This window comes from Macaca mulatta, chromosome 1 (genome assembly GCF_049350105.2).
Source record: "Macaca mulatta isolate MMU2019108-1 chromosome 1, T2T-MMU8v2.0, whole genome shotgun sequence".
Lineage (NCBI taxonomy): Eukaryota > Metazoa > Chordata > Mammalia > Primates > Cercopithecidae > Macaca > Macaca mulatta.
Genome location: NC_133406.1, coordinates 51,494,119 through 51,782,476, shown reverse-complemented (window position 1 = coordinate 51,782,476; position 288,358 = coordinate 51,494,119). Strand labels below are relative to the sequence as shown.

The 288,358-nt window shown below is 34.6% G+C and overlaps 1 long non-coding RNA gene and 1 pseudogene across 2 annotated transcripts; both read right to left on the bottom strand.

Moving 5' to 3' along the window:
• Nucleotides 1–58,522: 58,522 nt before the first annotated feature.
• LOC714770 (putative elongation factor 1-alpha-like 3 pseudogene) lies at nt 58,523–61,268 on the bottom strand (annotated as a pseudogene). Its single transcript, XR_013410979.1, has one exon. The product of XR_013410979.1 is annotated as a putative elongation factor 1-alpha-like 3 pseudogene (transcript).
• Nucleotides 61,269–140,200: 78,932 nt separating this feature from the next.
• On the bottom strand, nt 140,201–144,055 carry LOC144337615 (uncharacterized). Its single transcript, XR_013410974.1, has 2 exons — nt 143,946–144,055; nt 140,201–142,106 (listed from the first exon to the last, which is right to left on the bottom strand). It is a non-coding gene; the product is annotated as an uncharacterized LOC144337615 (long non-coding RNA).
• Between the last annotated feature and the right edge of the window lie 144,303 nt (nt 144,056–288,358).

Sequence of the window (288,358 nt, the reverse complement as noted above, 5' to 3'; positions counted from 1 at the left end):
ATCATTATAAATTAATGTGAGGAATAAAAAAATAAATATATTTTATATATTAAGAGGAACAAGAAAATAAAATAATACAACAAAAGAAATACTAAATAAAGTGATTAAATAATCCATTTAAGAGGAACAAATGTATACTCTCTAGCATGTATGCAACTAGTAACATGGCTTCAATATAAGTTAAGAAAATCCCACACAATGAAAGGGAGAAATACACCCACTGTCAATAATCTAGAAGGTTTTTAGCATCTTTATCCTGCCTTATAGAACAAACAAATAAACAACCAAAAGAAAATCAGTAAGATACTATAATAATTAAACACGTTTAGATACTGAGTTAAACTGTGTATATAAAATACTACACCAAAGGACCACAGAGTGCATATTTACTAAAGGAATTCCAAAATACAGATAGAAGTCTTAACAACAGACTAGATCAAGCAGAGGAAAACACTTTCAGAGCTCAAAGACTAGTACTTTGAACCAACCCAGTCAGAAAAAAAGAATTTAAAACAATAAACAAATCCTCTAAGAAATATGGTTATGTATGGTGACCAAACCTATGATTCATTGGTATTCCTGAGAGACAAGAAGAGAGAATAAGTAACTTGGAAAAGGTATTTGAGGAGATATCCACGAGAATTTTCCATATGACATTAGAGAGGTCAACATACAAATACAAATGCGTTCTTCAGAAGCCCCATCTTACATTTAATGGCACCAGGAGGCTCAATGTAAAGTGATGGAGAAAAATTTATCAAGCAAACGGAAAACAAAAAAGAGTGGAGGTCATTATTCTTATGTTAGATAAAGCAGACTTTAAGCCAAGAGCAGTTTAAAAACGACAAAGAATGCCATTACATAATGATAAAGGGTTCAATTCAATGAGAAGACTCAACTATCCCAGATATATATTCACCCAACATTGCAGTACCCAGTTTTGGGTAACAAGAATTTCTAGATCTACAAAAAGACTTACACACCCACATAATAAGAATGGAGGACTTCAACACCTCACTGATAGCATTAGATAGATTATTGAGGCAGAGAACTAACAAAAAATGTTGGATTTAAATTCAAACTGCACCTATTGGACCTAAATTCCTTCTGCACTGCTTTGCTTCAGACACATATATTTTTTACATTTTTTATACTTAAAATATATCTGGGAAACCACTGCCTCTCACTAAACAGAAATATAGAAATCTTCCTTATTTCTCTTTCAGCTGCTTGAAGCTCTACTAATTGTATGTGCCACAGTATATTTATCATTAGTTTTTAAAAAACACAATACTAAATACCTTGTTAATTCCTGATCAGTTTGGTCTGGGTATCCTAACTTTTCCATTTTACACTGCACAACAAATTCATACTTGTATAACACATTTGGCTAAATTGAAGCAAGTTTTGAAGTGTATTTGTGGCCTTATTTTTAAAACCTGAATTCATCTTATACAAAGTAACTATATAGAATAAAAACAAATTAATGACAATGTATTACATGTTAAATGTGTTGAAAATAGTTTATACAAAATTTTAATAAAATATTTAATGATAACTTATGTAGACTTTTGCAGTGAAAATAGCCACCTAAAATTCTTGATCAAAATATTAAATAGTGCCATCTAAAATCTTGATGTTCAGTTATCAATAAGAAATTTCATTTACACACATGTGTAAGAGCAATTCCAAAGGAGATTTTACTGATGCTTCTCCTTTCTCACCATTTAACAAAATAATTTCTCACATTTTAAGAAAATTTGAAGTTTTTAATTTTTATTATATTTTATGTATGATTATTATTTTATCAACTGTTTTTTGTTTCTTCAGTAAATATTGAAAATACATATAATAACATCAGTGATTTTTAAATCATACAGAACCTTTGCATATCAGGCATTTTGGAATAATAATCAATAATTTTAAAGTATACACAGATGCAGTTTTCCCAGTCATAAAAAAATAATTTTTGGAATTTAGATTCTACAAGAAAAAATATCACTAGCAATCCATTTAAAAATAATACTTCCAAAAATTGATATTTTGTGTTTGAATCAGGGCTTAGCAAACTTTGTCACTAAAAATCTAGATAGATTTTCGGCCAAGAGACAAAATTTAGGATATTATGTAGCTATTCATAGAAAAAGAAAAAAATCCACAATCTTTATCTCTAAAATTCAACATACATTGCTAATAATTGAGTGCTTTTTTACTCAGTGAGGATTTACCAATGAGAAGGATAAAATTAGTTTTGAAGGAGAGAAAGCATTTCGCTTAATTGTGTTCAAAGTTAGCACATACTTTTACCAAAATTAATTGCAAATGACCATTCACTGGTGCTGTTTTATAAAAAAAGTTCCATATTTCAGGTTTTAAAAGATTTTCTATGAAATAACTACTGCCAAATGTCAATATCAGTCCTTAAGCATATAATTTGTGTTGAGTATATTAATCATTTAAAAGGCATTTGTGGAGCTCATATTGTTCAATTGATACTTGCCTTTTAGTATGTCAGTTTATTGCATATTTCTTACTTTCAACTGACATTTATTTGGAAGTCCCTTAAATGCACAGTTCATTTCATTTTGAAATATGGAACTTTCATTTGTGTGTGCATTGTGTTACACAAAACGCTGAAATTGTAATTCAAGTTCAAAAAATGTAATTGCTGCTAATTTGTGTGGGAAGAGAGATCTTGCTTCTACTTTTAACTTCTGGTGTATCTGAAGTCTATAAATTCACTTGATATAGTTTGTGATTCAAACTACACAAAATGACTTTATCAGAGAATATATTACTAATAGAAGTATTATTGTAGTTTTAGGTTGAATTCATTAAAAATAAGATGAAGTCTGTAGCAAAAACATTTTCAGAGACATTCAGTGATATATAATAGTAATTGAAGGTGATATTCTCATTCAGAGAAGTTTAATATTGGCTCTTAATTTGAAAAAATACAATAAAACTTTATACTGCTAAGTATTACTATCTTTTGTTATTACTATGTATTACTTATATATTATACTGCTAAGTATTACTAAGTATTACTACTACCACATTGAATTACTATGTAGTAGAGAAAAATCAAGATTTTCAGCTTTGATTTCTGACATAAATATATGAAACAGAAGATCATTAAGTCTACAATAGCGACAGAAGTTCACTGTTGACACGGTTTGATAATACATGATGTATTCAAATATTCCATAAAGTATCTTCTGATAAATAATACAATGAAAACCTATAATTGTAAAATTTTTAATTCTATTAGAGTTGTAAACATGTTCAACTAAGCCATTTTCCTTTCTATACATATTTTTACCACCAACAATTGTAACACGTTTTTGCAAATTCCACTTCAGGTGGTCCTGAATTTGTATTTTTTCAGCTTTTCCTGTAGGGTGGATACTGTGTGCCGTGGAACCTTAAAGAGAGTGGAAAAGAAGCTTTTCTGTAATGAAAGTTAGGAATATAGTAGAAGCCTGAAAAGGACCAGAGAAAAGATGGGAATAGTGCCCTGGTTGCATGTCATTCCCTGTATCTGACTGGTTTTTGCCCCTGCGTCTGTGAATTCATTCTCTGTTTTCCCAATGTATTACAGCTTTATTGGTCTCTGTGATTTGTAAATAAACTCATAGCTAACCTTACTGGAGACCATAATACCACTCAATATCTTCCTGTAGAAAAAAATCTAAACTACATCTTAAAATTAAAAAGGACAAAGGGCATGCCCTAACAGCAAAGCAAGAAGAGAGTGTTAGACACAAGAAGATAAATACTAAAAAGGAGAAAAAATATCATAAAATGGAAACCAATAAAATATATCCACGGAAGAGTAACTTTTCTGGAGGGGGAGAGAAATTTGAGTAAAAAATATTGGGTAAATAGTCAAGTCTCTCAATAAATAATAAAAATTTCAAGTATTGGCAAAAGAGCCCATCTCCACATATATAATTGAATTTGGAATATAGGTAGTTTTGGGGACTTTTTCGTTTAACATTTTTTCTGCACAGATGAATACTTATGCGAGTGATTGTGAGGGTTTATTAAAATAGTATTAATTTAGACACATTCAAAAAACTCATTAAAATTAAAAATTAATTAATAATTAAAGTTTATTTTAAATAATGAAGGTGAAGAAAACAGTAGATATATAGGTAGTTGAGCCCCAGAGTTGGTTCATCCAGAGAGTCCGCAATCCACAATGTTCGTTTTAATGTCATGAGATTAAAAAGATAAGTGCTGGAAATCACATGCAATAGCATCTAACGGTCTCCCTTGGGAGTAAGGAAACCATCTACCAAAGCTCCACGGAAGATTCTCCTTCAAGTATCCTCATTCAGATTTGAGTGACATCACAGTTCCTAAGAAAGTCAGTAGCACGGGTGATAGAATTATTATGCTTGGTCTAGACTAATGATCTAAAATATAGTAGATGCAGGTGTGATTTTGTAACAGCACACACACACACACACACACACAAACACAATGAACATTAAGAAAGCTTTGAATATCGCCTTTTCATTAATTATCATACCAGCTTTGTTTTCCTTCTAAATACTAGGTTTCAAAATGTTGTAAGTGGCTAACATTCTATCAGGTGTGTATAACATAATTCAGTTAATCATTTTATGTAAAATACTTTTATGGTTTTAATATTTTGTAATTATAAATAATAAAGTAAGAAATATACATATATATTTTTCTTCCTCCTTTAAATATTTCATCATGGTCTTATAAGTGAAAATATGAATTATTTAAAAATCTACCAGATTTTGCTCGAGAGACACCCTTCTACATAAATGCCCAGAAATAAATAAGAAATATTTGGTCTTTCCAGAATTGAGGAAAACACAGATTTTTAATGCTTCTAACAATTTTATATGCAAAAAAAAATGTAGAATGTATTGCTGATATTGCACTATACATTTCTTTCATAAGCCATCTGTTTATTTCTATTGCCAATTTGTATTATCTATTTATAATAAAACTTGTATTATATATTTCTGAGTTTTCTATACATTTTAATTATGTTTACTTTGATGTCACAATTGGTAAAATATTTTATATTTATTTAGTTTCTTCAAATACGGCACATTTCCAAAACCATTTTTTCAAATTTCAGAAACATATTATTAGGAACACATTCTTTATTTTATCTACATACTTAGGAATTGTAGAGTCTTAGATATTCTAGAGTGTATCACAAAGCAAATTATCTTGATTCATTTCTCTGACAGTTCAGTGTCAATATCATCATTTTACCTGGTGAAAATCCATCACACATTGTGATATATTTTCTGGCAAATATCTCCATCAACTAAGCAGTAATAAAATAGTAAAACCACTGGGTACGATTTTCATTAGATTTCTCTAATGAGCGTAAAAGTATGAAGTGGTTTGTGAAACTCTACTCACGGATCTTGGGGAATAATTACTAAGTAGACAAAAGAATTAATAACTATCTTTATTTGAAATTATCTTCTCTTTCTGCCCCTTTACTGGACTTTCTATATGCATTAACTAATTCTCTTTCTATTTGCATTAACTAATCCTCTTGCTGTAATGCTCAATGGGCATTTATGTAGAAGGGTGTCTCTCGAGCAAAATCTGGTAAATTTTAAATAATTCATATTTTCACTTATAAGACCATGATGAAATATTTAAAGGAGGAGGAAAATATATATGAATATTTCTTACTTTATTATTTATAATTACAAAATATTAAAACCATAAAAGTATTTTGCATAAATAAAACAATCTGACATTATTGTTTTATTATTCTCATTTCAAAAGATAAAATTGGTTCTGTGTTTAAGGGACTTACATAATCACGAAAGCTAATTGCCAAGATGAAACCAAAATCCACGCCATTAAACCTTTGAGCATGTGCTTGTATATGGTGAGCCGGTTATGCTGCATAACAGTCCTCTAATGTCATAGGCATATTTGAGAGAGACTGAGGGTGCCACAGGGACCACAGCTGGCATAGACCTCTGCATCTCAGTAGAATTTGGGGGCAGTGAGACCATCTCTTCTCAGGTCTTTGTTCTCATTCAAAAGTGGGAGTTACATGGTTATCTCATCGTTGGCTAACCCCACTTTCTAATCTGGCTTATGGGGCATTGTGTGAAATTTAAAAAGTATACAAGAGGGAGGCTGCACTATGATATACTGTTTAAATAGATTATTGTAACTTCTTTCATCTGCTAACCGGCTATCTTAGGGAGATGTTTGCCGTTCAGTAGTAAACCAAGACTTGATAAAAAACAGCAAGAAAACCTCAAACCTTTACCTGTCCCATCCATACTAATGTCAGATATTACTGTCTTCAATCATATTTTTTTATCAAAGGGTGGTAGAAACACAAAGGTATGCCTGACCTCCTGGCTTGGATCTACTTATTATATGGCCTAGACTGTGTCAGATATATCTGTTATATACTCGTTTCTTGTGTAAAACAATAAATAGCAAGTTCTAACCCACAAACATAATAATCAGGTAAATATTCTTTTTGTTCCAAATTATCCACAACCCCTCTTCCTTCTCTGTCAGTGAAGTTTGCATTACCTTTCAGGCTGGCATCTTCCTCTTGCTGTAATGCTCAATGATTTTATTCTCCCACAGACTATCTGGTGTTTCGTTCTAACTCCCTAGACCTGCCCGTTTATTAGCTCTACCAAGGAAATGAGGCTGAGGTCTTTGATCCTTTAAGAAACTATCTCTTGTCACTTTATACACTTAGGTCTGTGTATTATTTTCCCAGTGTTCAAGTTCAATTAAGATTTTTCAGTTATAGGTTACAAAAAACCTAAATCGAGTATCCTTCAACCACAGATATGATTGATAGAAGTTAAATAACGCTGAAAAACCTAGTACTGGTGTTATTTATGCACACAGCTTGAAAAGATAAGCATGACATCATCTGATCTCAGGCTTTATTCCTGGTTTCCTGGTTTTCTTGTGTTTCTCCTCCTTCCTGCTCCAGCTAGTTCCCTTTATATTCAAGTCAGAGAAAGGATCTTGGTGAAGTAAACTTTAGAGATTCAGTCTGATTGGATCGATTTAGGTCACTCTTGAAGCACTATGACAAAAAAGAAGGAATATGCAGGGTCACTAGTTTCACTTGTTAAGCCCAGGCCTTGTGTCAGATTTTCAAATAGCACATGGATTCTTCACATAAAAACAAAACAAAAAAATATTGGAAAGGGGAAAGAGGAAATTAGAGCTGAATTTAATTTCATTTTAATCAAGCATCATCATATTTATACACTCAGATGTCCTCTAGTTTGAAAGATATGTCCTTGATATGATCACTTCAAGCACACTCAATGATAAACATCACACATGTTATTTTATAAACGTAGACACTGACAACTGACAGATTATAAAATTTATATGAATTATGCTGTCTATGGAAGCTTTTATTTAAAATATTATAGAAATCAGTCATAAAAGCATTATCATGTGTCATTTGGAATTTAACAAAATGTATTAAAGTACTTTTTTAGTTATTAAAGTATCTTACTAAAATATTTTATTTTTTAAACTATGTGGTTCTGAGTTGGTTATAGTGACATTTATGACAGATTTTGATTATAGATTCTCAAACATATTCACTCTCTCAAGAGATTGTTTATTGAATTAATTCAATCATTGACATGATACTGAATATTAAGTATATTTAGAAATAAGTATTTAAATACATAAAACTTACTAGCCAGTTAACAATTATTAAGATAATTTGAACTGTACTATTATTTTAATAGAGCTTTTAAACCTTTATATAAATTTAATTAATTTATATTTTATATTGACAAAAATTGCATACATATCAAGCAAAACATTATTTGAAGTATGTATACATTGTGGAATGGCTAAATCAAGCTAATTAACATATGCATTGTCTCCCACTTTTTCCTGGTGAGAACATGCAAAATCTACTCTCTTAGCAACTTTTAAGAATACATTGTTATTAATAGTTTTCATCATGTTGTACAAAAGGCCTCCTGAATGTATTCCTCTTGTCTAACTGAAATTTTGTGTCCTCAGGTGAACATCTTTCCAAAACCCTCCCCTGACCTCCAAACAGCTCCTGGCAACCACCATTCTACTCTCTCATTCTATGAGTTCACCTTTTTTAGATTCCACATATAAGTGAGGTCATGCAATATTTGTCTTCCTGTGCCTTGCTTATTTCACTTAACATAATGTCCTCCAAGTTTATCCATGTTACAAACGAAATGATTTCCTTTTTTAAAAAAAACTAAATAGGATTTCATTGTGTGTGTGTGTGTGTGTGTGTGTATATATGTGTGTGTATGTATGTATATATACCAAGAGATTTTTAATCTTATACTTCAGTTCTTTGTGTTTGATTATTTATCACTCAAGATAACTTAAGAATCATTTTTTGATGTATGTATTTATTTAATAATTATATCTTTTAGGATACATAATTCATGTACAAATACTAAAATTTAAAGTGTATACAGCAGAAGGTTTCCTTTCATTACTTGCTGCGTCTATTCTGGAATGCTGTGCAATCCAGAAACCACGAGTTTGTTTTATCTTCTTAGGAAAACTTTTTTTTTATTATTATACTTTAAGTTATGGGATACATGTGCAGAACATGCAGGTTTGTTACATAGGTATACACAGGCCATGGTGATTTGCTGGAACCAACCCAAATGCCCATCAATGATAGACTGGATAAAGAACATGTGGCACATATACACCAAATAATCATTTTCTTCATTACCAAAAGGAATTCTGTTAGGAAAATATTATATCTCTACATGGATTTACAATGTTCTTCTGTCCTCACCACTAACATAGTATCCTTTTTAGTTTGTGCAAATCTGAGTAAATGTTATGGTAATATTCATGTAAGCACTGCATAATTCTCATTATATTTCTTTCAATGTATTTTAAGAATTATGTTACATTTCTGAATGGGTCATTTTTTTCATTGGCTATTATAACTGGTATTGCCGATATAAAAAAAAAAAAAAACTACTAAACTTTATGTGTTTCTGTCTAGTTATTTCATTGATATTTTTATAATATACTGTTTTCTTTAGGAATTATAATCAGCTGCTATTAAGAGGGCTGAGAAACAACGGTGAATTAAAGGAGATAAAAGTTGCTTTCTTTTTCATGCCAACAAGTCTGTAGTTTGAAGTTCAGGATTTATATCAAGAATTAAGCTTCTGTTTTTTTCCTCCACAATACTTACCATGTGGCTTCCAGACTCATGTTTCTGTCTGCATGGCCCAAATTGAGCTGCTGAATATCCATCTATTATACCTTTATTTCAGGAATTCAGTATGACAGTAAATGTGAGCATCCCAGCTACCTAGAACACTCCTCCCCTCTCTTTTACAGAGTCATCCACAACGTATTTAGAGGTTCAACTTATACCTTTTGTGTGAAATAACAGTCACATAACCAAACTTACCTGCAATGATTACTGGGAAATATCCTCCAAAAAGAATAACATGAGTAAGAAAAAAGTAAAGGGTAGTAGGGTAGAAAACCAACTGTCTCTTGCACAAATTCAGATATTCAGATATTTTGATAAATTATTATTTAATCTTAATACATTGACTTTTTGCTATTTTTAATGTTCTTAACTGATATTTTTAATAAAGATTATAACATGGTAATAATAGCAATGATAAAACTAATGATAATAATTCAGTGATTTTTTAGTATATACATTTTGCCAGGCCTATGATAAGCAATATTAAAATGTTTCAAATTGACAGAGTTCTAAGGAGCCAACAAGAGAACAACAGCTTTCCCTTTATATTTGATGTCATGTTTGAAGCCTAAATATTTCTAGCTATATTTTTTTAGTTTTAATGTCCGTTTTACAATTTTTAAAAGCTTTCATTTTACCTTGCTTTCTAGTTTGTCTGAAATTAACATGTTATGCCAGTTTTCACTATTAATTTCCATCACAATTTTATTTGAACTCTTCTAATCAATATTATATAATCTTTTTATTTGGGACTTACTGTCTCCTATTACCTAAATTTTAAGTGGAAACAGCTTGTCCATTCAGCAAATATTTACTGAAGGCTTAATATATTAGCCTAGGTACTATTCATGATATTTCCCATTAAAAATAACTTTTTATTCCATCTGACTTACTTTTCTTTGAAGAGATGAGTTAAAAATATGTATGTTTATATATATGTATATATATAACTGATATAATTTTTTTCTATTATCTTATTTTATCACTTTAGTTTTATCTAAATTCCTCATCTTATGGAGGTGCACTTTTTATTTTTTAACTTGTTTAAAAGTAATGCTTCCTATTTGTATTATATTAGCAAGTATTATTACATACATAAACACACTAAAACTGCATTTCCTAGCTAAGTCAAGAATGAAAGAATATGATTTTTCTCACCCAGTAACATCATGCCTTCTTTTTTGTTTTGTTTTGTTAATGTGAAAAACAAGGAGCCAGGTAATTATAAAAGAGGATATAATGCTATTTAAGTTGTGGGCACAAGCGTTACATATAAACGGAGCTTCTTTCATCTAGAGAATGTTCTTCCCAGTGTGAAATATGAGGCACACAGAACTAAATAAACACTAAATAATGAAAGTGGGTGTCTACAGAGGCAGGAGACACACATTTAACTAACTATTGAAATACACAAGAACTCCTCCAGATGCCATCTCCCAATATTTCAAATTGGGTAATGAATATTTTTTATTTAGCTGACCATTATTCAAATTCCCAACTTGAGAGACTCCAAAGATACACGGGAAGCAGGATACCATCTCTCACTAAAAATAAGTTAAGTAGCCAGAAATTCCCTCTCCTTGAACTTGTACACCAGATGACAAATGTCTGTCCAGTATGGTAACAGCATACCGAGAGGCTTTGCCACTTTCTGGCTGTGTGATCTTGGCAAAGTTACCTTTATCTTCTGCCTGATCTTCCTCAAATATAAAGTGGGGATAAAATGGGCATAATAACACTCTCCAGCTTCTTGGATTATTACGAGGTTTAATTAAAATATGTAAAGAACTTAGAACAGCCAGTAGCGCATGGTGAGCAGTGTATTTGGTAAATAGATAAAAACATACCTGCTACAGGACTTTGAATTTAATGGAGTGATTCAATGTTATAGAACCCTTTAGATAACTTTAATTGGCACCTTCAGAGTCAAGACAATGTAAGCATCCTTAGAAACCAGTCCTAGTGGCTGAATGTTGGCTATGCCTTCCCTCCTTGTTTCCTATTTGAGCCTGGTTCTGCAGGTTTCCCTTAGATTCTCTGAGTTACTAAATACCTTCCAAAATAAATTCCCTCAGACTACAGCACACTTAAAATGGAAGTGAACACTAAAATGGTAGCTCAAAACCATGCAAGTCCCTGCAAATTGAATAACCTGCTCCTGAATGACTTTCAGGTAAATGATAAAATTCAACAGAAATCAAGAAGTTCTTGGAAACTAATGAGAGCAAAGATACAACATCCCAGAATCTCTGGGACATAGCTAAGGCAGTATTAAGAGAGAAACATATAGCACTAAACACCCATATAAAACAGTGTTAAAAGGCTCAATTTAACAACCTAACATCACAACTAAAAGAACTAGAGACCCAAGAGCAAACCAACGCCAAAGGCAGTAGAAGACACGAAATAACAAAAAAATCGAAGTTCTATTACAAAGAGATTAAGACACAAAAATATTATCTTAGACATGAGTTAAACTAACTTATTTATAACAGATGTAATTTTATATCATTGTATATCAAAGAGCTATTTTGATGTTATTTGATCAAAATATCAAAGAACACAGGAGTTTGTTTTTTAAATATATGAATGAAATAGATTGCTCACTAGACAAATAAAAAAGAGAGAAGGTCCAAATAAACACAATTAGAAACAAAGGAGATGTTACCACTGACCCCACGGAAATACAAATAAGCATCAGAGAATGTTATGAACACCTATATGCATACAAACTAGAAAATCTAGAGGAAATGGAAAAATTCCTGGACAAATACACCATCCCAAAACAGAACAAAGAAGAAATTGACCAGCCAGGCATGGTGGCTCATGCCTGTAATCCCAGCAGTTTGGGAGGCAGAGGTTAGTGGATCACTTGAGGTCAAGAAAACAGCCTGGCCCACATCATGAAACCCCACCTCTACTAAAAATACAAAAATTTGCCAGGTGTGGGGGCACACACTTGTAATCTCAGCTACTTGGGAGGCTGAGGCAGGAAGATCTCTTGAATCCAGGAGGCAGAAGTTGCAGTGAACCTGAGATCATGCCACTGCACTCCAGCCTGGGCAGCAGAGCAAGATTCCAAAATAATAATAAAGAAAAGAACGAAAGAATGAAAGAAAGGAGGGAGGGAGGGAGGGAAGGAAGGAAGGAAGGAAGGAAGGAAGGAAGGAAGGAAGGAAGGAAGGAAGGAAGGAAGGAAGGAAGGAAGGAAGGAAGGAAGGAGGGAGGGAAAGAAAGACGGAAGGAAGGGAGGGAGAAAAAGAAAGAAAAGAAAAGGAAAAAGAAAAAAAAGAAAAGGAAAAAGAAAGAAGACTGAATCCCTGAACAAACCAATAACGAGCTCTGAAATTAAATCAGTAATAAATGGCCTACCAACCAAGAAAAGCACAGGACCAGATGAATTCACAGAAAAAAAATGATACCAGAGGTACAAAGAAGAGTTGGTATTATTCTTGCTGAAACTATTCCAAAAAATTGAGGAGGGAAAACTCTTCCATAATTCATTCTATGAGGCCAGCATCATGCAGATAGCAAAACCTGGCAGAGACACAACAACAACAGCAACAAAAAGAAAACTTCAGGCCAATATCCTTGATAAACATAAATGCAAAAATCTTCAACAAAACATTGGCAGACCAAATTCAGCAGCATGTCAAAAAGTTTATCTACCTTGATCAAGTAGGCTTTGAAGTGAGGTTGATTAAACACACAAATCAATTATTGTGATCTGACACATAAACAGAACTAAAGATAAAACCCAGGTAATTATCTCAATAGATGCAGAAATGGCTTTTGATAAAATTCAACAGCACTTCATGTTAAAAACTCTCAATAAACTAGGTATTGAAGGAACATAAACATACCCCAGAACAATGAGAGCCATCTATGACAAACCCACAGCCAACATCACACTGAATGGGTAAAAGCTTGAAAGATTCCCCTTGAAAACTGATCTAACACAAGGCAAGGATGCTCTCTCTCACCACTCCCATTCCACATAGTACTGGAAGTCCTGACCAGAGCAATCAGGCAATAAAGAGGAAGAGAGGAACTCAAATTATCTCTGTTTGCAGATAACATGATTCTATATCTAGAAACCCCCTTAGTGTCTGCCCAAAATCTCCTTGATCTGATAAACAACTTCAGTGAAATCAAGACACAAAATCAGTGTACAAAAATCACTAGCATTCCTGTACACTACCAACCATAAAGCCAAGAGCCAAGTCAGGAGTGCAATCCCATTCACTATTACCACAAAAAGAGTAAAATACCTAGGAATATAGCTAACCACAGAGGTGAGCCATTCCTACAAGAAGAACTACAAAATACTGTCAAATAAATCAGAGAAGAACAAACAAATGGAAATAATATTCCATGCTCATAGATAAGAAGATTCTACATCATTAAAGTAGCCATACTACCCAAAGAAAATTACAGATTCAACACCATTCCCATCAAACTACCAATGTCATTCTTCACAGACCTAGAAAAAATACTTTAAAAATTCACATGGAACCAAAAAAAGAGGTTGAATAGCCAAGGCAATTCTAAGCAAAAACAAAAACAAAACAAAGAAGCACACAAAAGACAAACAGATAAACTAAACAAAAAACAAACCTGGAGGCATCACATTACCCAACTTCAAACTACACTGTAGGGCTATTGTAACAAAAATAGCATGGTACTGGCATAAAAGCTGACACACTGGCCAATGGAACAAAACAGAGAGCCCGGAAATAAGGTTGCACACCTACAACCATCTGATCTTTGACAAAGCTGACAAAAAGAAGCAATGTGGAAAGAAATCCCTATTCAATAAATGGTGCCAAAATAACTGGATAGCCATATGCAGAAGATTGAAACTGGACCTCTTCCATATACCATATACAAAAATCAACTCAAAATATATTAAAGACTTAAAACTAAAACCCCAAACTATAAAAACCCTGGAAGACAGCCTGGAAGGCAATACCATTCTGGACATAAGAATGGAGAAAGATTTCATGTTGAAAATGTCAAAAGCATTTGCAACAAAAGCAAAAATTAACAAATAGGATCTAATTAAACTAAAGAGCTTCTGCACCAGAAAAGAAACTATTAAGAAACAGACAACCTACAGAATGGGAAAAAATATTTGCAAACTATGCATCTGACAAAGGTTTAATATCCAGTAGCTACAAGAAACTTTAACAAATTTACAAGGAAAAAAAAACCCATTAAATATGGGCAAAGCACATGAACAGAGATTTTTCCAAAGAAGACATACCTACAGCCAAGAAACATATAAAAAAAACAAAAAACAAAAAACTCAACATCACCGATTGTTGGAAAAATGCAAATCAAACCCACAATGAGTTATCATCTTATACCAGACAGAAAGGCTATTATTAAAAAGTCAGAAAATAACAGGTGCTGGTGAAGTTGCAAAGAAAAAGGAACGCTTATATACTGGTGGTAGGAGTGTAAATTAGTTCAACCATTGTGGAAAGCAGTGTGTTGACTCCTCAAAGAGCTAAAAGCAGACTACCACTGGGCCCAGCAATCCCATTACTGGGTACATACCCAAAAGAATGTAAATGGTTGTAGAGTTGTAAAATAAAGATACATGAGCACATATGTTCATTAAAGCCATATTCACAATAGCAACCATATGGAATCAACCTACATGTCCATCAGTGTTGGACTGAATACGGAAAATGTATATTATACATATACACCATGGAACATGGTACATATACACCATGGAACACTATGGAACACTAGTATACATATACACCATGGAACATGGTACATATACATCGTGGAACACTATGGAACACTATTATACATATACACCATGGAGCATGGTACATATACATCATGGAACACTATGGAACACTATTATACATATACACCATGGAACATGGTAAATATACACCATGGAACACTATGCAGCCATAAAAAAAGAATGTGATCATGTCTTTTGCAAGAACATGTATGAAGCAAGAAGCTATTACCCTAAGAGAACTAATGCAGGAACAGAAAAACAAATATAGCATGTTCTCACATATAAGTAGGAGCTCAATGATGAGAACACATAGACACAAAGAGAGGAACAACAGATAATGGTGCCTACAACAGATAATGGTGGAGGCTGGGAGAAGGGAGAGGATCCAGAAAAATAACTGATGGGTACTAGGCTTAATACCTGGGTGACAAAATAATCTGTACAACAAACCTGCATGAAACGAGTTTACCTATATAACAAACCTATGGATGTACTTAAAAGTTTTTTAAAAAGTTAAAAAACCCTGAACTTAAAAGTTTTTTAAAAAAGAAAGAATTTTCTTTTCTACTTAAGTCAAAACGTTTCTGTTTTGCAAACAAGTACCATGACTTAACTAGGCACTCTGTTACATGCTTCATAATACATTCTGTACACAATCTCAATTAAAATCTCATGGTTTAAATTTATCATCCAGCTTGTCAACTTAATGAAAAGAGGAGCTGTTGTCAGTTATATTTCCTGTAATATTACTAATACTTAACACAGCTATTGAGACAAACTCTTAACATCTTAATGCAGAAAGAGATGGGGCAACGGAGTAGGAGAATGAACAAATACAGCTTTTGATAGGTAAAATGAAGAACAATCTAATGTCAGTTACCCCCAATGGAAAATGTTGACCTAAAGTGTGTATTTTACTCCCTACTATAACAATAATGGAGAGGTTGATGACAGGCTTGAACAAGAATTTCTCTTTTGAAAAGATCCTAGAAGTTTCATAATGCTCACCAGCATACAAAAAAGCCTTGGAGTGCAAATGCAAATTAAATGTCACTTAACCTTGCAAAAGAAATCTCAATGTCCTTTGTGAATTGCGATAGATTCTCAAAAATCTGCTATTCTAAGAGGACAAATTGCACCCGGTAGCAGACATCACAAGGGAATACTTAGTAGAGCATGAACACACAGTGGTTTGTGGTGCCTTGGAGATAAGTTATTGTCACAAACATAAAAAGTCAACACAACAATACATGGCCCATGGGATTGTTAGTGATTTCAATTTAACTTTTCAAAATTTATAAAACTAATCTGAATATAATACTAGAATGATGAGCTTGTTCCCTGTGCTTTTCAGAAGTTTAGCAATTCTTAAACTGCTTTGAATAGGCCGACGCAATTGGACTATTTGCATTTTCTCTGGGGTAAAAGGGAATGACTTTCAATTTCTTCCAAATAATTTAACCTTCAAAGGAACAACAACAAAAAAAGGTATAAAATAAGAAAATTACTGGGCTTTTACCAAAAGGCAAGGGACTTACTACATTTCTAAAATAATTTATTCATTACAACTTCATCTATAATCCATGGATAAAGTTGAATTCCACACTCTCACACTCAGCTATGAAGGCTCACCCTGCTTTTATGATAAACCTAGTTTTTCGTGCATTTTTACCACAACATGCTCAGATCTCTTTACTCATTTTTTTTTTCTTTCCCTTGTTTCTGAAGTAAGAGTCAAGGAATGCAGGGAAGGGGGGCGTATTTAGGAATTAATTACAAATTCCCCATCTTTTGCCACTTCCCCACCACTGTTTATCAAAGAATCTCTTTTATTGCTTCATCTTTAGTCATTATCCTCTCCTTCTTTACCTTTTTATTTTTAACAGGTCTTCTCTGATATACTTAATCCTATTGTCATTTTTACCATTATTTGTCAGACATTTCCTTTATATTACCAGCACAAATTTCTTGAGTAAATTGTCTTAGTCAAATACATTTCTACAATATTTAAGTTCCATAAATTTATGTTACTATGAAAATCATGCCCCTGAAGTCGTTACCTCTGACTATCCTTAATGGTTTACTAAATACTTCATCCAAACATCCTCTTTCATGATTTCTCTGTAGTATTTTTACATTTTTATCAGGTCCTCCTAGAATATAGCAAGATTGTGTATTTTTCTAAATCTTCTAATATTGACTATTTTCTCTCTCTGTCTCCTTATTGTATTCCCCCTTCAGCAGCATAAAACGTGAATCTCAGTAAGAGTTGACCTTGTCAGAATCACACAGGAAACTTTTTCGGATTATACATATTCTTAGATATTCTGAGATAACTGGCTTACCCTTCAGGTATCCAGCATAAACAGGTTTAAAAAAATAACTGCTAACATCAATCAGTATTGCTGATGGAAGTATGATGTTTTCATTAGGTGATGTATGCAATTTATTAAAAAGATTGAGAATTATTGTCAAGTTAAGGAAACATAAGACAAGCATATTGAAAATCTCAATGTTATGGACATATTGACACAAAGCACTTTCACTTTTCTCCAGTTATTTCCTTTAATTGTACTAAGTAACATTTTCTTTCTACCCCTACTTGCAGATATTTTTCAATCTTGGGAAGATTCCATCATTCCTTAGTACTTTTTGGCTATTAAAAATTCATCTTGGCTGGTGTGGTGGCTCATGCCTGTTAATTCCAGCACTTTGGGAGGGCAAGGCAGGCAGATCACTTGAGCTCAGGAGTTTGAGATCAGCCTAGGGAACATGGTGAAACCTTGTCTCTGCAAAAAATAAATTAAAAAAATTGTCTGGTGTGGTGGCTCACACAAGTAGTCCCAGCTACCTTGGAGGCTGAGGTGTGAGAATCAACTGAGCCCTGAAGTCAAGACTGCAGTGAGCTATGATCACACCGTTACACTCCAGCCTGGATGACAGAGTTAATAACACAATAAAATGAGTCCACAAATTTTTTGGTTTCCCAGTGAATTCAAAAGTTATGCTTACTCTATAGCATAGTCTAATAAGTGTACAATAGCATTGTGTCTAAAAATCAGTGTATACACCTTTTACTTAATTATTTTTTATTGTTATAAAGTGCTAACAATCATCTTTTCCTTCAGTGAGTCATAATCCTTTTGCTGGTGGAGAGTCATGCTTAAAACTTGATGACTGTAGACTGATTCGGATGATGGTTGCTGAAGGTTGAAGTGGCAGTAGCAATTAGTTCAAGACAACAATAAAGTTTGTCACATTGATTGACTCTACCATTCACATACAATTTCTCTGTAGCATTCAATGCTGTTTGTTAGCATTTCCCCACACTAGAACTTCTTTCAAATAGCAATAATCCTCTCAAATCCTTTAGGTACTTATCAAGTAAGTTTATGTAATATTCTGAATCATATGTTGTCCTTTCAACGATGTTCACAGCATCCTCATCAGGGTTAGATTCCATTTTAAGAGACCACGTTTCTTCTTCATCCATAAAAGCAGTCCTTCATCTGGTCAAGTTTTATCATGAGATTGCAGGAATTCAGTCTCATCTTCAGGCTCCACTTGTAATTTTAGTTCTCTTGCTATTTACAACACATCTGCAGTTACTGCCTGGACTGAAGTCTTTAACCTCTCAAAATGATCCATGAGAGGTAGAAACGACTTCTTCCAAACTCTTGATGTTGCTGATATTTTGGTCTCCTCCCATGAATTACAAGGATTCTTAATAGTATCTAGAATGATGGATCCTTTCCAGAAGGTTTTCAATTTACTTTTCCCAGATCCATCAGAGGAATCAATATCTACGGCAGCTATAGCCTTATAAAATATATTTCTTAAATAATAAGACTTGACAGTTGAAGTTACTCCTTGACCCATAGGCTAAAAATGAATGTTGTGCTAGTTGCATAAAAACAACATTAATCTCTGTGCATATCTACATCAGAGCTCTTAGATGCTTAGATGTGTTGTCAATGAGCAGTACTATTTTTAAAAGGAATTATTTTTTCTGAGCAGTAGATCTTAAATTTGGGCTTAAAATATTCAGTAAACTATAAGCAAATGTGCTATCATTACAGGCTTTACTTTTTCATCTCTAGATATCAGGCAAAGTAGATTTTGAATAATTCTTAAGGGCCTTTCGATGTTCATAATGGTAAATGAGCACTGATTTAAGTTAAAGTCATAGGGTTCATATCTCCTACAAGAAAGTCAGCTTTCCCGTTGAAGCTTTGAAGTCAGGCATTGACTTCTCCTTTCTAGCTATGAAAGTCCTAGATGGCATCTTCCTCCAATAGAAGGCTGTTTCATCTACACAGAATATCTGTTGTTTTGTGTAACCACCCTTATCAATGATCTTAGCTAGATCTTCTGGATAACTTGCCACAGTTTCTACATTAGCTCTTGCTTTTTCACCTTGCACTCTTATGTTATGGAAGGGTCTTCTTCCCTTAAACCTCATGAACCAATCTCTGCTCCTCCTAACATTTTTCTTTTTTAGCTTCCTCACCTCTCACAACCTTCAGAGAATTAAAGAGAGTTAGGACCTTGCTCTGAAATCGAAAATGTGGCTGATTTGATCTGTCCAGGGTACTGAAACTTTTTTTTTCTATCAGCAATAAGACTGCTTCATTTCCTTATCATTTACTTGTTCATTGGAATAGGACTTTTAATTTCTTCCAAAAACTTTACCTTTACATTCACAACTTGCCTAACTGGCACAAGAGATCAAGATTTTAGCCTGTCACGACCTTTGACTTGTCATCCACACTAGGCATAATCATTTCAACCTTTTGATTTAAAATGAAAGATATAAAACTTTTCCTTTCCCTTGAATACTTAGCATCTAGAATGGTGAATACTTAATAGCATCCATAATGTGTTGTTAATTGGCCTAATTTCAATATTTTTATATCTCAGGAAATAGGGAGACCCAAGACAAGGGAAAGAGATTGGGAACAACTGGTTCTTGAGCAGTCAGGACACACAGAACATTTATCAGTACTGTGTTATCTGGACATGGTTTGTGGTATCCCAAAAACAATTATAATAGTAACATCAAAGATCACTGACCACAAATCATCATTAGTGATATCATAATAATGAAAGAGTTTGGAATATTATGGGGATTACCAAAATGAAATACAAAACATGAAATTAGCATATGTTATTGAAAACCGAGGCTAATTCACTTGCTTGCTGGTTGCAGAGTTGCCACAAACAATTGGTAAAAAATGCAATTTTCCAATATTCCAATTAGGAAAAAAATGTATATATGCAAAGCACAATAAAACACAGTGCAATAAAATATGGCATGCTTGTATTTTGAAACAGGAATGGTGGTGATGCCTCCAACATTTTTTTTCTTTTTCTTTTTCCTCTGTACTGCTTTGACTACTTGGGGTTTCTTTTTTGGTTCCATAAGAATGTTAGCATTTTTTTCTATTTCTGTGAAGAATACCATCAGAATTTTCGTAGGGATTGTGTTAAATTTGTATATTGCTTTAAGCATTATTAACATTTTAGCATTTTGAGTTCTCAGCCATAAACCCAGTATATATTTCTATTTTTTGTGTCTTTTTCAATGATTTTCATCAATGCTTTATGGTTTTCTGTGTACAAGCCTCTCATTTCCTAGATTAAATTTATTCCTAGGTATTTGTTTTGATGCTACCATAAATGGGATTATTTTCTTTATTTTCTTCAGGTAGGTTGTTATTTGTATGTAAAAAATGCTGTTAGTTTTTGTATGTTGATTTTTTGTTCCTGCAACTTTACTGAATTTTTTAGTTTTAACAGTTTCTCTCTCTCTCTCTCTCTTTCTCTTTCTCTCTCTCTCTCTCTCTCTCTCTCTGTGTGTGTGTGTGTGTGTGTGCGCGCGCACATGTGAAATCTTTGGGGTTTTCTACATATAGGATCATGTCATCTGCAAATAAACTATTTTATTTATTCCTTTCCAATTTGAATGCTTTTTTCTGGCCTGATCGCTATTGTTAGCACAGCTAGCTCTATGTTGAATAGAAGTGGTGATAGTGGGCATACTTCTTTTCATATAAAATTTTTAAATTTTCTTTTTAATTTCTTCCTTGACTCATTGGTCTCTCAAGAGCATGTTGTTTCATTTCCACAAGTTTGCATATTTTCTAACGTTCCTCTTGTTATTCATTTGAAGTTTTATTCAACTGTGGTCAGAAAAGTCATTTGATATGATTTCCACTGTTTTAAAAATTTGTTGAGTCTTGTTTTTTGGCCAATATATGGTCTATTCTAGATGTTCCATATGCCCATGAAAATAATGTGTGTGTGTGTATGTGTGTGTGTGTGTGTGTGTGTGTATATATATAGATGTAGAAATTGAGGCACAGTAAATTTAAATAACTTGTTCAGGGTCTCAAATAAAGTACGTGGCACTGTTAAGTTTCAGAACCACTAAGTCTATAGACTAAACTTGTATGGTTCACTGTCATATTGAATTTTCTGTTTGATCTTAATATCCTTAGTGAAATAGACTATATTCATATGTTGTATCATTCTAGAGTCTCTTGAAAAATTTTCAGTCACAAATAAACATTTATGCTATTTGTAAGACTCAGAGCCCTCCTTAAAATATGCAGAAGGCAAACTTAATACATGCAAGATTATTTTACAAAATCTAGATTCAGTTGTTTCTGAAATTGATAGTATGATATATGATGCTTCCATGTTTCCTAATGAGTCTATCATAGCAGTACCTTTTTAATGTGATTACAATTAATTCATTATAATGAGCAATCCAAAATTAAGTAATTGTGCTTTCAAAGAAATAGCATTACTTAGAAATCTCTAAATTTTAGATAAGCTATCCATTTAAGAATCAAATAATAAGTACCACCAAAATTATCCCAATAACCTCATTAAGATTCTAATATCCAGAATCTACAAAGAACTCAAACAAATTTACAAGAAAAAAACAAACAGCCACATCAAAAAGTGGCAAGGGATATGAACAGACATTTCTCAAAAGAAGACATGCGTACAGCCAACAGACACATGAAAAAATGCTCATCATCACTGGCCATCAGAGAAATGCAAATCAAAACCACAATGAGTTACCATCTCACACCAGTTAGAATGGCAATCATTAAAATGTCAGGAAACAACAGGTGCTGGAGAGGATGTGGAGAAATAGGAACACTTTTACACTGTTGGTGGGATTGTAACTAGTTCAACCATTATGGAAAACAGTATGGCGATTCCTCAAGGATCTAGAACTAGAAGTACCATAAGACCCAGCCATCCCATTACTGGGTATATACCCAAAGGATTATAAATCATGCTGCTATAAAGACACATGCACACATATATTCATTGTGGCACTATTCACAATAGCAAAGACTTGGAATCAACCCAAATGTCCATCAGTGACAGACTGGATTAAGAAAATGTGGCACATATACACCATGGAATACTATGCAGCCATAAAAAAGGATGAGTTTGTATCCTTTGTAGGGACATGGATGAAGCTGGAAACCATCATTCTCAGCAAACTATCACAAGAACAGAAAACCAAACACTGCATGTTCTCACTCATAGGTGGGAACCGAACAATGAGATCACTTGGACTCGGGAAGGGGAACATCACACACTGGGGCCTATTATGGGGAGGGGGGAGAGGGGAGGCATTGCATTGGGAGTTATATCTGATGTAAATGACGAGTTGATGGGTGCTGATGAGTTGATGGGTGCAGTACACCAACATGGCACAAGTATACATATGTAACAAACCTGCACGTTATGCACATGTACCCTAGAACTTAAAGTATAATAATGAAATAAAATAAAATAAAAATTTGTGAGAGAGTCTTCAGGTTTTTCTAGGTTTAAGACCATGTCATCCGCAAATAAGACTAATTTGGTTTCTTCCTTTCCAATTTAGATGCCTGTTATTTCTTTCTCTTGCCTAATTGTTCTGACCAGGGCTTTCTGTGCTATACGAAATAAAAATGGGGAAAGTGGGCATCCTGTCTTGTTCCAGTCCTTAGAAGCAGGGACTTTAATTTTTCCCTGCTCAGAATATTAGCTGTGGGTTTGTCGTGTATGGCTTTTATTATTTTGAGGTATGTTTCTTCTATAACCTTTTTGATTATAGTTTTTTAATAAAGCGATGTTAAATTATATCAACTGGGTTTTGTCTACTTATCAAAATAATAATATGATTTTTGTTCTTAATTCTGTTAATGTGATATGTCACATTTACAGATTCATATATGTTGAACTATTCTTGTATTCCTGGACTAAATCTCACTTGATCATGGTGAACTATCTTTTTAATGTGTTTTTTAATTTGGTTTGCTAGTATTTTGGTGAGGAATTTGCATCTGTTTTCATCAATGTTATTGGCCTGTAGTTTTCTTTTTTGTTGTATTCTTGTCTGGTTTTGGTATCATGGTAATGGCCTCATAGAATGAGTTTGGAAATATTCTCTTCTCTTTCATTTATTGTTGAGTTGAGTAGGATTGGTATCAGTTCTTTCAATGTTGGGTTAAATTCAGCAGTGAAGCCATCAGGTCCTGAGCTTTACTTTTATAGGAAGCTTTATTATTATTATTATTATTACAGTTTAGATCTTGTTACTCATTATTTAGTTTGTTGAGGTTTTCCATTTCTTCAGGGTTCAATCTATGTAGGTTGTATATTTCCAAGAACTTATTTCTTCTAGGTTATTCAATTTGTTGGTATACAGTTACTCAGAATAGTCTCTGAAACCTCTTCTTATTTTTGAGGTCTCAAGTATGTGTCTTTTTTCATTTCTGATTTTATTTATTTAGTTATTTTCTCTTTGTTCTTACTTTAGCTAAAGTTCTGTCAATTTTGTTTACCTTTTCAAAAAACCAACTTTTTGTTTCGTTAAGCCATTGTATTGATTTCAGTCTCAATTTCACTTATTTCTGCTCAGCTATGTATTATCTTTCCTTCTGCTAATTTTGGATTTTTTGTTTGTTTTTGCATTTCTAATTGTTGAGGCACATTGTTAGGTTTTTTATTTGAAGTCTTCTACTTATTTGATATAGTTATTGATTGCTGTAAACTTACTTCTTACTTACTGCTTTTGCTATAACACATAGGTGTTGGTATGTTGTATTTCTTTTTTTCATCTATTTTAAGAAGTTTTCTTCTTAATTTTTTATTCACCCTTTAGTCATTCAGGAGCATATTGTTTAATTTCCATATATTAGCTTATTTATCAAGGTTCTTCTTGTAACTGATTTCTAGTTTTCTTCTAATGTGGTGAGAAAAGGCACTAAATATAATTTCTATTTTTTGAATTTGCTTAGTCTTGTTTTATGGCCTGATATATGGTCTATTCTAGAAAATGTTCCATGTGGTGATGAAAAGAATGTATATTCTGCAGCAATTGGGAGAAATGTTCTGTAAATGTCAGTTAGGCCTATTAGATATATTGTGTAGTTTAAATGCACTGTTTCTTTGTTCATTTTCTGTCTGAATGATCGGTCCATTATTGAGAGTGAGGTATTAAAATCCCCCAATATTATTGTATTACACTCTATCTCTCCCTTTAGATCTATTATTCTTCACGTTATATACTTGGAAGCTCTGAGGTTGGGTGCATAAATATTTGTAATTATTATAATCTCCTAATGAATTGACTCCTTTATCACCATTTTCTAACCTTATTTGTCTCTTTCTGGAATATTAGCTTTGTAGTCTATTTTATTCAATATATGTATAGCTGCTCCTGCTCGTTTTCGGTTTCCAGTAGCATGGACTACTTTTTTTCATCCCTTCATTTTCAGTCTATGTGTGTTTTTAGGGGTGAATTGGTTTTCTTGAAGCCAGAATATGGTTGGGTCATATTTCTTTATCTATTTAACTACTTCATGCCTTTGACTTAGGGTATTCAGATCATTTACATTCAGCATTCTTATTGATAAATAAGGTCTCACTACTGCCATTTTGTTGCTTGCATTATGGTTTATTTGAGATTTCTACTCCCCTCTTTCTTTCTTCCTGTCTTCCTTTCTTCCTGTATTTCTTTGTGGTTAAGTGATTTTCTCTGTTTACATGTTTTCATTTATTGATTTTTGGAATCTATTATAGGTTTTTGCACTGTTGTTGCCATGAGGCTTACAAAAATATCTCATAGGTATGATACTTTATTTCAATTAGATGAAAACTTGTCTTACATCACAAATGAAGAATAGATATAAAGGCAAAATATATATATATATAAAGTATATATATAAAGTATACATATATAAAGTATACATATGTAAAGTATACATATATCTGTCACTCATATTTTGGGTTAGTTGTCTCTGTTTACATATTTATATGTTATCTATCTCTTAACAGCTTGCTGAAGCTACTATGGTTTTTGATATATTTGTCTTCTAAACTCCATACTAGAGTTATGAGTGGAATGCACACCACAATTATAGCAATAGAGTATTCTGGGTTTGTCTGTATACTTAAATTTACCATTGTGTTTTATACCTTGCAAAATTTTCTTTTTGCATATTACTTTTTTTTTCAGTTCTTTCAGATTGAAGAATTCCCTTTAGTATTTCTTGTAATGGGTCTGGTGATGGTAAATTTTCTCAGTTTTTAATTGTCTTGGAAAAACTTTATTTCTCCTTCATATCTGAAGGATAATTTTGCTGAATGCAATATTCTTTGATATCGGTTTTTTTTTATTGAGCTTTTGAAAATGTCGTTCCACTCCCTCCTGGCCTGTAAAATTTCCATTGTGAAATCTGCTGCCAGATGAATTGGAACTCCTTTATATGTTATTTGCTTTTCTTCTGCTGCTACTTTTAGGATTCTCTCTTTGTCCTTGACCTTTGAGAGTCTGATTATTCAGGGTCTTATGGTATTCTTATTTGAGTTGAATCTGTCTGGTGCTCTCAGATCCTCCTGTACTTAGATATGTATATCTATCTCAAGAGTTGGTAAGTTTTCTGTTATTCTTTCTTTGAAAAATCTTTCCACCATTTACTCTTCTTTGATTCCCTTTCAAGCACTGATAATTCAAATTTAGTCTTTTGAGGTAATTCTCTGTATCTCTTAGGCAGTCTTGATGCATTTTCATTCTTTTTTTTTTTTTTTTCATTTTTGTTCTCCTCTGACTTTGTATTTTCAAATAGCTGGCCTTAGAGGTCACTGATTCTTCAGCAAGACCCATTCTCCTGTTGAAAGTCTCTAATAGGTTCTTCAGTTCAGCAAATGCATTTCTCATTTTTAAGATTTCTGTTTGATTATTATTTTAATCTCTGTTTAATTTCTCTGATAAACTTCTGAATTGCTTTTCTTTGTTATGTTGGAAATCACTGGGTTTCCTTAAAACTGTTATTTTAAATTTTTGCTCAGATAACTCACAAATCACCATCTCATTAGGGTCAGTTTCTAAATTCTTACTTCGCTTTTTTGGCGTTCTTATGGCTCCCTTTTTGCTCTTGTTTCTTGTGGATATGTATCTATCTCTTTGCACTGAAGGATGAGTTATTTATTCTAGTTTTCGCTGTCCAGCTTGTTTTGTTTTTTATTGATATATTTGCCTAGCAAATCTTTACTGCTAGGTCACTGTCTCTTTTTTTGGCTCTAGGTGGTATCTTAAGCCCAGGTTCACCTCATCTGTAATTAATGATCATAGTGTGATGCCTGTCCTGAATGGGAGCAGTCCCCAGGGAATCATCCCAGCAGTGTGGAACGCTTGGTTAGGGGTTCATACCTAAGATACCTGTCAAATGTGCTGCTGAACAGCCACTCTGATTTGAAATCTCATGTGGCTGCATTACAGAGCAGAGTTTCCAGAGCTGAGGATGGTATTCCCACCTTCTGCCTTTGTCTCTACCTGTCTTTAAACATATTTCTCCCTTCAGGTAGTCACAGTACTTCTCATGGGTTAAGGCAAGAAACAGTCTCCTTCTAGAGAACCCAAGATGGTGCAATATCTGGTTGACCACTTCAATTTCACTATTTATTTTTCAGTGTAGAAACCGTGAGTTGGGGTAATATTTTTCATGTGCTTATTGCTGAGCAGAATTGGGGTAGGATCATGGTGGATGTAGAAGCCCAATTCTCAAAGCATCTATTCAGAGATTTTTCACTTCCCTATGGCCCCAGGATCTGTCTCATCCTCATGTTTGAGTCCTGGGTTGTTGCTGGCGGAAATGCCAGTGCTGTATATTTGGTTTTGGCTTTCTGTATTAGAGAGTGAGGGCAGCTTGCTTACACACCATTTTAAAATGAAAATTTCTCAGTGTCTTCTTATAACAGAACCTTTGGTCAAAAATGAATGCTGTACTTCCAATACTTCCAATGAATTAATTATTCATTTCATAGTGTTTAACATAATGTACATACTAATTTGATAATTACTTAAAATAATCATACTAAAAATATATATTTTATCCAGCATAGATAGTCTCAGATGGATACTTTTTTTATTATTGGCAATATAATCATCCCATCCATTTCTTTCATCTTCACACGTCATATTTTAGAAATCATTAGTAGGCAAAATAGTACATTGGAAAGAGCACTATTTTTTAATCAAAGACCTGGCACAGTGTCACCTGCTGTGTGACTCTGGCAATGCAGTATTTAATAGGCCTGCATATTCTTCTTCCTTCACAAAGTAGGATATATAATTAATGCATCTTTCAGCATTGTTTAAGCTTCACACATAGTAATGCATATTAAGACGTTTTTAAGTTTTAAATAAAATGCAAATATAATGTTAATTTCACTTATTAACATAGCTTTAAAACCTATAGTATTTGCAGAATTCTTTAACACAAAATGTTAGAATATTAGAAGAGGTGATTGGCTGGTGATATTTAAATGTAATAACTCAATCTAATAGAATCACAGTAAAAACAATATACCAAAAGTAAATCAAATATTTGCAAAATCATTAAACAGAATATATTAGACATCAATTTCGGTATACATATAAAATTTGCCACAAAACCTAATAACTTAAAGGCAGAAACTTTTATTCTCATAGTTACTGTAGGTCAGAATTTTGGAAGTAGTTCTCTGGAAGTCTTATCTTGGTGGCTCTGACCAAGGGGTTCTCAAAATTTCATTTGAGATATTGGCGATGGCTGCAGTAATTTGAAGGTTTGATTGACACTTGAGGATATGATTCCAACATGACTCACATCTTTGTTGGTAGTTTGCCTCAGTTTCTCGCCATTTGGGCCTTCCTATAGGGCCTCTTGAGTGTTCTCACAACATGGATACTGTCTTTCCCCCATGCCAGTGGTCTAAAAGAAAGAGTCCGTATGTTGCTGCGATGCCTTTCATGACCCATTCTCATAACATATACTGTCACTTCTACTATATTATGTTTGTCAGAGGCAGGTTATAAAATTCAGCCCACATGTAAGGGAAAGATAATTATGCTCCACTTCCTGAAGGGAGCAGTACCAAACACTTTGTGCACATCTTTTAAAAACACTTCAAAGTTCAGTCCAAATAAAGCAATTAAACAATAAATTACATTTCATCAAGGTCTACAGAAATGTATTTATTTGGTTATTACTAAGTTCTTACTAATAGTACTATACAAATGATTATTTATTTTATGTATTATTAATGGGAGAGATATCATTTCCAAAAATGTGGAAACTGATCTAGAGAGGAGTGAAAAATGTTTATTCTTTTTATTCATAAAGCACAGATATGCATATAGTACTTAAGCAAATGTTATGTATATCTGTGGTATCAAAATTTTGTGGAATGATGATAAGGAAATTAATATGTAACAGAGCTCCTTATAGAGTGAAAAAAGAAAAAGAAATGTTTCTTTTTATGGCTGAATAGTATTCCATGGCATATATATACACTACATTTTCTTTATCCACTTGCTGATTGATGGGCATTTGAGTTGGTTCATATTTTTGTAATTGCAAATTGTGCTGCTATAAACATGCATGTGCAAGTATCCTTTTCTTATAATGACTTCTTTTCCTCTGGGTAGATACCCAGTTAGTGGGATTGCTGCATCAAATGTTAGTTCTACTTTTAGTTCTTTAAGGAATCTCCACACTGTTCTCCATGGTGATTGTACTAGTTTACATTCCCACCAGCAGTGTGGAAGAGTTCCCTGTTCCCTACATCCACACCAACATCTTTTTTTTTTTTTTTCATTTGCAGCAACCTGGTTGGAAATGGAGATCATTATTGAAAGTGAAGAAGTTCAGGAATGGAAAACCAAACGTATATTCTCATTCGTAAGTGAGAGTTAAGCTATGAGGATGCAAAGGCATAAGAATGAGACAATGGACTTTGGAGACTTGGGGGAGAAGGTAGGAGAGAGTAAGAGATAAAAGACTACACATTGGGTACAATGTAAACATCTCAGGTGATGGGTCCACCAAGATATCAGAAATCACCACTAAAGAACTTATTCATGTAACCAAACACCACCTGGGTTCCCCAAAAATCTACTAAGAATAAAAAAAGAAAAAGAAATTAAAAAAGAAAAAGAAAAAGAAATGCTAGGAATAATTGATTTTTTTTCTATTTTAACAAGGCAATCAGAATAAAGATTTAATTTGTCTAAGTATTGAAAATTTTCTCTCTCTCTATATATATAGAACATGTTGTTCAATAGTTGTTAAATATATTAGCAAGTGCATAAGTACTTTAAGTCAATTGTCTAATTATCTGTTTAATTCAACCATCTTTTGTTCACATTCACACATAACATTCACACGTAAATCTTACATCAACTCTTCCTCTCACACACACATACACACAAAATTAGAATGGTATTTAGATAATCAGTTTGACCAAATGCTTCAATATATACATTGTAACAACAGATTATCAGAGTCAATTTGGAGAATGAGAAAAAGCACAAAATAAGTGCACTATTGGATTAGCCACTATTATTACTACTACTTTTATATTCAGTTAAAAATCAATAAATTTTACATTAAATTATATGCCAGGTACTTGAGAAAAACGTTTGGGTTTAATGACATGTAGCTATAAGTCATCCTCGTGATATGGACCCTCTATTAACAGGCAAAAAGGCAGAGTCACAGGCGAAACACAAGTTTAAAAGGTAATCTTCATATTTATCCTCTTTCAATTATTTTAAAACAATAATGCAAAAACTCTGCAGGTATGTATGAGTATTTGTGTGTGTGTGTGTGTGTGTGTGTGTGTGTGTGAGCATCACCGTCTATGCCTGTCGACCTAAGTTATGTGTGTGTGTGTGCATAATAAGTTCAACATTAACTTGGCATTAAAATTTGTGGCTTTCTTTTAATTGTCAAGGGTTCCTACTCAAGAAGAAATATCTAGGCACGATAATTATCTATTATATTAGTGTATATTTTTAAACTGTCTCTTCTGAATCCTATTTTTAACTTCTCTCAAATTTAACTATTGAATAGTGATTTAGAAGCTGCATTGTAGAGTTAGACAGTCCAGAGTTTTTCAGGCAATTCCATCTCTTCCCAGGTATGTGATTTTATTTACAGCTGATGTTCCTGAATACTTACTGTGTGGCAAATAGTATTTTAGGATAAGCAATATAGCATGAAACAAGAGAGAATTTCTATTCTTATCGAATCTGCATTTGAATGCAAGAAGTTACCTAACCTCCCGTTAGTTCTCAATGTCTCCATCTATAAATGAAGACAGCATTGCATCTAGGCATAATGTTGTTGTTTGAATTAAAAACTTCTATACTGAACTTAGCCTATCTTCCAGGAGACTGTATTCACTCAAGAAATGTTAATATTTCTGACACTATAGGACCCATTTTGCTAAATCTCATAGATGGTCAAAGGATTTTCTAAAATTTTGTCATTTCTTGGCTTAAAATGCTATTATTATTTTGCTTAATTTTAATCTTCTTGTAACTGAATTTTGCTTTGCTATTTTGATCTGTAGACAATTAGTGGTAAGTCTATTTAAGAGAAGAAACTTTCTTTTGTCTCTCACCAGCTTCTTTTCTTGAATCACTATAAACAATACAAACTATTTGTTAAACTAGTTAATCAAATAATAAGCTGTTAAGTAACATTACATATGATTGTGATTTTATTAATTTAATTTTTAGCTAGTTCTCTGCAGCAAGAAAGTACTCTTTTACAAACTTCATTTTGGGGTTGAATTTTAATCAAATCTAAAACTGTCCAGAAGGCATACATCTTTTAGTCCATTTCCTTTGCCAGAGCAGAATATCACAGATTGAGTAATTTATAAAGAAAATAATTTCTTTTCTTATAGTTTGGGAGGCTGAGAAGTTCAAGATCAAGAGGCTGTTATTTGGTGTATCATTAAAGGGCAGAAGACATCAGATGGCAAGAGAGCAAGAACATGTATGTCATCTAGTGTCTCTCTTTCTTTTCTTATAAAGTCATCAGTCCTACATGGGCACCTCACCCTGATATCCTTATCGAATAATAATTACCTCCCGAAGGCCCCGTTTCCAATAAACATGTAAATTTGGGGATTACATTTCCAACACATACAATTTAGGGAACACATTTAATCCATAACAGCATTAGGTAAAGCCATTTGGTGAGAATGTGGCCGCTAGTCAAGCTAGGTGGATTCAAATGACAACTCTGTAGTCCAGAAGCCATATGACGTGGAAAAAAATCCTTAACTACTCTATTGCTTTGTTCTTTTCATCTCCACAAATGAGATAATAATATGCTTCACAGAGTTGTTGTTAGGGTTTAATGAAAATATTCAAGGTAGCTCATATAGAATAAAAATAAAGTTAGCCTCACAGAGAATTATTAACATTAACACCAGATGCTGAGTATAAAAAATCATATACGCTAAACAACTGGATTTATTATACAAGGTACAAAATTTATGTTTGCCAACATATGTTACAAGTAATGACAAAAATCGCAATTACTTTTGCGTCAGCCTAATAGCAGAAATCTTTATGACTTAATCCACAAAGGCATATATACATATACATATACACACACATATATGCATGTGTGTGTGTGTGTGTGTGTATATATATCCTATCAAATCCAGAGGTAGGTAGTACAGAGCTGCCATGTGGGATCCAGAGTTACATAAGGAGCTCAGTCTGTTATCTTTATTTCTGGCCATCTTTAGCCCAAGGTTTCTATGCTCAAAGGACCACATGGCCGAATGTTGTTGCTGAGGCATAAGGCCATTGACATAGAGCATATGTAAGATGAAGAGGAAAATAGCGGAAAGGTGTACCTCAAAGTTGGGTTAAGATCTTTTATGAATATTTCCTAGAAGTATTGACAACTGAGCCTCTTATAGCTTAGCAATCTTTCTCTCCTAAAGAAGTTGGGATAATGCCACTCTAAAGAAAATCAAGTTTCAGTCGTAAAAGTTAAGACAGATATTGAATAATCAAGTAGCAGGTCTCTTCCGTAACAGGTTTTCTGTTAAAAAGGATTTAAAACTTAGCTAAAATTAGCTTAAATAGAAAATTACTCAGATAAAATGGAAATCTTGCAACAGGAACCAAATTTTAAAGTTTAAAAGTTTAGACTTGTATATACAGTACATTACATAGTTCAACTCTTAAATATTCAGAGCATTTTAGCAACAATTGTCACCATTGTTATAGGCTCTGCAAATAATTTATATAACTACTCATTATGTAGTTTGATCCAAGATTTCCTCTGGTAGTCAATTTTCACACCACAAAACTCTAATAGAATGACTATTGCTTAAGTGATAAAATCAGGTAGTTATTTAGTATTTACATTATAACAACATGAAGCAAAGAGAACAAAGACATGCCACAAACCCAAGAGCAAGAAAAGTTGACATTATGTAGTCAGAATTTTAAAATTATCATTACATTATATCATCATCATAATAAAGAGAAAAAGATGTAGAGAGATTGAGAATGCTGTTCCCTGTCATATCTGTCTAAAATGACATGGCTCTTTTTTTGAGGCAAAATATCAAGAAACAGCTATGGTTACCATGGTAACTATATTAAAAATAAAAAGAAAATGTGGAATGTTTTCAAGTGATAAGTACATTTAAAATGGTCACACCCGCTCACTGAGGAATCAAATATATCTTGAAGCTTAAGCTTAATACTGCAAGAAATATGTCATTGAATGAATTGTAAATTCTAAATGGTCTAATCTTTCTTAAGTGAAATAAGTTAATTTCATTAAAGGGTGGCAATTGAAATGTAATAATCATAAAAAAACATATTCTGATAGTTGAGTATTTTACCGAATATTAACCAAAAACTGAATCTTAAAGAAGTGAAATAACTTATCATAAATTGCAAGTTATGTCAACATACCATAAAAATTATCAGAGGCTCACATGAGTATACTTGGAACTGTACTGCTTTTTCTTCATTTTAAATTGATTATATGGGTTAATTCTGAATGTACTTTCTATCGTCATGTCTGCCTTAACAGATTAAACAACAAACACCACTTTCAATGCCTGTAACTCCAGTTCTCCCATCCCATTTAGTGGCACTACCATTCCTCTAGATACATAGGACCAAAACCCTAAGTTACCAGTCTGAATCAGTTCTCAAAAAGCTTCTTCGAGCAAAATATATCCTGATTTCCACTACTGTGCTCTCTTTATTTCTAACCTAATTCAAGCTAACAGCAGATCTTCTCTGGAGTGAAGTTATCCCCCTGCAAACCAAAAATAAAATCCTAAGCCCTCTCACCATCGAATAGACTCCTCCTCTCAACAAGGCATTCCAAAGTTAACCTGAAAAACTAGTTCAGGCCATGATGGGAAGGGGGAGCCAGACATGCCTCATTATTCCTTCCTCCCTTTTGGAATTACTTTACAATAGACTCTTTAAATCTGATAAGAAACATTTACTATTGTAAATGTAATCTATTATCTCTGGAGCCTGCTACCTGGAGGTTTCATCTGCATGATAAAAACTTGGTCTCCACAACCCCTTATCATAATCCAGACATTCCTTTTTATTCATAATAACTCTTTCAATCAATTTCCAATCAGAAAATCTTCAAATCTACCTATGATCTGGAAGCCCGTTCTTGGAGTTGTCCCACCTTTCCAGACCAAATCAATGTATATTTTACATGTATTGATTAATGTCTCAGGTCTCCTTAAACTGTATAATATGAAGCTGTGCCCCATCGAACTTGGGCACATGTCGTCAGGACCTCCTGAGGCTGTGTCATGGGCATGTCCTCAACCATGGCAAAATAAACTTTCTAAATTGCTCAAGACCTATCTCAGATACTTTTGGTTGATACTCCTTAATGATCTTCCTGATTTTCCTCTTCCCCTTTTACAGTCTATTATTCACAAAGAAGCTTGAGCAATCCTGACAGCTTCAAATTAAATCATGTCACTTTTTCTCTAAACTCTTTCATGCCTTCCCATTGCACTTAGAGTACAAACCACATTTCTTATTTTGGTCAGCCTCTATATGATCTCGCTGTAATATTGAATTTATCTCCTGACTCTAGCAATTGTAATCTGGCAATATTAGTTTCCTTTTGCCTTTGAGCATCCAAGTTAGTTTTGCAAATAGACCTATGCACTGTGACCTCTGATTAGGAAGATTTTTCTCCCCTTCAACTGGCTCCTTTACCCTGTTTACTTTTCAGTTAAAATTTCCCAGAAAGACCTTTTTTTGCCTTGTCTACAAAAGAATAGCTTACTGTCATTTAGCCACATGACTTTTCCTGTTCTACTTTTCTGATGATATTATAATTATGACTAGCTACAATAATAGTATTTGTTTAATTTTTTAAATTAATTTAATTGTTTTTATCTATGATTATTTGAATGTAAGCTCTGTCAAAGTCTGCTGCTTTTACTACTGTGTCTTAAATGTTTGATAAGTGTCTGGCATTCAGTAAGAATTCAGCACACATTTTTAAAAAGATAGAGTTTAAATTTAATAAAAATTTTACAAAAAAAAGCATAATGAATGCTAGAATCTATTAGTAAATGGCAAGATTAATGGTAATTATAATGACATCCAAAAATAATATTCATTTCAGAAATGTAAATTACCTAAAATTTGTATCAAAATACATATATTAGCAGGAGACAGAAATCATTTTATCAGTTTTTCCTTTAACAAAGTATTAATGACAAGTTACGAATACGCACACTAAGCAAGGATATTGAGACAATAGAACAAGATTTAAAGTCATCAGGAAAAGAAATAACGTTGAAAAGTGAAGCTTAAAGAAGGAATTTGAAATTTTCCAGACAATTGCTATAGCAAGCCCTCAGAAAACTAAGAGCACTTAATGTGGCAGATGAAAGAATAATGCTTAAAGGAAAGAGAAATTGATGGAAGAAAATAAATAACAGAACATCAGTAAAGAAAAAGGCCCTTAAAGTTCCTGAAGCCATCAGTAGCTTCAAACAAATTATCCTGTCTTAACTTCTCTCAATGAAACTTTGACAGAGAAACCTAAAAATAACATACAATAAAGGGAAACATATTCCAAAATCAATATTAAAACCAAAACAATAAAAATAAAATCTTCCAGAAATTACTGCAGAATAGGCTAGGATGAGAAAGTACAGACCTTTGCTGAAAGCGCCTTTCACTCAAAAAAGAGTCTAATAATTTGTTATTATTATTCCCCTTCTCCCTCAGTATCAGATTTTAATATACCATTTCCTTTTTAATCTATTTTTCTTTCTCTTTAGATCTTTAATTTTTTAGTATACTCTAAAACTATTTTCTAAATCAAAGTCTTGGTCAAAATCCAAGCTCTAGCTCATTCTAGATGAAAGACACTAGACAAATTCCTTCACTTATCTGATAATTTCCTTACGAGTAGAAGGGAAACGATGGTATCTCTATCTCATGTGGTTTTTGTCTTAAGTTAGTGTTTCTCGAACTTATTGATTTTAATATTCTTTACACCTTTAAAGATTATTAGGACTAAAATAGAAATATTGTTTATATGGACTATATATGTGTGTATATATATATTTATTTATTTACCATATTGATAATTTGAACTGAGAAAATTTTAAAAATATGTATGTCTTAATTTATTTAAGACAACAATAATAAGCCTGCCACGTATTAATAGAATATATATTTTATAAACAACAACTATATTTTCCAAAGAAATAGTGAGAAGATTGGCATTAAGTTACCCTTTTGGAAGTATCTTTAACATCTAGCTTAATAGAAGACAGCTAACTTTTTGTATCTCCTTCCGCATTTAACATTTTGCTGTGTTTGAAGTATATAAAGAAATTCTTACAGTATTTTAATAGCCTTTTTATATAACTTTAGATATTGTTTTGGATGCCATATACCGAAGTATATCAAGTGGCAGGATGTTTTTTTTAACTTTTATTTTAGGTTCAGGGGTACCGGTGCGGGTTTTTTGTATAGGTAGATTACATGTCATGGGGGTTTGGTGTACAGATCATTTTGTCACCCAGATAATAAGTATAGTACCCAACAGGTAGTTTTTCAATCCTCTTCCTCCTCCCACCTTCCACTCTCAGTTAGGGCTCAATATTTGTCGTTCCCTGTTTTGCATCCATGTTTGTATTTAATGCTTAGCTCCCACTTATAAGTGAGAACATGTGATATTTGATTTTTGGTTCCTGTGTTAGTTTGCCTAGGATAATGGCCTCCTCTATAAGTGGTATTTGATTTTATGTTTCTCAGTTAATTCACATAGGATTGTGGCCTTCAGCCCCATCCATGTTATTGCAAAGGACATAATGTTGTTCTTTTTTATGGCTATGTAGTTTTCTATAGTGTATATGCACCACATTTTTTTTTTTAGTCTAGTCTACTGTTGATGGGCATTAAGGTTGATTCCATGTATGTGCTATTGTGAATAGTGGTGCAGTAAGCATGCATGTTTATGTGTCTTTATGGAAGAACTATTTATATTCCTTAAAGTATATACCCAATAATGGGATTGCTGAGTTAAGTGATACTTGTATTTTAGGTTGTTAGATAAATCATTACACTGCTTTCCACAATGGCTGAAACCATTTACGTTCCCACCAGCAGTGTATAAGCATTCCCTTTTCTCCACAGCCTCACCAGCATCTGTCACTTTTTAACTTTTTAATAATATCCATTCTGACTGACACGAGATGGTATCTCATTGCTGTTTTGATGTGCATTTCTCTAATGATGAGTGCCGTTGAGCACTTCTTATATGCTTGTTACCTATGTGTATCTCTTCTTTTGAAACGTGTTTGTTCATGTTCTCGGCCATCAAGTGGCAGTTTCTTATAGAAGAAAAATGATAAACTTGTTTTCATCAAAAACGTTAAAAATTCTATTTTTCAAAATACATCATTAATAAAACATCAAGACACTGAGAGAAAATGATTTCAAATCACCCATCTGATGAAAGATGTATATATAAAATATATTAAGACCTCTCAAACCTCAATAAGAAACAAAAGCATCATATAAAAAATAGACAGTGATTTGGGGATTTACTTCACTGGTGAAGATACAGAGATGGCAAATGAGCACATGGAAAGAGACTCAACATCAATATTCTTCATTACCACCGTGAAAATTAAAAGTACAATATGAGAAACCCCTAAACACCTACTTCAGTGTCTGATTTTTAAAGAACTTCCAAGTGTTGGTGAAGGCAGAGGCCCTGGAACTCTTATACATTATTAATGGGAATGTAAAACTATACAATTCCCTGGAAAAACAGTTTGGCAGTTTCCTAAAATGTTAACCATATACCTTCTATGTGATCTAGCCATTCTACTCCTAGGTATTATGCAGAAAAAAATAAAAGCACATGGCCAATCAAATTGTGTTTACAAACTTTCATAACAGCTTTATTTGTAACAGAAAAAAATCAAATGATCAAATGCCCTTTATAGGTGTCTGCATATACAAAATGTAAAATAATTATGCAATGGAAGAATACTCAGCAATAAAATTGAATGAAATGTTGACACACACAACATGAATGAATATAAAAATAACTATGCATGTAAGAAAATATAAAAGCATATACCATAAAATTACTTTTACATGAAATTGTAGAAAATGCAAACTATAGTAAAGAAAACATTGGTTGAGGGTCGGCAAGATGGCCGAATAGAAACAGCTCCAGTCTCCAACTCCCGGTGCAAGCACAGAAGACCGGTGATTTCTGCATTTTCAACTGAGGTACTGGGTTCATCTCACTAGGGAGTGCCAGACAATCGGTGCTGGTCAGCTGCTGCAGCGGGACCAGGGAGAGCTGAAGCAGGGCGAGGCATCCCCTCACCTGGGAAGCACAAGGGGGAAGGGAATCCCTTTTCCTAGCCAGGGGAACTGAGACACACAACACCTGGAAAATTGCGTAACTCCCACCCCAATACTGCGCTCTACCAAGGATCTTAGCAAACGGGCACACCAGGAGACTATATCCCACACCTGGCCGGGAGGGTCCCACGCCCAGGGAGCCTCCCTCATTGCTAGCACAGCAGTCTGCGGTCTGGCTGCAAGGCAGCAGCGAGGCTGGGGGAGGGGCGCCCGCCATTGCTGAGACTTAAGTAGATAAACAAAGCGGCTGGGAAGCTCGAACTGGGTGGAGCTCACAGCAGCTCAAGGAGTCCTGCCTGTCTCTGTAGACTCCACCTCTGGGGACAGGGCACAGGTAACAACAACAACAACAGCAACAAAAAGCAGCTGAAACCTCTGCAGACGCAAACGACTCTGTCTGACAGCTTTGAAGTGAGCAGTGGATCTCCCAACACGGAGGATGAGATCTGAGAAGGGACAGACTACCTGCTCAAGTGGGTCCCTGACCCCTGTGTAGCCTAACTGGGAGACATCCCCTCCTAGGGGCAGACAGACACCCCACACCTCACACGGTGGAGTACACCCCTGAGAGGAAGCTTCCATAGCAAGAATCAGACGGGTACACTCACTGTTCAGAAATATTCTATCTTCTGCAGCCTCTGCTGCTGATACCCAGGCAAACAGGGTCTGGAGTGGACCTCAAGCAATCTCCAACAGACCTACAGCTGAGGGTCCTGACTGTTAGAAGGAAAACTAACAAACAGGAAGGACACCCACACCAAAAGCCCATCAGTACGTCACCATCATCAAAGACCAGAGGCAGATAAAACCACAAAGATGGGGAAAAAGCAGGGCAGAAAAGCTGGAAATTCAAAAAATAAGAGCGTATCTCCCCCTGCAAAGGAACGCAGCTCATCACCAGCAACGGATCAAAGCTGGACGGAGAATGACTTTGACGAGATGAGAGAAGAAGGCTCCAGTCCATCAAACTTCTCAGAGCTAAAGGAGGAATTACGTACAAGCGCAAAGAAACTAAAAATCTTGAAAAAGAAGTGGAAGAATTGATAACTAGAATAATTAATGCAGAGAAGGCCATAAACGAATGGACAGAGATGAAAACCATGACACGAGAAATACATGACAAATGCACAAGCTTCAGTAACTGACTCGATCAACTGGAAGAAAGAGTATCAGCGATTGAGGATCAAATGAATGAAATGAAGCGAGAAGAGAAACCTAAAGAAAAAAGAAGAAAAAGAAATGAACAAAGCCTGCAAGAAGTATGGGATTATGTAAAAAGACCAAATCTACGTCTGATTGGGGTGCCTGAAAGTGAGGGGGAAAATGGAACCAAGTTGGAAAACACTCTTCAGGATATCATCCAGGAGAACTTCCCCAACCTAGTAGGGCAGGCCAACATTCAAATTCAGGAAATACAGAGAACGCCACAAAGATACTCCTCAAGAAGAGCAACTCCAAGACACATAATTGCCAGATTCACCGAAGTTGAAATGAAGGAAAAAATCTTAAGGGCAGCCAGAGAGAAAGGTCGGGTTACCCACAAAGGGAAGCCCATCAGACTAACAGCAGATCTCTTGGCAGAAACTCTCCAAGCCAGAAGAGAGTGGGGGCCAATATTCAACATTCTTAAAGAAAAGAATTTTAAACCCAGAATTTCATATCCAACCAAACTAAGTTTCATAAGTGAAGGAGAAGAAAACATTGGTTGCCAGGGGACAGGGAAAGGGACAGGTGTCTTGGAAAGGTGAGAAAGAGTGATTACTCAAGAGCATGGGGATAGTTTTGGGGCTGATAGATTTGCTCATTATCTTTATTCTAGTAATGGTTTTATGATGGTTTATGTGTCAGAAGTTATTATACTGCCTGTTCTAAATATGTGCAGTTTATGCTATGGCCATTAAATATCAGTAGGCATATTAAAAATAGACATATGCTAACAAGTGTCTAAATTTAATAGAATGTAGCAATGTTCACTTTCTTTTGGGACATTCTTAAGTGAAACTAGACTTTTTTTTTTTTCTTTTTAATCAGCCAATGTGTGGCAGTAAGAATACAATGACTCCTAATACAGTTCAATGTCATTGTCTTGTTTTGTGTAAAGGAATCAACAGTTTTAACCACTATTGCTTTGTCACCGTCAGAGCAAATGTTAACAGAGTGGTCCTAGGATAAATCAAGAGATTAAAAACTACTTAACATTTGATTATGTCAGCACTCTTTTATTGTTCTTGTTGCTCAGCATCCCACGCCCCTCACACACCAATACACACATGTATCTTATTCAGTGATAATTTGGGACTGACAGTGAATGGAAAGAAGCAAGCAAAACAGCAAGTCCAGTCATATTTGTAAATCCATTCATAGATCAAATATTAACTTGTTTTTTGCAGCTAAATCTTTAAATTGACAAGCTACTGTAATACTGAAAAGTGGCAGTGCTGTGATTTGCTTTACTGATTCTTTCATTCAGCAGTGTTTCAGTTGTGTCAACTAAAGAATAAATTACAGTTTCTCAACTATTTTGTTGCTTCTTTAACCAATGACAACTTAACTCTGTGAGATGCCTTTCTGGCTCCTTCATTTCTAGTTGAAAATATGTAACAAACAGTTACTGGGGTTTTAAAATTTATTTTAATTTTTTATTTCTGTAAGTTATTGGGGAGCAGGTGATGTTTAGTTAAATGAGTAAGTCCTTTAGTGGTGATTTGTGAGAGTGTGGTGCACCCATTCCCGGAGTAGTATACACTGATCCCTACTGTAGTCTTTTATCCCTCTCCCCCTTCCCACCCTTTTCCCCAAAGTTCCCAAAGTCCATTGTGTCATTCTTATGCCTTCGCATCCTCATAGATTAGTTCCAACTTATGAGTGAGAATATATGATGTTTTGTTTTCCAATCCTGAGTTACTTCACTTAGAATAATATTCTCCATTCTCATCCAGGTGGCTGTGAATGCCATTAATTATTCCTTTATTATGGCTGAGTAGTATTCCATTGTGTGCATATATATATATACACACACAATATATATATACACACATACTATATATATACACTCTATATATATACACACTATATATACACACTATGTGTGTGTGTGTATATATATCATATCTCACAGTGTCTTTATCCACTCATTGATTGATGGGCATTAGGGTTGGTTCCAGATGTTTGCAATTGTGAATTGTGCTGCTATTAACATGTGTGTGCAAGTATCTTTTTTGTATAATGCCTTATTTTCCTCTGAGTAGACACCCAGAAGTGGGATTGCTGGATCAAATGGTAGTTCTACTTTTAGTTGTTTAAGAAATCTCCACACTGTTTTCCATAGTGGTTGTACTAGTTTGCATTCCCACCAGCAGTGTAGAAGTGTTCCCTGTACCATGCCGACACCTACTATTTTTTTTTTATTATTATTATGGCCATTCTTGCAGGAGCAAGAGGAGCAAGGTCTTATCTCATTGTGGTTTTGATTTGCATTTCCCTGATCAATAGTGATGTTGAGCATTTTTTCATGTTTGTTGGCCATTTGTATATCTTCTTCTACTTCTTGTTGTTGTTGTTGCTGTTGTTGTTGTTGTTTTGAGATGGAGTCTTGCTCTGTCGCCAGGCTGGAGTGCAGTGGTGCTACCTCGGTTCACTGCAACCTCCACTTCCTGGTTCAAGCGATTTTCCTGCCTCAGTCTCCTGAGTAGCTGGGACTACAGGTGTGTGTCACCACGCCTGGCTAATTTTTTTTATTTTTAGTAGAAACAGGGTTTCACCATGTTGGGCAGACTGGTCTCAATCTCTTGACCTCATGATCTGCCTGCCTTGGCCTCCCAAAGTGCTGGGATTAGAGGCATGAGCCTCTGCACCCAGTCTGTATATCTTCTTTTGAAAATTTTCTATTCATGTCCTTAGCTCATTTTTTAATGTGATTCTTTGTTTTTTTCTTGTTGATATGTTTGAGTTCATTGTATATTCTGGATATTAGTCCTTTGTCAGGTGTATAGATTGTAAGGATTTTTTCCCACTCTTTGAGTTGTCTGTTTACTCTACTTACTGTTCCTTTTGCTGTGTGAAAGCTCTTACATGTATTTAAGTCCCAGCAATTTATCTCTGTTTTTATTGCCTTTGCTTATGGTTTTTTCTGTCACGAAATCCTTGCCTAAGCCAACGTCAAGAAGGGTTTTTCCAATGTTACCTTCTAGAATATTTATAGCTTCAGGTCTTAGGTTTAAGTTTTTAATCCATCTTGAGTTGGCATTTTTATAAGGTGGGAGATAAGGATTGAGTTTCATTCTCCTACATGTGGGTAGCCAATTATCCCAGCACCATTTGTTGAAATGGGTGTCATTTACCCACTTTATGTTTTTGTTTGCATTGTCAAAGATCAGTTTGTTGTAAGTATTTGGGTTTATTTCTGGGTTATCTATTCTGTTCCATTGGTCTTCGTGACTATTTTTATACTACTACCATGCTGTCTGGGTTACTGTGGCCTTGTAGTATAGTTTGAAATCAGGTAATGTGATGCCTCCAGATTTGTTCTTTTGCCTTAGTCTTGCTTTGACTATGAGAGTTCTTTTTTGATTCCATATGAATTTTAGAAGTTTTTTTTTTCTAATTCTGTGAAGAATGATGGTGGTATGTTGATGGGAAAGAAAAAGCATTTGACGAAATCTAGCATCCCTTTATAATTAAAACTCTCAGCAAAATAGGCATTCAAGAGACATGCCTCACTTTAATAAAAGCCATCTATGACAAACCCACAGCCAATATAATACTGAATGGGGAAAAGTTGAAGGCATTCCATCTGAGAACTGGAACAAGACAAGGATGCCCACTCTCACCACTCCTCTTCAACATAGTGCTGGAAGTCCTAGCCAGAGTAATCAGACAAGAGAAAGAGAGGGCATCCAAATAGGTAAAAAGGAAGTCAAACCGTCACTGTTTGTGATTATATGATCGTTTACCTAGAAAACCCTAATACTCCTCCAGAAAGCTGCTAGAACTGAAAAAAGAATTCAGCAAAGTTTCTGGATACAAAAATTAATGTACACCAATCAGTAGCTCTTCTATACACAAATAGTGACCAAGCTGATAATCAAGTCAAGAACTCAACCCCTTTACAATAGCTGCAAAATATATATATAACAAGAAGAAACTACTTAGGAATATACCTAACCAAGGAGGTGAAAGACCTCTACAAGGAAAACTACAAAACACTGCTGAAAGAAATCATAGATGACACAAACAAATAGATATACATTCCATGCTTATAGATGGGTAGCATCAATATTGTGAAAATGACCATATTGCCAAAAGCAATCTACAAATTCAACACAATGCTCAACAAAATTGTTGGTTATTTAAGAGCGTATCACATCTACATTTATCGTTTTTCTTTTTTTAAATTTTTAAATACTGAATGATTGGACTTGATGTGACACTGAAACTTAACCAGCACCATATATTAGTTGATTGCGTTCTGCTGTATAAGAAACAATCATGGAAATTATTAATATTTACAATGACAAGAGAAGCTATCTTTTTTTTTTTTTTTTTTTTTTTGGAGATGGAGTCTTGTTCTGTTGCACAGTCTGGAGTGCAATGGCAAGATCTTGGCTCACTGCAAGTTCCATCTCCCGGGTTCACGCCATTCTCCTGCCTCAGCCTCCCGAGTAGCTGGGACTACAGGTGCTCGCCACCACGTCCAGCTAATTTTTTGTATTTTTAGTAGAGATGGGTTTCACCGTGTTAGCCAGGGTGTTCTCGATTTCCTGACCTCGTGATCTGCCCGCCTCAGCCTCCCACAGTGCTGGGATTACAGGCGTGAGCCACCGTGCCCTGCTGAGAAGCTATCTTTTTAATAATTTTGTTTCTATTGGGAGTTTTTCAGCATTTTCCTTCCATACATCAGAATTCTGTGTTATATCAGTTCATCTTTTTTCTAGCATTTTTAGATGTAAGTGGTACAGCTATATGTTGAGAAAGTATTTTTTCTAGTATTTTATTAAGCTAATAATTCATCCTTAATTATATGTATTTTATAAATGAATTTTATTTTTGAATAAATCATTACTAACGTAACAAATTTTAGACAAGATTTTTGATATTTTTTAAAAAGTATAAAAAGTGCTATGATGAAACAAGACAGTAAGATAATTTTTAGAATTACAAAAAAATAACTTGTTGGATAAAAATGACTTTACAAGGATTGCAACAGGTATAATTGGATAGATAACTGATTACATAGATAGATGATAGATAGGTAGGTAGGTAGGTAGATAGATAGATAGATAGATAGATAGATCATAGTTGACATACTGATGACAAACTGAGTTAGTCTTTGAAAAATCACATAGTTATACTATAAATGTACTAACTTAAATGTTTCAGAAAACCCAAGTGCATACAAGCATAAATTCAGGCACCTTCTGGAAAACTCCACATGGGAGTATAAATTGGAAAGTTAAGAGTGAAAGGAGCATATAAGAGATTACTATTGCTGTGAAAATATTTTGACATTGCAAATCCTCTGAAAGGATCTTTGAGACCCCACTGGCTCCGAGGCAACATTCCCAGAATTGCCTTAGGTGAAAAAAAAAAAAAAAAAGAATAAGAATATCCTGTTTTTAAAGGGACTATTGCGGAGTGCTCTTGAGTGATCTGTTTTCCAGGACACGAGGACTGGGCAAAGAGGGAATGAAAAGTACTAAGGATTCAAATGAAGCATATCCAAACATGGGGAACATTGAGAGTGGGCAGAGTTGTCCTGAACTGAAAGAAGGAGGTTATGACTTTGTACCTCCATATCAGCTAATCATGAGCTATGTATGCACTGCCCAATCCAAAGGACACAAACTTGATTGAGGCAGTTCCCTGCGTCTGAGGCTTATGAGTCATGAACAGTCAGTATTCCCATAATTGGGAATAATGGGGACGGTATGTGTTTGTGTGCGTGTGTGTGTGTGAGAGAGAGACACACACACACACAAAAACACACAGACACAGAGAAGAGTGATCATATGCTAAGCAGATATAGCACAGTTCCATACTAGAAAGGCAAGAAATTAAAGATATTTAGTTTAATAGGGAAAAATGTCAAAAGCATGTGAGAACTACTAAAGACAAATATTAAAGTTTAATGAGAAAAAGTATCATACTGACTTAGCTTTCCATGTACATATCTTTAGTCAACTGACCTATTTTAAGACCCACTTCCCTCTCCTGGCTCTCATTTTGCCACCAAATTTCAAAAATGAAGACTCAAGATACATTGTGTAGATTAATTTTTGTTTCTGTTTTTGTTTTTTCCCTCATTGCTGCCCCCTCATTAGCATATTGCAGGCTATGAATGGCTTTGTTTCATTCATTATCATCCTCTCAATCTCTTTTTTCTAGGAATTTATTAAAATCATTCATTTTCTGAAGAATCCTTTATTTCTCTTCCAACTAATGGGGTCATTTCATTTTGTGGCTTTTTTGCTGTTATTACATGCGTTTTAAAAAATGAAGCAAATGTGTATACTTAAGGTATCATATTGATAAATCATCAATTGAGTTGCATTTAAATTTCATGTTTCCCTAAATATTGTAAATTGCAAAAAGGATAATTAAGAATTTTAGATGAACTCTGTATGCACAATACTTCAATATGGTTTTTAGAAATAGTATATGTTTGTAGGTCTTAAGAGAAATTATTAACTAATTATAAGTTTCTAATATGTGTATGACACCTGCTTAGGACATGAAATCCTAATCTCTCCTCTCCCTGCAAAGAAGGCAGGACATCTTCCAAAAACAGAGAGATAGCAATGATCAGATTATATATATCAGATTATATATATATATATATAATATATGATATATAAATAGATGTTTATGTAATTTATAATTCATTTATTAGGAAGACAGAGATAATTTTGAGATATTTTAAGCATTAATTAGGAAGACAGAGATAATTTTGAGATATTTTAAGCAAGACAGAATCAGAATAGATGAGAGGAGCCAACCCTTGGAGGAGTAAATTATAGATTAGGAAAATGATGAGAGTTTTATAAGAGGACAAAACGAAATGGAACAATAGAAGGAAAACCATTGTTGTCGGGCAAATATACCTTTAGCAGATGGAAAGTTATTTCTCTTCAATTATTAAAATGCTTTCAGTTGAGTGGGATCAATTGAGAAAATTGAACAGTTTGAAAGGAAGGGAGAGTGGTATCTGGAAGTATGGTTCAGGGAAAAATCTTTCTTTTCATGTATCCATTTTACTATATTACAAATAAAATCATATTTCTAATTATTTCCACATGAGATTCTTATTAAATTATCTATTTCATGTCATTTTCATTTCTTAGAATGAGCTTATAAGCATTATTTCTATAAATTATCAATTAACATATCAAATAAAACCTGTCTACCCTTATAAGATGCCATATCTGAACACTTCCTAAAAGAGAATCTTGGACACCATCTACCTTGCTTCTGTTTGCCATCAACAGGTTTTGCGGACATGTGACATGTGTTGCATCTCCTCATCCCTGAGTTTAGCATCAGAGAAGCCATATCATACATATATCTTTCTTATTTAAAATATTCAACTGTTAACTTTCAAAAATGAAATTCTGTATTTAAATGAAAATGATATTTGTAGAATGAAATAAACTAAAAAATAATACCTTTTAACAGAAGTTGAGAGAACAGATATTTTCTTCAAAAGGAAATTCCACAGAAAACTTTTCTGTCTGGCAACAATTAAAAAGAAAGATAAAGAGGAAACAAAGAGAATTATATATATTTGGAAAGAAGAAAGAATAACAGTACTAAAATAATGCAATGTCGAAGTCACACAAATAATTAAGGTAGACAGCATACAATATGAAAAGATTGTTAATTATTTTCTGGACAAAATATAAAATTCAAAAAAAATTAGTGGTTTCACAATTTTAGAAATAATCTGCTTTATCAAAAGGAATAACTATCACAATTATTGAATTATAGGCAATGTTTTAATGGCTTTAACATAGTTGACATAATTAATAGCAAACAGGACTTGAGTTCTTGAAATATGTTTTCAATAATTATATGCACACATATAATTTGTTCAGATATCATTATCAGTTACAGACAATTTCATTGTATTTTGAAGACATATCCACTATGGTGCTTCGGATCATCAGCTGGGATGGTTGCAGGAAGGGTACAGCAGGGACTATTGACTTGAGTGTCTGTATGTAGCCCACCAATATGGCAGTCTCAGGGCTCCAAGAGGAAGTATTCCCAGAGAAAGTATTCCAGCAAGAACTGTAGAAGCTGAATAATGAAGCTTTGTCATATATACTCTTCAGCATCCACATTATTTGCTGGAATACCCCAGTCAACACCGCCTGTCCTCAGCCATCCCAGTAGGAGCCAAACATGTAAGTAAAACAAGCCACCTGGAATTGAATTGCCCAGCTACAAGTATTTTAGCCAGCTGTTACAGCTGAGGTCCCAAATATTGTGAAGGTGACAAGATCTGTCTTCACTGTCCCATTTCTGAATCTGTAACTCAGAGATACCATAAGAATAATAAAATGGTTTAGACCATTCAATTTTATACTGGCTTGTTACGCAGTGACAGGTACTGCAAACACCAGAAAATAGCAAATTGAGTGACAGTAACCAAAATTTTTTGGCTATATTATTTCAAAATAATATAATATTATCCGACATAGAAGAATATATATATACAACTTAGAATTGTAGGAAATCAATACATTTGCAGATAAATACTTGTAAAAAATTATGAAAGAGTATTCCAAAAACATTATTTGCCCTTTTAAAGTAAAATAAAAACACTATAAGCCTTCTCTTAACTCTGTAGCAGTGTTTATTTAAACATATTAAAAAAAATTTCAGTCAATCACTTGAAAAATGGTTGGTCTATAAAGTCACATGAAACTATTCTGTTTCACAATTTGCTTTTTATTCTCCCTGTTGCATTGATTTCGAAAAGCTTGCAGAGGACAGACTTTAGATATAAAGTAAACTGAAGTATTTACTCTTTTGAAAATCTATTTTTTCCCATATAACAATAATGTGAGAGAGGAATTCTGGTCTATTTTTATTATATTATATTACTTTGCATTTTTCTTAAGATATTTTAAGTAAATTACTTTACAAAATTCTAACAGTAATTGCATAAGCAAATCTGATTTGATAAATCAATTACTTAGTATCTGCATTTTGTGAGATCAATTAAAATGTGAGACACTTCTCAAATAAGTCAAAAATTTTCCAATTAGAAATTAAAAACAAGGAAATGGAAGCTGTATGGTGATTATTTCATAATAATTTACAAATAATATTGTTTTAATCAAATTTATTTTATCTTAAAGTATATAGAAAAGGAAATATTGAAAGCATCAGTTCTTTGGGGACAAGTTTCAACTTCAGGATAATTTCTTATAAAGAAGAAAAGCATCTTTCAAGATCTATTCTTACACACCTAAATCTATAAAATGTTTCCAAAAGCAGTTGCTGTCTAGAGTGAACTGAAAATCCAGATTCATTTGCCTTGTCATTGTTCTAATTTTGACAGCCTTAGACATTTCGTTGCTTAAAGCAAAGACTGGCATTGGCAAATGAGAACAGGAAAGTCTGGGTTTGCCAATTCAATGCAGCCATTTAAAAATATTTATATTTCCACATATATAATATTTTTAAAGTTGAAACATGACCTGCATATGGCTTTTATGAAGTAATAATAACATGTAAATGAATATAAGTTCAAAAACCATGCTAGAGAAATATTATAATAAAATATAAGTTACTTTTAAAAAATAATGTTGCAGATGTCAACAATACTTTAACAACTAAAATTAAAATCTAAGTTCTGGCACTTAAAAGAAATCTTGCTACAAATTGGAAAGTTGAAATCTGCATCAAAAAATTATTTGGAAAATAAATATGTAAGTATTGTACACTTATTTTATTGAACTTCTTATTAAAGAAACATGCACAGTGAATTAATAAACGAAGATCGTTCCCTAGAGATGTGTGCATATCATTTTTCCGCATATAAATCACTTCCCGTTGTGAGGTCCTAGCTCCACATCAAAGAGCATGGAGAATAGTAAAGTGTAACTGTGGAGGTCACACACAGGGTCACTTTTCCAGATGGTGGTTAAATCACTCTAGTTGTAACTTGCAGTTACTTTATTTTATTCTGAGTTTTACTTATTTTATTAAAGGAAAGATCATGATAAATTTTTAAAGGATTATCTATAAAATAGATCAAAAACAAAACTGCAGACTGCCTTAGCTAAAGTTTGAAAACTTATAGAATGAAGTTTAACCTGTATAGTTTTTCTGACTCTTATTTCCTCAGTCTCAATTTACTATTTATCAATTATTTCCTGTATTATCTCCCAAAATTACTCACTGATTTTACATCTTTTCCTAGTTTTCATTTTTAGTATATTTTTCCTGATTATCAGGCATATTATGAAATTAGCTGAGAACATCTTTTGTTGTGACACTAAACAGCCTCATGACACACTAGAAGAATATTTGATCAAATTTAAGCCTGGAGTTAGGATTTATCGAAGTTCATAGTAAGAAACCTAAAGGGAAGAAAAGTAAAATTAAAAAGGAATTGGTGCAAAACTGTCATCAGCAAGCACATGCTTCTTAATCATTTATTCTTATTATTGCAGCACATTACAATGAACTGTTATTGAGGCATAATTTATACACAATAAAAAAACTACAAATTCATTTGTCACATTATGAGTTTTGATAAATGTATATATCTGTATTTCCCAATAAAGATATTGAAGATTCCCATCATCCCAAGAATTTCCCTTGTCAACTTTCACAATATTGCATTCTAATGACTGTATGTCTCTTTTGCAAAAGTAGACCAGTAAAACCTCTTTGAGTAAAGGAAACACATCTTGCCAATGATTGTTCCCTAGCATTGAGTATAGAACCTATATCAAAGTAAGATACAAATCCTTCTAAGCAGACTTCGTGACTAACATGAGAGAGACCAAACAAAAGACAGATGGCGTGGAGGAGTACAGAGGTGAATTCTGCAAAAAGGGTATGAGTTGAGAAGGAACATACCATATACCATAAAAATGTCATTAGTTTTAGGTAATATATAATTATAATTAAGCTTTTCTTGCTATAGTCTCTCTAGTAGAATTCTTTATCCCTGGAATAAATGATTTTATTGGGCTTTTATATTAACCAATAACAATGTTCATTGCAATTAGCAGAGAAAAATACATTTCCAAATATATAAAAATGTAATTATTAGTACATGTATTTAGAAAAAAAAATAGTATCCCATGGAATTGAACAGAACAAATAACTTCAAAGTCATTAGAATTTTCTTTTCTCTATATTATCTTCATTCTTTATCTATGTGCTCAAACTCTCATCATAACTCAGTGTGGAGAAGATATGACTAATGGAATTTCAAGGATTATTTTCTGATATCTAGATTACTAAAGACAAAAGTGGCTCCTTTATTCTGACTTAGTTTGAGATACACTGAGGATGTGAATTGATTGGACTGATTTATGTTACAAGTTAATTCTTGTAAATAGGTCAGTAGCTCAGAATTTTTATTAGGAAATCATGGCAGAAATAGGAAAGGATACTTTCAAGCCTACTTATTCAAAAAGATGGTTCTTAAAGTTAAATTAGGTTTATTATCATATGAAGTCCCTCAGAAATCTTTCTTTATAAAAGAGAATATAAATTATTTGGGGGAAGATATTCACAGTCATTATTATAACACCAAAGAGTACAATGTCTTTTCTTCGGTGGAAAAAGCACTCTGCACCTGAGGGAACAGAAGAAAGTTACATCAGGACATCCTTGGAATAAAGTGTTCTACAAAAGAATGAGAGTACCTCTAGCAATTCACATGGAATCAAATGATGTAATTGCTGGACCTCGATAATGCAAGCTAATAGGAAATCAGGATAAAACTTTGATCAGACTTGGTGGTCGTCTAGAAAAAAATATTTTGTAACAAAGATGACCTCCATGAGGATAAGCAGATGGTCCAAATTGCATTGAAAGGCACACATAACAAATCCAAGCATGGTACCAGAAATTTTATATAGTGTGGCTTGGAGTCATAGCATTTTAAACTCATCATCTTAGCATTAAAGTGTATTCCTGTTTATTCCCAAAGTCTGAAAGCTGTCAGAGTAATGACCCCGATGATCCTTCCTTTATCTGTTGGTGTATGTCCTGTGTAGTCACCTCCCCATTGAACCTGAGTTTCACCATGTGACTTGCTTTGTCCAATAGAACAAAATCAAATGTAATACAAAAATGGATATTAAAAAACTCTTTTTGCATTGAGGCTTATTCCCTAAAAACATTTCCAACAGGTGAAGAAGTCCAGGCTAATAAACTGTAGACATTTTGCTCAGATAACATCTAACATTAATCACCTACTATGCAGGTGTGGCCACCTCAGGCCATCGAGCCTCAAATGAGCCGCCACAGGACTGCAGCCATGTGAAAGCCTCTTGTAGAGAGCAACAGTAGAAACATCCAGTTGAGTCCAGCTCAAATTGCTGATTCATAGAATCACGAGACAATAATGTTGTCCGTGTTTTCTGCCACTAAATTTTGGCTTGTGTATGTTATAGGTACATGTGTAATAACAAATGCACATCTGAGATAGAAATGGTACCTTGGTGTGCTGTCATAACAAAAAGTTAGAACATGCGACTTTGCTTTGAAGTCAGCTGGCAGATGGAGGCTGGAAGAAAAGCGAGGAGACTGATATTAGAGAAGAAAAGCAGGGAAGAGACCCAAAGTCTGAGGCTGTGGAATTGCAACAAACTGTTACTGTCTCTGTCAGAGCTGTGGGGAAACCACTGTTGGAGGCTGGGATGGTGAGAACCCGTGTGTGTAAAGGCAGAACAATTGGCCAACACAGTTCCTGCAGTAGGACCTTGGATTACAGTAACTGCACCTAATGACTGGTGTCCCTGATGAAAGACATGTTCTGGCAGAAATGCAAAGTCACATGTGGCTTCTTTAAGCTACACAATGACTTATTGGTTTGGAAAATAAAGCTCTTCATCTTCAGTCTCTCAACCTGGCAATGATTTTCAAAACATCTTTATTTGAATATGACTGATATACAAATGCCTGCATATATTTAATGTATATAAATTGATGAGTTTGGACATATGCATAAACTCACACCGTCACCATAACCAAGGTAAAAAAAAAATACCACTATCACCCCGAAATGTTCCTTGTGTATGTTTATGGTCAGAACATTTAGCATGAGATACACATACCCTCTTAACAAATTAAGTGCATAATATCATATGTTAACTATAGGCACTGTGTTTTACAGCATATCTCTAGAACTTACAAGTGGTCTCAAGCTAAAGGTCAAAGCAAGGATGTCAGAGTAAGGTCTTTTCTTCAAACCTCAAAAACATTTAAGCATTTAAGGCTATGCCTGATAGAGCTTCCCAGCTTAACAAAATGGTTCCTAAAAAATCACATGATTTTTCACATGTTAAGATGACACTCTTAAAGGACAGAAGTTTGTCATAAACTGAATTATGGATGTGACTTTTGGGGTATAGAATGAATCCCCCCAAATTATTAAAAAACAAAGTTATTTAAATAAACGTCATATTAAAACTCCTTCCAGCTTGGATTCTAAGCGACTGAGGAAATTCAAATTAAATAAGGCCTCTTGGCCCCACTTTTTAAATATATACTGTAGACTGAGAGAGTTGCTTTCCTGAAAATATGAACCATGTCATAAAAAATGAAGGAAGGCCCAAAGGAAGGCCCATAAAAAATGACAGAGAAAGCTGGGCTAAGCAACTATTCCTAGGGATCAAAACTGGGGCCTAATCAGAGACCATTTGCTACCCCTATAACAGAGAGGCCGGCCACATGTCCCTAAATTTTAGGATGTCTCTGGACCAGCTACTACTCTGTCAATCCTATTACTCCTGTTTTGAATGGGAGAGTGCATTAATGTTCTGTTGCTGCACTACACATTCCCACAGACCCATTGTCCTAACACAAAACAATTTATTATCTCACACTCTCTGTGGGTTAGCAGTGTGGGTGCCCACCTCGCTGAGGCCTCTGCTCGGAGTCTCATCAGGCTAAACCCAAGTGTTGGCTGGGGCTGGGGTTTCTTCTGAGACTCAGCTATCTCTTCCATGATCACTGTTTATTGGCACAATTCAGATTCTCATGGTCATAAATGAAAGGCCTCACTCTGAGAGGCAAATTATAATTTCCTGCCACATGGTCTTCTTTACAAATGTAGTTTGCTTCCTTCCAGGCCAGCAGGAGTGCGTCTCTTCAGTGCATCACTGTCATTTAAAAGCCTCACCTGTTTAGGCCAGATCCACTCAGGGCAACATTCCTTTCAGTTAACTAAAAGTTAATTGATGAATAATTTATTCATAAGAGACATAGCTCATCATAGTCATAGATCCCATTTACAAGAAATGAGAGGGGATTATTTAGGACATGTATGTCAGGAGGTGGGAATCTTAGGAGCCATCTTAAAATCCTTCTTACCACAGAGTAAGACCATTTTTTGGGCATATGTGCGCTGGATAACTTGACTTTTTACTTCATGTGTCATTGAATAAAGAGTAGTGTATTATTCATTTTCACACTGCTATAAAGAAACACTTGAGACTGCATAATTTATGAAGAAAAGAGGTTTCATTGACTCACAGTTCCACGTGGCTGGGGAGGCCTCAGGAAACTTACAGTCATGGCAGAAGGCAAAAGGGAAGCAAGGCATGTCTTACTGAGGTGGAACAGGAGAGAGAGAGAGTGAGGGAGAAAAACTGCCACACACTTTTAAACCATCAGGTCTCATGAGAATTCACTTACTATCATGAGAACAGCATAGGGGAAACCACCCCCATGATCCTGTCACCTCCTACAGGTCCCTCCCCTGACAGGTGGGGATTACAATTCAATGTGAGATTTGGGCAGGGACAGAGTCAAACCATATCAAGTAGTTACCTCAGAAGTGCCTCACCTACATCCAGACTTGATGTACTCACAAAATCATGTATGGTGAGACTGATGCCATGATTAAGTAAAACTTTAGGTATCTTAGGAGGGGTGACTATTTATTCCCCATGAGAAGTTGTTAATTACTGGGTACAGGGGCACGCTGTGCTAGATTGTTGCAGTAATACCTCCACTCAATGCATCCCACTTCTCTGTATCCATGCAATTGTGAAATTTCCTTCCTGTATACACTGGATTTGCCTTGCCTTGACCGATAGAAATCAACAAATGCAATACAGTAAAAAATTGTTTGTGCTTTAGGTTAACAATCAAAGAACTGTAAACTTATGTTTAAGTCTAGATAGCAGATTCATTTCTCATAGTAGTATGGGTTAGAGAATCTGAATCATGTACTTCAATTGCATTATAATATGAAATAAAAATATTATAGCTAATGGGGGATATGTTTCTCATTGTTGGACAGACAATAAAAATATGGAAAAAGGAAACTTCTGTGATTAATCTTCATACTATTGGATTGAAAATCGATTTGAATATGTAATCTATGGTGCTTAATACATATATTTAAATAGTGTTAAGTGTAATAAACAGGGCACAGAAAGACAAATATCACATGTTCTCACTCATATGTGGGAGCTAAACAATTTGATCTCATGGAAGTAGATAGTAGTACTACAGATACCAGAGTCTGGGAAAGTTGTATTGGGGGGAAGTTTAAGGGATGAAATGAGGTAGGCTAATGAGCACAAATGTATAATCAGATAGGAGGAATAAATTCTGATGTTCAATAGCACAGTAGGGTGACTGAAGTTAACAACAATACATTGTACATTTCAAAATAGCTAGAAGAGAGGATTTGAAATATTCACAACACAAAACAATGATAAATGCTGGAAGTGATGAATAGCTTAAATATGCTGACTTGATCATTACACAGTCTCTGCATGTATCAAAATATTACCTATACCCCCTAAATATGAACAAACAGTATGTGTCAATAAAACATTTAAAAATGTGTAATTACGTGTCTACTGAGATGGTCTAGAGGAATAGGCATTCCAGTAGTAAAGAAAATAAGAATACCAGATCTGGGTTTCTAAATATTATTCTCTTCTTATAGGAAACAAAGCCTCTTTGAGAAATTGCTGTTCCAAGGGTGTAGAGCATGGATGGTAAAAGATTAGCATGAAATACCTTGCTATGGCAAAAAACGAGAAAGTACTCAAAAATCGATTGGGACAGGACAAAAATGTATAGGACTCTGCTTGAGTTGTCATTAATAGTTACAAAAATATAGTTAGATACAATGAATAAGATCTAGTATTTGATAGGGCAACAGCGTGACTACACTGAACAGTAATTTGTAGTGCACTTTAAAATAACTGAGAGGGAATGTTTGTAACACTAAGAAATTATGAATGCTTGAGTTGATGAATATCCCATTTATCATGATGTGATTATTACACAGTGTATGGCTATCAAGATATCTCATGTTTCCCATAAATATATATACCTACTGTGTACCCATAAACATTAAAAACTAAAAGAAAGGAATGAAAAAAAGAAATGACAAGATAGCTATTCTATTCATATTTTATGGTGAAGATATCAACCCATTTAATAGACAGAACACTTCATATAAAATATTAACTAGAAAAAAATAAAGTATCAACAATATGATTTAATCTTAACATTTTAAAAAGCAAACACTGGGACACTGTAGACTCTAACAAATATTTGTTTTCAGCAGGTTTGTGAAATAAATTTTAGTCATACTAACAATCAATTAAAGGAAGTTCGCTATTTCTTCCAAATGGAATCTAAATGTGAATACATCTTTTGCCTTCTTCATATTATTTCAATATTTGATCTTAATATAATAGTAGCAAAATCTCGTATAGTTCTATTTAAAGGCCGTCATACAAAAATCATTTAATCCCAACATCAACACTATCAACTGATACTATTATTTCCTTATCTGTAAAGATGAAGAAACTGAGACACAGTAATTTTTGCAAATTATGCAGCTAGATAATGACAGCACCGGGAACGGAGTGAAGGCTATCTCATCCTTGATTTTAGGCTCTTAACTATTCTGTTCATTGGCTTTTAGTAACTGTGGTAATTATGTAATAACATCTTCAAAAAACTACTCATCAACAGCTGCATTTCCCCTAAAAACCCTGGATAAGGAGTTATCTGTACCTTTGAAAATGTAAGAGTATCAGAATCCTCATTCATTTATCAGGACCTAATTTGCTTCTGTAACTACTATGCATTTTGGAAATCCATTAAAGCTATTCTCGCTCATCCAAAAAAATGAAAAATGACCTACTAATAAGCAAAGGTGACTTGTGTTTTTCATACACTGCAAAAATTATTATTAACTGAATTTTGTAATGTTCCAAATCTGATGCAAAGGATGTACTCATTAAATTGAATCATTAACTTATAAACTTTACAGTGACAATACTTATAAACTAATTGTTTAAAACAGCCTAAATGATATTTAATTATATGTTCTTCCATCGAATTTGAAAACTTCTGGAGATATTTTAAAGCAGAATACAGTTTAATTTTCTCTAAAATGAACAAATATGGCTTTAAAATTATCAACATAATTATTCTGCCACTATCTTTTAAATATACCAAATAATCTGAAAATATATTTCTTAATTTTGAAATTTGCATCATTGAAATTAAAATGACAAAAATAAAGACAATGTATATTTATATACATGTATATATAATATATATACACAGTATATAACTATCAATGTAAGTTGAAACAATCACAAACCAATGAATATCAACCAACTAAAGCATCTTTATTTGGGAAGCTTTTTAACCTAGGCACTAACACAAAGATTCACAACATTCTTACATGCTTTCAAATTTATTCCTTTATGAAATAATTTTCTTCTGAAAATGTTATCAGGGGACTCAAACTCATACATACCTTAGAAGAAAGAAGTATCAAAGGTGATAGGGGGTTTTATTGACAGGAAAAAAGAAGATACATTTTTCTTTTCACAACACACTTATCTTCAGCATGTACTCCAGAAACATTAATTATATAAATTGTAATATATATATTTATAATATATAAATTTTATAAATCTAATTATGGTTAAAACTCTATGAAAAAGATAATACTTATAAAATCCCAATATGACAGTTATTGATATAAATTTTTAAAATAAAATAAGCACAATTCATCAAGACAAAATAAAAATATATGAAAAAAAGGTACATAAAGTTTTAAATAGCAAAAAATACATGGAACTGAAGAAACCCATGGAGGTGTGAACAAACATTTTAACATAAAATATTCACATTCATTGTAAAAAAAGTTAAATATTAAAAACATTCAAATTACAAAATTAAAAATATTTTTATGAAAAACCCTAATAAGTATTTATTTTATTTAATCATTAGATTTTTTTTTTTTTCTCATTAAACATTTTTAGTGGGTCTCAAAATTCTGTGACAGATTTTTGGTCAAGTTGTTTCCATTAAAAAGTATGTGAATTGCTGGCCGGGTGCAGTGGTTCACACCTGTAATCCCAGCACGGTGGGAGGCCAAGGCGGGCAGATCACGAAGTCAGGAGATTGAGACCATCTTGGATAACACGGTGAAACACCGTCTCTACTAAAAATACAAAAAATTAGCCCGGCGTGGTGGTGGGCACCTGTAATCCCAGCTACTCGGGAGGCTGAGGCAGGAGAATGGCATGAACCCGGGAGGCAGAGGTTGCAGTGAGTCAAGATTGCACCACTGCACTCCAGCCTGGGCAACAGAGTGAGACTCTATCTCAAAATAAATAAATAAGTAAATAAATAAATAAATAAATATATAAGTATGTGTATACCTATGGAACAAACCTGCACTTTTCTGCACATGTATCCCAGAAGTTAAAGTATAATTTAAAAAAAAAAGAGAGAAAAAAATACCGATTTTAAAAACTAATAACTTAAAACTGCCACATGAAAAAAGAGAATCAAAGTGGTCCACAAAACTTTTTCCTTTCCTTCTGAAGATTTTACAATGCATTGTTATCATTAACCAGTCTTCTACTATTAAACTTAAATGGTCAATTCAAACAAACAGCCCTGAGACCATTCTTCCACCACTGATTAAAACCGGGATGGCTGGTATTAGGGTTAATACTCATTTAGCCTTCTGAGCCTTCTGGGCAGACTAGGTGACTTTGCCATCTCCAGCAGCCTTCTTGTCCACTCCTTTGATGAAACTCAAGAGCAACTGTCTGTCTCATATTATGAACAGCAAAGCCACCCAGAGGTGGATAGTCTGAGAAACTCTCAACACAAATGTGCTTGCCAGGAACCATATCAATGATGGCAGCATCACCAGACTTCGAGAATTTAGGACCATCTTCCACCATTTTACCAGAACGGCAATCAATCTTTTCCTTCAGCTCAGCAACCTTGCGTGCAATGTGAACCATGTGGCTATCCAGTACAGGGGCACAGCCAGCGCTGATTTGGCCTGGATGGTTCAGGATAATCACCTGAGCAGTGAAGTCAGCTGCTTCAATTGTTGGGTCGTTTTTGCTGTCACCAGCAACACTGCCACAACAAACATCCTTGACAGACACATTGTTGACATTGAAGTCCATGTTGTCCCCAGGAAGAGCTTCACTCAAAGCTTCGTGGTGCATTTTGACAGATTTTACTTCAGTTGTAATGTTGACTGGAGCAAAGGTGAACACCACACCAGGTTTGAGAACACATCTCCACTTGGCCAACAGGAACAGTACCAATACCACCAATTTTGTAGACATCCTGGGGAGGCAGGCACAAGGGCTTGTTAGTTGGATGATTTGGTGGTAGGATGCAGTCCAGAGCTTCAAGCAACGTGGCTCCACTGACATTGCCATCCTTATGTGTGACCTTCCATCCCTTAAACCAAGGTATGCTAGCAGTTGGCTCCAACATGTTGTCACCATTCCAACCAGAAATTGGCAGAAATGCTATTGTGTCGGGGTTGTAGCCAATTTTCTTAATGTAGGTGCTGAATTGATTGCCTCATATCTCTTCTAGCTGTAGGGTGGCTCGGTGGAATCAGTTTTGTTAACACCAACAATTAGTTGTTTCACCCCCAGTGTGTAAGCCAGAAGGGCATGCTCTCAGGTCTGCCCATTCCTGGAGATGCCAGCTTCAAATTCACCAACACCAGCAGCAACAATCAGGACAGCAGAGTCAGCCTGAGATGTCCCTGTAATCATGTTTTTGATGAAGTCTCTGTGTCCTGGGGCATCAATCATAGTCATGTAGCACTTACATGTCTCAAATTTCTACAAGGAGATATCAATGGTGATACCACGTTCACACTCAGCTTTCAGTTTATGCAAGACCCAGGCATACTTGAAGGAGCCGTTTCCCATCTCAGCAACCTCCTTCTCAAATGTTTCAATGATTCTTTTGTTGATGCCACCGCATTTGTAGATCAGATGGCCAGTAGTGGTAAACTTGCCCAAATCTATATGTCCAGTGACAACAATGTTGATATGAGTCTTTTCCTTTCCCATCTTGGCTTTTAAGGGTAGTGTTCATGACACCTCTGCTCTGGCAGCAAACCCGTTGCGGAAAAGGGGGACAATTATTTTTTAGTACCTAGGTATGCTGAACACTGAAGTAGGAATGAGACCCTATAAAGTGGTGAGCTAAAGAGACATGCTCCCTACAATCAAATAATTTATATTTTAATGTACATATTAAGAATGTGAACAGCTGAATAAATATATAATGAACATTATAATAAACATGTGAAGGTAAAGACACTATTCAATAGTGTCTATACAATGACATTCTAAAATAGTTTCTATTCTCTACTATACAATAGAGAGTTGTGGGGTTTGTGTTGGGTTCCTGTGGCTTCCTCCTGTGATTTCTGCTGGATCCTCTCCTTTTCCAGACCAACCTTTCATGGTAGAGTGCTTTAAAACTCAGTCCCACAAATTATTCTCATCACTACTATGCTCTAATACTGTGATTTGCCTGGAATCGATAATGCTTCCATCATTGGTATAATCCTATTACTTCTAATGTCACATATATCTTGCTGAATTCAAATTTTTATCTCATTCTAGTATTTCCCCAAGCTGTAGGCTCATATATCTTTTCACTAAGTATTCATGTCCAAAACGGAAATCTTGATATCCCAACCCCATCATACACCATCCCCAAATTCTTTATTTCATTATTTGTTTATCTTAATCACACAATTGCTCAGGATAAAGATCTTGGAAGCATCCTAACTGCTCTTTTTTATAATGCAACAGAATATCCAGTCATCTACCTTTAGAGTATAGGCCAGGTCTAATCACTTGTCAACAATTCCACTGTTCCTATCTTAATCCAAGCCACCATTGTCACTTTTCTGACTATGTAGTAGCCACCATATTAGTCTCCCTTTTTACATTTTACAGTGTCTTTCCCCTACAATCTATTATAAATACAACAATCTAAGTAATCATTTCAAAATGCAGATTGGTGGTGACTCTTCAATGTCTGCAATCTTTACACTTCATGTAAAATCATAAATCTTTACTGTGTTCCAAAATGCCATACATATTCTGGCCATAATCTGCTGTCCTTCTGGATGGCTGTGATCCAGGCACACTGGCACCCTGCTCTTGACACGGAGCAGATATTGCTTCTATAGAACTCTACATTAATTCCCTCTAGAGAGAGGTTCGTATATTTGTAATTCCGTCAGCAAGAGTAGGTTCCATATATAGGCGTTCACCAGAGACTTATTATTGGTAATAGTGCATGACACACATCCTTTTTGAATCAGTTTCTATGTTTCCATAATGTGAAATTTACAAAATTTTCATTTCCTTCTGTAATAAGATACTATCTTCCCAAAGAAAATAATTGATTCTGACTTCTTTCTGAAAGTTTATTATTTTTCTAAAATGTCATACAATCTTTTCTAAATTTGTATCAGATTCTAAGAACCTATTATTGGGAAATGCTTTGACTACAAAAAAAGTTTAAAGGAAATTGCTTTATGAAAATAGTCATCTAGATTAGTAATACATTGTTAGTTTGTGTATACTCAATAAGGAAAAAACAATCATCTTTACATCCATATTATTCTCCAAGTTTCAGAAAGGTAATCCAGTTGCTGAGAATTCAACAGCCCCTATAATATTAAATAGAAATGTTCATGCAATTACTGACTTTATGGTTCTTACTTTATTCCTGAGGGAAAGTCAATAAAAGAATAAAGGAAATATACTTCTAACTCTATTGGTTTTAATATGAACATTTTGTTTAATTGCTAATATTGTTTAAACATACATCTCTTTCTTCTTAAAGCACTGTTATTCACATCCTCCTCTTGATCAAATAAGGAATTAATTCCATTGAATTATCTTAAATATGTTAATCAGGAAACAATAAATTAAATTATTGTCCCTTTAGAGTCTCTGGCATTCTCTCACATATATCTTCTTCTATTGTCCATATCCACTTTCTTCTACGATAATATGTTTCAGCAAAAATACTCATAGCCATCGTTCTCCTTGATGTGGAGCAGATTTTTCCATGTTAGTAAGTGAATGATTATTAGCTTTGGTTCTACTTTTGCCCTACATCAGTTTTCCACAGGTGTTCAGCTAGGCACTTGCTGCCTAATCTATTCTTCTCCCCAAACCAATGAGATACCATCTGGAAACAACAACAACAAAAATTCAATTTTCTAAATTGAAGTTCTGTAGGAATTAGAGATAATGGTTTTTAATTCCTCACCTGACCAATATTAATCACTCATAATTTCTATGTAATATAGCAATCCTTTTTCATTCCTATATATCTTGTGAACTAAATGTTTTATCCATCAAAGCATACTGCAGAAACAAAGAAGCTAAAAGAGAAAAAGGAGAAAGAAAGAGAAAAAAAAGATCTGCAGACAGTAAGGGAAGAAAAGAGGAATGGAGCCACAAAGAAACAGAAGAGCTCCTGGTTTGTTACCGCTGGTCCAATGTTTGGAAACTGGCTGGTGCTCTAATTGTATCTCACTGTTTCTCTTTATTTTGGAACAAATTACTAGAATGAGTAGCCCAGTATCTGACAATTTGGCCTCTATTAGTGACACTGAAGTATTTACCTCTTCCTCAAATTACTAATAAAATCTAAATAACCTCTGCTCCCACCTGCTTAAATTTTACATCTACAATATCTGGAGATGAGCCAAATTCATTTGCTATAACCCTATTCATCTTGGAATCTAATTACCAGGCACTTCCCTCAGAAGCCTAAGCTCAAACTCCATCTCCCACAGTTCCTATTAGTGTGTGAAGAGACCCTGACTTGTATCTCCTGCCCCTATTTTAAATTGTATCTCTTTAATTCCACATTAGCATAAAACCTGCACATTCTATCACAATCTACCCTCAGAGCAATGGAGCAAAAGATAACATTAAACTTTCAAACACAGCAAGTCTGCTTATGCCATGGTAAGGGTTTTGATTTGGAAGGACTGGGATCCTGAGACATGAACTTGAGAAACTGGGGTAGATGCACTTGAAAATCTTGAAAACCTAGACTTGTTTCTCTCACAGGATCTTCAGAAGCAGCCCACTCCTCTGCCTCTCAAGACAACATGCCTCCCCCAGCATAAGTCTCTGTTCCCCCTCATGGCCAGAAGATCAACAAAGAGGTTTGTTCATAACCTAACTTCATAAATAAATTGCTATGCTACCTGAAGGAGGAATGGTACTATATCATTAAAGATCTGTAGAACTAAGCCACATGCACTTGTAGGAGCTGGGAGAGAATAGATCTCGTAAGAGCTAGAACAAGAGGGGCAGAACATAAAATTTGGTGAATTTTATACACATGGAAGCGATCTCCTGTGATAAGAAAATAAACATCCTGATAAGGATGCCAGAAGATAGCATCATTATGCTGCTAGCAAATCCCTGTGAAGCTTAGAGGAAGTAATGATCCACTAAGTAAACAGAAATAATAGAACTATTGTGGCAAGTTGAAGAAATATTAAAAAAAAAAAACTTACAAAACTGAACATGTTTTAGTGGATGCCATGTAACATCAAGAACCTACCAAGTGACAAATCGTAGTTGGTAGGAGACACCCAGGTGAGAAAGGTACTGAGAAGTGGAGGATGTTGCCTGCAGGCAACTTGGAAGGAGACACTATTACAGAAGTGACCATCCAGATAGCAAAGGGCATGACATAAAGGAGGCAATAATGATAGTACTTAACGATTAGAAGCAAGCTGTCTGCAACTTTTGCAATGAATAGCAAGATCTTAGTTACAGGCAAGTGACTAACCTTTAGAGATATCCAGGGATGGTAAGTGTAATATGGCTTCCATAGAGACAAGATAAGAAATTAACGAAGGTTTGCTTAATCTATATAAAGGAAAAGACTGTACAGTTGATAGACACTTCAATTTAAAGTCAGAAGCTTTATGCCAATTCAGATCTGAGTTTTCATATCTTAAATTGATTGACTCAAAAGATGACTAGGTCCCCAGAGAAAAGGATCTACAAAGTTATGGTAAACAAACACTGAGATGATTCCCTCCATCCTTCCCCCAGGGGACATACAGCTATTTGTTAGAGTGGCTGTATACACAGGAAATGAAAATGTCAAACATTTCAAGAACTTTGGATTTGCGAAAAAGACTCTGGATCCCCAGGGGTTAGTGTTGCCATGGTGTGACACAACAAATGTAAAATTAAGCATAAGTAGCTATGACTGCTTTCTAGTCACTTTTGTTTCCTTGTGTAAAGAATCACCAATCTGACCTCAGGAATTAATGCTTTGATTACAGACTGTGGGCAGGTTGCTAAGAAATGTGAAATGTCTGAAATGTTTACCCTGCTTGCAAAATAAATAGTTACCCTGACAAAGTTTCATAATTCTGGCAAAGAACATGAGATTCCTAGGTCAGTTATAAGGAACTTTATTACTCGGGGCACAGTATGAAAAACCACCAATCTTTCAAATCAGGGTTCTTGCAAACCTACCTAATCTTTGCCTTGGAATGACATATCTTTATTAAACTTCTCAGGAAATCCATGCATCCTCCACCCTGGAATGAGTCACTGTATCTTCCAGTGCTGTTTACTATACAAATATAACTGAAAAGATGGTCCAAAAAACACAGTATGATAAAGTCATGCACAAATGAAAAAGACTCATAGAAAATGGTCTCCCATTAATACACAACACTCATTTCTATACCGTTTTACTACTGATGAATTTTCTCACAAGTGTACCATCTGCCTGCCACTTTGACTCTTATTAATATGACTGACAGGGGCTAGGGCTAAATCAGTTTAATTTGTGCTATGCAGCATTTAACTAAAGCTACTATTAACAGAACCCCCTAACAGCCAAATGAATTTTTGACTTCAATGCTGTGCTCCATATTCCCAGTTGAATAAACCCCATAAAGCTAACAGTGTCTACCTTAGAAAGTCAGGTTGCATTCTACTGTAGTTTTTGTATTGAATTTTCTACCAAGGCCAAAGCATTAATACAGGTACAGCTGGATACATTAAAGATTGCCTAGATGCCAGCATGGACAACAACAAGGACAATTCCAATGCTGCCTAATCTGGATAGCTTCTAGAACCAACATAGTATTTCCTTAAACACTAGAAGGAGTCTTACTACCAACCCTAAGGTGAAAGTCACTATTTGTTGGTGGGGAGGCAACTTAATACCCAGCTTTGAATATAAGAAATACAATCCCAATGGCACACAAACGGACTCCTGGAAAGAAAGGGTTATTTACAATTGTCGGAGGCCCCCAACAGGAGCTACTCTGATTCTCAGTTTCATCATGAAAAAGAGAAATGTCAACTAACTGTTGGCATGGATGAAGAGAACAGATTGAAATGAGTAGTTCCTTCAAAAATGAAGCCCAGATATAACTCCCAATGCGTGATGTTCCCCTTCCTGAGTCCAAGTGATCTCATTGTTCAGTTCCCACCTATGAGTGAGAACATGCGGTGTTTGGTTTTCTGTTCTTGTGATAGTTTGCTAAGAATGATGGATTCCAGCTGCATCCAAGTCCCTACAAAGGACACAAACTCATCCTTTTTTATGGCTGCATGGTATTCCATGGTGTATATGTGCCACATTTTCTTAATCCAATCTGTCACTGATGGACATTTGGGTTGATTCCAAGTCTTTGCTATTGTGTATAGTGCTGCAATAAACATACGTGTGCATGTGTCTTTATAGCAGCATAATTTATAATCCTTTGGGTATATACCCAGTAATGGGATGGCTGGGTCATATGGTACATCTAGTTCTAGATCCTTGAGGAATCGCCATACTGTTTTCCATAATGGTTGAACTAGTTTACAATCCCACCAACAGTGTAAAAGTGTTCCTATTTCTCCACATCCTCTCCAGCACCTGTTGTTTCCTGACTTTTTAATGATCGCCATTCTAACTGGTGTGAGATGGTATCTCATTGTGGTTTTGATTTGCATTTCTCTGATGGCCAGTGATAATGAGCATTTTTTCATGTGTCTGTTGGCTGTATGAATGTCTTCTTTTGAGAAATGTCTGTTCATATTCTTTGCCCACTTTTTGATGGGGTTGTTTGTTTTTTTCTTGTAAATTTGTTTGAGTTCTTTGTAGGTTCTGGATATTAGCCCTTTGTCAGATGAGTAGATTGCAAAAATTTTCTCGAGTTGATGGGTGCAGCACACCAACATGGCACAAGTATACATATGTAACAAACCTGCACGTTATGCACATGTACCCTACAACTTAAAGTATAATAATAATAAATAAATTAAAAAAAAAAATGAAGCCCAGACTCAACCATTTGAAATGAACTAGGAACCCTAGGGTCTACAGGTTGGCAGGAGGAAGGGTGAAAACTAGAAACATTGTCAACTTGTGACCCACGGATCAGACGTAGAGGATCACAACAAAACTTTTGTTTTTTGGTGTGCATATTGTAATGTCCTACTCCCATAGGAAGAAAAACGTTTTTATTTCAAACATAGTTAGAAAAGTTTAATTTTTAGAAATTTAAATGCTAAAAATGATTTTTATATCTCTATCACATCTAGCAGAAATTGCAATAGACTACCAAAAATTCACCTATAAATTAGTTCATTTAAAAGTCACGTTTTAAAATTAAAATAAAAACTTATTTTCTACATATGTTATGTTGTAATTAAAATGACAACTTGGGCAATATTAGAACTCTGATTTAATTGAGGGATGTTTGGCTGATTACAAACAGTGAATTCATTTTTTTAAAAAATGAAATTCTAATTAGTGTTGGCTTCCTGTCAAAATCAGTAATTAAGAAAGTTGTCAAAGTCAATCCTATTATTCATCTTGATAATGAAATTATTTAAACATCAAACATAAACATTCTATTAAAATGAAGAGTATAATTGTTGTTAACATTGCTCACAGGGCTTAATAAATATATCATATCAGCTGCATTATCCACCTAAATACCTGTACACAGATGTTTGTGATTAAGAATTTGTAAACGTATCAGAGACTGAGATTATTTTTTAAATAATATTTAAATATGTTGATTTGGTACAAGTGATAATTGTGGGTAAATAAGGCTCCGTTTTCTTTTAAAGAAAACTACTATGTTTTTATGAACTCCACTTATTTAAAGTGCTGGATTTTATACCTTTTGGCATATATCCATCAAACTATTATACGTTGCCAAATATATCCATTGCCCGTGGAAGTTTTATCTTGCCTATTTAGTTCCTCCTTTCAGCCTTTACCCCTCCCTTTTTCCAACCACTATGAGTTTTTCTTCACTATATATTGATTTATATTTTCCAGAATTGTATATGACTGCAATTAGAGAGTATGATTGTGTCTCAATCCTTTCACTCCCTTAACTATTTTGAAACATTGAGATTCATCTGTGGCATGTTATAAATCCATAGTCAATTATTTTTTATTGTTGAGTAGTATTCCATTGTATTGCTATATTCATTCATATTTTGTTGGACATTTGGGTTGTTTCTAGGTATTATTTTATCCTACTACAAATAAAGATGATATGAACATACATGTCCATGTACAAATTTTTGTATAACATATGTTTTTGTTTATCTTGGATAAATACCTAGAGGTGAAATATCTGGATCATATGGTAGGTCTATATTTACATATAGTAAACAAACTCATATTTCCATTTCTCCTCCTGTCAACCTTTATGTTATTGTTACAGGACTTCTTTGGTGGTGCTTCACCAGCCGGAAATCTCTGTGGCTGGGTTTGCTCTGCCTGCTCAGCCCAGCAGGCTGAACTGATCTTGCACTTGCTCAGATCTTGCACCTACAGTGGCTCTGTACTCAGCCCACAGCTGGACCAGGCATGCTACAAGCAGCTTCTGCATTGGGCACTGGTGTCTAGACAAGAGGAACCTGGTGGTGCCTGAAAACTTGGAGATGCCAGCAATTGCAAAGCCCCAAGGAATGTTCCAACTTTTGCTTGGGGAGTCAGTCCTGAGGTCTGAGCACCCAAGAGATGTCACAGTTCTTCACTTCCATAGCTCAGTGAGCAGAAACATGCTACAGCTCTCTTCTCCCATAGTCCAGTGAACGGGAGCATGTTACAGCTCTCTTTCTCCCATAGGCTGGTGGACAGGAACATGTTACAGCTCTCTTTTATTACCACTGCACGCAGCTCAGCAGGTTTCAGGTTTGTGTTCCACAACCAAGAGGAAAAAGGTGTGTGGACACCAGAGAGTGAGTAAGGCATAGAAGAATTTTATCGAGCAACAGAAGGAACACTCTCAGTTGTGAGAGGGGACACAAAAGTGGGTATCAGTCTGTGTGGCTGAGTCCAGGGTTTTTATGAGCTTACAATGGGGAAATGCATGCTTATTGGCATTATCCAGAAGGAACAAATCGAGAAAGAGAGGGTAAGGCAGGAATGGAAGTTCTCATTCCGGTCATGGACTCTATCCAGAACTGGCAGTTAGGATTTTAGGCTTCAGGCTGTTTTTGGCTTGAAGGTCAGGTTTCACCAGGGACCTGTCCTGTGTGCCTAGGAATTTGTCTGTCTCCTGTGACTATTGCTATTACTGCCAAACATTTTCTTTTTATTTGTTATAAATCCCAGAATATATTTTGTTCAGCCTGCAGTTATTTACTTTTTAAAAAGATTTAAATAATATGATAAACTCATATACGTGTGTGTGTGTATGTGTATGTATATACACATACACACATAATCTTATTATGTCATTCTGGCTCACTCTATTTCATTATATATATACAAAATATATATAAAATGTCAACACTTCCATCTTTCATTATTTTTCTTCAGCCTGAAAGATGTTAGCATTTCTTAGTGTGGATCTCCTGGTGATAAATTATTTCAGTTCTTTTATTTCTGAAAAAAAAAATTTCTGTTGTTTCCATTTTAAATGATACTTTTGGTGGGCATAGAATTTTAGGGTGATGGCTTATGTTTTGTCTTTTTTCTTTCCGTTTTTTAAGGGTGCTTCTCCACTGCATCCTTGCTTGCCTTGTTTCTGACAAGTGATATCTCCCTCTGCCTTTTGTTCCTTTCTGTGTAACATGTCTTTTGCCTTTGGTTTGTGTTCTCCTTGTGTATATGCTGAATTGTGTCTTAAAATTTCATATGTTGATATCTTATTTCCCAGTACCTAAAAAGGTGACTGTATTTGGAGGGAGTATCTTTAAACAACTAATTAAGGTTAAATGAGGTCATCAGGGTGGGTTCTAATCCAGTATGACTGATATCCTCATAAGAAGAGATTTGGGAGCAGAAATGCACAGACGGGGCCATGTGAGGACAGAGAGAAGATGGCCGTCTATAGGCCAAGGAAAAGGGCCTCAGAATGAAATCACCTCTGCTGACACCTTGACCTCAGACTTTTATTTTTCAGAATTATGAAAAAATTAGTTTCTATTGTTTAAGCCAACCAGTCTGTGGTACTTCATTAATGCAACCCTGGAAAACTAATAGAGCCAGTTTTTCCCATTTTAAAATTTTCTCCTTGATTTTGAGGAAGTTATTTTTATGAGACTAGGTATACTTTTCTTCATGCTTTTTACTTAGCCTTCATTGGATTTTCTATAACTGTGGGTGTGGGTTTATTCATCCTTATGTTCCAAGATTCTCCTCCCTCATTCAAAAATACTGAGAGGTCTTTTGGAACTAGAAAAAGGGATCCAGTTACAACACATGGCCCGGTCCAGGAAGCTTATTCACCCTATGTGCTTGAGAAACTCCTCACACTCCCAGAAATACCTAACAGGTTAGTGGACTAGGCAAAAGAGACCCAACAGCAACTAACAGCATGATCCAGACAACCTCTTTTTTTTCCCAAGGGCACGAGAGCCTCTTCACATGCCCAGGGACATAGTGAAGTCAGAGGGCACTGATAATGGGACCTCTCCACATCGCTCCCTACCCAGAGTCACCAAGCATCCTTATCAGGGGAAATGCATTCTACCTTCCCAGGCAGTATCAGCAATACCAGCAAGAGCATCAGCAGCACCAGATAAACCAAGCAGACCAAAATAACATTGCAAATAGTAAAAACAAATCTGCCATTGGAAATACATCACAGCAAAGCAGGCCAATACCTACATACTAACCTAAAAGGTGTGACTTCTCCCCAAAATAAAATATTTCAATAGGATCCAGAGTCTCTTAACATAATCAAAAACACATCTAGGGTACAATAAACAATCACTTATTATATCTAGTAATCAAAAACATTACAGTTTAAACGAGAAAAGGAAATCAACTAACACAAAAGACAATCAGATGTTGGAATTATCTGACCACAACTTTAAAGCAGTCATCATAAAAACGCTTCAAAATTCAATTGCATGTTTTCTTGAAATAAATGAAAAAAATAGAAAACCTTAATAGAAAAATAGAAGTGATAAAATGTAAACAAGTGAACAAGTCTTTCTTCTCCTTGGTTAAGTTTATTCCTAAGTATATTATTCTTTTTGATGCTATTGTAAATGGAATTTTTAACATCTCATTTTCTGATACTTTATTGTTAGCATACAAAAATACAACTGACTTTGTATGTTGATTTTGCATCCTGATAATTGACTAAATTTGGTTATTCTAAGTTTTTTGAGGAGTTTTAAGGATTTTTACTATGTGTTTATGTCATCTGCAAATAGATAATTTTGTTTCTTTCTTTCCAATTTGGATGCCTCTTATTTCTTTTTCTTGCCAAATTGCTCTCGCTAGGACTTCCAGTACCTGATTGAATAGAAGTAGAGAAAGTGGGCATTCTGGTTTTGTTTTTTGATGTTAGAAGAAGCTTTTAGTTTTTCACTGTTGAGTTTCATTTTGGCCATGGGCTTATCATAGGTGGCAATTACATTCTGTGGTTAAGGAAAGCTAAAATAATTTGTCCCTGGGAGTCCTAATTTTAAAGACTGGCTAAAGAATGCTCTTCATTCAGGAATGATATGATACAAAAGTTAACTTAGAACATCAAGGAAAGAAAAACGATGATAGAAAGTTTAGAAATATGAATACATATAACACACTATATTTTCCTCATTAGTTTTATAATTATATTTGATGATTGAAACAAAGATTTTTAACACTATCTGAGACAGTGATACTTAAGAGCAGGAAAAATAAAGGTACCTAAATAGAAATTAAGTATCCATATTTCACTTGACATGGTAAATGTTACTGATAGAATGTTACAAATCACATGTGAATAATATTCAAAGCAACTGTGATGGGAAGTATACAAACAGATACAATCAAAAATACTGTTAATAAACGAAGACTGACCCCCACCAAATGTTCACTAGCCCACAGAAAGGCAAGAAGAAAAGAGAAAAATAATTCCTTCCTCACACAGGAAATGTATCTCCACAAGCTCCTCACCACTGGATCTACAGAAAGCTTACTATGGTGGCAAGTCTCCGAACCTCTGTTGGATTTATTTCCTACCTTCATTCAAACAAATGACTTACCAATACATCTAGAATTGTTGCTATTTCCTATTCACCTGGTCCAACCAGCATTACACTAGCATCAATTTATGTTGAAATATGGAGAGGCTACAAAAAAAGAAATGAAGCTACTGTATCATTCATTCAGATATTTCTTTTTGGAAAATTTTCTCTCACATCAATGATGATTTTTTTTTCTTTTATTCAAAACACAAATCAGAGATGCTCTAGGAAAGATTAACAGGAATTCCCTAAGTCAAGTAAACAACTATTATTATCCTGTCTCCTCCAAAATACTATACATTCATATGACAATTGTGTTTGTTGTTGCCGTTGTGCATTTATAAATCTTCAGTATTGAAGGTGAGCTAATTATGTTTCAGAATGCAAGAAAAACCATAAAATGATGTGTAGCTTATGTTATTACGATAATCCTGGATGTATTTATTTATTCTGTGTCACTTCCCTTCCCATGCTCCTCATGAGCCCAATAGCAATAATTCTAATATGTTGAATATATTACTTTATATTTATGTGTGTTATTTGGAAATGTGTTAAATTTCAAATTTGTGTATATGGGTTTTTATATATATGATATATATTTAGATGTATGTGTAAAACATATATCTTATTTTTTCTCAAATATATTTCTATGTTTCAATCATGTTATAGGAATACATTGCATATGTTTCTTCCAACCACCTCATAAGTCATTTTTCATATATTCTGTGTATACCTCATATAATCTTCTAAAAGTGGACTGATTAACTGCAACTTCCAATGTCACAAATAATGCTATATAGAATACCATTTAATGGGTCCTTTTGTGGACCAGTGTTAGAATTACTTTGAAATACATACTGAGTAATGAAATAAATCATGCATATTCTTGATTTAAATAAATACTGCCAGGTTACTTTCCAGGAGAGCTGCTCCATCAGTGCATGAAGATTTCTACTACTTAATTCATCACATTTTTAATCTTTGCTAGTCTAGTAAGCATAACTAATATCTATTATTATTTTACTCTGCTTCGCTCTGATTATAAATGAATTTCACCATCTCTTGATATGATTTTTAGCATTCTGGGGTTTCTCTTCTAAAACTTGTCTATTATATTATTTGGCTGTCTATTGTGGTTCCAGTATTTTTCTAGTTACTTTTCAGGAGTCCCTCATATATTCTAATTCATTTTCAGTTTTACACAATAAGAGTATTTTATCAGTGTTACTTTCTGATATTTCTGTCCATAATGTGATTTGTTTTGTTTTTTAAAAATTCCTAATTTTATACTCCTATTTATTTATTTATTTTGGTTGCCAGTTTAGGGCTTATACTTTTGGGATATATATATAAATACTTTCCTACCCTATGACACAATGATATCACCCTTATTATTCATTCTATTTTCAGATTTGTAAATCACAATTAGGTCTTATTTCATTTGGAGTTCATATTTATATAAGGCATGCTTTCAAAATTTAGTTTTATTTTTCTCCATTTAGTTTTTCCCAAGTCATTAAACAAAAATGCATTTATGTTCTTATTTGTATTGCTGGTCTATGCAGACGCTATTGTATTTGGTACATTCATCTTGGGATTGGCAGCCTTGCCAGGAGAAAGATCCCTAGAGCCTGTTTCTTACAGTTATTACAACTAAAATATCAGAACATAACATGAAGAGCATCTACCAGAGGACTATGAAAAGTTAACAACAGGCAGATCATGGAAGAAAGTGAAATATAAAATAATGACCCATAAAGTTTTGAGTTTCACAACTCTTTTTCTCACTTTCATCTTACTACTTTGACATAAAGGGGGTGCCAAGTCTCAGAACTGCATCGGGGCGAACACAGCAAATACTTTAAAAGAAAGCCTCCTCTTTCTAGCTAGAGGGCTGAAAAGAGACCATACGAACCAAAGAATGTGGGAGGAATTGCATCCTTTTCATTTTCTTTCTTTTTAAGTTCCCTTTTGTTTCTTCATTCCGAGGCTACTCCATTAGAAGAGCTTCATGGCGGTGCTCAGGTTTCTGATCCATGCTTGTTAGCACTTCTGTTTGTATTTCCCCTTCATGGATGGCCTATTTTAATGTTTTGGTCATATTCTGTAATCCTTCAGCATCCAAACTATGGATCACTGATTGTGCCTTGACCAACAAATTCTGAGGGCTGTTTCTAGCTAAGCCTATTCTATTTAATAGTATATATTAGTCCTGTGGTCTATCCCAACATATGTCAACCCACATCCTACATCTTTTACCAACAACAGACAATAATATTGGCTGAAACACAGAGATGATCCAAATAATTTTACTCTTGCCCCTAACTCTTTGTACACTTCTATGTGTTTTAGTAAGAAAAACAGGAGCAGAATAGGTATAGACTTAAAAATAAAATTAGAAATGTTGAGGAAAACTCAAAATAGAAATTTGCTTTATAGAATATTATATTGTGAACTTTAATGGGCAGAGTGCTGATGCAAAACAGAGAAAATATTAAAAGGCTTTCAAGCAAAATTGTTCCAATTTTGTGCCAGAATATTTAGAACTAGTTTCCTTGAGTAGAAGCTATCTTGCACTTTAGTATGAAGGAGGTTCTGACTAAATAGCAGTTGCTATTAGTTGCTGTACTGATTTTTCATATCTCTGTTTCATAACTAGACTTAATAATTATATTATTATAAGGCATTCTGAAATTTACCTTCTTCTGAGTTATCTTGTAAAAATATCTAAATGCATAGTTTTTCACTTTTAACACTGCCATACTTAAGATTCAAGGACTAAACGAGATTTCCAATGGGGCAATGAGGACCTATGACAGTAGATGGAAGGAAGCAGTTGTAGAGGGAAAGTAAGAGGATGCAGAGGGCAATTGAGGGTGTCGAGTTGTGGATTTGTAACATGTTTATACCTCTGATGAGCTCTGTAATGACAATAGACACTTCTTGATTCCATTCATACCTCATGGCCACAATCAGGAATACCTCCTTCCTAGACTGAGTGGTTTCCAAGGTTATTCATTGCCATTCTCTCTATCAACAACCTAGCAAAAAACTAATCTTTATCTATTACACCTAAGTAAAATCTATTTCAAAAATGACCATCTCAAACTTAAATAGAAGAAATGAAAATGAGAGAAATAAAGGTAAAATAGGCAAGTAATAGAAAATGAAAACAGAAGGGCCTGTGTTAAATCTGGTGTCCATGATTAATTTATATGGAAAATATTCATGAAGCATATAGTATTAGTAAAAATAAATAAATAAATTAAGTGGCTAAGCGAAAGAGCTGTGAAATCTTGGGATTCTTTACTTAGATGTGCTATTTTTGTGACGTTACACAAATAACAGGGTGTGTCATTAGACATATACCCTGGAATTAAGGCAGGTTTAGGAGGATAGCCATAGTAAACAGTGGCTGATTGTGCAATTAAAAATGTTCAGAAGTTCACAAATTTCCAGTTTCAGATCAGTTCAAAAATAAGAAGTAGAAGAAGAATAATCAATAAATAGGAGAAAATTTATGATAATAATACAAGTAGCCCGTTCTTAGAGATCCAAAAATAGAGATAATTTGAACTTGATTAATCTGAGTTTGGGAGAGGACTACCAGTTATGATAACCAAAGATGCAGTGGCATTTAAAGCAGACACAGACTTCCATGCACAGAGGAGGAAATTGCTCCTTAGAGAACAATAGAGAAGCCCCACTGCTTAACAATGGGGCATCCTGTGAAATTACAATCCATCTAGAAAGAAGATTACATACCAGCATTTTCCATTGTAAATTTCCAAAAATATTATTTGTGTAGGATATTAATAGATGATGTATAAAATTTCCTAATTATTGCTTATGTGAAGGAAAAATACCCCAAATCTATAGCTATCCTGTAATTTTGATTTGTGCCTCCTGAGCTTAGTCTAACCACCATTCTGTGTTCAGGTTCCACCTCTCTGTGTTGCAGTTTGTCAATAAGCAGAAAACAGAGTTATCATGGCCATCACTTTGTGAGTTTCTCTATTCGAGACATTGCACTTCTATTCTGCTCGAGTAAAAATTTAATATATGTTAATATATTTTGTCCAGTTTTCAGTGCTAAAAACTCCATTATGGCTGAAGACAAATTTTAATTCAATTACTCTTTTATTTTTCACTTAATCCAAGACTATAGTAGTCTTGTATACTCTGTCCAGAGAAACGTTCTTAACATATCTACAAAATGGTCATAATGAAACATTCTTAAAGATATGAATGACTTTCATTATATACTGTTTATGTAGACAACAAAACTGTTGTGTTTTAGTGAAAATTTATCAAAATAACAAGATTTAGTATATCAAGGGTTATGTTTTAGGTGTTTAGTAATATTATTCATCCAAATATTTAACTTTTTATTTTTATTCATTATTTTGTTCTAATTTATTAGAGGCCACATTCTCAGATGAATTAATTTGACATGTAAGCAGTTTTGCCATGTTTCTATTGGTTTTAAAATATCAGTAAATAAGCCTCTACTATGTCTGAAACATTCACATGTATATAAAATCTCTTGTATTTAAACTGCTCTAGGTTATATTGTTGAATTTATGGGCTTTTCAGATTTTTTCTCTAATTTTGCAATTCTGCTATTTTACTTGAAATGGATATTCACCCATATTTGAAATTGTTTGCTGACTCTAATGACATTCCTGAGAATTATGAAAAAGTTCCTTCAGAAACTAACACTTGTTTCATAGAAAAATTGTATTATATCATATTGGGGCCTACTTATTCTTATAGGAGCTATGGAAATATTACATTTACACAGAAAATACACTCAGTTTACCTTGTGCAACATTGTATTAGAGTCATATCCAATTAGATTTGCCATTTGTCCACTTTGATATTGCCTTAGGCACTGCAGATTATGAAATTTAGGAATGACAAAAATTACAAGAATTACACAGTAGCTGTTAGAATCATGAAGTTCAGCGGTTTCTCTAAGAGGAAATATAAATAATATATATTTTAAGCTTTTTGATAGAGGAAATATTTAGTGACACTGTACATTATTCCTTTCAGTTCGTGATCCATAAGTCTTCTAATATCAATTTTAAATCGTCTACCTTATGGCATCTTTGTAAGAGTTTTGGGGCAGTAATTTCTTCCTCAATTGGCATTCAGTTCTCACATATCAAGAAGAAATAAAATATGCTTTCACGTTACATAATATGTAGGTAGGGTTTTACTTTTGAACTTTGAATTATTTTCAAAATGATCATTGTTCATCATAAGCAAAATAATACATAAGAATCTTGATATTTATGAATTAGACTATGCAGATGCATGGCATTAGAATATTTTTAAAGGTGTTGAATTGATATAGAAAGATGTGTGAAATCTGAAAATAATTTAAACAATTATAGGTAATGCTTAAAGAGTATCTTATAATAATATCACACTAAGAAATACATGTGTCCTCTTGATAAAAATCCCAATTTATTGACTAAAGACAGTTCTAATTAAAAACATCAAAGTTAATCATCCTTTTCCAAAACATGAACCTTCTGTCTTCAAAGATGAGTAATAGTTACAGCCGTTGTTTTGATTGCTCAGTGTTCAAGGACTGAATTCCTAAGTAATTTTTATCCGCACATTTCAAATAATAATCCACAGCCCTACTATGACAGAAATGCAAGCCTATGAGATACATGAGGATGATCCAATTTGTAAAGATGACAGCACCGTAAAAGTGTTACCATCTGTGCTTCGGTGGCTTCAGGTATATGAAGTTGTAATAAATAGGGTGAATTATTTTATTATTCTCCTCTTCTCCATTCAGGTATTTAGACATGTTCCTAAAATCTTATTTCATCATAAGAATCACATGTAGTGTTTGGAAAAAAATATAAACTGGTGGGATAACCCAAACTTAATAAAAGAGACTGTACAGGGGAAATGCTATGGGATTAGCATATTAAACCAGTCCTATGTGTGTTTTTTACTCTCCTGTAAATTTGAAGAGAATAATTTTGACCAGTGGTCCTAAAAATGTAGTCCTTAGGCCTAGCTAGAAGAAAGAAGGAAGATAAATAAATAAAAGCTACCAAATTATGAAAGAAGAGAAAGTCAAATTATCTTTGTTCCCTGATGACATAATCTTACATCTAGAAAACCCTATAGACTTCTCCAAAAAAACTCCTAGACTTTATAAATGACTTCAGTAAAGTTTCAGGATACAAAAGCAATGCACAAAACTCAGTAGCATTTCTATATACTTATAATGTTCAAGCTGAAAACTAAATCAATAACCCAATCACATTTACAACAGACACAACAAAATAACAGTAGCATTACTATAAATTAATCACACTTACAATAGACACACACCAAAATAAAATACCCAGGAAAACAGTTAACCAAGGAGGCAAAAGCCCTCTATAACAAGAACTACAAATCACCAATACAATAAATCATAGATGACACAAACAAATGGAAAAAATGCCAGACATAGGGCTCACGCCTGTAATCCCAACAGGTTGGACGGTTGAGGCAGGAGGATCACTTGATCCCAAGAGTCTGAGACAAGCCTGAGCAACTTACTGAGATCCTCTACATAGTGAGACATCTCTATTAAAAATTTTAAAAATTATCCAGGTGGGGTGGTACATACCTATGGTTCTAGCTACTCAGGAGGCTGAGGTGATTGAAGCATTTGAGCCTGGAAGGTTGACACTGCAGTGAGACATGATCATGCCACTGCACTCCAATCTGGGCAACAGTGTATGACCTCGAAAAAAAAAAAAAAAGGAAGGGAAGAAAACAGAAAAACATCCCATGTTAATGGATTGGAAGTATGAACATCATTAAAGTGACCAAACTGCCAAAAGCAAAATGCAACCCCTATCAAATTACCAATGTCATTTTCCATAGAATTAGACAAAGAATTTTAAAATTCATGTGGAACCAAAAATGAGCCAGAATAGACAAAGCAAACCTAAACAAAGAGAACAAAGCTAGAGGTCTCATATTACCTAACTTCAAATTATACCACAAGGCTATGGTAATCAAAATAACATGGTACTTGTACAAAAATAGATGCAGTGATCAGAAATGAAGCCACATCCCTACAACCAACTGATCTTTGATAAAGTTGATAAAAATGCACAATGGGAAAAAGACACCCCCTTCAATAAATGGTTCTGGACAAACTGGCTAACAATATGTCAAAGAAAGAAACTGGATCCCTATAACTCAGCATATATAAAAATTAACTCAAAATTGATTAAAGACTTAAATGTAAGCCCTGATACTATCAACGTTCTAGGAGAGAACCTAGTACAAACTCTTCTGGACATTGGCCTAGGCAAATAACTTGTGACTAAGGCTTCAAAACCAAATGTAACTGAAACAAAAAAAATAAACAAATGAGACTTACTTAAACTAAAAAACGTCTGCACAGCAAAAGAAATAACCAACAGAGTAAACGACAAGCTACAGAATGGGAGAAGATATTTGCAAACTCTGCATCTGACAAAGGACCAATATCAGAATCTATAAGAACTTACCAACTCAACAACACCACATGCACAAGAAAATTACTACATTCAAAGCTGGGAAAATAACATCAACAGACAGTTCTCTGAAAAAGACATACAAGTGGTCCACAAACATGAAAAAATAATCAACATTACTAATTACTAAAGAAATGCAATGCAAATTAAAACCACAGTGAGATACAATCTCACTCTAGTCAGAATGGCTATTATTAAAAAGTCAAAAACAACAGATGTGAAGAAAAGGTAATGGTCATATACTCCTTTTGAGACCATAAATTAGTACAACATCTATGGAAAACAGTATTGAGATTTCACAAAGAACTGGAAATAGAACTATTATTTGACCCAGGAATCCCACTTAAGGGCATTTACTCAAAGGAAAAGAAATTGTTATGCCAAAAAGACATCTGCACTTGTATGTTTGTTGCAGCACAATTCACAATAGTAAAGTCATGGAATCAACCTATGTGTCTAGAAGTGAATGATTAGATTTAAAATGTGGTATATATACACCCTGGAATACTACATAGTCATATAAAAATAATGTCTTTTGCAGCAAAATTGATGGAGTTGCAGGTTATTATCCTAAGTGAAATAACTCAGAAACAGAACATCAAAAACTTAATGTTCTCACTTATAAGTGAAAGCTAAACAATGAGTATATACGGACTACAGAAGAAAATAATAGACAGTGGGTTTACCAAAAGCGGGGAAGGTTGTAGGAGGGTCAGGGTTTATAAAATTACCTATTGGATACAATATTTTCTATTTTAGTGATAGATACACTAGAAACCCAAACCCCACCACTAGGCAATATATCCGTATAACAAACCTGCACATGTATCTCCTGTATCTATAAAAATAAAAAATAAGAAAAAAATGAAAAAATAAAAGTGCTGTCCTCTGGCCAGCAGTATTACTATCACCTGGAAAACACTTAATACGGCCAAATTCTCCAGTGATGTCCTGAACCTACTCAGTCAGACACTTTGGGGTAGGGGTCCAGTGTTAATTAGCCCTCCAAGTGATTCTGATGGACACCTAAATTTAAAAACCACTGATGTGACCAGACTAAACAAGTATGAACCACAGTGATGTACTCATTGGCTTTTTAAATTTTTATTTATTTATTTATTTATTTATTTATTTATTTATTTATTTTTGAGACGGGGTCTTGCTCTGCTGCCCAGGCTGGAGTGCAGTGGTGCGATCTCTGCTCGCTGAAAGTCCCACCTCCCGGGTTCACGCCATTCTCCTGCCTCAGCCTCCTGAGTAGCTGGGACTGCAGGTGCCCGCCACCACGCCTGGCTAATTTTTTGTATTTTTAGTAGAGACGGGCTTTCACCATGTTAGCCAGGATGGTCTGGGTCTCCTGACCTCGTGATCCACCCGCCTCAGCCTCCCAAAGTGCTGGGATTACAGGCGTGAGCCACCGCGCCCAGCCCTCATTGGCGTTTTCGTAATGGCATCAACTGTTTCTCTAGGAATTCACCTTGAATTAGTTGATAGGCATTCATTGCTCTCCAAGTGGTTTTCTAGTTATTAAATTGCATAAGGTTTTGTGATTCCCATTACATAGTCAACCTCATGCAACTAAATTGATATTTCTGTTTTATTTTATTTTCTATTAATAAAGGTAATGATACTCTTCAATTTATGAAGTTAATATACTTCACAAAATGAATTAAGCTCAAGGATCTATGATATTTATTTCCAATATCCTAGAAGATTAAATAATATTGTTATAATTTCTTATGAAAATGCCTTCAACATGCATTCATTCATTTATGGTTTTGATATTTTCAGTAATGAGCACTAGTTTTAAATTAATTTAGTGAAACTGTGTGTATGTGTGTGTGTACACATAAGTCTTCTAGGTTTCAACAATGCCACTAAATTGTTAATATTTATTATAATGAAGATTTTATATATATTCATAGCATTTAAACTATGGTCTTTCAATTTCTCCAACATATTTTGACTGTATATTCTACAACTCACATTAGGGTTATGTGACAAATAGGATCTCATGTGTTAAAACCCTTTTATCTTTACATTTAGGGAGAGTTACACCAGGGTTTTGTTTAAGATATGGTTTAAAGTTCTCTGGTGGGAATTATTTTGTCCATTTCATCTGGTATAACAAAATACCATAACGTTGGAAGCTTATAAAGTTTATAAACAACAGAACTTTATTTCTTACAGTTCTGGAAACGTGTTGGGAAGTCCAAGATTAAGGTGCTATCAGATTCAGTGTCTGGTGAGGCTAAACGTCCTCTTAGACAGTCATCTTCTTACTCTAGCTTCACATGGCCAAAGGGGTGAGAGAGGTCTCTCAGGCGACTTTTTCAAGGGTTATAAGGGTCCTAACCCCATTCATGAGGGCTCTGCCTTCATAACCTAATCACCTCCCAAAGGACCCACCTCCTAATATTATCACCCTGGGGCTTCATGTATGAAGTACATGAACATCCGGACCATGTAAGGGTTAACGGCATGGTCAGTATCAGAATTACACGTCAGAGTGAGAGTTTGTGCTTTTAAATTAATATTTTTCCTGACTTCCCTTCCCTAAAGTACCAGACATTTGTTTAGCATGAAGAATCTAGCAGCACAGGCAGAATAACTTGTTCCCTAATTGAAGGAACAGGCAGTGCCTAAGTAAGGAAGACCTAAGGGTTGTTAAAACCATGGCTGCTTTTATGTCACTGCAGAAAGATGCTAATACTTTGATTACAGAGTACTAGCCACAGTCAAACTTTGTATCAGTTCCAATATCCAGAAGTAGCCACATAATTAAATACTTCTTGGTGCTTTTTACTGATGCGACAGTGGCTTCTAACAAACCAGACATTAGGAAAAGCGATTTATAGTTTCTTCCATATACAGCTTCAAGTAACAGCAATCCTAATGTTTGTGCCCATTAATTAGTTTAGGTTAGGTCCAGTCGAGTAACTTAAAATAAACTGGATGATCATTAAGAAACCACAGAACTTGATTTTTTAAATAATATTACCTTGTTCCTAGCCTCTGTGTCATTTTTTTCTTTTTTTTTCTTGTTACTCAATAGAAAATATTCGTTGTTTAACATGAAAAATATCCAAATTATATCATAAAAGAGATTTAGATATTTAAGTTTCTTCAACTAACAATTACGGTATTTGCTGATTTGATATTTGCCACATAAAAAAAAAAAGAAAAAGCCATAGTTTTCTTCTCTCAGAACAAATGCAAAGTTGCTTTCTAGATAATATACATAAAATGTTAGTTACATAATTACTTTCTTATATATGCTGCAGGCTTACCATGTCCCATAACTGCATAACAGAAAAATTGACTTGGCAAAAGGCATACATGTGATGGTTTCTAAATTAAGATTGAGGATATGAAGTGGTCCAAATAAGGTGAATTAATTACTCTCTTGTAAATCTTCTACAGCTTGGTAGATACTTGTGTACTGTATGAGTCCGTTTTCATGCTCCTGATAAAGACATACCCCAGACTTGGAAGGAAAAGAGGTTTAATTGGATTTACAATTCCACACAGCTGGAGAGGCCTCAGAACCATGGTGGGAGGCAAAGGCACTTGTTACATGGTGGCAGCAAGAGAAAATGAGGAAGAAGCAAACGCGGAAACCCTGATAAGCCCATCAGATTTGGTGAGACTTATTCACTATCATAAGAATAGCACGAGAAAGACTGACCCATAATTCAATTACCTCCCCCTGGGTCCATCCTACAACAAGTGGAAATTCTGAGAGATACAATTCAAGTTAAGATTTGGGTGGCAACACAGCCAATCCATATCATGCACTATGTACATAATTAGATGCCTGACCAAATTTTTAAAAATGGCTATACAGAGAAATACTTGTAGTAATTAATCTACTAATTATGAGCCCGGGTTTTGGGGTCAATTTTCAGTGTTTAAATCCTTAATCCACCATTTAAGATTTGGGCAAATTGGGCAAGTTATATGACCTCATTAACATCTACATTATTAAAGTACAATTACTTTAAAATAATATTCTATAGTCATTATTATTTCATGATGACCTTCCACATTTTCAATAACATTGTATCACAAAAATTAAACTCTATATTTACATAAAATAAATATTTTTAATATTATCTATTAGTTAAAAGTACTAACATAAACATCCGTTAGGTATCCATTATTTTTACATAATTCTATTCATCCTTCTTTTCATCTCACACAGTTGAGTTTCTTTCTATTATCAGTTACTTTTCTGGGTAAAGACTCTAAATGTTTTTTAAACAGTCTCTCACTCTTGATTAGTCTCTATTCTAAAAGATAAAGTTTCAAGTCTTCCCTGTTTGGCTTTTGGTCAAATAATTCAACTCCATTTTTATTATAAATGCAGTGCTTCATATTCTAACTGATGTTTTTATCATATAGACATAGCTTACGGTTTGGTTCTATATACTAGATTTTTATTCATTTTCTTTTGATAACATCATTTTTAAAGACTAATTCTTATGTTTCATACCTGAAATTTGTAAAATGTGTCTTAAAAGTGGCTGCACAGTTTTTCCTCCCATTCCAAAGAGTTAGACTCTGTTAAGATGTATAGTGTCTGTCAACTCAAATCAGACAACACATTCTACATCTATTATCAAGCAATGTTGGACTCTTGAGCGACTTGAATGTCCTATTGTGATTAATAGCATTATTCGTTTCTTTAGCCTTTGAACATAAAGCATGAGAAGGTCATTCACTTATGTGAATAGCAGATGGAAGGAAGTAATATTTATGAAATACCTATTCAAACCAGGCAATATTCAGCATAGGAATATTAGATTGTATGAAATGTCAGTGTTCCTTAAAAGACACAGTAAGCTGTAGAGTAATACATAAATAACTATAATCTAATAAGAAACCATCTACGTTGGTTAAGTGCAAAATCTAAGCACAAGTCCCAATTGTACAATGTATTAATTATGAGACTTGTGGAAGTTCTACAATTTCTGAAATTCTGACTTTTCTCATCTAATATATGAAAATAAATAAGAAAAGCCCCATTTTTCAGAATTTTGGCTATTAATATAAAATATCACAAATGGGAAAATATCATGGATGTTCTGTAAACATATTCATGAAACACAAGTGTAGAAATAAAATAAATGGAAATAAAGCTTGAGGAAAAATTGAAATAGTATGTGTCATACGTTTTCCTCAAATTTTGGCAAGGTCTAAAAAGTGTCAATAAATAAAAATTTGATAACTACTATAGATATTAAAGGTTTTAATAGTCATCAAATTTATATAGTAAATGTACATAGAGGCCTACAATAATTATAAATACTAAAATATCTTAATTGTGTTATGTCTCTAGAGGGAGGAGGAACATTACTATGCATTATTTTTCAAAGGTGAATTGTAAATCAATGGATGATTTTTCTATTATTCTTATATATTTGTTCACTATATGATATATTTTATATTTAATAACATTAAGTCATAATTTAAAAAATAATATTGTTATTGAAGGAGGACTACGAACATCACAATGGCAACCAAAGGTATTAGCGAAGCACATACATATATATAGCATAGAGAGATACATCCTGATAAGTTGAATGAGTTATATACTAAAGTGACTTAATTACTTTAATATTTATTAAAGTGTGCATTTGCGGGTATGTCAGAATATATAACATATATAGTGTGGGTGAGGAACTCCAATAATGCTCCTTACTTTCAACAAGATCACATTAAGCAAAATGCTAATGTCTACGTGTGGAGGCTAATACATTTCCATGGGGTAAATAAAACCAGAGTAACTCTTCTAAACTGGTACTGATTGCTTCACATTTTTTTCTTACTGTCTTGGCATGTTCTGAATGAATGATTCTACATACCTTTTGCTAAGCTAAATAAACATTGATTAACACACTCATGGATCTGATCATCAAAATACAATCTATGAACACTCCTCCTGTGCTTGAGTATGTATATGTGTTAGTCTATTCTCACGTTGCTATAAGGAAATACCTGAGACTGGGTAATTTATAAAGAAAAACGTTATTGACTCCAGTTCCACATGACTGGTAAGTCCTCAGGAAACTTATAATCATGCAGGAAGGCAAAGGGGAAGAAAAGTACCTTCTTCACAGGGTGACAGGAAGGAGAAGTAAAAGCAGGGGAAATGCCAACGTTTATACAATCATCAGATTTTGTGAGACTCACTCACTATCAGAACAGCATGGAGGAAATTGCCCCCATGATCAAATTACCTCCACCTGGTTCTGCCCTTGACACACGGGAATTTGGGGATTAAAATTTAAGATGAGATTTTGGTCGGGGAGACAGCCAAACCATGTCATTACAGTTATCAATTTTTTAAAAAATGTTTTGGAAACTGTCTAAAAATATAACAAAAATGATCAGAATTTCCATGCAATGGAATCAAACATCTTTAGTAATTGTTATCTAAAACTTAAAAAAGTAAACTAGAGAAATAAAATGCTCACATTAAGAGTGATAATTGATAAAATCAGATTAATAACCAATATAGGTTTAACACACTAAAAATGCTAATAAATAAAGCAAAAATTAACTTTACCAAAATGCTAATTATAGCTATTTCTAGTTAGTGAGATTGTATCCTTGTTATATTATTATTTTGTAAAATTTCCAAAAAAAAGTTAATAAAAATAGTTAAAAATTATAATCTGAAAATTCATAAAATAAAATAGCTATTATATGTCTTTTAAGGAGAAATGTGATTTCTCAGGTCTAAAAAATGCAGATTAACTTATATTATAGAGAAATTACACTTAAATTTAAAAGCTAGATGCCAACAGATTGTTGAATGGAAAAAAGTCAGAAACACATTGAGTGTCTAGATTTTTTAAAAAATATTTATCTTGAGAAACCAAAGAACTAGAAATTTTAAAATGTATATAAGCTCCAAGGAGTATAGCTATCTCATTTTGTGGAAAAGTAAGGTAAATAGAGTAAATGAAGCAAACAAAGGTTATCAGCATTTCTATAACTCACATAACTTACTGGGCTTTCTAGAAGTTGCATATGAGGAACAAAACCTCAGATATTAACCATTGTTCTTCAAGAGGAACCAATGAAATGTTATCTATATTTACTAATTTGATCTGATGTAAAGGCTTTATGTCTGTAATTATAATATTAATTATTATTAATATCTTAGTCAAATAAAAAAGATTGAAAATTTTCAGGAAAAATATGTACAAAAATCAAGTAATTTTTCAAATATGAAAAGGATACAGTATATAATATAATAATATAAAACAATAAGAATGATAATATTTAATACAGAATTTTAATAAATCTTACAATGCTAATAAAGCACATTACATGTATTAACATATTAAATCATTAGACCAATCCTGCAAAGCAAGTTTATTATTATCCTGATTTTACAGATGAGGAAACTGAAGCATGAGGAAATTAATACACTTTCTCAGTAATAGGCTTTTCAGAGATTATTTTGAATCAGAGAAACAAGAAAAGGACACTGATTGCTTTCACAGAGAGTTGCACCTGAACCAGAAAGCTCTGATGAACACGCAGGTGTCTGCTTTCCAGGGGAAGATCTTTAGCCTTTACTACTCTATAGCATGAGAGCAACTTTTAAGAGTGAAAGAACACACTAACTTCTCACTACATGTTAGTAGTAAATGTTTACAGTAATTGCCTCAGAAAGCCAACAGCTCAGTACATGAAAACACGGGCCCTGTGACAAGTTATAGTGCCACTTTGGAGCTTGAGAAGGGTATCATGCATGGCTCCTATGGAAATCCGAACTTATCATAACCCTCCCACTGAAAGAATGGAGAACTGTTAGTTCCAGCTAACTCACTGCATTGCAATGCAAGATGAATGTAACGGTTATTTATTTATTTATTTACAATACTGCCTCGAATCACAAACCATTATCTCCTGAAGATTATCAAATCATTGTTACCCTTTGCTTCTGCAGAGTTTAATTTTAGCTTACAAATATTTGTTCAACTTCTATTTTATTCAGTTTGTAGAGCATTAAATGGTCCATTATATAGACTGAAGTCACAGAGTGTGGTGTGAAGTCTAACCTGAGGATTGACCCTCTTTTGTTGTACTGTTGCATAAAATGGTCTTGCTCGAACACTCCTCATTCTGCATGGCAATTATTTGTCCGAGAGAAACAAATATGTTTAGTGATACTAGAATACATTTTCCCTATGGATCACATCACTCTATTTGTATCCACTGTCAGAAATACTTTATGTTATTAACACTATTATTTTGCTTTAATTTATAAAATTAGAATTTTATAAATAAAATTCCTACAGATAACACAAAAGAATAGGCACTACAAAAGACTTTAAAAAAAAAAAAAACTAAACATTGTGAAAATAAAAGAATATAGCTGAAAGAATTGGGAGAATGGAGGGAAAAAAGTTGGAAAAACCAAAGAATACTATTTTCCTCATCTAGAATAATAAAAATACTCTACAAATTGATTCATCAAAAAATGCAGATGTGGCTATAAAGTCTTGATGGCAACCAGTTAAAGGATTTGTATGAGTTGTTTGGTGATGAGCAGGGTAAATGTTGAAATGTTGTGAGTGAGAAAAATGTTGTCTTTCCTGAAGGGAATTAGGAGACTCTAAAAACTACAAATAAAAAAGAGGGATAAGCTTCAAATTTCCTATCATGGTGGTATCAGAAGTACCAAAATCAAAAATGGGTAAAAAAATTAACTCTTGAGTTGAATTACAGACAGGATGAGGCACTAGAGTTTTTCACTTAATTATAATGTTGTAACCTTTTTATACAGCTTGGTTCTTTAACATGCATGCTAAAAATCTAATCATTTTATAATAAAATGTTGTTCCAAGAAAATAAATTAATATGCATTTTTTAAGTAAAAGCCCCTGTAATAATTGTGCTAGAAAACAGAATCCTGTATGCGATTTGTTTTAGTTGTTTGCTGTGTTGATTCCATTCTTGAGAAAGTTTCTGTTATCACCAAATAAACATATTTAGGAAAGAAGGGAATATTTATGTACATTTATTTTTGAATTCAAAAGTCAACATTGTACATTCCATTAAATATAATGTAAATCTGTCAGTTGGATTTAACTTTGAACAAAGATTTATTATGCATCCATAAAATTTAGGATGCTGGAAAAATCATATTTTATTTGAAAATTAGTAATATCAGCATAAAGATATAGATGTTGTTGTAACTATAAACAAAATATGCTTTCATTGTGGAAAAGTAAGTTAAGTGCATTTTGGTTTAGAAAAGAAAACAAGCATGTGAAATTAAGCTGATGTGCTTTTGAATAAGAGATGCTTCCTTTTATATTAGCAATAGATGCCTATATTCTGGAAGCCAGATTATTTTATTCTGATTTCCTTTCATTTAATTTATTTGCTGTCATCCTTTCACATCAGTTAACTGAACTACAAAATAACTATCATTTATGAAGCCCCCACAGTCAAGATAAAACATAGCCATTTTGCTTTTCATTAGGAATTTCCATAAAACTGTTCTTCAATATCACAAGTTAACTTGCTTTCTCGATGTGCTACTATCCAGTTGGGATCAGAATTTGTTATTTGTAATATATTTTAATACGTTTTAACTGCAGTGTCTATTTTCTAAATACACCATTTTTATGAGATTCCACTAAAATTGTAATGATGACCTTATATAAAATACAGGTTTAGAATGTATGAAAGCCATTTTATAAAGAAAAGGCAGCATTTAATGATTTGGGGAGCTTGCTAATTTATTCACACTGTCTGGCTCCTTCCTTTCTCAAAGCCCTCCCAGATTGACCATTCAAAGAAGAAACTGATAATATGAACCAGCGCTTCATCTCTACAAAATGCCATTTTAAAACAATTCTTAATTATTCATTTGGCAAAGACAAACTATTATCCTTGCATTTTTAAAACTGCTTCTTCATATTCAAGGTCACATAAACATAGATAATTACACATTATCTCAGTTCCTTGGGAACATTTTAATGAATATTTAGGAATTCTTCAGATTTTATAGTCATATTAGGAAATAAACTAGATTGCTACTTAAAAATAAAAACATGGTGTGGATCAAATATACCATAAACAAACAAATAAAACTATTTACGTAAAATATCTTAACCAAAACTGCTACAAAAGTAAATAATGTTCTCATCTTTGATAAATTCAAGGTTGTCTCTTCACACCTGACTTTTGCCCAATTTTTCTAACTTTGTATTTTCTACCTGTGACCAGTCTAGTCTTGACTTTTTTTTTTTTCTTTGCTTTTCATTGTTCACACAATAAAGAGTAAACAGATAGGGATTTCTGTTCTCTATAACCCTACTCTCTAAAATCCTACACATGCTAGCAAAGTATAAACACTTTCTCAAAACCACAGTTAGACTCCATTCTTTAATATATATAATTTGATCAACTGTTGCTTTGGAACATGACATAAGTGTGTAAACTGATGCCAATAAAACTTTGATCCCTAATCCCAGCTGTACATTGGTCCCATCTACCACTTCTTTAATTTAGCTTTTATCATCTCATGATTGCAATGCATTTTATTAACCCCCTGATTAGGTTAATAAGGTTTCTTACTCATTGCCTGGAACTCTTGCTCCCAATTAATGGTGTTGCATCTTTGAATTCATTTCATTTAGAAAATTAAAAATAGTAGAGTACTTTCTCCTTCAATATCCTGTGCACTCACTTTAAAGATACATTTCTTTGTATTTTTACAGCCATCTTTTTGCCCTTTCTGCAAGAATTGCAGGATGAGTTTTATTTACACTGCCATCCTTCGTTCTATCTTTCCTTTTTTCTTGTAGATTCCTACTCTATTAATTATGCCCTTCCTCTTGTGGATTTTCAAATCTATTAATTATTTACTAGCTCTTTTCCCAATGGCTATAAATAATCTCAAGTCTTTCTCATGCTAAAAAGGAATAAGCAGCAACATTTAATACAAAATCATACAAAAATTTTGATCTTCTTTTCCATTATCTCCTACCACATCCTCATTCAAATAATCAATGCACAGATTTGTCCCTGCTTCCTTTTTTTAAAATATATTTTGCCTCTATCACACGATTGTACTTATCACTCTGTTAACTCACTGACAAAGCCAGTGGTTCTTCTAAAAATCCAAACTTTTTCCTTCGTTTGACTGCATTGTAAAGATTTTCTACCTTAAAACATTTTGTTCCTTTGATTTCTTTGACATGACAGAGAACCATTCTCTACCCGTCTTCCAATTCTCTGACTATCCTTTATTTATTTCACTACCTTCATCCTTCCCTTAAATATCTGCTGACGTTGTGGATTAATGTTTATTTCTCTTTACTCTTCAAATGTGAGGTAATCACTCTTATTGATTTTTAAGCACTTTAGTGCCTTTAAAAAACATTGAAGGTCCATTTCTGATTTTGAATCTGCCAAATAAGATCTGAATCTAGATTCAAATATTTCATATCATAAAGAAAGCATCAATGCTTTAAGGTCAAGGTACTTCTTCAAGAATGAAAAAGGTAATTATGGATTCTGAACTGGCCCTAAGATTATTTTCTCTTCGTATAAATACCTTGCGTAATCCCACTGAGTTTGGATGGAACCTGTAGATGTGAGACACCATGTCCATGGTTAAATACATGGCAAAATGAAGATTAACCAGAGTGGGCCTGATCTAGTCAGATGAACTCCTTGTAGGCAGAATTTTTTTTCTAGCTGCTACAGGAGAAGTCAGAGACATGCTTCTGGTGCCCTGGAATAATGCAGTAGTCATTTTGTGAACTGCCTATGGAACCATGGGGTGAGAAAATACAGATAGATTCTAGGAGCTAAGAGCAGTCCTTGGCTGATAGTTGGAAAGAGAATGATCACTGCAAGGAACTTAATTGTGCCAATCATCTGAATGAGCTTGAAAAACGATCCTAAACCCTAGGTGAGAACACAGATTGATCAACACCTTGATTGCAGTCTGTGGGACCCTGAGGAGGGGATTCAGTTAAACTGCACTCAGACCTCTGACCCATATAAACTGTGAGATAACAAATGTGTGTTGTTTTAATCCCCTAAATTTGTGATAATTTGTTACATGGCAAATATGTGTGGTTTAAGCTCCTATATTTATTATAATCTGTTACACAGCAATTGTTAAATGACTACACTATTTTACTTGCTCTGCTATTCTCTTCTATCAATCCAACACATCATTTTCTCCAAGGAAGTTTATCCAATAAAATTTTCTGTGATAATGGAAAAGTTTTATATATGAGGTATTCAGTGCAGTAGCCCCTAGCCACAGATGGTTATTGAACATTTGAAATATAGCTAGTAAGACTGAGAAACTGAATATTTTTAAAATTTAATTTAATTTTAAGTTCTGGGATACATATACAGGACTTGCAGGTTTGTTACATATGTAAACGTGTGCCATGGTGGTTTGCTGCACCTGTCAACCCATCACCTAGGTATTAAGCCCTGCATGCATTGGCTATTTTTCATGATGCTCTCACTCCCCCTCCTCCCACCCTCAACAAGCCATAGTGTGTGTTGTTCTCCTCACTGTGTCCATGTTTTGAGAAACTGAATTTTTAAGTTTAATTTTGATAAATATGGCTAAAGGGCTACTGAGCATCTGTGGTGTTATTGCATTTATCCCTTCCTTTCCCCAAGTGGTGAAAATACAAATTTTTCTTCCATCACTATTAATATCAACAAAGGGACTCCATTCTTAGAAATGTGGTGTCTGAAGCCACACACAGAGATATTTTAACAAGGAGGGAACAGTGCCATCTTCTACTCCATTTGTTATGTAGCAGGTCAGCTGATCTTCCTCCTCTGCCATCAGAGCAGAGTGATTCAACAATGGAAAGGATATGATGATAGAATGGATAGGAGGAGCACCAGTAAAAGCACTTTCTCACATTATGGCCCACGAAGAAATTTGCTTTGGGCCAACTGGAAGATCACTGTAACTGAAGCATATTATTGGAAACTAACACAATAACAGCACTTGCCAGTAACCATACACCAAGAGCAGGAGGCTGTAGGATGCACCAGCTGCAAATGCTTCACATGTCAGGAACAGCATAGTTTTGCTCTGTATTAGAGAATATCACATAGTGTGAACTGTTCTGTGATAGGGTACCTTAACATTTTATTAAGGAGACAGATTCTGGGGTGTGGTGGCTTCTTCCTGCAATCCCAGCATTTAGGGAGGCTGAGGCAGGAGAATCACTTGAGCCCAGGAGTTTGAGACCAGTGTGGGTAAGAGCAAGACCCTATCTCGAAAAAAAAAGAAAGAAAAAAGAGAAAGGAAGGAAGGAAGGAAGAAAGGAAGGAAGGAAGGAAGGAAGGAAGGAAGGAAGGAAGGAAGGAAGGAAGGAAGGAAGGAAGGAAGGAAGGAAAAGGAGAGGAGAGGAGAGGAAAGGAAAGGAGAGGAGAGGAGAGGAGAAGAAAGGGAAGGAGGGAAGGAAGGGAAGGAAGAGAGAAAAGAAAGAAAGATTAGCTGATCTCAGCGGCACACATCTACAGTCCTAGCTACTTGGGAGGCTGAGGCAGGAAGATTGCTTAGGCTGCAGGCTCTAGTGAACTATGATCATGCCATTACTGGACACTCCAGCCTGGATGACAGAGCAAGTCTCTGTCTCTTGAAAAAAAGAAGAAGAAAAGAAGAAGAAGAAAAGAAGAAGAAGAAGAAGAAGAAGAAGAAGAAGAAGAAGAAGAAGAAGAAGAAGAAGAAGAAGAAGAAGAAGAAGAAAAGAAAGAAAAAGGAGGTAGAGAACACAAAGAAGGGCAAAAGTTGTAATCAATAACAGAGAAGCAGGCACTCATGCTTGTCTGGAGAGGGGGATGTTTGGCCATTCTTGTAGTCTGGACGGTGTTATATTTGTCTGTGCTCAGTCATGATTATGGAGGGGCTTGTTTTTATCTCACTCCATCATTGTCACAGAATGCCCTTGTCTGCTATTGGTGTTCTGCGAGATGGTTGAGTCCGTCAGGAGAATGCCATGGCCTAGCTGTTAGTGCAAGGTCAGCTCTCAGCTGACAGCTGAGGGGCTGCTTTTCTTTCTCAAAGGAAATAACTGGATAAAAATAAAACCATTTTGGATTTGTACACCACTTATTTCAGATGGGTCAATACACTGGTAATGTGCTGATGATACACATTTTTCATTTCTGCCCAGGCCTCTCACCCAAACTTCTGACTCATGCACCCAGCTGTGTCCTTCAGATCTTCAGTTAGACATCCCAATGCACTTCAAAATCAGCATGTCCAAAAGTATTCTCAGCATCCATGCCTCCAACCTGTTTCTTTTCCTGAATTATCTATGTCTGCTATAGGTACCAATTTACATTCAGCAAGAATCCCCTCTCACATCTTTCATGCACACATAAAAAAATCCCTCAACCTGTACAAAAATAATGCATCAAGTTCAGTCAATTTCAACTGTTCAAGTCTTTTCAATTTATCCCACCTTTTTAAAACTGTTATTAAAACAGGTGCAGGAAAATGATATTTCATTGTGCAAATACCTGCATTTGTAAAACGACAACACTGTTTCTCAGCTTTTCAATGTTAAGAGATTAACATTTGTTTCTCATCTAGGCTGTTTTGGCTATGCGCAGTGCTGACTTCATGGGTATGCCACCCTGTGCAGCCACACACAGCCACGTGCTTGGGGGGCCCACACTCAGTTTAACACTCTGTTTCTGTCATATGGAAATACTTAAAATTTTTTAACAAAAGGTTTCACATTGTCATCCTGCACTAGGCGCCACATATTATGTAGCTGGTTCTTGCTAAGAGAATGATTCTCACAGACCCCCAAGTAGGGAATGTATAACAGAAGAAGGGCTCTAGTCACCATGCTCTAAAACCCATTGCCACATTCTCTCTGAGGCCATGCTTACTGGGGCTACTCCCAGCAGGTGTCAAAGCAGGGCAGAAATACTGAGTGAGTCTTGTTCTTGGGATAGAAGGGACACTTATAACTGCTGACTTTGGGCCAAACTCCCTGCTGTCCTTGACAAAGCTTCATTAGACTCCACTGCCATCTAAGTCACTGCTACCCATCATTCCCTCCCCTTTACCTCCCTCTGGATTAACCGCACATCATGGTCTTTCTCATCCTTCTCCGGATCCCTCCCTATTTTCTCTTACACAAGCATTTTGCTTGTGGTAGGAGTGAAAAATCTTTGCAGACATGGCCCTTTCTTGGTGTCTGCTTTGCTAAGGGTCTGGACTAACATGGTGAATATTAATATAATCTTCATAGGTTTGCTCTTGGCATTATTATGAGATAATACATTAACCTATTAACATCGTACCTAACATATACTGAACAGACATAAATGTAGCTATTAATAATAATTGCAGTTATATTAAGAGTCACTGTAACACTTTCATGGCTAAGATCTATATTTCTAGGGCATGCCAACAGACTCTAGTCCTTCTGCCTTTTGTCTTACTTTCCTCAAGCTATCCTTCATGATAACTTCCAGAGTGATCTGTCTGAATAGCCAATTGACCCATGTCACTCATTGTTTTAAAATCCTTCTGCGATTTTCATAGTCTCTATGTTGCATGAAATTGTGTCAGAAGTTTTGAATTTTACCTGACATTTTGCTTGAGGCATTAAAAAAAAACAGGCTCTATCAGTTTATAGTCTACAGTTCCTGATCTTTAGTGTGTCATAAAAGACATCTCTCCCTGACCACATACCAGCCTCCTCTAATTTCCCACCATTCCCAGATCCCACTTGAGCAACCTCATATTGGCTGCTGTTCTCACTACATGTTTTTCCACACTCCCTAACTTTCACAAGGTGTGCCCTCTTGTGGAGTAAGTTCTACTAGTCCTCTCAAGCCATATCTCTTATTAGTAAGCTTTTCTTGTTGGTCATAGATCAATTAAATGGCCCTCCTCTCAGACTAAACCATATGAACAGCATTTCCAGGGTTGTATTTAGTAATCTATATTATGTTTTTATTTCTCTATATGTCAAATTCTTTGAAAAAGATGGAAGATCCTTGAGGTTATATATTTATTATATTCATCCATGAGTCTCTGCATCTTCCTTGCCTGCCACAGAGTCTAGCACAGATAGTTGGAGATAAATACCTCCTCTACAAATAAAAGAAAGATTTAATGAATAAATCAAAATTCAATGATTTCTGGTATAATGAGTAGAAGTTTTAGAATGTCATCTCTTTTGCTTAAATGGCAATCCATTATTATGATGATAATGATGATGATTATTATTAAGACGAGTCTTGCTCTGTCACCCAGGCTGGAGTGCAGTGGCGCAATCTTGGCTCACTGCAAGCTCCACCTGCTCGGTTCACGCCATTCTCCTGTCTCAGCCTCCCGAGTAGCTGGGACTACAGGTGCCCGCCACCACGCCTGGCTAATTTTTTTGTATTTTTAGTAGAGACGGGGTTTCACCATGTTAGCCAGGATGGTCTTGGGTCTCCTGACCTCATGATCCCCCAACCTTCGCCTCCCAAACTGCTGGGATTACAGGCATGAGCCACCACACCTGGCCAAACGGCACTCTTTTTTACATATAGACTCATGTATTCTGCAAACAGAGAAAATGTTATTTCATCCTTTCTGGTTTTTATGTCTTTCATTTTTTTTTCTTGCCTAATTGCTCTTCCTAGGGCTTCTGTAGTACTATGCTGAATAGAAGAGGTGAAGGTAGGCATCCTCATCTTAATCCTCATCTTATAGGAAAAGCTTTCACATTTTCTCCATCGAGGATGATGTTTGTTGTGGGCTTGTAGTACATGAACTTTATCATGTTGATGTACTTGCCTTCTAAACCTAGCTGTTGAGTGTTTTTATCATGAAAAGGTATTGAATTTTGTCAAATTTTTTTTGTATTTATTTACATTATATTGTTATTTTTATCCTTCATTCTGTTAGTGTGGTATATTGCATTTGCTAATTTGTATATGATGTTGAACCACCCTAAAGGTTCCTTAAATAAAAACTTAGAACTAATAAACAAATTCAGTAAGGTTTCAGGATACCAAATCAACATACACAAATCCATTGCATTTCTATTCACTAAAAGTGAAGCATCTGAAAAGGAAATTTAAGAAAACAATCCCATGTACAATGACATCAGAAAGAATAAAATGTTTGGTAATAAACTTAACCAAGAAAGTGAAATACTTGCTTCTTGATAACTGTAAAACATTGATGAAAAAAATTAAAGACACAAACAAATTAAAAAATTCCTCCATGTTCATGGATTGAATGACAATATTGATTAGGTATCCGTACTAAAAAAAGTAATCTACAGATTCAAATTGATTGCCATCAAATTCTCAATGGCATTTTTTAAAATATAAAAGCAATTTAAAATTCATATGGAGCTACAAAAGATCCAAATCAGTCACAGAAATCTTGAGACAGAGGAACAAAGCTGAAGGTATCACAGTTCCTGATTTCAAAATATATTATAGAGCTACAGTAATAAAACAGCATGGTACAGGCATAAAGACAAACATATAAACAAACAGAACAGAATGGAGAGCCCAGAAATAAACCCATATATATGGACAATTGACCTGTGACACAGGTGCCAAGAATACACAGTCGGGAATGGATGCTCTCTTCAATAAATGGCATGAAGAAAATCAAGTATCATGGAATTTTCAGCCTTTTTGCACTGGTTTTCCCTCATGTTCATGGATTTATCTACCTTTGGTCTTTGGTGCTGGTGACCTTCAGATGGGGTTTTTGTGTGGATGCCTTTTTAGTTGATGTTGATGCTATTCCTTTCTGTTTGTTAGTTTTCAGATTAAAGACTTAAATGTAAGACCTAAAATCATAAAAGTCCTAGAAGAAAACCTAGGCAATACCATTCAGGACATAGGCATGGGCAAAGACTTCATGACTAAAACACCAAAATAGAAAGCAACAAAAGCCAAAATTGACAAATGGGATCTAATTAAACTAAAGAACTTCTGCACAGCAAAAGAAACTATCATCAGAGTGAACAGGCAACCTACAGAACGGGAGAAAAATTTTGCAATCTATCCATCTGACAAATGGCTAATATCCAGAATCTAAAAGGAACTTAAACAAATTTAAAAGAAAAAAAAAAAAACATCAAAAAGTGGGTAAAGACTTTGAAAAGACACTTTTCAAAAGAAGACATTTATGCAGCCAACAAACATGAAAAACAAAAAAGCTCATCATCACTGGTTATTAGAGCAATGCAAATCAAAACCAAAAAGAGATACCATCTCATGCCAGTTTGAATGGCAATAATTAAAAGTCAGGAAACAACAGATGCTGGAGAGTCTGTGAAGAAATAGGAGCGCTTTTACACTGTTGGTGGGAGTGTAAATTAGTTCAACCATTGTGGAAGACAGTGTGGCGATTCCTCAAGGATCTTGAATGAGAAATACCATTAGAACTAGCAAAATTCCATTACCACGCATATGCCCAAAGGATTATAAATCATGCTACTATAAATACAAATGGGGACATGTATGTTTATTGGAGCACTCTTCACAATAGCAAAGACTTGGAACTTACCCGAATGTCCATCAATGATAGACTGGATAAAGAAAACGTGGCACATATACATCATAAAATACTATGCAGCCATAAAATATGATGAGTTCATGTCCTTTGCAGGGATTTGGGATGAAGCTGAAAACCATCATTCTCAGTAAACTAACACAGAAACAGAAAACTAAACACTGCGTGTTCTTACTCATAAGTGGGAGCTGAACAACTAGAACACATGGACACAGGGAGGGGAACATCACGAAACGGGGTATGTTGGCAGGTCAGGGCTGAGAAGGGATAGCATTAGTAGAAATACCTAATGTACATTATGCGTTGATGTGTGCAGCAAACCACCATGGCACATGTATACCTGTGTAACAAACCTGAATGTTCTGCACATGTATTCCAGAACTTAAAGTACAATTTTTAAAAATGAGGTATCTACAGGCAAACAAATGAAAGTGTACCCTTATTTTACACCATACACAAAACCAATTCAAAATAGGTTAAAGCCTGGCCAACGTTGTGAAACCCCATCTCTACTAAAAATACAAAACTTAACCAGGCATGGTGGTGGGCACCTGTAATCCCAGCTACTCAGGAGGCTGTGGTAGGAGAATCACTTTAACCTGGGAGGTGGAGGTTGCAGTGAGCAGAGATCACGCCACTGAGTGCGGCCTGAGTGACAGAGAGAGACTCCATCTCAAACAAACAAACAAAAAGTACAACAAAAAGAACACAAGGAGCTTGAATAGATATTTCTGCAAAGTGCAAAGAAGACATATAAATGGCCAGCAGGTAATAAAAAGATAATCAACATCACTAATGATTCAGGAAGTGCAAATCAAACTACAAAACAAAGTCATCTCAAACCTGTCAGGAGAGCCATTAATTTATTTAAAAAAAAAAAACAGATAAGTGTTAGTGAGAATGTGGAGAAATTGGAACCCTGTAATCTGTTAGTGACAATGTAAAATTGTGCACAACTATGGAAAACAGTGTGAAGCCTCCTCAAAGAATTAAAATTTTAACTTCTATATGATTCAGCAATCCCATTTTTAAGTATATATCCAAAATAATTGGAATCAGTATCTTGAAGCCATATTTGCACTACCATGTTATTTGAAGCATTATTCACAATAGCCAAGATATGAAATCAACCTAAATGCCCATCAGCAGATGAATGGATAAAGAAACGATGGTATACATATACAATGGAGTAATTTTCAGCCTTGAAAATGATAACCTGCCAAATACGACAACGTGAATGAACTTGGGGGACATTATACAAAGTGAAATACACCAGTAACTGAAGGACAAATACTGCATTCCAGGCATATAAGTCTTATATAACAGTCAAACTCACAGAAGCTTGAATACAGAAGCAGAGAATACAATAGTGGTAGACAGGTGCTGTGCAGTGGGGAAGTGGGAAGTTGTTCAATGGTTATACATTGACAGTTATACGTGAAGAAAAAGCTCTAGAGATCTACTCTAAACATAGTGCCTGTTGTTAGAAATGTGGTGTTTTGCACTTTAAAATTTGTCAAGAGAGTAGCTCTCATGGTAAGTTTTCTTACTATTAAAAAAAAAAAAAAAAAAAAACCACGGGACACATAGGTCTATTATCTTTATTGTGATGATGGTATCATGGATGTTTACATATGTTCAAATGCATCAACTGTATTTATTAAATGTGTGCTGTTCTTTGTATATCAATTCTATCTCAATAAAATTGTTAAAAATTGATGTCACTATAAGTGGAAAAGCCGCTAGTTTTATATGTATCTAATTTCACACAAGTGCAAATTTTGTATCAGTTTTAGTATATAAGTACATAGAATATAATCATACTTTGACATAAAGTCAATCAGAACATACCCACTTCTTTTAATAAAAATCCTACTTTTCTAACAAATAAGATTTCTAAGCAATCTAATGACATAAAATATTTGAGAAATTTCAAAATTATCTTTTTATGGTTGATTGAACTGATTTTTTCTGTATGTATTTCTGTATTCAAGTTTAATTTTCTTTGCATTAACACAAATATGTAACATAATACCACCAGAATCATCCTCACTTTTGTTAGTATTTTTCTAATGGCATTTTCTATTCAAGCTAAGGGTAATGTTTATAACACTGCTGACCAAAGTTGACAGGATAACACAAGTCAATTTAAGAAACTCTTTCTCAAAAGGAAGATATGTTTGTTTACAGTAGATTTTCTGATCTTAATGGAAGTTACTGATAGTCAAATGTAAATACTTTCAATTCACATAAATATTTATTTCATAGTTGTCATTTTCATTAAAACATTCCTAGAAAGGGTTTCCAAATAACAAATCCAGCTAACCTTGAATTTTCAGAAAATAAGATTATATATCTACAACCTGTGACCTTTAATTTTTTTCCAGACAATTTGAAGATGTTTTGGTCCCTAATTAATATTCTTTAGAAAAATAGGAGCTAAGTAGAGAGAATATTATTCTATAAACTATAAATTTCAGTTCATAGATAACACCAGTAACAATGAATATGCTTTATTTTCTAAGTATGTAGCATTACAAGGTTCTATCTTTGCTCTACCATGACTTGCTTTCCCATGAGTGATGTATTTGCATTAGTACATTGCTATACATACTGTCACCAGCTCATTTTCTGATTAAAAGCACTTAGTTTGGAAGATGATTAGAGGGAGACATTGTAAGTCTAGACTACATATTAGAGAAATATAATTCATCACTAAGGATCAACATGCTATCCTGTGTATATTAACACAATAGTAACTGAGTAAATTACCCATAACTATACTAAGATTGTTTTTTGAAATTAGCCTATTTTCAGGAGAAAAAGGTGTGTTTATTTGAATAAAATACAAATGATATGAACTATAATCATGTTTCAGTTCTTATCTTTGCCTGAATCAGAGAAGCAAAAATATTTTTGCTGAGTGGATCTAATGCCCGTATTCCCTCAGCCCAAAATGACCTTGAATATTAAGACAGAATTTGTTCTGATCTCTCTGATGCTAAGACATCACTCTTATCACTTACAAAGATAGTTATTGTGTCAGTGTTTTGTTTTTTTGGAATATGCATAATATTCTGGAAACAAAATGTTGCTGTTGCAAAATGATAACATTTTTGAGTGACAAAGGAGGGTCTATTTTAGGGAATTTTTTTCTTTTTTTTCTTTTTTTTTTTTTTAAGATGGAGTCTCACTGTCACCAAGGCTGGAGTGCAGTGGCGTGATCTCGGTTCACTGCAACCTCCACCTCCTGGGATCTAGCAATTCTTGTGTCTCAGCTTCCCGAGTGGGGGATTATAGGTGCGGGCCACCACGCCCGGCTAAGTTTTGTATGTTTAGTAGACACAGGGTTTCACCATATTGGCCAGGCTGGTTTCCAACTCCTGACCTCAGGTGATCTGCCGGCCTCGGCCTCCCAAAGTGTTGGGATTACAGGCGTGAGCCACTGCGCCCAGCCAAAAATCATTTTTATACACTATATTATCAAGAATCTACACTGCAAACTGACAATAATAATATTTATTAATACTTATATATATATTTAAATCTCCATCATATAGCCAAAATGCCAAAAACACAACAAACAAAACAAACAACAATGCTCCCATCTGGTCTCATAAACCAACAATAAAATAATAAAGGAAAACCACTTTCAATGCTGTTACTCAATTTAAGGTGTTCAACAAAAACACCTCAATTTACATTTAAAATAATGCTAAAATACCACATTTGTTTTTGTATTTTTAAATAAAAAATACCCTATATATGTATTATTGTGTTCTGAGCTACAATATAAGTATTTTAAAAATTATATGTTAAATGAGAATTATTTGCTGTAAAATTAGAAGTAGCTCTTTTCTGCATCTCAGAAAGAATTTTAGTATTAACGTTTTAGGAAATAAAATTTCACCGAATAATTCCTGGAGAAAATGTGTTTTAGATATATGAATATTTATGAATATATAAATTCTACATGGTAGATTTATTAGCAAAAGATGATTCTTGGCATGGTTTGGTCTGTCAGAAATCTCAAAGTATATCAACTCAAATTTCTACAAAAAGAATATATTGAGAATGCCTATAGTTATAAAATTATAACATCATACAGAATTTTCCCTTTCATCTCCTCAATATTGTTGTTGTCAACAAACTCTTTTAAAAAATGTTTCTAAACAATCTTGTTCGAATAAGAGGATCCTATTAGATGCATGATTTAATTGTTGACTGTCAATAAAGATTTGAGAGGGTTTTTATTTAGAATTCTAAGGGTTTGTTGTAAGAATGCACATTTTTGTTTCTGCTTTCAAAACTTGTTTGAGAAAACACCATTGTTATACAGAGCTATCGCTCACACAGTTGGGTCTACAAAAATGGAGTAAACATTATTTTCTATTGGATAATGTAAATATTCAAAACATTCTATGTATTTTGCTAAATTATTAAAAAATGTAATTCTTGTCTTTCTTCCCAATACATGTTGTACACCAAATTTAATTAGTAATGCAAAATGTCTATAACTGCAAATAAACTAGGGGAAAATACTGAAAAATAAGCGAATAAATGCTAAATCAAGATGCACTCTAAGCTGCAAATAAACTTTGCACCTAGTAATCATCCATTATTAACTCCAGGTTTTCTAAGTCAATGGGTTTCATTCATTTTAAATTTATTCCAGCTATCTCAAGACTGTGAGATATGTAGAAAGAGTAGAGATTTCAAATAAGCAACTGAGAGATTTTATCATTCTATCACAAATGCTTGGCATAACCTACCACTTAGGTAAATATCAAAAAGTAACCTTATGGACTTTAATTCAACCCATGATTAAAGATATCTCATAAGCATAAAAGCATAAAATAAGTGAATATGTAGGTATACGTGAGAGTGAGAGAGAGACAGCATGTGCAAACTAGACCAGTTTTGCTCTGATAATGACAGACTAAGCAATTAAAATCATAATCGTTTTGATAACAACAAGAAAATCTGTAAAAATCTGCAAAAATATATCTTATGATTCAATCTAGAAGTATGAGGGATGTCAGAGATGTCATATAAGATTTGTAATGCATTTCTCATAGGGTTCTCTGTCAATTCAAAAAGAGACAGCTGGAAGAGGAAGACTCAGAGAAAAGTTTCAAAAGATGAATAGCCTTGACTGAGTGGGGAGATCCAAACTGGGGCTCATAGCCTGCCAAAGTATATGTTGATAGATTGGTAACCTTTCTACGCAGGCTTTTAGTTTGGATAGCTGCAAGTGATACTACAGCTTCAGGGTTAACCAAAGTCAGACATGTGAATATAGAAAGTAAACCCAACTTTGATTTGTTTTAATCTCTACAGTTGGATTATGGTGATCCAGTTTATGAGAATGAAAATTTTCTCTTGATGGAGATAACGCAATCTGATGCCTCTATTTATTCATAAAAGTTGACATTCAGGAAAAAAAAAAGCACACACATATGAAAACAAGATAAGATTATGCAAACATAAGAGAAATAACAGAGAATAGAAATAGACCCATAGAGAATCCAAATAATGAAGCCATTACATATCGATTTTAAAGTGTTATGTTTAATTAAGTCAGATACAGTGGCTCACGCCTGTAATCCCAGCACTTTAGGAGGCCCAGGTGGGCAGATCACTTGAGACCAGGAGTTCTAGAGCAGCCTGGCCAACATGGCAAAACCCTGTTTCTACAAAAAATACAAAAATTAGCTGCTCATGGTGATGCACACCTGTAGTCCCAATTACTTGTGAGGCTGAGGCACAGAACTGCTTGAACCCAGGAGGCGGAGGTTGCAGTGGGCCAAGATTGTGCCACTGTTTCCAGCCTGGGGGACAGAGAGAGACTCTTTCTCAAAAAAACAAACAAACAAAAAAAGGGATACATTTAATCAGTTCAGAAATATGAAAAACAGAATTATAATCTTGGCCACAGAATGGAAACTAAATCAATTGGAAAGTTGAACTAAAAAATACAATAACAGAAATTAAGGCTTAATGTATAGGTTTACAGTTTAATAAAAGTATCAAGTGGTAAATAAATGGAAGGACACAATGAGAATGAAGTACAAAGAAACAGACAAAAATGTGGTAAAAAAAATATGAAAACAAGAGCAAGCCATTGAGGAGATGCATTGCAATCTTTTCAGAAACAACTGTAGTACCCAACGGAGAGGAAAGAAAATGAAACAAGAACTATTTGAAAAGATAGCTTATACTTTTCCAAAACTGATATAAGAAATCAAGCAACATAAAATCTTATGACTATTTTGAAGCTAAAAACTACTATCCTGAAATTTATAATCAATATCTGCCTTCTAGATACTTTGACTAGATACTTTCATAATACAAATATAAAGGGAAGACCCAACCATTGTTTGCGAGGTGATATGTGTGGCTTTGGAATTGGACCACAAAGTAGTCAATGTTTGCCATAGTCCTCCTCTAGATATGTGACATGTGAATTAATTCGTTCAATATTCTTCTTTGACAAAAGAATTTGTGGTCCTTTCTCTTAATTTTGACTTTCAAAATTATTAAAATCAGTCTTATAAATTAAGTAAGTGATTACAGCTATATAACTGTCAAGCATAAATGAGAAGTCTAATCAAATCCATAATATAAGGAACAAAGGAAATACTTGGTTCCCTCATTAGGTTTTTTTTTTTTTTTTTTTTTTTTTAAATTTCTAGAATAAACTTAGCAGCTTACAACACCACAAATTTATCATTTCAGGTTTGTGGGTCCCCAATCTGCCACAGATTAACTGGGTCCTCTGTTCAGGGTCTCATCAGAATTTAATCAAACTATAAACCTGCTACATCCTCATCTGAGATTAGAGAAAAATCCACATCCAAGCTGACTCATGTTATTGATAGAATTTTTCATAAAACCCAAGACTCTCCAAATTTGGTTGTCATTTTTCTGCAGCATGGCATGTGAGCTAAGCTTTCATCTGATTTATTACACATCAGATCCAATAGACAATATACTGATATCACTTGTCTTATTCTATCAAAGTAAACATTGCATTTGCACAGAATCTGAATATAAGAATATTTTATTACAGGGACTAACAGAATTCTGTTTTAATAGAATCAGAAGTGACACTTGGTATGTGTTCGTGGCAATCAATTACAGTACTTTTCAGAAATGTGTTTTTGTAATTTGGAGAAAAATAAATGTTTAATGACATGCCAGAAAAATATTCCACCAATTTTCTAATTACTTAAATTGCAATCTTTGAAGCTAGATTTCAAACAGCGTAATCATCAGATGTTTTATGCATGGCTATTGAATGTTATGAGATACACTGCAGTAGTAATGATAAAAGTTAAATATATTTTATAGCAAAGTCAGTGCACATTAAGACATATAAAACCACACAATATTTTATGTATATGTGTTGTAAAAGACCTCCATAAATTATCACAATAGATTTTGAGAAACCAAAAGACTCCTGTAGAGCCTGTTACTGAAAGTAGAAATATCTGAATTTTGTAAAACAAATCACCTAAAAGAAAAAGAAGTAAAATAATGAGCAAAAAAATAACTTAAGATACAAAAAAGATCAGGACTTACCTACTTGCTAATGCTTTTGTCACTGGTAGTCTTGACAAAGCCAAGAATTATCTCAAGATTAAAAAAAAAAAGTCTCAGGTCAAGGCTGAAACAGAAATGTTAAGAGATATTATAACATACACAAAAGGATACATTGATGTCAGGAAAATCTGAAAGATAAATGTGAAATATTCAGAAATTAATTATGTCAAAGCTTCTAACTACCCAAAAATGTCCTCAAGAGAATAAGACAGAATCCAATTCTTAAGTAATGTCAACCAATTTGAGGAAACATAGTTTTTTGACTTTTGAAAATTAAGAGCCTTGGGGTGTTACACATTCCTAAATCTTAATTGTGCATTGAATTTATATTAGATTGATTACAAATAGAAATTTTATTGGTCATAATTGCCAGAAAAAATGACTGTTCTTTTAGCTCTGTATTTCCATTAAGGCCCTTAAAAGTTACCAGTATTTTTGAAATGGCAGTTACTAAATGGTCCTGTAATCTAATCAAAGTCAATGTAAATTATTGTTTTAAATTGTCTAACTTTAGAGAATCTTTTCTACTTCATACATAGGTTAGCATAGGGATAATACTAACTTATTAATCGCCTCAATTCTCTGAGGAAGAGAGACGAAGCAATGCCAGAATGCTAAGTTTTAGAATAATAAGGTATTTATAAACACATGCAAGAGGTTGAAATTTTCTGGTAAGTTTCAGATAACATTCTGGCATGTACAATGTCCTAGCTAGAAGAACATAAATATACTTTAGAGGCTCCACAGCATCCTGATTTTTGAGTGTGTGTTTGAAATGACAACAGCCTAAAAATACACTTCAGTAAAGGACCGTAGATTTTTAAATATCTGTACTGATCTTTCATGGTTAATTTAGACTGTATGAGGATTTAAAGTTGTTCATAAAATGGTATGAAATATCAAGTAAACAACCTACATTGTATCCTTGATTATACACTTATACACTTCCTGACTTTCTTGTTCATCGTTCTTTCTGTTTTATTTATTTATTTATTTTTATTATTTATTTTTGAGATGCAGTCTCGCTCGGTAGCCCAGGCTGGAGTGCAGTGGTGCCATCTAGGCCCACTGCAACCTCCTCCTCCCGGGTTCAAGTCATTCTTCTGCCTCAACCTCCCAAGTATTTGGGATTACAGGTGTGCACTACCGTGCCCAGCTAATTTTTGTATTTTTAGTAGCCACGGGGTTTCACCATGTTGGCCAGGCTAGTCTTGAACTCCTGACCTCAGGTAATCTGCACATCTCGGCCACCCAAAGTGCTGGGATTATAGGCATGAGCCACCATGCTTGGCCATTCATCTTTCTTTATAAAATAAAAATTTTACTTACAATGCACCTCTACCTCAATTTAGATGAAAAGAAAAATTATCATCTTACAATTACACTTACAGTAACGAGGTCTCAAAGGGTCTGGCGAATATTGCATCACCATACTCACATCTTTGAACCACTCTTTAAAGTTAGTGTCCTATATTATAATATTCACTCATATTTTTTTGAATTATCTTACAATGGAAATATGGAATTACCTATCATTCCTGTATTATAGTTTATGTAAAATTTTGATAAATTAGAATTTAGAGTGACTACCTCCAAATGATCATTGACAAAAAATAATAAAAAGAAGTCTGCTTTAAAAACCAGCAATATGAATAATACATGAATGACTCTCACTTTACAGGTTTAAAGAGTCAAACATTGTGGCATAAAACCAGATTCCATTTTACTTCTAGAATCAAGCGGTTTTATAATGTAATAATGTTTCACTCTGCACTTTCTTTTTTTAAAAAGGGTGGTTATTGAAAGAATGAATTATATCCTACATGAGCAGTAACAGTGGATATGATAACAATTAGGTCCCCATTGCAAACACAGTGTGGCAATATTTAAGCATCTGATTGCATTTAAGGATCTCATTCATGAAATACAGGCTCTTTAGGCAGGAATGTTCAGACCATTTTTTATTATGTATTTGCTGTATGTTGGGAATGTATCAGGCTTTTTTTCTAATGATTTGGCGTAAACAATACAAGATTTTTATCCTGTTGGAACTTATAGGACAGGGCAGGAGGCAAAAATAAATACTAGAAAAGAATATGTTATCTACCCTCATATGGCAGTAAAGGCTATGGAAGAAAATACCAAGAACAAATACAAACAAACAGGAAATTCTGTTTTCAGCACATGCTTAACATTATTGATTTTTCTTAAAGAAGATGATGATTATGATTAATGTGAAGAAAGATGAATGTATTGCATGTTAAAATGCTTTCATATCCAATCTTAGTATTATGATTACCATTATTGAAAAGGAAGTGTTCAGTGACAGTTGGAAAAGTATGTGAAATTTTTATATGAAAAATAAAATAGAAATTTTTAGGCAGAATGAGAAGACAGGAAGACATTTTTGTTGAGCTAAGGCAAAAACTAACAGTGTAAAGTACATTCAAGGAATTATGAGTAGATAGATTATATATATATATGTACACATATATATATACACACACAAAATGGAAGCTAAGACTGGAATGGTGTGCTAGATTAATAGATTAGTTAAGTGAATTTGGGAACAAAAGAACAAAAGCATAGAACAACTAAAATTCAGTAGGTATAAATATAAAATTATTTACTGAAAACTTACAAATATAACCCATTTATTATTCACTAAACAAATATTGAATGCCTAACATATGTCAGAATCTGGGTATATAATATGGGCTAGGTATATATCCTCTCAGATTCATGGTACATACATAACTTAGACATATGCGACCCTATTTTACAAAGCAAATGTGTCTTATATATACACTGGACGTACTAGAAAAAAATCTCAGGACTGTAAGTGGATAAGCATGGGTTTGGATGTCAGCAGGTGAACGCCACAGTCTCCACCTGTAACCAAAATTGTTACATCTTGTCTCCAAGTGCGGCCTCTTTATCAAAAATTGATAACATCCCTGTGTATTTAGATTATAGAATGAATATTTCCTCATATTTATTTATTTTTATCCCCTGAGATCTGTTTTGCCATTTAGTGAACCCATCTGACTTGCATGTATCATTTTTATATTTTTCTAATTGTGGAAGCCTTTTGCTGGCTGCAGTGGATCACAGATTGTTTTCTCTGCTTTGCTTAGTGATAATTTATTATGATAAAAAACACATTCATCTTACTTCAATAAGGAGGAGGTCCTCCTTGCTGATGCACTCTTAAATTCTTTAATATCCAACTATTGTCATTACACATTTCAGTCTGGACTGAATATTAAGTATTTTCTCATTTATGTTCTGTTGGAAATGTGTCCTTCCACTTTAAACATTCCTTCCTCGGTGGTATCTTCTGGTCTAACATTTGAAGGTGTCCCTCTGTTTGCTGATGTCAGAATTAAAAATATTTTTCTTGTGGGTTCCTGCAGTTGATATCTTTATGTATGTGTTGGTCACATAGGCCTAAATATGGTAAGCAGAATGATACTTTCATTCTGATCAATTTTCTTGAATGATGTTTCCATATATTTACTTATCATTTGTAGCTAACTCAAACAAAAGTAATATAAAACATTAGCACTGATTTTGGCATAATAAGAAACTATTTGCCATTGAGAAATAAAAACAAATGGTTTATAAACAGCAGAAGGACTTTATACATAACCTTTCTTTAAATAGTAAAATAGTATCAGCTGTCAAAATTCAAGTAACGCACACTGAAAATAGAAGTAACCAAAGGAATCATAATTGTGTTGCAAGCTTGTTATACTTTACTGTTTTAAATTGAAAAACAGACGTTTAAAATTAAGAAAATGTATTTTATTTATTCCCCCCAACGTTAAACTTATTTCATAGACCTGGAACAAAACATCTTACCTTTCAATAAATTAGAATAGTATTTGATACTTTCAAAGTGTTGTTAAATTGAGGAGGTAGTATTATTTATTTTGAACATGAAGATTCTCTTCATTTAATATTAATTTTACTTTAACTCCATTCTGGTACATGATAAGATAAAAATACATTTATAAATTGAAATCTCACATAATGAAAATATTACTTTCAGAAACAAGCACGATTTAGATGTAAAACACATTTAATAGAGAGGAAAGCCCTCTTTGAAAGTTACTCTCAGTTTATATCATTGAATTGAAGAATTTCCAGATGAAGGGCAAGAGCACAGTCTTAAAACTCCAAAAATGTCAATCTCCATAACAGCAAATAATTTGCCTTTTCACGTCACAAGACTGCAATTAATCATATTAGACATCAAAAAAGCAAATTGAGGCTGCTTTTAATGATGCATCCTTGTGTGAAAAAAGGTAATAGTTCTGCATTACCCAGGTGATTAATTGAGGTATTAATTTAGATTGCATGTCACATGAGTATACAGTTTCTTTGGGGGATGGTGGCATTCAAATAGGGGTTCTTATTTATAAGAATGTTGTAATTGTTCAAAAATCAGTGTTAAGACTGACACAAATATGCTATAAGTTATGTTAAAACTGTAAAGTAAATCAACCTATTTCATAAAATTTATATTATATCAGTTTATATTGCTTTACCATGGTCTATTACACAGGTACACTGGTCTATCGAGTTGGAAGTTCACCCTCACAAAATCCATTCAGTCCAGGTGCTTGAGCCAAGGGCTTAATATTCTTTGTTGTTAGGTATTAATATGCCATAAAGATAATACTAGACCCCCTAAACTTTAAGTACCATGAGATTTCCTAAATAAAGAGAAAATAAATCAGCATAGTAAAAATGCAAGATAAGAGTAAAATTGCAACAGTCAGAAATCATCTTTAAAATGTTTGAAATCCTTTTAAGAATAGTTATGGTATCATTTCCCCAATAAGACTTCTCATCAAATTAAGTTATGTGCTCCTTGTATGTGTTTGCATAATACATGGATTCCTACTATCCTAACATTTAATCATACCATATTGTAACTGTGTATTTAGTATTTGTCTTTTCCATTGTACTATAAAAATCTTGAGTGCTGTGCCATATTTTTTTAAGTTGAGATCACACTTAAGGCCTCAACTTAAACTGTCCTTCTTCAGGGTCACGTGCCGTGACCTCCTTAATTAGGATACATTAACCTGTTACAATAACTCTAAGAACAGTCTATATGTTTTTGTTTGTTTGTTTAAGCACATATGCTAATTTCAATTGAGTATTAAATGTTTTGTTTGTTTTTTTACTGTCTGTCATCTCATGTTCCCTGAGATCAAAGATTATACAGGGCTTATGTTCTTCACCGCTGTATTCTCAGTATCTAGCCCAGTGCCTGGCAGCCAGCGCTCAACAAATGTTTATGTCATCCGTCGTAATACACTCAATACATGCTTCGTAAATGTATCAAGGGCTTTCTAAAGTTTTTTGCATGAAAGCTTTTATTTCAATAACATCATTTGTAGCACTATAAATTATATCTAACATAGTTTTATAATTGATAAGCAATATAAATTTATAAACTGTATACTTTATATATTCATAAATTATACATATACATGCATATATGTACAGCAAATCACAAGTCAGTAAGAAAAAGGCAAAAAATCCAATTAAAAATAGGCAAAACATCAAAAGAGACATTTCATCAAAAAGATATTCAAAAATGGCCAGTAAGGATATGAAAAGTTGCTCTCAAGAAAAGGCCAGTTAACATCTGTAAGAAGAGAACAACTGGCTAAAACAAAACAGGATTGTTAAAGATAAAATTATTTCCTATACTAAATATTTATTTAAATGTAAAGAAATTGTAATGTTCATACATTACTACTAAGAGCATAAAATTATGCTACAATTTTGAACAACTGTTTAGAAGTTTCTAATTAAACTTATGCCTATTTTATGACCCAGTGATTGATTTCTCATTTTCTGTATATATTCAAAGTAAATGAGTGCATAACCCAATATAAATACCTGTGGGAGAATGTTCACCAAGGCATTACTTAGATAGTAAAAAACTGGGAACAAACTAAATACTTATTACCAGGAAAACTGATTAACAAACTGTAGTATAGTCACACAATGAACTGTCACATAACAACTTGAAATAATTCCTGCTACACACAGAAATTAATAGATTTTTAAAATATTGTATCCAGTAAAAGACTACAAACATGCAAACAAAACTAAATATACATAATCCTATTTATACAAAGTTTAAAAACAGGCAAAACAAATTCATGCTTTAGAAATTTAAATAATGGCTACCTCTGTGATGGGAAGGGGTTTCACAAACTTGGAATGTGCATAAGGAACATAAATATCAAAATTGTTCTATCTCTTGGTCTAGATGATGGTTACCCTGATGTATACACATGTAAAACATATTTTATTCCTACAGTTACATTAGCTTAACTAACACAAGTTAATATATGTATCTTGTTCTTCCAAAAGAAAAATTAAAAGGGGGGAAATTTGATGAAGGGTAAGACGTTAATATTTTTCCTTTCAGATAATAAAACGTGTTAATAGCTGAGTTATTGCTATAAGAAATAAGAAATAAATCAACGGAACACTAGACAGAGTAGAGAAACAGCCCTCATACATAAATAATTTACATGTGAAAGAGATGGTATTTTAGGTCAATGAATAAAAAATAGAATTTACATCCAATAGAACCTGCACCTGCACTATCGCTTCTCCATTTCAGAAAGGAAGGAAAGAAAAATGGAAGGAAGGAAGGAAGGAAGGAAGGAAGGAAGGAAGGAAGGAAGGTCTCCACCTCAGATACTACACAGAAATTATTATCATTTGGATTATAAACTTAATGTAAAAAACTTTAAAGCTTTAGAATAAAACATGGAGGATTATCTTCTTCATAATAAAATACATTATTTATATAGCGTTTACTCAATCAAGCATTGTGCACTACTCAGCACTGCCAAAGTTTATATTGATTTACTTACTCGATCTTCTCAATAATCTACTTTATGAGGAAGATGCTAATATTATCCTCATTTTACAGTGAAGAAGTAAGTCACAGAGGAGGTATTTACTTTCCATTTTCGAATAACCACCAATTTATCAGCTTAAAACAACACCAGTTTATTATCTGCTTCTGTGGGTCGGGAAGGCAGCACACTTTAGATGAGTTTTCTGCGCAGGGACTCACGAGGCTGAAATCAATGTGTTGGCTGACTGTGTCTTCATCTGGAGTATCTAATAGGAAAGAACTACCCCAGGACCCTTCAAGCTGTTGGAAGAATCAATTTCCCCAGGTGTGTAGAACTGAAATCCCCACTGTCTTGCTAGCGATTGAACCACTTTCAGGGTTTCCCTCCCTGATCCCCTTCATAGGCCATCTCATACTTTAAATCATCTAACTTAAGGACCCCCCTCCATAGGCCTAAGTGTCCCCACACTTCCATTCTCTATAATTTCAGGAAGTACTCAATCTATTTTAAGGACTCACCTGATTAGTTCAGCCCTATTCAAATAATCTTCCTTTTGATGAACAGGATGAGTGAGGACTCAAGCCAATTTGACTGGCTTACAATTCTCAGTCACTGCATCATTATGTGCATAATGAATTATTATTTATGTAAAACACAAAACATGCAAACTAAAATGGAAAATAGTGATAAATTCTCCTACTTTAAAATTTTATAGGACTGCTTCTCAAAAGACATATTAGTATCAAAAGTATAATTACAATCTGGAAATTACATCTGCAACAAATTGGAGAGAGATTGGATTGATTGGAGACAGAGAGAAAGTGGGGAGAAAATAAAAATATATTTATGTACAATGTATATATAACCATGCAAGTATATAATAAACCTGTAAGAAAAATACAGAAAAATGACAAAAATTGTGAACCAGTATTTCACAAAAGGTAAATCAAAATGGCAAATAAACTTATAAAAAGATTCCTAATATAATTTATAAAGAGAAAATGCAAAGTAAAATTCTAAGAGAGAGAATTCTACATTTATCAGATTGGAATAAAGGGAAAGTTCAGTATTGCTACAAAATATTTGTCAAATTTCTGGAACAATAGGAACATTCATTCACTGATGATGAGGATATAATGGGAATGATTCTAAAGATTCGCCAGCAAGTATGGTGCCTGCTTGAGGTGGATACTAGACTTTATCAGGGTTAGGGGATTCCTTTCAGTGACTTTTCTTTTTTATTTTAAATTAATGTTGTTAAATTTTACTGATGAATTTTTTAGATCTATTAATATGTGTACATATTTCTTATGTGGCATAAATTCTATGAATTTAATCCATTAATTTAGGGGATCCATATATATTCTAATGTTTTATTCCATCCTGGTATCTATTTAGTCCTAAAGAGATTTTCCTACACTGTTTTTTAAATTATTATCCTGCTGAAATACCTTTAAGGTTTTTGCTTGTTTGTCGACAGATGAGATTGGCCTATAGTTATCTCATTTTTCTAGTATGACTCATGCATATCAAAATTATCTTTCCTTTTAAAATAAATTAGAGTGTTCCTTTTTTGAATACAGTTGGAAGTAAACTGTATTTTAAATTTTGTGTTTTATTTTAACTAGGACTGTAAAGAGTTTTGGAGTACTTCTTTGCTAGGAGTCAATGGACAAATATGGGGATATTTATCATATAATTTGAATTGTTTATAACTTGCTTTATTCACACGTTCTGCTTTTTGTTATATGTTGATCGATGTTTGATTATTGCCACAGAATATCTCCCTGATAGTGTACAAGTGTTGCCTTTACTCTGTATCCTCACTAACATGTGTTATCTTTAACATTTTTTTGATAATAGCTAATCTAACATGTACAAGATGATACCTTATTGTGTTTTTAATCTACATTTCTGATTAGAGACGTTAAACGTAATATATACCACAATTACTTTTGCACCAATCTAAAATCTGCTGTCCTTTGTATGTGTTGGACTTTGCCCATTTTTTAATAGGGTTGTTTTCTTATTATTGAGTAGTCTGAGTTCCTTGTATGTTTTGAATGCTACCGTCTTATTTGATTTGTGATTTTCAAATTTTTTTTTTCCAATCTGTGTGTTATATTTTACTTTGTTAATTGTTTCCTTTGCTGTAGAGCAACTTTTTTGTTTGATTCAATTCCATTTGTCTATTTTTGTTCTTGTTGCCTGTGCTTTTGGGGTGATACCCAAGAAATCACTGCTCAGACCTGTGTCAGGAGTTTTCTCCCATGTTTCTTCTAGTATTTTTACATTATTACATCTTACATCTAAGGTTTTAATCCATTTTGACTTGAATCTTAAGGGGTTCTCAGCACCATTTATTGAAAAGAAATGTCTTTTCCCCATTGTGTGTTCTTGGCACCTTTGTCAGAAGTCAATTGACTATACGTATGCAGATTTATTTTGCAGCTCTCTATTCTAATCTATTGGTTGACGTGCCTTTTTTATGACAGTATCACACTGTTTGGGTTACTATAGCTTTGTAATACATTTTAAAATCTGTGTAATGTATAATGCCTACAACTTTGTTCTTCTTGGTTAAGGTAGCTTTAGGTATTTGGGGTCTTTATAGTTCCACACATTTTGAGGTTGTTTTTTTTTTGTTTTGTTTTGTTTTGTTTTTTTCTATTGCTGTTAACAAAGACTTGGGAATTTTGATAAAGACTGCATTGAATCTACAAACCACTTTGTATAGTACAGAAATTTTAACAATATTAATTATTTCAATACATGACTATAGGATATCTTTCCATTTATTTGTGTCTTCTTCAATTTCATTCTCAATGTTTTGTAGTTTTAAGTATACAGATCTCTCACATCCTTGGTTAAATTTATTCCTAATTAATTTTTTGACACAAATGTAAATGGGATTATTTTCTTAATTTCTTTTCAAATAGTTCACTGTTAATGTATAGAAACACTACTAATTTTTGTCAGTTTATTTTGTCTCCTGAAACTTTACTGAAATTCTTTACCAATTTTAAGTTTTTTTTTTTGGGGGGGAAACTTTAAGGTTTTGTATATAATATGTCATCAGCAAACAGAGACAGTTTCACTTTTTCTTTACGGTTGGATGCTTTTGTTTATTTTTTCTTGACTATTTACTCTTGCTAGGAATTCCAGAACTATGTCAATAGAAGTGGTGAGAGTGGGCACCCTTGTCTTGCTCCTGATTTTAGGAAAAAAAAAAAAAAGACTTTCATTTTGTCACTGATGAGTATCATGTTAGCTATGGGCTTATAATATCTGGCCTTGATTGTGTTGAGAAACATTCCTTCTGTACATAATTTGCTGAGCGTGTTTATAATGGAAAGATGTTGAATTTTGTTGAATGCTTTTTATTGCATATATTGAGGGGATCATATGGATTTATCCTTATTCTGTTAATATTATGAATCACATTTATTAATTTGCATATGTTTATCCATCCTTGCATCCCAGGGATAAATCTCAATCAAGGTGAGTAATCCTCTTAATCCCAAAATTAAGTTTAAAATTTACATCTTCACCTTTTATCGTGAAAAAAAATCTATTTAGTAATTATATTAAGGAACAAGTTATTTTAAATGATCAACTAATAATATAGCCAAAGAAAGGTAAACCATATTTTGATTGAGAATATGTTTTTTCATTTAAAAAATGTGTACTAAAGCCTGGTATAACAACCAGGAATGGCAATGCATGATAATTATATGGTTCCTGAAATAATAGCTAAAACCTCACTTACCATGACCACAATTACCACAGGACATAAATTCTTAAGTAACTGGAAATAAAATAATGCATATATCAATTTTAGATACCTAATTTTAAAATAAATAAATATTTACATAAAACAAAATTTGGTCCATAATCATTATTATTCTTAACAGATTTACTTTCTTATAAGGAAAATACAAGTTTGCTCACCACTAAGTTAAGATGATCTTGAGTATTTTCTTTAACTTAGAAATGTAATTCAAAACTCCCTTTTTATAAATGGCTATCTCTGATGCATCATATGTCTCTGGTGAAGATTCTATCCTTTCTTTCTCAGCTCTAATATATAGGAGTATCTCTTATAAAAAAATCACTTACCATTAAATATATATAAATTAGCTCAGTGCAATTTCTAACAGTTCTGTGATCCCAAAAAAAATTCTATACACAGATTGAATATATATTGAATATATATATTCTACACACAGATTGAATTTTTTATATATATATGTGTGTATACATAATCATCTCAGTAATGGCATTTGTGACATTTTCAATAAAAAATTAATTTTGTAATGACTCAAATATAGGTATTTAAATTGTAATAAAGTATAATTTTGTTGACTTTGAAAACAAAAATATTTTCCAATTTATATGTGAGACCATATAAGCAAAGAGAATAATAAATAAACCAATGCTGCTATTAAATGTTACATTTTTAGGAATGATGACTACATCAACCAACAATGAAAACATCTCAAAAAATATTTAGCATGTACAATGGACTAACAAAAGCCAGTCAATTGTTTAATATTTATTCAAGTTGTATGAAGATTATTCAATCTAACATATGAAAAAAGAACTTATGTTAAAGGATCCCTTTGATTTTTTTGTTACTCCACTATATATTTAACTATAGTAAGTAAAATAAGAAATATGACTGTAAGAAGTTTAAAAAACTTCAAAATACAAAATTCCTTTTTATCTTAAAAATAGTGTTCTCAACTTACTTATTCTGTGTTTGATGATGAGGATGAGTTCTATTGCAAAGCCTAAGAGAATAAAATGTCGTAGCAGAGTGAGATGTAGGATATAAATAAATGTAAAGTTGTGTCACAGAACTCACAGGTGATATCCATTCAGAGGAAACAAAGCTAAATATAAAGAAGAAAGAGGTAACAGTAAAGTGAAATAAACAGAAGTTTTATTCTTGAATATCAGAGGCAATAAATGGAAACACATTCTCCTAGTAGCTATAAATGTAAACAGTAAAAAAAGAGTGAATTTAAAAAAAATAGCATAAACTTGTGACAAAAATCTCAATCACCTTTATAGAGCACATAGAAGAGAAAATTTGAAAAATAAATTGCATAATAGAACAGTGGGAGAATATAACATATAGAACATACAAAACAGATAAAAAAAACTTTAGTGATAATTTTTGTTTAATAAAGATATGAGCAAAATTTTTAAAACTAGGATATTATTAAGGGGACAAAATAGTATCTGAGTAAAACAATATATACTTCATTTGGGTCGGGCACGGTGGCTCATGCCTGTAATCCCAGCACTTTGGGAGGCCAAGGAGGGCGGATCAGGAGGTCAGGAGATGGACACCATCCTGGCTAACACGGTGAAACCTCGTCTGTACTAAAACTACAAAAAATTAGCCGGGCGTGGTGGCGGGCGCCTGTAATCCCAGCTACTGGGGAGGCTGAGGCAGGAGAATGGCGTGAACCTGGGAGGAGGAGCTTGCAGTGAGCCGAGATTGCGCCACTGCACTTCAGCCTGTGCAACAGAGCGAGACTCCATCTCAAAAAAAAAAAAAAAAAAAAAAATTTCGTTTGGAAACACTTAAACAATGTTCATTGTTTAAGTGTTCAGATATACACACCTGTTTCAGTTTAAGATCACCAATTATTTAAATTTATTTAAAATATACATTAAAATATTTATATTCATCTAGTCATATACACATTTTAATGCTATACTATGTGTATGTGTGTTTATGTGTATATATACTTGTTGTCTGTGTATGTGTGTGTATCATTCATAAAACAAAGACTGTGAATAATACATTTCTTAATTTTCAATAGGAACTTGATGCAAAATTCAACTTTTTTGATACTTGTATAATGCAAATAAATATAACAAAAAGTCAAAAATATAAAACAGTATATTTTGGGGAATATATACATTATTCTAGTTACTTTGTGGAACTAGGTGATAGTCAATCTATGCACTCTGCAATTTTAATGTGTCGCAGTTAAGTGAGGTTAATAAAAGCAATCTGAAAGGAGATTTTAAAAAACAAAGAGCTAAGAGTGAATCAAATAAGAAAAAAATGCAACAAAAATACACATAATAAAGGCGCAGGGAAGACCCTCATGTGAAAATATTTATTTTTTTTTGTAATAAAATATATAGAAACTGAGTAGATAGAGTCATCTTTGTAATTTGAGAGGAGCTTGGAAATCAGTCGATTGTAAAAGGAAATAGGATAAAAGATATTTGACTGATGTCATCTGCATTTAAGGCAGCAAATGAGAAGAGACACTATGGGTTGTGCATACCAGATAGCCTGGGAGAAAATACTTTCTCTAAAGAAAACTTGGAAAATGGCTGAATCAGAAAACTTTACGTCGTCAAATATGAGTAACAAAAAATGAAGTGACACAGCATAGTTAGAAGGGTAGTATAAGAAAAATGAAGGAGAAATCAGAAAATTATACTTATTTGAAAAACACTCACCAAAAAATTGTCAAAAAGAAAATAAGTGTGGTTGGCTGGGCGCGATGGCTCACTCCTGTAATCCCAGCACTTTGGGAGGCTGAGGCGGGCGGATAACAAGGTCAGGAGTTTGAGACGAGCCTGACCAACATGTTGAAACCCCGTTTCTACTAAAAATACAAAATTAGCTGGGCGTGGTGGCGCATGCCTGTAATCCCAGCTACTCAGGAAGCTGAAGTAGGAAAATCGCTTGAACCCGGGAGGCGGAGGTGGTGGTGAGCCGAGATCATGCCATTGCACTCCAACCTGGGCAACAAAAGCAAAACTCCGTCTCAAAAAAAAAAAAAAAAAGAAAAAGAAAAAGAGAAAGAAAAAAGAAAAGAAGTGTGGTTAATAAGAACTGTGTGAATAAACAAATATAATTTAACAAAGTAATTGTGTACTTAAATATAACAAAACAAAACTATTGGAACTCAGGCAAGAGATGGTAAGAAAACAAAAGCTAATAAAATATAAGCTGAGAGAACTAAGGCAATAAATACAGTTAAAAAAGTTACAGAAACATCAAATTGAAAAAAAATGGAAAGAATAATTGTCATTGTGGAAATCAGAGCAAAGGATATAAAAATATAAATAGAAAAGGAGTGAAATAACAAAGAGTTATAGAAACAAAGAGAATCATAGAATCAAAGAAAGAAAAAGAATGAATAGAAATTTAAAATAAAGAGCTAAAAAATATAGTAGGGAAACAACAGACAAAGGAAAAGCTCCATATGCAAAAAACCAGAGATCTAAATTTTAAAAAAAGCTATAATTCAATACATTTACCTAAAATAAATGATGATTGAACTCTACATACAGAAAGGCAACACAATATAATAGGGAATTTTCAGTTTTAACAGTTCACAGAAAGATTCTCTATTAAAGACTTTGTATTTTAAATATAAACTAAGAGTGTTTTAGTATCCAAGCAGGAAAACAAAACCAATTCTACAGACAAAAAGCACTCTAGTCTTATACTTATCCCTTTAACACTAGAACACAGGTGAAAAACACTTGTGTAGCCACAAGCAAAGTAAACTATAACTCAAGAAAACATATTTTAGGAATAAAGACAAAAGCCAAACACCATAATATGCACAAATGCAAAAAAAATTTGCATAATTCACCAAGAAATTAAAAGAGTAGAAAATTTAGACAAAATAATGAAGAAACATATAACAGCTAATAATATGCATTAAATATACATATATATTTCCTTTTACTGTGCTTTGCTTGATTGCACTTCACAGATACTGTGATTTTTACATATTGAACGTTTGTGACAACCCTGAGACCAGAGAGTCTATTGGCACCAATTTTCCAACAGCATGTGTTCACTTAGTCTCTGGGTCACAATTTTGGAAATCCCTGAAATATTTCAAATATTTTCATTTTTATTATGACTGTAATGGTGATCTATGGTCAGTGATTTTTGATGTTACAGTAATTGTTTTGGAGTGCCACGAACAGCATCCATATAAGATAGCAAACAATCAACAGATGCATGCATTCTGACTTCTCCACAGGCCAGTACCCACCCCCATATCTTGCCCTCTCTTTCGACCTCCCTATTCCCCAAAACGTAACAACATTGGAATTAGGCCAGTTAATAATCCTACAATGGCCTGTAAGCCCTCTATGCATTAAAGTGAAAGGAAAAATCGCAAGTTTCTCAGTTCAAATTAAAAGCTAAGCATAACTAAGTTTAGGGAGTAAGGTGAGTTGAAAGCCAAAAGAGGTTGAGAGGTAGGCCTCTTGCACCAGTTATTCAAGTTGCCAATGCAAAGGGAAAATTCTTGAAGTAAATTGAAAGTGCCATTTCACTGAACAAAATGATAAGAAAGTGAAACAGCCTTGCTGCTGATATGGAGAAAGTTTTAGTGGTCTGTATAGAAGACCATACAATCCACAACATTCCTATAAGCCAAAGCCAAATCCAGAGCAAGTCCCTAACTCTCTTTAATTAATGATGGCTGATGGAGGTGAGGAAGCTGCAGAAGAAAAGCCTGAAGCTAGCAGAGGTTGGTTAATAAGGTTTAAGAAAAGAACGTGTATTCATAACATAAAAGTGCAATGTAAAGCTACAAGTGCTGATGTAGAAGCTGCAACAAGTTATCCATAAGTTCTAGCTGGGATAATTGATAGAGGTGGCTATGCTACACAACGGATTTTCAACGTAGACAAATAGCCTTGTTTTGGAATGAGATGTCATCTAGGACAGTCATAGCTAGAGAGGAGAGGCCAGTGTCTGACTTCAAAGCTTGCAAGACAGGCTGACTCTCTTATTAGGAGTTAATGCAGTGGGGGATTTTATAATACATTGAAGCCAATCCTTATTTACTATTCTGAAAATCCTAGAACCCTTAAGAATTAATGCTAAATCTACTCTGCCTGTACTCTATACATAGAACGACAAAGTCTGGATGACAGCACATCTGTTTACAGCACGGTTTACTGAATATCCTTAGTCCACTCTTGAGGCCTACCGCTAAGAAAAAATAAAAATTAAAAAAAAATCCTTTCAAAATATTACTGCTCATGAACAATTTACCTGGTTACACAACAGCTCTAACTGAGATGTACAAGGAGATGAACTGTGTTTTTATGCCTGCTGACACAACATCCACTCTGGAGGCCATGGATCAAGAACCTACGGATCATATCAACTTTCAAGTCTTAGTTAAAAAATACATTTCATAAAACTACAATTGCTATAGATAGTGATTCTCTAACGGATCTAGGCAAAGCAAATGGATAACCTTCTGGAAAGCATTCACCATTCTAGATGCCATTAAGAACACTTGTGATTCATTGGCAGCTGGCCAACATATCTACATTAATGGAAGTTTGATAGAAGTTGATTCAAACCCTCATGGATGAATTTGAGGGATTCAAGACTTAAATGGAGGAAGTCACTGCAGATTTGGTGAAAACAGCAAGAGAATTACAGTTAAAAGTGAAGCCTGAAGAGGTGACTGAATTGACACAATCTCATGATAAAACTTGAACAGATGAAGAGTTGCTTCTATACGTGAGCAAAGAAAATAGTCTGTTGACATGAAGTATACTTATGGTGAAGATGTAGTGAACATTGTTGAAGCGACAACAAAGGATTTGAAATATTACATAAACTTAGCTGATAAAGCAGCAGCAGATTTTCAGAGGATTTATTCCAGTTTTCAAAGTTCTACTGTGGGGACAGTGTTATCAAACAGCATGAAATACTACAAGGAGATCTTTCATGAAAGGAAGAGTCAATTGGTGCAGCCAAATTTGTTGCCGTCTTATTTTAAGAAATTCCCACAGACATCTCAATTTTCAGCCATCACTGCCCTAGTCAGCAGTTATCGATATTGAGGTAGGGCCCTCCACCTACAGAAAGATTATGACTTGGTGAAGGCCCAGATGATCATTAGCATTTTTTAGCAATAAAGTACTTTTACTAAGGTATGTATATTGATTTTTTGGCATAATTCTATTGCACAGTTAACAGGCTCCAGCATTGTGTAAACATAAATTTTATATGCATTGGGAAGCCAAAAAATCATCTGAATGGCTTTATTGCATTATTTGCTTTATTCTGGTGGTCTAGAATCAAATCCATAATAGCTCTGAGGCATACCTATATTTATTCTAGAAACAAGACCAAATCAAGCATGAAAGTTAGGGTTTCAAGAGAAAATATAAACAGTACATGTTTTAACACTATAGAAATAGTACAACTAATAAAATTTGAGAGAGGAAGATCGTAAGAATAGTATATTGACTCTTTATCTACAACAATTTAAACTAAAGAAATGTTATTTAAAGCTAACAAATTATTCAATACATTATGAAAATATTCATAGTACAAATTAAAATTTTGGAAAGTAAATTTAAAACTAGAAATAAAATATTATTGAAAACGTAATATTAATTTTACAATTGTTCCTAGATAACTAGCTTAAGAGGTAGTGGACTAAATGAATTATTAGGAAAGACTTTTTACAATGCCTAACAAACTCTTAAAAGATGACAAAACAAAATGACAAATACAGCCATTAGTATCTGTAAAGGGCTTTATTCTTGTATTTAAAAACAAGAGAGAAATGTTAATATTTACTTTGAGTCACAAAGTTAAGTTCGCTCTGTATGTAAAAGAAAGTAATCCTTCCTTAATCACAGTTTCATATTCCAGTTTCAGTTATCTATGGTCAACTGCAGTCCAAAAACATTAAATGGAAAATACCAGAAATAAACAATTCCTGTGTTAAATTGTGCACTGTTCTGAATAGGATGATAAAATTCTGTGCCGTCTTCTTCATTCTTCCCAGGACACGAATTTTCCCTTTGTCCAGCAGATCCACACTGTCTACTACCTGCCCATTAGTCACTTAGTAGCTGTCTCAGTTTACCAAATAACTGTTGTGGCATTGTAGTGCTCGTGTTCAAGTAACCCTTATTTTACTTAATTGTTCTAATTAATTATTATTTTTGTTAATCTCTTACTTTGTCTAATTTATAAATTAAATTTAATCACAAATATGTATATATAGAAAAAAATACAGTATATATAGGATTTGATACCATTCATGGTTTTAGACCTTGGCCAGGGATCTTGGAACATATCCCCCTGCAGTAAGGGAAGGACTACTGTGCTCCCCTAAGGAAGAATACTGGAAGTAAGAAAGTTTGAATTAAAAAAAAAAAAAAAAATGAGCAAAGTAGTGGTAGGCCAATGTAAACACAAGGAAAATAGTTGTGGGTTGATATAAAATTGGCCATAAGCCTTCACCCTTTTCTAGAGATATGTATTTTGTAACGTGACTTTGAAGACACTCCCATTAAACAGTGGGGTCTATATCCCTTTCCCTTCATTCTGAAATGGTCTTCAGACATGTTTGGGATAAGACAATGTGCAAAAGTAATGTAATGCTAGCTCCAATCTGTTAGAACACTCATTATAAAGATGTATGAGTCTTTGAACACTTCTGCCCATTGTCTGATGAAGAAGTGAGCTGGCCTACTGGACAACCCCCAATCCTAGAGAGCAGAGACAGGACACCAGAATTCCACTTGAGGCCCTCCTACAGCAGCCAGTCTCAAGGCAATCTGGCACCTAAGGGCAGAAGCATGAGTGACACCATCTGAGACCGACAAAAGCCCTTCCCTGGTTGAAACCAGCTAAAACTACCTGTGCACAGAATCTTGCAATAAATAAAGGTTGATACGGTTTCTTATGTGGAATAGAAAACTGATAAAGCAGGGGCAATAATTTTATAATAGAACAGGTGTAATTTTCGGATGCAGTGGCTCAAGCCTGTAATCCCAGCACTTTGGGAGGCTGGGGTGGGTGAATCACTTGAGGTCAGGAGTTCGAGACCAGCCTGACCGAAATGGAGAAACCCCGTCTATACTAAAAATACAAAATTAGCTGTTCGTGGTGGCGCATGCCTGTAATCCCAGCTACTTGGGAGACTGAGGCAGGAGAATCACCTGAACCTGGAGGGCAGAGGTTGCGGTGAGTCGAGATCACGCCACTGCAGTCCAGCCTGGGCAACAAGAGCAAAACTCCGTCTTGAAAAAAATAAAAAAATTAGCTGGGCATGGTGGCTCATGCCTGTAGTCCCAGCTACTTGGGAGGCTGAGGCAGGAGAATCGCTTGACTGGGAGGCAGAGGTTGCAGTAAGCCAAGATCGCGCCACTGCACTCCAGCCTGGGCAACAAAGTGGGAATCCATCTCAAAAATAGGTGTAACCTTGGTAAGCATATATGATAGTATGTAATATTACTGGTATTCAAAAAGAAAATATAATTAAAAAGCAATTTTTTTGTCTCATTGATGAAGGAGAAAGAGACAAATTTATTGGTAAAAGTTAAAGACTTTTAGCTCATGAGTAATGAATACAACAAAAACAAGATGTAGAAGTGGTAATAAATATAATTAACTGGATATATCTGATTGATTAATATCAAAACTTAGGACCTGAGAAGAGTATATCTTTCCAGATTTTCATTCAATATTTATGAAAATTGACTTTATAGCATAAAGTATATACAATAATTCCAAAAATTAGAAGTAGTACAAACCTTTTCTGAACACTATTTAACGAAATGATAAATTGAAGACAATATTGGAAAGAAAAGTCTTCCTTCCATTTGGAAATTTGGAAACCAAAACGAATTTCCATTGTTGGAATAATTTTTAAAAGAAAGAAATAAAAATGAAAACACCACAAATAAAGAGATACATTTTATAAATCTCATATACAGAGATAGAAAAATCTAAACAGACATATTTCCAAAGGAGCATAAACTATTTTTTTTTTTTTTTTTTTTTTTTTTTTTTGAGACAGAGTCTTGCTCTGTAGCCCGGGCTGGAGTGCAGTGACCGGATCTCAGCTCACTGCAAGCTCCGCCTCCCGGGTTTGCGCCATTCTCCTGCCTCAGCCTCCGGAGTAGCTGGGACTACAGGCGCCCGCCACCTCGCCCGGCTAGTTTTTTTTTTTTTGTATTTTTAGTAGAGACAGGGTTTCACCGTGTTAGCCAGGATGGTCTCGATCTCCTGACCTCGTGATCCGCCCGTCTCGGCCTCCCAAAGTGCTGGGATTACAGGCTTGAGCCACCGCGCCCGGCCGGAGCATAAACTATTTTTAAGGAGTCATTCCCTCAAAAAGTCCTAGGCTCAAGGTGTAGATGCAGATAGAAGCTGGATAAATGGGAGACAAATGTGGTAGATTGTTTTCTCTGTATATCTTTTTATACTTTTAACATTTTCTACTATTACAATGTATTAACCATTACATATCCATATATATAGACTAAAATAAAATGAAAATAAGTTAAGAGCAAAATTAATTACTTGCATCATTATGTTATGGTGTGATTACTGTAAACAATGCATTTACATTTGTTCCTGGCATATAAGAAGGTAATAAATATGAACTACATTTTATGTATGCTTGAATGTATTTAAAATAAGGTTTTGTTGGGGTAGGCTCACCCAGGCCATTTAACAACCAATATAACTAGTTTCAATTATACATTAATTTCAATTTGACAATTTAAGCTCATTGAGTCACAAATCAGAGTCAATGGTCTCCTAAAGCCAGGTCCCTACTTATCAAAAGTTAAAGACCTTACAAAACCAGGACACCTGAATATCAGGTTGCAAATGATTATTTATAAAGTTATATATTTGTGTATTCTAGTAAATTATACAATGTTAAATTATGATAGATTGAACACTAAAAATGTACTGCTAAATCAGCTATAGATAGATCGATTAATAATGCCTTATTTCTGTTGGAATTCATCCAAAGAACTAAAATCCGTTGAAAATATGCAATGTGCAGTACATAGAAGCCAAGCAGTGGTTGGTTTATTTTGAAAATTAGCCAAGCGAATCCAAACTATTTTAGCATTATGGAATATAGATAAAAATGTTTGGGTATCTTAACTGATAAATATTTTCCTAGTAAGAATTATCTAGAGTGTTTTATTTATTTGCTTTTTCAAACCCAGTTTTTAAAAGCTGTCCTTAAACTTTTCTGATTACAAATTTTAAAAGTTATCTTTGATATCATCTTCAACTTTGAAAATATGAGGTTTGTTACTACTTTTACCATTGAAAAATAAACTACTAAGTATTTATGTGAAAGCAATTTCAACTGCAGTTTAATCACAGAGAATTTCATATATCTCCGGGAAAAAAATGCAAGTCAGCAGGTAACTTTGGTATTGTCGGTCCTTGATCTATATCAAAAGCAAAGTTTCCAATTAGATTTAGAAAAGCATTTGTTATGAGTAGTCTCCCTGCGATGATAATGATTGTCTAGAGATACAAATTTTTCTCTAGGGAGGTTCTAGACACAGCCATTCTACGAAACAGGTCCAACGATGTTACAATAGTTAATAAAGTATAAAAATGTATGAGTTTTCTAGATTCTGGTTATTTTAAAATATCAACAGTTTAAGATGCCACATTGTTTTATTATCTACTTTCTAAATATAGTAATTGCAGTCAATTTCAGGTAATAAAAAACACTTAGAAGAATAAAGTTAAAATATACCAAATTAAAGGCCGGGCACGGTGGCTCAAGCCTGTAATCCCAGCACTTTGGGAGGCCGAGGCGGGCGGATCACAAGGTCAGGAGATCGAGACCACAGTGAAACCCCGTCTCTACTAAAAATACAAAAAATTAGCCGGGCGCGGTGGCGGGCGCCTGTAGTCCCAGCTACTCAGGAGGCTGAGGCAGGAGAATGGCGTGAACCCAGGAGGCGGAGCTTGCAGTGAGCCGAGATCGCGCCACTGCACTCCAGCCTGGACAACAGCGTGAGACTCCGTCTCAAAAAAAAAAAAAAAAAAAAACCAAATTATTGGAATAAAAAGGAAGGGTATTATATTCTTCCAGTAATAATCATGTAACATTAGGTAGGTAAAGATATACTTATCTAAAAGAGCATTTTTATTTTCTTAAGAGTTCCAGCAGTTTTCTAAGAAGGAATCAATGAAACTGAACATACGTCAGAATTTCGAGTATGGTAGAGCCAAATTATTTTGAATCATTGGTAACATATTCTGTTTACTTATTTCATATGCCTCATTAGTGAGTTTCTAAATAAACTCATATCTAAAGTATATTTTGCTACTTTAGTTTACTTTTTCCTACTTCCACTACTCTCCATCATAATAGAGATACAGAATTTTTGTAACTAAATTATAAATGTTGTTTATAAATTCTAGGGAAAGGAAAGGAAACATGTTGTTGTATTTCCTAGATCTAGGCATATAAATTGATTTGAAAGCATGGAGTGGTCTTGCTATGGTAATTAAGTTTAGCTCCTCTTAAAATTCTTACATCAACCTTTGGTTATAACTTAAATTTTCAGGTGTAAAATATACTATTTATAAGGAATTTGAGCAATGACAAGCAACAATTACAATGGGAATCTTTGTGAGGTAACATGAATTAAAATCATTTATTCTTATAAACTCAAAACTTAGAAAACAAAGTTTGTCATTATTAACTATTATGCTGCCAAACACCAACAAGATTATTAGATATGTGTAGATTACACATGCTTGGCAAACTGCCATGAATAAGAACAGTCAGATGGCACTCTCTAAAGACCTCCAATGATCTGCTCTTATATATAACAGAGATCAGAGAGGCTGTTTTAATTTGTTCAATTGTCACATTTAATAGGAGAAATCATTCCAAAATTAGTTTGAGTTTTATGTTAATGAACAACCTGGTTTCTTATTACAAATCATCTGGGAATAGTTTTGAAGTAGTGATGTGAAGGACCCAGATGTCATGGGTCTGGAGTAGAGTTAAGACATGGGTTTTTTAAAGTTCTCCAAGTGATTTTCTTGTGGAGCCACACTCAAACAAAAATGTCACCTGTTTCTATTTCTCAGGATTATCCAGTTGTTTCCATTTAAGCTTCCCTTCTTGATATTGATTTTGTGCCTCATTATTTAGAACCTACGTATCTTACTATGAATCTCAGTAACAAAATCACCTAGAATTCTCATTATCTATCAAGTATTTGTACTTCCTAACTGGAACTCAGAGATTAAAATTCTTAATGTCTGATATGGACACTAGGAATCTGTTTGTTTAATGAGCTCCTCTGTTACTTTTGATGAAAATAATACATGGACATATTAAAACAGGCTTTGGAATTATAAACTTTGAAGTCAGTCCGCATGAGGATTAGCACATTTGTTTCAATGTTACTGTAATTATAACCATGGGAAAGTTGATATGCCTCTGTCAAGTAAAAGTAGAACCACTTCCAGATTATATTGTGGGGATTACATTAATTGAATAAAAAGCATTTAACACAATCACTGCCATATATATAAACATTTTATCAATAATTTCTTACAACATTATTTACTTGTTGGCAACTATTCAATTACTCTTATCTATCTACCTAGATTCCTCACACAATTCAGTTAGGGTATCAAAAGTTTCTTATAAGGCCTCTTAGTCTCAGATGTTTTTAGTTATTCTAAGGATTTCTGATTGTGACTTCAGTTTTAATAACAATGATAAACTTATAATTTTTAATATATATACTCATAATAATTAAGTCAGATTTTGACTCCAGGTAAAACACATTGTTGTCAGCGAGGAACAACTTCTACACAAGTGAGAAAGCTACTGTGAGATGGATAGATAATCCAAAATTCATCAAGTATAAGAAAATAATAATACCTCCAGGAATTCTGGCTTAACAGAATCAAGTAACACAAAGGCAGTATAGAAAGTAACTTTCTCACTCGCCCAGACTCCTTGGGTTTGAGATGTTCTGAGATTTATTATTTGCATCCTAGAGAGCAAAAATATAAAGTTAATGTGCAAGGGAGTTTTTTTTTTGTTTGTTTGTTTGAGACAGAGTCTTGCTCTATTGCCCAGGATGGAGTGCAATGGCATGATCTTGACTCACTTCAACCTCTGCCTACCAGGTTCAAGTGATTCTCCTGCCTCAGCCTCCTGGGTAGCTGGAATTACAGATGCGCACCACCATGCCTGGTTAATTTTTGTATTATAGTAGAGATGGGGTTTCACCATGTTGGTCAGGCTGGTCTCGAACTCCTGACCTCATGATTCACCCGCCTCGGCCTCCCAAAGTGCTGGGATTACAGGAGTGAGCCACCGTGCCCAGCCAGGAGTATTTTTAAATTGCAGACTCTCTTCACTGACAATTTATAGTTGCCATACTCACCGTGGGCTAACACATATGGAAGTATGCGCTTCACAGATTTAACTTGGTTGGTCTCTTTCTTTTGGCTAGCTGATATGTAATTACCTCGACAGCTTCATAAATAATTGCCCCAGTCATCTGTGGATAGGGTAACAGGGTTGGTTTCATATTCAAAAAAAGAGTACAATATGGGACAATCTGAGCTTTTATCTTTTGGGTTAGAAGCAATTTGGGTTGTTTCCACAGTATCATGGAGGAGCCGTAAGTAGACAAAAAGGGGCTATAATTTGTTATATGATGAAAAGATCATAGATATAGTACAATGTTTAAAGATTGATTGATTCAACAAATGTTGGCTTTTAAAATTAAAGGGTTTGACTTCACCAAACAGTCTCTAAACACTGATCTGCAAACACATGTATAAACTAAAAATAATTCTATTTATTTCCTACTGGTGATACCTTAATTTGCCAATATTAATCTTTTTTAAGAGGTTTGCCTTTTGCTTGAAGAAGAGAGTAAAAAAAAAAAATCCATGATATTTACATCTGGGTATAGACTATTCAAGTTTCCTAGAGAGGGAGAAGAGATAAGGATTCTTAATAATTTTATCTCTGGGAAAAAATATTAAGATTTTAGAAGCATCTAGTTTTTGATAGGTCTAAGAAGTAATTAAATGAGTGAATATAATAGAGAGGAGATGAGGCATTCCAAAAGCTTAATCCTACTTTAATGTTAATATTATTCTTAAATAGGTGTTTTCATTATTTTAGGGCAAAAGTAAATGATTTGAATGTACATTATTCATATTTTAAACTAGAAAATTATTTAAAGTGGACAGTTGGGAGTTGTAAAATAACATGCAAATTAAAAAACATACTGAATCAGCCTGTAGAAAGAAAAATGGTCATAAACATTGCAAACATCAAGATAAATGTTGATTCATTTGATCCGAAAATAATATTTTTAAGAAGATATAAAAAAGGTAATTTTAAAACCAGTAATATGACAAAATAAAGACTAAAAATATGCTGGGTGTATCACACCTAAAAATACCCAGTCCTTGAGGTCAACACTATTTTTATAATAACACCATAAGTATTCTTTCTGTTGTGATAACCTTGTTTTTTATTTATAATAGTACTGATTTGTGTTCTCTTCCTTTATTGCTGGTCAGTGTCTAGAGGAATGTGTAAATTTTGTTGATCTTTTTAAAGAACACATTTTTGTGTTTGCAAAATTTCTCTATTGTTCATCTGTTTCTTAAAAATTGATTTCTGTTGTTGTCATTATTATTTCCTTCCTCTTACTTATCTGAGCTCATTTTTCTTTTCTTTTACTAGCTTCTTAATGTAGATCCTTAAGTCACTGGCTTTAAAAGTATTCAAGATGGTATTTAAACTTTCCCTTCATGAATTGCTTTCTTTGCCTGTATTTAATGAATTTTGAAGTGTGAGTTTTTTTGATATTCACTTAAAAAATTGCCAATATCACTTTTTATTCCATCTTTGACTTGTCAATTGTTTAAATATGCATCATCTAGTTTCTACATATTTGAATTTTCCTAGATGCTTTATTGCTGATTTCTAATTGACTTTTTTTTTGGTTAGAAAACATAGTCACAGATTTTCAATCCTTTTAGATTTATGAAGATCTATTTTATGACTAAATGTGCAGTCTGTCTTAGTGAATATGTAATTCTATTCTCTCAAACAAATCAGTTATGATAGTTCATCACAATTAGGTCTGCCTTATAAGCAATGATAAAGAAGTTCTCCAAGTTGAAACAAAAGGATGCTAACTAACAATGCATATGAAAGTATAAAACTCCCTAAAATGATAAAACTATATTCAAATTCAGAATATTCTAATACTGTAATGATCGTACATGAATAACTTTTAACTCTAGTATTAAAGTAAAAAGACAAATGTATTCAAAAGAACTAGCTATAATAATTTGGCAATGGAAACTTAATATGTAAAAGGCAAATTGTGCCATCAGTAACATAAAATGTTGGTGAAGGGGAAGTTAAAATGTAGAGTTTTGTATGCAGTGAAAGTTAGATTGTTATCAACTTAAAATAGAATATCATGACTAAAAGATATTTTATGTAAGCCTTATAGTAACCACAACATACAAAGGCAAAAGCCTGTACCACATGCAAAAAAGATAAAGGAATTAAAGTATACCATTACAAAAAATTAATCTCATTAAAAAGAAGACAAGAGAGAAAGAATAATACAAAGATTAAACTACAAAACAGTCAGAAAACAACAAAATGGCAGTAGTAAGTCCTTACCTATTAATGTTTACTTTAAAATAAATGGATTACATGTTTCTATCATAAAATAAATGTAGACAAAACATTTGACATTGACAAAGTTCAACATATATGCATGATAAAAATTCGAAACAAAATTGGTTATCAAAGGAACTTACCTCAACACAATAAAGACCATTCATAAAAAGTTTATAGCTAACATCATAATCCATTGGGAAAAACTGAAAACTTTGCCTCTATAATCTGATACAAGGCAAGTGCCTACTCTTGCCACTTTTCTGTAATATTGTACTGAAATTCCTAGCCAGAGCAATTAGACATGACAAATCAATAGAAAGGAAAAAGTAAAATTATCTTTTCTTGCAGATGACATGATTCTATTTGTAGAAAACCTGTAAGACCCCATTAAAAACTGTTACCTAATAAACAAATTTAGTAAAGCTGTAGGATACAAAATTAATATTCAAAAATCAGTTGTGTATTTTTACATCAAAAAAATTTCCAAAGAAAATGAATAAAATAATCCTATTTACAATAGCACCAAAATCAATAAAATATATAGGAATAAAGCTAACCAAGAAGGTGAAAGATTTGTATAATATAATACAGTGATGAAAGAAATTTGAAAAGATATATATCGAGAGAATTATATCCCATATTTATGAATTGGAAGAATTGATACTGAAAAAAGGCCATACTACCAAAAGTGAATTATACATTCAATACAATCTCTATCAAAATTTCAAAGACATCTTTTACCAAATTAGGAAAAAAACCCTCTAAAATATGTATGGAATGACACACACACACACACACACACACACACACACACACATAAAGACACAAACAGCCAAAGCAACCTTAAGAAAAATGAAAAAAAAAAAAAAAGTTAAAGGAATTAACTTCCTTATTTCAAATTATATTACAAAGCTATTGTATTCAAAATATTATGGTGCTGGCTTAAAAACAGTCACACAGACAAATGGAACAAAATGAAGAGCCAAGAAATAAACTCACACATAAAAAATCCACTAATTTTTGAGAAGGGCATAAAGAATACACAATGTGGTTATTAGTCTCTATAACAAATGGTGTTGGAAAAACTGGATATTCACATGAAAAGCAATGAGTGGGATCTTTATCTTATACCATACACAGAAAACAACTTAGATAATTAAGTAAGACCTGAGATCATTAAACTCCTAGGAGAAAACATACAAAATATTTCCTTGCCCTTGGTCCTGGTAATAATGTTTTATATGACACCAATAGCACAGAAAACAAAAGCAAAAGTACATACGTGGGATTAAATTAAACTAAAAAGCTTCCACAAATCAAACAAAAAATAAAAATAAAAAATAGAAAAGAAAGAAAAGATAACCTACAGATTAAGAGAAACTGAAAACGATACATCTGATATGAAGTTAATATACAAAATATCCCAAAGACATAAGGAATTTGCTATAGTTTGAACATGTTGCCCCGAAATTTAGTTGTTGGAAACTTGGTTGCCATTGTGGTAGTGTTAAGAGGCAGAGCCTTAAGAGGTAATTAGGCCATGAGGTTTCCTTCCTCATTAAGAGATTAATGCCATGATTTCAGGAGTGGGTTAGGTATGCCAGGAATGGATTCCTAATAGAAAAGAGGAGTTTGGCTCATTTACCTCTGTGCCTTGTGTGCTTGTGTGCCCTTCTGCCCATTCTCCATGGGCTAACGAACCCAGCAAGAAGGTCTTCACCAGACGTCAGCACCACGCTCTTGGATTTTCCAGAACTATGAGAAATCTATTTCTTTTCTTTATAAATTACACAGTCTGTAATATTCTATTATAGTAACAGAAAATGGACTTAGAAAGCACTCATACAAATCAGTAGCAAAACACACACATAACCAAATTTTAAAATGGGCACAGGAACTGTCTTAGTCTCTTTGTACTGCTACAATAAAATATCACCCTGGGTAATTTATAAACAGTAAAAATTTATGTCCTCCAAAGTTTAAAGTCCAGAGTTTCATCTAAATATCATCTCCACCAGATACAGGTGAGACTGAAGGTATGATTCATCCTGAAGCAAATTCCTCTTTAGCTGTGAGCATTTAAAATTAAACAATTATGTGCTACCAAAATACAAAGGTGGGACAGACATAGAATACACATTCCTATTCCCAAAGGAAGAAATGGGCAAGAAGACAGGGGTAACATGTCCCAAATGGATCCAAAGCCAAACATGGCAAACGACATTAAATCTTAATTATTGAGAATAATCTTTGATTCCGTGTCCTGCTTTCACACACTGGCATGGTGGTTAGATCTCCAGGGCTCCCGGGGATCCTGCCTTCATAGCTTTGTGGGATAAAGCCCACACTAGAGTTCTCCAGGGTTGAAGGCTAGTGCCTGTCGCTTTCCCAGGCTGGAGTTCCATGTTGGTGGCTGTACAGTTCTGAGGTCTTAGTGGTGAAGCTGTCCTCATGGCTTCACTAGGTATTGCCCTAGTGGGGATTCTGCAGCAGCCACATTCCTGTGGCAGTTCTGTGCCTGGGTCCCAAGACTCTCTGAAACGTCATTGGAAATCTAGGTAGAGGTAGTCATGCCTCCACAGCTCTTACACTCTGCTAATATGCAAGGTTATCACCACATGGTTTACTACTTGTACTGCCTTTGAGAAGGGCAGCCCAAGCCATGCCTGGGCTAACTTGAGCCACAGCTGGGGTGGAAAAGAAGTGCTGCAATACAATTTAGGGAACAGAGACTTGAGGTGGCCCTGAGAAGTCATCCCTGCAGTTCCAGGTGTGCCTTAGTCCCCTTCCTTGGAACTGTTTTGCCTTCAAAGCCTTGACATTCTGAGCCGATGGAAGTGGCAGCCTCAATGATTTCAAAAATGTCCTTGAGGTCATTCTTTCATTGTCTTGATGAATAGCATCTGGCTTCCTTCTGTCCATACCAATCTCCTTATTAAACTTTATTTGGCCACATATTTTGTACTCTCTTCCAAACATGACTTGATTCTTCACATGACTAAGCTGAGAATTTTCTAATTCTTTAAGTTGTGCTTCCTTTTTAGTTATACATTCTGTCTTCATTTCATTTCTCTCTTTTTGCGGTTTACCCTAAAGCTTATTTGTAGGTTTAAACCATTTCTATTTTTAAAGTTTCTTTTTATGAAAATGGTGTTGCTTTCATAGGAAAAGAGATAATTCCTCCATTTCATCATCTCATCCTGGGAAACAAAAATGGCAAATGCCATTTTGATTCCAAAAATTATAAATGTTTATATAGAATATACTCAATTTAAGAGCATGAGCATCAATAAACTATAAAATAAATGAATATAAAATTTCTCTGAATAAGAAGAGAAGTCAATGTTTGCTGTTATAGAACTAAACTAAAATCAATTACTTGTCAATTTACCTAACACAAGGGATATAACAGATAAATAAAGGCAGAATTAATCAGAAAATTGCTGCAAATGTACAGGATGATCTTCAGAGGATTGCTAAAATAGAATCATATCCTGTATTTATTGATGTCATGATTCTCTCCCCATCTTCATCCTGGGAATGAACATGAATAATTCAATCAATACTTGGTATTACTGCTGTGTGTTTTAAAATATTTTGCTGGCTAAAAATGTTTAACAACAGGTTCCATGTTCAGGCTGCCGGATCTACTGCCAACAGCAAGAAGATAAAACAATATTTTAAAGAAATCTAAACATTAATATGTATGTGGCTATGGCAGTTACCACCTAAAAATTTGAAAATTAATAGATAATTGTATGCTGCTTGCCTTCTCTTAGTAATAAATTACTAAGCATAAGAGTGCATGTAATTTGGGTAAAATTATTTTCTAGTTAAAGAAGTAAGTTGGATGAGAGTGCCTGATAGAGCTATAGCAACACCAAGATTTAATCTTTTAAATGCTTAGTTTAACAGAAACCTTTTTTATTGTTTAAATCTAGCAGCTTACTTAGACAGATGTGTTTCTTCAATTTTGAGAACAGATAGCAGTTGTTCAAAATCAAAAATAATAGATATAAGTAGTTTTAAATAGCAAACATGAAAGTTGATTTCCCATCCTTAGTTTCTGTCAAACAGCTGGACAGCCATAAGGCATACCAACCTAATTAGTGGCAATTAATGGCCATGTGTATTCAAGTTAGTACTGAACCCAGTACAGGTTCAGAAGCTTATACCATCCACTGACGGATCACATGCAACTTAAAGATTGCTACAAACATATTACCTTTCAAAATGTAGGTGATAATAGCTTCAACATCTCACTATAGAAAGGAAATATGTACTTTTCAAAAATGTATGCCATATGGGAATACCGATTCTGCCTCTGATGATGTAAGCTTCTAAGATCCATCCCTCTTACTGATTATAATTCTAAAATTTGCATAAATTACAAAGAAAATCAAACAAAAAACCACTTGAGAACCCTGAAAAGTAAACAAAGGCTCAAGGGTCATGGAGATAACCATCTTCACAACCTGGAGAAGCAATCCAGTCACAGGGGCATCTTCTGTTTTTATTTTGGTTTCTTCTTGCCTCTTAGCTTTGCCACATGGGAGGGAGCCAGGTAAGTGCTGGGTAGAGAAGGGTGGGACCCTGGCTAGGGGTCCACCCCTTGGCCTGTGCTCACGGACCTAGGTGAGGACAGGAATTTCTGTTCTCGTGCCCAAAAGTTCCCTTTTCCAAGACCACTCTGGCCCTCCACGCCCCCATCCTGTGCCTATAAATCCCCCACGCCCTAGCGGGTAGAAACACGAGTGGGTGGACATTGAGATAAACACACCAGAGAAACACACAAGCGGCTGGACGTCGAGAGGAACACACCGGTGGAAGGGCACACCGACCGGCACCGGCAAACGCCAGCAGGCCATCCACCAGCTGAATGATGCGGAGTTTGTCTGGGGCCAGACGGAGGAGAACCCAGCTGCGGGGCGGCCCACTGCAAGGGAAAACCACCTTCCCACCCCATCCCCCTTCTTGCCTCCCCGTCCACCTCACTGAGAGCTACCAACACTCAATAAAATATCTTGCACACATTCTCCAAGCCCATGTATGATCCGATTTTTCCGGTACACTAAGGCAAGGACCCAGGATATAGAAAGCCCTCTGTCCTTGTGATGAGGCAGAGGGTGTAACTGAGCTGATAACACAAGCCGCCTTGCAGATGGCAAAACTGAAAGAGCACACTGTAACACACGTCCACTGGCCTCAGGAGCTGTAAACAGTCACCCCTAGATGCTGCCATGGGGTCAGAGCCCACCTCCCATGACCTGCACGTCTGCCTGCTCTCTCTAGGGGTTTTGAGCAGCAGGGCACCTAAGAAACGAGCCACGCCCCCCATCGCGTCCCCTGCGAGGGGCACAAGGGAACTTTTCCTGTTTCATTTGCACTCCAGGTGAATACCAGGTATACAGTGGCTCAATATTTGCAGCTAAAACTTTTACATATAGTTTGAATCTGTGCAAAAGAACAATGGAAAAAAGGATAGGCCAGAGCACTGTGTGTGAAAGAAATCCTACAGTTAGGAGACACTGAAAAGATAAATTCAGCATTTCTGTGTAGAATGTCACAAAATTCCCAACCTAGTGTGTAAATCACAAATTCTTTGCACAAACTCAAGTCCATATAGCGTAAGCTTTGAAAGCTGAACTGACATTTGAGCCAGCTACAAAATCTCATCCTAATCCCTGAACCTCACACATGAGACAGGCCCAAATCAACATGGCCAAGTCTTTGGGGACTGAATTGAGATTTGAGCCAACACACAGAGGTTAATCTATTCAAAAACTGGGAAATATGTGAGCTAAAGATTCATTTGTTAATAATTTCTTTGCTTTTTTGAATATTTAGGTAATTTCCAAGAGTATAACAACCCACTTGTATTTGTCTTTTTCTATTCAATTTGTACTTGTTTGAGAAAAAAAGTACAGTTGAAAACATAATAAAAATGCAATGTATATGAGAAAGAATAGTTCATTATCAGTAATTAAGAAATCAGAATTTCACAGGGAAATTTATCAGTATGTAAAATTTCATTTTATTTTTATGTTTATTTTCTACCTTTCAAAACTTTTTATGTTTAGAATTCTTAATTACACATTTTACATATAGTGTACATTTATGCACGATAGGGAACAAAATTGCTCCAGTAACCTGCAAGTTCATTAAATTCACTTTTTGCTTTACTTTTTCATTACAATTTTGAGAGATGCACTAGGTCAACTCTCAAAAGACAGGATAAGCCAGAGCACTGTGTCTGAAAGAAATCCTACCAGAGGGAGAGACTGAAAAGATAAATCCAGCATTTCTGTTTAGAAACCCATAAAACTGTGTGTGTGTGTGTGTGTGTGTGTGTGTGTGTGTGTGTGTGCGTGCTTTTTCTACTGGCATGAACCTTGTGGTTATGTTGGGTACAAGTCAGTAAGAACATTCAAGTATGAATAGATAAATATCCAGAAAAATAGGGGAGAATATGAAGATGTCCAAGTGATTAATATCTTTTGACCCTCAAAAAATATAATCTATGTAGCATAGTTACAAAATTTTAAATAGTCAATAAATAACTTATTTTAAAATCCTAAAAATCATTAAAATATATTTTTTAAAAAATGAATGAGAATTTTAAAACACACAAAATACAATTAACCTAGGTGTCAATTTCATTGAGGCAGACAATTTTGTCTTCAAATTGTGTTATCACCAGTACTAATGACAGTTCCTGGCTCAGAATTGGTTCATGCAATATTGAAAAGTGAAATCTTTAAGAAGTGATAGGATCAGAAAGGATTTGCCCTCATGAATTGACTAATCCATTCACGGATTAAGGGATTAATGAGTTAATAGATTAATGGGAAATCACGGGAGTGGAACTGGAGACTGAAGAAAATTTTAGTTGCACCCCCAAAACAAAACTCTCCTTTAAGGCTGCTAGTGAATGTGGCTGAGTCAATATAATCTGTTAAAGGAGCTGAATCTGGACTTCCTTTTGCTTACGGTGATTTAGTTTATCACTGGCTCCAAATGCATTCCGAGACAATGCATTAGAGCCTTCAGCAAGGTTCAATAACTGAGTGTCTGAGGAGGTGCTCTCAGCTTTCCTGCTGTGTCCTCAGACTTCAGCAGGCCCAGAGAACCTACACATCAAGTGTGTATTTAGGAGTCTCCGTCTTTCCTCCTGACCCCCCACCCCAACCACAGAAGGCCACATTCTTGTACTCAGACCTAGAGAGACTGAAAGACCTTTCCCCAATCTCCAGTCCCATTTCAGCCATGGACACTCTTGCATGCCTGCACTTCAGGTTATATCTCTCTCAGCTCCTCTGCTCCTTGCCCAGCCACCAGCAGTCGCTCTTACTACACAGTGGAATCTCAGACTACCTAAAGGATTTTTCTCATTTTTCTGTCTGACCTCAGGGTTCAGCAGAAACCCTTGTGCCTCTAACTCAGGAATTTTTCTCAGCATTCCTGCCCCAGCCCAGCCGTAGTAACCTCTGCCATGCACCCTTTTGGTGTGCAGTGTGCCTCAGAAGTTTTCTCTCTTTACAGCACTGCCCCTCAGCTTGCCAAGCGTGGCTGCCTTTCAACGCAGGTCACTGTGAGCTCTCCTGCTCTTATCCCAGTCTAGGTAGCTGCTGCCGTGAGGGCTGGACTACCCAGGCAGGGAGAGCTTCTTGCCCTGTTCCCAGAATTCCACCTGGGCATTGATGGCCCCTGGGAAAGAGCTGGTGATTGGGTACAGACTCTATGGCTACTACCCCCACAGAGATTCTAAATCGTCTCTTTCTTACCCTAATCAATGGGAGGCTTTTTTCCTTCTCCCTGGGCTCCACCACTGTTAAAAGCAGCTTTGCGTCTCTTAACTCCTAGAAAGGCTTCTCACTTACTAGGTTTTGCTTATGTATGCTTTTTCACAGCCTCAGCTCGTGGAGGATTTTTAAGAATCTATAATTTTGTAAGTTATCTTACTTCCCTGATTGACAGTGAGAGTGATGTTCTCTTATATTCTCTTCTTCCTTAGCAGAAGTGGAAGCTTTCAAAGTGTAAAAAATATAAAAATAGGCCGGGCACGGTGGCTCAAGCCTGTAATCCCAGCACTTTGGGAGGCCGAGACGGGCGGATCACGAGGTCAGGATATCGAGACCATCCTGGCTAACACGGTGAAACCCCGTCTCTACTAAAAATACAAAAAACTAGCCCGGCGATGTGGCGGAGGCCTGTAGTTCCAGCTACTCGGGAGGCTGAGGCAGGAGAATGGCATAAACCCGGGAGGCGGAGCTTGCAGTGAGCTGAGATCCAGCCACTGCACTCCAGCCTGGGCGACAGAGCGAGACTCCGTCTCAAAAAAAAAAAAAAAAAAAAAGTAAAAATACCTAAAATGTTTAAGATATTTTAACCAAACATAGCAGGCCTGTTGAAGGAAAGAAAATCATTTCTTTACCAACAAAATCAAGCAGTCTCTGCTGCAAAATTTTTTAATGTATATTTGTTGACTTCTAATTGGCAGAGAATCTAAGCTTCCATACGCTGAAATAAGCCTTTATGGCTATCAGTTTCCAGATTCTGTCTATTACTGTGAAACCATATTTGTAAAGTCTCTGAGCTAGAGATACTTTTATATTACCTTTTAATTAACACTATATGCATGGAAATATTTCACAAATTTCTTGAGAAATTCCAAGAAATACTTAACAACAATTCTGGGAAACATGTATTACAGCTTATCGAAAATACTTGTGACTTTTTATTTTTATTTTTATAAGCTGCTTTAAAAATTACAGCTAAAAGCACGCAGAAGGAGAATTTTAATTAGAACAGTGATGCATAGGCCTGGTGATTATACATATAAAATTGTAATCTTAAACATTTCTAAGGTTAGAAATGAGAAAGAGAATGTTTAAATATATGTGATTTTGACATTAATATTTCAGAAATTTGCATTATTTAATGTTTGCTAAGGATTCTTTCTGCTGGCCACTGGTTAAAGATAATAAAGTCAAGCCTCAGACAGGACATTCAATATGCCAGGCATGATTCGAATCACTTCACTTAGCTTAGAATAATTTCTAATTTTAGTCCACAAAACAATTCAGTGAGGTAGGTACTATTACCATTGTGCATATGGGGAAATTGAAGAACAAACATTTAATCAGTGGCCAAGTTCACATAACTAGTAAAAAACAGACTCAGTTGCTTTAGCTGCAGTCTGTGTTTTCCATTGTTCTTGATCATCTCAAGCATAGATAGCGAAATTACAGAGCAAAACTAAATCTTTAAGTTATGAATTAAAACAATGTAATTTTATAAGATTTTGATAATGTTTAAAATGGTAGTTTTGCTGCTATAAATTTAAATATACATGAAACCATAATTACTGATTTTCTTTAAATTTATCATATATATAACGTTCATTACAATTTCTATCATAAAAAGATTTTTCTGTCTCTTTTATTCTGTTTTAAAATAACTAAATTTACTTGAAATGAAAGAATGTTAATTTTCTTATCCACAAGGATTTATTTAGGGTCCGCACTTAAACACATAAACAGACAACAAGCTGTGAACGTAAAGCCAAATATGTATTTAAAGTAATGTATTTTTATCATCATTTTTGAAGTAGAATTGGAAATTATCTTATAGTCCTGCTCAGATGTGTAAGGAAGTGGTAGTTCATTTGTGTGAGTGACCTAATTATCCCACTGTATACATTTATTATTTAATCATGTCTCAACTTCTCCCAGCTTTAACGTATATTCTCATTTAAAGATATACAAAAAGAATGTGAAAGGATCAGAATCAGATTCCACTCTCCCTCTACTCTTTCATAAAATTTCCGTCTCCTGGGGGCAATTTTTTGGACTCTACTGTGACTGTTCTGTTTTCGAGGAGAGGGCCAGCTGGTGTTCCATGAAGTATGGTTAGCGTATTTCTATCTCTGGGAATTGTATAGGTTTCTGCTCCCGAAGTGTGTAGCTGAAAAACTCAGGCTGTTTTGGTTGGTCTGCTTTGATCTTAGCATTTCTAGGATGCTCTGAGGTTGGATTGTGACTTTCTCAGCTAGACAATCTGCCTTGAAGAATTTGATTGCAAGGCCATTGTGTGTCCTCTTTGGCAACATTATGAAAGTTCTTTAGCCAGATTCTCAGTAACATTCAATATAATCTCTCCTTTGCAGCTTCACATTAATTTAGCAGAAACTTTTTAGTCCCTTCAGTGTCACATGGAAGTGATTGATTAAGTTTCATCTGGATGATCACCTCCCACACTGCAGATGCATTCAATACCTCCACACACTATATTTTGCTAAATTACTCCTTGTACAATCATCTTCTCCCAGGGTTCAAAGGAACAAGTGAGCGGTGCGTGGTGGCTCACGCCTGTAATCCTAGCACTTTGGGAGGCCAAAGTGGGTGGATAGCTTGAGGTAAGGAGTTCGAAACCAGGCTGGCCAACATGGTGAAACCCCCTCTCTACTACAATACAAGATAAATTAGCCAGGTGTTGTGGCAGGCATCTGTAATCCGAGCTACTCGGGAAGCTGAGGCAGGAGAATTGCTTGAACTCAAGAGGCAGAGGTTGCAGTGAGCTGAGATCTTGCCACTGCACTTCAGGCTGGGCAACAGAGTGAGATTCTGTCAAAAAAAAAAAAAAAAAAAAAAAAAAAAAAAAATCAGCAAGTGTGATGAAACACTTCTGCATCTGATTTTCCCTTCAATGAATCTAACAGTTCTAGCCATGGAGGATCCTACTACAGAAAGATAGGCAATTAATGACAAGCATTACCTCCTGCTTATCCTATCTCCAATTCCTTTCTTCTTCCCATGGTCTACAGAATCTAAGAGTTATTCTGGTATTCCTCCTGCTTTTCTGGAAGAGATTTTCCATCCACTATATCTGGATTCCTAATCATAATCTTTTTCGAGATTATCATGAAATTAAATGTCTGTTTGGTCATGGCTTTATATTTTTTAGGGGTTAAAAAAATGTGAATAGTTTTACCAAAGTCTAACTTTCCAGAGTTTGTCTATGCAGACTCCAAGTTCCTGAACGCTAAATTTTGCAATTACAAACTATCCAATAACCACCCAGTAATTCCTTAGAGACACATGTGTGCCTTTGAAAGTAAAGAAGTTATGAATCCCCTACAATAAAAGGCAAAATGATAATTTTTAAAAACTTCAATAAATTTTCAAAATATTATTTCTTACACTCTTTTATAAAACGTACAAGATCTTTATTGAAAAAGTAACTTTTCTACATTGTAGTCCCAGTATTTTCTAAGATTCAAAAGTAACAGAAATGTACTAGCAACTTCAATGATAATTTCTCTAGTGAGCCTTATTCAACAGTGAAATAAGCCATAGCTGCCATCATCATTATAGATCAAGAGAAATACTATTTTGTCAATACTATAGGAAAATAAGATTTTTTACCAAAAATATTTTCTAATAAAACAAATTAATTTTGCTTCAATTAGTAAGAAGGTTGAAATAAATATCCCATGAGGTTAGTCACTTGTCAGCAGAAGCATTCTTTTTGATAGTTTTATGTTGGTTTTAAATAGAGTAATATAATGCTTTGGTTACAAGAACATTCATCAATCTATTCTTCATCTATTTGTCCATCAATTCATTAATTCATGTACTATATAGTTAAAGGCACTACCATGGTTCAGGCACTGTACTATGTGGAAAGCTCTGGGTGCCTAATTAGTTAATAGGTGAGGCATCTGACAGAGAGTGTTTGATCTGAAAATAAATATCTTGACACAAAAGAAAGGACAGCTTAAGTCCTTCAGAAATTTATTATGAGATATTTATTAGCAATCTACCATGTGCCAAGAATTCTTTTATATGCTTACAATATAGTTGTGAATAAATAGTTGGGCCTTGAAGAAATCTCTGACAATAATCAATATACACTAAAATAACTTCACCTTGATCTAGAAAATGTACCGAACTTCTATGCATATTGCAGTAAAGATATAATTTTTAAGTGGGGCTCCCTTCCATCCTCATCTTTTGGAGGAGGTTTAGTCCCTTCATGGGTAGTCTCAAAAGTTACAGGACTTGCCTGTGTTTGTTAGCTAAGTCTTAATGGGATTGGTGAGGTTGTCAGGTGACAAGGTTTTCGAAAAGGAGGTAAAACTACTTAACACTGTAATAGGTAAAACAAATTGTTGGAGAGAGGGATATTAAGGAAGTACTAGAAAGATGGCAAGGGGTTGTGTACAATATGGTATCTCTCATGACATATTAAATGTGTAAGTTACAAAACACAAATAGTATTTTGGGGTGAATTTACTATAAAAACTAACATGAAAGTTTAGAGGAAAAAAACCACAAAATTTCTCATGCTCTTTTCTCAAAATCCTCAAAATCCACCTCTCTAATCAGAAGTATTCATTATCCAAAAACAAACAAACAAACAACAACAATAGCAAAAAACAAATGGACAAACAAAAGGCTTACATCTGTAATCCCAGCACTTTGAGAGGCAGGATGATCGCCTGAGCCCAGGAGTTGGAGACCAGGGGGGCAACAAAGTGAAACCCTGTCTCAACAAAAAATTATAAAAAGTGAGCTTGGCATGATGAGGCATGCCTATAGTCCCAGCTACTCAGGAGGCTAAGGTGGGAGGATTGCTTGAGCCTGGGTGGTCGAGGTTCCAGTGAGTTGTGATTGTGGTGCTCCACTCCATCCTGGGAAACAGTGAGACTCTGCCTCAAAAACAAACAAACAAACAAACAAACAAAAAAACCCAGAATATTTTCGAACATTTATACATGTACATACAGCTTTGTATTTTTCTTGAATATTGCTTTTTTAAATAAAACGATCATTTTTATTGTTCTGCAAATTGTTAATGTAATAATATATTTTCTATATTCATCTTAAAACTTAGAAATTTAATATATTATTGTTAATACTGCATCATATGCCATAGAATAATTATACCATAGTTTATTTAAATATTCCTGTATCGGGGAGTATTTACATTTATATCAAGTGTGGATCATTTAGAGATTATAAAAATCTATCCTAGACCATTTAATCAGAAAGGGAAGTAATTCCATAGCTGATATTAAACCTTAGATTGCTTCCTCTAATGCAATCTAAATGTAATTCAGAATATACATAATATTTGGACATATGAAAGGATAATTATTTTAGCACCTATTTAAGCCATGTATAAAAAGCTTATGAAGGGGTCATCTTCAGACTTTCAAAATGTTTCAAGATTATTCTTCTAATTAGGGTTAAAATAAGATGCCTTTCTGTTTACTAATCTATTTGTTCTGTATTAAATTCCTTGTAGTTTTAACCAAAAAATTCTCACTTTCTGAAAAAGTTTTAAACACATCAGACAAATTCTGAAAGAATGTTATTCTTATCATACTTCAATTAAAATTAAACCTAGAAAAATACATCTAATGCAAGTTAAACTATTACTTACACCATCTTAAATTCTTACTAATAATACCGAAATGTTCTTACTGTATATTTGAGAAATATAATGTATCAGTTACCCATTATTTCAAGGAAATGTAATTAAATTGTGTATCAACTCTTCCTGCTACCATTGACTCATTTCTAATTAACACATGTACCAAAAAAATCAAAGAAACACTGTGGCTAAGGTCATATTTTTTATTAAGAGGATTATTTGCTTCAAACTGAGTCAAGACTTGTGTTCTTTAAGCTCCAAAGGGGGAAAAAATACGTTATCAAAATGATTTAGTATGAAGAATCCAAATTGCAATTTAAAAATGAATACATGGCGCCACGCATGAACCAAATAGAAAAGTACTACAATGAATTGTCGGGACAGGAAGATTGATGAGGATTCTTACTCATATTTTCTATTAACAATTGGTAGCAAATAGTGGCTTAATATACCTCCTTTTCTTGATATGGGTTAAAACCAAAAGAGATCTCTAAAATGCTTGCAGTAAACTGTAGAGAAAAATTATTATTATTTGATATATTATAAATAAGACACACAATGCATTCTGAAAATTAATCAAATTAACTGAAATTCAAAGATTTAAGGGATAAAAACACAATTTCTGAAGTTATCAGTCTACAATACAATTAATAATATATGAGTAACTAAGTGAACTTTGTATTCCAACTTAAAGATGATGTGAATATTTTTTATAAATATAATGAAAGAAATTAAGCTCTTAGTCACATATGGAGACCCACATTAAATATATATGTGTGTCTGGGTGTATGCACAATTCATATATCAAAATTTATCAATGGCAAGCTTATTTTCACACTCTGAGTGTTTTAATGGTTGACCAGGTTTGAATTCACTGGTCACCAAGAACTTAGCTGTATCAAATAAGCCTAGTTAAATCCAAATGTCTTCCCACTCCTCTACAAGCCTTTCCACCTTTCACATTAGGTAGGAAAACAAAACAAAACAAAACAAAACCGTGATTTCGTTTTAGTCATTGAAGGCAGCTTTGAGGAGTGGAAATATTTAGAGTAAATTTCAACTCTATTACCTAACAGTTGTATATGCTTGCTTCCACCACCTAATGTATCTGAACTTCAGTCTTTTCATCTACAATAAGGATAAGTAACACCCTACTTCACTATAGTTCATGATAAAAGAAACTAAAAAATTATTGAGTGCCAACGATATGTATAGCACTGTGTCTTGCAGGCATTCAATAGAATCATCAAAATTATTCTTTAAAAGCATCATTAGCTCCACTTTACCAATGAAACTTACCCAAAGTCGCACAGTTAAAAAACAGAAGAGTAAAGAAAATCCCATTCTCTAAACCACAGGCAAAGTAAGAAAACCATGAAATTTTCTTAATGCACTAGAAGACTAGAAGTGTTTGACTAATATTGGTTATTCTTATACTTTTTTCTTTTACCTTAAAAAATTGTACAGGTGTTCCTTCTCTTTTTTTTTTTTCCTTTAGACAGAGCCTTGCTGTGTTGCCCAGGCTGGAATGCAGTGGTACAAACTCAGCTCACTGCCACCTCTACCTCCCGGGTTCAAGTGATTCTCATGCCTCAACCTCCCAAGTAGTTGTTGGGACTTGTTGTCCCAAGCTGGGACAACAGGTGCCTGCCACTACACCCAGTTAATTTTTGAACTTTTAGTAGAGACAGCATTTCACCATGTTGGCCAGGCTGGTCTCAAACTCCTGGCCCCAAGTGATCGACCCACCTCGGCCTCCCAAACTGCTGGGATTACAGACATGAGACACCCTGCTCTGCCTCTTATTCCTTCTTTCAAAAGCAAGGACAAGTCATTGTAGCAAAGGATCTTGTGGTAGGAAAAAAAATGATTCTGCTAAACTTGTAAAGGTCTAAAGCTGCCTCACTCTAAAGGAGTGACTATGTTTGCTTATTGATTATGTGACTTTCCAATTAACCTTACCATTTTCTGTCATCAACCTTACAGAACTTATTTTTAAATTAGAAAAACTCAGATAGTTTCTTTAACCTGTGCTGTTACAAAATATAATCTCATACAAATTATTCTATATCAAAATATATGTTTTCAAGGTCTATTATCCATTTTCAAAGTGGCTTAACATATTTGTAAATGTTCTATGCTGTTTTGTTTTCCAAATATTATTCTATAGATCACAAAACAATTGGAAAACAATATTCAAAATGCAAGTTGTGAGAAATCCAATTGTGAAAGCAATTATTTTATGTTTATTCTATCACTAGGATTTAGCAATATCACATGCCTATGGCTTAATGTGGTAGAAATTATCATTATGGAATTTTGGGGGATAAAAATTATCTCTTTAGGCAAATGTTTAGGCACAACGTGCTTATAATGGCCATGAGAGATGGACAAATCCAAGATTCAGAGAAAGCTGTGGTGAGAGAGAGAAACACTCAGGCCAGTATGACTGAAAAATTAGAAGCAATCCAATAGGCTAAAGTTGAGTTATATTTGCAAGTATATATAAAAAATCATGTTTATTCCATTAGAGATTTTTGTCTTTTTTTCCCATTGTTATAGTACAACTATGTATACAATATATACAATATAGATACTCAATATTTAATATGAATGAAGTAAATGAATTAATTAAATTAATATATTAAGATATACCTATTGAGAACCTACTATAGGAAATTATTACAGATATGAATGAAACACAACAGGTATCTAATTAGGAGTATTACAGAAATAGGATTCTGCAATATATGGAGAAGGTATCATTATGCACTGCTGGTTGAAATCACAATTAACGAATTGAATACAGCTTGTTTTCCTAGAATTTGCAATCTTCTCTGACTTCAAGAGTTTAGAATTTCATACTCCTGGAAAAAAAAATTATAATGGAATCAAGGAAGTAAGACATAGACTAAGATATCTCTGTGACAAAAGAGAAATCCCACACATGCCTCCCAACCCACACCTGTCTCCTGAAAGTATAGAAATTTTGAAATGTGTCTTGGCAGTGGTTAATAATCAAAGGTCCCATTCCAGAGAACAGAAATCACAAGAATAGTTTCTGGTTATTTGACACTGATTTTGGTCCCAGAGAAGGCAAGAAACTTGAGGGACCATAAATTCAACAGAGGTATCCAAGGGATGATTGTGATCACTAACAGAAAGTTAAGAAGTGAGATAAAAGAAGGATATTTGGAGGCAATAAATACTTATGCTGTGATGCTTTTAAAGCCATGGAAAATATGCAGAGTAGAGGTCAAATATGGAAGCCCGGGGAATAACAATAAGCATAAGAAATGTTGCTCTCCAGCATTTGTCATTACAGTAATACAAATTAAACAATTACCAGATGCCCCTAAACACCAAATCAAATGGCTAAAACGAAAAGGCTTTTAAAAGAAATAGAGAAAATATGGAATAACTCCCATGCTACTGTTTGTGTTCTGGAAAATTCTGTGGTAATATCCTTTCAATCTACATATAAAACTAGTTCTGGTGCAAGTTGACTAGAAGCAGCTAATGGGCACTGCTCTCATGGAGAGGAATCCAAATAGTGAGTAAATATTAAGACTTCAGGTAGCTCATCTATGAGAGGACATTGGAATTCAACAGAGAACTGAAGGGCATCACAGAAAGCAGAGGAGATCAGAACTGGGCAGCCTGCTGGGCTGGGAGCAGCGAGGATCCAAGAGAGGCTGCCTCACATGGGGAAGGGATGAGTAGGTGAGAGACCCCTGGGGTTTCACAATTCCGCCAGAGACCTCTACAATCCTAGTTGTGGGAGACCTCCCTCAGTGCCCCTGGATCTCTAGGCTAACACAGGGAGCTGCCTGGAGCCTGCACAGGGCTGCTGGGCCAGGGGAATAGTGGGAGATAGGGTACCTTCACACACCTCCATGAAGGATAGCCCCACCCACTGTTCCTGTGGGATGGAGGTGCAAGTGAGCATGCACCCAAAAGTTGGTTGTCTCCAGTGCTCCCACTGAGTGGATCTGCCTTCCCCACTGACAGGCCCACAGTACAGTTGCTCTGCTCCTGCATGATCATTTAAACTGAGGCTGGGAATCCTTCTGAAAGCCCAGCTCCCATGAGCGGATGATCTGCCCTGGGGCTCCCACTGCCTGAGCATTCTGCTGCTGCCTGAGCATTCTGCCTATACCTACCTGAAAGCACTGTTGGTGACCTTGGAACCAGCACACCCCTCCCTACCACAACCAGCACCTGAACACTGGAGGCCTGAGAGCAACTCCCAATGGAGTTGGGACCAGCCTGTTACTGGTCCATTCCCTCCTGTACTGGGACACCATTGTCCGAGGGACCATATAGGGACATGCGGATTGGGGGTTTGTCTGGCCCAGTCCACTACAGATGGCATCTAAGCACTCTCTCAAGGGTCCATTATCAGGCCAACCCAACCAGTCAACACCACCACAGCTGACATTCACCTGCAAGTGCTGAAAGGTGAACTCCTCTTCATCTCTACATGAAGCAGCAGTGATCCCACATGAGAAAACAAGGGAGACACAAATATGTCTGCATTGGGCTGAGTGAAGAGGCTCCACTCCAAAGACACCTCACAGAGAACCAGAAGGCAGGTGTTTTCTGTGGCTCTCACCTACACTGGAGACGGATGATGGTGTGTGTCTGAACTGAGAGTCATGAACCCTGGGTCAAAGGTGTGATAGGGAAACAGATTGTATTCCTGCCTGTCTAGGACATGGGTTGGTGCAGCCACCTCCCCATCCGTAGAGAGCTTGGTGCATTTCACTAGGAGCTTCCCAGCCACCCTCTTAGGGCTGATGCCTGCGCTGGTCATTGAGGTAGTTGTGGGAGAGCTTGGTTGTCCAGCTGTGCTCAACTCTGTCACAACCAAAAGGAAATCTCAAAACTACTCAAATATATGGAAAATAAACAACTGCTCCCTAATAATTTTTGGATAAACAAAAAAAATAAGGAAGAAATAAAATTTTATTTCAAATGAATAAAAATAGAGATACATCATACCAAACTCTCTGGGATACAGCAAAAGCAATAGTAAGAGAAAAATGTTTAGCGTTAAATGCCTACATCAAAAGATAGAAAGATCTCAAATTAACAACCTAATGTCACACCTCAAAGAACTAGAAAAACAAGAACAAACCAAATCCAAAACCAGACACCCCCCCCGCCAAAAAAAGGTATTAACAAAGATTAGAGCAAAGTGGAATCAAATGAGATTGAGAGCCCAAAAAGGGTACAAAGGATCAACAAAATGAAAAGTTGTTTCTTAAACAACTCAACAAGAAAAAAACAAATAATCCTATTAAAAAGTGGGCAGAAGACATGAACAGACATTTCTCAAAAGAAGACATACAAGTGGCCAACAAACATGATAAAATGATCATCATCACTAATCATAAGGGAAATGCAAATTAAAACCACAAGATACCGTCTCTCACCAGTCAGAATTGTTATTATTAAAGACAAAAAATGAGAGATGTTGGTGAGGATGTAGGAAAAGGGAAATCCTTATTCACTGTTGATGGGAATACGAATTAATATAATCTCTATGGAAAGCAACATGGAGATTTCTCAAAGAGCTAAAAATAGAACTGTCATTTGATGCAGCAATCCCACTACTGGGTATCTACCCAAAGCAAAAGAAATCTTTACATAAAAAAGACATCTATACTTGTATGTTTACTGCAACAATATTCCTGACAACAAAGTCACAAAATCAACCTACATTTCCATCAACAGATTATTGAGTTTTTAAAAAGTGGTATATAGGATACCTATGTATGCAATATGAAATACATATTTGAAATATAGGTATCCTATACATATATTTTAGTATAGCTTAGTATCATAGTATAGTATGGTATAGTACTATAGTATAGTATTCCATGAAATACATATAAAATATATAATATATATTTCATATATAAAAATATAATATATATTTCATATATAAAATATATAATATATATTTCATATATAAAAATATATAATACATATGTATTATATATATTACAAATTTTATATTATAAAATATATAATATCTATGTATAATTAGTATATATTATATGAAATATATCTTTCATACATATATGAAATAAATCTATTACATATTTGTATAGATGTATTGCATGTGATATATGTATCATACATATGATATATGAAATATACGTATTTTATATATATATTTCATGTATTATTATGCTGTCATTAAAGGAAGTAAATCATGTTCTTTGCTGCAACATGAGTGGAGCTGAAGGCCATTATCCTAAGTGAAATAACTCAGAAACAGAAAATCAAATACCATACCACATGTTCTCACTTATAGGTGGGAGCTAAACAATGGGTACACATAAACATAAAGAAATAAGACACTGGGGACACCAAAAGAAAGGAAGTTGGAAGGGAGTTGAGGGTTGAAAAACTACCTAATGTTCACTTTTTGGGTGTTGGGTATACTAGAAGTTCAAACCTTATCATTAAGCAATATGTCCATGTAACAAAGTCTGCACATGTATCCCTTGAATCCATCATAAAATATATATTTGAAATGCATAATAAAGCATAATAAACTGTTTTCTAATAGTGAATGGAAAACTTTTTCAGAGAAAAAATGTGCAAGCAAACATTGTGAATACATTATTAGAACATGTTTTTTTCCTCCATTTGTTCATATTACACAGGTTTATATATTAAAACTATAAAAAGAAAATGTAAGCAGACTTCCTATAAGATACATCATAAACTCATATCTTTCAGTGAATGGAAGTGTTTGACAGAGAAAAACCTTTATAAGCAAACATTGATAATGTGTCATTAGAACATGTTCCTTTCTATATTGGTTCATGTGCCATGAATTTATATATGAAGCAAAAAGAAAGCAAATGTAAGCATGCCATGTTAAAGATTCATCACAACCTGTTGTGTTTGAATGAACTAAAATGTTTGGGAAAAGTTTACTGTTGTAAGCTCACCTTGAGAATATGTTACAGGAACATGATTCTTTACCTGGCCCTTTTAAGACAAGTTGAGATACCCAGCAATTAGAGAAAATGTAGGCATGCTTTTTTTCAGATGCATCACAAATTGTTTTATTTTAGTGAATGGAAGATTTTGACAAGCAAACACCCTTGTAAACTAACTTTGAAGATATGTTATTGGAACATATTTCTTTCTCCATTGAGTCCCATGAAGATCAGTTGAGAATTCCAGCAATAAAAGGCAAATATTCGAATAAATAAAACAAAGAAACAAACAAATATAAGACTACTCTATACTCCAGCAACTCTTTGTTTATACATTTGCCCACAACACCAAATAGAACCATATATAATACACACAAAAGCTTTGTATTAGAATGTGCATAGCACAAGATATAAAAGACCCCAGGTGTCCATGAACAGGAGAATGAATAAACAAATTTTGGTGTATTCATGCAATGTTATATTACACTGCAATAAAAAGGAAAAAATGACAGAAGCATGACACATGGTAGATGTAGCTCAAAAAATATTGATGTGATTAAAATAATTCAGATAAAAAAGTGTACTACTCTATGATTTAATTTAAATAAAGTTCAAGAACAAATGGAACTAATCTAAGATAAAAGAAATCATAGCAGTGGTTACTTTTCAGGGAGAATGACTGAAAATAAGCAAAAGGAAAACTGCTAAGGTAATGGAAGTGCTCTGTACTTTGAATGAGTTAGTTATAGAAGCTGCTCAGAAATAGTTAAAACCCATGCATTTTTATTGTATGCAAATTGTAGTTCAAAATAAATACATAATGCAAAGATTAAGGAAAAGATCTAAGAAAACATATTTACATTTTGAAATAAAGTTTAACTGTAAACTTTGCCAGAGCACTACCTCTAGAGTGGTTTGGACAGAAGTTGGAATACAATCGTTTAAGGCGTAATTGTGGTCATGAATTAATTCATTTATTCAACGTTCATTTATTACACACAGATACACAGATTTTTGCTGAACACTGTTCAAGCCATGAGAATACAATGATCAAGATTCTGCCCTCATAGAGCTTATATTCTAATAGAAATAGGCATAGAATCAATGAATAAATGAATGGATGAATGAGTGGACATAATATTCGGGGTTATTGCTAGATATTAGTGTTCCCTAGAGAAAGCAGAGCCGATAGTGTGTGTGTGTGTGTGTGTGTGTGTGTGTATGCAAAATTTATTAGAAGGAAGGACTCAAATGATTGTGGAAGTTGAAAAGTCCTACCATCTGCCATCTGCAAGCTGGAGACTCAGGAAAGCCAGTGGTGTAATTCAGAAGATGGATGTCCCAGTTCAGGAAGAGAGAGATAATTTTTTCATCTGCCACCTTTTTGTTCTATTTGTGCCCTAACTGAATTGAATAATTCATGCCCAGGTTGGTGAGGACAGATGTTTACTCAGACTACTGATTCTAATGCTAATCTCTTCGGGAAAAACCCTCACAGACATACCTAGTAATAATTTTTTATTTTGTTTGTTTTTTGAGACAAGTTTTGCTCTTGTTGCCCAGGTTGGAGTGCAATGGCATGATCTCGGCTTTACTGCAACTTCTGCCTCCTGGGTCCAATAGATTCTCCTACCTCGACCTCCCGAGTATCTGGCTAATTTTTTGTATTTTTTGTATTTTCAGTAGAGAGAGGATTTCACCCTGTTAGCCAGGCTGGTCTCAAACTCCTGACCTCAGGTGATCCTCCCGCTTCAGCCTTCCAAAATGCTGGGATTACAGGCGTGAGCAACGGTGCCCAGCCAGAAATAATGTCTTACCAGCTGTGTGGGAATCCCTTAGCATGATCATGCTGACACATAAAATTAACCATCACAAGCTATAAAAAAAGAATACATCATAGGAGAGAAACAATTTTTAAAATAATATGAAACTGAAAGAAAGGTGGTTGTTTATCTATCTATTCTTCAGTAAATCAGTTGACTTCTGCAGACCACATTTCCTCATTTTTAAAATGAAAAGACAAATCTAGAATATCTCTAAATTCTCTTTCTACTCTAAAATCCTGAACTTTATTTCATTGTGTGACATTATACAACCTTTCCCACAAAGATTTTTGTTTTTCTATTTGTCCTAGTAAATATTTTAAGTTGCTAAAAATAAATTAATCTGATTTCTGTTGTTATCACACATCATTAAACCTAATTCTAAATCATCATATTTGTTTAAAAAGACTCTGACACACACACACACACACACACATATATATATGACTATATAACACATTTTTGCATGCCAAAGAAAAACTTCAATGTATATGCATACATGTGTGCAAGTGCAAGCTCATGTTTGGGGCACTGAACATAAAGTTCAGTGGATTATTTGGGAGTAGCTCTCAGAAATGAAGGCAGAGTTCTAAAAGGATCTAGTCACATCCTTTGCCATTTGATGGACATGATGAGTCCATTTATGCATCAAATTCTCAGAATTTGTGTCACTATACAAAAAAAATAGACAATAAGATGGTCATATTAGTCAGGGATGCATAAATGATGAGTTTTTGTTGTTACTTTAGTGAGTGACTAAATTACCCTTTTGTGAGAATAAAAAACATCAACAATTTTGCCATAATTTTCTGTGAAAAATTTGGAGTTTTGAAAATAATAATCTTGTTAATCACTGTTGAATTACAAAGACAATTTTGCACATGGTATTGTCATATTAAAATGGAATAAAATGATAATTATTACAAATTACTTCATGATTAACACAATAATGTAGAAGGAACTGGCAACAATATAGCAATAATTTAATTTTTATTTAAATTCTTGTAATTTTTTATATTAACACCATACTTTCTTCATTTAATCTTGCTTTAGGTTCTCATTTGAGCTTGAAAAATCAGTGGGCTCAGTCAAATCATTGCATATAAATATAATAATAGGAAGTATTTTAATGTAAATATGCACATTCTGTCTGTGTGACCTATCAGCTAAACTATTACAATTGAATTGGAAAGCCCCAGTAGATTTCTAATTAGTACGTTAAACCAGAATTTTATTATCTTCCTCCTCTGAATGCCTGCATGGACATGTTGTTTATATAGTGGCTTGCCAACATCTTACAAAGAAGTAACCAATTTGAGCAAAGCATTATGAGGCATTAAATGTGGTTACATGAACTCATCTGAGATTTTTCACAAACAATGAAATTTTATTAAAATAAAGAATCTTTGTAAATAAAGGATTGTAAATATTGCTGAATTTGCCAGATGATTAGTTTATGATTAAAAGAATTGTGTTAGAGCAAATACAAATAATTTCAATTTGCATTTAACATACAAATATTGATTGTTGAAGATGCCTTAGTGTTTCACCATTCTTTAGTTAACTTTAACATTAGTATTTCCAAAAGTAGATGGAAGAACACCTATCATTGTCTTTTTTCCCCAAAGGACCAGGCGCAGAGGAAAAAAATATGTTTAATGGTTGAAGGCAATTTTCTGACTGCAAAAAAATGTGCTGACGTATAGTAAAGCTAATAGTAAAAAGCAAGACTAAATACACTGTGGTGGTTTAATAACAGTGGTATCTGTTCTTTTTTTGATTGACAGATACCTCTGATAGTCACATTTTTTAAAAAATTGCCAATCCACTTCATCTTCAATCCACTTATCCACTTATCTTCTCCTTTCTTCTTTCAGCAAAATGCAAATTGAAATAAAATTATTTTATTGAATTGGAAGAATATTTTCTACATAAGCTAAAATTTAAAATCAATTTTTACAATGACTGGCTATCACTGTTTATCATACAGGCTAAAGAACAACAACGTTTTAAAAATTAAGTAAATTGCAAAAAGGTCAGTAAATTAATAAGTAACCTTCAATTCTGATCAAACACTAAATTTGAATAAAAAACTTTGTGTGAATGCACAAAGGATATTTTGAATTTGTCTTTGACCTAGCAATGTACATATTGTCATTGACATTCAGTCCACTCTAAAATCATTTTTGATGGAAATACATAAGAAAAATGTTTTCTTATAAGCATATTTATTAATAAATGGAATCCATGCCGTTATCACAGCTCTTATATTCCAACATAGACTTTTACAAGGCAATATTAAATTTTTTTCAATATTCCTTGAGTTGAATTCAAGTCACACCAATTTCTGTGTGTTTTAAATAACAAGTCGTCAGTGAGCAGACCTAGGTCTTTGAAATAGCCATGTCATGATAAGGAATGCGTTTGTAAGAATTAAGATCATTAATAAAATTATATTCAGTAGAATCTGCAGTTTTCCTTCTTTTATTCTGCTGTCCAAGTCACTAAGACATTGATACTTTATTATATCCTCCAGAAGACTTAAAAACCTCTAGGAGTAGCATTCACCCAACAAATCAATAGCATTGATTGCGATTGTGACACCTGCTAAGGATACAGCAATGATGAAGACATATGTGAATCTTGTTTCCATAGAGCTTACTTAGAAATATGCAAGACAATATATAATGAAAATAAAGCAGGCTGTGAAAACTGCTCAAAAAAATACAAGCATAGTAATAAAATAGAGTTCACAGATTTGGAAGCTATTTAAGTAGGGAAAAGCCAATCTTTGCAGGCAATATCTTAGATGAGACATGAGGATAAAAAAGCACTAATGAGTTGTCCTAAAAGAGATAAAGTGCATGTAAAGTCCTAACCTGGAAAACCAGAAAAAATCACGATATAATTGGATATAATAATTTTGAGAAGCTTATGAAGTATTCAAGTGAGAATGTTGCAAGCACTAGGATAAAAGATATGAAGTTCAGCAAAGAGATCTGTGCTTGATACAGATGTTTGAGAGTCATTAACATACAAACTATTTGAAAGTTTGGAGCAGGATGAGATACTGAACATGTGAGAAATGATACAAACCAAATTTTAGTGATCTGATTGTGGAAATGGAAGAAGTAAAAAGAGTCTGTCAAGGAGTGTCCAGTGGGAAAAAAAAAAGAAAAGAAAATGATGAAAGATAAAGGATAAAACTATTTCAAAATGAAAGAGTAAATGACCTTGGCAAAAGTTGCTGTTAGGTAAAGTCTAAGAGAAGAAAGGCATTTCACTGGATTGGGCAACACGACTGTGGTGGGTTTGAGGTTGTATTGAAGTGAACTGAAGAATGAATTTAAACTTCTATTTCTAGCAGAACTACCTTCTGCTAGAATTCCCTGCCTGGCCAGAACTAGATTCCCTGCAGGCCTTCTTGCTGAAAATGACTTTAAGAAATCTGACACGGAAGTATATATAAATCATGACTATAATCCTAATTCTTTACAATCAAAAAAGATTCTAAAATTAAAAAGTTGATTTTAAAAATAATAACGTTAAATGATGGGGAACAGTAAATATTTGTGAGGTTGTGTAGCAACTGGAACTTTCCTATGACACTGGTGAAAGTGTAAATTGGTTTAATCCCTGGAAAACTGGAAGTGTGTATTAAAGCTGAGCATGTACGTGTCCTATATCCCAATAATTCCTCTTCTAGGGCATACCCGTCAAAAATGAAGACAAGCATGGACAAATAGCAATGCATTGGGAGTAGCCACAAACTAGAAGCTATGCAAATGCACATCAGCAGTAGAATAGAATTCTACAGATACTTAAAATATTCTTCAGCCAAGGAAATGAACGGGCCACAACTGCAGCAAACAAAATGGAAGAGTCTTGTGAAATAAAAAGGGTGAACATAATCAGAAACAAAATAGTTATTACTGTATAAAAATAGGCAAAATTGACCTACAGCATAACACTGAAGAAAATAATCTCCTTAGGAAAAGACTAGATAGTGTCCAGAAGAGGTTACAAGAGGGTTCTATGGTGCTAGTAATGCCCGATTTGTTGATCAGGGCACTGGTTATAAGCAAGAATTCAGTTTGTGAAAATTCAGCCTTCTGCCTACTTATAATATTTGTGCCTTTTATATGTATTTGATCCTTTAAAATTTTATAAAATTTTAAAAAGTAGGCAGAACCTCTGCAAATAATTTAGATAACATTTTCAGATACAGAAAATTAAAAGATAGTTCAATATGCTAAAATAAGTTAAAATAAAAGCTTGAAAGTATTAGTTAGGGACAAGAAACTATCATAAATAATCAAGCTGATTTTTAAAGTACTAAGTAAAACTTCTAGCAATTAGAAAATAAAAATAAAAACTCTACAAAGATTCTGAAGGAACTACATAAAAGCAGCCAGATAAATTAAAATTAGCTGGATACATGACTTGGTACTGGATGTTGGATACTTGGGGAAAAGGGAAGCCAAATATAGTAAAGTAATAACTTTTATACTGCAGGCATTTAGAGCCAGCAAATATATATATTGAGCAAGTGTTTTCCACAAACATTTTATTAAAGGTAATGTTAGATGATCCACTTCAGATAGAATACATGTGACTTTAGATAGAAGGCATGTTATATAAAAGGAAATTATAAATGAAAACAATGATTAAAATTAATAAATTAAATCTCTAAAATGAGAATCTGACAAGAAAAACAAGGCAACAACAACAACAATCAAAAAAAAAAAAAAAAAAAAAAAACCTGTATAATCAGTCACACCTCCCCGCCAGGCCAAAAAAAAAAAAAAAAAAAAAATCTGAAGGACAGGATAAAGTAGAGAAAAATTAAAGTAATCATACAATGAAGAGCATCCACATAGTTGCAGATTTGTTAAAAACAAATCACGTTAAATAATATCCAGAATCAAAGAGTCATGACTACACAGGCTGAAGAAATTGTAGAAATGAAGATAAATTTGACTCCCTTGATCACAGAAGACAATTGCCCAACATATTTAAACAAATGAGACACAGAAAAATGAGAAAGCCTGGATATTCCTATTACTTTTAAAGAATCGAATTGTCAAAAATCTCACAATTAAAATCTCAGGCCAAAATGTTTTCTCTGGTGAGTTACCAAGCATTAAGGGAGAAAAACAAAAAATTCCAACTTTACAAAACCACTTTCAGAGAATAGGAAAGGATAACTTTTTTTTTTTTTTTTTTTTTTTTTGAGACAGAGTCTTGTTCTGTTGCTCAGGCTGGAGTGCAGTGGTGCGATCTTGGCCCACTGCAACCTTCACCTCTCGGGTTTAAGCAATTCTCCTGCCTCAGCATCCTGAGTAGCTGGAATTACAGGTGCCCACCAACACGCCAACATGCCCGGCTAATTTATGTATTTTTGGTAGAGATGGTGTTTCACCATTTTAGCCAGGCTGGTCTCAAACTCTTGACCTCAAGTGATCCACCTGCCTCAGCCTCCCAAAGTGGCGGGATTATAAACTTGAGCCACCGCACCCAGCCTCCAGAACTCATTTCATTGGGTGGGACCAGTATAACTTTGAAACTAAAACTACTAAATCATAGATTTAAGGAATTAAAATTGTCAGTGTCTTATTCACCCTGTAGATAAAAAATGCAAACTAAGTTATAAATAGTCTGACTTCATCAAAATTTATAAAGGTCAATTCAAGACAAGTTTGAACGGATCCACGTTGTTTTTTAAAAGAAGCACTTAGTATAATCTACTCATTAGCAGATTAACAGGTTAAAGCAAAACATTAAAAAAAATTTTAAACACACACAAAAATGGAATACCCAATATCTGATAAAACAGAATCTGGATAAAATGAAATTAGACTCCTATCTCACATTCTAATAGAATTTAAAAAATTAAAAGAAAAATAATAAATAAAGGAGAACTTTAGTAACCATATATATGTATGTATGTATATACATATACAAATACATAACATACACACACACAAACAGAATTTAATAGTGAACACTGAAGGTGTTCCTCTGAATTAAGAAACTTTATTAAGCTGTGTTCTAAAAATTTTTAGTCAAGGATAAGAGAAAAAGTAACTAAAATGACTGGAAAGAATGACACAATATGATTGTTTACATAAAAAGTGACAGGCAATATATAAATAAATATTAGAATTAGTGAATAAATTTACTTTGCTTCTGAGTTACATAATCAACATATACAGCTTCAATTACACTTCTGTACACTAGCATCATGCACTATGACAATAGATATATAAAATATTTGTATAGATAATGCCACCCAATATTTTAATCATACCAACTCTTCCCAACTAGATATAGTGCAATAGCAATTAATATATAAAAGCTGTGTGTTTGTTTATTTGGTAAAACATGATAATCGTTACAAATCTAAAATTGACATGGAGTAACGAAGGACCGAGTACATCCAAGACAGACGACCTAAGTGGGGGAATTTGCTTTATCAAATATCAGGATTTATAATTAAGCATGAATAAAGGTAGTGCAATGTTGGTACAGCTACATAAAAACATAAACTACTAGAAGAGAATAATAAAGCCAAATCCACACATAGATGGAAATTTTATTCATGACTCAGCTTGCATTATTGTACTTTGGGAACTTTTGAACTTTTCAATAAATGGTACTGAAATTATTGATTATTCATATTGGAAATAAAAGAATTAGATGCCTATCTTACAGTCCAGTAGAAATCAATCTCAAATAAATTAAATCTTTAAACGTGAAAGAAAAACCACTACTTTTAGAATAAATTATTTAGGTTGGTGCAAAAGTAATTGTAGTTTTTGCCATTTTTTTAATCAAATGGCAAAAGCTTTTTGCACTAACCTAATATGGGAAAATATATTTATGGAATTGGGATAGAAAGAGATTTGTTTAGAAATAACTTCTTAAAGCACAAAAATTAAAGAAGAAATGGTTAATAAATCTTACTATATTAAAATTAAGAACCTATGTTGATTAAATGATCCCTCAAAGACATAATAACAGAAACTACAAACTCAATTAAGACATATGCGACATATAATCAATATTGAATTGCTCTCTTGAATATATAAAGAATTACATATCCATAAGAAAAAGCCAAACAGCCCAATATATTAGTAGAAAATAACATGTACAAGAAATGGACTGATAAAGAAAATATATATTAATAAAATGCTAGAATATTTTATTCCAATTTCAGGAAAAAAATAAAAGATAATACCAGCTATCAATAAAGATACAGCAGCAGAAATTTCTCAGCAATGGTAGTGCTGAAGATGCCTCCTATATCCCCCAAAAAATATATATAGAGAGACAGAGATATAGATACAGAGGTAGGTAGGTAGGTAGGTAGGTAGATAGATAGATAGACAGACAGACAGACAGACAGTTTCAATGTGTGCAGGCACTAAAAATTGTCTATCATACTACAAAGTACATGACTTTTCCCATTGTTATTTTGGTTAGCAAAGAATCTTGACACTATTTTGAAAATGTCAACATCCTTTTCATATTTCAACAGTAGATTTTTTTAGAAAGGGAATTCTTTGACATCATCAGTATACATCTAATTGTTAAAAACTAGGTCACTGTTTCTACCCAGTTGGATTTTGAATACAAACAACATAATTGCTATGTGATTACCTCTGTTTTGTTTTGATTTGTCCATTTTTGCATTTTATATTATTTTTGCAGTATGAGTTCATTAGTGTCTTTCTGTACAAGATTGATGGTAGCTTTTATGGCAAAAGTTATATCAAATAATATAGGCAATTTTTTGTTCTCTCTTAGACATTTTATAAACTGGGATTGGTGCAATATAAAAAAAATTAAAAATCATATATTTATTTAACTCCTATCAATGCACATTTTTAGAGGTATTATAATACTTACATAATCATTTAAGATAGTATATTGTACCACCATGAAGAAATAATGACTTCATAACGTATTTGCACATATTTTTTAAAGATGGTTTCTAAGTAGCAGAAATAAATGTAATCATCTTCTTTTTTTCTCTATTTGGTTTATAAACTCCCTGAAGCCAATTTATTAATTCCATTGGATTCCAAGAACAACGCGTTAATACTTCCAAGTCTATATTGCTGTTTGATTATGTCAAATCAAAAGATTAAATATTGCTATACTTATAACAATCTGAATTATCTTTTCAAGGTTAAAATTTGTTTTGAGCAAGATCATTTGCATAAATATATAATAATAAAATAGCCTATACTTATTGAACATTTATTGTGCACCAGACAGCATTCTAAATTTTGCATTCATTAACTCGTTTAATGATGACAGAGTTATAGCATCCTCATTGTAGAGATGACGAAGCTGAGGTGCAGAAAAATTACATCATTTAGCTAAGCTATCACAACCTGTAAGTAATAGAGCTTGGACGTGAATGTGAAAAGCCTTGACCCAGAGTCCAGCTTCTCAGGTACCATGTACATTTATCCCTAATTGAGAGTTTCCGTAAGTAAATATAAAAGGGTCTTTATGTAAAAAACATACTTGCATTTAAAAAGCTTGTATTGCACTGCAAGGATCTAGATTTAGTAATCTTAAGTACTAGCATCTGCTACTGTGCAAAAAGTAATACAAGTTTATGTGGTCAGACTTGGGAATGCAGGCAGATTTGTGTACTCGTGTGTGTGTCCACACAGATGCATCCATGTGCCAGTGCACAATAACAGACTGAGTGGAATTAAGCTTGCCCCTGAAAATGAAAAGCAAAAGTCATCTCAGTCAGGTAAAAATGGTGCAGAGAGTAGTCACAATCAAAAAGATCAATTCACAATAATTGGCCTGTTCAAACAGTCTAAACTAGGCAACTGAAAATCTGACAGCCAGAATTATGCAGTAATTCAAGGTGCTGGGCAAGAAACAGGACCCTTGAAATGGGATTCAGGACTCGGCACAAGATGGCTGTTGCTATGGGACCAGTAAAGAAAACTATAAAGACAAGAAAAAGACACAGGAAAGTAGAGCAAGTAAACAGTACCAGAAACAGGGTACAAGGTGAGGACAATCTCTTTGAACTTGACAGAGGTAAAGAGAAGGTGTGCAATTCAATACTCAACTATCAATGATGAACTAGAGCATTTTCAATGCATTTTCGACGTTTTCATAAGTCTGCTGGTTAGGTGAAATAAATTTAAATACACAGATAAATAGTAGTCAAAATTATTAATATAAATGTTATTCATCATTTCCTGGATAGAACGATATGTGAATCACTTAATCTTCTGACTACAAACAACTTCTCAACTTCTCAAAACAACTTTCTCTGTAGGTTATTATTTACCAAAGATAACATAGGCAATAGGAAAATTGTGATTTGGGTCCAGAAATATAGTTTCTCTCATAATGAAAATGAAAGAGAAAGATTTCTGGATAAGGGCCCTTTCTTACTAGAGAATAGACTTCCATTGAGGATACTCATTGTATGAGGCGGGAATAGTGTTAGATGTTTTCTGTATTGTATCTAATTTAATTCTAACAATAGCCCTATGGCATAAATATGGGAAACCTTTCCCTAGATTATTCAATGAAACTTGTTTTTCAAGGAATTAATGTAATATTGACAATATTGTCAACAACACGCAAGTATCACCTATTGAGTAGTGTTATCAACACAAAGATGGAACCATAAGAAAGCTATAGGTCTTCACAGTTGATTTACCAGAATACTGAACATTTGAATTCAGTTCCTTTTGGCATCTGTTTTTTCTCTGAGTAACCTGATTAGTGATAACAAACAAACTTCAGATTTGAGCCTTTTTTTTAACTATCTCTTCTGTAAGAGGTAACTGATAGCTACTTCTAAGTTCTCATATAAGTACGCTTTCTTTCTGTTTTTATTTTTGAAGATAGATTTTTTAATTGAGATAAAATAGACATCACATAAAATACATCATTTTAACCATTTTAAAGTACAAAATTGACAATTTTTGAAAAATATATTAAGGCAATTCAATGGATAAAGGATAATCTTTTCAACAAATGGAACAACTGAACATCCATATGCAAAAAAAAAAATGAACCTTAAGCTATATATCAGAGTATAATCCATAGAAAAATTAACCCCAAATGGATCATAGATCTAAATGCAAAACCAGAAACTATATTTATTTTAAAACATATGTTTTTGATAATGTTTAGATATGACATCAAAATCCAACTCATAAAAGTAAAAAAAGATAAATTAGACTTAATCAAAATTATATTTTTTTCTGCAAAAAACGTTAAGTATTTAAGAAAGGAAAGACAAGATAGAAACTGGGAACAAATATTAGCAAATTGCATATCCAACATAGAATTTATATCCAGAATATGTAAAAACTTTCAAAACTCAATAGTAGGAAAATAACAATACAATTTTAAAAATAGGCAAAATATGTGAATGAACATTTCAACAAAGAAGTTATGCAGATGGCAGATAAAGATATGAAAAGTATATCAAAATCATTAGCCATTAGGGAAATGAAAATTCAGACCACAATAAGGTACTACTCCACACCTATTAGAATGACTATAATTAAAACATCACCATCAATTAATGGTAAAGACCATCAATGCTAGGAAGAAACTGCATCAACTAACGAGAAAATAACCAGCTAACATCATAATGACAGGATCAAATTCACACATAACGATATTAACCCTCAATGTAAATGGGCTAAATGCTCCAATGAAAAGACACAGACTGGCAAATAGGATAAAGAGTCAAGACCCAGCAGTTTGTTGTATTCCGGAGGTCCATCTCACATGCAGAGACACACATAGGCTCAAAATAAAGGGATGGAGGAAGATCTACCAAGAAAATGGAAAACAGAAAAAAGCAGAGGTTGCAATCCTAGTCTCTGATAAAACAGACTTTAAACCAACAAGGACCAAAAGAGACAAAAAATATCATTACATAATGGAAAAGGGAACAATTCAACGAGAAGAGCTAAATATCCTAAATATATATGCACCCAATACAGGATCACCCAGATTCATAAAGCAAGTCCTTAGAGACTTACAAAGATACTTAGACTCCCACACAATAGCAGTGGGAGACTGTAACACCCCACTGTCAACATTAGACAGACCAACGAGACAGAAGGTTAACAAGGATATCCAGGAATTGAACTCAACTCTGCACCAAGCGGACTTAATAGACATCTACAGAACTCTCCACCCCAAATCAACAGAATATACGTTCTTCTCAGCACGACATTGCACTTATTCCAAAATTGACCACATAGTTGGAAGTAAAGCACTCCTCAGCAAGTGGAAAAGAACAGAAATTATAACAAACTGTCTCTCAGACCACAGTGCAATCAAACTAGAACTCAGGACTAAGAAACTCAATCAAAACCTCTCAACTACATGGAAACTGAACAACCTGCTCCTGAATGACTACTGGGTACATAATGAAATGAAAGCAGAAATAAAGATGTTCTTTGAAACCAATGAGAACAAAGATACAACATACCAGAATCTCTGGGACACATTTAAAGCAGTGTGTAGAGGGAAATTTATAGCACTAAATGTCCACAAGAGAAAGCAGGAAAGATCTGAAATGACACCCTAACATCACAATTAAAAGAACTAGAGAAGCAAAAGCAAACACATTCGAAAGCTAGCAGAAGGAAAGAAATAACTAAGATCAGAACTGAAGGAGATAGAGACACAAAAAAACCCTTCAAAAAATCAATGAATCCAGGAGCTGGTTTTTTGAAAAGATCAACAAAATTGATAGACTGCTAGCAAGACTAATAAAGAAGAAAAGAGAGAAGAATCAAAGAGAAACAATAAAAAATGATAAAGGGGATATCACCACCAATCCCCCAGAAATAGAAACTACCATCAGAGAATACTATAAACACCTCTACACAAATAAACTAGAAAACCTAGAAGAAATGGATAAATTCCTAGACACATACACTCTCCCAAGACTAAACCAGGAAGAAGTTGAATCCCTGAATAGACCAATAACAGGCTCTAAAATTGAGGCAATAATTAATAGCCTACAAACCAAAAAAAGTCCAGGACCAGATGGATTCACAGCTGAATTCTACCAGAGGTACAAAGAGGACCTGGTACCACTCCTTCTGAAACTATTCCAATCAATAAAGAGGGAATCCTCCCTAACTCATTTTATGAGGCCAACATCATCCTGATACCAAAGCCTGGCAGAGGCACAACAAAAAAGGAGAATTTTAGACCAATATCCCTGATGAACATCGATGCAAAACCCTCAATAAAATACTGGCAACCCGAATCCAGCAGCACATCAAAAAGCATATCCACCAAGATCAAGTGGGCTTCATCCCTGGGATGCAAGGCTGGTTCAACATACGCAAATCAATAAACATAATCCAGCATATAAACAGAACCAGAGACAAAAATCACATGACTATCTCAATAGATGCAGAAAAGGCCTTCAACAAAATTCAACAGCCTTCATGCTAAAAACTCTCAATAAATTCGGTATTGATGGGACGTACCTGAAAGTCATAAAAGCTATTTATGACAAACCCACAGCCAATATTATACTGAATGGGCAAAAACTGGAAGCATTCCCTTTGAAAACTGGCACAAGACAGGGATGCCCTCTCTCACCACTCCTATTCAACATAGTGTTGGAAGTTCTGGCTAGGGCAATCAGGCAAGAGAAAGAAAATAAAGCGTATTCAATTAGGTAAAGAAGAATTCAAATTGTCCCTGTTTGCAGACGACATTATTGTATATTTAGAAAACACCATCATCTCAGCCCAAAATCTCCATAAGCTGATAAGCAACTTTGGCAAAGTCTCAGGATACAAAAATCAATGTGCAAAAATCACAAGCATTCCTATACAACAACAGACAAACAGAGAGCCAAATCACGAGTGAACTCCCATTCACAACTGCTTCAAAGAGAATATAGGTACACTTTCTAAGCAATATTAGCCTACAGTTATAACTAAAACAGTAATATCAAAACTAATTTCCTAAAACAATATACAAGCTTTATTAAATTGAAAATCAGGACCCCTCTTTACCTCATAGTCTTGTGGTTGGAAGGCATATTTAATCTTTTTGGAATTTCATTTATAAATTGCTTACCTTACAATAGGAAGGTACAAAACCTGAAAAATTGGGAGAAAGACTGGAATTGTCTGGACTTCAAGAGGCAAAGGGAAATGAGCATATGTATAAAGGCAGATTAACACTGAGCCTACCTTTCAACCATTATGCTTTGCTTGCATCTTCTCGAATTTCCTGGATGTTTTCTGCAGACACCTCAAGACTCCCAACCCGATTGTGTTGGCCCCAGTATATGCTGTAACAATATCAGCCTGGTGTTAGGGCAGTGATCTGATTTGGGACTGCATTTCTTCCAAGATTCAAAAACATGATCAGAACTAAAACTGCTTAGGCTATAGTTTATATTTAATGCGAAATAAAGAAGTAAAATGTACTCTTCACAAAATATCAAATAGCTCAGCATTGTCGTGCAGAACTATAACCACTCAGTTAGGCAATTCATTGTTTACATTGAAAAGAACATTTCTGTTTGAACAATCTTGTTTTTGTTTTTTTGTGATGGTGTTTTGCTCTTGTTGCCCAGGCTGGAGTGCTATGGTGGAGTCTGCAAACTCCACCTCCCAGGTTCAAGCAATTCTCCTGTTTCAGCCTCCTGAGTAGCTGGGATTACAGACACATGCCACCACACCCTCCGAATTTTTGTATTTTTAGTAGAGATGGGGTTTCATCATATTGGTCAGGCTGGTCTCGAACTCCTGACCTCAGGTGTTCTGCCCGTCTCGGTCTCCCAGAGTGCTGGGATTACAGGCATGAGCCACTGCACCCGGCCGAGCAATCTTGTTTTAAGAGTTTAATCAGTTGCTCAGATTTGATCATTACACATTGCAGGCTTGTAACAAATTATCACATATACTCCATACATATGTACCACTATTATGTACTCATAAAATTTAACATTATAAAACTGAAAAGCAAAAAGGAAATCAAGAAAAGCTACATCAAAAAATAATAAAATCTTTATATAATTCTTTTAATATCAACAATTTATCAACACTTTAAATTTAATTTAGTTTAATTTTGTAGTTTTTAACTCTTAACCATAAAACATTTAATTGAAATAACTCGAATATTTAACTTTATTAAATAGCATTTAATAAAGTTAACTCTAATATTTAACTTTATTAAATACTATTTGATTGACTAGTATTCGAATAGTATTTAATTGAAATACTCTAATGTCTAAACTTTTCAGGGTAATACAGACCAAAGTGTCAACACATTTTTAATTCATCATCCAACATTTATACGATGTTTTCAAAGTAATACCACTGTAAACCTGACTAGGACACATAAATGACACAGGCACTGTCATTGAGGAATCTAATTTTAAGTTGAAGATTATATAAATAAACTATTACTAAATAGTTATATCTTACTATTAATTATAAGGTTATATATTATATAAAATAGTATATAAATTACATGGACTAAACTAATGTTAGCTTTAGTTTTCCATGTATTTTTATGTATCAAGTCCAAGCATCACATTTATGTTGCATATTTTTTCTAAAACCATCTGGAGTAACTGCTACATTCTAAAAATTTGGGGCTGATGCAAAGAGGATTAAACCTGGAACCCACTGTCTTCCTCATTAAAGCTTCCCAATACAGGTGGAAGAAAGATAATTTTAATGCAGTGTGATAAGAACTATAATTCAGTCATAACTTATCAATAGGACTACAAATTACAGACAACTAAAAGTGTTGGAGTTTCTGAACAAGTTTTACGGAAAAGGTGGCATTTGAGTTGTGTGAAGATTTTTCTAGAATAATGGAAAGAAAAGGGTATTGCTGGCAAAGGAACTGTCATATATATGACTGTCTTGAAAAGAACTATCAGATTTGACAATTTTGATCATTGATAAATTAGACTAATCAGAGGGAGAGGTAAATGACAATAGCTGGAGGAACTAGGGATTCCATACTAATATCCATTAAGAAATGAAGAAAAGAGAAGGCCCACGTGATTTAAAGTTAAAATAGAATCCAACAAAGACTTACTTTCAGATCGCAAAGGAGCATATCTATAGGTAAAATTACTGAAATCACTGAGAAAGTACTTCACCAATTAATTTGAAATGGTCTTTGAGAAGAAGCAGAACAAAGATCTGGTAAGTGTTCTGGCTCAGAAATTAGAGGAGAGCAGGCTTTGCCATGTGATAGCTTTATGAGCCTGGACAATTGTTTTTTCTCTCCAAATCTCAGTTTCTTCGTTAATAAAGTTGAAATGCCAATACCAGCTTTATCGTTATATTTTGAAAATTACATGGCATAATGTAGATAAAGTGCATAAAAGAACACCAGGTATGTTTGTGGGAACAATGTTTGGAGCTAAGGGAACAAAGAGGAATAAGACTCTGCCCTCAAAGAACTCACAGTGCAGAGAGACAGAAGTTAAATACAGCAGCGTAAGTGCAAAGTTAGAGACACATATAGGACATCACGTGAACACAAAAGCAAGGCATCAAACTCAGCATGTTTTACTCAGAAAAGAGGCTCAGGAGCGAATAAGCCTTGAGTTAAGTCTTAAAATATAAGAGGTCATCAATGAAGCAAAAAGAAAGGGCATTCCACAGAGAAAAGCCAGCATAGAGAAAGAAATAGAGTTGGGAGGCGGGGGGAAAGGCTAAATAACAGTTTCTCAATGCCGGTGTAATGGGATGTGTGGCTCAGAGTAGCCAGAAAAAGGCCTGGAGAGAGAGATAGCTGCTGATTTCAGGGGCTGGTGCCTGCCATGTGCAGAAGCCAGGGCTTTATCAAATAGCCAATGAGAAATTTTGGGGTGATATTACAATCTGACATGACCAGACTTCTAGTTCAGAAAGATTGTGCTGGAAAAAGTGTGGGAAATGAATTTGAGCGGGCTAAGAAAGGAAGTAGGAAAAGAAATTACACGTGTTTGGGTTTTGATGGTTATAGTATATTTATGTTTTCACTAACCTGGTGTTTGGATAGTGCTTTATAAATTTAGAACTGAATCATATTAACTCATTTTGAAATGCATTCTAAACAAAGCTTACTGAAACCAAAATTTCAGATTAAAAACAAACAAACAAAAATGGTTTCAAAAGCACCTTCTTGTTAAGCCAAGACCTTAGTAAAAGCAGTATCAATAGCATCTGTTAAGCATGAAGGACATATTTCCTGTTAGGCAGTGAGCCGAGAAATATAAATAAATTAATGCACTTAGGGAAGACACTTCCTGCTTTCAAGCACAAGTCATTTCATTGTCCAAATCTCTGGCATTCCAGGCAATTGTGCCAAGTCCCAACACTTCTCACTAGAAAAATCATTACTGCTACTTTACAGAAAAGCAGACTGAAATAAACATGTAAGCCACCTGCATAAATTCCTAAAACAATTTAGTGACAAATTAAACCAAAATTGCTATCTCTTGAGTGAGTCCAGGCTTGATACTTTACAAAGAACGTTCAAAGGTTGACTTTCAAGTTCTTTTTTCTCAGACTCTGAACAATGGAGTGAGAAGTGGAGCCTTCAAACTTTCTTCTCATGGAGGCTATGAATATTCGTTGTGATATTCTTATTTATAATCCTTCACTATTTTCTCAAATCACCTTGAATAATGTATTTAGTGTAGCTGTTGTACTCCTACTTGAGACCTAGCTGAGACTGAGCTTGACATAATCAAGCTATTAAGGCATTTGCCTCATTTCTCCATTAGATAGTAAAGAAAAATTGAGAGACAACATTGTAGATAGAGAAGCCACTTTTCATAGAGGACACTAACAGCATTGACAGTGATATAGTCCATCCTCCCTCCATTTAATTTTGAACACTACCTAATGATAAGGAGGCCAAGGATAAAGGACATGAGGTAGCCTACTCCAGAAATCATGTGAAGTACCCATTTGTACCCCACAGAGCTACTGTGATCAAATTTTGGAGACACAAAGGTCCTACAATAGTTTCAGTGCTGTTTACTTTGTGTATTTTGTAAATGCCACTTTATTTGTATAATCAGTTTGTTACTACATCAGGAATGAATAGTTAACAACGTGGATTGCACTGGACTAGCTTAGGAGTAATCCATGAATTCTCAATTGCCTGGTACACTCATAGATCCTTTTTAAAAATGATCACAGGAAAAAATACCATAAAGAAAGTGAAAAGAAAATACACAAACTGAGAGAGAAGTTTGGCATGCCATATATCTGATAAGGGCTTTCATTTAGAATGTATAAATATATAAAAAGCTCATATAACTCAATAATAATTATTTTAAAAATATGTGTCCTCTTTTATACCTGATCCTCAAGCTTAGGCATTCCTTACAAATCAGTCTTAACTTTGTCCCCATCGTACTATGTAATAAACACCCCAAGGATTATATGGTGGTTTCAGATACAGTCCTGTTTTCGTCCATTTTGTGATGCTATAACAGAATACCACAGGCTGGGTAATTTTTAAAGAACAGAAAGTTATTTCCTCACAGTTATGGAGGATGGGAAGTTCAAGATCCAGAGTCTGGCATCTGGCAAGGGTCTTCTTTCTACAACACCTCATAAAGGAAGGTGGGAGGCAGAAAGGCAAAGATAGGGCAAGAGTGAGAGTAAGGGCTGAACCCATCCTTTTACAATGAAGCCACTCCCATGATAATGCCATTAATCCATTCATGAAAGCGGATCCTTCATGGTCTACTCATCTCTTTATGGTCCCACTTCTTCATACTGAAGAGGCAATTAAATTTGGTAATAAAATTTCAACATGAAGTTTGGAGGGGACACTCAGACCATAGCAAGTCCCAATGTCATGGGACCTAACATAAATCTCATTGCTTACCCCAAGCACTCTTCTGAAATGCAAATCATAAAAACCAAATATTTCCTGAAAATCCATTTTTGAATATTGTATTGGAACTTTGAACTTAAAGAAAATTCATTGTTTTCCTCTCTGAAATTAGTCTTTTGTAGTATTCAATTTTCTATTTAGTAAATGACACCAATATCTACCCACCTGATCATGCCAGTCTTAGGAGTCATCTTTGGTATCTCTTTGCCTCACTTATACCTCAATGTACCATGACCCACCAATCCAAAATATGCCAATTTCTCACCATACTGCCACCAAGGTCTTTGTCTATGTTATTGAAATAGTCTCCTAACTCTCTTCCTGTTTCTGTACTTGCTTCCAGATTCCCTACACAACACTCAGAATGATTCTGTAAGAATGTGTCACTTTATGTCACTCATATGCACAAATGATGATGCCTTCCTACATTACCTAGAATAAAAGTCATAAAAATGAGATTTTGTCTATGTACTTCTATATTCCAAGCACCTAGAATAATGCCTAATACATAGTTAACTCTCTGTAAATAATTATTGAATGAAGAAATAGATTTAATCTATCAGTTTATAGCCATATCCACTGCCACCATACCATACCAGTTCAAGAAACCATTCGTGTTCTTCTGGAATTCTGCAATAATTGTTAGTCTCATTGTAATTCCAGTCATCAACTTTGTTCTTCCACAATCCACTCTATGTTTTAGACATATCTGTGTTTTTAAAATGCAGAGACAAAAGTTTATCCATTTCTGTTGCTTTTAAAATAAATTTCGAATTGTGAGCATGACCTGTAAACACCATGAATAATTGGTTCCAAATTTCCTTCTCTGTGGTTGCTTCTTACCACTTTTCCCTTACTACATAAATGTTAGCTGAGCTAAATATTTTTAAAGCCCCACAATAGACATTTTTTTCTCTATATATAGTGAATAGATTTCCTTCCTTCCTTTCTGCAAGGTTAAACATATATTTCAGAATCTATATTAACTACAGCTTCATCAAAGAAGCTCTTGTATACCCTGTTAGACAAAAATCAAATCCCCTTGACTTTGTATTCTGATGGCATCCTGAGATTCAAATTAAGTAAGATTTAGTACTAATGTCATCAATAGATTGTTATTTTCACTAGATTATTTTCAAGAAAACAGAAATGTATATAGCGGATATACCACATTATCCTTAAAGGACTAGCATAGTTCCTGGAAATATAGAAAGTACTAAAACATCCAATATGTGATGCATCTGGAAGAGCCCAATGTTTAGAATTGGATAGACCTGATTTGAATCCCAAATATGCCACTTAACAACCTGTGTGAATAATTTGCTTGACTTGATATAACTTCAGTTTCCTCATCTATAAAAAGAAAAGGAATATCAATACTCATCCTAAGTGGTAATTATAATGATAAGACTTAAGATGGCACATAAAATGGTGCCTGCCAGAAAAAAAAAAAAAAAAAAAAAAAAAAAAAACCTTTTATACTAACATTTAACTGTTAAGTACTAATAGACCATATTGTACATAGTAACAAGATTTCTGGTTTTGTGGCATGAAAAAAGTGAATGGAAAACCTAGGCTCACCTTTTACTGTAGAAATATGTAACTTGGCAACTTGCCAAAATGTTCCCACAGCCTAACATATATTTACAAAGGAGCACGGAATGATCTATCTTATAAAATTATTGTGAGAATTAACTTTGATAGTAAGTATAAAGTATAACTGAGCAGAGCAGGTGCTCAATAAATGCTATCTCCCATTAACAAGAGGAGAAATAGAAGTAAAAGCAGGACTTGTATAAAAATATATCCAGATCTGTGTGCATTCCTATAATCTAGTAGAATGACTCATTTTAATTAATCTTGAAAGATATATTTCTATATATCTGTGTATATTGCACACATATATGTATACAGAACTATAAGACATTTAAGTTTTCTAAAAATCAAATTACCTTTAACTGAACTGAACCCAGTACATGTGATGCCAATTAACTGCCCCAACAACGGGTTTTTAATACCCCTCTTCCCTTGGCCGGGCGCAGTGGCTCAAGCCTGTAATCCCAGCACTTCGGGAGGCCGATATGGGCGGATCACTAGGTCAGGAGATCGAGACCATCCTGGCTAACACGGTGAAACCCCGTCTCTACTAAAAAAAATACAAAAAACTAGCCAGGCGAGGTGGCGGGCGCCTATAGTCCCAGCTATTCGGGAGGCTGAGGCAGGAGAATGGCGTAAACCCAGGAGGCGGAGCTTGTAGTGAGCTGAGATCCGGCCACTGCACTCCAGCCTGGGCGACGGAGCCAGACTCCGTCTCAAAAAAAAAAAAAAAAAAAAAAAAAAAAAAAAATACCCCTCTTCCCAACTGAGTAGTTTGAGAGCACTGTTAGTAGTATAGTGGAATAGGGAAATAGTGGTATAGTAGAATAGCAGTATTATGATACCAAGAGTCATCTGCATCATATTTAAATAGCTAATCCAAGTTGTACCAATGAAACCTTTCTTTGTAGTTTGAATAGGCTGCAGCTGTGCAGGCCTCATCAATGGTTGGTGTTCCCTTTAGAGATTCAAACTATTCAACACAATACTCTAAAGTCTAAAAGAATTCTATCATGTGTGATTGTTTATACTGCAACCCCACACACATAGCATAAAGGAGATAAATGCACTTACAAGTTGAAATATTCATCTTTAAATAACACTTTTAAACTTTCATTTGTAAAGCCTAGAAAGTATGAATTGAAACTGTGCAGTGAGATGGCATTTTTTCCTTGGTTTCTGCTATGCTGGGACCTTGTAGTGCTTTTAGAAAATGTTTTTAGAGTGGTCCATGATTGATTACAACACATAACCCTGCTTCAGTAGACCACATGGTCAGTGAGTCTTAAATATAAATCAAAGTACTATTTATGTATAAGAAATTCATGTAAAGGATGCATGCAGACTATCAATAAGATTTATTAATATATGTGAAACAAGTCTCTACAGATGCTAAGGAAATTCCAAATGTAAAGACTTCAAAATGTAGGGCAAGTCAGTGCGAGATAAAGAACGTGTGTGTGTGTGTGTGTGTGTGTGTGTGTGGGTGTGTGTGTGTGTACTCTACCCTGCAAAGTTAACAATGGTGGCTAGAGCAATTTGATTAGGAGACAGATTTCTTCTTACTGAGCACTTTCTTTCTTAATAGTTGGTCTCTAGGGTGCTGAACAAAACTATATTTGAAATAATATAATCCCTACAGATCTGTATAAGACTTTCTTTGGTTTCTGTAGAGTTCCGTGAAGGAATGATAATCATGCTTCTGTTCCATTCAATTCTCAGAGAGATTCTGCACATTTAGGAAGCTTAAATCTTTATCAACCTGACAGGGAGATTGACAGACAAATACACTGTTTAAACTATAGGCATGTCCAATTCTAATATCAATTAATTTTTGTACCGTATTTTGTCACTCACTTCAAAATGTATGAAAAACAGACACATTTTAATAATCACAGAACTGTATGTCATTGTGCACAGTGTCCACGTTTACTACATCTTAATCTTCTGCTCAGTTTTCATTCATTCATTCTTCACCCAACAAAGATTTATTAACTTCCACTATGTGACATGCCAAGCTCTGTGCTGAAACTCAAGAATACAGGTAGTTCATTCCAGCAAATGCAAGATACATTTTATGAGAGAAGTCTTAACAGGTGATTTAAGAGCACAAATGAAAGAGGTAAAAATCAAAGTCAGTGGTTGTAGAGGAAGTGGTGGCATTTTGAATAAGCATCGAAAGATGAAGTACACACACCAAAAAAAAATGAGGAAAGGGAGATATAGTAGAGTATGACATGGATACCCAGTTGCCACTGTTCCCTTTTCTCCCCTCTGTGGAAGCACCGTAATTTCTTCCTGCCTCAGACTCTTCTCACTATCTCTTAGATGTGAGAGAGATCTTAGAATGATGTCTCCCCTCCATACCTAGTTCACTTTTCCTAGTTACTTATGGCTTAGAACATACTTTATTTCTACAGGGAAAGTACACACAGTACTTTATCAAGGACTCCTGTTGTAGGTACGCTATAATTCTTCTTTACATCCCTTACTTATTACATTTCTAATTATTTGACTTATTTATCTATAATCTTCCTCACTAAATTGCAAACTCCTTGAAGAAACAGACTGATTGTTTTGTTCCATGCTGTACCCCCATCTCCCAGCTAAATTCACTGGATCATACTAGGCTCTCATTTAAATGTTGCTTAATGAGAAAAAGAATGTTTGGTTACTTAATAAATGAATAAATGAATTACTGACAGACACAAAGAATATGTAAGGAGAGTAACATCTGAGGACTTCAAAGAAGATGTATTTCAGAGTATGAAGATCTGAGTAATATCTTGAAAGCTAAGTTTATTAATTAAATTCAGTAATTCAAACTTTAATTAGATATGTGTCATTGTAGTTGGGTTTTAGAATGATCCCTTTAGCAGAAATGTGGAGAAGAAAGGTAAGAAAAACTAGACAAAAGAGTTCAATTATATGGATCTGAAATAATAAAGTGCTGGGGCAATGGAAAGCAGGGGATGAGTGATTTTGAAAAATAGACTCTAAGAGAAAGAAGAGTATGGAAGCGAAATTGTTTTGGGCCTGTGCAGTGAAGTAGAGATTGGTTACAGTTACAAAAGAAGAAATATAAGACCACGAGTATATTGGGCAAGAAAGATGATAAATTCAGCTTTTCACACTCTGAGTACAAAGGACTAAGGATCAACTTGCAAGAATGTCAATGCTAAGACTAAAGTTTTTAAAGTATGTGGATGCAGTGGGTGGGTAAAGCCAGACTTCATCATTCTGCCTTCTATGCATGTAACAAAAGACGCATGAACCCAATAAATGTATATATATAAGTAAAAAAAAAAAATTAGAATATGAATAATAAATAAAATATTTTACAAGAAATAAACAAATAAACCCAGGGATTGACGTAATACAGGGAAAAGGTAAAGAGAGGAAAGAGTGCAAATATATATATATACACACACACACACACACACACATATATATATATATATATATATATATATATATACTTTTAAGTTCTGGGATACATGTGCAGAATGTGCAGGTTTGTTACACAGGTATATGTGTGCCATGGTGGTTTGCTGTACCTATCAACTCATCATCTACATTAGGTATTTCTCCTAATGTTATCCCTCCCCTAGGCCCCCCACCCCCCGACAAGCCCCAGTGTGTGACATTCCCCTCCCTGTGTCCATGTGTCCTCATTGTTCAACTCCCACTTATGACTGAGAACATGTGATGTTTAGTTTTCTGTTTATGCGTTAGTTTGCTGAGAATGATGGTTTCCAGCTTCATCTCAGTACCTGCAAAGGACATGAACTCATCCTTTTTTATGGCTGTATAGTATTGCATGGTGTGTATGTGCCACATTTTCTTTATCCAGTATATCATTGATGGGCATTCCAAGTCTTTGCTATTGTGAACAGTGCTGCAATAAACATACATGTGCATGTGTCTTTATAGTAGAATGATTTATATTCTTTTGGGTAAGCTAGAGAGGATGTGGAGAAATAGGAATGCTTTTACACTGTTAGTGGGAGTGTAAATTAGTTCAGCCATTGTGGAATACAGTGTGGTGATTCCTCAAGGATCTAGAACCAGAAATACCATTTGACCCAGCAATCCCATTACTGGGTACATCGTATTTTAAGAATTGAGTTCAGTAGTTGTAATTCGTTAAAGTAAGAGGAAGAGCAATATAGAGATTAAAAGGATATTGAGAATGTATATCAAAAAAAGGAAGAAAACAATTGTAATAAGAAAAGAAAAGTCAAAAGTGTTAAATATCAACAATAATACAAATAGTAATGTCAAGCACCAGCATCCTTCAAACAATACTAGAGTCTTTGTCACTTCGCCTGAGTTTCTTCTTCTACTGTTTATTTATTTACTCATTCATGTAATATACATTTATTAGTAGCCTACTATGCACAAAGTATTTTTGGTGGTCAATGAGAATAAACCATTTAAAAGGCAATAGTTCCATCCTTATGGAACTTACATTCTGGTCAGTCATTGGCCTCACTGTGGAAAACATGCCAATAGAACAAATGTTAATCTCTCACAGCAATTAATTTGTCTCCTTTTCTTACCCATGATATGTGATGATAGTAGATAGTTCTTAAAAGTAAATGTCCACCACTATTATTCAAAATTATCTCTCAGGCTGGGACTGTGGTCTGAAATGATAGCTGAGGCCATCCTTCTTCTGCCACTTTTCAAACCAATCACTCTCAAGATGATTATTCAGACTAAAACCATTTGCTTAATTTAGTGATGAAAATACCGAAGTAGCTAGGACCAAGTGCTGAAACTTGGTGGCCTCTTGCCATCAACAAATACCCTATGAGCATTATTGTTCAACCCCTTGATTTTAGCTAATTACGCAATTATTCAACACATTTGATAGCCATGTCCACAATGATGTCTGATCTGTCGTACTCCTATATGAGTGAAAAGAGCTTTAAAAGCTGTTCCAAAATATGCTAGACAAACAGATACCAAAAAAATGACCACTTAGAAGATGCAATGCTGTAGATAAAATTATTTTTTATGTTTCTAAATTGTTAGGGTTTTCTAACAAAATGTTACTGAAACTTGGGACCTGTGCCAAAAAAAAAATAAGCCTGGAACTTATGACTAGATAGTGAGCACTACAGAGAGATTTGCCTCCTGGGGGAATATGTTTACATTTCAAGGAAGATAAGTCCTGGGACCATAAAGACAATTCTTGGATTGTAAAGCTAAAGACACTAGTCATTTTCTCCTACTGAAGAAGTTTATTCACTTTTCTGAGCAAAGAACCAAGATCCTTGTCATTTGTCTCCACGTATCTCTCTCTCAAAAAAATACGGGTGAGGAGGGGACACAGCTGCCTCTCTTTTCTACCCACTTTTATTTTGCTGGCTCCTCACCTTGAACAGACCTCACAGTGTGGGGAATCACATCTGGTTCTCAACATACTAATGTAGGGCAGGCAAGCTCCAAAGTGGGGCTTAACCCATAAGGGTTCCTGGCTTTACCCAGTAAAGAATTCAAGGACAAGCTGGAGGTAGAAGAAAACAGCTTTGTTGAAGAGAGAGTGTTACAGCTCTGGCAGGGTTACAGCTCTGTGATTGCTCCAGCAGAGCAGGGCTACCCCATAGGCAGAGAGTAGCAGCTCAGGGCAGTTTTGCAGTCATATTTATACCCACTTTTAATTACATGCAGATTAATGGGTGGCTTATGCAGAAATTTCTAGGGAAGGGGTAGTAACTTTTGGGTTGTCAGGTGATTGCCATGAAAAGGGGTCATAACTCCTAGGTGTTGCCATGGCAATGGTAAGCTGTCATGACACACTGGTGGGCACTTCTTATCGAAAGTTGCTTCTGCTCTGGCCCTGTTTCAGCTAGTCCTCAACTTGTTTCAGTGTCTGAGCCCCACCTCCAGAGTCGAGTCGAGTCCCTCCTCCTACGTCAGTACTACCCCTCCAGAATAAGAATTTGGGCAAAGGGGAGTGAGTTGGTGCAGTTATAATGTGCTCTAAGTAAATAGTAACTTGCTCTGCTCTAGAAACCTCATGTTGACATCTGGGATAATGTTAAATATAGACATTAAAACTTAACAGGACAAAGTAACATAACTGCTTTTGGAAAGTGATGTTAAAACACATTAAATTTAGTGCTCTTTCAAACATCACATATTGAGGCAGAACTCATCAACCCTTTAAGAGGAAATAGATCAGTTTCCTCAAGCATAGACAATTTAAAAAAAAAAAAGGACTAGAAATGAATTGCAGATTAGAAACTATCATTTTGAAAATATAATAAAGTACATCTCCTTATACTAATTTTAACTATGTTCTAATTCTTCCACCTGCTGCTTTATTTGGATGAAATTTCCTACTCAGTATTTGGCTTAAACTTTCAAGTGGGGAGAAAGAATGTCTAAAAGGAGAATCTGTGAGTGCCCAGATTCATACAGAAAATTAAGATTTAATCTTAAGAATAAGTAGACTTTATTCAGGTCTCCATAATCCTGTTTCTTCCTCCTAATCTAAGAAAAGTTAGATAACAAATGAAACAATTTTATTTTCTTAATTCATTTCATGTAATTTGCTATGTGTTTATAAACTATAAAAGTCAAATTGTGATTTATGAAAACAGGACTAAATTGACAATTTTAAAATAAGATAGCTATGGTAGTTTTATGCCACTCTCTTGAAAAATCTACAATTTCTCACTTTGTGAAAGAATGTAAGATGTATCTTTCATCAAGATGCAGAGAGCTACATAACACAAAATTCTTGCCTTCTCTCAGTGACTTCTGAATTCTTAAGGGAGAGATATCTAAGCATCTTCACTCTATACAACTCCTCTGGTTCCATAGAACTTAACCAGTACAGAAGCATAAAATGTCTCCAAAATATCACCTGCAAATAAAGCTGCAGACTCCATTCAAGAGGACATTTATTTTTATCACAAACTTGAGCATTAAAAGAAGCAATTTTTGCAGTTTCCACAACATAGTGATTTTCCCCTAAAACTAGCCTTGGGAAAAGTAAAAGCTTTACTAGAATTAAAGTAGATATAGGGACTATTTTTAAGGCCAGACTCAGAGTACAACTATCCTAAAGATCAATCAAGAATATTTTCATGAATTCTTAAGTAACATGCACTCTTCTCTCTCTCTCTCTCTCTCTCTCTCTCTCTTTCTGTCTGTCTCTGTCTCTCTCTTTCTCTCTCATGTGTGCATGTGTGTGTAGAAGATAAAAAATGAAAAAAAAAAAAGCAGTCTTGTGGCTGACTGCCAGAGAAACTCTGCTCATAGTTTAATTTTACAGGGCCAGGTCTGGATTTCTTTGAGAGACTGATCTAAACTTGCCAGTCACTCCTAAGATTTATATATGACCAACGGCTATCTGTCCATCCATGACAAACAATGATGGGTATTCCTTACTAGGCTGTATATGCTGATGATTCTCATAATAAACACTTTGCCTTAACAAAAATAAACTACTTAATTTTTTGTGATAATTCCAATAGGCAGAATGAACTATGGTTGAGCCTGTCTGGTAAAACAGCAGGAAAGAATTTACTGTAGCCAATTTGGTGCTTTGCATCACAACATATTTGTCCATGTTACCCATGGAACAAGAAAACAAGTCAATAAAAATAAATCTAGTTCAGGTACAGCATCATATTACTAATTTATAATAATATAACCACTGAGAGAAATGGATATTTGTGACTTTGTATTATAGCACCTTTGCCAAGAGCTCATTAAACATGAAATACAGAGTTGTATAAATTAGAAGACATAGAAAAGGAGAAACATCAGAAGATAGCAAATGCAAATTTTCAGTCAATCTGATCCCTGCAAGGCAAGTTGACATTCTGTTGGGTGTGATTTGCTAGATTAAGTTCAAGGATGTTCTGTGTTTACCTCCAGGGCCATGCCTGACGCTGATGTATTTTCAGGACAGAAGGAAGGTCAGATAACAAAGTCTGTGTCTCTGGGTAGTCTTTAGGGCCACAGTGAGGGCTTGTGCTGGACATTTGCATTGACAGCTCTGCCTGGACTAGCTACTGAAACTCCATGGATTAATTTTCATGGAGTTCCAGTCTCAGCCTACAGCAATCAAGTGAGATTTTTTAAAAAGAGATGTTAGCTTGATTTTCATTATTTTGTGAATAGGCCTCAAATTTTAATAAACTACAACTGAACTTAGCAGAACAATAGCCATCCTTTACTACCTGTCTCAGGATAAACCAAGAGAATATGAATTTCATTTAATCTTCAAGAATAGTTCATACAGGCCTGCTGCAAGCCAATTAACTTGAAAGTGATGCAACCCAATGTAGTGCCAGCCTTACATCCTTTTTACAAATGTATCTTATAAAAATAGTTCACACACGTGGACAAAGAAATACAGACAAGAATGAGAAGTACAACATTTATTTCAAAATAAACAAATATAAGTATGTGTATATATGTGTGTGTGTGTGTGTGTGTGCACGCACGTGTTTGTGTGTGAGAAAGAGAGAGACAAAGGATATTATATCTGTGATATATTGTTAAGAAAAAATAAAAATGCCCCTTACTATATGACACTATTTGTGAAATATCAAGGACACACACACACACAGACACACACACACACAGATGGGGGAGCCTGGAAGAATAGATATGAAATTGGTAACAACCTCTAGAGAGATGATACATGCTTTAATTCATACAATATTTTAATTAATGTATTGGGAGGTATATAATATTTAACTGTACTGCTCAAGTTCTAGTTGTCAAATTGGATGTTTATGTGAGTATACGATACTTATTTTATTAAATATATTATGATTTATGTATTAACTAATTTAAAAAATATTTAAAATCCAAGTTCCTGTAGGACTCAGAGCAGCATTATACTAGGCAAAGAAAAAAATACTGTGTTTGGGCCGGGCGCGGTGGCTCAAGCCAGTAATCCCAGCACTTTGGGAGGCCGAGACGGGCGGATCACGAGGTCAGGAGATCGAGACCATCCTGGCTAACCCGGTGAAACCCCGTCTCTACTAAAAAATACAAAAAAACTAGCCGGGCGAGGTGGCGGGCGCCTGTAGTCCCAGCTACTCGGGAGGCTGAGGCAGGAGAATGGCGTGAACCCGGGAGGCGGAGCTTGCAGTGAGCTGAGATCCGGCCACTGCACTCCAGCCTGGGCTACAGAGCGAGACTCCGTCTCAAAAAAAAAAAAAAAAGAAAAAGAAAAAAAATACTGTGTTTTAATACAGCCAATTTTAAATAGAGAACTACAAATATCTAGTTAACTGACTGAGTCACAAACTGTAGAAGCCTCTGACTCTCAAACTGCTGTGCTGTAGTAGGAAAACTTGAAGATATCTTTTTACTCTAGAATCAGCAATACCAAGTGCTTAACCTAAAATCTTCACAAAATAGGAAATATATTATAATGTGGACAATAAATAGAAACAATGAAATAATTCTGGATTAACCTTGCCCCTCTGTCATATGGTAACACACTAACAAAAATTTAAAACGTACACACCAAATACATTTTTTCCACTGTACTGACAATTAAGAATGTAGGGAGTGCAGTCAGTGAAGTCAAGTATCAACCTAAAATCCATAGGTTCATATTTACACATTAGTACCCTCAAAGGATTTAATCTTTGTTTTTCTTCTTTCTTTTTTCTTTCTAGTACCAGAAGAAATAAAAGCGTGCGCTTTGGAAAGAAAAGTTATAAGAGGGGATTTGCCTAATATAAGATTATCTCCCACTCAACAAATCAAATATGTATTTTGATGAAACACTGCTAAAAGAGTCTTTTTTGAAGAGAGAATAGAAGTACATTGATTTTCATTCCTAATGCCTGATTTAACAAGACTATTAAATAATTTCATTCATTGGACATATTTGCTGTCTTACAAGGCTGAAATGATGTTGAGCTATTCATTTTGTTAAAATTTTATACTCCTACATAATGACCTGCATCATGCAATGTACTTTCATGGTTGCTTTCCTTTTAGTGCTAATCTCCATTAGCTATAAAGGATGTCATAGGACCCATTTTGCCAAGCATTGTTGACATAGCTATAGACCAATGCAAAATTCAAAGAATACAGTCATTGCTGTGTTGCATCTTATTAACTCTTACACTTAACACCACCCACATTTTGTTGCACATTGCAGCTCTTTCTCTGTGACGGACAAACTGCTACAGCATCAATTATCCCCAGACCAGTTCCTAAGCTATACTCCTTTTAGGAGAAATTTTGAAGGAAGTCCTGAAGACTCGGTCGAGGCAAGAAAAGTTTAATTTACATGTTAAATGGTCATTTCCAAGAGACATGTATGTGTAACCAACAGAGAGTAAACAGAGTCTATAATACTGACTTGATTTAAGCATATAGGATGTCACATGAAGGAACTGTCTCTTCATTTCAGACGCTATAAAATAGTCGATGAAAGACACACAGTTCTCTTGTCAGGTATTATGATGTTAAATTCTTTTTTAACACTATTAAGAGAGAAGTTGTTTTTTTCTTTTTTCCCCCTCTTCTAGCTATTAAAACCTGCCATTAGAAGCTATACAAACTAAGGCATAAAATCCAAACACTGTGTGTCCTGCATAAGAAAAGTGTTCTATTTCCCTGATGCCACTAGTGAAACAAATAAAGGCATGGGCCATTTTTAAGTAAATGAAAACAAGAAACAATTACAGGATGTAATCTATTGTTAAGAATACATTTCAAAAGGAAAAAAGACAAAGGTAGAACAAACAGAAATAACTCAATCCATTTACATTTTGTCCTCTGGGACAAAAATGGACCCATTTGCAACCATGCAAAGCAGTCGTGTATTTGCTGATGGGAAAATGCATACAGATGCCAAATGGGTGCATTAACCCCCCTTGGCATAGTTAATGTAGACATGCCCTTAGGGATCCTTATAAGACCCATCTGTTCAGTCAAGCATTTGCTTAATTGTGTCAAATGCCTGGCAAATGCAGTGTCAGTTAATAGATAATAGATATGTAAATGTTGTTTGTGTTCTTCTACATATGCCCGGGGGCTTTAAAATAAACACATCACATTTTTAAAAATAATTTCCTGTTGGGGATAAAATGATAGTCTTGCTGGCAGCAGCAGTACTCCCCATAATAGCTTAAACTATTATAATATTTAATATTTTGTGACACATAATATCATCATTTAGGGATTTTGGCCACCCATTCATTTTCTTATAATCTTGCTTACCATGCTTGTTATTTACCTATGGCTTTATGAAGAGAAATAGCATATTCATGTCCTATCATACACATGTCTCACACACATGTACTAAGTAATATGATTCAGTGAGGAGAGCATAGCGTCTAGAGTTAGCTCATTCTGAACCCCCATCCCAGGATACTTTAAGGGGTAAGGGACCTCTGGAAATTTACTTGAGCTTTTTGGGCAACAGTTCTCTCTTGGAAGATAACAAGTTTGGCAATTGGAAGATAACAAGTTTGGCGTCATAGACTTGGGGAGAATTTGAAATATGGAAGCACTAAATGCATAATAAACCTTCAATAAATACCCATTCCCTTTCACTCTTCACACACTCCATCACTCTGCAAGATCTCAGGTGACATGTTCCCAGAAATTAGACTTCCTCTTCCTTAAGCGATCGGTGACACCACCAACTGACAAGCTTTGAGAATTAAGCTCTTAATATCCCCTTTCCCCTTTATGTGCAAAACTATCATCAATGACACATTTGACAACTCTGAGGGAAATGGATGCCAAAATGTTTTAATCAATGTTAGATTGACAGTTCAGAAACAGAGTAGTAGTCCTCTCTAGGTTTTATGAAAGAAAATCCTTACAGCTTCTTTCCCCCTTTAAAATGTCCTTTAAGTATCTCTTTTTCTCATACTTTAGACATAGAAAGAAAATCTTAAGCCCATAAAGAGCATAAAACACTTAAGAGAGGCTTGACAATCACTCCAGGTGTTGTGAAATAATGAATCAATTTTGAGACTGACAGCTCATCTGCTAGAAATATTTTTTTTTCTGCCACTGTTTGTTTCCTTTCCACTGACCACATTATTTTTACTCTCCTTAGATGTGGAACACAAGCACTGTTTGGGAAGAGTACATTTTCATATACACCAATGTGTCATTTGAGGAAAAGAAAAGAAACTCCAATTTTGTCCCTTTTAGGGTTCAACAGTATGAGATTATAATATGTTAGGTTGAAATGGCACAACCTATGTTCAGCAGTTGAACTAGATACTCAGGACCCCTAGGCAGGTGCTCACCCTATGGCAAGAGACACCTAGATATGGCCAGTGCTAGTTAGAGAGGGGCTGGTTCAGGAAAGAGTCTCTTGCTGATGCTGGGCATCTCTCTTGCTTTAAGCTACCTTGTTACTCCAGATCTGCTTCATAGACAATGGTTGTGTTTGTGAGGGCAAACAATTTTTATATGTAGATTCTAATTAGCATGGCTGGGTGAAAGGCAACGTTAGTAAGTTTAAGAAGGAAGTTTTTTTTTTCCTTCATTTTTTTTTCACCCTTGTGTCCTATGAGAAACCACTATTAAACCAGGAATGTCATCACTGCAGCTGTGGTCAGGGTTGACATAAAACAGGGTAGCTGTCTCTCTTCAACAGAAACCATCAGCTTCAGCACCTTGGCAGCACTAACATGGAGATTGGCAGCACTGAGTGGGGAGGGTTTCCAAGATGGCAGCCTGCCAGCCACATGTGACTCCAAGGCTCCACGCAGCCTGCACCATGCAGTAGCCCCTCAGGGAGCAAGGTGACCTTGATTCCTGGCAGAGTGGGGGGAGACTTGCCTAAATCTAACACCCAGCAGTCAGGCAGGACCAGCGGCTTGGTGTTAAAGAGAGATGATGCTGCTATCTAAAGGTGGAAAATCTGAGTTTACTGTTTGAATTAGAAAATGTCTCTTTCAGATTTGGAAGTAGCATGGGTAGCATACTCACTGATACCAGGTCCCTGGCTTCTAATAGTGACTGTGAATCTCAGTCTCTCAAAAGTGATTCATGTTACAATACTGAAGAAAAGTGACCAGCATTGACATTGTAAGCCCTTTGGAGAGTAGGATTGTCCCGAGAAGACTTGCCCTAAAAAGATCTGTTTGTAGTTCCAAAATTGAGTTTGGGGGTCACATTAATTTTATTATTCTAAAAGACTATTGAACGAGGATTAAATCTCACTTCCAGCTACACATAATTATGGAGAGTAGCTTGCATGAGTTACCTGGTATTTAATAACAAACCACATTAAAAGGTCATGATGGAAATCTGGGTAGCTCTTATATTGGTGTCACTTGGGATTAGCCCTGTTACCTACCTGGAATTATATCCAGTGTTATTTCGGGGCATGTGAGGGCATTTTGAAAACACTCTTATGGTTTTTAGAATGCTTTTGTTCTAGATAAGAGTGTTTACTTGACACCATTTCACATTTTTCAGAAGTCTTAACAAAAGGTATGATAGATACACCTTTATTTCAATTGTAGCACTAGGTCTCACTTTAATCAAGTTATACTGACTGAGGAAACTAAGGATAAGAGATGATTTATTTTTCCAACCAAAAGAAAAATTGGTCCTCATTATTTCCTCAAAGCTCTGTTTGAAAACAGTACAATTCTATTTTTAGATTATCTCTTTCTTCCCATATCTGACCAGATGACACTAAAAGAAGCCAACTGGCATTTTCAACACTCTCCCTGAAATCTTCCTTAGACAGATCCAACAGTTCTTACTAGCTTCTATCTTCCAAGTTGCCACAGGCAATATTTTGCCAATTTTTCTGCCAACATTTGCCAAATTTTCTGCTGGAGAAAAGATTTCCATTTCTCGAGCCTCTGACGGCTTTTCTCAGGGCTTTATTAGTCTCCAGTAGAAGCTTTTTTGACTCCCTTGTAGATTCTTCCTATCATAATTTTGCAAAAGCAATGTCATGTATTTTAAGCTTTTCAAAATTATTATTATTGCAATGCTTTACTTATGTTTATTCATTTCTATGTGCTGCATTAAAAAAATCCCCAAACTCAGTGGCTTAAAAAAACAATAATGCATTATTTCTCAAGATTTGAGAATGTGTTTCCTCTGTTGGTCTTGCCTGGAGACACTCATATGGCTGCAGTCGTCTGAAGGCCTTGACTGGGACTGGAGGTCACAGGTCTCCAGCCTCGGCTAAAATAATTGGAATGGCTGTGATAGTTGGACCTCATGCTCCGCGTGGACTTTCATCACAGGCATTGTCCAGTAAAGATGCTAGCTTTTGCCTCTTTCCATCATATACGATGACTTTTCGGTAAAGCATCTTGTGTTAGGGCTGCAACCACTATTTGTCAAAGGAGTCATTAGTCAGAAAAATAGCAGCATGACACAGAAGAGAGGAAGGACAACGTGACCAGCCAGGCACCTCTGCATTGGTCCCTTACTACATCTGACCACAAACTTCGGGGAACAGTAGGCCCTGCTTCACTTTCGCTTTCCAAGTGACGTGCACGTTTTCATCCAGCCAACTCAAACCTAGAACAATTCTGGGAAGAGAACTCTAGGAAACATAGATTCCCAGATGAACCAGATTAAAAGAATTCAAACCACCACATTGCTCTCCTTCAAATACACTTAGATTTTCTGAGTCTCACTTCCTTCAACTAAGGTAATTGGAAGGTTAATAATGTAATAATCTGGGTTATAGCAGAAAATATATGAAATACTCAAAGGTAGAGGATTTCATAAAAGTACCAATTATCAAACTTGGACAGGTTTGGGGAATCAGAAAGGACTGTGACGAATCCAGAAAATAACAACAGTGGTACAGTATTTTCACTTCTGGGTCGAAAGGGGCAAAAAGAGGTAATGCTATGAGAGAAGACTAACAATAGCTTAAGATGATGGAAGAGGGGCGACCCGGAAGGAGTTTTTGACATAGAATGCAGCAGGTCTCCTAGAACTGCAGCCAGGTAAAGAATAAGAAAAAAGAAAAAATCCTGCTATCCAATCTTCTGTCCCCCATTGCCATGAGGGGAGCTTGGATGATGCAGTCCCTAGAGGTTAGATGCTTTCCTGGAGAACACCAGAGGAGTAAAAAAAGGGGCAGGAAATGGAATTAGGCAAGAAAATGTGGGGGAAATCATCACAAACCATCCTTTTTCTCTATTCAGTGGATCTGTGGCATTCCTAGAACCTTGGTCTTATGGGACCATATATAGAATTAGAGGTGGAGTTAAATAAAGCCTTAGTACCAAATACATTGGGAGGTCCAATTAGAGACGCCTGCATAAAACTAACGTGATCTTAAGGTTCTGTCAGATAATGCTTGAAAACTGTAAGACAATTCTCTATGTCTTCTGTGAAGGGAGAGCACAGGAATACCCTCTTTTTTCTCAGCCCAGACTTGAAGAGCAAAAATCAGAAATAAAAGTCTCCTTGGGAACTCCTAAGAAGAAATTCGTATTTCAGGGATCATGAATAGAATTCATCTTACTCACTGTAAAATGAATGACTTGTAAAATATTGAGGCAAATATTTTTTAAATTGGTCTTGCATTAATGTTTCCCCCTGGAAGCCTATCAGAACTAATCCATATCCTTCCTGGACAAATTCACCTTAAACTCAGGACTCAAAATATTCTCAAAAACTAAGGTCCAAGAAGCATGAATCCACAATCTCACATTAATTTCAAAAGTAGTAGAGAAGAGGCTGCCATGAGCAAGATTTCACATGGACGAGAGCAAGAAGTGGTCTATGGAAATAAAACTGCAGACTGAAGATATTGACATTACCAGAGGTGGGCTTGAAAATAAGTATAATACACTTATTAGATTTAAAAATGACACAATAAACTGAAGTGTTACAAAGAAACAGCTTCTATGTAAATTAATCCGACTGATACAAAAAATTATATAAGGAAAAACTTAAAATTAAAAATACAAATTAAAATAATTGTTTAATCCTAAGGTTAGGGCATAACTTAGGAGACAGTTGGTGAGCTGGAAGACTGATGCAGCAAAAAAACATAGGGGACTATACAAAAGGACAAGACTCTTCAAGGGTAGGTTGGAAAGGCCTAATACAGGCTAATTACATTTTAAGAGTAAATAGCAGAGAGTATGGGGAAGAGGTCAAAACGAAATATATAATGACTGAAAATTTTCAAAAAACGATTTAAAATGCATTCCTAGATTCAGAAAGCTCTAAAAGTTTCACACCTGGAGACACGATAGTAAAATGGTCAAAAACCAAAGGAAGAACTTAAATGCAGCCATAAAGAATAGATTACTCCAAAGAAAAAGAATAACAAATAGACAAACAACGAACATTTGGAAATTGAAAACTAATGAAATATTATCTTCAATGAACTAAGAGAATAGAATATACTATCAACCTAGAAGTCAACACTAAGAAAAGTTGTCTTTCAAAAATAATAACGAAATAAGAATATTTTTAGAAGAGTCTTCAAGAACTTGCTACCAACAGATCCACACCAAAGGAACTCCTTAAAAAGGATGTATTTAATAAAGAAGGAAAATTACCCCAGGTGAAAAGTCTGTAATAAAAGACAAAATGATCAAGAAAGTAAATGATAAATATGAATATTTAAAATACTAAATGAGGCTGGTGTGGTAACTCAAGCCTGTAATCCCAGCACTTTGGGAGGCCGATACGGGCGGATCACTAGGTCAGGAGATCGAGACCATCCTGGCTAACACGGTGAAACCCCGTCTCTACTAAAACATACAAAAAACTAGCCGGGCGATGTGGCCAGTGCCTGTAGTCCCAGCTACTAGGGAGGCTGAGGCAGGAGAATGGCCTAAACCTGGGAGGCGGAGCTTGCAGTGAGCTGAGATCCGGCCACTGCACTCCAGCCTGGGCGACAGAGCGAGACTCCGTCTCAAAAAAAAAAAAAAAAAATTAAACGAATAACAGTAAAAATAATGTCTAATTTGGGGGATAAAAGAATGTTAAAGGAGAAGTACTACAAAATATCATATGATGAATGGAATTGGTGAATAAAATTATTCATAAGGGGGATAAAATATTGATTAAATTTATACAGTGCTAAGTAAAATAGACACATTTAAATCATTTGAATAACATTTATAATACTAGAAACCAAGTCTATATTTTCAACTAGTGGTAGTAGTAAAAAAATAATAATAATAACATGAAAGAGAAACTCAATCAACCCAAAAGAAGAAGAGAGGAAAAAGTATGAAGGAAAGAATAACAAAGGACAGAAAGGGGAGAGGAGGAGAAGGCTGGTGAGAGAGAGGTCAAACAGATAGTAGCAAATAGCTTAAAAGAAATAGGCCCAAATATGTCAGTAATTACAAAGAGAATAAATAGCTGAAATTCTTTTTTTTTTTTTTTTTTTTTTGAGACGGAGTCTCACGCTGTCGCCCAGGCTGGAGTGCAGTGGCGCGATCTCGGCTCACTGCAAACTCCGCCTCCCGGGTTCCCGCCATTCTCCTGCCTCAGCCTCCTGAGTAGCTGGGACTACAGGCGCCCGCCACCGCGCCCGGCTAATTTTTTGTATTTTTAGTAGAGACGGGGTTTCACTGTGGTCTCGATCTCCTGACCTTGTGATCTGCCCGCCTCGGCCTCCCAAAGTGCTGGGATTACAGGCTTGAGCCACCGCGCCCGGCCGAAATTCTTTAACTAAAACATTGAGTAGCAAAACAGGAGCAACATCTAAAATATAAGGTAATTATACTGGTAGATCAAGCAGAGAAAGAATCACTAATTATATAGTAATTTTTAACAGCATATACATTCAGTAAATAAAATGAAACATAGATTATTCTAATAATTAAGACAATATTAATTTTAAAAATTTAAAGTAAATCGTAAATCTTTAAACTCTGAAAATGGCTACACAGATCAGTGGGGCTATGGAGGACTCACTTTTTTTCTTCAAGTTTGTATTTGCCAGACTCTTTCATAGATATGTTTATAATTAGAAAACAACAAAATAAAGTCATTTCACTTTGGTAATAACTCAAAATAGTTGTTCAGAGAATCATAGTTTCCTTTCCTCTGCTTATGGGAGTTTAAATTATTGATTAGGATACGGTATTCTGGATGTTCAGAATAACTATGTTTTTAATATTTGAAAAGAACATGATAGGAAAGAAGTAAAATGGTGTTAAGCACTAAGCATTCACCATTGTTTTGGCAAAATATTTCAAAATAACCAAGTGTGCTGTAAACATTTTGATGAAAGCTAAAAGACTAGGTAAGTGAAAGGAATAAAAAGCAAAAAGAAACATAAAAACATGTATAATTTATTGATCCATTACTACGTGCCGGAAGTTTCATTATATTAATTCCATTTGACAATACTCTGAAGTCTATACCATCATTATTCCCATATTGTGGAAGAGGAAACTTCTGACACAAAGATATGTAGTTCCCTGTAATATAGATGGTGATTAAGCCAGGAGGTGTAATGTGAGGAAAAAATCTCCACCTGCTTTGGGTTCCATCATAACTGTAAGATACCATCTTCCTTTTGCAGTGATGAGTATAATATTATTAGACTATAAGGCATTATAGATTCTTCTAATAAACTATTATGACAGTGACATATATAACATATTATGACCGTGAACTATTGATATGGTTTGGTGGTGTCCCCACCCACATCTCATCTTGAATTATCACATGTCATGGGAGAGATCTGGTGGGAGGTAATTGAATCATGGGGACAGGTCTTTCCTGTGCTGTTCTCCTGATAATGAATAAGTCTCACGAGATCCAATGGTTTTAAAAAGGAGAGTCTCCATGCAGGAGCTCTCTCTTTTCTTGCTGCCATCCACATAAGATGTGACCTGCTTCTCCTTTCCTTCTGCCATGATTGTGAGGCCTCCTCAGCCATGTGGAACGGTAAATCCAATAAACCTCTTTCTTTTGTAAATTGCCCAGTCTCGGGTATGTCTTTATCTGCCTCATGAAAATGAACTAATACACCTGTATAACACTGAAATATACTTTGGAAAGCATTGTTAAACTTCCTTTAGATTTTTTTTTTCAAATTGTAAGGTGCTTCTCACCTTCTCATCTCAAGGTGCTATCTTCTCTCATTCTAATCCTGGCTATGTAAAATATCGTCCACTTACCTTTGACTTCTTTCATTTCTTGTTGATAAACTGACAGTAGTTAATTAAAGCATAAAAGGTTTTGGGGGTTATTTGGTAGAAATATGAGAAATAGTATTTTGACAAAGCATATTAAAATATCTCTACCACACACAAGTCCACAAATCCCAATTAGTGAGGCTCAATCTAAAATTATAGGTTGCAACTATTCTAACTCTAAAGTTATACTTCTATATTTAGACCCATGCTTTCCACTCCAGGGAAATCATGATTTAAATCCCAATTCCATTTTCTCATTTGTTTACTGAGAATAATAGCACCTGAATGTTACTTCCCAAGCAACATGTGACAAACTGATAATACAGAGCCAAGAAATAAAAATAAAAAGAGTGCAGAGCCAAATAAATAGAAAAGAGAGATTTTACATTGAAGTCAGCAAGTTACTGAGAGTGATGGAAATATGAATAATTTAATCTACAAAATCTTTCTATTCACTCAAATAATTTGGTTGTAAAGAGAGAAGTCACGCAGTTACTTTCCTTCAATTTTTAATCCTTTCCTTAGTAACTACAGGGGGTATTTTCTGTTGCCCAAACAAAGACACATAAGTTATGATTATCATCAGACTTTCTGGTTCAGGATTTATTAGAGGAAAATCCAAGACCCAGGAACAAGTTAAGACGTGTGGTTTCTCATTATGCAACAAGGTTCCGAAAGAACATAGGGGAATTTAGCAGGGCTTGTTGGATATCACATTCATAGAGAGGAACTCTGGCCCTTGAACATGGAAATGTTTTTCTTACATTTTATGATTGGGGAAATAGCAACTTCAGTCCTAGTGAGAACATGGGTCTGCATCCAACAACAGCATGACTTGGCAAATCACTGACCTTCTCCCTTGTTTCACTATATTATCACTTATCTTCTGTGAGAGCATTAAGCCCTTCTTCCGTAAGTCAGTTTCTCTAGAAGCAGAGCCTGAGACAAGGATTCTTGAGCAAATGATTTATGGAGTGATTGCTCTCAACTGAATCCAGTACAGGAGCAGGTAATAGGATTGAACTGAAGAATAAACTGGGCAAAGAAATGGGCTCAGCTGAAGTCTAGCCTGATCAAACAGGGCTTTCTGGAGTATGATTGACACTAGAGAGTTGCCTCAACTTGAGGAAAGAGGGGTGACTATTTGTGTCCAGTATCTATTAAAAACTGGCTATCAGCTGTCTCTGAGGAAAGGCTATACTCCTCTGACATGTCTGGGTGAGTAATTTCCTTTAGTTAAGAACAATTCTCAGGAACAGAATATAACTATGACCTGTTAATAGCCAACATCCAAGCAGTAGAAGGTTGGAAGCACTGATGTGGTAAAAGAGATTTGAGTGAAGCAGCAATAATGTCTTTTATACTTTCCCAATGCCCAATAATGGGGTCCCAGGAGACAGCTTTTTAGTGGCCGCCCCATCACACCAAGTGTATTCGTATCCTAATCTGATACGTATGGTGCACACTTTTGGGCTTTCCTCATCTCCATCCTTCAGATGGTTCATATTTTTCCTAGTATTCTTTCTGCCTTACACACTAAATGGTTAGTTGATTTAAGTAGGATTGGGTACAATATCCTTTTCATCACATTTCTTTCCTGAAATAATAACGATTATAATAATAGTTTTATAGGAAAATCCTAGGTGGTAGATCCACTGATTAACTTGGTTTAATTGAGGTTATTTCCTTAATTAGAGAGTCAGGGATGATGCAGTTCACATGGCTTAAGGGATTTAGTGCCCCTTCTTCATGATTTCCATTTAACAGAACTGTGTAGCACCACAGAAGCATCAAGCCCTCTCAGCCATACCACACCACCACATGTAAACTTTTCCCACTCCCAAGGTAGACTGTTTTCTGGTCCCTTGATTTGTTACCAGTATTCCATGTTGGACACCAATAAAAATGCCTTGGCCAGTCAGGCATGGTGGCTCATGCCTGTAATTCCAGGACTTTAGGAGGCTGAGGCAGGCGGATCATGAGGTCAGGAGTTCAAGACCAGTCTGGTCAACATAGTGAAACCTCGTCTCTATTAAAAATACAAAAAATCAGTCGGGTGTGGTGGTGTGTGCCTGTAATCCCAGCTACTTGAGAGGCTGAGGCAAGAGAATTGCATGAACACAGGAGGTGGAGGTTGCAGTGAGCCAAGATTGCACCACTGCACTCCAGCTTGGGTGACAGTGTGAGATTCAGTCTCAAAAAAAAAAAAATGCCTTAGCCATAGTAGCTATTTCAATAACAGAAAGACAACGGTCATATAGAACACATTTTGTTTGCTGAACAGCATTTATTGGAAAAAAATCAATAGAAACTGAAAAAATAGCAAGTGTGTCTGCACACCATCACCCACCTCAATATGGCCCAGTAAACTAGTATTTAGTAGGACTGGGCATAGATTCCAGGCAAGGAACCTGGACACTGATAGTGGAGATTTTTTAGTTATATGATTGGAGAAGAGCCTGTTCCTTCTTCTAGCTTTATTGGTAGGCTGGGGTTCAAGCCAGGAGACAGCAGCTATCCAACATCACAGAAACTTGTTATCTGACCCAATTCTACCATTTTAGTAATCAAAGTTGGGAGCACTAGCTGGAGTATAATTTGTAGGTTGTAGATTTTATGATAAATGGAAAGGTGACCTAATTTCCTACCTCATTTTACTATCATTTAGAGTATTTTGGTAAAGTCAGTTTTGATACCATGTTAGAGGAGGCCTAAAGTAACAGGAAATCAGTACTGAACAAGTCTTACTTTCATTTTTATACAGGAAAATTGAGTTATTTTTAAAAATGTAATCTCTTGCTCCCTAAGAAGAAACTTAGAATTATAAAATATAGCTGGAAGGACTTTATAGCAACCATCCAGTACAATATCCACATAGCAAAATTAAAATATAATTATAAGTGGTGATAAAGATACAGATTTTATCAGATTCTAAAGGACTGTGTGTCAGTTCAAGTCCTCTGAGAAGCAGATGTCAAGATAGGTGATATGGTTTGGCTCTGTGTCCCTATCCAAATCTCATCTCAAATTATAACCCCACATATCAGGGGAGGGGCCTGGTAGGAGGTGATTGCATCATGGGGGCAGATTTTCCTTTCACTGTTCTCATGATACTGAGTGAGTTCTAACGAGATCTGATCATTTCTGCATTCTCTCGCTCTCTCTCTGTTTCTCTCTCTCTCTCCTGTTTCTTCATGGTAAGATATGCCTGCTTCCCCTTCACCATGATTGTAAATTTCCTGAGGCCTCCTAATCATGCTTCCTGTTAAGCCTACAGAACTGTTTGTAAATTAAACCTCATTTCTTTATAAATTACCCAGTCTCAGGTATGTCTTTATAGCAGTGTGAGAATGAACAAGTACAGAAAATTAGTACCAGAAAAGTGGGGCACAGTTATAAAGATACCTGAAAATGTGAAATTGAGTTTGGAACTGGGTAACAGGCAGAGGTTGGAACAATTTGGAGGGCTCAGAAGACAGAAAGATGTGGGAAAGTCTGGAACTTCCTAGGGACTTGTTGAATTGTTGTGACCAAAATGCTAACAGTGATGGTGAATTCCAGGATGAGGTGGTCTCAGCTGAAGATGAAGAACTTATTGGGAACTGGAGTAAAGGTCACTCCTGCTAAGCTTTAGCAAATAGACTGGTGGCATTTCTGCCCTTGACCTAGAGATCTGTGGAACTTTGAATTTGAGAGAGATGACTTAAGGTGTCTGGTGGAAGACATTTCTAAGCAGCAAAGTGTTCAAGAGATAACCTGGCTGTTTCTAAAAGTGTATGCTCACATGCGTGAACAAAGAGATTATCTGAAATTGGAACTTACATTTAAAAGGGAAGCAGATAATAAAAGTTTGGAAAATTTGCAACCTGGCCATGCGGTAGAAAAGAAAACCCCATTTTTGGTGAAAAATTAAGCCTGCCGCAGAAATTAGCATAAGTAAAGAAGAGCTGAACGTTAATCTACGACAAAGGGGAAAATGTCTCTAGGGCATTTCAGAGACCTTCACAGTAGTCCCTCCCATCACAGGCCTGGAGCCCTAGTAGGGAAAAATGGTTTCATGTGCTAGGCCCAGGGCCTTTCTGCTCTATGCAGCCTTGGGACATGAGGCCCTGTGTCCCAGCCTCTCCAGCTCATGCTGTGGCTAATAGAGGCCAAGGTACAGATCAGACCATGTTTCAGAGGGTCCAAGCCCCAAACCTTGGCAGCTCCCATGTGGTGTTGAGCCTGCAGGTCCACAGAAGGCAAGAGTTGAAGCTTGGGAGCCCCTGCGTAGATTTCAGGGGATATATGAAAACACCTGAATGTCCAGGCAGATTTCTGTGGCAGGGGCAAAGCTCTCATGGAGAACCTCTGCTAGAGCAGTGCAAAGGGGAAATGTGGGGTTGGAGTCCCCACATAGAGTCCCCACTGGGGCACTGCCTAGTGGACCTGTGAGAATAGGGCCACCATCCTCCAGATTTCAGAATTATAGATCCACTGAAAGCTTGCACCATGTGCCTGGAAAAGCTGTGGACGCTCAATGCCAGCCCATAAAAGCAGCTGCAGGGGCTGTACTTGTACCTTGCAGACCCATAGGGGTGGGGCTGCCCAAGGCCATGGGAGCCCACCTCTTGCATTAGCATGCCTTGGACATGAGACATGGAGCACAGGAGATTATTTTGAAGCTTTAAGTTTTAATGACTGTCCTGCTGATTTTCAGACTTGCATGGGGCCCGTAGCCCTTTGGTTTTGGCCAATTTCTCCCTTTGGCAACAGGAGCATTTACCCAATGCCAGTACCCCCATTGTATCTTAGAAGTCATTAACTAGTTTTTGATTTTACAGGCTCATAGGCAGAAGGGACTTGCCTTATCTCAGATGAGACATTGGACTTGGACTTTTAAGTTAATGCTGGAATGAGTTAAGACTTTGGGGGACTGTTGGGAAAGCACGGTTGGTTTTGAAATGTGAGAAGGACATGAGATTTCAAAGGAGCCAGGGGTGCATTGGTATGGTTTGGCTCTGTGTCTCCAACTAAATCTCAGCTCAAATTGTAATCCCCATGTCTCAGGAGAGGGACGTAGTAGGAGGTGATTGAATCATGGGGATGCTTTCCTCCTTGCTATTATGGTGAGAGTGAATGAACTTTTATGAGATCTGATTGTTTAAAAGTATGCAGTACTTCTGTTTTCTCTTTTTCTCTCTCTCTCTCCTGCTTCACCAAGGTAAGTCGTGTTTACTTCCCCTTTGCCTTCCACCATGATTGTACATTTTCTGAGGCCTCCTAGTCATGTTTCCTTTACAGACTGCAGAACTGTAAGTCAATTCATCGTTTTTTCTTCATAAATTACCCAGTCTCAGATATGTCTTTATAGCAGTGTGAGAATGAACTAATACAACGGGCTTAGAGGTACAAGAGTTTGTTTTTGGGAAAATGCCAGCCAAGGGTAAGGAGGAACAAGCAGGAATTGGCAGAGGAAATATCCAAGCCATCAGGCAAGTCTGACACTTGTAAAATAGTGGAGGTAAAGAAGGTTGGACAGAAGAATCTCATACTCTAGTGCGTTTGTAGTAATTTTCAGCAAGGATGGTGGGATGCACTCAAGCAACCATTGTCATTATAGGTAGTTTCAGAAAATAATTATATAGGATAACCAGTTCAATTTGAATTTGAAATCAACAAAAAATAATTTTTAGAAGATTCCCCAAATATTGTATGTATACTTGCACCCAAAAAATTACTTACTGTTGACCTATAGTAAAAATTAATTGGTATCCTGCATTTTATCTGGCAACCCTAATTACAGCTAATCCCTATCAGTTAGAAATGGACTAGCACTAATACCCTACCGTGCTTAGTCATTACATGAGAGCAACCAGAGTAAGTGGAGCCTTGATGCAAACATGTAATTGAAGAGGCAGCAGAAGGGACTGTCAGTCAGCTGTGCTCCTCACAGTAGGTTATCCTAAAGATTTGAGCAGCATATGTGACTGCCACAGACTTGCATTCAGCATGCAAAACACCGGCCCGTTCAACATGTATTTCATAAAGTTTGGGGACACCTAGTAGTCTAGTGCCTGACTCTTACCTAAAAAACCTGGAGAGCAAGGAAGGGGCTGACTCCCCACTAATAGATGAGCCAAGAAGGAACTGGTTGCTTTGAAGAATCTGCACTTCCAGAGTTTGTCCTAGCAAAGAATGTGTGGGCATTTTCCTTGGACTGAGGGTAGGCCAGAAAGAGTGGTATGCCAGTGCTTGGGAATATTCTTGTTGTCTTTGACATTATCCATCCAAGATGACAGCCTGATGCAGTGATCATACCTGGAATGGAGACTAGTGATATAACCAAATCAATAAGAACTGGTGGTCAACAACAAGCCAGAGATGCATCACTTGAACCAGGTGGAACAAGAGAAAGGTCTCAGGGATGAGGTGTCACCAAAAAGAAATAAAAGCCCTCTATGTCACTTTTGCCATGGCAACAAACAGCTCCCAAATCTCAATGGTTTATAATAAGAAAATGTATGTATTGTTCTTGTTATATATGATGGGTTTACAGTACTTTAACTTCAGCTTTGATCAGCTCTAAGATTTCAGAAGGTCTACTATCCACGTGTCTTTTCAGTCCAGAATCCAGAATGGACGAGAAGAAATCTTGAGGGTATGCTGTCCTCATAGCAGACAATAGACCCTTGAGCGGGGTGAGCTGTGGCACACATGCTCTGTTAAGCATCCACTGAGAACTTCCACATCTTCGCTTTCCAATATTCAAAGTAAAGTGTATGGCCAAGTCCAAAGCAATTGGGTGGATGTGCCTCTTGGGTGGCAATAGGAAGTCTCATGCAAGGGTTACAGATGAATAGTAGTATTCCAAGGAAGAGAGATGTATTTTTGAGTTGTTATGGATTGAATTGTGTCCCCCACCTACAAGAAAAAAATCTACTGGAATTCTAACTCCTAGTACCTCAGAATGTGATCTCATTTGGAAACAGGGTCTTTACAGACATGATCAAATTTAAATGAGGCCACTGAGTGTTCTAATCCAGTACGACTGGTGTGCTTATAAAAAAGAGGAAGTTTAGACAGTCGCACACACTAGAATGCCAGGTGAAGGTGAAGGTCCTCACAGGCAGAGATTATAATGATATGTCTAAAAGCCAAGGAATGCCAATGATTGCCAAAAAACCCACCAGAAGCTTGGAGAGAAGCCTAGAAGAGATTCTCCCTCTCAGTTCCTGTGAAGAAACCAATTCTGCATTTTGATCTCTGACTTCTAACCTCTTGAACTATAAGAGAATAAATTCTTGTGGTTTAAGCTACCCAGTTTGTGGTACTTATAGCAGCCTTAGCAAACTAGTACAGGAATAAAATCATCTAAAACATCTGCCAAGTGCAGAGAGTGTCCAAGCCAGATCATCTATACTTCCCATGACAAAGTCTTTCTGCTCCTCTTCCACTTATGGCTTTGACACACCAACTCTTGAGGGGTCACTAACAACAGCATTTCTGATTTAAGCTGCATCTTGAGGAGGCCTCTAATTAATATTAGATTCAGAGTTTTTATTACATGTGACAACGGACAATTTTGTTACTCAATTAAGACTATGTTTTGTGACTTCAAGTAACCAAAAGTAACCTTCATAATGCCTAATAGGAGTCAGAAATGTCATGGGCTTTGCTGAAGTGTTTTATTCAGGACTAAGGAAAAAATTAGGCCCCAAAGCAGTTTTAAAGAGACAATGGAAAACCCAGGTAAAGTAGCTATAATTGTATTCAAGAGTTGTGCTTGTTTGAAGAAACACACACTCATTTTACAAATGAAGAAACTTGGACTTGGAGAATGTAAATGAGTTGCTTAAGGTCAAACAACTAATTAGTGGCAGAGCTGGGACTAGATCCAGATTCTTCCCTTTCCCTGTTTAATTTCCACTAAACTCTGCTGACTTATCTTGTAGATGGCAGAATTATTTTTAGACTATCAGAAGTGCTGTTTTTTTTGTTTTGTTTTGTTTTGTTTTCCAGTACAGCCACATTGAAACACAGTTAGGCAGTTCCTCAAAATGTTAAACATAGGATTACCATATGACCTAACAATTCCACTTTCTGGTTTATATTCAAGAAGAATGAAAACATATTTACACAAAAATGTATACACAAGTTTTTCACAGTGGCATTATTCATCATAGCCAAAAGGGTGGAAACAATCCAAATCTCCATCAACTCATGTAGAGCTCAAAAAAGTGTAGTATACCATACAATGAATATTATTCCACATTAAAAAGGAATAAAGTGCTGATACAAGCTACAGCATGATCCTTGAAAACATTATGCTGAGTGAAAACTCAGGTCACTGAAGACCATACATTATCTGATTCCATTTATATGAAATGTCCAAAATAAACAAATGTATAGATACAGAAAGTAGATCAGAGATTGCCTATAATGGTGGGAAGTGGGTAATGAGTAACTTCTAATAGGCATAGAGCTTCTTTGTGGGGAGATTCGAACCTTCTGAACTTACTTGTGATGGTTGTACAACCCTGTGAACATATCCTCAACCACTGACTTGTACAATTTAAATGGGTAATTTTATAGTGTGTGAAGTATATCTCAATAAAGATGTAAAACAAAAGGAATACATTTTACTTGAAGCAAAATCATTGTATATTTTATTTTTATTTTTTTAATAGAGATAAGATCTTGTTATGTTGCCCAAGCTGGTCGTGAACTCCTAGGCTCAAAGGATCCTCCTGCTTCAGCCTCCCTAAGTGTTGGGATTACAGGCATGAGCCACCATGCCCAGCTTTAGCATATTATTTTAATTAAGCCAGAAGAAACACTGGAATTTTTTTTACTATTTAAATCTTCCCACAATTTTTCTCTTTTGTTCTGCAACTTGGCCAAGACCTTAGAACATGCTCAGCAAAAAGTGCCATCTGGTTCAAAGATTTGTCATATTACCAAAAAGGAAGCTTATCAGTTTATGTAGAAAAAAAATTGCATTTAGTTTTCTACAGCAAAGCTAGTATTTTCGCTGCTTGAACAAATTTTAGTGAACCTGAATTGTATCTTGCCCTCTTTACCAACTCAGCAACTCATGTATTCATGTCTTGTAACTTAGCCCTGAACAGCGTTACTCTCAGCAGACATCATTCATGAATTAAGACTTAAAATACGGTACTTTAACATTGGAAGATAATGACCTTTAGATACCCCAAAGAATGTAGAATGGTAATTCTCTCTCTATTCCTTATTCGAAGCACTGTAACAATCACATGAGGATGCTATATAATCTTAAGAAGCGTAACTTTCAAACTGTCATATATGCATTTATTCACCAGGTTATAAAGATTAACTCTTCTCTATAATTTAATGTATCTCCAACAGCAAAATTTTATGAGTATAAATCACAATATAAATGTTTTAGAAAATTGGCATCACAAAATTCAATGATTGGTAAAAACTGAACTTTTTAATGAGATCTTAACAACTTCAATTTATTTATTTTTTAGTGTCTCTATTACAAACACAATTAAGTATAAGGTCACCCTTGAGAAACCTTTAAATGATTTTGCAGGAAATCTTAGTAAAAAAGTACACAAAATGTACAGAAGGTAGTTGCAAAATAGACTTGGAAGGCTTTCTAAAATCAATAGAGAAAATGTAAATAATATTATTGACTAAAGATACCTCACATTGTTATTACAATTATATTTTTACTTTCAATCGGTTTGACCTCAATGTATCTTTAGGCAGCATTGATTACTTTTACCTTCATGAAATTCTTGCTTCTTCTCTTGATTCTGTAGTCTTACTCTACCTTTTATCTAAGGCCACATTTTTCTCTGAATTTTCTTTCATTTTTTTTCCTTCCATTTTTAAAATCTCTCCTAAAATCATGAAAATCAGAGCTTCCTAATAGTGGAATATTTAAGAGCGCTCCTTCTCACTCCCTCTACCCCCTTCTCTTATATATGATCTCTTGAGCTCTCTCTTTAAGCATGAAGTTCTAAGAGCCCAAAAAAAGGAACACAATAGATGAAGAAAGAACAAAAGCACAATGAAAGTAAGAAAAAAATACAAATTTTTCAACATGGTAAAATATGATAGCAAAAATAATAGAATGGTATTAAAAATATTATTTCATCTTGATATCATTTGGGAAGGACATAGTAAGTGGAGGTATCATGGTTTGGGGAGTGCAACGTGAGCTTTACTTCTGATACACCTGGAGCTAAATTCTAACCCTGTCATGTGTTGAATATTTTACCTTGAAAAACTTATGTAACCTCTCCAAGCTTGTTTCCTTATATAAAATTTTGATAAATGTTTATTAGGGTTGTGTTTGTGTATGAGTGTGGTAGTGGTTTAAGACAATGGTGATATCATTTTGGTTCCCAAAATTTACAACTAGAATTCACAGCTGAAAACAAAAGGAATTAAGTAATGCATTCTATGTCTAGTGAACTATTAGCCTTGGGTGCAGCTCCTACTCCACAGGACTTACTGAGATGTATCATTCAGGCAGAACCAACACAACACTCACCCCCAACACACACACACACACACACACACACATATTGCCACACATTCACATGCTGTGATAATTTCCAGTATTAGAATTCCTGAGTCAGTGGATGTGGTCGTTCGAGTGCCTAGAGCTGTCAAAACATGAAAAATGTATAGAAAAAGTTATGGTGGAGCAGAAAGAGAGAGAAGGCCGGGTGGGCATTGTGTATTCCCTCCAGGGACATGGTAAGAATATGTTCCCATGCAAGTCCAGTGCACACCACAGAAAGTGCCTGAGAATTAATCGGATCACCAGAGCATTCTCTAAAGAACCCACACATGCACCCCTGCTCCCTAAAGGAACACCTCCCCAGATTTCTATTTGTTTTAAGTCTACTTAGGAGCTCTCAAGTAGTGTTTTGAAGACTTCCTCATAGAAGTTTTGCACAGTGTTTATACTTTTTACTTCTATGTATTTTGTCTTTTGTATTGTTACAGGAAATAGTGCTTTCGTTCTTAACATGCTGTCTATCTGAATATAGTTTGTGTGCATGGAAACTACCTATTTCTGAGGTTAATTTTGTATTCTGTTACTTTTAACGATGATATATTGTTGTAGAAGTTTCTTGGTAGATTGTCTCTATATTAGTTTTCTCTTGATACTGTAACAAATTGCCATAAAATGAGTGGCTTAAACTACCACAAATGTACGCTATTATAGTTCTAGTGGTAAAAAGTTTGAAATCAATTTTATTGGACTAAAGTCAAGGTATTGACAGGACTGGCTTCTTCTGGAGACTCTAGGGAATAATCTGATTTCTTACCTATTTTAGCTTCTACAGGCCTTTCTTGTCCTTTGGCTCATTGCTCCCTTTATCTACCTTCAAGAGAGCAGTGCAGCATCTTCAAATTTCTTTCTATCTCTCCTTCTGCTTCCTTGTTATATCGCCTTCTATCTGACGGACTCTTCCTGCGTCCCTCTGATAAGGACCCTTGTGATTACAGGAAAAATATCCGGATTATATAAGATGATCTCCCCATCCCAAAAGCCTTAATTCAATCACATCTGCAAAGTCCTTTTGCCAGGCAAAGGTTCCATATTCAGACATTCCAGTGATCAGGCTGTGGACCTAAATGGGGTCATAATTTAGCCTACCACACTGTGAACTCCCGGGTCTCACATGTTCTACTTTGAAAGTAGAAATAGTTTTTTCTCTTCCTCTGAATTACATTCATGCATCTAGTTTCTTAGTCTTGTCCAACATCACTGGCTAAATCTGACAGTAAAATATTAAATAATTGTAGTGACAGTGGGCATCCTTTTTGATCCTGATATTACAAAACTGCCTCCGATATATTTACATTAAGTTGGATACTGGGTTTGGGGCAGATAGTTAGCAAGAAGAAAGATATATTCTACTTTAGGAAAGAATAGATAAAATCTGTTTTATTCAGGCTTTGGTAAAAAAGTGTTGAATTATATGTACTATACTCATCTACAAAATAGCCATATAATTTATGCCAATGCATTTATTATATGATAGATCATATAACAATAGATTTTATACTATTAACATATTTTTAGGTTCCTAGAGTCAATCTCACTTAAGCATATTTTAAAAAATACTTTTGATTGTTGTGTGCTAATGTTTTAGCATTTCTGCAAAATACAGATTGAAATTGGTCACTAGTTGCATGTGTGTATGTGTATCAATTTTAAAAACTTTAGAGGATTTCCTTTATTTTCTCTATTCTAGAGCAATAGAAAAGCACTAGCATTTTATGCTTTTTAAAGATTTGGCAAAATTTTCTTAGGAAACTTGACTAGTAGTTTTAGGAGTGGCCCTTTGAAAAGTTTCTGTATTTATCCCATGCTAATCAGTCGACTTAGTGATCTTTAAAGTGATCAAGTAAATTCTATTCCTATATGCTTTTTTCTAGTAATTATTCATTTCATTTAGGGTATTTATTTTCTTATATTTTCATGGAGTTGTTCAAAATAGACTCTTAATCTTTATTAAATAAGTGACCGAACTTAGAATTACTAGAAATAAAATGATATGTGTCTTCTGATGCTTTCCAAAAGCCTTTAACCAAAGTTATCCATGAGAAAACAGTATGCAATAATACAGGACATTTCACAAGAAAACTTGTCTGGGTTCCTCAAAACTGCCAATATCAATGAAAGACACTCATAATTATACATCAAACGAGTATAGAAATAACCACTATTCTTTAGTAAAGGAAATGAAATGGACATGACTGACCACCAAATTCAATGTATGAATGAATTTCATTTGGTTCTAGAACCAGAAACAAACAAAGCAATAAGAGCAAAATTCCGTAAAGAACAATTAAAATGCAATCAGGTAAATTGAATATATTGAATCAAAGTGAAATTTTTGATATATGATTATATTAATATAGTAAGATTTTTTTTCTCAGGCAATATATACTGAACTTTTTGGAAGATGAAGAGTTGTGGTAAGTATTAATTAGATTAAAAATATGTATAGATTCATATAAAGAGTAACAACATATTCGACATTGTAATTCACTGGTGAATTTAGGAGAAATGTATATGAGTTTTTATGTACTCTTCTTTTATTTCTTCTGTTGCTTTAAAATGTTGGGAAAAAAACATTTCCCTTATGACAAGATTCAAAAGAAACCCTCTTTTGATGATATTTGCCCTTTGCCATTTCTTATTTTGCATAGCTTCATATTCTTCCCTTCTTCCTAATTTGACTAAGTAGTACTTTATCCTTTCTCTTTTTACTTCTGAAAAATCAGCTTTTATTTTATTTTATTTTTTTTGATGGAGGCTAAGGCATCTCTGTTTTCATTCTCATTAATGTTTTTCATTGTTATTAGTTGCTTCCTTCTTATTTACTTTGGCTAGCATTGCTCTTCTTTTTCTTAATTTTTGAATTTTAAACTTTAATAATTTTTTATATACATAAGGTTTTATGGCTATACCATTTTCTTTAATCACTACTACAGCTGATTATCTTGGATTTTCGTATTTTTAATTGACCTCTAAAAAATCTTCACTGTCAATTTATATTTCTTTTTTGATCCATGATCTGGAATCACCAATCTGGCTGGATTTGAACTCAAGAACATGATTTTTCTAGATTGGATATTTGTGCAAAGAGAACATGTCCCCCTTCTGGACACACACTACCCTGTAGCAAGACTTGGACTGGGACTTGGGCTGAACTTCAGCCCCCATTTATTACAGTAGCTCACACACTTTGTGCAGAATAAAACTACAAAACCACCTATGGTGAACTTGATTTAACCTCATGTTATATTCCAAGTAATCTCTCTAGGTGACTTCCTCAACTGAAAACAAGATAGATTTTCAGCAAATGTGTAGAAATAATCAGGAAGGGTGAAGAAAACAGAAAGGAGGAAGATAGAATATGAATTCCTGGGGCCAAGAATGGCCAAGGAGTCAGGGTTTTCACATAGAAAAAGCATGTTCTTAAGGAGATAAATACTGGATTCAGTAATCAATGACTGCTAAATGATAAAAATTACCTGGAGAGTTGGACAATGTAATTTTTAAAAGTGAAAATGTGTTTACCTGGAATTCAGAAAATAGTCTTGAAAATTGTGTAGCTGTGTCTCTATGCTTTTTGAGCTCCTTTGGAAAGTAACTTTCTTTCTGAAATAGCCCTATTTCAACGTGTATCACATAGTAAAGATGTAATAAGTATGTATTCATGTGTTGCTATATTAGTATGCTGAAATTAATGTTACCTTAATTATTCAACTAAAGTTTCAAAATCATTTTCAACTCTCAATCTCATATTATCAACAATCAGTGACTTATTTCCATTGTGAGTTATTTTTATTTTATTTATTTAAAGATAGGTGTCTCGCCATGTTGCCCAGAGTGAAGTGCAGTGGCTATTCACATGTGTGATCATACAAATCTATAGCCTTGAACTCCTGGGCTCAAGCGATCTTTCCTGCTCAGCCTCCCCACTAACTGGGTTACAGGTGCACACCACTGTGCCTGGCTTAATATTTTAATTGTTACAATATTGTAGCATGTTTTGATATTGTAGTAGCACAAGTCACTCCAACATTACTTTGATCCAAAAAATGTTCTTGTATTTTTAGATGTATTTAGCCTTCTACTAAAATTTAGAATTAGTTTGTCAAATTAAAAAATAAAAAATTTCTAAGATATTAATGAGGATTTAGTTAGATTTACAGATTACTGTGGAGAGAACTTTATGTCTAAGCATTGTTTTTCCCACTAATAAATCAATACTTATATTTATTTCATTTTTATTACTATATCTTGTAAAATTTAAGGTTTTTTTAAAAAAACATTTCTACATTTCTTTTTCAGTTATATATTATGTACATGTACGTAATTGTACACAAAAGCAAAAAAGTCTCTATGCACAGGCATAGCCTAATAGTTGGCCAACATTCGAGGTACCCTGTGCAGATTTCTAGCACTCTTTTTTCCCTTGCTCCTACTATACTAGAAATTCCAGTTTCCTTTTTTTTTTTCCTCCCTGCCCAGTAAGATCACTGATATCTGGGCTTCATCTCCCTGTAGCTCTAAGTAGAAATCCAGGGTGAATTTGCAGCAAGTGAAAAATACAGAGGCTTCCTTCTTTCACTGATCACACCTGTGTTGCCTGGTGCCTGGTGCTGATTACTTCATACATTTTGTTTCATTTCATCCTGTTTACTACAGTATCAGGGGAAACCCCACACCCGATATTCAACATGGGTTCTATTCTATTTCCCTAAGCATTGGCTGGTCTGAGAAATAAAGGGAAAAGAGTACAAGAGAGAGAAATTTCAAAGCTGGGTGTCCGGAGGAGACATCACATGTCTGCAGGTTCTGTGCTGCTCCCTGAGCAGTAAAACCAGCAAGTTTTCATTAGCAATTTTCAAAAGGGGAGGGAGTGGGTCACAGAGATCACATGCTCACAAGGCAATAAAATATCACAAAGCAAATGGAGGCAGGGTGGGATCACAGGACCACAGGATGGAGCAAAACTAAAATTGCTAATGAAATTTCAGGCACACATTGTCATTGATAACATCTTATCAGGAGACAGGGTTTGAGAGCAGACAACCAGTCTGACCAAAATTTATTAGGCGGGAATTTCCTCATGCTAATAAGCCTGGGAGTGCTACAGGAGACCAGGGCTTATTTCATCCCTTGGTCTTCTACCATAAAAGACAGCTGCCCCCAAAGGGGCCATTTCAGAGGCCTATCCTCAGGGGTCATTCTCTTTCTCAGGAATGTTCCTTGCTGAGAAAAAGAATTCAGCGACTTTTCTCCTATTTGCTTTTGAAAGAAGAGAAATATAGCTCTGTTCCACCCTGCTCACCAGAAGTCAGAGTTTAAGGCTATCTCCCTTGTTCCCTGAAGATTGCTGTTATCCTGTTCTTTTTTCAAGGTGCCCAGATTTCATATTGTTCAAGCACATATGCTCTACAAACAATTTGTGCAGTTAATGCAATCATCACAGGGTCCTGAGGTGACATACATCCCCCTCAGCTTATGAAGATGATGGGATTAAGAGATTAAAATAAAGACAGGCATGGTAAATCACAAGGGTATTGATTGGGGAAGTAATAAGTGTCCATGAAACCTTCACAATTTATGTTCAGAGATTGCAGTAAAGACAGGTGTAAGAAATTATAAAAGTATTAATTTGGGGAACTAATAAATGTCCATGAAATCTTCACAACTTATGTTCTTCTACCATGGCTTCAGCTCGTCCCTCTGTTCGGGATCCCTGACTTCCCGCAACACTATAAGAGAGTAATTTCAATATTAATCAATCAGTCATGGCTTGAACTGGAAACCCACAAATTTTTATAAGATTTTTATTATGTAATTTAAGAGCCAAATAAGATTATATGTACCATAATAATAAGTTATAAATTATAATAATAAAATGAATGGTTGCTTACCTACTATCCCATTTATAAAGAAGAATTAATACTTCAAGCTACCCATGGGATACTTTTATATTCCATCTCTGCCTGTTCTACACCCTGCATGTAATCTCCTAAATCAAACTCCTCTACTTCTCCTATCACCTCCTCCTCTTCTATCTCTTACCTCTTATTGTGGTTCTCCCCCAGTCTCCTAGGCTGCCTTCTCCTGTCTCCCAGTATCTCTCTTCCTACTTCTGTTTTTAAGTGTTGATTTTCTCTATCACTATTTTATTTATTTTTCTGCTCTTGTCATCATTATTTCTTACTTCATTAGCCATAACATTCACATTCATATTTCATGTGCTTACTTTACTTATAAGAAAATTCAGGGCTGGGACCGGTGGCTCACACCTGTAATTCCAGCAATTTGGGAAGCTGAGGCAGGCAGATCATTTGAGATTAGGAGTTCAAGACCAGCCTGGCAAACATGGTGAGACCCTGTCTCTACTAAAAATACAAAAATTAGCCAGGTGTGGTGGTGCATTCCTATAATCCCAGCTACTTGGGAGGCTGAGGTGGGAGAACTGCATGAACCTGGGAGACAGAGGTTGCAGTGAGTCGAAATCATGCCATTGCACTCCAGCCTGGGTGACAGAGTGAGACTGTCGGAAAAAAAGGAAGGTAGGAAGGAAGGAAGGAAGGAAAGGGAGAAAGAGAGAGAAAGAAAGAAAGAGAGAGAAAAAGAAAGAAACACAGAAAGAGAGAGAAAAGGAAAGAGAGAAAGAAAGAAAGAAAATTCAAATAAATAAATCATCCAAGAAATGTACTTATTTTTCCAAAATCTACAAGTAATGCAAAAAGCTTGACATTGCAATTTCTATGTGTTTATTTTTACTTTTACTCAAAACTTGTAATTGGTGTCTGTGAAACTGAAATCGACCCAATAGTCCCATAGACAGTTTTTTGTTTGTTTGTTTTGTTTTGTTTTTAATAAACATAGAAGTTGACGTTTCTGGTCATAAAGCTTGAAACTTACATTTGTTTCACCTGAGTTCTTTCCTCAGGAAAGGACCCCCATGCCTCTTAAAAATAGGATCAAGTATCAAAGAACTAAAACTCACTAGATCATTACATCCTGGCAATAAGCTGCCAGACCACTCATTTATCATGGTTGCTTCCTTACACCTCCTGAGTTTCTGTTTTCCCACACACAGTTACATTTTTTCCATGCTATATAAACCCATCATCTTTGTTGGTCAGGGAGATGGATTTGAGACTGATCTTCTATCTCTTCATCTGCAGTACCTGATTAAAGCCTTCTTCCTTGCCCATACTCATCTCAGTCATTGGCTTTCTGTGTGGTGAGCAGCAGGACCCAGAATGAACCTTTGGTGTTTGGGTAACATAATGTCCCCTACTCTCTGCTATGTCTGATTATTTGTGTCATCTTATACTGTATTGAAATTCTATCCTCCAAGGTGATGGTATTAGGAGGTGTAGACTTTGGGAAATCATTAGGTCATGAAGGCTCACGAATGGGATTAATTTCCTTATAAAAGGTACGACAGAGAAACTCTTGCCCCTTCTTCTGTGTAAGGGCACAGGGAGAAAATATCAGTCTACAACGGGGAACAGAGCCCTCACAAGACCCAGTCATATTTGCACCCTGATCTCAGACTTCCAGCCCTCAGAACTGTGAGAAATAAATTTTTACTGTTTATAAGTCACCAAGACTATGGAAATTTGTTATAACAGCCCTAAAGAAGTAAGACACTCACTCAAGTTGAACATTTAATATGTCATAGTGTTTATCCATAAGCTGCAAAAGAATAAAATGGATAAATTATTTTAAGAAATATTATAAGAAATTTATGACTTCTTGTTTTGAATAATACTTGATTTCTTAAACAATTATTTTTAAAAAGAAGGAGAAACTATAACCAATACATGTCAAAAACTTTTCTAAGTAAAAAGATTTTATAGTTGGACTTTCTTATTGTAAATTTATGCTCAGGTATTTTGAGTCCTCTACTAAACCTGTTTAGTAATCTAAGGTTATAATACATTCTCTCAGAACATTCAAATATGCACAGACTGTATGTTATGGTTGTTGTTCAACACTCTTCCATATAGAGAATTAGCCTCTCTCTCATCTTCGGTTTCAACAATACCTTTCTAGATTAGTTTAAAAAATGACACCTTATTTTTTAGCTGAAAGACCTTAGACATAATGGTTTTATCTTCTTTCATTCTATATAAATCTTTTTCAAAAATAAACCTTGGAGAACTCCATAGCATACTATTTTGAGAGTAATAAGGCTATTTTTGTTTGATCAAAAGGAAGTATTCTTCCAACACAATTGCTCATATTGCCTAAATGGATTTCAACCATTTTTTATCTATTTTATTTTGTCTTTTTCAAGTAACCTGACAATACAGCTTTAGAATTCATACCTCAATTTCAAAACACAGACAATCCATGTCAAGAATTTAAAAATGGGATTTTCATTCATTTATCACTTAAGTCTTTTGTCTCCCCAAAGCTAGTGTTGTGCCTTTTACATATTAGAACATCATAAAATATTTTGTTCTTGTGTTTTTTATTTAACTCTCTGCTCATAACCATTCATACCTGATTATAGTCTATTTACTTGGATCTCTTTTCTATATGCCTGTATTATCTGTTTGCTTTCTTGCTTTTGAGTTGACTTGTTGTACTTTAGGATTCAGGAAAGAGAAATGAGAAATGCTGAGAGAATTGGAGTTTTATTATCAGTGGTTCTAGGAAGAAGCCATTTTCCAACTCATCTTCCACCACTGATTAACTGGAATGCTATGTCACTGTTATTTGTTATTTATGCCACTGTTCAATAATTGGTACGCTGAAAGTAGTATCTACTATGAGTCATACACTTTAGATATTTTCCTAGAAGCGAGTTTTTGGTGGGGGAAGTACAGAGAATGTGAAGGGCCTAGACACGAAAAAAATGGAACTAGAGAGAAAAGTACTAAAGAAGAGTAAAAACAACTGTGTTTTGAAATTATTTTTACATTTCAGTCAAGATACCTATATGAAGAAATGGTACACTGAAAATGAGTGTATGAAGAAAACATAAGAAAGGGAATATTTACAAATTTGCATGAACATTTAAAAAAAAAGAAAAAAAGAACAAAGACAAAAAGTAGTTAGTATCCTTAGGTCTGAAGGGACAAGGAGAAGGAGATTGTCTATTGGTTTGCTAGGACTCCAGTGCAAAGTACCACATACTGCATGGCTTCAACACAATACATTTATTTTCTCATGGGTCTGGAGGCCAGAAATCTGAGATCAAAATGTTGGCAAAGTTGGTTCCTTTGAGGGCCATGAAGGAAGGCTCTGTTCTGGATTTTGCTTCTTGGTCTGTAGATGGCTATCTTCTCCCTGATCTTCACACTGTCTCTTCTTTGTACATGTACCACACCCAAGAAGAGCCATAGCTATGGAAATAATTCCAGACACTGTCAAACTGCACCTCACTGAGGAAAAACTAAGGAAATAAATACCTTACCTCTCGGTAAGTTCTGTCCTCTGATGTTCTCTCAATGTCGGCAAAGCCTAACCATAAACACAGAATAGAAAGCCTGTTTAACTCTGTCCTTAGAAGCTGGCCTTCCAAAGTACAGAACAAGTAGGACAAGGGTAGATTTGGGGTGGCCCAAGTAGAATATCTAGCACACCCTACCTCAAGAGAGTAACTCACAGGTCAGAGTGAAGGGAAGTGAAGAAGAGCTTTATAAGTGAAACTTATGGGATACGTTTTCAACTTATAAATGTCCTCTCAAAACAAGATTCTGAAATGCCTACCTAAAGATTAAAGGAATATAGCCTGAAAATCACAGTAACAGTGAGCCGCAATGACTCATGAGAGCATGAGTTAATGTTGAGTGAGGAGAAAATATTGTTATCCACTGTTTTGAGTAGAGTTTGTTCGAATGAAGTCTTCCTTAAGCACAAAAATTTGCTATCCATTTGACATAATTGAAGAAGACATCTGTGGTGTCTTCCAATCCCTTTCAAAAGATTTCACTTCCTAAAATTCTAGCATTGGAGAATTGTAAGTTACATTAGAAGATTATACATATCAATTGCAATCACTACATTGTATTTTTAAAAAATTCTAGACAAATTACATTTAATAGAGTTCATTTAAGCAAAGAATGAGTCATTAATTGGACAACATTCAGAACCAGAAGAGGTTCAGAGAGCTCCACCCAGCAACAGAAGCATCAAAGCTTTATAGGTTGAAGACAGAAGCAAAGTAGAGGAATCACCAGGTTGGCTACAGCTAGTCATTTGCCTTATTTGGACTCCATGTAATTAGTCATTTGCTTATTTGGGCATGGTCTAATCCGTTGGCTGCCTGCTACTGGCTGAAGATTGGCAGTTTGTGATCAGCTGAGATCTGGCTATATACTACAAAAAACATGCTCTTAAGTCATATTGTTGTTTGTTATGTAGGAAATCAAAGTACAGAAACAACCTCAGGTTAATGGTCTTCTCCTTATTTACATTAACAAGGGCAACTGAAATTTAGTGAGATTACATGCAATATCTCAACAACAGAAATATTAACTGTTGAGCAGGATGAGAACTCAAGACTTTTTGTTACTAGTCTAATTTGTTATGTTTTGCTTTTTTTAAAAGTTGTTTCTTTCTCTTTTATTCACTGCCAATATTACTACTCAAAGACCAATGTCACTAAAAATTGCCTTGATAAGTTAGGTCCTCCTGATTTTGGTGCCATGGAGCGTTCTATACATTTCTTTCCATTATACAATAGAGTTTTCATTCTTTTCAGAGCTATATTACAGGCTCTCTTAGATGAGGACGGTGCCTTCCTTATTCATTACAGCACAGGGCTTTAATAGGTAGTTCTTTAGTATCAGTAGTACTAAAAACCTGAGTTACCCTCAATGTTGAAGTTTCAAAAAAAAATCAGTAAGAATGAAAAAAAAGAAACAAGGTCTTTTAAATATTTTGTATAACTAAATCCAGAATAAGAAGTCATATAAAAACTCTACATGTAGAATAAGTCTCACAAGCTTAATTCCCCTGAATGATAATACTTCAACAGCACTTTCATATGTGTGTAAATATATCTCTGCCCCCAATTGTAGATACTAAATTGTGAGAGTAGGGTCTTCCCCTTCATAACTGTATTTGGAAATGTGGCCACAGGGTAATGAATTATATAATCTATGTAATAACTTATACCTTACAGAATGCTCTTTAATAAAGCCTTTTGTAACTTCTTAAGCAAATCAGTTTAAACAAATGAGGAATTTTCAATAGGTTAATTTACTTTGATATGTTAAATCTTCAAGAAGGGTCTAGGTTAGGACCCTGTTTCAGCTTATCTCCAAGCTTATAAGTGTAATTTCCATAAAAACAATTGCTACATGTCTCAGCTGGTGTGAGTGATCCAATTTTCCATAATGTTTTTATTGTCACAGTTGGGAAGTGTACAGTCTACTTCATTTCAATTATTAGAAACATTTTGACTATTATTCCTCCCACAAGGACTCTGGAAAATGCTTTCTGTGTACACAGAGGTTTGGTTTCAGCTAGCAGCTGTTCATTATCAAGGAAATGCTTCTGATATGCTTTATTCCATAACACTTACAACTATTTGGCAACAAAGAAGGCTGTTTTCCATAGTCTTTGGTGTAATCTTTTTGCATTTTCAATTGTTACTTGGCTATTTTACACATCTATTTAATTGTCTCAATATGTTTCTTCAGTGGAAAATAGCAGATTTCAGTTACCTATAATAAAATTGTTTTACTTGACCCAAACTCTGGGTAATAATAATATAGATGGAAATTTCTAAAAGAGATTCAATTACCCCAGGCAGGCCCTCTCTTAGGAGCACTTTACCTGCAAGTAATCCTGCCCCTTTCTGAGGGAAAACTGGGCCTGCTGCTACTAAAACAGTGTTTGTATTTTAAAACTTTAACTCTTACTTTCTGGGATATTCTAACATTTTTATAATCATAATTTTTGATGGAAAGGCTCCCACCCACAGGAACATTCTGGAAACACCCATCAAGCCTAAAAATACGAGTTTCAGTAGGAAACAATTTATCCTCTGTTTCCTCTCCCATGGTACATATATACTTGACCTCTGCTCTCATTAGTGCCTTTGCTGGAAGCAATTTTGTTTCCTGCACAAAATTATTGTAATGGAATAGAGATGGATTCCCTAACTTAGGGTAGAGGTAAAAAGACATGTCCCCAGATATTGCAATTAGAATATGAAAAATATCTTCCATCTAAACAATCATATAAGTAGTTGTTAAGGTTTATGGTTCTATGAGTGGATTTGCCCAGACAGATTATCAGCTCTTATGAACTGATGAGAAATCTTAATTATGATATATGATATTTTTCTTCTGAGAAAATTTCTTCCAAGTTTCTAACAACTCCTAAAAAAGTACTTTTGGAATTTAAATATTGAGCAGTTGAGAACATGTTGTTTTGGGGTTTCTAAAATTACTTATTTTGTAAATTATATATCCATAAATATAGATTAAGAAGACTTCTATTGATTCCCTACATTTACTTAGTCTTTAAATTATATATATTTATAATCAAATTCATCAAAAATTATGATGGCAAAAAGTGAAAAGTCTCTCCCACCCTTATCTGCCACTGTTATTTCTTATGTATCCTTCCAGAGTCCCTTTATGTATTATCAAGAAAATGCAAATAAAAGTTATTTTTAATCTTATTTAAACAATCCATACACACTATTACTGTACACAAAGTTGTTACTATTTTGATATATATGTATCCATAATATATTAATGTCATATGATATATATGCATCCTTGTTAATGAATATTGTGCTCTTTTCCAGTTGTTTGGTAATTCAACCATTGCTGCATGAATAAACTTGAATGTGTCACTTCATACACATGCAAACATTACTTTAATATAAATTGTTGGGAGGTCAAAAATGGAATAGGTCCAATAACGTATGAACTTCTAAGTACTTTCAGAAAGTGTCCAGTTGTCCTCCACAGAGGTTTGCAATTTACATCCCACTCACACTCTATGAAAGTGCCTCTTTCCTGACAATCCACCAACACAGATGTTGTCAAATACCTTTTGGTTTTGTACCAATCTGACCGGTGAGATATGATTGTTGGTTATAGTGTCTTTTGTGTTGTTAATGCTGACAATAAATAGCAGAATATCAATTTTCACACTGAGGAAGCTGGAAACAGGGACTTGTACAGTACATTCTTCATTATGGATTGCACATATATATTTATAAGAAATATTTTAATAGCTTGAGAGAGAAAAAGAAAGATGATAACCTTTTCTGAGTAGAGAACATCAGGCATTGAGCTAATTGCTTTACACTTATGATCTAATTTAGTCCTTACAACAAACCTATATAGTAGTTATTGTTATTCACATTTTACAGATAAGTAAAAGAAGGATTGAGAGAGGTCAAGTAACGCACCTTAGGTCACACAGATCTTAAACAGTGCAGTCTGATTTGTACCTAAATTGGTTTGATTGCAAAGTACATTCATTGCCTCAGAATATCATTCTAAGAAGTGGTGGAAGGGTACTGTTTCCAAACTATAGGATATATTTTGTTATATTACTAGCATTTGGAAATGCATATTTTATTTGACAGTATTTATAAATCATGTGTTTCCCTCTCAGAATAACTTTTAGTGCAGAAATGCTTCCATATGCTGGAAGTTTGTTGTGAGCTTTTGATGAGGGAGAGAGAATGTCCTTCTGTGGCTTGCCTGCTTATAATCACTGAGCTACAGCATGTATAAATTTAGAAATGGTACTCCCATGGAGTTAACTCCAAATGACATTCTGTTCCTGTTGACCTCATGTGACTGATAACGTTATGCATACAATGCAATATTTTGTCACAAAATAAATGTAATTTTAAAACTTTATTATTTATACATGTAAAAGAAATTTGCAAGTTAAATAAGTAATATTTCAATTTCCAAATTCAGATACATTTAAATTTTAAACTTTAGATGATAAATAAATAAATAAGTTATTTTTGTATGTGAATAATTTAACTTTTTTTACTTAGCTATGTGACCTTTGAAAATGGTAACTAAAATTACCTAGAATCAATTTTTTTCATTTATGGTATGATGTATCAGTATGCCAGTCAAGGGTTGTTTTGAAAATTCAGTGAAAGATATATGTAAACTACTTAACTCGTGAAATTTTTCAGCAAGTGGTAATTATGATTAGCAGTAGTAAGAGTATCATGTGGACTTCCTATAACAAAAGTGCTCTAAATTGACAACAGGGGACTGAGGTCTACACCAATCATGGCTCTGCTTGCCCCTTACCAATATTAACTTGGATAAGCCATTTAATTGGAGTGTGAATGCCTCATGCATAAAATAGTTAAGTTTGCCAAGAACATGTCTAATGTCATAAAGCCAATTAAAGGCAGTTTACAGATTTCTTCTAACTTCCCAGAATTTATGCAGGATCTATACTCTTCTCTACCTGAGTCTTTTGTCCAAGAGAGAGCAATATGTTCCATGTCTCATTTATTTAACATTAAGTGGCTTGCTACTTCCAGTATCCATTTACTTTCAGGAGCATTATGAGAAGGTTAGATCTACAGACTAAAATCCCCAGATCAAAAGACAGGAAGAAGACATCCATGTGCAAGAAAGACCTGTTTTCTTAGTCTATCACTTCTGGAATCTGAAGTCTATCTACTTCAATAAATGTAAATGCCATCTGGATAAAATCATATATCTTCTTACAAGATACTTTTCTGTATGTATTGTTCGGAGTCAAATTACTGGATACAATGAACAATTTTACATAAAAATCTACCCTGATAGTTAATAAATGTTGTAGAAGAAATTCCAGATATGAGCATGCTATTTTAAATATATTGTGCAGTACTCAAAAATCTATAATTTACTCACATTTGCAAATTAGGTTTTTAAAAAAGATATTTTTATAAAAGGGCAACAGTCCTTAAAGTAGTTTCTACTATTTCTACTTTTTTCATGGCTCTGTTTTTTCTGAACTTTGAAGAACCACTTAGAGTCACAGAAAATGAACTTAACAACATATTCTGACAAAAGGATGCTCCTAAAAATCATGATAATGACAATGTGTCACTTGTTTGAATTTTTTAAAATAAACCTTAAACACAGGGTTCTGTCTCAGAAAAAAACATATGTGTTTGTGAAGTATACTACATACAGAGCACTAAGCTAGATTCTGAAATGAATACTAAATTATAGGGCATTGTTTTTAATTCTGAGCACTTTCTAGTCCAGTCATAGCATATAAATATTTAGAAAAATGTAAAACAAAAGTATGTGACAACTGTTAATGTAGAAATGAAAATCCAGGCCGGGCGCGGTGGCTCAAGCCTGTAATCCCAGCACTTTGGGAGGCCGAGGCGGGCGGATCACAAGGTCAGGAGATCGAGACCACAGTGAAACCCCGTCTCTACTAAAAATACAAAAAATTAGCCGGGCGCGGTGGCGGGCGCCTGTAGTCCCAGCTACTCAGGAGGCTGAGGCAGGAGAATGGCGGGAACCCGGGAGGCGGAGCTTGCAGTGAGCCGAGATCGCGCCACTGCACTCCAGCCTGGGCAACAGCGTGAGACTCCGTCTCAAAAAAAAAAAAAAAAAAAAAAAAAAAAAAGAAATGAAAATCCGAATCAAAGGGATTATTAGATATGGGAAGCAAATACCTTGTAACTCTCAGGTAAGTACTTTTGGAAAAAATAAGGATTAACTGCTTCTGGTAGCATATATAGAAATTTTTTCAAGCAGAGGGAATATAGATGTCATTAAATCATTTAAAACTGTGATGACTTCATTTTCTTGGGTTTCGTTGTTCACTTTAGTTGTTCTATTTTTGTGTGTCCCCTGTACATTCTGTAGTCTATCTACTTCAATAAATGTATTAATAAATGGTTTTATTTGTGTATCGTCTAAAATTTTTCCATTAAAATCATCAGCAGAATCTTATTTGTAATTGTAATCTGCATTTGGAAGTTCTCCTAATACAATAAGAGAATTATTAGAAATAAAAGAAAGAAATCCCAATTATTTGCATTTAGTAGGCTTGTCTCCCAAGAAAATCAGGAGAAACAGAAAAATTGATCAATAAATCAATCAATAGAATAAAGCTCATTGTATTAAAAAAAGAATATACTGAATTTTTATGAAAATAAAAGCAATAATTAATTGATGAAATGTGATTAAAAATTTCATTCATACAAAAACCAAAATCTTAAAAATACAAATATATCGTCTTAAGAAACATGTACACACACACACACACACACACACACACACACCCCTAATACACCTGACTCTATTGACCAACTACATTTGACTGTATTGCAGATAACACTTGACTTTGGTTTTGTGACTATACTGAAGAAATCCAAACGCAATTGCAAAGAGTGGGCAAGTTGATTTTAGGGAGATTGCAGGGAATCACAGGGAAACCAGATGTTATCAGAAGCTGTGACATCCTTGTGAAAAGATCACAAAATGTTGAGAAATAAAGGAGAAGTTAGTGGTTTAAATCCCTTTCTCCATTCACTCCAAGCTGTTTCTAACTCTGAACTGAAAATAAAGTACAGTTTTAAATGGCTAGAGTTAGATGTTCAGATTGCTTTTGTCAATTCTAGTACTGGGGCCTCTGAGGCTTTCCAGGGAGTTTTGAAACAAGGAGCTAGGAAACCAGAATTCTGAGTGGGAAGGGAAATAAAGCCTGAAATCGTGGGGTGGAGACATCATGGACACCTATGTGTCCCATTGTTGTATGCCTTCAACATCAGTTAGACTAATGGTTGACAAAATTGCAAATATTTAATAGCTGCCAAGATGGTAGATGTGCAAAGAGGTTAGACTGGAGCAGAGATATGAGTCATATAAATAGTCACTTTTCTAGCTCTTTCTGTAAAAAAAAAAAAAAGAAAAAAAAAAGAAAAAACAGAAATGTGTTTGCATGCGTAACGATTAGGGAAGAGCAGGTAAATCTTATAATAAGAGATACCAGTTAATCATTGTCTTAAAGTTTTGTTTAATTCTAATTAGCTGTTTTTGATGTGTTCAGGAACCAAACACTATTTTTTTGTTTGTTTGTCCATTAATAGATCTTTAAGTTAGGATGATATTCAGGTGTGTGTGACTGAAAATCCAAGTAAATGGTTTAAGAAAGGTAGAGATTTACTTTATTTTATTTTATTATCTTATTTTTGACTTATTTATGTTCAAAAAGTCCTGGGATAAGCAACTTAGAATTGTTGTATCAATTTCATGGCCTTTAAGGATCCACCATCTTTATTGTTAGAGTGCCTATTTACCTCATGTTCAGAGATGGATATGGAAGCTCTAGGCATTATGTCAATATTCCAGGCAAAAATACAAGGAAATTAAAAATATATATACTACTGAGTCTGTCTCATTTATGATGCTCTAAGGCTCAACTTCTCCTTATTTATCATTGGTCAGTCCTATTTGCAAAGAAGTCTACAAAATTTAGACTCTTAATTGCGGTTATCTCTACTTAGAATGAAATCCATTTTATTTCAGTAAAAAGATAAGTTATATTGGGTAGGCAAGTACCAGTCTCTACAATGATATGTCTAATGAAAAGGAAATGAGAACTTACAATACTATGATTTTTACAAACTAATTTAGTTTTTAAAGTTTGAAACTTCTTAGAAACTTGTTAGATGGTTGTGACCAAAATGCTGACAGTGATATGGACAGTAAAGTCCAGGCTGACAAGGTCTCAGATGAAAATGAGAAACTTAATGGGAACTGGAGTAAATGTCATACATGTTATGCCTAAGCAAAAAGCTTGGATGCATTCTGTTCATGCTCAGGGATCTGTGGAAGTTAGAACTTCAAAATGATGATTTAGGGTATCTGGTGGAAGACAAACAACAAAGTATTCAAGATGTGACCTGGCTTCTTCTAACAACCGATGCACAGATGTGAGAGGAAACAATACATGACTTAAAGTTGAAACTTATATTTAAACAGGAAGCAGAGCATTACAGTTTGGAAAATTTGCAGCCTGGCCATGTAGTATAAAGGAAGAGCTTAATTTCAGGGGAAGAATCCAAGCAGGCTGTGGATCAAACACTTGCTACAGAAATGTACATAACTAAAATGAAGCAAAGTGTTAATAGCCAAGTCAATGGAAAAAAAAGGCCTCAAAAGCATTTCAGAGATCTTCTAGGCAGTCCCTCCCAATCACAGGCCCAGAAGCCCAGGAGTACTAAATTCTTTCAGAGACCAGGCCCAGGGCCTCACTGCCCTCCACACCCTCGGGACACTCCTCCCACATCCAGGCTGCTTCAGCTCTAGCCTCAGTTCAGAGGACTTTAGGCGCAGCCTGGGCCACAGCTCTTTAGGGTCCAATGCATAAGCCTTGGCAGCTTCCACATGGTGTTAGATCTGAAGACGTCCAAAGTACAAGAGTGGTAGAGACTTGGCAGCCTCTGTGTAGATTTACAAGTGTATATGTGTACCCAGGCAGAAGGCAGAATCCTGCTGTAGGAGTGTAATCCTCACAGAGAATGTCTATTAGAGCAGTATGGAGGGGAAATGTTGGGTTGGAGGCCCCAGACAGAGTCCTCACTGGGGCACCATCTGGTGGAGCTGTGAGAAGGGGGCCACCATCCTCCAGACCCCAGAATGATAAATCCACTAGCAGCTTGCACCCTGGATCTGAAAAAGCCACAGTCACTCAACAAGCTGTGATAGCAGTAAGGGGTTTGAACCCTGTAAAACCATAGAGGCAGAGCTGCCTAAGGCTGTGGGAGCCCAACCCCTACATCAGTGTGACCTGGATGTGTGACATGGAGTCAAAGGAGAGTATTTTGGAGCTTTGAGATTTAATGACTGCCCTGCTGGGTTTCAAACTTGAATGGGGCCCATAAACCCTTTCTTTCATCCAATTTCTCCCTTTGGGAATGGGAAAGTTTATCCAACATCGATACCCCCATTATATCTTGGAAGTAAATAACTTGTTTTTTATTTTACAGGCACATAGGAGGAAAGGCCTTGCCTTGCCTCTGATGAGATTTTGGACTTTGAATTTTTGAGTTAACACTGGAACGAGTTAAGACTTTGAAGAACTATTAGGAAGGCATGATTGCATTTTGCAATGTGAGGAAAACATGAGACTTGAGAGGGCCAGGGGCATAAAGATATTGTTTGTGTAATTGCCCCTACCCAAATCTCATGTTGAAACGTAATCCTCAATGTTGGAGATGGGGCCTGATGGGAGATATTTTGGCCATGAGCATGGATTCCTCATGACTTGGTAATGTGCTTGCAATAGTAAGAACTCACAAGATCTGGTGAAGTGTGTTGGCACCTCACCCCTCCATTCCTTCTTGCTCCTGCTTTTGTCATGTGACATGCAAGCTCCCACTTTTCCTTCCACCACGAGTAAACGCTTCCTGAGCCTCCCTAAAAGGTGAGCAGATGCCAGTGCCTTGCTCCCTGTACAGCCTGCAAAATTGTGAGACAAATAAACCTCTTTTTCTTATAAAATACCCAGTCTTTGGTATTTCTTTATAGCAATGCCAGAATAGCCTAACACAACTACGTTGAGCACAATAACCCAGACACAAAGGAGGACAAACTACAATATATCATTTAGATGATTCTCTAGAAAAGGCAAAACTAATCTATTTGATTTTTTTAAAAATAGGGGAATAGTCATTAATTATACAGGTTATGAGAAAACAGTGTCTTAGAAAAATTCTACACTTTGATTGAACTATTGGTTACACAATTACATATATTTGACAAATCTCTAAATCCATGTCCTTTTTGTATGTAAATTATATCTCAATTAAAAAAATCTTTTAAAAATGATATGACGAGTGAGGACATAGTCAAATAAAATCAAAAGATAAAAATAAATGTAGACATATTAGACAAAATATACTATTTTGTGCAGATAAGAAATATTTAGGGTTAGCAGACTTTAGATGTATGTTCTCCTAAGTAAAAAGATAAGCTTTTCTTTATCATCAAAGATGATCCAAGAATAAATAATAGAGTTAATACTTAGATTTGCAAAGCACCATTTTAATAGATGTTAAATACTAACATGAATTAAGATAGATTTGGTAGAATTTGTGGTAAAAGGTTCTCATCTTTCAGAATGCAGACACTTTACAACTTAGTTATCTTTTGAGTTGTATACTCCACACCAAAGTGCATGGCAAGGTGTTTTGTTTGTTTGTTTGCTGTTTGTTTTTTTAATTATGATGTCTCTCTAACATTAACGATTGAAACAGGTAAGAAAAAAGTTGTACTATGTTTGAGCTCTATCTTGGTAAAGAGAAATGACTTAGGTCACAAGCTATAATATGGACAATTCAGGGTACAAAGCCAAAGAATATTTGAAGTTTATCCAATTTCCAATATAACCATGCCCATTTCTACCCTTTTCTTTATGGTATTGTGTAACTACTTTATGACACAACATCTATACTACACATGGGATGAGATGGAATAGGTACAAAGTTAATGATTCAATTTGACTACTTATTAACAGCAAGCAAAATAATTTGAAGAGGTTTGAGATTTTACATATCTGTCTTTAACTTTATTGTCTATTTATATTGTTCTCATATTCTCTAACTTTCTTTCCACTTTCCCAACATCTGCTTTATTTAGTTTCTTTCACTCTTCCACATATGCTCAAAGATCTATCTCACCTCAATTAATTTAATCCACATGTTTTTCTACAGAAAACTTTTACTTTCTCTGAACTATAGCATTTAATTTAATTTATTTAGTTAGTTAGGTTTAGTTATTTTACTCTCTTAAATGACACGCATTTATTATTTCATGGTCTCTGTGATTTAGGGGTCTAGGCACAAATTTGATTGTTGCCTATGATTCAGGTCTTTCCCAGTCTGCAATCAAGTTTGGCCAGAGCTAGGGTCACATCTGAAGGCTTCACAGGGGAAGTATCTGCTGTTGTTAGCAGGATTCAGTTCCTTGAGGGCTGTTAGACTGAGGGGCATTTGTTACTTGATGGCTGTTGGCTAGAAGCCATCCTCAATATCTGCCATGCCAAAATTTCCATCTTGGCTAATTGCTTTATTAAAGTGTGCAAGGTCATATAAGTGAAATTAGGCAGTATTTGTCCTTCTGTGACTGACTTATTTTACTTAGCATAATGCTATCTAGGGTCATCCATGTTGTTGCAAATGGTAGAACTTCTTTCTTTATTAAGTCTGAATAATATTCCATTGTGATACACACATATCTATATATGTGTGTATAACTATAATATATATATGTATGTCTATATATCTGTCTATATAGATGTATATATTACATTTTCTTTATCCATTGATCTGTCAATTGACATAGGTTATATCCATATCTTGGCTATTGTGAATAACACTACAATGAACATGAGAGTGCAGGAACCTCTTTGAAGTAGTGATTTTGTTTCCTATGGATATATGTACCCAGATGTTGGATCACTGGATCATATGGTAATTCTATTTTCTTATATTGTTTTAACTTTTTGAGGAACCTCCATTTTGTTTTCCATAGCTGCCACATCATTTTACATCCCCATCAACAATGTACATAAGTTCCAATTTCTCCACATCTTTTTCAATACTTATCTTTTGGTTATTTTTTACAATAATCATTCTGAGAGATGAGAGATGATCTCTTTTTATAGCTTTAATTTTCATTTCTGTGCTAATTAATGATGTTAAGCATTTTTTCAGATACTTGTTGGATATTTGTATGCCTTCTTTGGAGAAATGTCTGTGAAGTCCTTTGCTCATTTTAATATCATGATATTTGTTTTTTGCTACTGAATTGTAGGAGTTCCTATAGTAATTTGAAGTTCGTACAATGTCATTAACCCTTTAACTATATAATGTTCACTTTTTATCTCTCATGCTCCAGTCATATCTCTTTAAATTTTAAGCTTCTTCAGGGCTTTGTTGTATATACTTATATAATTCAACAAAATTTATTTGTCTAGGCATTTAATAACATGAGTAATTGACAAATGTTAATATTTACCCTTCAAAGACCAAGTTATGTTGGAGTAGAATGATAAAGTGGATAGAATGCTGCAAGAGAAGAAAGCACACATTTTTATAGACTTTTCAGTTACTTAAAATACATGTGGGCTTAGTAAAATAATTTAAAATTATTCACATTTTGTTATACTAACGTGGCAGCAATAGCACCAAATACGTTTACCTCCACAATAAATACTGTGAAAATCACATAAAATGTGCATGCAAGGGATTCAAACTTTGCCAAGAAAAAATATATTTTAAATAACAGTTCATTGGAAAGGAAGAAAAACAATGAGAAGAAGACGAAGAGTGAAAGGAAGAAGGATGAAAAGAAAAAGAAAGTAGAGGAGAAGGAGAAGAAAGAGATGGGGGAAAGGAGGGAAAAAGAAGGCAGAAGAAGAATACAGAGGAAAAAAAGAAAGCCAAGGGAAAGGAGAAAATAAAATTAATTTCTCGTGAAGTTACTACATCATATTATTTTAAAAAATAGTGGTTTCAGTGTAATTCAACAGACTTCATATTGCTAAGTCATTCAAGTTGCCAAATCATCGGAAAGAAAATCATGGATAAATATGTCTGCCTCTAGTTTTTAAAACTTAGCAGACTGTGTAATATATTTTCTCATTGTATTACTTTAATAAGCTATGAAATCTGAGCTTTAGGTTTGAAATATAAACTCATTGTAGTAGACAGAATTTTAAATTCCCATCTTTTGTTTATTCAATTGAATGCTAATTTGTGAAAGGGTTTTTGTAGATGAAATTAAGGTTATGGATGTATTAATCTGTTTGACATTACTATAAAGGAATATCTGAGAGTGGGTAATTTGTTAAGTAAGTGTTTTATTTGTCTCACGGTTCTGCAGGCTCTACAAGAAGCATGTCACCAGCATCTGCTTCTGGTGAGGACCTCAGGAAGCTTTCAATCTTGGCAGGAGGGGAAGAGGAGTCATTGTGTCACAGGGCTGGAGAGGGAGCAACAGAGACAGGAGGTCATGCTGGGCTCTGTTTAATAACCAGTTCTGTGAACTAGAGTGATAATTCACTCATTATTGTGAGGATGGCACCCAGACTTTGATGAAGGATCCAGCCCCATGACTCAGATACCTCCCACTAGGCCCCATCTCCACCACTGGGGGTTGCATTTCAACATGAGATTTGGAGGGGACAAATATCCAAACAATATCAATTAAATTCATAATAGTGGGAATATCTTCAATTATTCAGATAAACCCAATCTAAATACTAAAACCTTAAAGCTAAGGACATTCTCCAGCTGGAGTCAGAACCATGCAACAGAAGAAAACAGAGAAATGGAGCTGAAGAAGAAGTCAGAAATATTCAAAGTGTGAGAGAAACCAGATACACTGTTACTAGCTTTGAGTTTTAAGGGCTCTTGTGCAAAGCCCAGAAAGAGGCCTCTAGGAGCTCATAGAAAGCATGAGAAGGAATATAGGCAGTCTGTTGGATCCTCTTTTTAACATCCAGCAAAGAAACTGGTAACTCAGTTTCAGAACTGCAGGAACTGAACTACAAATAACCTGAATGTGCCTGAAGGCAAATTTCTCCACAGAGCCTCCTGTAAGGAAAGCAGCCTTGTGGACATCTTCATTTTCGCCCTGCGAAAACCCATGTTGGACGTCTCGTGTCAGAACTTCTCATATTCGAACTGAGCTAATAAATCTGTTAGGTTGCTACATTTGTGAGAATTTGTTAAGGCAGTCATAGAAAATAAGCACTCATTAAAGTACATTTCTGAACTTCAAATGAAGAAAATCAATTTTATCATAATGTCTGACATAAAATTGAATTTCTAAAGTTTCCAAAATACATGTTCAAATTGTATTATTTTCACCTAAATTATCTATTGGTTCAAAAGAGATGATGATTTTGATCCAAAACAATAGCCACATTATTTCTGTTCTCATTTATTTGGGTATAAACATAATTTTCTTCATTAGAGGGGAGACATAATTGCCCAATATTGCAATAATTGCACTGAATCAAACATAAATATTTTATCAGATATCATTATATTTTATAAAACATAAAGAGAAAATGCAAGGAAACTCATAGCATTTGCATTTTGGTTAGCTAGATGATCTGAAGACCAGACACTTTAAAATAACTGGGTCAAAAAAGCATAGGCTATCTTTGCATAACAAAGAAAAAACATTATATAGGTGGAGATAAATTATTTCAATGTGAACAACATGCAATTTGCCATGTGGCTGTTGGATCCATGAGCCAATTGTAAAATCTATAGTGTGTGACAATGTGGTTGCTTCTTCCTGGTTATCTGCATAAGACCAAGATATTTCTTTTCAGTGTTCTATTTCTCTTCTAGTCTGTAAAACATTTTTATTTACACAATTACTTATTAGCCTTAATCTTTGGAAATGAAACAAAAAAAAAGTCAATGTCTCATATCTATATCCTTTGGTCCAGCCTTTTGAAGTACAAAAGTATGCCCAGAAAATACTGTACTCATTTAGGGTTTAGTAGGGTCAAAAAGACTACTGTTTCTATACATTTGATTAAGCAATTTGACAAAACAATAGTATATTGTACAAGAGTCACAAAGAGTTATTTAAAAATTTGGGGATTTATATTCTAATAAGATTATTTAATTAACAATTAAAATGAATATTTTACGAATCTAATGATTTGTAGATATTGATACGGAAGAGATACACTGCATATGGTTTGAATTATTTTGTGTCTCCCCCCACACCACCAGCCAAACACTATATTTCAAAAAAAAAACCTTCTGCTAAAAATAATTCAGTATGTGATTCATATAAACAAATCTTCCATGTGTCATATGAAAAATATTTTCATTTACTAATACTTAGTATTTTATCAAATATTGAGTTCCTTTATAGCAGGTACTATTTTTGGTGTAGGGGGTTACAGCAAAGGACAAATCAAGTTCATGAAGGGTGATAATAAAAATAAAATAAAAGTGAGTGAGCAATGTGTAGTGATAGATGTTACAATTTTACTTAGAATATTCAGATAAGAAATTTTCAGGCCGGGAACAGTGGCTCACACCTGTAAACTCAGCACTTTGGGAGGCCGAGGAGGGTGGATCATAAAGTAAGGAATTTGAAACCAGTGTGGCCAACATGGTGAAACCTCGTCTCTTCTAAAACTACAAAAATTAGCTGGGCATGGGTGCATATGCCTCTAATCCCAGCTACTTGGGAGGCTGAGGCAGCAGAATCGCTTGAATCCAGGAGATGGAGGTTGCAGGGAACCAAGATCACGTCATTGCGCTCCAGCCTGGGTGACAAGAGTGAAATTCTGTCTCAAACAAACAAACAAAAAGAAGAAGAAGAAGAAGTTTCCACGCATCAGAATAAACTGAGGGAATGATTTATGGACATATTAAGGGTAAGAGTTTTATCTATGACAGCCCCTTCCATGGGAGTGTGATTGGCCTGTTGGAGATACAACAGACGACTGGAGGACATCTGCCTGAAAGGACGAAGTTGAAGGTTGCAATAGAATAAAGAGCTTCGGCCGGGTTACTTACACAAGACCTTCTAAGCATAGCAAGGATTTCGAACTCTATTATATGTATGATACAAAATCACGGCAAGTGTTAAACCACTTACACTTTAAAGGCATCATTCTGACTGCCTAGTGCTAAATAAATTGACGTGAGACTATAAGCAGTGAGTTTGATAAAGTGTCCTTTGTAATTTTCCAAACAATTCATGATGATAACATTGAAAAGTATGGTAATTATAGAAGTGGTAGAAAATAAAAAGATTTGGGAAAGATTTTGAAAAAAATAATTGGTAGATGTAGCTGTGGATTAGATATAAGGACTGAGAAAAAGAGGGGACTCAAGATTTTCTCTAAAGATTTTTTTCCTTGAGCAACAGGGTGGATGGTAAATCATTATTAAAATGGGAATAAGAATTGAGGAACAGTGTATCTACAAACTTGTATTGGGCCTGCTGTATTCAAATTGTTTATTAGACAACCAAATGGAGATATCAACTTCACAACAGAATATATGAATTTGGAGCTCAGGAAAACAGCTTTGACCTGAGATATAAATTTAGGAATCATTAACCTTTAAATGATATTTAAAACTATGAGGCTAAATGACTTGGCTTAGAGAATAGATTGAAATGGAAACAAGATGAAGCCTAAGTTCTCAGTCATGAGACATTATAATGCTAAACATGTAGGAAGAGATGAAAACACCATTAACAAATAGTAGATACACTATCAGTAAAGTAAGAGAAAAACAGCAGTCTCAGAGCAAAGTTAAAAGTTTCAGGGGGCCAGGCCAGTGGCTCATGCCTGTCAGCACATAGGGAGATCAAGGCAGGTGGATTGCTTGAGCCCAGAAGTTCAAGATCAGTCTGGCCAACACAGGGAGACCCCTGTCTCTACAAAAATTTCAAAAATTGCCTGGGCATGGTAGTGTTCACCTGTAGTCTCAGTCACTTGGGAGCCTGAGGTGGGAGGATCACTTGATCCCAGGAGGTTGAAACTGTTTGTGCCACTGCACTCCAGCCTGGAAAAATGAGCAAGGCACTGTCTCATTCCTTTTTCAGGAAAGAGAGCGATTAACTGAGTCAGATATTTTTGAGGGTAGTTTTAGAGCATGGATAGAACTTCAGATGCGGCAATGACTGAAGCCCTGGTTTAAAGGAATGAAAAAAAAAAAAAAAAAAAGAAGTGGAGAACGGAATACAGATATAAGCAAAAGAACTAAAGATAACTTCAGAGAAAATGATCAATTAAGATAAATCATGGTTGCATGTGCAGCAAAGGAGCAGAAGCTTACTGGGAAGTCGGTGCTAGCAAGGGGCTGGGGGCAATTACAAGCAAGGGGAGTCTCTACAAACCTTAGGCTAACTAACTCATGGAGAGTGAAGGGATTGTCCAAGGAATGACTGAAAGATGTAAGAAAAATTTAGTTTCTGGAAAGCACTTTTGTAGCGCTTTTTGAGAGGCTAGGGAAGGGTGTGGAATCAGGTCCGTTTACAGCATGAATAGAACCATAGGGGGATAAAAGTCCAGGTGATGAACCATGCCCTGGGAAACATGGACATTTCATGATTGAGGTCAACATTATTCACCATTATAATCCTAGACTCATCATTGTTTCAATGGATCATGAGTTCCAGTTCCTACCTGGGACTCGACTCTGGCTGCTTGTAGTGATTGGATTGAAACTGCTAGTAAGTAAAGATGGATGGAGCATTAGGGCCTCTCAAAGAGTTTGGTAAGCCATGTTAAAAGTAATGTTGGGAGGCTGAGACGGGCGGATCATGAGGTCAGGAGATCGAGACCATCCCGGCAAACAGGGTGAAACCCTGTCTCTACTAAAACTACAAAAAATTAGCTGGGTGTGGTGGCAGGCACCTGTAGTCCCAGCTACTCAGGAGGCTGAGGCAGTAGAATGGTGTGAACCCAGGAGGTGGAGTGTGCAGTGAGCCGAGATCATGCCACTCACTCCAGCCTGGGCGACACAGCGAGACTCCGTATTAAAAAAAAAAAAAAATGTAATGTTGAAGTTGCTGGAGGCCTTTGAGACGACTTCAGAGAGCAAATATAAATATAGTGTGACTTTCTCTCTTTATCCAACAAATTCGTACATATTTTATGTATTTTCCATGTGATGGATTCTGCGTTGGGTACTGGCAATATAATGAGGAAAACCAATTACTTCCTTTCATTTAAGAGTTACTTAATTTATATTCAACATGGCCCAGATAGATTTCAAGATCTAGTTATATGTTACAATCCCTCAATTATAATTTTCTCTTAAAAATGCTACAATATCAACTTTATTCTCACTTTAAATTAATCTTGGAAAAAACGGTCCTAAAATAACATCTGACAATTTTCAATCTGTGTATATCAGATCTTGATTTAAAAAGTTTTTGGCAGTCATTTAGTTTCCCACCAAATTGTATATATTTAACATAAAGACAAAATCTTAGAGTCTGTGAGATATTAAGTTTCATGCTTATGATTTCTCTTAACACTGTGTTTCTTAATCTGCTATAAAATCTCTGCAAATCAGAAATTCTGTTGGATAAGAAAAGAATAAAATCCTTTTTAAGGCTTTTGATTTATAAATAAAAAGACTCTTATTTGACTTTCCTATAGATCCTTTGAGAAAGCTAATTCAACAGTTTAACTATTCCCTCCAGGTACACAATCCTTAATAAATTGATTTAAGAGATTTCCTATTTGACATAATACCCTGAGACAAGATTGCTTAATTTAATGGCCTTTATGACTACAATTTCCAAAAAAGCATTCCAAAATATTAATATCATGCCTTGTGTCTTTGGAAAAATAACAAAATGCTTCTGACTATTAATTTTGAGATTTTACGTCAGGCTTGCAAGGGTATTTGGAGTTGAATGAGGACTGATATTTATAATCTTTAGTTATAGAAATTAGGTCCACAACAATACATAAAACAGCATTATAATGATTTATTTCTAAATAATTAAAAGTTACTTTGCTCTACAGAGCTTGAACATTTTCTACTGTGCATCTAATACTTCATTGTTACTGAGAAGAAAAACATTTAAAAATAATCCGAGTAAGCTAATTCATTCATAATTTTGAATTCATCATAAAATTTTTGTAAACAAAAAAATAAAGCCGTTTTATCACTTAAGATTTTTTTCCCCTTAGATAGCAAAGAACTGGAGTATTCAACACATCAGACGTACATGGAAATTATTCAGGAGACATTTGTAGAAAATTGGATGTGATCCAGACCACAATGACCTCAATTGAAATTGAAAAATTCACAGGAGACTGATTACAGAAGTGGGAAGTTAAAGATATGGAAATTACACTTGATAGACATGACACAATTTTAGCTAAGAATAAGGAGAGCACTAAAAGCTATAAAAAGGAAAAGTGATGGCCTGGAAAACAAGTGAGGAGCATGCAGCATCCAGGGCTTTTTTGTGGAAAGACAGATTTTTTTGTTGTTTGAAAAAATATATTAGTATTGCCCTAATTTAATTACTCACTGAAGAGCAATATTGTATTCTACTGCAAAATGTAGAATTTTAAAAATATCTGAAAATGACTTTGCCAATTAAAATTCAGGTGAATAACATTGAGGAACTTCTCTATTTGGACAACTACATTGTTGAATACTAATGAGAGAAGAACATGAAATCATTTATGTTCGCAAGTCCACAAGTTAGCACTATTTGCAAACGTTTGATGTTATATTTTCTAAAATATTTGTGATTTGAAAGGGAGCTCCATTTGAGATTGTTAACTTTTTGAAGCCAATAGGAAATTACCTAATTTCTTAACATCCTCTCCCCAAACATCACTGGCAATTCTTTTTGTCTCAAGTAATGACTCTTCCACCTTCTCCACTTAACTTTTAAATGCATAAATGCTTGAGAGCTTAGAACCTCACCAAAGAGCTTTTCTGTATTTTTTGTCTCCCAAGGGGACCTCATGCTATCTTGTGGATTTTGATGCTCCCTATGCTTGTCATCTGAAGACATTCAATTCACATCTCTATCCTTAACCTTTCTGTTGAGTGCAAGACTCTCATATACAATATTATACAACTGCTTACTACTCAAAGTCTTCACATAGAAGTCAAATATATGTCTCACAGTTGACACTGTCAAATGGAATTATATATGTTTCTATTCACAAACCTGCTAGCCCCCAAGATTTACTCCTTTCAGCAAGTGGCACTATCACTGAACACTTAGAATGAAAGATAGAAGTCACCCTAGATACTTCTCTTTTTCTTATACCCTATAGTTCATTAATATGTCATATCAGCTGAATCTCCAAAAAACTATATATAAAATTAAAAGTCTCACCATCTGTTCCTAGTCCAATCCTCCTTTTAGCCCAGTGTGGCTCATTGGTCTTTAAATAGAAGTATAATAAATGTGTTAGGCATTAGGGATTAAAGCATCTTCTTAAAGAGGTAAAGCCAGGCCTTTATTCCATTCACCACATACTCCACATGAACACAGAAGCCAGCAGGGGAACAACAAGAACTCACAATTTTAGTATATAGCATAAGGTCTTCTAATAAAGTTGTGACCATGACGCTATAGAAACACTCAAGATTTTTAAAGAAGAGGTAAGAGTTTCCAATTTAAGACATGCTAAAACACATTTGGTGAAGATAAAATAGCATTGAAAAAAGCTGAGAGATAGGAAATAGCACTTTTACTGGCATTAAATTGGCTTGACAAAGAGCACAAGATTCATTTAGTCATTTAAAATATATTGATTGGGTACCTTCTGTGTCAATGAGCCCTGTTCTAGGCACTAGAGATATAATACAATATAAAATAAAATAAAATAAATGTGCTCTCATAGAGCTTAGATTCTAGAGGAAGGGGAAATACATTAATCAATTCGACAAATTCAAACACTGATAAATGCTAGGAGGAAAACAAAATGAGGTAAACAAAGTGAGAGTGGCTTGAAGCTAGGAGGCCTCTCAGTGAAGCTGACAATAGATTGGGGACCAGAAGAGTAGAAAGGAGGCTGCCATTTGCAAATCTGAGGTAAGAGCACTGTTGGGAGAAGAGAATGGGATGTTTTAAAGGAATAAAAATGACTTGTTTCAGGTTATTATAATATTAAGAAAAATATTTTGACATAATGTCAATTTAAAATTATTGTTCATATATTCGATGAATAGTATGGTCTCAACTCTGTTAATGATTTTAATAAAAAATAATATGTAAATTAGTAGAATAAACTGAAAGTTTATTAAAGTATGATCTTTACAACACAAACATATAATAAAAGCACCTACTGTACATTAGCTTTTGTAATAACCTTTCCATCTATATCCATGTCTAAGCCACATCTATAGGGTAGATCAGAGTGCAGGTTCTAGACCCAGGCTACTTGTATTCAATTACTTTCCCATTCCATGCTGCATAATCTTGGGCAAGTTATATAAACTTTAGGGGTCTCAGATTATACATTTGTAAAATCAGGAATAGTAACATAATCTCCCTATGGGTTGTTGTGAACAATCATTGAATTTATACGAGCAGATCACACAGAAAATTGTGCAACATAGTAAATGTTTATCAAATGTTTGTTATTGTTTTAGTCATATTTATGTTAATGACAATGGGTGATTTTTTAAAATCTCAACAGAAATACACACATTTTAGTAGAGGAATTATGGAAGCTTTCATTTCTTTTTATTTTTAATTCTCCACATTTTCCTAAGTGAGCAAAAGTAATTTCTGCTTAAACGCGGAAATACTTTCAGAGAAACAAGTCATTAAGCGATTTTATCATTGTGTGAACATCATAGAGTGTACTTTCTTTTTTTTTTTTTTGAGATGGAGTCTCGCTCTGTCGCCCAGGCTGGAGTGCAGTGGCCGGATCTCAGCTCACTGCAAGCTCCGCCTCCCGGGTTTACGCCATTCTCCTGCCTCAGCCTCCCGAGTAGCTGGGACTACAGGCGCCCGCCACCGCGCCCGGCTAATTTTTTGTATTTTTAGTAGAGACGGGGTTTCACTGTGGTCTCGATCTCCTGACCTTGTGATCCGCCCGCCTCAGCCTCCCAAAGTGCTGGGATTACAGGCTTGAGCCACCGCGCCCGGCCCATAGAGTGTACTTTCACAAACCTAGATGGTTTAGTGTCTTAGGCTATTCTTGCAACACTATAAAGAAATACCTGAGCCTGGGTAATTTACAAAGAAAAGAGGTTTAATTGGCCCATGGTTCTGCAGGTTGTACAGGAAGTGTGGTATCAGCATCTACTTCTAGTGCGGGCCTCAGGGAACTTACAATCATGGTGACGAGCAACGGAGAGTCAGCATGTCACATGGCAAGAATGGGAGCAAGAGAGGAAGGTGGAAGATTCCACACACTTTTAAACAACCCAATCTCATGAGAACTCACTCACTAGCGTGAGGACATCACCAAGCCATTCATAAGGGGTCTGCCCCCATGTCCCAAACACCCGCCACCAGACCCCACCTCCAACACTGGCGATTACATTTCAACATGAGATTTGGAGGGGACAAACAACCAAACTTTATCATTTAGCCTACTACACCTAGGCTGTATGGTGTACCCTATTGTTTCTAGGCTATAAACCTGTACAGCATATCACTGTACTGAATATTATAGGCAATTGTAACTAAAATATTTGTGTATATAACCATATCTAAACATAGAAGAGGTATGGAAAAACACAGTACAAAATATTTTATGCTACACCTGTATAGGGTAATTACCATAAATGGAGCTTGCAGGACAGGGAGTGAGTGGTGAGTGAATGTGAAGGCCTAGGACATTACTGTACACTACTGCAGACTTATGAACACTGTATACTTAGGATAAACTAAATTTGTAAAAATATTTTTCTTTCTTCAACAATAAATTAACCTTAGCTTACTAGAAGACCACCATTGTACTTATGGTCCATCACTGGCTGCAATGCCATTATGTGGTACATGATTGTGTTATTTTCCTAAGCCTAAATATCAAACATGTTTTTAAAAAGATACAAGTGAAAACTAAGGTTACCTGTTAGAATATGTTCAGTCTTCAGCTTGAATGCATGGGGCCTATTGCAAGGACTCAGTTAAATATGGAGATATAATGATATACCAGGAGAAAATGTTAAACAACATGGAAATAGTATCCTCCAAATTACAGAAAGATTATACCTCCATTTGAATTATATTTCCCAGGAGAATTTGTTTATAAATATTAGTGTATTCCATTCACCTGATGCATTAGTCTACCCAGCTATCATAACAAAATACCATAGACTGAGTGGCTTAAACAACAAAAATATATTTCTCACTGTTCTGAAGGAAAAGATGTCTAAGATTAAGGCATTGGTAATGTAGGTTTCATTCTTCTCTGGGGATATAGGCAGCTGCCGTCTTGCGATGTGTTCACAGGGCCTTTTCTTTATGCAGTCCAGTGGTAGAGAAGCGATTGCAGAGGGCTCCCTGATCTCTCTTATTTGAAGACATTAATCCCATCTTGAGGATCCATTCTCATTACTGCATCTAACCCTATAGGCCCCATCTCCAATTATTATCACATTAAAGATTAGGGCTTCTGGCTGGCCATGGTCGCTCACACCTGTAATCCCAGCATTTTTGAAGGCCAAGGCAGGAAGATTGCTTGAGTGCAGGAGTTTATGCCAGCCTGAGTAACATAGTGAAACCTCATCTACACAAAAATACAGAAAATTAGCCAGGCAAGGTGGCATGTGCCTGTAGTTCCAGCTACTTGGGAAGCTGAGGCAGGATAATCATTTGAGTCCAGGAGGCAGAGATTGCAGTGAGCTTAGAATGTGCCATTGCACTCCAATCTAGGTGACAGAGTGAGTCTCAAAAAAAAAAAAAAAAAAAAAAAAAAAAAAGAAAGAAAGAAAAAAGAAAAAAAAAAGAAAAAGAAAAATTAGGGTTTTAATATCCTCCAGTTCCAAGATTCAATGGTAAAGCGCAATGGTCATGGCACCTGTAATGGGTGTTGTGTTCATACAATGTCTTATCTTTTCATATGTTCTATGCAGATATGGTGGATTTTTGCTACGTTGGGGTCATACTTGGGAAATGAGAATATTTTGCAACACTAAAAATTGATAAATCTGCAAGACGTGCCAAACAATCTTTCCTATTCAGAGTGTTCCTGATTCCCCATGGTATTGCTGAAAACATGGATACAGGTTCCCTCTTTTCTGGACCTATCTCTCCTCCACCTGCAAAGCTGAAGCAAAATATTTCCCATCAACCTCTCCAAAGAACAGTGTCTCTCCTATGGATTCATTTCTTTATATCTCTCAAATATTTGTAAGACAAGATTTTGGAGGTAAAGGCTATATTTCTCTTTTCAGTCATACTACAAACTCTCCCCTGAGGGTATTAGCTCAGGAGACACCACCAGTTAAAAGAAGGATAGAAAATTTAAGACATATGGAAAAAAGTTAAATATAAATTAACATCTAAAAATAGAGGAATGAAATGTTTTCTATTGGATTTAGCAATAAGAAAACCAATGGAACTCAGTGAGGTATTTCAGGGGGAATGATTGTGCTGGAAGTCAGAATGAAGTTGGTCGAGATTTAAATACAATGTAGGAAAATGGAAACATCAAGGAGACTAATGAAATTTAGTTAGAATTTAACAAACTACAATGAATAGCTACCTATCCCATGATTTTGGCAACATTGTAGTTGTGAGAAATTTTAAGAGGTGTGGTGCATTTTATGATTCATAGTTTTGCCCCTAGGGAACTCATTAATTCTCTTGCTAATTAATTTTGGTAATAATGCAGATAAGGGGATATAGCTTAAAATAGACTTCCTTTTAATTGATGTGTCATAAAACCTATTTCTATAACTGATACATTCTTTATCAAAATTTAATACTAAGAGCAGCAGGACTTCATTTGAAATGTTCATACACAATATGCAGGAGTAACATTTAAAAAATTTTAAGCATGTAAAACTGAGTGATACATAATATGGTTATGTATATAGTCAATGAAACTGATTTTTTGTGACTAGTTGAAAATATGATAACCGAGATAAAACCCATTATTCTTCTGGTTCCAGTAATACTTGTAATTTTAAAATGAGTACCAATAGCCTTTACAAATTTTGAAAAACTACGTTATAAGCAGAATAAAACACAAAAGGTAAATTTATTAATATGTACCTCTATTAGAAACTACACGAAGAGGTAACAAAATCCAATGTAAATCCTTAACAAAATTGGTTTTCAGTTTATGGTCGTGTAAAATAGGTCCCATCTAAGTAAAAATCAATACTCTGAATTGGTCTGTGCCAGTTTGCTATAACTATAAAAGTCAAGTATTTCTATCAGTTGCAATACCTCTGCTTAACCTTAGCTGAAGAAAACTTTATAAGGAGAAAAATAGAATCCGTTGAGGAAAAAAAAAAAACAAAACTCATGCTATAAAATATAGTAAGCAGTAAACATTACTGGATAAAGGTTTAGCAAATATTAGTACATATTGGCATATATAGAGATTTAGAAATAGATATGTGATTAACCAACAAATATTGACTGAGTTTGAATGAATGATTAAATAATAATTTCTTTTTTGAAAAAGCAATGAAGTCATGATTAGCCAAGAGAACACGCATCACTGGCCACTACAATAGTTTTTAAAGTTTTCCTTAGTATTTTCTTTCTGTTTTATGATTAATATCTCCAAAAGACAGACACAACTGAAATTTAAGTCTATCCAAGTTATTGTTTATTAGCACTTTTTGTGCTGGATGAGTAGGAGGTGATTCATAAGTTTATGATTAAAGGGAGTTTCTACATTGTCTCCACTCTAAATTATTATCAGTTATGCCTCCCTTTCATTAATATGAAAGTGAATAATTATTAGAATTCATGTTTATCCTTGTTTCTACAGAAAGATTATCCCTGATTTCATTTTTCTCTTTAGTAATTCCATCCACCTCTAATCATGTCTTAATACTATCTAAACAGTAGAGTATTAACTATACTATCTATACAGCACTCACTGTATAGATCAGCCAGTTTAAATCATTAGGATTCAATTAAAACAAAAGGACTGCCATGACCTTGATAAAATTTTGCACCAACAAGTCTAACATTGTATTCATGTAACACTGGAAATCCAAGATTAAGCAGCCTGAATGCCTGTCTCAATCCCACATCTGAGTCATTGATGTTGTCTAGACACTACCTATATTTTCCAGATATATTTTTCCAAAATAAATAACATAAATTAATAAAATGAAAGTTGTCCTAATTATTAACATATGCTGCAAATCCCATCCTTCTTGCTTTCTCAATGGCATTAATCAACTAAAATTATTTTTTGTTTTTGTTTTGTTTTGGGGGACAGTCTCACTCTGTTGCCCAGGCTGGAGTGCAGTGGCATGATCTCTGCTCACTGCAACCTCCACCTCCTGGGTTCAAGCAATTCTTGAGCCTCAGCCTCCGGAGTAGCTGGGATTACAGAAGCACGTCACCATGCTCAGCTATTTTTTTTTTTTTTTTTAATTTTCTGTAGAGACAGGGTTTCATCAAGTTGCCCAAGCTGGTCTGGAGCTCCTGGCCTCAAGTGATCTGCCCATCTTGGACCCCCAAAATGCTAGGATTATAGGTGTGAGCCACCACGTCTGGCCAATCAAGCAAAATTCAATCTAAGTCTTGAAGCTATAATCTTTTCCACATCGAGGGATCTTTCTTATTGCCTATAATGCAGTCATGCCCTCCCTAATTTAAGGCTATCCCCTTTATTCATATCCTCGTTTCCTTATTTTCAACACAAATTCCTAAAATTGTAGAATCTACCTGAGGAATATATTTCTTTATCAATGAAGTTCATGTTAAAGCTCAACTTTATGTATGGAATTAATTTCTATAAAAATTCCACAATCAAAATGGGATGTATTTATTGCTTGAGAACTCCAAGCCTTGAGATGGTTGTGAACTTTCTACACCCACATTAACAAGTAACTACATGACAAGGTCAAGCTAGAACATAGCTCCAGAATTCTCTGTATGACTTTCTACAACTTATTTGATGTTCTCAGATTGCTGGTTACTCTAAGTCTGTATTTTCTCCGAAATGTAAGTCCCAAAATATTTTAAACATAAGAAATTGAGAAAAAAATTAAAGACATCTTGTTTCAGTCCCTTCATTCACTGGCAAACTTTAACATTGAGTAATTCATAACAGCTACCCACATTTTTCACAGTCCCTGTTCCTTAATGCTCTGTAATTCAACTCTCAATAATCTATTCTAACAGCTGCTATGAAGGCTCCATTGATCTCCCACTTTCTAAAACTAAAAGCTTTTCTTCACTCATTCATCCTGGCCTCTGTGCAGCATTTGGCACATTTAGCTTTTCTGAAAATTTCTCTTCCTTGGGCTTCCATGGGACAAGGCCACTACAATATATTACCTTTCCTCCTATATCATCAGTCACCTCCACTCTTACTTCATTTGTCCCTTACCCTCCTTAAATATGAATGTGCTACGAGTCTGTTTTATTCATGTCTTAGTCTACATCTCTTCTTCAGAGATCACCACACATTTTGCAGCTTCAGCTTTATCTTATTCATATGACATATTGCTGCAAAGAAACATATCCACATTTATACATGCATGTACATATATTCCCACATTTTCCTGTGGATATGCCACTTATGTTAGTTGTGTATGTGAAGATGTGTATATGCTTATATAGATAAAGAGAATCACAGAGATCAATGAGCAGATATAACACTGATGGCTCTTCTGAGTTCAATTTTCCAACAACCTACTATGTATACTTACCTCAATGCTCTATCACTCCAAACACTATGTATTTAATATGATATTCATCTCTGCCATCTTTTAGTTGCATTTAACTCATCCTTTTTTTCATAATAGAGCCCATTATTTTATAACAGTATTCTTTTCTTCACTGCATTCTAACCTAAGTTTTTATAAAACTGTACCAGCTATATTTGTATCTTCTGACACTGACTATCTGGAATCATGTTACTGAGCATTTTAACTTCTTCCCAGGCCTAGTTAAAATATGATATTTAGGGCACTCTGGAAATAATGTAATATAAAAGAATAAAATAAATAAATTTCAATTATAAAAGATGAGCATATTAATTATAAAAGAATAAAATGAATTATCTATAAAAGAATAAAATAAAGTATAAAATAATAAAATAAATTAAGTAAGTGTATTAGTCCATTTTCACATCACTGATAAAGACATACCCAAGACTAGGGAGAAAAATAGGCTTAATTGGATTTACAGGCCAGGAATGGCAGCTCACATCTGTAATCCCAGTACTTTGGGAGGCCGAGGAAGGCGGATCACTTGAGGTCAAGACCAGTCCTGCCAACAAGGCGAAACCCCGTCTCTACTAAAGGTACAAAACTTAGGCATGGTGGCACATGCTTGTAGTCCCAGCTTCTTGGGAGGCTGAGGCACGAGAATCACTCGAACCCAGACTGCACTCCAGCCTGGATGACACAGTGAGACTCTATTTCAAAAAAAAAAAAAAAAGAATAAATAATTGGACTTACAGTTCCACATGGCTGGGGAGGCCTCAGAATTATACTGGGAGGTGAAAGGCACTTGTTACATGGGAGTGGCAAGAGAAAATGAAGAAGATGCAAAGGCGGAAACCCCTGATAAAACCATCAGATCTCATGAGACTTATTCACTACCATGAGAACAATATAGGGGAAACTGCCCCCATGATTCAAATTACCTCCCACTGAGTCCCTCCCACAACACATGGGAATTATGGGAGTGCAAGTCAAGATGAGATATGGATGGGGACACAGCAAAACCATATCACTCCTCCCCTGGCCACTCCAAATTTCATGTCCTCACACTTCAAAACCAATCATGCCTTCCCAACAGTCCCCCAAAGTCTAACACATTTCAGCATTAACCCAAAAGTCCACAGTCCAAAGTTTCAAGTCCCTTCCCTCTATGAGCCTATAAAATCAAACACAAGCTAGTTACTTCCTAGGTAAAATGGGTGTACAGTTATTTGATAAATATAGTCATTCAAAACAGAAGAAACTGGCCAAAACAAAGGGGTTAAAGGGGCCCATGAAAGTCAGAATTCCAGTGGGGCAGTCAAATTTTAAAGCTCCAAAATGATTTTCTTTGACTCCAGGTCTCACATCCAGGTCACACTGATGCAGGAAGTTGTTTCCCATGGTTTCGGGCAGCTCTGCCCCTGTGGCTTTGAAAGGTACCCCTTTTCTCTCAGCTGCTTTCATGGGCTGGCATTGAGTGTCTGTGGCTTTTCCAGGGAAACAGTGCAAGCTGTCAGTGGATCTAACATTCTGGGGTCTGGAGGACAGTGGCCCTCTTCTCATAGCTCCTCTAGGCAGTGCCTCAGTAGGGACTCTGTGTGAGGTCTCCAACCCCATACTTCCTTTCCACAATGCCCTAGCAGAGGTTCTCCATGAGCACCCCACCCCTGCACCAAACTTCTGCCTGGGCATCCAGGCATTTCCATACATCTTCTGAAATCTAGGTGGAGGTTCCCAAATCCCAATTCTTGACTTCCATGCACTGGCAGGCTCAACATCATGTGGAAGCCGCCAAGGCTTGAGGCTTGCACCCTTTGAAGCCATTACCTGAGCTCTACTTTGGCCCCTTTCAGCCATGGCTGGAGCAGTTGGGACACAGGGCACCAAGTCCCTAGGCCACACACAACACAGGGACCCTGGACCTAGCCCCTGAAACCATTTCCTCCTAGGCCTCCAGGCCCGTGATGGGAGGGGCTGCTGTGGAGACCTCCAACATGCCCTGGAAACATTTTCCCCATTGTCTTGGGAATTAACATTTGGCCCCTCATTACTTATGCAAATGTCTTCAGGTGGCTTGAATTTTTCCTCAGAACATGGGTTTTTCTTTTCTATCACATTGTCAGGCTGCAAATTTTCTGAACTTTCCTGCTCTGTTTCACCTATAAAACTGAATGCCTTCAACAGCACCCAAGTCACCTCTTCAATGCTTTGCTGCCTAGAAATTTCTCCCACTAGATACCCTAAATCATCTCTCTCAAGTTCAAAGTTCCACAAATCTCTAGACCGGGACAAAATGCCACCAGTCTCTTTGCTAAAACATAATAAGAGTTGCCTTTGCTCCAGTTCTCAGCAAGTTCTCTTCTCTATCTGAGACCACCTCAGCTGGGACTTTATTGTCCATATTGCTATCAGGCTTATGATCAAAGCCATTCAACAAGTCTCTAGGAAGTTCCAAACTTTCCCACATTTTCCTGTCTTCTTTTGAGCCCTCCAAACTATTCCAACCTCTGCCTGTTACCCAAAGTTGCTTTCACATTTTTGGGTATCTTTTCAGCAATGCCCCACTCTACTGGCACCAATTTACTGTATTAGTCTATTTTCACACTGCTGATAAAGACATAACCAAGGCTGGGAAGAAAAAGAGGTTTAACTAGACTTATAGTTCCACATGGCTGGGGAGGACACAGAATTATGCTGGGAGGTGAAATGTACTTCTTACGTTGTGGCAGCAAGAGAAAATGAGGAAGATGCAAAATGGAAACCCCTTATAAAACTATCAGACCTCATGAGGCTTATTCATTACTATGAGAACAGTATGGGGAAACTGCCCCTGTAATTCAAATTATCTCCCACCAGGTCCCTCGCACAACACATGGGAATTCTGGGAGTACAATCCAAGATAAGATTTGAGTGGGGACACAGCCAAACCATATCAGTAGCCAAATGAATTTTGATGGTGTCAGTTTTCTTTGCTACTCAAATCCCAGGCTTCTGTAAGTTCTTCTTCTCCTTCATAAGAGCTTAAGTAGCAAGAAAACTTTTGTTTATTTATTTTTCCACACTAGGTTCTGTCACATGATGTCTCAGGCAGTAGTCGTATTCTGTAACTTCCTCTGCATTACCAAGTTATGGCCATAAGATCCAGCTCTTTAAAATCTATAAGATTTTCTGCAATATCTAAAATATACATATAACTATATGTTTAGGTCATTGAATATTTTGAATTTATCTGTTCAAACATTATAGACTAAATAGAAAAAAGGGGAAACAATAAAGTATTTTAAATGCATAGCAAACTCTTCTCTAAGGTTCTGACTTATTTTTTTTTCTTCCTGTATTAGTTCATTTTCACACTGCCATAAAGATTCTACCTGAGACTGGGTAATTTATAAACAAGAGAGGTTTACCTGACTCACAGTTCTGCCTGACTGAGGAGGCCGCAGGAAACTTACAATAACGGCAGAAGGTAAAGGGGAAGTCGGCACCTTCTTCACAAGATGGCAGGAGAGAGAAAAAGAGTGAAAGGGGAACTACCAAACACTTATAAATCCATGAGCTCTAGTGACAGCTCACTCACTATCACAAGAACAGAAGGGGGGAACCATCCACATGATCCAGTCACCTTCCACCAAGTTCCTCCCTTGACACCTGAGGGTTACAATTCAACATGATATTTGAGTGGGGACACAGAGCCAAACCATATTATTTCCTCATCTCTTTTATTTACAAAGAGTCACTGCCTCCTGCCTGGAAGAACATTTATATTAATTTCTGGGTTATAATCACATTATCTGTGATTAATATATTTATCTCTTTCATTTAAAAATGGCCCAACTACAGATATATTACAAATGACTTTTTTCCGTTTTTGTATTCAAAATCATGTGAAAGTGACAACAAAAACACACTACTCAACTGAAAGCTACCATTGCTTGTACTAGAGAAGATTAAATTCTTAGGTTAGTTGACTTAAACTACTCATACTCTGTAGATTTAACAGTACAAAAGCAAAATAATGATAATATGATAACTAGAGAAATGCAGTAAATATGATAAATTACTCTAACATTTTATTTAGACTGCCAAATGATTAAGACTGTTGCAATGATTACTGTAATGATCACATTATAAAAAGTAGCAAAATGAAGATATCTGCTTTAAAGATGACCTGAAGTTACAATTTGATAATAGAAGTAAAATCAGTATTGGATGAAAAAATTCAATTAGTATGAATTGATTTGCTTGAGCAGCTTCAGGGAACTTAACCTCTAGTCTCCTCTTTTAGTTTTCCTAATTATGTTTCCCCTATATTATTATTATCACTACAGAAGATACCCAACATTCATTGTTAATATTATTGGAGGTCCTTCCCCTCTCTGAATCTCTTTTTATCACATATTTTTATCACATGTTTTATTGTTCTTCTTTCTTTCTTCACCTATATGTGAGATTGAAGACTGCCTGACTACACAATAATGATATCAGTGTCAGAGACAACACAAAGATTCCAGAAGAAAATTTAAAATATGTAATTCCTTTCTTTATAAATGTTGAACATTTAGAATGTTAAAAAAATTGAGTCAATGTAATTTATAAACATGAATTATGTTTGCTCGGGCTCATCACTAAGCCTCAACTCCATGGACAAGAAACCACCTTAGCAATTTTAAAGTAGAATATAAGGAATTATACATCAAGAATTATCTGTATATTAGCAAAAAATGTTGATTGGATTTGGCAAATTATATGTAAACTTTTATCTAGTTCAGCTACCTGCTTCAAGGTAGCTGAAACTTTTTTATCCCAAGGGACATTAATTGAAATGTTTTATGAAAGACACAGTCCTCGTCAAATTGAAAATCCATTAATTTAAATGAATGTATAGCTTATTTTATATGTAAACAAAAATTTTACATCCTCTAGCAACTCTACATATGATTTTGTAGTACATGCAGCATTATTACAATATGGGTGAGCAATAAATGTATAAAAGTAATTATAATTGAATACAGGTTGCATGAAGTAAAAGGCAAATAATATTTAGTCAAACATATATTAAAAGGAGATGTTTACTTAATCTTATTTAGGCAATATGGCTTGAAATTAAAACTTTAATGAATGTAATGACTTGTGCATAAGTAAAAGAATATTAAATCTAATTATGTTTTCTTTAAAGGTTTTAAACCATCTCTCTTTTATTCTACTATACAGCTAAGAAAAATATCAATTCATACATTATTGTTATCAAAATAATTGTTTTAATGTAGTTAACAACTTAAGTTATATCTGTAAAATATTACAGAATAATTAAAGGAGCAAGTTATAAATGTTCAAATGTGCTAAATATCAGATATGCTGAAGAAATGTAATTACAAGTCTTTGCCTACTTACCATTCCACTATAAATAGTAAAATAAGTTGCTTATAAAACATAAAATTCCATTATCATCTACCACAAAGCCATACATTCCCATATTTAAAATAAAGGCTATTTATAAAATCACATGTCAGCAGCTATTCAACATCAAAAGTAGAAGATATTTCAAGTTAATTGTAGTTGTTGTCATTCTTGACCCATTTTAGAAATAATGCATAGGCCTCAAAACATAAGAATTGCCTTCAAATAAAAATATATACATCTGAAATGTGAAAATAAATATTTGAATGATATGAGTAGCTTAACAAAACAGAAATTAAATATTCACTAGTTTTCAAAGGCATTTAATTATAGAATATATCGCAATTTCTCACAGAATTGAAACTACTTATAAAATGGCGGCCCTTCCGCAGGATATATAAATATGGCTTTATAATTTGTACCTATTCCATGGTTAACTCCTTGTTTTATGTTAATGTGTAAAGGAAGTAGCATTATTGCCTTAAGACTTTCTGAAATTCATCTACGATCTCTTCTCATATAGGGTTTTTTTTTTTATAATTTCATGTTCTAGCCCATTGATATTCATTCAATCTTTAGAAGTGTTTAATAATGTGAGTTCCTAGGTTTTATCTGTAGAAAGCCAGAATACTTGGAAAACAATGATATGGCAAAGCTGCCCAGTTCCCTCTCCCTTTCAGGGATCTGAATAACCTAAAACTCAGTGTACCATGCAGCAAACTGAATACCATGTAAGAATGCAATTGAACACAATGGAAAAGTCAGTTGTTGAGGTGTTTCATCAATATCATGCCTTGCTGTAACTGATAATTAGGTTAATCACAATTATTTTGTAATGCTGAAAACAATTTTACAAAGATCATTCTACTCAAAATAAATATTTTATTGATTCCCATTCATCTTAAATTAGCTACATTTGCTTTTCAAAATATGATTGGATAGCAACTTTTTAAAGTTATATAAGATATGAGGCAGTGCTTTGTGATATTAAATCTGTATTCTCTATTTATAATAGTAGCAAACACTTGCTCATCATTTATTAGTTTGGCATTCTTCTCAAAGCCCTGCAAGTATTAACTACTTTAACACATATAAATCTTATAGTTATTATTTCACAAAGGAGGAAATAGGCACATGAAAATGAGTATTTTGCTCAACCTCACATAACTACTATGATAGAATAGATGCAAACTGAAGTAGTCAGTCTGACTCCAGAATACATGTTTTAGGCTATTATGAGTCACATATGATATTGTTTTCTTAGTATTTGAGAGGCATTTAATTTGGATTAAGTGGGTTAGTGTTTATGAAAATATCAGACACCGTGCAGGCATTAAGTCAATTTTCTTCATTTCTGTCCTGTGACTTCACATTCACCTTCATGATAGGATCCAAGTGCCCATATTGTCTGCAGTATGCCCTTCCATCATGAGTCATGTACAACAGCTTTTTCATCGGTGGCTTTAATCCAAGACTTAGCTTCAAATAAGTACAACAGTAAAGAGCATTGAATTCTTGCTGATAACTTGGCTTCAAGTCAATTTTTTTTACATGAAGAATTACAGGCAAAGATTTATAACAAGTCATCTTCATCGCTAATTAATCAAACCTAGATATGACTTCTTCCTGTACTTTATGAATAGCAGGCTTAAATTTAATTTTTATTAAAGGAAAATCAGATCTCTTTCCACGTTTTAAAAATTAAAAACACTAAGAGCATACCTGATAAGTAGGAAATTCGATGGCAACCCTAGTATTAGAATTAGATGTCTCATCTTCAAAAGAACAAGATTTCTGGCTCTGTGTGCTGCTGGAAAACTTACAAGGGAGAGATAAGGAATGAAAGATAAAATAAGCAATAGGAGGTACTGATGAATTAGACACCAAGCTTAGTCATTCTTCAGGATGTGGAGTGTACCAGAAATAGGTACTTTGCAGGATAATATATGGTATTTCATGGGGTATTTTCCTCCGTGATTGATAATCAAATCTCCAATAATGTTCACAATTTTTCACTTTTAATAACTGCTGATAGTTTATTTCTATGAAGACAATCTTCTTTATTAAATAAAAGAAAATTTGAGATGGCTATAAAGATTGACAATGTGTCTTCTTAAATATTTAAACAACAATGATTTACCAACCTACTTATCCTCATTGTTTGCAATAGCCACTAGTTTTAGAAGGGGAATAAATTACCATTTCCGTATTTCTTTTCACTTGACTCTGACCTTCCATGCTTGGAGGTTCCCTCCAATAGCAAACTGTCTTTCTGGATCCCTCAGTAACTTAGTCCCTAGATAACCACAAGCTTTTATTTTTAAATCTTACTTTCAGCAATTCCACAGCACTAAAGTTAATGGCTTGCTAAACCCTTGAATACCATTAAAAGCAGGAGTTTGCACATTTGTCTTTTAACTTTGTATCTGTTCTACTTTCCTTTCTTCTTTAAACAGTTGTTCTTCTATAAAGGCTCAGCAGGGAACTGTTCCCCACAGGCTCAATGAAGTGTTCACATCCGCTGGTCTCTCTAGCAGCAGATTCAATACATGTATTTGGACACAATTAGGCCCTTGAAACGTAGTGAGTTCTCAATTTATTGAATGGTAAAGCAAAAAACAAACCAACCAAAAAGACTAAACAGATCCTCGCATTTCCAATCTTCCAAATGTAACATCCATCAGACAGATCTTGATAAATTTTTTAAAACTCAAAACTTTGCAACTCGATAAACAAAGAGGAAACTCCAAGAAATCGCCTTCATGTAAAAGATAAATAAAAATAATAATGTCTCTGTATTCTTTGTACCTTTGCTTTGAAACTTAAATTATAAGAAAACAACAAATATTCTGCATTAAAATGTTTAAAATAAGCTTACCTAAATTTCTGATAATATTGTGTAACTAAATGTAATTCAACTTTAAGAAAGATAAGTATATTCTGCACGAAGTACATATCAAACATGTTAATATCAGTCAAAGTTCTTTTCATAAAACATCAGTACTACCAGTAACTAACCAATAATGGATTTAGTGTTGCATGGAAATTTTCCAAACTTCCAACTACTTATTTGAAGGATTGTGTGTAAACCATAGTATGTCCAAATACACACACATTTCTCCTCATAGAGTAAAAAAAAAAAAAAATTTGAACACACACAAATCAAAATCTAACGTAAAAAAATGAGTATACTACCACAGATTTTCCATTTCAATTAAAATTAGCAGATTAGAGAAAGTGGTACACTATAGTTTAGATCATTATTATAAGAATCTGGTTAGTGTCAATTAAGCTGATGACATGTTTTCCATTGGTCCAAATATTGAGATGAGTTTTTAAAACAAATATCATGTTGTTTTCCCAGATATCTTCTTTTGAGTGTTGGATATGTAATTAATGAAACCATTCAAGCTAAGAATAAATTGTCAGAAAATCATCTGTCTTTTTTGTTTATATATGTGTCATTTTATTAGATATTTGAGATGATTAATACACAGAAGGCTTCATTTCCGCTAGGGGTTTATAAATCTTCTCTAACTGTAAGGCAAACATGAGTTCTTTCTCTACATGCAAGGGAAGAAAACATTTTTTCTTTTCCTTTCTGTTTTTAACTTTTATTTTAAATTCAGGGGCACATGTACAGGCTTATTGCCTGGCTCTATTGTGTGATGCTGAGGTTTTGGGTATCAAAGATTCTGTCACCGTGGTACTGAATATAGGATCCAGTAATTGGTTTTTTAGTTCTTGCCTCTAATCCCACCACTAGTAGTCCCCAGTTTCTAATGTTGCCACCTTCATGTCCGTGAGTACCCAATGTTTAGCTCCCACTTATAAGTTAAATATGTGATATTTCGTTTTCTGTTTCTGCATTAATTTGCTTAGGATAATGGCCTCCAGTTGCATCCATGTTGCTGCAAAGGACATTAGTTTGTCCTTTTTTATGCCTTCATACTATTCTATGGTGTATAATGTACCATATTTTCTTTATCCAGTTTACTGCTGATGAGTACCTAGGTACCTTGATTTCATGTATTTGCTATTGTGACTAGTGCTGTAGCAAACATACAAATGCATATGTCTTTTGGGTAGAATGATTTGTTTTCTTTTGGGTATATATCCAGTTATGGGATTATTGAGTCAAATGGTTGTTCAACTCTTAGTTCTTTGAGAAATCTCAAAACTGCTTTCCACAGTGACTGAACTAATTTGCATTCCCATCAGGAATATATAGGCATTCTCTTCTCCACAATGGCACCAGCATCTGTTTTTTTTTTTTTCTAACTTTTTAATAATAGTCATCTGACAGATGGAAGATGGTACCTCATTGTTGTTTTGATTTGCATTTCTCTGATGATTAGTAACATTTCATCAGTCTTGATATAAAATCACTTAACATAGGAAAAGGCCAAATCAAATCTGTTCTATTTGCTTTATAAATGGGGAAATCACTTTAAAAATGGCAGGAGAGTAGTGGATGTGGATGAAGAAGAACATGGAACACACAATAAATCTCAAATGTCATTCATCAAAGGATTTGATTCTAGGGTCATTGCTTTATTAAATTTGTCTACCTATTCCATACTTCTAAATAGAACACATGCATGAGATAATAGCAAACCCCAAGATTCCGTCTCAGCTCTAAATGAAAATGTCATTTTAGAGTTTGAATCCTTGATATAATATTATTAATTCTGATTTTATTTTTTACTGAAAGTTTGTTTCGACAATATGCTATCATAGCAATATGTTTCGCTGCCTAAAAATTAAAATATGCTCTTTAATGATGGTATATACAGTTCATTTAAATCATGAAAAGTAGAAATGCTTATTGAAGCTCACTTCCAGTGGTTACATAAAATAGGATGGTTTTAAGTGCGTTATCATTGTACTGTGCATTAGAGAGGAATATATGGATGACACGGTTGTAAGAAGTGATGTCTCCAATTGTCAATCAATCTGACCTAGCAAGGTGCTTCTATTTGTCATAACTAGAGATCCCTAATGGTAAGGGTGAAGCTGCAGACTAAAATGGCATTTCAATTCTCTGTTGATATTCACTCAAAGGAAGATATTTTCAAATAGCCAATTGGTATGGTATAAATAAATTTCCCATAAAATGTGTCACATTTATTCAGCTACAGCGCCACACTTTATTTTACACAAAATGTATGACCCTCCCCGAATGCATCATCTATGTGAATAGATAAAGGTTAATGAATAAATCTTTTCAAAAGTATATTTAAATAGTGCAATTAGCTGCAGAAAAGGATTCTGCTTTAAAATAAACCAAAATACAGTGTTTTCTTGATTACCAGGGACCATTAATTCCCTTTTCAGGGCTCATAAAAGGCTATGGAAAGCAGAAAGGGAAGGCTAAGCAGAGGATAACTTGGGTTCTTATTTCACTATGGTTTATATTGCATTTTAAATAAGCTTCATGTAGGGGAGAAAAAGGGTTCTTCTTGCTTGGATGAGAGTCTGAAATCCTCTGCATTCTATCACAACGGCTATTATTCCCTTTGCAAAGACTTGAGAGTGGAAAGAATAAAGCAGACTAGCTAATTAGAACAAGAATTGAACCTAGAAAGAACAGGGGACAAATACAAAGTTCAAGGGTACACAAAAACTCAGAATTTCCTGAATAAAAGGGAAATTTAGTCATAATTTCCTTGTTGTGTAACTTCATTCTTACTTCTGCCATAAATCATCTTTTCTCATTAGAATATGAGTTATAAACATTTAAGACTATGCTTGCCTATTGAGAGGTTGCTTGCTTCTCCTTGTCAATAAGAGGAAGAAAATGGTACTCTGTATCTAAGACGTATCTGTTAAAATTGAATCAAGAGTAGCCTATTTATGACATTCTATCAAAATTGTAACATGTTAATATTTTCTAGCTATCATTGTAATAACAGCCCCCAGCATACTTAACTTTCCAACATTGAAATGGGATTGTCTTTTAAGTTGGCAGCCTTTTCCATTCCAAAATAAAATAACTGCATATCAAATTGCTATCATAAGCCGTGTAGGAAGAAAGTGCTGCGGCACTCTGTGTTCTACTGAATCACAGTGTTTGTACTCTAAAAGCATCAATATATTTTTAATTACCCCATGAAAAATATTTGAAAGTATTCATACACTTGAAAACATTAGTTTATATAGGCCGGGTGCAGTGGCTCACACCTGTCATTCCAGTACTTTAGGGGGCTGAGGAGAGTGGATCACGAGGCCAGGAGTTCCAGACCAGCCTGCCAACATGGTGAAATATGAAATATTGTCTCTACTAAAAATACAAAAATTAGCCGAGTGCAGTGGCAGGTGCCTGTAATCCCAGCTACTCGGGAGGCTGAGGCAGGAGAATTGCTTGAAAGCGGGAGGTGGAGGTTGCAGTGAGCCAAGATCGTGCCACTGCACTCCAGCCTGGGTGACAGAGCAAGACTCCGTCTAAAAAAAAAAAAAAAAAAAAAAAAAAAGTTTATATATTCTAAAATGTCCTATTACCTTGTGACTAATATGACTCAAACCACCAAGTTATATTTTCACCTGAAAAATTGCTTTAGAAATTGAAAAATGACACTTCATGCCTCCATTATTAATATGCTTTGGATTTTTGTAGCAAATACTTTGTGAGAAAAAAAAAATTATTCTGAATAACTTTTAACATCATAACATGGCACCCTAGAACTGAATAAGCAAGTTTAAAGAGGGCAAACTAGAGACAACCAATGGAGTCCATTCCAGATCAGAGAATTTTCAGGATTATAGACATTAGTGTTGCCAGGCTGGGAATATTCCATCTTGGGTAATAGCATTTAGTCTACTTAAACCCCTATGTGGTTTCATTTAACTGTGGTAGATTTCCTTTTCTGTCCCAAACTTCTGTGTTGTGATTTTATATACCAGAAAGAGCTGCTGTGTTCACTGATGGGAAAAGTAAAAAACTCAGTAAACAACCTGTATAAGTATATCGAATATTATGGTATCCTTTCAAAGAAAAGAAAGAACTCAGCATACATTAATATTTGAAATAGTTACAATTATAACCCAAAGGAAATTTTACATTTAATAGTTTCACATGTCAAAAATCACAAAACTATATGAAACAATATTTTTATCACCATTCACACTATGTCTTCTTTTAACTAATGCATATATTTTCAAGATTAAGGATAAAATAAACTTCTGAAAAATATATTCAAGAAAATATCCAAATAAGTAAAATTAGAAATAGGAAGTAAAATTACAAGTAGAAAAGAGGCAATATATAAAATTAAGGACAATGCTGCATAATTCTTGTATTTATAAATTAATAACCTGAATTTATTTTAATAATCTAAATTTAGATTAATCAAATATAATAGCTTCAAATGTAAAAATGCAGAAAATGAAATTTAGAAAAATAATAAAGTTGTAAAAAAAATTATCTCCCCTCTTTGTGTACAACCCTTTACTCTAACACACACACACACACACACACACACACACACACACACACACACACACACACATCCATCCATCAAACAATGACTGTAGCTGGACAGACTTAGTAGTCTATTTGATCAGATTTGAAAATGTGAGATTGTGAAAATACATTCCTTAAAACAGTTACAGAAATCACATTTTAGGAGGAAAAAAACTGTATTTTCAAAACAATTAAGGCATTGTTGCCTTCGATCACTTGTAATAATGAGTCTTTGTGAATATATGATTCTGTTTCAGTAGAAACACTATTCCAATAGTACATTCTCTGCCTCAGCATGATACATCCTAGAGACTAAATCATCAGTTGATTCCATTTTAAAATAAAAATTGATTAGGAATCCTTGAAAAACTATAGTATACACTTGGCCAAAATTAATTGGACTTATAAAAATATCTCTCCAAGTTCAAATAGCATTGTAAATTGGTAAGTATTCAAAACTAATAATAAAGGGTATATGAATATCAAAATAACAGTGTCAAATCACTAGAAAAGGGGCTTCCATATGATTATTTTTGTCTATATTTTTATAATACATTATAGTTAATTAAAATTTTCATTCTAAAAGAAAAAGCATATCATGGCAGGATAGATAACAAGTGCATGTTTTATAAAGGTATGTTTGCCAACTTTTATATTTACTTGAAAGTTTTACTGCTTTATTTGTAAAATGATTGGAATAAAACTAAATTTCAGCTATGAGCTCCATTCCATTATCTTTACTCAAGTGTAGATCCACATGCCTTCATTATTAGGTTCAATATGTTAAATGAGTATTAAAAGAATAGCTTTAAGACAAACAAAAATGTGGAAATTCAGAGCAGAAGCAAATGCAGAGACAGAAAAGCACACACCATAAATATAGAAAATCCTTTCACCGCTCTGCTTCAATGAAGCCTAAAATGCTAAGAAATGAAAACTGAATTATTTAAATATAAAGTTTCATTGATATTCTGAACTGCTAAAGTTTGTTAATTAAATATTAATTTTATTTTATGAAAGTATGCTGATTTAAAAAAGTTGTTAAAACTTTTACAGGTATTCTACCCTGCTGTTTTCTACAGAATTAATAACAGACTATGCTGGAAAAACTTTTAAATTAATGCACACTTCTCTGTAGTAGAATTTTCATTATTAGCTAGTTTGGACAGGTTATCTCCTTTAGCTCTTATAAAAAACGAAGTGTATGGCTTTGGTGTCAAATGCCCTATCCAGTTATAGAACTTCCATGAATCTGTGAGTTTTACAAATTAAATATTTGGCATCTCATACATGTATCTATGGACTAATTTTGTAAAGCTGTTGTGGCTCAAGCCTGTAATCCCAGCACTTTGGGAGGCCAAGACGGGTGGATCACGAGGTCAGAAGATCGAGACCATCCTGGCTAACACAGTGAAACCCGTCTCTACTAAAAAATACAAAAAACTAGCCGGGCGAGGTGGCGGGCGCCTGTAGTCCCAGCTACTCGGGAGGCTGAGGCAGGAGAATGGCGTAAACCAGGCGGAGCTTGCAGTGAGCTGAGATCCGGCCATTGCACTCCAGCCTGGGCGACAGAGCGAGACTCCATCTCAAAAAAAAATAAAATAATAAAAAATAAAAAATAAAAAATGAAAATTGCTAAAGTTTCTAATAAATGAGAAGCTAATTCTAACAAGAGGAATCAAATGTTATTTTGAATCAAAAATTAAACAAGTGTTTTATTTACCTAAAGTTAGCAGAATAAGAACAACTGAAAGATAAATATGATTTTAAACAGATATTATTTGAAATTTGGAGCATCTTGTAAATTTAACTTATGCTACAAATAGCCACTGTCATTTCACTAATTCAATCTCTTTGAGTTTTCCTTTAGTGCTATGGAATAAATACTGTACTTCGCATTACACCCTTTTACTGCTATAATTAATAATGCTATATCAGTGATGGTTACATTATTTCAAAAGGTGAAATCAAAGAAGCACGTATGGTCATTTTAGCCTTACCTGTGAAAAAGCAACTTCTAGTGGTAAACAGAAAAAGACAAATGCAAACCTATAACAGAGATTCAGTGAATAAATATACCAAAACACATATGCAACAGGATGTTTCCAGATCATATCAGGACAATCTATCCAAGAAATGGTTCGATATAACAAGTAAATTCATTAAAAATATGTCCTTGATCTCAGTAAGACTTGAAGGAAAATGTGTGAACATACCATCATAAATCTAGTCCCTTCATTAGAAAAGAAAATTCAAGGTCCATGATTTAATATGAAGTAGTGGCATTTTTGCAATAACAATTTTCACTAAACTTTTATTGACATGTAAAAATTGCACATATTTATGGAGTGACTGTGATATTTTAAAACACGCATACAATGCATAATAATCGAATTAGGGTAACTGTTATAACAATTATCTCAAGCATTCATCAGTTCTTTGGGTTGACAGCATCCCAAATCTTCTTTTCTCACTATTATGAAATATACAATAAATTATTGTTAACTATAGTTGCCCTATTGTGTTATTGAACACTAGAACTCATTCTTCTTAATCTAATTGCTTAAACAAAACTCTCACGGTTCTCTTTTCATGCCCCTAAGCTTCCCAGCCTCTGGTAGCTTTCATTCTACTCTCTACCTCTTTACCTCCACGGGATCAACTGTTTTAGATTTCATATGAATGAGGACACGCAATATTTGTCTTTTTGTGCCTGGCTCATTTCACTTAACATTATGTCATCCAGTTCCATTCATGTTGCCTCAAATGACCATATTTTACTCTTTTTTTGGCTGAATTATGTACATTTTGTGTACATATATAAAATATATAGCTCGTTTTCTTTATCCATTTATCCACTGATGGACACTTAAGTTGATTATATTTCTTGGCTATTGTGAAAAATGCTGCGATAAACATATTAGTCTTCATATGTCTTCCATATATTGCTTTTTCTTTCTTTTGGCTATATACTCAGTGGTGGGACTGCTGGGTAATATGGAAAATTTACTTTTAGGGTTTTGAGGAATCTCATGCTATTTTCCATAGTGGTTGTACTAATTTACATTCCCACCAACAGTGGGAACCAGCATTCCCCTTTCTCCACATCCTTACTAGCATCTGTAACTTTTGACTTTTTGGTAATAGTCATTTTAACTGGATTGAGATGATATTTCATTGTAGATTTGATTTGCATTTACCTTATGATCAGTGATATTGAGCATTTTTTGTATACCATTTATTAGACCTGTTATTGTCTTCTTTTGAAAAATATCTATTCTATTCAGACCATTCATCCATTTTTCTAATAAATCATTATGTTTTCTATTGAATTGAGTGCTGTATATATTCTGGTTATTAATCTTTTGTCTGATGAACAGTTTGCAAATATTTTCTCCCATTGTAGAAGTTGTCTCTCTTCACTTGGCTGATTATTTCCTTTGCTGTGCAGAGGTTTTAGCTTGACATAATTCCATTTGTCTTTTGCTTTTTTGCATTGTTTTTGTTTTGTTGTTTTCGTTTTGTGATCTCAGCTAAAAAGTCTTTACCCAGACCAATGTGTTGAAGCATTTTCAAAGTTTCAGGTGTTACATTTACATCTTTAATCCATTTTGAGTTGATCTTTGTATGCAATAAGAGATGGGGTGTAGTTTCAATCTTCTGCATATGGACATTTGGTTTTCTGACATCATTGATTGAAGATGCTCTGCTTTCGTCATTTATGGAAGATGCTCCCCTTTCCCTGTGGTACATTCTTGTGGCCTTTGCTGCAAATTGGTTGGCTATGTATGTTCAGATTTATTTCTGTGTTCTCTGGTCATTCCATTGTTCTATGTGTCTGTTTTTATGCCAGTACCATGCTGTTCTGATTACTATAATTTATAGTAGATTTTGAAGTTAGGTAGTGTGATGATTCCCGCTTTGCAATTTTTGCTCAGGATTGCTTAGGCTATTCAGGGTCTTTTGTGGTTTTATATGAATTTTAAGAATTTTTTTTCTATTTTTGTGAAGAATGTCATTGGCATTCAAATAGAGAGTGCATTGAATATGTAGATCACTTTGCGTAGAACAGGCATTTTAACAATAACAATTCTTCCAATCCATGAGCATGGATATCTTTCCATTTTTGTCTGTGTCCTTTTCAATTTTTATCAGTGTTTTTATCATTTTCACTAGAGATCTTTTACTTCTTTAAGGTTAATACTGAGTATTTTTTAACCTATTGCAAATGTATTGCTTCTTTTTTCAGATTTTTCCTGTTTGAGTATAGAAACTTTACTGATTTTTAATGTTTATTTTGTATCCTGCAATTTTGCTAAATTCATTTATCAGTTTTAACAGTTTTTTCATGGAGTTTTTAGGTTTTTTAAAATATAAGCGTGTATCATCTGCAAACAACGATAGTATGATTTCTTTTATTCCTATTTGGATGCCCTTTATTTCTCTCACCTAAATTGTCTGATAAAAAATTCCAGTGCTATGTTGAATAAATTAGTGTAAGTAGTAGGCATTATTGTTTTGTTCCAAAACTTAACTGAAAGTCTTTCAATTTTTTTCCCATCCAATGTGATATTAGCTGTGGGTAAGCTATATATGGCCTTTATTGTTTTGAGGTATGTTTCTTCTACACATGGTTTTTTGAGAGCTTTTATTATAAAGGGATGTTGAATTTTACAAAATGCTTGCTTTCAGAATCTATTGAAATTTTCATATAATTTTTCGTATTGATTCTAATTATTTGATATATCACGTACATTGATTTATATATATTGAACCACACTTTCATCCCTGAGATAAATCCCACTTGATCATGGTGAAGGATCATTTTAATATGTTGTTAAATTTGGCCTGCTAGTATGTTGTTGATACTATTGTATCTATGTTCATCAGAAATGATGGTCTGTAGGCCGGCCACACTGGCTCCCTGTAATCCCAACACTTTGGGAAGCCAAGCCGGGTGGATCACCTGAGATCAGGAGTTCGAAACCAGCCTGGCCAACATGGCGAAATCCCATCTCTACTAAAAGTAAAAAAATAAGCCAGGTGTGGTAGCATGCACCTGTAATCCCAGCTACTCGGGAGGCTGAGGCAGGAGAATCACTTGAACCTGGAAGGCAGAGGCTGTAGTGAGCCGAGATCATGCAACACCACTGCACTCTAGGCTGGGCAACAGAGCGAAAATCCATCTCTAAATAAATAAATGTTTGTAGTTTTCTTTATTTTGTTATGTCCTTGTCTAATTTCGATATCGGAATAGTTTTGGCCTTGCAAAATGACTTTGGAAGTATTCCCTCCTTCTCAATTTTTTTGGAACAGCGTGAGTCAAATTGGTACTACTACTTCTTTACATGTTTGCTAAAACTCAGCAGTGAAGCTATCAGATCTTGGACTTTTCTTTGATGGGTGACTTTTTACTACTGATTCAGTCTTGTTACTTGTATTGATGTGTTCAGGCTTTCTATTTCTCCATGGTTTCGTCTTGGTAGGTTGTTCATGTTCAGAAATTTATCCATTGCTTTGAGATTTTCCAATTTGTTGGCATATAATTGTTTATAATACTCTTAAATATGTTTTGTAACTGGGTTTTTTCTCTTTTTTTATTAACCTAAAGGATTGCCGATTTTGCTTATCTTATTAAAAAATCAACTTTTCATTTTATCGATCTATCTTATGTGTGTTTTTTAAAGTCTAAATTTTCTTCTTTTCTGCTCTGACCTTTGTTGTTTCTTTTTCATACTAATTTTGGGTTTTGTTTTTGTTTTGTTTTTATCTAGTTCCTTGAGGTGTATCATTATATTCTTTATTTGATGTCTTTCTATTTCTTTTTTTTTTTTTTAGAAACAGTCTCATTCTGTCACTCAGCCTGGATTACAGTGGTATGATCATAGCTCATTCCACACTGGAACCCCTGGGATTAAGTGATTCTCCCATCTCAGCCTCCTAAGTAGTTGAGACCATAGGCTTGTGCCACCACACCTGAAAATTTTTTAAGTTTTTTTTAGAGATAGGTCTCACTATATTGCTCAGGCTGTCTCAAATGCCTGGCCTCAAGTGATCCTCTCACCTCAACCAGCTGAGCAGCTGGGATTACAGGTATGAGCCACCATGCCCAGCTCTTTCTACTTTCTTGATGCAAATGCTTATTGCTATACATTTTTCCTCTTAGAAATGCTTTCATTGTATCTCAGACATTTTGACATGTGGTGTTTTTATTTTCACTTGTCTCACAAAATTTTTAAATTTTCAGTTTACTTTCTTCACTGACCCATTTGTTGTTGAGGAGCATGTTCACTAAGTTCTACAAATGTGTGCAGTTTGCAACATTCCCTCTGTTATTGATTTCTAGTTTGTTCTTCTGTGTTCAGAAAACATGCTTGATATGAGTTTAAATTTTTAAACTTTGTTAAGACTTGGTTTGTGGCCTAATATATGGTCTGTCCGACAGAATGTTTCATGTGCTGTTAAGAAAAATGTGTATTCTGCGGCTGTTGAATAACATGTTCTGTAAGTATCTGTTAGGTCCATTTAGCCAAGAGTGCAGTTTAATGTTTCTTTGTTAATTTTCTGTCAGGATGATATGTCCACTGCAAAAAGTAGGGTGCTGAAGTCCCCTTCTATTAATGAACTTCAGTCAATCTCTCCCTTTAGCTCTATTAATATTTGCTTTGTATATCCTAATGCTCTGGTATTGACTGCATATATATTACAAGTGTTGCATCCTCTTGTTGTTTTGACACCTTTATCATTATATAATGGTCTCCTTCATTTTTTTAATATTCTTGACTCAAAGTGTATGTTATTCGGTATAAGTATCTTTTTCGATTTCCATTCGCATGCAATATTTTTTTCCATCTTTATTAGTCCATTTTCATGCTGCTGATAAAGACATACCCAAGTTGGGCAATTTACAAAAGAAAAAGGTTTAATGGACTTACAGTTCCACGTGACTGGGAAGTTCCCACAAACAAGGCGGAGGGTGAAAGGCACATCTCATGTGGTGGAAGACAAGAGAAGACAGCATGTTAGGGAAAATCCCCTTTTTAGAAACATCAGTTTGTTCAGGAAAACTCCCCTTTTAAATTCATTTAAAACCATGAGACTTATTCACAATCATGAGAACAGCATGGGAAAGACCTGCCCCCATGATTTAATTACCTCCCACTTGGTTCCTCCCACAACACATGGGAATTCAAGATGAGATTTGTGTGGGGACATAGACAAACCATATCACCATCCCTTCACTGTTAGTTTATGGGTTAATTTATAGGTGAAGTGAGTTTCTTGTAGACCACATATATTATAGTTTGGCCATTTTAAAAATTAATTTAGCTAATTATATCTTTTAATGGGAAAATTAAATCCAGTTACATTAAGCTTTATAAGGGAAGGGTTTACTACTGCCATTTTTTGTTTGTTTGTTTTTTTACTTTTGGGGGATTGTTATACATCCTTTCTTCCCCTTTTTCTCTCTTATACTCTTCATTTGTGATTAAGTGATTTTCTCTAGTATTGTATTTTGATTCTATGCTGTTTCGTTTTAGTGTTTCTATTACAGGATTTTGTGCTGTGATTAGGATGGGGCTTATACAAAATGTTTTATGATATAACATGTTATCTTAAACTAATAATGACTTGACTTTGCTCACAAAGGACAGAAAACTATCAAAAACAAATTCTGCACTTCAACAGCATGCCCCCATATTTCAGCTTTTTGCTATTTCAGTTTACATCTTCTGTATTGCTTGTCTCTTAACCAATTGTGTAGTTATTATTTTTTATAGATTTGGCTTTTACTCTTCATACATAAGATTCAAATGGTTTACTTATCACAATTAGAGTATTAGATTATTATGAATTTTTTGTCTTTTCTAAATTTGACCGGTTAGTTTCATATCTTAAGATGTTTTCCTGTAACACATTAGTGTCCCTTATTTCACGTAAATAACTCCTCTTAACACAGTTTTTAAGATTTGTCTGGCACTGGTGAATGTCCTCAGCTTTTGTTTGTTGTGGAAAAGTCCTTATATCTCCTTCATTTCTGAAAGATTGCTATGCTGGGTACAATATTCTTACATGGGGAAGGTTTTCTCTTTTTTTCTTTAGTACTGTCAATGTAGCACACCACTCTCTCCTGGCCAGCATGGTTTCTGCTGAGAAATTCACTGAAAGCTGTACTGTGGCTGTGTTGAATGTGATATGTGTCTTTTCTCGTGTTACTTCAAGTATTATTTGTCTTGATTATTGCTAAGTTTATTATTATATGCTTTAGGGAATTCTGTTTGGGGTTAAATTTAATGGAGAATCTCTGCTTCCTGTAATGGGATACTGTCATATTTCTCCATATTTGGAAAATTATCAGCCATTATTCCTTTAAATATGCTATCTAAACCTTTCTTTTTTCTCATCTTCTGGGGGATTTCAATTATGCAGAAGCTAGTTTTTATGATGGTGTGCCATAAGTCTAATAGGCCTTCTTCACTTGTTTTGTTTTGTTTTCCTTTTTTGCTCTTGTGATTGGGTAATTTCATATGTGCTGCCATCAAGCTCATAAATTCTTTCTTCTGTTCTGTCAAGTCTGTTGTAAAAGCTTTCTAATGAACTTTAAAGTTCAGTTATTTTATTCTTTATTTCTAATATTTCTTTTTTTTTTTTAATTGTTTTTATTTCTTTGTAAAATTTCTTATTTTTTTCCTGGATTCTTTTGATTCGGTTTTCTATTCATATTTTTTATGATTTCTTGCCCTTTGTTTGGAGGATTATTTTGAATTATGTGTAAGCTATTTTATAAATCTTCAATTATTCCTGGTCTATTGCTGAAGCTTTGTTGATATCTTTTGGTGGTGTCATATTTCCCTGAGTTTTCACAATCTTTTTGTCTTTACAAGGATGATTGTATATTTGAGAAGCCACCTCTTCCAGGTTTTGCAGGTGTCCTTTGATGGTGTTAGGCATTTACTTTTTAGTATTGAAATTTATACACTGACCCAATTGTTTCTTCCCATTTTTGGGTGGACTTACAATGAGCACAGTAACTAAAACACTGAAATACAACTAACACATTTCCCTGTTATCGTTTCCCAGTCTGGGGAAGTCCTAAGCAGGCCACAGAACTTAATTCCAACCTTGTCGTTGTTTTGAGGCCAGGTGAAGACTCTACATAAGCACCTGAATTTTGTGGAAAATCCAACCAGGAATCAAGTCTTTTCACAGATGGTGTTCTCTCTGGCACTATGGCACCAGCAGGGCTCTTTAACATGGTGTCCTCATGGATCAGAGCATGGAGTATCCACCAAGACCCATACACAATTAGTTGTGATCAGTGCCCCTCTCTTTGTTCTCAATTTATCCCAGATGTTTCCGCTCTTCTGGTACTCCAAAAGATTCCCATGGGACAGAACAAGAGTGGGCTTCCAGTGAAGATTCCCAAACCACTTCAGAAATCAAATGTCAACCAGTATTTCCCTCATCTCATTCTGGCAACTGTGGGTCCTGGGAACTTTTCTGTAAGTGCTATAATACCACCTTGGGGAAGGGATCATGCAGTCTGAAATGAACATTTCCCTTACTGGCCATGGCTTCTTTTAATTCTGTGGGCCATGGGCCCCCTGGAATTCTGGTATATTAAGACTGGTATTCTTGTCTCTGAATTGTTTCTAGTTGTGTTCTTGTAAAGGAAGTGATGCTGGTGGATCTTCAATTCCACCATCTTGCTAACATATCTAGTAAAGATTTAATAACTGTCAGCCACTGGATTAAACAGTCTACAAGTACTATGTTACTTAATGTTCACAGCAGTCTTCTCAACTTCTATGTTGACATATTTCATTTGCATATAAAGAAAATTAGATTTGCAATAATTAAATAATTACTCAAGTCATGCAGCTATGAGAATATAGAATAAAACTGAAATTAAAATGTAATGCTATTTAAAATAATACATACAATATGGTGCTGTTAAATTTCAATAAAAGATAAAGAAATCAGTTGAATCCAATAAAACCTTGCAACTTTAAATGGCCATCAGGAAACATTGTAAAACTTAACACCAGTTGATAAAAAAAATGATTTAGCGTTTACCCATTTACATGAAATAAAAGAAAATAAAAGACTTACTATGTCTATCTCTCACTATGCATTATCTTGAAAACATGTGACCTCCACATTCTGTGTCCTGGCATATACATTCCCATAAACTTTTATATACCAGGACAAATCTTTAACTCCATCTTCCATCCAATTAAATGATAAAACTATCTTTATAGTTGAGTTAGTTACATTACAACCTTGGGAAGATAAAAATTTAAATATAATTATAGAAAGGTATATAAAATTTATAATATATTTCCATGTAAGAGTCACGATAATATATGTGTATTTGTGCATAATGAGGCAAAATTAAACACATGTGGCATACTAGTCCTCTGAGATACTAGTAATTCACATAAAATAGGAAAATGGTTTTATTTCTTATTTGAAATTAAAGGAGGTAAGAAAATGTGCATAATTTTATAAATAATATTAGAATATTTAGACTTTAGTGTGCTGTTTAGTTTATTTAAAAGACTTGCCTAAATGTTTAGGTAATATATTCTTGTAAGGATCATGTTAGATCTGTTAAGTACTTGAAGGACTTAAAAAGAAAATTTGAGTTATTAAATTAGTCAATGCAATGTTAAATACTATCTAATTTAATTATTCAAGACTAAAAATTACACTACTTATTAAATCTCTTCAACTTTAATAAAACATTAATTAATGATCAGCCATTGTGGAAGACGGTGTGGTTATTCCTCAATGACCTAAAGACAGAAATACCATTTGACCCGACCATCCCATTACTGGGTATATACCCAAAGGAATATAGATCATTGTATTATAAAGACACATGCATGCATATGTTCATTGCAGCACTATTTACAATAGCAAAGACATGGAATCATCCTAAATGCCCATCAGTGATAGACTGGATAAAGAAAATGTGATACATATACACTAGGGGATACCATGCAGCCATAAAAAAAATAAGATCATGTCCTTTGCAGGGTCATGGATGGAGCTAGAGGCCATTATCCTTAGCAAACTAACATGGGAACATACAACCAAATTCCGCATATTCTCACTTATAAGAGGGAGCTAAATGATGAGAAGACATGGACACATAGAGAGGAACAGCACACACTGGGGCCTTTTGGAAGGTGGAGGAGGGAGAGGATCAGGAAAAACAACTAATGGGTACTAGGCTTAATACCTGGGCAATGAAATAATCTCTACAGCAAACCCCCATGACAAAAGTTTACCTATGTAACAAACCTGTACTTGTACCCCTGAACTTAAAAGTGTTTAAAAAACCTGTTAAGTTGAAAAAAAAAAAAACAATTGTTCTACTTTTTAAAATACTTATCTGTCAGATATTTTTATAGGTCTTCAATCCTTCTTGGTTCATTACTGAAGCTTTGTTGGTGTCTTTTGGTGATGTCGTATTTCCCTGAGTTTTTACAATTCTTGCATCTTTACAATAATGCTTGTGTATTTGAGAAGAAAGCCATAAAAATGTACATACAAATTACTAGATTGGTGAACAAAATAAGAATGAAAGAGCAACCAATATAAAATAAAAAGGGTAAAATGGTATAGCTAAAGGTCAAATGTTAAGTTGCTTGCAACTCTAAAAGTATTTAAATAAACTAAAATAAAAAAGGGAAGGGGAAACGGAGAAATGCAGGAAAATGGTACAAATAGAGAAAACAGTAAATTATGGATGACAATCCTAACTTATCAATAATTAAATTACTAATGATATAAACACCCTAATTGAAAGACAAAGATTGTCAAAATATATAAGAGACACAATTATATACTGATTACAAGAGATACTTATTAATTCTAAGAATACAAACAGGATACAATTAAATGATGAGGTAAAAAAGATATACCATGTAAACAGTAAGCATAAGAAGACTGGAATATGGATTTTCACTCTGGCAAAGATGGAGTAATTGGCATATGTTTTACCTTCCCACCGTACACAACAATAAAACTAAACAAAATATATTAAAAAAAAAAAACAGACCAGACTTTGAACAGAGAGTACAGTACAGTGATTCATGGAAGAAATTAAATAATGAAGTGAATATGATTTTCCCTAATTAATGCCTGAAGAGAGTTTCCAGGTACAGCATAAAAAGGAGAACTTCAGGTGAAACCCAAAGTGTTCCTTGGTTATGAAGAAAGAGTTCAAGTTTTCCAGAGTGCTGAAGCAAAACATTCACCATATCTCTTTCTGCACTTCAGAAGAGTTGCTGTTTTCGCCAATCATAGTTGGCAGAATCTATGTATAGTAGATAGTTATAAATATATGTGTTAAGATATCTATATATATACACACACATACATATATATTTATATAGCTATATATATATATATTCTTTCTATAAAGTTTCAAATGAAAACCTTACAAATGAAAAAGGGTATCTACAAATTAGCTGCAACTAACATATTACTTTATTTTGAAAGCACATATGTTTTGCTCCTAATGTCTGAAATGGAAAAGACAGGAGCTCTATGCTTGTCTGTTGGGATACTTTTAAGTCTGATATTGACTGGCTGGTGACTCATAATATGCTGTTTAAAGTTTGAAACTCCTTGGAGGCATTCAGGATTATTTGGCTATATTTTTGAAGAAATGTATGAACTGATTACTTTTACCTGGCATATCTTATCACACAGCCTGGCTTGACTATTAGATTGAATTAAAGAGTATGGGGTTATTAAAGAAATTGCTGGAAGTATTTGCCTGAGTTTTCTAAAACCCAACTTTCTCTCACATAGTCGATTATTCATAATCCAAATATAAAGCACATTCTGTTCAACAAAGAAAGGACCCTGAGAAGCTGTGTCTAGATGTGTCAATAATCACATTAAATGTAAATGGTCTAAACATCCCAACTAAAAGGTGGAGATTATCAGACTGGATAAAAATTCAAGAGCCATCTCTATGATGCTGTCTAATTGAAGTCCATATTAAATGTGCAAACATAAAGATGATAAAAGGACAGAAAAAGATATACCATGCTAAAACTGGAGTTACTATATTCATATCAGATATTGCATATTGCAAAACCAAGATAATTAACGGAAATTAGAAAGGGGCATTTTATAATTATAAAGATGTCAACTCATCAAGAGGACATAAAATCTCAAATCTTTTTTGCACTAATAATAGAGTTTAAAATATATGAAGCAAAAAGTGGTAGAATGGCAAGGAGAAATAGACTAATCCATAACTTCAGTTAGAGGTTCAATACTAAATAGAACAAACAGACACAGTATTTTCAAATTGGGCAATATTTGTACCACATTATCAACCAACTGAATCTAATTGACATGTATAGAACGCCACACCACCAACAACAGAATATTCATTCTTTTTAAGTATCAGAGAACTTTTGCCAAGGTTATTCCATTTGGGAACTAAAACAAGTCTCAAAAAATTTATACAGATTAAAGTCATGAAAACTATGTTCTCTCACCACAATGGATTTAAATTACAAGTAACTATTAAAATGCTATCTGAAAGATACCTAGATATTTAGAAACTAAATAACATGCTTTTAAATAATTTTTATGGCAAAGAAAAAAACACAAAGGAAATTATGAAGTATTTTAAGCTGACTAAAAATGAAAACATAGTGTAGATATATTTGTTAGTTTCCTATGAAGTAGTATTTAGAGAAAATTTTATAGAATGAAATGTTTATATTAGGAAAAAACACACATCTCAAAATCAAAAATAGTAGGTTTCACCCTAAGACACCAGAAGAAAAGCAATATATTCCCAAAGTAAATAATAATAATAATAATGTTAAAGCAGAAATTAATGACATAGACACAAAAGTGAAAAATAAATTTAACAAAAAATAGTTCTTCGAGAAAATCAGAATAATTTATAATTATCTAGTCAGACTAATCAGAGGGAAAAATGAACTATTAATATCAAGAATAAAAGAGTTGAGACCAATACAGATTGAAATTCCACAGATATAATAAAGAATATAAGGAAAAATTATGAATGTTTTGTCAGTAAATTCAACTTAGATGGAATAGACAAATACCTTGAAAAGCACAAACTACCAAAGATTATTAAAAAAGAAATATATCACACGTGTATTGCCATATATGCTATAGAAATTGAATCTAGTTAAAAGCTTCCCACAAACACAAGTTAAAACCCATATGGATATACTGGTGAATTCAATCAAACTTTTAAAGAATAATAGCAATTCTATAAAGATTGTTGCAGAAAATTAAAGAAGAGCAAATAATCCTCAACTCATTCTGTGAGAACCTCATAACCCTGATAACAAACACAGACAAAGGCATTAGAAGAAAAGAAAACAAGAGTTCAGAACTGTGCTTTAATGCTTGATAGAATGTAGCACATATAATACAAAATATATTAAAAGGATAATATAATGACTACGTAATATTTATTTCAAGACTGCAAGTTTAGTTAACATTAAAAGATCAATCGATATTATATATCATATGAAGGAAAAAGCCTTTGATGAGTTCAAACATCCATTCCTGATAAAACCTCTCAGCATACTAGAAATAGATGTAATGCCCTGAATTTAGATAAAGAACTTTTGCAACAAACCAAGAGCTTATACTACACACAATGGTAAAAGACTGCATGTTTCGCCACTAAGATCAGGACTGCTCTTACAATTTCTGCTCATCACTATACTGGAGGTAACAGCCAATGCCAAAAGAAACAATAAATAAATAAAACAAATAAAAGATATCCGCATAGGAAAGAAGTAAAATGCTCTTTATTTGCAGTTGACATAATCATATCTACCAAAGTAAAATGAAATTTAAAATATTAATAAAACTGATGTGCTTCATTAGCAAGGCTTGAGGATAAAAGATCAATACATAATAATTAATTTTATTTCTATATACTAGCAACTAACAATTGAAATTGATAAAGTACCAATTACATAGCATCAAAAAATAAGATTCATTAAAATAAATATGGAAAAAAGATTTGTGAAATTGATACATTGACCACTATATAATATTGCTGAGAATACCTAAAGACCTAACTGAAAAGAGAGACATACCTTACTCATGGGTTGGAAAATTCAATATTCACAAAATGTCAAATTTTCCTTTATTAATTTTGACTCAATGCAGTACTAACCCGAAACTCAGCAAATTTTAAAAAATCAACTGACAAACTGATTCTAAAATTTATGAGGAATTGAAAAGAAACTAGAATAGACAAAGAGCCAAGATAAAACAAAACAACTCAAGAAAAATAACAAAAACAATCTTGTATTTGCATTCTGATAGACAAATTGATCAATAGACGCAAACAAATAGAGGACTGATTACTTTTACATAGTTTCAAAGATAAGTCACAAAATAAAGTACAATTTTTTCAACAGATGGTTGGTGGTAGAACAACTGGATATCAATATGCAAAAGAAAAAAAGCTAGAAATTCTGATCCATACTTTGCACTAAATACAAAAATTAGTCGAAGATGAATTTTATGTCTAAATATAACACGAACACTCAACATTTCTAGAAGATAATATAGTGGAAATATTCATTCTTGAAACAGGCAAGTTTACTTAGATATGACATCAAAATACAATCCTTAAAGCAACAAATTTATAAATTAGAGTTCATAAAAATGGAAACATTCTGCTCTTCAAAAGACACAAAAAAATAAAAAAATAAAACAAGCAGAAGCTTGTTAAGAGAACTCTAAAAACTCAAGAATTTAAAAAAAAAAAAACACTGTGGGGGAAAACGGACAAAAGATTTAAATAGACAGAAGATATACAGGATGCAAATAAGCACAAAGATCCTCATTAGACATTAGAGAAATGCAAATTCAAACCACAGTGAGCTCCCACGATATACATAATAGAATCAATCCAGTAGTCAATTAAAATCATTGACCATTCAAGTCACTGATGAGGTAATGAAGGAGCTGATATTCTCATAGACTGCTGGAAACATTGTAAAATGGTATAATTACTTTACCTTGGAAAAGAGTTTGGTAGTCTCTTTAACATTAAGCCATACGCCTGCCATATGATCTGGCCATTTCAGTCTTAAGTAATTACCCAAGAGAATGGAAAACATATGTTCATACAGTTATTGGACACAAATGTTCATAGCAGTTTTAATTATAGTATCTCTTAACTGCAAACAACTCAATGTCCACCAGCTAGTATATGAATAATCAAGTTGCAGCATATCTATACAATGGGATACTATTTAGCAATAGAAACACATTTTTGTTTACATATGAAATGAAATAGAAGAATCTTAAAATAACTATGCTGAATGAAAGAAGCCAGGCACAACCCAAAAAGGTCTATGTATAACACCAATTATTTAAAAGTTTAGAAAATTTAAATTAATCTATTTTGACAGAAAACAGTTTGTGGTTGTTTACAGGAAGGTCAGAGTGTGGGATGGAAGTGAGGAATTACAAAATAGTTTAATGAAATGTTTTGGGGTGATATGTTCACCATTTTGACTGCGATGATTCCATGAGTGTATGACATTAAAATGCAACAAATTATACACTTAAAAATGTGCAGTTTATGTTTTATATTTAAATAAGAGTAGATTCAATATGGAGATGAAATTTTCTATTATGGCAATAGAAACTTAATCCTGTTTTTTCTAAGTTGTTTATTTTTAAAAAGTATAATCTAGAACTTGAATATACAGTTAATAGGAAAATATTTAACTTGAACAAAAAATAAAGATATAATCTAGACTGATTTTTTCTATATTTTCTTTTTCTTTTATAGGATATCTCTTAGTGTCATGAAAATTAATTTTCTGTAATATGTATGTTGCTTCTATTCACACATGTTATCAGTTTTCTTTCAATTGTATGATTTCATTTTTAATTGTATTACACTATTCACACAGGAGGAATAATTTGAAAACTATAAAAGTACTAGAAAAATATGGAATAATATAATCTTGGAATAATAAAAGTTTTTTAATTCTTAAACATGCAAAGGTTTTCAAAGAAAAATTTTACTAGATAATAATTAAAAGTTCAAAAGTGGAACCCTTTGAGATTTACTTTTCAGTACTATGAAATAGAAATCTAAAATCTTTTCTATAATTCTTATTCTTAATTTTTTCATACATACTTGAGTCTATTTCTAAAGTCTTCATTCTTTTTAATCAAATTTGTTTATATTTACAACTCTATCAAAATATTTTGATTAATATACATTTATATAAAATTTCTATTAAAATTAGATTCTAATCATTGTTCTTTTCTTTCAAAGTATTCTTTGGCAGTTTATTTACCAGATAAATTTTGTTAAATAATATTCAAATTTAAAAAATAGTATTGCTTTGAATGTATTTTTACTTTAATTAATGTATTAGGAAGAATTGATATATTTAACATGTTTTATTTTCCTAGCCTAGAGCATCAATTAATGAGGTTTTCCTTTTTGCATTTACTTAAGTAATTTCCTCCATATTGTTGTCATCTCACATGTAGCTATTAATATTAACTTGCATATCATATTTAATAAATGTGGAAAGAATGGCTTTTGGCAACTTACCAAAATTAAATCCATTGCTACTCCCCCCAAAAGATACGTTACTGTCAGAGAATAATTATATGCTTCTTATGCAAAAACCAATCCCAAAAAGGAGTTTTAAATGTTATTTTTAAAATAACAGTGTTACTGTACTGTAATTTTCTGTACTAAATTCTCCATAGGCAACTACTTTGTAGACAGAAGCTCTTTAATGTCACCATATATTTACTGACATGTTTGTGGAGAAAAACAAAATTAGACCCTTATGTTATTATTGCACTTTATATAATATCTCTCTATCTCCCACACCACCTAGCATAGTAATATAAATAACATTGTAAAACTCAGACTATTTCTCTAAGTACAAAACACAGAAATTTCTGTGATTTTTTTCCCCTAAAATACGTAGCTCTCTGCCATGTAGATTGATCAAGTAAGCACAATCTCGTCTCTGAAAACCACCTCCTGGGAAAAGAGACTAACCGTAGCTATAACAGTTGCATAAACAAAATGTGTAACTCTTCAAGAATATTGCCGCAAATATCTTCTAAGACTGAGAAAAGTAATTGCTGAGTGACCTATCAGGTGACATTTCCCTACTTGGAGAAATGGTGTGAAAAAAGAACCTCAAGATATTAACATTAAGTTATGAAGTTTCAATCTGGTTATTTTCCCCAGTGATTGCAAAATTTGTTTTTATCTCTAGTACAAAAAAAAAGCTACTTTTTTCTTCTTTCTGACCTGTAATATCTCTAGCCATATTGTGTAGTATCATTTTGCTGTCATTCAACACACAAAAGCAGATGTCCCCTTTCTCCTTTTTCCCACCTTTCATTGTTCTCGCTGCAGATTTTTCAGTTATTCTTTGATGGGCCCAGGGCAATTTCATTCTGTTGGCCTTCCCTCTTTATGCACATTCAGGGACTACAATGAGATGGGGCATGGTGTAAGGGGATATAGAGTAAGGCATCATATTCTGAAAAGTGAAGTCAACAGTACATTGAGAAAGTGATAGGTAGAGCTTAGGGGAACATTTACTGCAGTGCTTCTAAGAAAAAGAGAATAACTGCTGATACATATTATCTGGGAAGACTTTCTTAGGAAAAAAAAAAGCAAAAATTGTGAGCAGAACCATTAGGATTTGGGGCCATCCAAGTCCATTTCTCTTTCTTTCACAGTAACAGTTTTAACGGAGCATATAGTTGGCTGTCTGAATCGGACATTACCCAGTCTCTCTTTCAGCTAATGGCAGAGATGGTAATTAAGCTCTCAACAATGATATATGAGTGGAAATGATGCCTGTAACTTCTGAGTAACTATCTTAAAAGAAAATTACCTATCACTTCCTTTCTTTCCCATTCTCTGAGACTGGAACGTGATGAGATAGTGGCCCAGCATTGACTTAAAGGATGAGAAAAATATATTTTGAGATAAAAAGGTGGATGGAACTGAGTTTCCAGAATGGTCCTATCAGTGAAAGCCCCTGTCAGCCTGAATAACTACCTTCCAAAATGTTATGTGATAAGCACTACAATTTTATATTTAAAATATATATATTTATTCTATATTTTATATTTAAAATATATTTAATATTTATATTATATTTTAATATATATTTAAATATAAATTAATATATTTAAAATATATTTTTAAAATATTTTATATTTAAAAATTTTATATTTTATATTCAAAAAACTGTATTTAAGATTTGTATTTCAGCATGAGAGCCTTCACTTTAACTAAAACAGAGGTTTAAGTATACACCTGACATATATCTTAAAACCTGAAGAAGTATTATGTTAACACTCGAATAGACAGTGAGGATAACCAAGAGTGTCTTACACTCCATTGAAAGGATAGGCCTGGTCTCTCTTCATTCAAGGGTGACTAAAGAGGAAATCAAACTGGTGGGGGGCATAAACAAATTCCTGTGATCCTACATGTAAAGAAAAGTAATAATGTTTTAAAATGTTTAATACTAAAAATTAAGAAAGGAGTTTGGATCATTTGCATATGTTATCAGGAGAATATACAATAAAAGGCTGGACTATAAGACAGAAAATAAAACATTAAATGGCAAGTAAACTGGCATGTAAACTGAGATAAAAAGGAAGCTAGCTTAAAGAAGCAGAGACTGCAAAGAACCTACAGTCTTAAAATAATCTTAAAATAGATCTTAATCTGCTTCTGTGAATTTTTAAATATTTAAACTCTCACCATAGAAAACAGAGTCAGTTATGCAGAGTAAAATAGACAATAAAATTAAAATGAGTCAGCAAAATAGGCAATTTATAAGAAGCAGAAAAGTGAAAACCAGAAAATCGCAAATATATAAAGGAAAAAAGCATTGAACTGAAAGAAAACTTAATGGTAAATACAACAATTTAGGTTACATGTTTAAAGAGTAAATTTCTACAGGCATCCAGGGAGAGGGGAAAAATGGGTTATTTACAAAGGAAAGACTATCAGGCTTTTAGGACCTACCCCTATCTCCACTGAAAAAAATGAATAATGCTTAAGAGAGAGAAAATAATATAGTAAAAAATATGTATACATAGTAAAGTTATTTGCTGTGAAAGCACTGAAACTACATTCACTGATAAGCAAAGGCTACAAAATATGCTATGCATGGACCTTCTCCTGTCAATCTGGAAATGCATCAAACAACAGACCTTTTAAATAGAAGAATTAAGACAGAATAATCATTTATTAAGTATTTTTTAGTTAGGAAAATAAGAGAAATAAGTTCAAAAATGAGATGAAGATGTATGCTTGTGGAGTACAACATCAATAACAGTTGGAAGACAGGAGGAACCAATGATAATCTGAAAAAATATCTGAACCCTGAAGTCCTAAAGAAGGAATACCATTCAAACTAATGTGGAGTATCCAAAGTCTGTAATAATTAAGCACGTGTACAGAAGAAACCATGTATATTTGTAATGTTGGGAATGTTATATGTGCATGAATTGGACCTAGGCAATTTACATTGTGCATAGAGTCCCCAAGGCCAACTCTGAAGATCTGGGTAGCCCAGGAGGCTCTACATACCTAAATGATAAATACTAACTTAAAATATTTCAAAATATCTTGCTTTTTACATTATTTCAGGACTTGCCAGGAGCTGACAACAAGTGAAAGATGACATTCTGTTAACTCTACGTTAAAATACAAGTTCTTTCTAAATAGATATGGGGAATGTGTTGAAAAATTACAGAAAAAAGATTACTAAGAAAGAATGCAAAGAATTTTTAATGGCATGTAAGAATCAATGAGAAAGTAATAAGATTATAAAATGGAAGTTTAGGAATAATTAAGTTTCCAATTCTACATAAAGGGTAGGCAAAATGGTTGATTTATTCTTGGATGTAATGTAATTAGTTTAAAGTCTAGTATTAGGTTAAGAATGTTAGACTGATATGAAAGTCTTAATATCTTCTCTTATTATATTTAAAATTAGCTACTCCCCACTTTAAATGCTTTCTTTCCCCTGATTTCTGTTAGATAACACCCTCTTGACTTTCTTTTTTTGTTTCTCATTACTGGCTTCACTACTTTTCCATTCACAGCCTGGGACTAAATCTAGCCCATCTTCATAAATAAAGTATTACATCAACAGAATGAAAGATGTAAAAAAAAATTATCATCTCAACAGATGTAGAAAAAGCAATTCATAAAATTCAACATTCATTCATGATAAAAACTCTCAACAAATTAGCATAGAAGGAACATGGCGCAACACAATAAAGGCCATATATGAGAAACCCACAGCTTACATCATACTCAACTGTGAAAAGTAGAAAGTTTTTCCTGTATAAACTGGAATAAGACACAGATGCACACTTTGCCAATCTTATCTAACATAGTACTGGAAGTCCTAGCCAGAGCAATTAGGTAAAGGAAAGAAATAAAGGACTTCCAAATTGGAAAAAGGCAAGTTGAATTGTATCTTTTTGCCTTTGACATTATCTTATATATAGAAAAACTGAAAAATTCCATGAAAAAAACTGTTAAAACTGATAAACGGTCAATAAAGTTTCAAAGTATAAAATCAACACAAAAAAGTACTAGAATTTCTTTATACAAACAACAAATTATCAAAAGAAGAAATTAAGTCATCAAGTCCATTCATGATAGTGTCAAAAAATAATAAAATACATGCGAGGAAATTTAATCAAGAGGGTGAAAGATCTTTGCACTAAAAACTGTAACATAAATAAGTGGAAAGTTATCCTGTGTTCATGGAGTACAAGATTTAATATTGCCAAAATGATCATACTAGGCAGATTGAATGCAATCTCTCTGAAAATATCAATGTTATTCTTCACGAAAAATAGAAAAATAAAATAAAATTTGTATGGAACAACAAAAAACGCCAAATAGCCAAAGCAGTCTTTAGCAAAAAGAACGAAGTTGGAGGCATCACACTACCTAACTTCAAAATACACTACAAAGCTATAGTAACCAAGACAGCATGATAGTGGTGTAAAAATGGACACATAGATCAATAAAACGGAATAGAGAACTCAAAAATAAATCCATGTATTTACATCCAACTAATTTTTGACAAAGACACTAAGAACAAACATTGTGGAAAGAATAATATCTTCAATAAACAATGTTGGAAAACTTGATTTCCATGTGGAAAACAAGGAAAGTAGACCCCTATCTTTCACCACATACAAAATCAATGCAAAACAAATTAAAGATTTAAATGTAAGACTGACACTTTGAAAAAACGAGAAGAAAACATTGGGAAAAATGCTTCAGCACATTGGTCTGGGAAAAGATTTTATGAATAAGACCTCAAAAGCACAGGTAACAAAAGCGAAAACTGACCAGTGGGATTACATCAAGCTAAAAAGCTTCTGCATAGCAAAGGAAACAAACAATGACATAGTGTAGAGGCAGCATACAGAATGGGAGAAAATATTTAAAACATTCAGTCAACAAGGGATTTATATCCAGAATATATAAACAATTCAACAGCAAAAAAAAAAAAAAAAAAAAAAAAAAAAAAAACCTGATTAAAACTGTACAAGTGATCTGAATAGACATTTTGGAAAAGAAGACATACAAATGGACAAGAAGCATTTGAAAAAAATGTTCAACATTCTTAATGATCAGGAAAATACAAGTCAAAACCACAGTGAAATATCATCTCACCTCAGTAAGAATGGATATTAAAGAAAAGTAAGGAATAACAAATGCTGGTGAAGATGGAAGGAAAGTGAACTCCAATATACTGTTGATGGGAATTTAAATCAGCATAGCCACTATGAAAAACAATATGGAAGTTCCACAAAAAACTAAAAATAGAACGACTGTATGATCCAGCAGTCTCAATGCTGGGTATTTATCCTAAGGAAATAAAACCAATATTTCAAAAAGATATATGTACCTCCATATTTACTTTGGCACTATTCACAATAGCTGAGATAGGTAATCAACCTGTAAGTCCATTCGTGGGTGAATAGATGTGGAAATTGTAGTATATATGTACAATGGAATACTATTCAGCTATAAAAAGAAGAAAATCTGGTTGTCTGTAGCCACATGAATAAGCATGGTGGGCTTTATGTTAAGGGAAATAAGTCAGGTACAGAAAGAAAGGTACCGCATGTTCTCAGTCATATGTAGGAGCCTCCAGAAGAAAAAAAAAAAAAAATGCTGACACTTTAGTTTTATTCATGTTAGACTCATTTTGCACTTCTGACCTCTAGAACTGAAAAAGCATAATTCTGTGTCATTTCACCCACTAAATTTGTTGTAACTTGTTGGCTTTGGCAATAAGAGGTCCTTGTTACCTGGACCAGTGCAAGATCGGACAAGGAATTAGAGATGAATGGAGATACATCTTAAGGGAATGTGAGGAAGCAGAGACAGCAAATACAAACAACTCTTTCACAAAATGTGGGGAATAGCAGCCTAGGCAAAAGGCAACCCCATTCTACAGAAAAAAAAAAAAAAACCCAAAAAACAAACAACAGATAAAAAATAGCCAGCCATAGTGATGCATGCCTGTAGTCCCAGTTACTCCAGAGGCTGAAGCAGGATTGCTTAGGTCCATGAGTTCAAGGTTGTAGTGAGTTATAATCATGCCTGGGCAATAGAGCGAAACTCTATATCAAAAAAAGGAGGCTAATATATGAAGTCAGGATCTATTGTTAAGAAAATGAATTTTAAATTGGTGGATACTGGAGCATATATGGACTCTTAGGACAACAATTTACTTCAGAGGGAAAAAGATGATGCAAGAGAAAGTGGAAATAACTGCAATAATTGAAGTCTTTGAAAGGAAAAAAGGAGATTTGGTTAGAATCAATGAGGATATTTTGGCCTTTGTTAAGAAAGGGACATTTTTTTTTAAGACCATAAATAGAAGAAGATGGACTCAGGTGCTTAGGGATACATAGATTTAGTGATGGCAAGGGCAAGGGAAACACTTTTAAAGATGAGAGGTTCTATTTTACCAATAAAATAAAGGAAATTTCATCAGCTGAAATCACAGAAACATAAAGAATACCAAGTTTGATGAGTTACAAAAGAACATGATTTGGTAGGAAAGTAAATTTATTAAAAAATTTAATCCTGTTTCAAAGCTGATGATTCTGCATTTATAATGACTTCAACATGAGTGGGTGTTTTGCTTCTCTTCAACAATATTCAGCAACACCAGTGCAAGCATAGAGACAGTGGAGGTTTGCGTTCCTGCAGGGTTGCTGATTGCAGAGGAGAAAGGGAAAACATTTGAGAATATTTGCAAAGGAATAATTACTAGTTATTAAGGGAATAACCATCACAAATCATGGAGGCTAAGTTAAAAAAGAAGAGCAAAGAGGAAAGAGTAGTAGAGTAAAAATGATAATATGAATACATTCAAGATGTCCACAGGAGTGCTCAAATGATTTTAATTGTCCAGCATCTCCAAAGAGGGCCTGAAGTTGGACTGAAGAATGCAGAAGGAAAAACAAATGGACCAAAAATAGTAGGCGTTATAATTCATTTTGAAGCTCATTACATACACCCAGTGAAAATGTCTAAATAATGTGTGGTGCACTGTATAGGAGGATTTTGTACTTTCATTCTGAGAACCTACAGATAGCAAGTAAGAGCAAGAGCCATAGAAATACAGTAACAGTTGACTCTTGAACAATACATGGAATGGATTGCTAATACCCTGCACAATAAAAAAAATCCTTGTATAAATTTTGACACCCCTCTGCAAAAAAAAAAAAATAATAATAATAATGTAATTACTAATAGGTCACTCTTGACCAGATGCCTTACCAATAACATAGTGTTTTATTAACACACATGTTGTATGTTATATATATTATATACTGTATTCTCACAATAAAGTAAACTACATAAAATAATGGTATTAAGAAAATTATAAGGCGGCAGGCCACAGTGGCTCACGCCTGTAATCCCAGCACATTGGGAGGCCAAGGCGGGTGAACCACGAGGTCAGTTGTTCAAGACCAACCTAGCCAAAATGGTGAAAACCCGTCTCTACTAAAAATACAAAAATTAACTGGGCATGGTGGCGGGCACCTGTAATCCCAGCTACTTGGGAGGCTGAGGCAGGAGAATCACTTGAACCTGGAAGGCAGAGATTGCAGTGAGCCAAGATCACGTCACTGCACTCCAGCCTGGGCAAAAGAGCAAAACTCTGTTAAAAAAAAAAAAAAAAAAAAAAAAAAAAAAAAAAAAAGAAAGAAAGAAGAAAAGAAAAGAATAAAGAAAAAGAAAGAGAAAATAGAGAGAATATATTTACTATTTATTTAGTGGAAGTGAATCATTAGGGAGGTCTTCATATTGAGTAGGCTGAGGAGGAGGAGGGAGATGAAGAGTTGATCTTCCTGTCTCGTGAGTGGCAGAGGTAGAAGAAAATCCAAATATAAGTAGATCTGCATTGTGTTGTTCAATGGTCAACTGCATTACTATAATTTGATTTCATTTTAAATTTCTCTAAAATTATAAATACTTATACATGAGCCCACATAGCCATGTTGAGATTATTACAAATGTAGTAAGTGGTCAGCTGACGTCTTATATTAGCACTCATAACCTTGATAAATTTACCATATTATAATGTCAGTTATTTACCTTTTAACATAAGATATCCTTACTTGTTAACATACCCAGAGAAGATCCATTAAGTAAATTCATACAACATAAATATGAAATCAGTATAAAAATAAAAAATTAAAATTATTACAAAAGTACTAGAATACTAATAATCAAAGCATTCCCTGAAAGGAACATTGACATTGGCTAGTATATTTTTAAGGGCTTTTATAATTCCACAATTACGGCAAGTGTAAACTTGTATTAATAAAATGAATGGTTATCAGCACTTTAGATAACTCACGGCATCCATCTCAAAATAGAAATGTTCTTGACAAAAGGAATTAAAACATTGTGTCATTCACTGACTTGAACTCCCTGAACCTAGGTGACGATCCGATCTTCAGTTAACTGCACAGTTATCCCCTGATTCATCACAACAAGTGAGTTATCACTTGTGGAGTTTTCAAAAGGGCATTTCTTCCTGTTATTTTTTTGTGCATCTACTTATCAACCAAATACTGACAATAATTTCTGCCCATTCTATTTGTGAAAAAGTAAATACACATCATGGGAGCCTGTAACAACCATAAGTTCTTTTTATGGCTCACCTAAGGAAATATTGGTCAAGATATGGTTATAGAAGGGGGGGATGAATAAAGTGGAGGGGAAAGCAGAGAAGAGTGGCTCATATTTAAAATGCAATGAATCACTAATATATTCTATTTCAAAAACCATAGGTAAATAGATGAACATGAAAAAAACTATATTTCTGGGCCATTTGGAAAATATAAATATGTCAACTTATTGTGATTCCATGAAATGAAAGGAGTTTGGTTTATTGTTACTTACATTAACTTACATTAACTTTACATTAACTCTAAGATTTATTTACCTTTTACTTATTTTTACCACCAGAAATAAATCAAAAGTGGTTTGCTAAGACAAATACCACTTATCTGATACTAAAGAACTAAAAGGAGCAGGAAAGGAAATATGCAAAAGAAACACATAAGGAAAAAATCAGAAAGGGTAAAGGTTGGTCATCATAGTGCCTCTTACATCACAGTAAAGGCAAAGCGAACATAGAAAACTAAAATATTCCAGATACATAAATAGATAGATAGATAGATAGATAGATAGATAGATAGATAGATAGATAGATACATAGACAGACAGACAGAGATATAGGTATAAAACAGATACATTTCTTCTCCTCCTCCACTTCCATTACAAACTCATGTCAATTTATTCACAGAGGTTTTATTAAACTCACACAATTTAGGGGAGTACTGTAGTTGTTTACATTATCTCTGTGAATCTAAAATCGGTGGGCCAAAGTCCCTGTGGTGATACACCTGAACAGAGTGAAGATCAGGAGTTTGTGAAGTTTGTGGAAATACTAGCCCTACCAGCCTCACAGGGTTTTATTTTCTCTTTTCTCCTGACTATCCTTGAGCTTTGGCTACATAACTCATCCTATTCCTCTTTCTCACCAAAAACCCATAATAGCTCCCGGATATTCATGCTGCATGATAACCAAAGGTCACCTTCCCGGATCTGCCCTCACCCTAGCTGGCCCAAGTTTCAGATCTGCCTCAGATACTTCCACCTAAATTTAGCCAAACATATAGACTTCTGAAAAAGCATATTTAGTTGGAAGACAGATGGTGGCAATTATTTTACAGCATTCTTGAAGAATTCTAAAAGTGGGTCAGTGTATTTCAATTTTAATCATATTTTAATCATATATACAAAGTCTAAGGGGGAAATAGATTACAAGAAAAAAAATTTGATGAATGATGTATGGGTACCTATGCAAAAAATATCACTCTTTAAAATGCATTACAGAAGAAATATCTGTATTATGTATAAAATTAGGTTCTAGAAAGAAATACGAGAAAAATAAGTCAAAGAATACAATCACGTCTTAGCTTATTCAATATTACCTAAGAAACTTTGGAATTAATAAAACAGTAGCAGTGTGCTAAATGAAAGTCTTTTACAAACAGAAATTCTATAAAATTTGTAAAAAGCCTAAGGTTATGTTTGAAGCTCTGATCAGAAACAAAAGTTTTGATAGATCAAAGAAGCATCTTCTGTTTCATGTGTCTCTGCAGAACAATTAAGGATCCTGTTATTAACCATCTGCTAGATTGTGGCTTTTATTTTCAATGAAGCTAAAAAGAATAGGACATACCATCCCATGACTGTCTTTGAGCCACCATATGCAGAAGAGTTTGTTTTCATTGACATGACAGCTTTTTGTCGTAGAGTATTAGTGAAGGAGACTCTCAAATAGGCTGTTAAATTATGTCATATGCTCAGACAAGGTAATGACTCAACTAGAAAATCTCTCATTAGATAAGGTTATGATAGTGTGAGATTATGATAGTTGTGAATAAGATGAGTGCCAATTAAAATGTCCAAAAGGCTAAAACTAAGAGCTTCTCTTTCACAGTAATAAGTTACAAAATGTTTACTCTCTAATTTTCAACAAAATTGGAAAAAATAAGAGTTTAGCATTTAAACCTTGAAAACTAGGCCCATTCTGTCATAATTGGGACATGAACTACTTAGCAGGAGATTATTTGTACTTTTTGGAAGTGCAAGCTGTTTTTTTTCAGTGACAACCTTCATGGAATTTTCCATGAAAACTGCTTCTTTCTTTAATCAAAATATTTTTAACTAATAACACACTACTTGCCTCAGGGGATAGGGGAAAGAAGAAACTAATGGAAGAAGAAATCCATCATTTGCATTTTATTAATAGACTTTTCAGAGAAATAATTAAATACATACAATAAAAAAACCTTTAAATAAAAATATATAACCACATTTATTTAAATAACAAGTTTTTGTTGTTGTTATTGTTGTTTTGTTTTATGGGGTTTTTTGTTTGTTTTTAAGACAGGGTCTTGCTCTGTCATCCAGGCTGGAGTAGAGTGCTATGATCATAGTTCACTGTAACCTCAAACTCCTGGGCTCAACCCATCCTCCTCCTCGAGCCTCTGAAGTAACTAGGATTACAGATGCTCACCACCAGGCCTGGCTAATTTTTGTTTTCTGGTAGAGATGGGGTCCTGCTTTATTGCCCAAACTGGTTCCCAAAGTATTCGTTAATGTGATATTATCTTGCCCTCTGCACTTTGAAATCAGGGAGGGCTGTTTTTTAACTTTTACTCTATTCCATAAACCTTTACAATAGGTCTGAAGAACTCTAAAGAGGCAAAGCATCCTCAACTTTTAAAAATAATTTTTTGCAGGTATCTCTCTATTCTAATTTATAAGGTAAATGCCTGGGATAAAAATTGATTCTTAACTTCTAGTTTAATTGGTAAATGACAGTTGAGAAAGAATATAAAACTGACTTTTTTTTTTTGTTCCACTTTTATTTCAGAATCAGAGGGTACATGTGCCGTATTGTTAAAAGGTATATTGCATGATGCTGAGATTTAGTGTATGCGTGAACCCATCACCCTGGTACTGAGCATGTACCCAATAGGTAGTTTTCAGCTCTTGTCCCTGTCCCTCTGTGCCCCTCCTCCAGTAGTCCCCCAGTGTCTATTGTTCCCATCTTCATATCCATGAGTACCCAATGTTTAGCTCCCACTCCTAAGTTAAAACATGCCATATTTAGTTTGCTGTTACTGCATTAATTCACTTAATGCCCCCCAGCTGCTTCCACGTTGCTGCAAAGGACATGATTTTGTTCTTTACTATGGCTATGTAGTATCCTATCACGTTTTCTTTATCCAATCCATTGTCGGTGAGCACTTGAGTTGATTCCATGTTTTTGCTATTGTTTGGAATAGTGCTAATAGTGCTGTAATGAACATAGAGTCACATGTGTCCTTTTGGTAGAATGATTTATCTCCCTTTGGTATATACCCAGTGATGGGATTGCTGGGTCAAATGGTAGTTCAACTTATGGTTCTTTAAGAAATCTCCAAACTGCTCTCCACAGTGGCTGGATTAATTTACATTCACACCAACAGTGCACATGTGTCCCCTTTTCTCTGCAGCCTCACCAACATCTGTTATTTTTTGACTTTTTAACAAAAGCCATATACTGACTTGTGTGAGATGGTATTTCATTGTGGTTTTAATTTGCATTTCACTGATGAATAGTGATGATGAGCATCTTTTCTACTGTTTCTCAGCTGCTTGTATGTCTTCTTTTGAGAAGTGTCTGTTTGTGTCCTTTATCCACTTTTTTTTTTTTTTTTGAGATGGAGTCTTGTTCTGTCACCGAGGCTAGAATGCAGTGCGTGATCTCAGTTCACTGCAATCTCTGCCTCCTGGGTTCAAGCAATTCTCCCGCCTCAGCCTCCCAAGTAACTGGAATTACAGGTGCACACCATCATGCCCAGTTAATTTTTGTATTTTCAGTAGAGACAGGGTTTCACCATCTTGGCCAGGGTGGTCTGGAACTCCTGACTTCGTAATCTACCCTCCTCAGCTTCCCAAGGTGTTGGGATTACAGGCATGAACCACCATGCCTGGCCTGTCCACTTTTCAATGGGGTTATTTTGTTTTGCTTATTGAATTAAGTTCCTTATAGATTCTGGATATTAGACGTTTGTCAGATGTATAGTTTGTGAATATTTTCTCCCACTCTGTAAGCTGCCTGTTTGCTTCCTTGATAGCTTCTCTTGATGTGTAGAAGGTGTTTAATATAATTAGATCTCAAGTGAGGTAGTCACTTGGCTGCATGAAGAAAGGAGGGTGCTGAGGTTTCAAGGTTTCCTTTGCAGACTCTCTAGCGGTCACCTGCTTGCAGTGCCTGCCCTCCCTTGTGCTTTCTGCAGTGCCTGGTATCTCTAAGCACAGAGTACTTTGAGAACTATGCAGGAACAGCTTCCCCACTTGCTATATACTCATGTCCAACCTCTGACAATAAAAACTTATATGATTTTGCTTCCTTTACATACTACTCCTCCACCTTCTTGGAATATATTGTTAATATGTTTTAAACTCCTTTGCCATGTTCCCTGTTAGTTTTTACCCCTGTTGGTGAATGTCATTTTTTTATCATTTTCATTTTAGTGTGGTTTTCATAAGACAAAAAGTACACACACAATCAATTACCAAGTCTAATGCTCTGTCTCTTAAATAGATGTGTATCTTTAAAACTATAGACATATAATTACATGTGGACTAGAATAAAAGCTCCATGAAGATATTCAATGTTCTGGCCTCTATTTTTTTATTATTTACAACAGGACTTGATCAATAATTACTATGGCAAAAAAAATACACACATACACGTACAAATATTTACAAAATCGAAGTCATAATTTCTATGTATTTTTATAGTGTAGTTCTAGACCATGTATTATTGCTGATATTTTATTGATATTTAATCTTTTCTTAAATTCCCATTGAAACATATCTTTATAATGTTTTATTGAATGGGAATTCTATGAATGTAGTCCATATTATCACTAAAAGCAAATCCACATTCCATAGAAGGATTTATAAATAACTGATAAAGTGTATAAGTGTGTATATGTATATGTAGCCTCTGATTTAAATGGAAAAAAGCTTCTCCTTTGTTTGTTCTTAGCAGTTTAGGTCAATTTCTCTGAAGATACACAAAATCAGTCCTAGAGATAGAAAATTTGCACTCTCCTGGAATCAAAGGCAGACATTATCTTGAGTTGTGTAGTATATTCACACTCTGCAGCAGAAAACCACCATGCCATTTAGAAAGGGCTTTCATATTCTTTGATATCATGCACTACAATCTATTACATGAAATAAGCATAACATGAAGTTCAATAGGGAAAACCGGAAAGAATATCATTGTCCTCACTTTAAGTATCTTTACATCTTCCATCTTTGTTTAAGAGATCACAAAATCCTTAAAACATTGTATTTATTAACATCTTCAAGTTTTTAACTTACCGGAGATATAGTATTCTTTTAGTATTCCCTTCATCTAATTTATAGCTTTCTCTTTCCTTTCTTTGATCCTTAATTCTGTCTTCTTGATTACATATTCATGTTCCAAAAATGATACTCTTTCTGCTTTTGTATATAATGCTTAATTTCCTGAAGGTTTACTACTCTAAGTTTTTTTTAAGTACCATTTGAATAAAGTTGGGGTAATTTGAAACTAACTATCAGGAGAGAATAGGGGAGAGAGAGATCAAAGGGAGAGGAGGCAGAAGCACTTAGAAAGGTTGAATTACGTTGGGAAAGAATTCAGGAAAAATATAACAGAATATGGGATTAATTCCAGTGCTACTTATATTGTACCATGCAGTCATCTACCACAAGGAACAAATAATTAAATGGAAAACTGCATCTCTCTCATGCTCTTTCACTTTCCTCATGTCACCATCACACATATATACATTCTCCCCCTCAGAGTTGTGTGTGTGTGTGTGTAGCACAAGGGTGTTGATCATGAACTATTTAGTCATAAAGCTTTTACACAAAAGAATTTTGAGTACTTATTAGTTATTATGAGAGATTAGAGAAATAATTCTGTAAGTCTTAGTACTCCTTCATTCAATGAAGACACTGATACTTGCTGTTCAGGTTGTTGTCACAGCATTTTAAAAATATCATATATTTAGTTGTTAGTTTGGCATTGAGCCTGGGTTGCGGCTGAACTTGGCTGTGGCAGAACTGCTAGCTGTTCACCAACATACAGTTCTCTCCTCCCTTAGATTAGAGCAAGACCACAATTGCTAGCTGCCCTTGAAAACAAAACAACGAAATGGAATTCTTGCAAGCAGATTGTGAGCAGAAGTGATGTCCACCATTGCTAGTTCTGGCCAATAAATATTTACATGCATCATAATTTCTGCTCTTTTTCCTTCAGCTGGTGATGAAGCTTGATTTTGCAAGCCTATGTTAAGTATGGCATAGACTCCATCGGCCTAGATTCTTGGACAACTGTGTGTGGCAAACACCCCTCTTCTTACCCTGTCCAAGACACTTTTAATGTTTCCCTCGCCTATGTTAAACTTTAGAAAGCGTTCTTCCTGATTATAGGTCCCTGACCTCATTCCATTTAGAAGATTTACCTTGAAAAACTTGCAGTTATACATTTTCTCAATCCCTTTGAAATGTATGTAAACCTTCCCAGCTTCCTGCCAATTTTATGACCTAAAAATTGTCTTTTCCAAGGATGTGGGAATCATCTCTTTGAATATAAAGATGGAAAGAGATAGCACTTCTATCTCCCAGTCTCTGTGGGAGTGTAGGAGCCTAACTTCATGGGCAGCCAATTAGCAAACACAGATGGCCTAATCAGAGAAGAACATTTTCAAACTCAGGAATAACTCAGTGTGCTCAACATATCCCATTAAACCAACCTTCCCACTAACAATCTCCAGTAGTTTTTCAGTAGCTTACCCTAGCATTTAAAAAACCCTCCTGCCATTGATTCTAGAAGAGTTAAGTTCAGTCTCTCTCTAACCCATTGCAATAGTTTTGAATAGTCTTCCTTGTGTGTTTAACTTTGTCTCATGCAATTTTTACTTTGGCACCTCCAACCAACTAGTTTTGCCTATTATATGAGATACAATATCTAATGCGTTTGAGTTATTCTAAACTTTTGGAGCAAATATGTTGTACAGATATTGGAAACTGGAATTGGGATGCTGCAATAGCAAAAACCTGAATGCATAAGCATAGCTGTTGACAGAGTCGGGAAGTGACAAGTCAAGATCTGTAAGAAAATGGATTCAGCAGGTTGGAAAGTTAGACAGCACTGATGTGCTGTGTCAAAACATTAGGTAAAACTCTGATAACTCTGAATGCAGACAAATTACATACTTCGGGAGGTAATTAGAAAGAGCAAGGCTGTTACATGTTTTGTTTACTTCTTGTTTCCTGTATCTAGGTATTACAATAAAGAAATGTTTTCAGGGTAGAGTTCCTGGTTTGATAACAAAGATGCAAGTAAATAGAGTCCAGAAATTGGGGAAATTTAGGAGGTGAAGAGTTAAATGTTTCTGTAGTCCAAGAATAGGAAAGAAGACTTAAAAAGCATTTAGACGAGAAAAATCTCTCTGATTTTGTATTTTATCAGAAGAACGCACCCCTGAGACACAGCCTATTATTCAAATAACCTAAATGACCATTTAGGTGAGAAAAAAAAAGAGATGGAAAATAAAGGAAAGAAAGATAAAAAGAAAGAAGAAAGGAAAGAAGAAAAGAGAGAGAGAGAGAAAAATAAACAATTTATTGTTTCTAAGCCACAGAATATAATTGGAGTCCAGTTAGCAGATATTATGTATCAACGTTGGTTAAACCATATGGGCACATTGATAAGGGCCATCAGAAAAATTTGTTATGTTCATAAATGCTGTTAGTACTAGAGAAGTGTTCTGGGCTTTTGATCCAAATTCTTGGCCTAGTTCTGCTTGTCTTCATTGGTAATTCACTTAATTGTCTTTGCCTCAATTTCTACATTTAGAATGAATGTTGAAATTGATCACTTAATCTCCTTTTACGTGATTTCTGTACTTCCAAATATACGATGGTAATGACTACAAGAAATATGACTAAGGAACAGGACTCAAATCTTATGGCCAATTATTTTAATCCAGTTCATTTTAAAATTAAAGGGCCTTTGCTCCCTGGCAGGTCACTTCAGCCAGCTGAGAAAGCATTCCAACCCACACAGCATGTTGAGCTCCTCATGGAGCTAAGGAAATAAGAAATGCACAGGCATGCAGGCATTTAAATTGAAACGCATATACTCTACTATTAAAAAATCTTTAGAATGTTTTTAAAGCAGAATGGTGTAGCAAAATATTTTTTCCTCTGTAGAAGAGCCAATAAGAACAATACTACTTCTTTGATCATTATAGCATAATATTTGTGTACAGACCTTTGTAATTGATTGGAATAGTACTAAATTTCAAAGAGCAGCAATCTAGTTCTTACAGAGTTGAGTGGCCTAGATATTAATAAGGATATACATACTAATGATGATGAACCAGCTGTCCATGGAAAAGCTGATTTAGAGAGTATTCAGTTTTATCATTCTGACAGCTCGCATGGGAAAACATACCATATTCGTTCCCTTTCCTTGTGCTAGAGTCAAATTAGAATTTCATTTAAAGATAAGGAGCCAATATCATAGCATTTTACATTCTCATCTTTATGACCTACTTATTTTTAATACTTGCTGTTAAGAGATGGGCATTCTTCAATGTCAGATGGAAGTGGTTTTATTTCTCTCTATATTTTCTGTTTTAGTGATTTTTTGAAATAAAGATTTCTTCCCTCTCTCTAACACACTTTCTCTAATGCATTTTAGATCATCTTGATTCTTTTTATTTTCCATTTAAAAATTTTTTGAGGGGGACTTCTTTTGATATTTTCTGATTTCTCATTTAGTATGACTTCATTCTATTTAAACTCTCATTTAATACGGTGTGCTTCATTTCCAATTAGTGGTAGATAATTAATTTCTAATTAGAAATAGATAACAGTAATATGTGCCTCCATGGATAATATTTTAAATGACCATAATAACATTTTGATGAGAAGAACTATTATTAATCCAACTTTTTAATGTCGACTTTGACTGACAACTGAACTAAAAAGGATGGAAATTAGCAGACTACATCAGGACACTGAGATGAGAGGAAAAGA